Raw genomic sequence first — 288,358 nt, forward strand, 5'->3', positions numbered from 1 at the left:
TATTTACACCACACTGAAAAGAAAACATTACATAATTCAGCATTTTAATAATTTATGTCATGACTCATGTCCATTTTGAGCCCTTGTCCAGGTTGTGCCTGGGGTAGCACAGGAGCTGTACTACATACATCCCAGCAATGCTACTGTTCCAAAGAATGTGATAGGATGACATGCAAATGTGTGGGTGAATCTCTCTGTGATGATCTCCTTCCTTGCTTTGAAACTAGAAAACAGACAAAACTGCCTACAGAGGAATGTATTCTTTACACAGAGAGATTTGACAAAGAGCTTATGGCATGAAGGATACAATGTTTAAAATGGGATCTTTTTGTTCTCAGAGAAAATATAACAACATGCAGAACAAGAACATGAATCAGTTTGATTTTCATGCACTGTAGCAATGGCTCATTGACAGTTTGCCTTTCAAGAGTTTGTCTTATTTCAAATGCACAGATATATAAAATGTTCCTTTTCAGACTGAAGTCATTTCCCAAAAGCTTCTTTCAGATGTGATATCCCTTTATATGCTCGACTGTGCTCTTGATTGTACTCCCCAGGGAACTTCAGTGACCATAATTTCACTTCTGTTGTATCAGCAGCACGCCCTGCTCCTTCTTTGTCCTGGCTTACCCCAATGCAGTCAGGGCTTACTTTCAAAATCTGAGGCCTTCAGTCAGAACCTGTTTTCAATGTTAGGGCCATGTGAAAAAATAAAATCCATGCAGAGGGCACAGGCCTGACTTTGGCACCCAGCATGGTGAGGAAAATGCTGGGGCCCACTGGGACTGACAGCAGGAGTTTTGCATTTGTTAACTTTTTTTTATTAAGCTGGTGAACAATAAACAAACAAAAGAAATATGTATGTCAAGTTCAATACATTAGAAATAGAAGGTGAGAATATAATCTAAATTAACTAATAATACGGACCTAATATCTAATATATAGGCAGAATCATACAACATCAGACTGCTAATGCAATTTCCATTGCAAAAGCATAAGCGTAAGGGATATCTAGCATGCCAATTTCTTTAGCTGGCACAATGGGATTCTCAGGGAATCCTGTCACGACAGTTATTGCAGTTGGTGTTGCACTAGAGGTCTCGTATGCTAGTGCAACAGAAGTTGTTGTGTTAGCAGACTTAGCAGACTGACATCATAGAATACTGCCCATAGTAATATATTGTGTATCATATAATAAGAAAAAGAAAACAAAAATACAAACAGTGGGGGAAACGTCTGGAAATATATTCTCACATAGCAAACAGCTCAATGACACTAGACCAAAGTGCTGGAAAGTCCTCTCCTTTACCACTGTTGAAAAAGAACCAGTTCAAACGTCAACAGAGAACACGTATCAGCTAGCCAATTTGCAAGTCAACAGTGGATTTGTCCTTTCAGTGTTGTAGAATTATGCTCATGGATCTCATCCTCAAAGAATCCATAACTCTTGATATAAACATAAGTTCCACATGCTAGAGATTTGTTGTTGTTGTTCAGTCGTGTCCGACTCTTCGTGACCCCATGGACCATAGCATGCCGGGCCTTCCTGTCCTGCGGTCTTTCCCGGAGTGTGCTCAAGTCCATATTCATTGCATCCGTGATGCTATCTAGCCATCTCATCCTCTGCCATCCCCTTCTCCTTTTGCCTTCAATCTTTCCCAGCATCAGGGTCTTTTCCAGTGAGATGCTAGAGATACACTCCAATAAAGCATAGTCACCTTCAACAAACAGTTAAGTGGGTACAGGAGTTCAGCTTGAAAAGGATTTACATTGCAATCCTATACATATCTACTCATATCAAACAGTTAAGTGGGTATAGGAGTTCAGCTTGAAAAGGATTTACGTTGCAATCCAATACATATCTTGAACTCAGTGGGGCTTACTCCCAAGTAAGTGGGTGGCGGAGTGCAGCCTAAATGTACTTACCATGAGCTCCATTTAGTGCAATGAGGACACTGTATACTAGGGGTGGGGAACCATTTTGGGTCTGAATTCCTCACTATCCTGGGCCAGATGACCTAAATTCTTTCTGTGCGATAAACTCAAAAAGTTCTTAAAAGTCTCTCTCCCCTCCCCCTGCCTTTTCAGCAATTTTGCTCATTCTGTACTATGAGGAAATATTAACCTGATGCACGGGTTTTTTTGTTTTGAATTACAAAACTAACCGAAATCCTGTTTGGGAGATGGAAAGGAGGAGTAAGAAGGAATGCTTTACTTGTGGCTATCCTGTACTGAGCAGGGGAGTGGACTAGATGTCTTTCAAAGTCCCTTCCAACTCTATCATTCTGTGTGGATGGTATTGGTTGCCAGTTGTACTTTTTTAAATTAAATGTATTTATTTATTCATTCATTCATTCATTTCATTTCTATACCACCCAATAGCCAAAGCTCTCTGGGTGGTTCACAAAAATTAAAACCAAAGAGCACACAATAAAACAATATAAAATATATAAAACAATAAAACCACAGTATAAGAATGCAACCAGAATAAAATCAGAATAAAACAACCCAGGCCAAACTTGCCAAAGAGGTACTGGGCCGTGAACTTGTGCAGCAGTACCGGGTGCAGCTTCTCCCAGCCCCTCGACCCCCGGATGAAGTAGGGCTGGGTCAGACCCTTCAGCTGCCCCTCGGCAAGGTCGTAGATCCGCTGCGCCCACGCCCCGATGGCCTGCTGGATGAACTGCATGAAGTTGTAGTTGCTGACCACGGCTCCCTGGACGACCAGGTGGCAATGGTAAGCCCCCTGCTTCTTCTCAGTCTGAAGAACCACCTCAACACCTCCAGGAAAGCAATCGATCACAAGGCGCCACAGCTCAGCGGATACAGCCACTCCAAGGAAGTCACCTCGGGTGAAGTGGCTGGTTGGCCAGAGCTGGGAGTTGCAGCCCCAGCAGAGGTCCAGTTCGTTGTCATCATTGTTTTGGACAAATTCATCCTTCAGCAGGTTGAAGCTGGGCAGATGCACTGTGCAAGTGTAGCCTACTTGGCAGCTCATTGCTGAGTGACTTTCTCTGGCTCCAGCTTCTCCTTAAATATGTTCCACCTCTCATATTTTGATTAAGCCACACACAGTTACCACCCCTAATTATGCAAATTCTCTTTTGGTTAGCCAGCCTGGTTTTTCCCCTTTTCTTTTATTTTTAGTACTTGTAACATGGAATGACAGCTTCTGTCGCATAAACTCCATGTGCCTATTTCTGTAAACAAACAAATGTGGGTCTTAGGTTCACCACTCTGCCATTGACAGTCATCCAGCTCCAAGGTAGTGGTGAAGTTGAACCTAGCCACAGCGTAGGGTACCATAACATATCCATATCCCCTAAATAGCATATCTGTTCAGGTAGCTCTTAACAGCTGCAGTCTTCAAGCATTTTGGAGCTTGAGTAAACATGGAAATCCCTTAACACAACATGTTAAACTGAAAGAGTGGGGTTTTTTTTCTACTTAATTGAATATACAATATACTATGTGGTTATAAAATATATAAAATATAAATATAAAATATAATGAGTTAAGTAACTTCCAGTTATAGCAAACTTCCGGTTTGCTGGTGTTGTGAACTAGCCCAATGAACGGTAGAATTCACAGGTTTGTCCTACAGAAGACAGACAAATAGCTGCCAAGTAGGAATGTTGTTTGGCAGCTACTAGGCTTGGAATTATAGAAATTAAGTATTGAGTGCAAATTAAATCAAGCATTCATGGAACGGAGATTTTAAATATGAGGTCTGTTAGGGTAAAGCCAGCAATCAATTGACATAAAGATTCATTCATTCTATTTACTGCTACTCGCCCTTTATATCTTATTACATTAATCCTTTATGCATATTAATTGGTGTCTTGATACTGAGTTTGACTTATTGAAGGAAGCACAGAAGGGGAATAAATGGAAAAGGAGAACTGGCAGGGTTACATGGATTAATCTTTGCATGTATTTAATAGATGCACTAGCCCCAAAGCAGAGTTCTGTGAACACACTTACCATGTATAAATGGAGTTCTCTTGAAAGTGGAAGGAGGGCAATTAATACAGCTGAGTGAATGGAGTTGTTCATGCACATATTGGATTAATGGGGGAAGCCATTCAAATTGGGAGGGGTCTGTGTAAATATCAGAATTCTTGTGCCTGGAACAGATGCTAGATCAGGATTGTGGCCTGCTGGCACCAGCAAGTTCAGGCACCTGATCGATATCTGCATTAATGCCAAAATAGAGAGTGCACTAAGATCTGGAACAATTTTGTCAAACTTGGTTTAATACTTTTCTCTGGCAAGTTCATGTAGAACAAGATGTCTAATTTATGATGCAAAATCCTAGGCACACTTGGGAATAAGTTCCCCTCCCATCAGTGGGGCTTCCTTCTGAGTAAACATATTTTGATTACACTGTTAGTCAGTGTTGGCCCAAGACACTTTGCTGAAGCCTGAAGTCAAGCCCAAGTCCAGCCTCCCCCATGCTACAGACAACACTTGCTACACACTTCAGACATTAATCCTTGCCTTCATCTGTCCAAGTTCCATCATGGTGCCACCTGAAGTAGGTTGCTTCTCACTGCTGTATGACAGGGTGCCATACCCTACTGCCAATCGCAAATGGCTCACTAAGAAATGTCATCTATTGTCTCCTTGTCTGTTCTTTCTTCTGGGGAAGGAGGCACCTGGGAAGAACTGGAGACCGGTAGAGACATTTTCTCATATAGAAATTTATTGTATGATGGGTGGGCGGGGGGAGAAAATCCAACACAATATAGATTACACTATATAGATGATCAGTACAATGAACATGTATCACTTATAGCCATTGACCATTGCAAACAATAAAAACATAGTAGAAATGTCTGAAACAAAGATGTAAAGCATGAGTAACTGAGCTTCCCAATTCGAAGCATAGCTAAAATAAGTCCTAATTTTAAACACACACACACACACACACACACACACACCCCAAACCTTCCAGTAATTACTGTTGGCTTAGTATACTCAGATTAGTGAATTTCTTTTGCATATATTGACACTTCCTTCAAGATACTTGCTCAAATTTCCTTAGCTTCTTTTACAAATAATACAACTTCATAGAACACTCAAACTTATCTGAAAGTAACTATGCCACTTTATCACATGTTGACCACTCAGAACATTGAGACATAGTGGGATAAAATGTTTGATCTGGGGGAGTCACATAATGGACAAAACCATAAATAATGGGCTAATATTGCAATCCTATACAAGCTCAATGGGGCATACTCCCAAATCAGTCGGTATAGAATTGCAGCTTATATCCTCTATGTATACTGTGAGTCCTTTTTTTGGTTGAACCAGTGGCTTCAATTCAACAGTAGTTTCATGAAGAGTGTAAGGCTGAATTGTATTCATCTTACCTAATAATTTATTATAGTGAAGGATTTCCAAGTCAAAATCATGAATCATGTCCCCAGTTGTTACCACAGAGGACTCATTATTTACATTCTCCTTATACTCATCTATATTCCACATGAATTCTCCCAACAATTGGCTGGAGATGTAATAATCTAATCACCTATTCACACTGGAAATATGTCCCACAGGACCATAAATTACCTTATTTACTTTTAGGAGAATATGACCAAAGACACATAATAGCTTAAACAGAGAGCTTTGGCTATTGTGTGGTATAGAAAAGTAATAAATAAGCAAACAAACAAATAAAAAAATTTCCAATTGTTTTGCAAAGTGTTGATCAATTTCAGTTTGCAGTAAAAACAAACCAGAATCTTCAAAGCTGTCCTGAAAGCTCCTGAAATTGTCCCTCTTAACCAAGTTCTCTTCTGAATTTGAAAATTTCGGGTGGGGGAGGAGGCCACTAGTAATATGACATATCCTATCAAAGCACATATTACAGTGATAGTAGCTTGGAGTACAGAAACTGCTTGTTTTAGCTGAGCTATCTCATCAACGGTTTTCTGAGCAAATTTACAGCTCCAAAAAGACTTGTCCCCTAGAAGTGTCAGAATGTTGTTCTTAGATGAACCGTTTGATGCCTGGACAACTTTGGGATTGGAATATTGAAACTGACACCACTTTGGATATGTTATTCTTCAAATTCAAAAAAATCCCCTATTGCAATTTCCTCCAAGTCTCCCACCAATAACTTTTCCTTCTCACATGTATCCAGAGCAGGAATAATTCTCTTACTGATTTTTTACTGAGCTTAGGGAGTACACCTATCTTGTGGACAATCTTTATGGAGCAAATGTTGCTTTCTTAAAGCTGTTTTAAAACTGCTACCACTTTTATCTTTTAGGGCAGCAAATTAAACTATGCTGTTGATGACTTGTCAGTGTGCTCAATGTTCTTGTGTTCATGGCAGATGGCTGTTACTGTTCAGAAGCCACAGGCTTCAGCCACATGGCAAGAGCCCTTTGGCTCTTGCCCTTCAGCCGACACCAAAAGTTCACACCTTTGGCAAGGCACTTGCTACAGAGTAATTACCTGGAGGGGAAAGAAACAATTTCAGTGAAGAACCCAAGTGGAAACAGGAGCTCTTCCAACAGACACCTCCCCCAGAATAGATTTTTAGAAGAAGTTATTTTCAGGTTCTAAGCAAGTCAAATGGATGAAAATTGATGCCTTTATTTATTGCATTGAAAAGCACTACTATTATCAAAAGGGAAGCATAGCAGCCAAACTCCACCTTTCTCTCTGTACTACTATGGTTCCTTGAGCCTGTTATCTGCAGCTCTTGGCTGTTACTGATGCAGTCAAAGACAGTGGCAGCTTCAACATCAAGGGTGGAAACTAAGAGCAAAATTAAATCTGATAGGAATGCAATTAATGTGCATTTTTGCTTACGTAAACAGCAGCCAAAGGAAAGACAGAGCACCCTTTGGACCAGGAGGGGAAGTTTAACTGTCTCTCTACCTGCCACAAAGCCAGCAAAACATGTATTTGAAGCTCCTACTGCCCCAGTGCCCTATTTGCCACCAATGGAGGCTTCCCTTAAAATGCAAATAGCAGCCTTAGAAAAGGGTGTGTTTCTTTAGTTACACTCCTCCTCTTCCATGGCCCCAAGGCTGAACAGGCTTCCTCTCAGCTGGTATTGCCCTGCAAAAAAAGTGTGCAGTAACTGAATTCATACAATTAACGTCATGCCCAGTTTGGCCCTAGATTTACCTCTTTGGAGTTTTCAAATCTTAGCAGGTATGGACACAATATTCCATGTAGAGCCACAACTACTGATACAATAGACCAGCTCTCTTATTTTGAATTTCATATCTTGCAACTAACAGAATGACAAGGCTCCTAACAATAGGAACTACAGAATTGAAAATCATGATCAATCTTGGTTTCTGAGGTCTGAGTGAAAAGAATGGGACTAGCTCTCCTATTTCTTTCAGCTAGCATGAAATCAAAGAACTTCTTTCTAATTGTGTTAGGTACATGTAAGAGCCATTTAAATGGAAATGAGACTGGAGTTATTTGTCATCAGTGATGAATGGTCTTGCAGGCAACTACCTTGCTAGAGACCATCTGTTCCACAAGAGAACACTGCACTTCCAAGGTATCCACAGGCAAAGAGGATGTGCTTTATCTGTTAAGATAATACAAACACCTAGTACCATATGCTAGGGCTTAGGTAATTAATATGCTAAATTAGTTGGGTCTTGCCACATTTCTGCTAGGCCTTGCCAGGAAGAGGTTCCTGTGTAAATTATTGAAAACACAGTAATGCTATTCAAAGATACAGCTAATTGGTAAAAGCCTGGCAACATCAAGGTGCCATGAGACATTTTCAAGGGCCCTTCCTGTATCAGGGGTATCCCCCATTTGTGAAGCCATGCCAGCTTCCAAGTGGTGAGAGCCTGCAGAGAGGGCATTGGTGAGTGTGAAGAAACAGGACTTTGTCTAGTAATGATGGCAGAAACAGATTCTAATAATACAGATTTTGGTAGATATGATCTCAAAGGATAGATTGTAAGCAGTAGATTAAGGCTGCACTACTGTGCACACTTACCTGGAAGTAAGTCCCATTGAAGTCAGTGGAACTTACTTCTGGATGGACCCACATACAGTTGCACTGCATTCAATATATGTTATTGGACCAATGTAGTTATTGTAGGAATATGCAAGCTTTTGAGTTTCCTCATTCAGTAGAATGAAGGCTTCTGCCTTCTTGTTATTGGAGTGTGATGAACACTTATTTTTGATGCTGCTAAGCAGTGCAATATTGAGCAGCTGGAATTTTTAAAACCCCACTGTGAAATCTGAATAAGCACACTTCCTGATTTGTCCAGTTAATTTCTTTCTTACAGTGCTGTTGACCAGGAGGAGGCAATGTTTGTGGGCCCATGGGCCCATTTGGACATTTGAGAAACCACAAAATGACTGCCATGGGAAATGTGGCTAGTCACAAAGGCCCAGAGGCTTTGGCTTTCATAGGAAATGAAGCTGACAGCTGCTGGAGGCCCTCATGTACTTTGAAGTGAGAAAATTGTGTGTGTGTGTGTGTGTGTGTGTGTTTAAGTGAGAGGCAGAAGACCCCTTGGCAGACACCAAGAAAGGTGTCCAGGGGCACATCAGTGCCCAGGGATACCACGTTTCCTACCACAGCTGTAGCCAGTTGGAACCAGTCAGTTCTGTTGACATGTAATGTTCATTGTTGTTTATAGGGGGACCTAGCCTCTATGATTGGCTAGCTGGACCAATGACATCAGAAATGGAGCATATCAACCAGTCAGCAAAGGACCAGTCTATCTCCACTAAGGGGCTGGATGTTACTGATGTCAGATACCCATAAATATGTTAGACTTTGTTCATAGTCTATGTCTCCATGGGACATCTGTTCACGAGCTCAAAGATGCTCATTCTCAGACCATCTTTCTGTAAGGAACACTGCATATGCTCTGATATCCAAGATTCTACTCAAGTAGGTAATATATAAATAACTAAGTTAGAATCACTTTACTTATTTGTATTCAGAAATCTGTTTGCGTTATTGTTACCTTCTCTCTTTTCCCCCCTTTTCCCCCCAAATAAACTTTCTTTTATATATTTAGACATTTGGCTGTATTGTTTTAAAAGGGAATTTCACACTAAAACCTTCATGCAAGGCTGCACAGTTGCTAAGCTAACCCCTGTGTTCTTAGGATATTCACAAGGCTGTATTAACTTTAGTGCTTTGGGAAAGATAGTCCATACAATTCCCCGCCCCCCTGTATTTATGTATATATTCCAGAGCTAGGCTGAAGGGATGGGCCCTTGGAAATATAATCTCTTCATACAACTGGACAGGCCAAAGTGTTCGGGTGAGGATCAGCCTGTGGTGGTAGCCTATCGGTAATTCTTTTTGAGGGAACCCTTGTAAAAAAAAAAAAGCAGGGGGAGCACTAGTAGAGAAACTCATTTCCCTTCCCAGATATGTAACAAATAGTTCTGTGAAACCTGCAAGTTTACATACTCTTATACCAGCCTTCCCCAACTAGGTGCCCTCCAGATGTTTTAGACTTCAAATCCCAGAAGCCCCAGCTAGCATAACCAATGGCCAGGAATCCTGGGAGTTGTAGTCAAATGTGAGGGCATCCATCTGGAGGGCACCAGGTTGGAGAAGGCTGTCCTATGCCAGCCTATAACATTATCAGCCTGGATCTGAAGGACCACATGAGTAACTCCGCATCCCCCTAAAGCAGCTTTGGATTTGGACATCTCTCAGTGAGGAGCTCTCCATGCTACATAGCAAACAACTCTGGAACTGATTTGAAGGGAATTTCAAAAATAATTGCAATATAGAATAAAGGTTTGCCCTTCCAAAGAAGGAACAAACCAACAAATCCTACTGGGGTACATACAAGCCATTGGACACATCCAGCCATCATTTTAAATGCTTTATATGTCCTTAAAAATGACAGTTAATATAGGATTATTATTTACAAAGATTCTTAGAGGGTATGTTATTTTAAATCTTTTACACATTTCATTGTACAAGCCAGAGGCCATGACAAAAGGACTTTGTTGTTGTTTATTTGGTCAGTCGCTTCCGACTCTTCGTGAGTTCATGGACCAGTCCACGCCAGAGCTTCCTGTCGGCCATCGCCACCCCCAGCTCCCCCAAGGTCGAGTCCGTCACCTCCAGAATATCATCCATCCACCTTGCCCTTGGTAAGTCCCTCTTCCTTTTGCCTTCCACTTTCCCTAGCATCAGCATCTTCTCCAGGGTATCCTGTCTTCTCATTATGTGGCCAAAGTACTTCAGTTTTGCCTTTCATATCCTTCCCTCAAGTGAGCAGTCTAGCTTTATTTCCTGGAGTATGGACTGGTTTGATCTTCTTGCACTCCAAGGCACTCTCAGAATTGTCCTCCAGCACCAAAGTTCAAAAGCATCTATCTTCCTTCGCTCAGCCTTCCTTATGGTCCAGCTCTTGCAGCCATAGGTTACTACGGGGAATACCATTGCTTTAACTATGCGGACCTTTGTTGTCAGTGTGATGCCTCTGCTCTTAACTATTTTATCAAGATTTGTCATTGCTGTCCTCCCAAGAAGTAAACGTCTTCTGATTTCCTGGCTGCAGTCAGCATCTGCGGTAATCTTTGCACCTAGAAAGACAAAATCTGTCACTGCCTCCACATTTTCTCCCTCTGTTTGCCAGTTATCAATCAAGCTGGTTGCCATAATCTTGGTTTTTTTGAGGTTTAACTGCAACCCAGCTTTTGCACTTTCTTCTTTCACCTTCATTCATGAGGTTCCTCAGCTCCTCCTCACTTTCAGCCATCAAAGTGGTATCATCTGCATATCTGAGATTGTTAATGTTTCTTCCAGTGATTTTAACTCCAGCCTTGGCTTCATCAAGCCCAGCATGTTGCATGATGTGTTCTGTGTACAGGCTGAATAGGTAGGGTGAGAGTATACAACCCTGCCATACTCCTTTCCCAATCTTAAACCAGTCCATTGTTCCATGGTCTGTTCTTACCGTTGCTACTTGGTCGTTATACAGATTCTTCAGGAGGCAGACAAGATGACTTGGTATCCCCATCCCACCAAGAACTTGCCACAATTTGTTATGATCCACACAGTCAAAGGCTTTAGAATAGTCAATAAAACAGAAATAGATGTTTTTCAGAAACTCCCTGGCTTTCTCCATTATCCAGCGGATATTGGCAATTTGGTCTCTAGTTCCTCTGCCTTTTCGAAACCCAGCTTGTACATCTGGCAATTCTCATTCCATGAATTGCTGGAGTCTACCTTGCAAGATCTTGAGCATTACCTTACTGGCATGTGAAATAAGTGCCACTGTTTGATAGTTTGAACATTCTTTGGTGCTTCCCTTTTTTGGTATGGGGATATAAGTTGATTTTTTCCAATCTGTTGGCCATTCTTGTGTTTTCCAAATTTGCTGGCATATGGCATGCATCACCTTGACAGCATCATCTTGCAAGATTTTAAACAGTTCAGCTGGGATACCGTCATCTCCTGCTGCCTTGTTATTAGCAATGCTTCTTAAGGCCCATTCAACCTCACTCTTCAGGATGTCTGGCTCTAGTTCACTGACCACACCGTCAAATCTATCCCCGATATTATTATCCTTCCTAACAAAAGGAATATCCCATCAAAAATGCAAATAACTGGGAAATGAGAGAGGGAGAGAGAGAGAGAGAGAGAGAGAAACGTATATACAGCACAATGTGGACTTTAGGACCCTGGTACCTCCAACGTACCAACAAAGTTTGCTCTCATTTTCTTTGCTGATAGTCCAAACATCACTACACTATAGGTAGTTACTACATCCAGGTTTGATAGCAAATAACAGACTGTTTCTGTGTCAGAAACAAGCTCATGAGATCCCAGGATACCACCTATACATTTAACTCAAATGCCACTGAACAAGGGACATTTCAAAAGGTAATGTCAAAAGGCACCAAATCCACAGTATGATGTGGGCATAATATACCCTCTGCTCCCAGAGCAATTGCTATAATGTTCTTCCACACAGATGAAGGCATCACGATAGTTGGATACTTAAAAGGATATATTATTTAAAGTAGGGATGTCTGATAATTCCGTCACAGACTCCATTGAGGCCAGATTCTTTTGAATCCAGCCTCCAGAGTCTGTGGTGGAACGGGTCCACCTACCTCTGCCTCCTGCCGGACCCGCACAGAGCCGGATCATCCTCGCCGGCCAGCTCCGTACAGCAAGCGATACGGCCGCCATTGCTGTGCCATATTGCTGAGCACCCACTGCAGGAAGGGATCTGGACACAAATGGCATCTGCTACGCCATTTGCAGCCATAAAGGTCTTAGATTAAGCTAAAAGCCTGCATTTAGGTCAATCTAAGACCTTTACACCCACAAATGGCATCCACTACACCATTTGCGTCCCTGTTTTTTTCACGCGATAGGCTATGCATTTATATTTACGTAGATATTTGCATAGCCTACTGCATGAAAAAACGGGGAGGCAAATGGCGTAGCAGATGCTATTTGCATCTGGATCCCCTCCTGCAGTGAGTGCTCAGCAATACGGCATGGCAATGGCAGCCGTATCGCTTGCTGTACAGAGCTGGCCGGCAGCTCCGCAGAGTCGCCACGGAGCAGAGCCGGCCACTTGGCCAGCGAGGATTCCTGGGGAAGGAACACCCCCCCCCCAGACTGGCAGATAGGGGATTCGTACATCCCAAATTTAAAGTCTTTTTTCTTTTCAGCATAGAAGTCTGAAAAGAGTTTAATTCCACACTCACAGGTGGCAAAAGCCCAAACCCTTAAAATTGAAAGGGAAAATGAATGAAAAGTTAGTCTGTAGGAACAAAAAACAAGAAGACTCCTGTGGTGACTTAAAGACTAACACGTTTAGGGAACAATCCTATGCATGTTTAGACCGAAAAATGTCCTGCAACTCCCAGAATTCCCTAGACAGCACTGCTGGCTGTGGAATGCTGGGATGTGTAGGACTTTTTTCTGTCTAAACATGCATAGGATTGCACCCCCTCTCTGATCCTCATGGATTTCTTTGCCTTCTGTCTGTTAACTCTGAAGGCTCTACCCCGAGTGGCACTAACATCAAACCATTGTGAACCACACTCAGTGTCATTCGGGGTTGAAACTTACAGGAAAGGCGTATGCAAATATCGTGTAGTAATTAAGAAATCATAAAATGCACACAACAAACTTTCATTAAAATCTAACACCATAAGAGGGAAACCCCCCACATGGTGAGGCATGATGGAGCAAATCCAACAATCGTATTGCTCCTCTAGCTGGGCCAGATGATGGCTGAGTTTCACATAAGCGTTGTCCTCACCTGTGGTCCAGACTGGCAGCAGGCTCACCAATATCCACCAACTCATTTTGACACTAGAAAGCTTTGCCACGACTGCAAAGGAAAAGAAAAAGAATTAACATGGAAAACAGTCTGGACAAATCGCATGGGCTATGGCTCTATGCATAGCCTGTCCTCGCAGGGCTGGCCCACCTTTGAGGGGGGGTTAAATGTCCCCTGGGGGAAGAAGGCACCACCCACACCCCTGCTAGGGGGCTGGGTCTTTCAAATTGGATGTTAAGAATCACCTTAACTTCATTAAAGACAGTTGAGCAACGGAGCAGTTCAACTTGAGCTTCAGGGACCCAGTCAGCGTAGTAGTCCACACTCCAGTGAGGGCACCAGAGCCCTATTGGCACATGATAGCACAGGGGAACTTTGTGATTGAACAACTCTTGAGAAAGGAAAAAAATATCAAACAGCCTGGGGGGATATTCTTCAACTGACTTGTCGGCCTGGGAGGCCATTTACAGTTCTAGGTACCAAAAGATAAAAGATAGAAGGAACATCATCAGCATGCCTGTGATGGCTATTAAATCATCTCTACTCAGTTCAGCACTGGCCATTATCTGCAAAACAAAAAGTGTGCAGGGAGCATTCGGGGCTGGTCTTCCCCTCTCAGCAAGACTGTGTATGTATTCCCTGGGCCTTGAGACAGTACCTCTCCTTCGGTTGGGTCTGTACTCCCAGGCAATTGCACCACACTCGCCGACCAGTCGATCCAAAGTCGCCACTGCCTTGTGCAGTTGTGTCCGCAGGCAGCTCCCCCTCCATCACATGCTGGGTGAGAAGGGTCTTCTCCAATACCAGCTGCACTATGCGTTCTCCTTGCTCAAAAGAATAAGAATTTGGAGATAGGTTGTGCAAAACAATCTTCAATCCCCCCTGATAGTCTGGATCAATAACCCCTCCCAATAAGGCGATGCCGTTGGTGGCCAGGCTTGACCTGGCTGCTAGACGCCCATATGTGCCAGGAGGGGTCTGGATTCCAATCCCCACTGCCCTCATGGCAGTTTCCCCTGCATCCAGTTTGAATGCACACGGGAGTACATATGTCTAGGCCCACTGCCCCGGGAGTGCTTTGAACAGGAATGCAAGCTTCAGGCAGCAATTTCCAGACTTTCAATCCTCCACATTTTCAGGGAGGGGGAGGATTCACCAGCCTGTCCATGGGCGAGCTCCCCCCTGGGAGGCCCCTTTGACTGAGTAGGTGGACAGCTTCATCTAAATATCTGCACCATTGCTTTAAATCAAATGTCCCAGTTAACAATTTCATTTCCTCTTTCAACCCTTTCCAACAAACCTGCAGCTTGTGGGTGGTAGGGGATATGGTAAATCCAAGTCACTCCGTTATCCTCTGCCCATGTTAAGATGGCTTTTCCCTTGAAGTGGCTTCCATCGTAGCTCTGAATTTCTTGGGGCACGCCATACATCTTCTCCAAGGCCCCTATTCCTCTTAGGGTGTTCTGCTGCATTGCACGAACATATGGGAAAGCTTGGGTCACTCCACTGAAAGTGTCCGCACACACTAAGGCATAGTGGGCACCTTTAGGCATGGGGCCAATGTAGTCAATTTGCCAGATTTGCCTGGGCTTGGATCCCCGAGCTATGTGCCCCCAATTTTTCTGGCCAGCTATTTTATGGTGCTTGACTTTGCTACAGACAGGGCAGTTCTGAACAACTTCTTCAATATCTTTTTTGGTTAGGGGTAGGCCTCTTTGTTTGGCCCATTCCCAGGTAGAGTCGACCCTCCTCGCTGGTGCCCTCAGCATCTGTGAGCCCAGTCAGCAAGGGCTGCTTCTACTCCTCTAACTTTTACAAGATTGTCAACTTCTATGTTGCCCAGTGGGGATGTCACAGCATGGGAGTCCACGTGCCTCACATCCACCCTGGCGTGCTATTCTGTATACCTTCTGCTACATATCTGACCCCCAAACTAGTTGGCCATGGGGGGCCCAGTCTTTGGCTAACCAGTTGGTTATTCACCAGGTGGCTCCTTTGAACACAGCCCATGAGTCTGTGTATATGTACAGGGGCCTCCGTGCTTCCCCTATAATCACCATCTAGATGGCTCACAACTCAGCCCATTGACTGGCCTGTCCCAGTCCTTCATCCCAATACAGGGTTTGATCTTCTGGCTGGGCAACTGCTGCCCATCAGTGCACCTCACCCGAGCCGAACCATCAGACTCGCTGCTGCTCTTCAGGTGGAAGTTGGTCCGGGGGGGGGGGGGGGGCTGCTCTTTGATGGGTGAGCTGGGGACCAGTAAATCTTGGTCCACCGCCTCATTGTCTTCAGCCTCCCATGTGACAGCCCCAAGATATGTTGCCATCTGATCACTAATGTGGCTCTGCTGTTGCAAGTATATTCTCCACTTCTCCAAAGTAGGGTGCTGTGCTGTTCCTGTCCGCCCCAGCTGGGTATCTGCTACCCAATTGGCAATAGGGTACTGTGTCTTTACTTGGACCTACTGGGGTCCAGTGGTCTGCTCTGTGTCTAGCAGTGCCTGGTAGGTAGCACATATCTGCTTCTCCAGGGGGCTATAGTTTTCTTGGGCTCCCTTCCACCCAGCAGACCAAAATCCCACAGGCCTCCACTTGGCCTGTGTACTGTGCTGCCATAAGCCCCATGCCATCCTTTCCTCTGTGCCAATGACATCTAGTTCAAAAGGCTGGTTCAGATCTACTAGGTCCAGTCTGGCATGTTCACAAACTAGCTGCTTGGCTGCCTTGAAGACAGCGTCTTGCTTCTCCCCCCATTCCCACGCAGCTTTCTTTCTGCATAAGTTGTGAAGGGGCCGTATTATCTGTGCCAACATAGGCATGAAAGGCCGCCAGAATCCCAACAGACCTCAAAATGACTGTAGCTGCTTTTTGTCAGTAGGTGGTGCGGCTCCCTCAATTTTGTCTAGTGCCTTCTCTGGAATGATTCTTCGCTGCCAGTCCCAATAAATCCCCAGAAATTTTACACTTTCTGCTGGACCTTGGACTTTTTTTGGATTTGCTGCCCAGCCCCAGCTCTCAAGGTGTTGTGTTGCATGATGGCATCTAAGGCTACTTGGACAGCCCCACTGTCACTCCCCGTCACCATAACATCATCAATATAATGATACACACGTCCCGCCGGTGAGAGCTCACCCCTGCCAAGTCCCGTGCCACCATTCCGTGCCATATTGGTGCTGTGGACATACCCTTGGGGCAAGACGTAAAATATATATTGTCTCCCCCGCCATTCCCACGTGAACTGATCTTGACTCTCGGGTGCTATGGGTATGGAAAAGAAGGCATTGGCCAGGTCCAACACGGCATGCACAGTGCCAACGTTCTTTGCCAAATCTTCTACTAACGTCACTATATTGGGGATGGCGGCATGCAGAGGGGGGACACACTGATTTAGGAGCCTGAAATCCACAGTGAAGTGAATGTACCCATCAGGTATTACCAGAGGCCAAATTGGGCTGTTGAATGTGGAGGTGGCAGGGTGTATGACACCTGACTGCAACAATTCTTGCACCATCTCATCTATTTCTTGCAACCCTCCAGGGAGTCGATATTGCTTCACATGCACTGGCTCTGCTGGAGGTGGTATTATCACAGGCTGCCACTTGGCTGACCCACACAACACTGGCTTCACAATGCAGATGCAGGGAGCCCTCGCAAACTGGAAAGTGCCAAGGTCTGTATCCACAGTCCGTCCCTGCAGCAAGTCAATGCCTACAATGTATTCAGGCTCTGGAGTAATCACTACCCACACCTTGCAAGGTGGGCCACTTCCTATTCCTAGCTTGACGTGTGTCCAGACACCTTGCACAGTCTTGCCTCCATAGCCATCTATGAAAATGGTCTGGCCCCTATGTCGCCGCAGGTCTCCATGAATCAAAGTCACTTCTGCCCCTGCATCCATCAAAGCCATCACATGCTGTGTATTTCTCTCATTCCAGTAAATCCGTAAGGGCACATGAGGCCGTCGGTCCCCCACCCCTGCTACTTTTCTCACTGACACAATAGTAGAGAACCAGCCTTCCCATCACTGGGGGCTTGGGGGCGTCCACTTTGGCAACTCTGACAGGTCAGGATAGATGCCAGTTGAACGCTTCCCTTCTGACCTTGCTTGCCACCTGGGGTCTCTCCTGCTTCCTCGGGTGTGGCAGTAGGGGTCACGGGCTCATACTCGGGGGTGAACTGCTTGCTCTTGGGCAGCTGCATCCACCTTTCCATGAGAACAACATTAGACTGCTTGTCTATTTCACCTTTGGGCACCCCTGCCCTGATGAGATCTCTCCACATCTTCTTCTGGGAAACCTTCAGGGGCCCCAGGGTCTTACCTTCCTTCTTGCCCACTGCCTGGGCTTGCCTGCCATGGTCTTTCAGCTCCTTCAGCTCGATTTGGGTGTCCAGCTGGTCCAACTGGCTGAGCATAATGCCTACATCCCAGACTGACTGCCCAACGGCAGCTCCTAGCATTCCCAGGTGCACTCCCTTGTACAGGGGGGGGCGCATTTTGGAGCAATTTCATCCACATGCCAGCAGTGAAAAATTCCTGGTCTGGTCCAGTTAAAGCATTCACATAACAGTCAGCTAACATCCCCAGCTCCCGGAGCTGTGTTTGTGCTTCTCCCAAAGTTTGCCAGGGCAGTGTGGTGGCATCTGCTTTAGGAGAGTCCGGCCATCCCTGGTGCATAGCATTTATGACCCAGTCAATCAAACTGTGCACACCTTGCACTGTGGGAGCCATTCGAAGGATCTGGCATAAAGCTGGCTGGGTGGTGACCCCATTGAGCTTTACCATTTCCTCCCCTGAGCTGCATGGCATCTCCCTCTGTATCCCAGATGCAGACCAGCCAGCACAGGATAGATTCTCCTCTCTTCTGCTGATATTGTTGCTGCAGGGTGATTAACTTTTGGCTGGTGTAGTGCTTCATAGTTTGCAATGTATCCACCAGGGGAGCATTGTGCCCTGGGACTGTCCTCTGGCGTGCTTTACACAGATGGGTCTATCTTGTGCCCTGGGTTCTGGTACCTCGCTCTGTCCCAGCTCCTCTTTGTCAACCCCTGGGCCTTCCTCTTCAATGTCCACTTCCCAAGGGTCCCATCCCATCTCTCTGGATCCCAACCGGGCGAAGTGATGTTGCTGCGCACTATAGTCCGCTTGGGCACTTCTTCCGAGTGCGGAGTATCAGCCTAACTGCTAACTCTTTGGCTTTATGCTCCCACGCCTCATTAGAGGCCAGGCTGTATTGCAACGTTTCTCTAGTTAACAGCCTTAGATCTTGCTCCCTATCTAGCTCATTCTTGAGCTGTTCTTTCTTTTTCCACTCCAACTCCTTCTGCCCGACAGTTCTTAAAGCTGTCAGCATTAACCATGCTAGAAGTCCTGCACGCTGCTTCTCTTTAGCTGACCACTTTTCCAGCAGAGATTCCAACACAGTTTCCAGGCCCACTGGTGTGCAGTCCTCTTTGACCTCTGGCCCTGCAATCGGGCCACACAGGACCACCAATTGCTTTGCGGCTGAACCCCACAGCTCCAACTGTGGCTAGCCTGGGAGTCGGTTTAACACGCCAACCCCCTGATTCTCCTTCCCTTTGAATATGACCACAGCAGTATTCTTGGCACCCTGCTCGCTGTGCAGATATATTGGCCCTGCAGTAGGCTCTGAACTCTTAATTTAGAGGTGCCAAGATAGTGATAAACCAGATCCAGTTTCACTTACAAGGAGTAGTTTATTGAGTAACTTACAGCACACAGGTGTATCCAATGGTTGGATCAGACAGCTTCTCTGAACCCAGAGCCATGGGGTACAATAGGTTTTATAGCATGTATGTTAGCCATGAGGCAGCGTGACAGCAGCAAGTGCCCCCTAGTGTCCATTCCCAGCATAGACTAGCATTCCGTGGTTCCCAGCACAGCCACCTGTAGCTTTAAGGTAAACAACCTCTGATTCTCAGGCACAGCAATGATAAGACACTCTCCTCATTAGCAAGGAATGAATGTGCTTGGAGCTGCTTCTCACCCTTTTGACTCATCTGGCTACATCAAGAGGCCTGTTAAGGGAAACAGCAGCCCTCTGACCAAAGCCAGTGAGCATTATGGATCTAAGCCACTCTAAAACTACTAATAGCTTGGTTCAGGCCTGGGGCCTTACACTCCCCCACTTACACACCATCTGAGCAGCCACCCCCACTCTTCCCCTCCTTTCCCTCACCCTCCACCAGCCAGCTCTCCTTGCCACTACCAGCCAGCCAGCTCGCTCACCCTCCTGTCTGTCTGTCTGTCTGTCTTCCTTCCTTTTACCGGGCAGTGGTGGCTCCTCCTCCCCTTGCTGTCCTCCTCCTTCTAATATGGCTGACCCTGCTGGCAAAAGGAAGCACTGTGGCAGCCAGCAGGAGAAGCCTGCAGAGTCTGTGCCACTCCATTTGAAAACAAACCTTTGTTTTAACCATATGTTTTGAGTAGCGATGATCTGAACCAATCTTTTGTTATGCAGCCTTGCAGGTGGTGGGGGGGGGGGATGGCCAAAGAAGGAGCTGTGAAGGGGCAGTCTGTATTGGGTATTGGAACTCAACTTGTTCTGGAAGAGTTTGCACTACCCCTGAAAGACCAGATACTGTATATCTTGGGAGTGCTTCTTGACACTGTGCTGGATTCTGAGATGGAGGTGGTGACAAGGCAGGCAATTGTACCATTATGTTTAGTGTGTCAGTTTGTGACCTTTCCTGAGTCAGTCTGATCAGGAAGATCTGCACTGGTTGCCAATTATTTTCCAGTCTCAACTCAAGGTGTTGGATTTAACCTTTAAAGCCCAGAATAGTGTAGCACCTGGCTAGCTAAGAGAACATTTGTCTTGTTATAAACCTGTCCAGTTATTGAGTTACCAAGGAGGGGCCCTCAGAGGATGCCGTCACTTTCAGAAGACCACTTGATGGGCATACATGAGAGAGATTTCACCTGTGTCGCTCCCAAATTGTGAAATGCACTCCCCTCGGGGTTACAATTGGCCCCTCTCTCTCTGCTTTAGAAAAAGTGTCAAGATGTATCATCTTTACTTGGCCTTTTAAACTCTTGATGTAATGTTTTAATGATGGTTTATTGTTGGGTTTGTTTTACAACATTGTTGTTGCTCTTGTTCTGTTGTACACCACTTTGGTGGTTTTTACAGAAAGGTGATATAAAAGTGTTTAAAATTTGTTTAAAAAAATGGTCTTAGTCCAGTCTTGATTCAGTCTGTCATGAACTGTTTCAAAACCACAACTGCACTGTTTAGTGGTTATTATGTAGTTAACCTGATGGATTCAAAACCCTAACTTTGCCCATGGCAAAGTTGTTCCCCCAACCCAAACATCAACAATGATGAAGAAAAATTGGACTTGACATTGAAAGTGTCTGTGCTTTGGAATCTAGAAGAAGGCCAGGGGCCAGTACAGAGTTGCAGCTTTCCATGGCCTGCACTACTGGAAAGAAGTACTTTGGTTTTTTGTTTAAGATATTACATTTATAATTTACCTTTCAGACTACTAGGATCAGAAGAGCTCCTTTAAGCCTATAGTCTCTCACTCATTTGGGTCCTGAATTGTCTGCTCAAAGGAGAAAAAAATATTGTAGAGTGAACAGGGTACTGTTGTCTTAAAAAGGCCAGTGTTATTGCTGCTGGCTAAGGGTTGGCATGGGGCAGAGATCCCTGAATTATCTTCTCTTTTCAGTTGGTTAATTCTTATAGTTATATATCCCACCATTCTTCCATGAGTGCAGTGGAAATCTTACCCATTTTCTGAGCAGACCCACTGAGACCCCCTTAGCTGCAGAAAGGTTGCGGCATCTTGTCCCATGAGGCAAAGTGTTGCTTTAAAATCATGTAATAGGACCCCAAAGCTGTAGCATTTTAACAGAAACGTTTCTTCCAGGGGGCTTGATTGGAACAAAAAAGCAGTGGGAGAAAGGGGATGTTTAACCATTTCTTTGCTTGCCATGTGTGCCTCCAGCTGCTTTTTTACCCAGTCTGGGGGTAGAGAGGGCAGTTGCAAAGGGTTTTTTGGAACTTCACAGGGCAAAATGGTTTGGGGCAAGTTGGAATGGAGATGCTGCAGCCACAAAAAGGGCTAAGCATGATTCTCTGCCACTTCTCCTCTCAAAATTTACTCTCCTTAGGTGTTTTTTCTTCATTAAATTTATTTATTTATTTATTTATTACATTTTTATCCCACCCTATATCATTAAGAGCTCAGGGCGCCATACATATAAAATAAATTTAAACAGTATAAAACAATAAACAATTTAAATAGCTAAAAGCATATTAAACCATTAAACAAGCTAATATCAATTAAGAATCTTAAACAATAAAACAGTTAAAACAGTGTGCTACTTTAGGGAATGCATTTAGCCCTCAAAGGCTTTGGTAAAAAGCCATGTTTTAACTTGAAAGTTGGCACCAAAATTAAACCAACGTATGCACCAATCAGGCCTCCAAGCGGAGGGCATTCATTCCACAGCCAGGGTGCCACAGCAGAGAAGGCCCTCTCCCACGTCCCACCATAGTCTAGGGGCATCTCTACACCAGCCTAAAATCCTGCATTTAAAATGGGGCTTTCTGCTTCCGTTTTAAATACAGGATCACAACTGACTCCCTTTATACATGCTTCCTTTTTCCCTTCCCCTTCCCCCCTCCTCCCCCCACCCTTATCTGAGTCTTCCATTATCTGTCATTGATCTCGCGCCTCTTCTTGCCAGTTGAACTCTTTTGACAGAGGAAACTGAAGCGGAACACAATGGGGTAATTTGATTGCTCATTATTGGTGATCTATTTAAAAATGGAACAAAGGGCATTTAGTGCAGGAAGGTCATGGCAGGGTCACAGCATCATGTAAACAGCCCACAAACTTCCGTGAAGGAGCAATCTCAATCGCAGGATAAAAGCCTGGTGTGAAGGAGCCCTATGTCTCATACTGGTGGGATGCAGAGGAGGGCCCCTCCAACAGATCTCAGTCCTTGGACAGGCATATATAGGGGGAGGCGCTCCCTCAAGTACTGAGGTCCCAAGCCACTTAGGGTTTTAAATGTCATCACCAAAACCTTGAATTCCGACTGGAAGCATATTGGCAGCCAGTGCAATTCCTTTAAAACTGGTGTTATGGACTTCCGGTTAGAACCAATGTTGCTCTGGTAGCATCCCAGGGGCTCTCCACAGGAGCTTTCTCAAACAGCCTTTTAAAAGGTTGAAAAACCTTTTAATTCCCCCCTGGAATTAAAAGGGGGGTAAGGCAACATCTGGAAAACATCTTGGAGAAAAGTACCCCCCTCGAGATAGTGGGGGGGCTGGATTCCAGGATTATCCCTCCAGAGCTTAACCAATGCAAAAACCTGTTCTGAGACTCCTATTTCATAGGAGAAAACAGGGCTGACATGTTCCATAATAATATATGCTTTAAGAAATATCAACAACTCCTGAGGGATGATTTAAGAAATATTAACAATATTTGAGAATATCTAAGGACCTGCAAGATCTGTTTGAGAGAAACATGACTGCACCAAGGAGAAGAAAGGAGCTGGCATCAACTCCCCCCGCACCCCCCATGTCAAAAGTTTTGAAAACAGAAGATATAGGGGAATTAATTACTCCGATAAAGACTTTATCTTCGCAATTTACGGAGCAAGCCAAAAGGTTGGATTTAATCCAAAATTCCATCACTGCCTTGCAAGGAGCTGTGGATTTAATTAATGCATCATGGCAAAAAATTAAGACAAAAATTAACGAGCTAGAAGACAGAGAGGCAGGAAATAAAACTACGACACAAATTTGTTTTAAAAGTGCCTCTGATAGAATTTCTCAACTGGAGGCCTTCACGAGAAAATCCAATGTACATATTATTGGGATTAAAAATCTGTCTAATTATGTAAAATTGCCTATTTTTGTGGATAAACTTTTGCATGAGATAATCCCTATTCCATCTGATTATTTACTTGATATTGAGCAGGCATTTCATGTGCCAAATGCTAAAGGGACTGACTTGGATCATAGTCCAATTTGCAAAAGTCTCCACAAAGAATTATATCCTGCATTTGGCAAGAGTGGGTGGAAGCCTTTCCTGGAAACAAGATAAAGTTATGTTATTTCCAGATTACATCAAAGAGGTGGAGAATAAAAGAAGGCAATTTATCAATGCAAAGAATATGGCAAAACAAATGAACTTACAATATTACTTAAAATATCCTGCTACACTTTGTATTGTGTCTGAAGGTCAGATGAAGAAGTTTCTAAATCATGAAATGGCAGAGGCATGGCTGAATGTAAAAATGCATGAGATTTCTGTTACAACCCCATGAACTGTAATCTTTAAACAAGCTTTGCTAACTGTTTGTGTTTAGTATCCAGGCTAGGTCAGGAGATAAATGATTATACATATATTCATTTATTCTCTTTCATCTTTCATTTTTTCTTGCTTTTCTTTATATTTTTTATTTCAAAATAGATATGGTGGGCTGTATTTAAATTTATTGTTTGAGTGTATATTGTCTACTTATATATCTAGTGTAAAATATATTACTGACTGTTGAAGTTTTAAGTTTTATTATTATATAACACTATATATATTTATAATTATTATTATCCTTATTAATAATACAGGCTTCTGGGAATGAATTGTAGACCTGTTTCTTTGGTATAAGATTGATGATATGATATTGAAATGTAAGATTGTTTATTAAACTGTAAGATTGTTAAGGTTATAGATATAGTTTTAAAAATAGAATGTCATTGGAGGCCGGGGGGTGTTGGAGTTTAAACTTAATTCTTTAAAGGGGAGGGGGAGGGAAGGGGAAAAGATTTTTTTTCCCCCTTCACTTCCTTTTCTCCTCCCTTTTCCTTTTTTATTTTCTTTTTCCTTCTCTTTTTGTTACTGTGGTGTCCTCATCAGAATATTGAATTGTTGAGAAATTGTAGTATTGATCAGGTTGTTGGTATTTTTGGTATTGTTTATTTCATTTATAAAGATAAAATAAATTTAAAATATACTAAAACAAACAAACAAACTCGGTGTTATATGATCTTTACGAGATGTTCCGGTCAGCAGTCTAGCTGCTGCATTTTGCACTAGTTGCAACTTCTGAGTCATCTTCAAAGGCAGCTCCACATAAGGTGCATTGCAGTAGTCTAATCAGGAAGTTACTCGAGCATGTACTACTGTGGCTAGGTTAACCCTGTCCAGGAAAGGCTGCAGCTGGCGGATCAGCCGAAGCTGGCCCCAAGTATTCTGGCCTATGGAGTCCACCTGGGTCTCCAGTGACAGGGATGGATCTAGGAGTACTCCCAAGCTATGCACCTGCTCCTTTAGCAGAGTGCAACCCATTCAGGACAGGTCGCTTACTCCCAGACTCAGGAAAAACCAATCCACAGAGCTTCCATCTTGTCAGGATTTAGCTTCAGTTGATTGGCCCTCATCCAGCCCATTATAGCCTCCAGGCACTGGTCCAGCACCTTCACCACCTCAGCCTACTCCAATGACAAGGAGAAATAGAGCTCAATATCATCAGTGTACTGGTGACACCCCACCCCAAAACTTCTAATGACCTCACGTCCTCACCCAATGGCTTCATATAAATGTTAAACAGCATGGGGGATAGAATAGAACCCTGTGGCACCCCACAGCTTCATAGCCATGGGGTAGACAGGAATCCCCCAGTGCCACTCTCTGGAATTGGCCCTGTAGGTAGGAGCAGAACCACTGTTACACAACTCCCACCTTGCAGAGCTCATCCAGTAAGATACCATGATCAATGGTGTCAAAAGCCACCAAGAGATCCAGGAGGATCAACAGGGTAGCACTCCTAGGGATGTTAGAGAATTCTACCACAGATCCCAAGGAGGCCAAATTCCAGCGAATTCGGCCCCCCGGAATCCATGGCGGAACGGAGCAACCTGCGAAAGCCCCGCGAAACGGAGCCTACCTGGCTGCAGCTCCGGCAGCAGCTCCAGTTGCTCCAGCTGCTGCCGGGCTGCAGCTGCAAATGGCGGCCGCTATGCCGGCCGCCATTTGCATCCCTGGCAAGCCGTGATAGACTACGTAAGTATCTATGTAGCCTATCACGGCTCAGGGCAGGGACGCAAATGGCATAGTTGCCACCATTTGCATCCGTGTCTTTAGCCGTGATAGGCTACATATATATTTACGTAGCCTATCATGGCTAAAGACATGGACGCAAATGGCGGCGGCTGTGGCGGCCACCATTTGCGTCCCTGTCCAGCCCAGCAGCTGGATATCTGGCTGCGGGCAGCCCCGGCCAGCAGCTCTGCGGAATTGCCACAGAGCGGAGCCGGCCGGGGAGGATTCCAGGGGGAGGGACGGAGCGCCTCCCCCTCTCCAGAAGACTTCGCCACTGGAACAAGGTAAGGGATTCATACATCCCATCTTTCACCCAGAGTAGGTCATCAGTCAGAGCAACCAAGGCCGTTTCAGTGTCGTACCCTGGCCAGAAACCAGACTGAAATGCGTCCAGATAATCACTTTCCTCCAAGAATGTCTGAAGCTGCCCAGCCACCACACGCTCAAGCACCTTGCCCAAAAAGGGGATACTGGCAATGGGGAGATAGTTCTCACACACCTCTGGGTCCAGGGAGGGCCTCTTCAGGAGAGGGCGCACTTCAGCCTCTTTCAAGGTGGCAGGCACCACCCCCTGACAGAGTGAGGCATGGTGCTAGGGCTCTGCTAAACATGTTTGTATATTATTGATTTATTTCAGAGGATTTCCATACCACTCTTCTTTCTTTTATTCATACATATATACATATATATATATATATATATATCCCAAAGAGGTTTACAAGATAAAATCATAATAAAATACAATAAAACCAATCATTAAAACAATAAACAGTGGTAAAAACACCCTTATTAAAATAACCAGGGATAGTTGACCACACTAGCGGTTTGAAACCCTGGAGTAGCACAGCCAGTCAGTGCAGATAATAATCGGCTAGATGGACCAATGGTCTAACTTGGTGTAAGGCAGCTTCATATGTTCCTGTGAGTTCAGGATGCTGTGGATAGGGATGTCAGAGAATTCCGTGACGGATCTCGGTGAGGCCGAATGCCAGTGCATTCGGCCCCCCGAAATCCATCGCGGAACGAAGCCCCCGTCCCCCCCAACCCACGAAAGGCGCGCAGGACGAAGTCCCTGCCGCTCCCAACCCACAAAACGTGCGCAAAACAGAGCACTTACCTGCTCGCGTCCGCGCTGCTTTGCGAATGGCGGCCGTCCTGCGGCCGCCATTCGCTTCCTGTTCATAGCCGTGGTAGACTACGTAAATACTTACGTAGCCTATCACGGCTAACGCAGGGATGCCATTTGCATCCCTGCGGAGGCCGTGATAGGCTATGTAAGTATTTACGTAGCCTATCACGGCAGGGGGGAAAAAACCCAGCGTATGCAAATGGCGGCAGCTACCGCCATTTGCGTACACTGGGTTTTTTCCCCCTGCCGTGATAGGCTACGTAAATATTTACGTAGCCTATCATGGCTAAATACAGGGATGCAAATGGCGGCGGCTACGACAGCCACCATTTGCGTCCCTGCAGGGCTGCCCAGCGGCCGGATGTCTGGCTGCGGGCAGCTGGAGCTGGCCGGCAGCTCTGTGGCTTGGCCGCAGAGCGGAGTCGTCCGGGCAGGATTCCGGGCGGAGGACCGGATCGCCTTCCCCCCATTGAGGATTCCGGGGGGAGGGACGGAGCGCCTCCCCCCCAGCGGAAACAGAACATAACGGAAGGTAAGTGTTCCGTCCATCCCTAGCTGTGGAGTGTAGGGAAGGCTTGTCATGGTGAATGATGAGCACCTTACCTAGGGAGGTGGGGGGTTCTCCCATACTGGAGGCATTCAAGATGAGGCTGGACAGCCACCTGTCAGGGATACTCTGACTTGGATTCCTGCACTGAGCAGAAGGTTGGACTTGATGGCCTTGTAGGCCCCTTCCAACTCTACTATTCTGTGATTCTATGATTCAATCCCTGAGACAGGTTCTTAACATGACTCTTTCTCCTACCACTGATGCCTCCAGTTGGTCTCTTTCATGCTTCGCTTGGAGCTGTTGCAATACACAGGAACATCTGACATGTAGGAAAATTGCTGAGCAGTTTAGACCTGCATTAAAATATATACAAGCACTGCTGTTTTCATGGAGAATCATAAAGAAAAGTTTTTAAAAATGCTTAAATACCCAGTAGCTTCAAAGCCTTGGAAATGTCACTGCTTGAATGCTTGTTTTCAGCTGATATGATGCTGGAATTAGGATATGCTTGTCAACTATTCTATACTTTGCTGAGAATTGGATAAAAAGAAATTAAGAGCAAAGGAAAAATTAATGCAGATTTTTCCTTTTATCTTGAGTTTGTGCAACAGATGCTTTCTGAACGTTATGTCATGGTAACGGAATATATTTTTCTTTCTGAATAAAATAGGGCTGAATGCTTCAGCAAATGGACTGGCGAATCCTTTCAAGTCATTTTCCTTCATCATGGCAGATGAATTACCATTTGCTATGTGTAGCATGAATACCTGGAAATAGATGAAAGCTGCCTCTGTTCCAACCACACTGGTGAGTACAATCACATTTACCAGAAGCCATTGTGTGGAGATATAGAGATTTTTATTTTGGAGATCTGATGAGAGTTCATTGCACTCTGAAGGAATTAGGGGTGTGTAAAACACTTACCCCGTTCTGGCTAGCAGTCTGCAAAGGGGGGGAGGCGATCCATCCCTCCCCCCCGGAATCCTCCCCTGTCGCAGCTGGATTTCTGGCCGCCACCAGGCTGCAGCCACAAATGGCGGCTGCTACGCTGGCCGCCATTTGCATCCCTGCCAAGCCATGATAGGCTATGTAAGTATCTACGTAGCCTATCACGGCAAAAGACAGGGACGCAAATGGTGTAGCAGCCGCCATTTGCATCCCTGCCTTTTGCCGTGATAGGCTACGTACTTACATATCCTATCATGGTTTGGCAGCCACCAAACCACCACCATAGTTTGGCTACCATTTGCGGCCGCAGCCTGGCAGCTGCCGGAAGACGACCCGGAGCCGCCATCGGAGCTGCCACTGCCGCCGGAGCCACTGCCGCCACCAGGTAGGTCCGTTCTGGGGGGGATTTCAGGGGGGGGTAGTCCGTTCTGCCATGGTCTCTGGGGGTCTGTGGCGGAATTCTTCAACATCCCTAGAAGGAATGCAAATCCACCAGAAACCCAGGTATCCTGGGCCTCACAAACCTGAGTTGTCTTGCTTCAACAATTTGCAGTCTGTCAGATTATATTACTACATTTATGACTAGCATGACGTATACACAGGCGATAGATAGATAGATAGATAGATAGATAGATAGATAGATAGATGCACACACACTCATGTAACATAATTTGTTTTGTTATTTTGTATAAAATTTGTAACTAAAAAAACCCTCCTAAAACCTTCCTTCACACTACATGTCTGGCATGTAAATATGTGTTAGTCTGTTTATAGAGGACTGTAAAAGTAGTTCTGACAAATCACATTGCCACAACATTGACAAATCCCCTGGGAAATGGAGACAATAGAAAACACAGGGGGGGGGGGGTTAGTGGATTTTGACATTTGCCAATAATTCAGCAGCAAGGTTACACACAAATGTAACTTGTTTCAAAATGTCATCAAATGGTGAAATATAAAGCTGACAGAAACTTGCTATTTTAAACCACGGAACTTCAAAATATTTTAGACTAATAATCTGAACTAAACTATGCTTCAAACTTCAACATTTGAAATTCTGAAATATGTACTGGGAATGTTGAACTTTTCAAAACATACTTCTTGGACTTCCAAGTGCCCCCTGTTCATATGCCAGCACCTCTACTTGGCAATGCAAGCTTTGGATGTTGGATTGGGCTCTGTTCTAGACACACATATTTGGTTGGGAAGGGGTCATGTTTGGGGGCTGGAGGCACTGGGGGCGGGTGAGAAGTTATTCATCCATCTTTCAAAATTCTAACTGAAAATTAGGGTTGCCAATATTATTAAGCATCGCATGCTGACTTTCTGCATGTCAGACTTCTGTATAAAGCAGAAGCAAGGTCAGTAGAAGAAAAATTGGCAACCCTACTGATGACCTGCCTTTCAGAGTGAGTATTCAAGGAGCCTAACTGATGGACATCCTCACTGTGTGAGCTATTCTTCACTGCTCAATGGTGCAACAAGCACTGCCCATTATCTGGCAATCAAGGTACCTGCTAATCACCTTCCCACTAATGTCTGATGTGCAAAAATCAGCACTTCCAAAGCAATTCATGGCATGCCAGTGTTTTCTGGAACCATGATCTGGGTTCCTTAGGAGTTTCTCTAGGCTGATGAAGATGTTGAAGTAGGAAAACAGGGGGGGAGGGTGATTCTCTTGCAATCTGGAATGTAAGAATACCTGTCATTAAATAGGGGATATTCTTACTTCTAATTACAAGCATACAATCCCCCAACATATAACCAAGAGCTGTCCTGAGTTTTTTCCAGTGAAAAGTTTGGGAGCAACAAGGAGAGGTTTTGAAAATCTGCCAAATGTACCTTTTTCATGGCTGTCTGCAGCCGCTGTGTTCACATTCTCTCGTATTTCTCTGGCACTGGCATTGTTTTCTTCTGAGACAGTGCATGATCCCAGACAAAAGGGACCACATAATCAGTGAAAAGGCAACACAGTGATATGTAGCAGCAAGCAGGTTGGTGTATTATGCATCATTATCACTCAGTACAAGCAAAGTATTGTGTGTGTGTGGCTGGGGGGTGGCAGGGCGGAGGCATCCCTTCATTGCCAAGGCACCCAGGCAATGCTCTCTGTCTTCCTGTGCCACAATGCCAGATTTTTACTGCAGAGCTTCATAGCATAGCATGGCAACCTAGGGTGCATCACCTGTTTGTTTAGGAAATGTAGGAATATGTTTCTTTTGTCACAGCACTGTGCTGTGAGGAAATGAACCACCACAGAAACAGGGAGCATCATCCAAAAGCCTTTGCTGTAGGGTACATTTTGAGCTTTTTCATACTGCACTGCTGTGGGCAATGACACAATTGCAAGGCACAGCACAGGGAGAAAGGGATATTGTCTTCCACCTACAATATTGTGACACAATTCTTTCCTCCCCACCACCCCATGCATGGACACGTTCACTCATGAAAAATGTCATACCTTCTGAAAAATCCACAACAGGGTGGCACTATGTATTGGTAGCAAATGCTTTTGCAAAAGTACCCCCCATTTTGGATCAAGTCTAATATATATACCCATCACAATGGAGCAGAAATAAAAAAATGACTTTGAATTCTAAATTCACAATTGTTCACTATCATCATCAGAGCTGAACCATCAACTTTGGATTTTATAATCGCCAAGTCCAAAAGCACTACACACACACACACACACACACACTCAATTTGATCAGTATTTCTGCTTTCATCTTAGTGAAAGAGGAAAATAATGCTCACTATCATTCCCTCTAAGAGTGAACTCTGAGAAACAAGAGGGAGGTATCAGCAGCTCAAGTGAACTCCAAAGTATCCAGAAGTACAAAGCATTTAAACCATCCTCCTTTTAAAACAACCAAACGATACACACCACCCCAATGAGAACTGAACATGCTCAATGGCCTCCAGGAGCAACAGAATGTTGAGTGTAAATTAGAAAAGAAAAACAGGGGAAAAGGAGAGGTGGAGTGGGAATTGGCCTGCTTGAGCCTCTTACAGTTTATACTGTTCTGGAGAGGGGTATAGCTGGCTGGTTGTTTGGAATTCTTAACAGGAGCACTCCTCTTACAGAATACAAACACTGCAAAAATTTGTTGCAGTCCTAGTTGTTGTTGTATAAATACCTTAAACTATATTGTCTTCCCCATATGACATGTTTTATAGCATTGCCAGAGGCTAGTAATTCAAAACAAAGAAATCAGGGGAAGACTTGTTAAGATTTTTGTTTACACTTTATACTTTTGAATCGGTGATATTATTAGCAATCTAAGACAATGGAATGTTGAAATTAGTCCTTTTTTCAGAGATAATTTAAATGCGACATGATTACTTTATACGATTGAAGGATCTCCAACAAGGTTCAGCAGAAAATTTTATAAACTAATGAACAGGTGCTGTATATTTCAAATGTTAATTGTAAAATTCAGTAAAAATGTGCACAAATATGCATCAACATGAATGAAACTACTTACCACCATTTACCATCTTCTTTAGGAACAACATGTCTTCTTCATCCATGATCTTCATTAGAAGATGATGATGCCTTATCCTACAGTCCAGGAGAAGAGTGGAAATACTTCCTCCATCTTTAATTAACTAGAAGAGAATCCATGTTTGGATCTTTCTCACATTTTAAAAAAGAACAGATCTTACTATTGTGCCACTGCAGTGGCTTGAATGCTTGCAAAGTTTCTCTGGGCTGTTTGAGGGTCTAATATTTCTCTAGGGAGCTCTGACCAAATGGGTTATATATTTGCTATATGCCTTGTTGTGGCGAAGGGGCTTGCGTAACTCAGTGAAGCCATAAGCTATGCCGTGCAGGGCCACCCAAGACGGACAGGTCATGGCAGAGAGTTCTGACAAAATGTGGTCCACTGGAGAAGGAAATGGCAACCCACTCCAGTATTCTTGCCAAGAAAACCCCATGGAACGTATCACAAGGCTAAAAGATATGACGCCGGAAGATGAGCCCCTCAGGTCGGAAGGTGTCCAATATGCTACTGGGGAAGAGCAGAGGGTATTTCCAAGTAGTGCCAGAAAGAGTGAAGCGACTGGGCCAAACCCGAAAGGACACTCAGCTGTGGATGTGTCTGGTGGTGAAAAGAAAATCCGATGCTGTAAAGAACAATATTGTTTAGGAACCTGGAATGTCAGATCAATGAATCAAGGTAAGCTGGAGGTGGTCAAACATGAGATGGCAAGATTGAACATCGACATCTTGGGAATCAGCGAACTAAAATGGACAGGCATGGGCGAATTTAATTCAGGTGACCATCATATCTACTATTGTGGGCAAGAATCCCTTAGAAGAAATGGAGTAGCACTCATAGTCAACAAAAGGGTGGGAAAAGCAGTACAATCTGGGGTACAATCTTAAAAATGATAGAATGATCTCAGTATGAATCCAAGGCAAACCATTCAACATCACAGTAATTCAAGTCTATGCCCCAACCACTGAGGCCGAAGAAGCTGAGGTTGATCGGTTCTATGAAGACCTACAACACCTTCTAGAACTAACACCAAAAAAAGATGTCCTCTTCATCATAGGGGATTGGAATGCTAAAGTAGGAAGTCAAGAAATCACCGGGATAACAGGCAGGCATGGCCTTGGTGTACAAAATGAAGCAGGACAAAAGCTAATAGAGTTTTGCCAAGAGAACATGCTGATCATAGCAAACACTCTTTTCCAACAGCACAAGAGGCGACTCTACACATGGACGTCACCAGATGGTCAATATCGAAATCAGATTGATTATGTCCTTTGCAGCCAAAGATGGAGAAGCTCCATACAGTCAGTAAAAACAAGACCTGGAGCTGACTGTGGCTCAGATCATGAGCTGCTTCTTGCAAAATTTCGGCTTAAATTGAAGAACGTCGGGAAAACCACTAAACCGTTCAGGTATGACCTAAATCATATCCCTGATGAATATACAGTGGAGGTGAGGAATAGATTTCAGGGATTAGACCTGATAGACAGAGTGCCTGAGGAACTATGGACGGAGGTCCGTAACATTGTTCAGGAGGCAGCAACTCAATCCATCCCAAAGAAAAAGAAATGCAAGAAAGCCAAGTGGCTGTCTGATGAGGCTTTACAAGTAGCTGAGGAAAGAAGGGAAGCGAAAAGCAAGGGAGAAAGGGGAAGATATACCCAACTGAATGCAGAGTTCCAGAGAATAGCAAGGAGAGACAAGAAGGCCTTCTTAAATGAACAATGCAAAGAAATCGAGGAAAACAACAAAATGGGAAAGACTAGAGATCTCTTCAAGAAAATTGGAGATCTCAAGGGAACGTTTTGTGCAAAGACGGGCATGATAAAGGACAAAGAAGGCAGGGACCTAACAGAAGCAGATGAGATTAAGAAGAGGTGGCAAGAATACACAGAAGAACTATACAGGAAAGATCTGAATGTCCCTGGTAGCCATGATAGTGCGGTCACTGAACTTGAGCCGGACATCCTAGAGAGTGAAGTCAAGTGGGCCTTAGGAAGCATTAGTAACAACAAAGCTAGCGGAGATGACAGTATTCCAGCCGAGCTATTTAAAATCCTAAAAGATGATGCTGTTAAAGTGCTGCATTCAATATACCAACAAATCTGGAACACTCAACAGTGGCCGCAAGACTGGAAAAGGTCAGTTTACATTCCAATTCCAAAGAAGGGCAACGCCAAAGAGTGTTCAAACTACCGCATCATTGCGCTCATTTCACATGCCAGCAAGGTGATGCTCAAAATCCTACAAGCTAGGCTTCAGCAGTACGCAAACCGAGAACTACCAGAAGTACAAGCTGGGTTTCGAAGAGGCAGAGGAACTAGAGATCAAATCGCCAACATTCGCTGCATCATGGAGAAAGCAAGAGAATTCCAGAAAAACATCTATTTCTGCTTCATTGACTACACTAAAGCCTTTGATTGTGTGGATCACAACAAACTCTGGCAAATTCTTAAAGTGATGGGAGTACCAGACCACCTTACCTGTCTCCTGAGAAACCTGTACGAGGGTCAAGAAGCAACAGTAAGAACCAGACATGGAACAACCGAGTGGTTCAAAATTGGGAAAGGAGTACGACAAGGCTGCATATTGTCACCCTGCTTATTTAACTTATATGCAGAGTACATCATGAGAAATGCCGTGTTGGATGAATCAGAGGTCGGAATTAAGATTGCTGGGAGAATTATCAACAACCTCCGCTATGCAGACGATACCACCCTAATGGCAGAAAGCGAAGAGGATCTAAAGAGCATCTTGTTGAGGGTGAAAGAGGAGAGTGCAAAAGCTGGTTTGAAACTCAACATTAAAAAAACGAAGATCATGGCATCTGGCCCCATCACTTCCTGGCATATAGAAGGGGAAGAAATGGAAGCAGTGACAGATTTTACTTTCTTGGGCTCCAAGATCACCGCAGACGGTGACTGTAGCCATGAAATTAAAAGACGCTTGCTCCTTGGGAGGAAAGCTATGGCCAACCTAGACAGCATAGTAAGAAGCAGAGACATCACCTTGCCGACAAAGGTCCATCTAATCAAAGCTATGGTTTTCCCAGTAGTAATGTATGGCTGTGAGAGCTGGACTATAAGGAAGGCTGAGTGCCGAAGAATTGATGCTTTCGAACTGTGGTGCTGGAGAAGACTCTTACGAGTCCCCTGGACTGCAAGGTGGTCAAATCAGTCCATCCTAAAGGAAATCAACCCTGAGTGCTCATTGGAAGGACAGATAATGAAGCTGAAGCTCCAATATTTTGGCCACCTAATGCGAAGAGAAAACTCACTGGAAAAGACCCTGATGCTGGGAAAGACTGAAGGCAAAAGGAGAAGGGGACGGCAGAGGATGAGATGGCTAGATAGCATCACGGATGCAATGAATATGAAATTGAGCACGCTCCGGGAGAGAGCGCAGGACAGGAAGGCCTGGCGTGCTATGGTCCATGGGGTCACGAAGAGTCGGACACGACTGAATGACAACAACCTATGCTTTGTAGCAATCTCTCATTCACAGAATCACAAGAGTTGGAAACTGTAGCCAGTGAAGCTGTAGGTGTGCAGTGCTCATATTCTATGAGCATTTCTACACCAGCCTAAAATCCCACATTTAAAACGGGGCTTTCTGGTTCCATTTTAAACGCAAGGTCACGATGAACTCCCTTTACATGCACTTCTCCCCTCCTTTCCCCCTTTATCTGAGTCTACGATATGTTTCATTATATAGCCACTAGATGGCACTGTGGTCTAGCTCCTCTAATCACTGGTTTTCCTCTTTTCATGAGGGAACTCAAGCGGAACTTGATAGATTTATCTCCAATCTTTTTTAAAAAATGGAATAAAGGGCTTTTAGTGTGGGAGACGCCCGGGAGGTTGATGACATCATCTAAAGGACCCACAAACTTCCGTGAGTAACCAATCTCACTAGCAGGATAAAAGCTCTGTGTGAAGAAGCCCTATAAGAAGTAAAGTGTGAAGAGAACCTTAGTGTTGTTCTGTGACTGGTTGTGTCACACCTTTTCAAATATTTCCTAAATGAACACTCTAAAGTGTTTGTAATGATTATTTTTTAAAAAATAGGTGTCAAACCTTATTGTGATCAATATGTTAATGAAGTTTCAGAAAGGCAATACTACTGCAAATTAAATATAAACAGTCCATTCTATCAGCTTTGTCGAACACTTCCCTAATCCAGCCCAACTCCACCTCCACAGAACTTGTGCCGTGGAAAGAAAGGATAGACAAGAAAGAGAGGCATAGTCGCATCGAAGCCATATTGTGCCATACAGTGATGACAATTCAAGCAGCCACTTCTAAAGGTCCATTCAGGTCATATGTAAAACTTTCTTCTTGGAGTAGCCATGTTTCATCTGTTCTCAACATCGACAGAGAAAGGAAGGAAAAGATAAAAGGCTATGATCTTGTGCATCTTCCAACGGGTCTTGCAGCAGACTGTTTGGCTAGACTTTGTCCCCAAAAGGGAGTTGAAAAAAGGAAGGCTGAAGGCAGCATTGAGGAGGTGGGATTGTGTACCAGCTGCTAAGACCAACTCTGTACTTCAGAATGGAATTTACTCTCCAGAATTGAAGTACATAGCATTTTACTTTAAAGGAAGCCCAGTGCACTCAGGCCTGATATTAGGCTGGTAAAGTAAGTAACCCCTTTTAAACGGAAATGCCCTCACCCGGAGCCAGCTTGTCTGGCTAAAAGGGGGGGGCCATTGCGGGCGGGTGGGGTGACATGATGCAGGGGCCTTTGATTGGTGCACCCCAGTGGCACCACCATGCAAGGAGGGGCAGGCTGAGTTGCCTTAAACTCAGCCCCCTTCTCAAACTCAGCTCTCTGGCTCAACGCAGCTAGAGAGAACTACAGCTCCGCCAGAAATGATGAAGGACACCGGCCTGCTGGAGACCGGTGTCATCGCGCATGCTGAGGGCCCCGGCTCTTGAGGCTGCAGTGCGCCCGCCCCCTCCTTTCTCCTCGGTCACGACGAGGGACTTTGGCCCACTGGAGAACGGCTTCGTCCTTGTTCCAGCCGCCTGGACCCAGCGTGCTTCTGCGCGCCAAAATCTTCGCTTGGTGATATTGTTCACCTCCCTCCCTCCTTCGCCAGCTCCTTTCCTCTCGCCTGCCTGTCCGCTCAGTCTCCTCGTGTACTCGCTCTCCTGCCCGCCCGCCCGCGCGCTCGCTCAACCCGCCCGCCCGTCCACTCGGTCTCCTCGTGTACTAGCTCGCCCTGCCTGCACACCCGCACGCCCACTCGCTCGCTCACTCACTCACTCGCTCACCCTGCCCACACACCCGCCCGCTTGCCTGACGGGCCTGCTGGCCGCCGGGCCGGCTCACGGCCCGCCGGCCGGCCTGTCTACCCGGCCGCTGGCCTTGCCGGCCTCTTCCTCATCGCCTTGCCGGCCTCCCTGAGGTGTTGCTCCCGGCGGGAGGCGTCGGCGGGCGGGTGAGCGTGGCGCTGGTGTTTGCCGGCGGCAGCGCTCCAAGGGACGGTCTGACTGCCCCCCCACTGGTCAGCCGAGCCTGCCTGTTGGAGGGGCGCCTGGCTGCTGAGCCGAGTTGGGGCGTGTATATCACAGCCCGATTGGTCGCCTCCCATGGGCTTGGGACGTCTCCCCCTCCCACCCAAAAATAAATAAATAAATAAAATAATAATAATAATAATAATAATAATAATAATAATAAAAATAGGAAGAGCTGCGGCTCAGTGGTAGAGCACATGCTTGGCATGCGGAAGGCCCCAGGTTTAGTCCCCAGCGTCTCCAGGTAGGGCTACGAAAGAATCCTGCCTGAAACTTTGGAGATCTGCTGCTGCCAGTCAATGTCAACAATTCTGTGCTAGATGGACCCAGGGTCTGACTCAGTATAAGGCAGCTTCCTATGTCTGTATGAAAAGAAAGCTTTAATTAAATAAATAATAATATTAATAATAATAAAAATAAAAATTCATTAAATTACGATTATTAAATATTTAATTAATAAAATTGCCTAACAGCGGCGACTGCCTGTTTGGCGCCTCCCGTGACAGGGTGCCCTCGGCTGTGGGCGCCCATGCTCAAACGCAGCTCCATCACCTTTGGCCCCTGGCTGCGCCTCTTGAAAATCTGATTTTCTATCTAAACGGTAGTGCAGCGCTCCCATCTTCATCCCCAGGCCTCTCTGTCTCAGTCTGGAACTCACACCCACAGATCTTAAGACTGTGGGGTGGCTGCCTATTGTCTGGGGTGCCCAGCGGCTTTATTAACTCTTTGATGGTGTCAAGGGCTCCTTAGAGGGCTCTCTTAGTCTAATCCAGTAGCCAAGTCCAGACATAGACAAAGGGATTCTTTTCAAAGATTTATTCTTCCTTTGCAACTTAACAACTCTACAGGTATCAACTAGATCTGAGCAGCAGCATCCCTATGCCCTAAGTTGAACAGTTGGTCCCCGTTTGAAAAGCAATTACTGGCAGACCCCTGAATATAAGGACTAGGGAGAATCCCTCCCCTTTTCCCTTGGATCCTCGGGGCGCAGCCGTTGCGTGCACGCCTTCACTAAGTCTGCTATCTGTGCTCCGTCACTCCCTTGACTGCTAACTAAAACTAGGAATGTGGGGGGGAGGAAACTCGGTCAGCTGTTGGTCCTGGGAAAGAGGAGCGCGCTCCTCTCCCAGGAGCGACTGCTCTTCCTCAGCATTAGAACTACTCTGGGATTCTATGGGCTCAGTGTCCACCCTGACAGATAGCTTGCTTAATTCACCTCCTGCATCATGCCTCCTAAGAAGGGCCAGGGTGGTAAGAAAGGGAATGGGAGGGCCCCGCCCCCCCGCCCCAAAGTCCGCTGCCAAGGCCCGATTCTGACTCTGATGTGGACGCAGACCCTGTACTGGCATCAATTTTTTCTCGTTTGGAAGCTGCTGAGAGTTCCTCGGGGATCCCTCCTCCTCCCCTGGCCAGGCACAAAAATCCTCAGTGGTCCAGCACAAGCGAACATGACAGCAGACCCAACGCTCATTGCTCCTTTCTATTTCAGATCGCCTGGACACTATTGAGGCATCCACGTCCCCTTCATCGGCTCTTCCAGAAGGCTCACCGCCTTCAGCGGAGCTCCTCCCTTCTGCTGCCTCATCTTCCCTGGGCGCACAAGCAACAACCTCGGTTTTTTCCAGCTGGGGATCAGAGTGTGCCCACGATTGGTACAGCTCGTCTCTGGGTTCAGGGCACCCGGACGCCATTGAGGCCTCCATCTCGCCTTGGCAGGTTCACCATGGCAGCACCCCACCACTGTAGGCAGTCCACCTTCCTGCGGCATCTCCGTCAGCAGTGATCCAAGCAACATCCTCCTCCTTGGGGTTTCGCCCAGGCGACACAGCACACCTGAAGGCGGTCTGCCCTCATGGGGCATCTCCATCAGGAGCAATGCAAGTGGTATCACCTCCCTTGCTCCCGGGGACCCAGACACGGCTGCCCTGGATATGGGTGAGATGACTGCACCTCACCCCAGTTGTTCAGACGGGTGACCCTTAGGGCTGTGGGGTTGCTGCCTTAGCTTACCTACCTGGGGGCGGCTGTCCCTCCCAATGTCATCTCCCTATATGACGCTCGGGCCGCCTGCAGCTCCGTCAGTCACACCCCAGTAACCCTAGCCGCTTAATGCATCATCTTACAGGGTTTTTTCCTGGATTAAGTAGGATCCCTCGCCTGCCCCTGCCCGTTTTGGACATCCATGTAAGGGGCATATCAGATCCCTATGCTAATCTGGCGAGTTGTATTGTCACCAGGGCTACTCCTTCTCGTAATGTCTTTCGCCCGAGGAGGTGCGCGAATGGCTTGTTTAGGCCTCTCGCAGGAGGGCCGCCATTGCCCTTCTGTGCGTACGGACCTGTTTGACCAGGACCTTTCACTCCAATTTTGACTCCTTCCCAGCTGGGGTCGGCAACAGATCTGGCAGTGGCCACATTCACCAGGTGGCCTCCCGCACTGGCCCTCGGCCTCTGGCGGGTCCGCTGCTTCAGCACTGCTATCTGGGCCGGGAGTAAAGCCCCAGTGGGCACATGCTGCCAGGACACGTGCAGTGTTCATCCTGAATGCTCCCTTGTCGCAGTCAGCACTCTTGCACCTCTTGTCCAATGCTCGGGGAGGGGAGGGGAGGGCCCCTTGGAAAAGCCGAGGCAGTAGGAAGCTCTGGATGGCCAATGCTTAGGAAGGTTGGCGCTGATACTCCGGCTTTAAGACACTACCCAACTGGGGGAACGCGTCTTAACTTGGAACATGGTTTATGCTGGGTTCTAGGGCCTCCTAGCATTTTTTCTTTAGGTCAACATAGACCATCCCTACCTCGTAAGCAACATTTCTCCTTGCTAGGCTTCGACAGGTTCAGGAGAGGTTAACAATGCAGTACTGGAAGAAGGGTTTTAGCCCCCCCTCTTTTTTCCACACCCCATTAGCTATTCTAGGGATCTCCCTTCTCAAAATGGTGCCCAGGAAATCCTCTAGGGAGTTTATCCTGATTCGTAACCTCTCTTTTCTGAGGGCCCGTCAATTATCACGAGATCCCAGATCATCTCTGCTCAGTGTGTCACACCTCTTCGATAAGGCAGCTGTCTTTGTCTGGGATCCCGACCACGGGTCCCTGATGGGCATGTACTACATGGAGTCCAAAGATGGTGGTCATTGTTCTGACCTAATGCAAGTATTGCTTCCCCTTTTCTGTTACTTCGGTGCCCCTTAGCTCACAAAGGCTGAGGGCCTGTCTCCCACAGCAACATTCGGTGAAGCAAATCCGATACCCTTAGGTGTTATTCTCACCTCCCTCAGGACAATTTTCAGGTCCATTAGGCACAGCTCCAATTAGTTATACATCAGGCATGGCTTCAACTTAGTAGGGCATTAATGGCACCTCCTTTCAGAAGCATGAGCCTCTCCTCAAAGCCGGACTGCGGACTCACATGGTTCCGCCCCTACCCCAAGGGGTTTCAGATTCTTAGGGCAGGTCCAATCGTGCAGTGGGTAAAGGCCTGTAGAGTGGAGGCTGCCGCCCCCGCCAAGCACATTGAGGGATAACCTTATAGCCAAGTCAGTAACCCCCCCCCTTCGCTATGACAACATGACCACGTTATTCATTCTCCGTCCTCCCGAAATTGGAGGGTCATGTCATGTGTTAGTGTGTTCACGCTCCAGAGTCAGTATTACAACATCTGGTTCTGGGTCCACCATGTGCTGGGTTAGGCAAACCCAATTGTCGATGCCTTGTCATGAAATTAGGTCAACATCTTCCGGGCTTTAGCCCTGTGGGTGCTCCATTCCCAGATCCCATCCTTGCAGTACTATGGGAGATCGGGATACTGAAGCCAGGCATGCCAGCCTGCATTCCATGGCTCTCCGTACAGGAGCCGCCTGCGACAGAGCAGGGTGTGTCTGCCGCGCATTAGGCAAAACCTCAGCGATAGGATTCATGGCCCTTATCTATAGATCATTGGCCACAATTTCACGCCTCCATAAGGAACAACAGACTATTTGGGACCATAAGTCGCAAGCTGGCCATTTAGCCTTCCAGCCCACAAAGGTGGGTTTCACTGACTCCATGTCAGAATTTAGGTTTCGGCGTGCAAGATAGTGTTGGGCACAGATGTTTGCCTGCATTAGTAAATTAACCACCCTCTCTCTCCGGATACCCCTTTCGGGCTCCGGGGGCAATGGCCCTCCATTTGAGCTTTCCAATAAGACGTTTCCCTGTTCCAAGTAGCAGCCCTAACGGAATGCAGGGTTGGTCTGGGCTCACAAGGCCGACTTGTCCCGGAGGTCCTTGATTTGCTGCAAGGTACAGGTCTGGCCCAAAGTAATCCATTTACATATTTTGTGATCAAATTGATTGGCATGGCAAGGGCACAGCAGTGGCCCACAGCCAACCGCAAGTCAACGGATTATGCTCTGGCGGCACCTTATGGGTTTTATGGCATGCCATGGGTCTGAGGAGGGGCCTCCATTTTTATCACTTCAACGGTTTGCTGTTGACTTAAGGGCAATTGTGTAGTTTCCCTTAATGTGCTTCTTCCTTAGACCAGCAGACTCATTGTACGCCGGTACGGGTGCTCTTACATGGGCACGTTTCGATGTCTGGAGCTGCATGAAGAGCTTGTATGTCTTCTTCAGAATTCAGCTTCTGTCACCCTGTCACATTAAGATCCAGTGGCTCCATAGATGTGGCATACAGTGGGAGTCCCCTCCTCACTCTGTCCCACCAAGTTTGTCAGTCTTCCTCCGCAGGTCCAGGTGCTGCACATTGGAGGGAATGACTTCGGCAGTAAGCCAGGCGAGGACCTGATGGAACAGGCCTTGATTGAGATACAGGTGGTCCGGCATACCTGGCCGGAAGTAGCCTATTGCAGCCCTCACTGCTCCCATGGATCAATGGGAAGGAATGGAATGACGTTGCCAGTGGCAGAGCACGTTGGAAAGTGCACAGAGAACTGGCTTATTGCCATGTGAATGAGTCGATGGATGCACCAACCGCCAGGGAATTCTGTGGACATGGAGGGAGCGTTACAGGTAGGATGGTGTCCGCCTGTCTCATTTAGTGAATAACATATGTCTGTCTGATCTGCAAAGGGGCCTGCAGGAAGTTCTTCTGCACAGGTGGGGGGAGTTTCACAAGCTCTAGGCTTGTGACTCCTGTGGCGGCTAGGACGGGCAAAACAGGAAAGTAGGGATGGTGTGCATGCAGAGGCACCTTATGGTGACAGGTGACTCCTGAGGGCCCCCTGAACGGGTTGTGCGGCTCGGCGGGGGGATAAGGGTTGCCTGGGAGACCAACCCTACTCACTCACCCAGGTGTTTCGCGGCACCGGGTTGGGGATGACACCGGAAGGTCTACCTCCCCCAGAAGGGGCAGTCCGGAGGGATGGCGAGATCACCGCCACCCCTCAGGCTGGGTATGTTTTCGCCCAAGAAGTGCCAGCTAGCCGCTGACACAGTTAGATGCCCGTCCTAGTTACCCCTTTGCAGCTATTTCAATAAATGTGGCCCAATTTTCAACCCAAGCTTATTGTCTGCGTCTTCTTTAACCCATCTCTGCTCGCAAATGCCCTCACCCGGCGCCAGCTTGTCTGGCTAAAAGGGGGGGGGCATTGCGGGCAGGTGGGGTGACATGACGCAGGGGCCTTTGATTGGTGCACCCCAGTGGCACCACCATGCAAGGAGGGGCAGGCTGAGTTGCCTTAAACTCAGCCCCCTTCTCAAACTCAGCTCTCTGGCTCAACGCAGCTCCTTCCCACCCTCCCGTAAGCAGTGTGGGTTTATTACCGGTTGCCCTTTGGGAATCATGTAGGAATTTTTTGGCTCACAGTTCGATTGGCCTATTACTGTGCGTCTTTTTTGCCTACGTCACACTGTTTTGCGGGTCGAGTGTGTCCTGTAAGGGAATATGGTCTTTATCATCGGTCACATTCCAGTTGGCGGCTAGGACGGGCAAAACAGGAAAGTAGGGATGGTGTGCATGCAGAGGCACCTTACGGTGACAGGTGATGCCTGAGGGCCCCCCGAACGGGTTGTGCGGCTCGGCGGGGGGATAAGGGTTGCCTGGGAGACCAACCCTACTCACTCACCCAGGTGTTTCGCGGCACCGGGTTGGGGGTGACACCGGAAGGTCTACCTCCCCCAGAAGGGGCAGTCCGGAGGGATGGCGAGATCACCGCCACCCCTCAGGCTGGGTATGTTTTCGCCCAAGAAGTGCCAGCTAGCCGCTGACACAGTTAGATGCCCGTCCTAGTTACCCCTTTGCAGCTATTTCAATAAATGTGGCCCAATTTTCAACCCAAGCTTATTGTCTGCGTCTTCTTTAACCCATCTCCGCTCGCAAGTGTTCTTGGCATAGAAATAGATGATGAGAAAAGCTTAAGCTGCTTAATGTGTGTGCAAAGCTGCTGTTGGAAGGCACAGGATGAGGTGCTGTTATATTGTGGTTTTGGGCTTTCATATTTTATATTGTTACAATAGATTTAACAATATTTTATATTTTATGCTGCACTTTGTAGGGGTGGACGAAAGTCCCTTACCTGTTCTCGAAGGACGTTCGCGGTGGGGGGGAGGCGCTTCGCTGCTCCCCCCGCGAAGTTCTGGCCGGGGGGGAGGCTTCCCGCCTCACCCCGGCCGAAATTCAGGCCGGGGGGGAGGCTTCCCGCCTCGCCCCGGCTGAAATTCAGGCCGGGGAGGAGGCTTCCCGCCTCGCCAGGCCGCGAACGCGAAAGTTTTTTTTAAATAAAAAAACGCCCCCTGATGGGCTACGTGACGATTCACGTAGCCTATCACGGCTAGATCTGCAAAGTCAGCCGTGATAGGCTACGTCAATCGTCACGTAGCCTATCACGGGTGACTTAAAAAAAAAAAAAAAGCGCATACGCTAATGGCGACCCCCATAGGGAGCCGCCATTCGCGTTCCTTATTTAGTCGCTGTAGTCTACGTAAATGTTTACGTAGACTACGGCGAAAATAAGGCCAACACAAATAGCGTTGCCCTTATTTTCGCCATAGTCTACGTAAATCTTTACATAGACTACAGCGACCAAATAAGGAACGGGAATGGCGGCTCCCTATGGGGGCCGCCATTATCCGTACACACTTTTTTTTTTTTTTTTTTTTAAAGTCACCCGTGATAGGCTACGTGACGATTGACGTAGCCTATCATGGCTGACTTTGCAGATCTAGCCGTGATAGGCTACGTGAATCGTCACGTAGCCTATCAGGGGGCGTTTTTTTTTTCTTTTATTGCAATGGCGGCGGCGGCAGCCGGTCGAAAGACCGGCTGCCGCTCCCGCCCTGCTCGAACACCCGCCGAACCGCTGGCCGGACCCGCCGCCGGGAGGGACATTCGGCGAAGGTAAGTCCCGTCCCGGAGGGGGTGCGGGGTGTGGGGGGGGGGTTCGGAGGATTTCTCCCTGAAACTTGTTCGGGGGGCCGAACATGTTGGCGCTCGGCCCCCCGAAGTTTCGGGGAGAAATTCTCCACCAACCCTAGCACTTTGTGGTTTTAATTTTTGTGAACTGCCCAGAGACCTTTGGCTATTGGGTGGTATAGAAATGAAATAAATAAACAAACAGAGCATCCATTTCACATGTATACCCTGAATAATGCAAAAGAAGTTACCATTTTGGTTTAAGTACCAATAAGGGATAGAAATAGAGTTTGAAAGATTAATCTGGATTTTCTATATTAAACTGCCCTCACATGGGTCAGAGGCAGTAATTTTTCTAACTCAATAAATATTTGAGGGGGCGGGCGGCAGGGTTGCAGCCAAATTTGATTTCCCAGTCTGGTGTTGCAGATGCAGAAGTGTTTGGATTGCCAGTTGAAGGGCCATCAATGAAAAGAATTGTTTGACTTCTACAAGACATGTTTATTTATGAAAGAGCTGCAAACCTGGTGAAATGATGTCTTTTATTGAACCAACTTGGATTGAATATGGAAGCCTTCCAATTTTATAAAACTCTTAATAAGGCAGAATCATTTTTCTAATGAAGAATGCTGTGCAACGTACATGCTTCTCCAAGTTGTTCCAATAAATTCTACTATTCTTGCACACTATGGCCGCAATCATAGGGCATGGACCTGGTAGTACCAGACAGACAGTGAACACAGTGGGACTTGCTTCTGAGTAAACATGCTTAGAATTGTCTTGGTATATCCTATGCTTTGAGGTGAACATTGTAAACATCATTTAGTCAACTGCTTTATTTATAAAGGCAGATACTCATAAAAGATACTTTAAAAAGTATGCAGCTAGAGCTGAAACAAATTTACTTGACCCCCCCTCAAAAGTTTCCTCTCAAAGTTGGATGTCAAATATTCTGATATTATCTGAATACCACATATTTACAGAATATTCCACAAATATTTGATTCCAGCATATGACAATCAGTATTTTTTTTCAATATTTGGTAGCTGATATTTAACAACTAATGTATAATGATATTTAACACTGAACTATATTTGATCCATTATGAGTAAATTTATCTAGTACCTGGAAGCATATGATGCATGTAATAATATTTAAAATGTGACAGTTAACAGCTTATGAGTGTTCCTGTTTGAAGTGTGTCAAAATCAAAACCATCAGGATTTGCCATCAAGTCAAAATTCACTCAGATTTTCCATTGTGAGATAAAAGTTTGTGGCAGTATCCAGCAATGTCATTAAGCTAATGCAAATTACATTGGGCTAGTGTAAAAGACGTCTAGCGCAATGCCAATGGTGTTAGCTTGCACAATGGAATTCCTTGGAAAACCCATTGTGCAAACTAATGCTACTGATATTGTGCTAGAGGTCCCTATACTAGCACAATGACACTGCTGGATACTGTTCCATGTTCAAAAAGTGAATTTCAAATTTCTCATTCAACATTGGGATGGTGAAATGGAAATTTTCAGCAAATTTCATTTCAGCTCTACATGCCCCAGTGTGGGTAGGATTCTTATGCACAGAGAAGCAGCCTTGTTGGATGGGAACTCACACATAATTCCTAGTCTGATCCAACAGGCAGGGCTGTGTGCATATATGTCATATTACTTTTTTTAAAAGCTGAAATCACACCAACTGTTTGGGAGAAGCAGGAAGTAGATTGAGTGCCTTGTTCCTGCTCTTCCTTCTCATTGCAGAGAGTCAATCAGCAGGATTCCAACTTTCAAAAAGCATAGAACAGCATGTTCCATGCATGTACTCGTAGATGTGAGCCAATATATGTATTGTAAACTGATTTTGAATCCTTCAGTGAAGGATTATTTGCTGCAGTAAAATAAAAGAGTACTATAAAACTCAGTGTAAGAAATTATTATACATTGTTTTATGTCTCTTTATATAAAAAGTTACAATTAGCAAGCACATGACACAAAGAAATGGATAGGAACAGCAGTAATTATGAGTGCATGCTTTTTACAATGTATCTCATCAAAGGGATTTGTTGTTGTTTTGCCAACTCAGATATTCAGCATTGTACATGCAGATCAGTTTCTCAGTGTCAAAGTCAGACATACTGTTAGATTTATATCCAACAAATATTTCTACTGAAGTGATTATGAATGGATAAATACCTGATTTAATCATTTATTCCTGAAATTGGGTAATTTTTTTATAACAAAACAAAAATAATTAGAAAGAAAGAGATGATAGTGATAATAATAATAATAATAATAATAACGATAATAATTAATAATAATAAATGATAGTAATAAGAGTCTTATTGCCATCCATTAATTTTACTCATTACTGACTGACGATTTTTTTTTCATGAAATTGGAATAGCTGGTCAGAGTCCAGAACATCTCTAGCTTGAAGTTCCAGGGCCGACATTTTCACAATTCACTGTAGTATATTCAAAATCACCCAGGATCGCACTATTTTCAAGCAGTCTACATAATGAAAACAATGTACATATAACAAGTTCAATGTAAATAATATTTGACATAACAGATAATATACAAGTACGTAAGAAGGACATTCAGTGGATGCATTGAATTCAACATAAAAAGAAATGTAACCCCAAATCCACTTAGTTGGACGAATGTTCTATGGAAATCTTAAACTGGTTTACGCATGGCCCTGATTTCATACCTCAGGCTCAGACATTCCCTTATACTTTGCACAATGTTTTTACATGAAACAAAGCCCACATGTGTATATGTCACCCAAGTAATCCATCTATTGCAAGGAACAGGTGGATGGAATGTGTGGGAAGATGTACTTGCATATGAGTGTACTCATATAAGCCTTTTTTCATACAAAATGTTGTACATGCAGTGGTTAGGGTGGTAGGGAGCGCATGCAGACTTGAGGCTCACTGCACATGCAGAACATCCATACTTGGGTTGTCTGAAAAGTAGCTTATATTTCTAAATAAATGTACTTAGAATTAGGATGTAGGGCTAAAATCCTGAATGCAATTATGCACATGTATGCCCCAGTGATTTCAGAGGAAGCGATGAACAGCTAATTGTCCACCAGCCTGATCCTATGGACTGCTTGTGAAAAAAGGGCAATGTTGTGAGCTGTGGCACTGGTTCACAGTGACATCTAGGATGTTCTATTGAGGCACCTGTAGCCATAGACACTGCAACTGCAGTAGTGCAAATAATTCTTTGCCAGGCTTTTCATATATGAGCAGAGAGGAGTGGAATTAAGATGGGAATGGCAACACTAAGCACAGTCCTATCCATATCAATAAGACCAGATACAGTGCCATGTTGCAACCACTGAACATGAATACTCTCACATGAACATGCTTACACATTAAGATCTTCCTCTGAGGTTCTTAACTGGGTTCTACTGCCTTGTTAGGCAGATGGTGACAGAGTCTTTTAGGTTGTGGTGCCCCATGCAGAATACTATACCCAGGTAGGTTCATCTGACTCCCACTTTTATGTCTCTTTGGTACCAAGCTAAGACCTTCTAATTTGATTAGGGTTTTAATTCACTTTCATAATTCTACTGTGGTTTAAACCTCCATTAAAATGTGATTTGTCCCCCCCACCCACCCACCTGCCACTGTTTTATTGTTGCATTGTTTTTTAATTGTTTTAACTGGTCTTAAATTGTCATTAGTTATGCTGTTTTCTGTTTGCTGCCCTAGACATGCATACATTGAAGGGCAGGGTATGTATAAATCAGTAAGTAAGTAAGTATTAACTCAAAAACATGAATTCTGTAGTCCAAACAGACTATAAAGAGCAAACTAGCTTCATTAGGGTTAAGTGTTTGAATAGTGGCAGAACTTTGCAGAGACCCACAGATCCACTGCAAGACATTTTTTAAAACAAGTAAACTGAAGGTATCCTTAAGTGTTACTAATTATTCAGTTTCCAGCCAAAATAGATTTCCAGCTTAATTCTATCTGAGCCAAATTACAAAATAAACATTCAGCAGTTGAATGGAAATATCTTCCTGAGGAATGAAAAATGTTTTCAGTTCTTTGGTGTAAAAGAAAATAGTAGAATTAATAGAGGATTCGCTCTATGCCACCACACACCAAGCCTGAAAACATTTGTTAATAATTTTGTTTTCAAATTTTGCATATCGAAAACAATGAACACTTGAATGATTTCACCTCTATGCCCAAAAATCTAAATTAAAAGCTGGTATATCTTACTATCTAATAACAGTCGCAACATTTTAAAATTTCCTTCTTATACATTTCACTTTGTACACATATACATACATTTAAAAATACACACAAGCTCCAATCAGTGATGTGGGTGCTTACACAGGAGCCCTAGCGCATATGTGGGGCTCCAATATTTATGTTCAATATCGGGGAAAACTCAGTGTGCTCAATAGGATGGAACATGTGGAGTTTTCACTAACACTGAAAAGACTGGCCATTTTTGTGGATCTCCATATGCACAACAAAGTAATGTGGAACTAGGGGTATATAAGGAATCTACTCTGTCTTGGTTTTGTTTTTTGTTTTTTTTAAGATTTCCTGAATCTGGATCACCCAGATACAGATGGAGACCCAGACACACTTTGCATTCTGAAATTGTACATTTCAGGACTTGTGATGCATTCCGTGAGATAAGAAAAATGTGTCTGATTAAATGCACTCATTTGAAACATATTCAAACAAAAATGCATACACTGAAAAAATGCACACAAACACACTTTATTCATTTGGTGGATGTGTACAAAACTTTGTACATTTTAAAAATGCACACAAAATGCGCAAATTTTTAAAATATGTTTTAAAAAATCTGATAGATTTTTTCCTTTAAATATATATATATATATATATATATGTATGCATGGAACCAGCATGAAATGGACTTAGAGGTGAGCAAAAGAGGAAATTCATGGAATCACACCAGACAGATCTACTGATCCCTATGTGGAGCTTTGAACTGTGGAAGTTATAGTTTTGTATAGCAAAACCGTCAGTCTAGATGCCTACAGTACAGATATGAAGGGAAAAGAACATATCTGTTCAAACCCTTCAGAAAATAGTAATCAGTGCTAGCAAAATGAAAATCCAGTTACCTAAATGGAACAAGTAGATTAAATTCTTACAAGCGACCTGTTAGTCAAGCTTTTTCCCAATATCATAAATTCTAAATGACAGTACTTGAGAAAACAGATGTCTTCCTATCTTAATTTGACTACACATTTAAGTAGTATCAAACAAACAGCCTGAGTCTAGAGCTGTGCGCAAATGGCCTCTTAAAATTATCCACCTTACTTGTGGGCAGAGAAATTTGCGAGACAATTTCACTGAATTTCTACAGGGGGAGGAGGAATTCTCAGCAGTTTCTCCCAGCTGGGGCTCCCCATTGGCAGCAGTGGTAGCACAGGTTCTTTCTTTTTTGGTGAGGGTTTTGGGGTTTTCATGCTGCAACAGCATCAAATGTCTTGGCAGTCTGGCCCCAATTTGCATCCACTGCAATGCAGGTGGCGGCAGTGTTGTGTGTAGCTCCAGGGACGATGTGGAGGTAGTGCTCTGCCAAAATCTGTCCTCCAATTTCCTGAATGTTTTCTCCCACCCGAAAGAGGCTTCCATTGTTCTGCCTCATTCACGATGTTTAATCATTTATTTTCATGGTGTTTCTGAGCTTACCTAATCACAGCTAGCCTCCCAGGCTGCCTGCATGTCCTGATCTGAAAAAAGCCCTGTGGGTAGGGGTGCACGAAAGTCACTTACCTGGTCTCGCAGCTTGCTTCGCGGTGGGGGGGAGGCGCTTCGCTGCTCCCCCCGAAGTTCAGGCCGGGGGGGGAGGCTTCCCTCCTCGCCCGGCTGAAATTCAGGCCGGGGGGGAGGCACCTCGCCTTGCCCGGACACAAAATAAAAAGTTAAAAAAAATGCCCCCGTGATAACGTGACGATTTATAAGGGCAAATAGCGTTGCCCTTATTTTCGCCATAGTCTACGTAATCTTTACGTAGACTACAGCGACCAAATAAGGAACGCGAATGGCAGCTCCCTATGGGGGCCGCCATTTGCGTACGCGCTTTTTTTTTTTTTAAGTCACCTGTGATAGGCTACGTGATGATTTACGTAACCTATCACGGCTGACTTTGCAAATCTAGCCATGATAGGCTACGTTAATCGTCACGTAGCCTATCACGGGGGCGTTTTTTTTTTTTTACTTTTCTTGGAATGGCAGCGGCGGCAGCCGGTCGAAAGACTGGCTGCCGCCCCTGCCCCTGTCGAAGCCCTGCGGAACCACCGCTGCGACCCGCCACCGGGAGCGACATTCGGGAAAGGTAAGTCCCATCCCGGGGGGGGGGGGCGGGGGGGCAGAGAATTTCTCCCCGAAACTACTTTGGGGGGCCGAATATGTTGGCACTCGGCCCCCCGAAGTTTCGGGGAGAAATTCTCCCCCATCCCTACCTGTGGGAGGAATTACCTCATGTTGCCTTCCACTGGACTTTAATTGAAGTGTGGGAAGCTGAGGAGGCTACAGGTAGCAAGAGAGATGATAATACAATGAAAAGCAGGACGCTTGTGCTCACTCCTCGGCCACCTCCTGAGCAAGGTAAGCCCCCAAACACCAAGCGCAGCCCATGAGAATTTCTCTGAAATTTCTTCACCATTGAATTTCTTTTCAAAAGCAATCTCTCTTCTATCAAATTGAATGAGAATGGTTGGAAAAAATGTGGCGGAAATTTTCGGCACAGCGCTACCTGATTCACAGCTGTTGGCAGCAGAGTGAGACCTAGTACCAGGGCTGCTCTCACAGCAGGGACAAGGAAGGCTTTGTGTATGATCCCCAGCTGAGTTAACATTTTATCTCCCGGCACTTGCCTTGTAGTTGGTTATTCAAGGTAGGAGCCGATGTTTGGATGAGAGGGGATTGTGTACAATCTTTGCTGCTTCCTACATATTTCAAATATACGGGAGCTGTGCATTTCACACATCCCGGAACAGGGAAGTTACAATAGAGGACATTAGTTAGTGCTATCCATCATTCTCTCTGCAGCTTCATCACAAAGATATGCTCTGTCATGGTAAGACAGTCAGTGTGGTGGCATGCATAGAGCACTGGGCTTGAAATGGAATCTGGTTTAAATCTCCACTCATTTCACAAAAGTTTATAGTCAACTGTGAATAAGAGACTACCAGCCTCATCTAACTCACAGGGCTGTTGGGAAGATAAAACAGGATAATCCTTTGCACACCACCTTGGCTTTCCTAAAGGAAGTCTGGTGTACAAATGTGAAATATACAAAGACAGTTCTTACTTTCAGGCTCCTGTACTCCAAATGTGTGGATTGGGGTGGGTTTTATTATCTTTTGAAACACTTTTCATATCATTTTCTTAAATAAAAGTGAAAGGTCATGCCAAACTCTGTTCAAGATTCAAGCTTAAATGCAGATTATATTTAGCAAGATGTTACAATGCAACTGAGGATAGTAATTTAATAGGTTTTATGCATTGTTTGTTATAGCAGCCCCCTGCCTGCACTTTTTAAATTCTTTATATGCTCAAAACATAGCACCATTTTCAAACAAAGCAAAACACACACACACACACACACAGAGCAAATGATAAACAGCCATCAAACTTCTAAAAAGAAAACACATGGAAAGTAAGAGATGGTGAATTGGGAGCTATAGAGTTGTTCACTTACCTTCAGTTTGTCTTTTACACCCTAGTTGTGTTGTACTCAGATTCATGTTTGTTTAGAGACCCAATGAGGCAGAACCTGGAATGTTATGGCTATTTCATTCAACATAATAATGTTTGCATAGAAAAAAAGAAATATATGCATATACATTCTTAAATGAAGTATATCTTTAGAACCTGAACAAATTGATGCAAGACACTTAAAACTGGCATGCAAATATACAAAAGTAATATTCTTGTTACCATGATCAACCCTCAAAGTGCCCCACCAATATGTTCAATTCGAAGTTAGTGACCTGGTTTGCACGACATGCCGGGTCCATCAGGGGTTGTTTAACCCACAATGAGCTGTAGTATGTGCCGGGTACCATTTTGAATATGCAATCCCTGCTCAGGGGTTGCTGTGTTGTGCAAACCCAGCCACCAAGGATTATTTGAGGATTAAACAACCCTTGCATAACCCTTGGTTTGTTGTAGGGTTATAACCCTCAGTGGCTGGGTTCGCACAGTGCAACAACCCCCAAGCAAGAGTTGCATATTCAAAATGGCATCTGGCACATGCCACAGCTCACTGTGGGTTAAACAGCCCCTGAGAAGCCTGGCGTATTGTGCGTGAACTGGCCCAGTGAGGCTGTTGACAGAGTGCTTTGAAGGTTTGGGATAACTGGATGGCTTATATGTACAAAATGAAACATGTGTGGCACATGAAAAGAACATTAAAACATATGGAGAAGTAAAGCATGCATGTGAAACACAAATCTATCAAAAACATTCTGAATGTCTCTGAATAGGTAAGTATTTTTCTTTTTGTTTTTACTTGCAAACTTTTAATCATTCTTATTTATAAGCATTCAGGATGCAATACACAGCAAAAAAAAAAGTCTCCATGTTATTCTTTAAATCAAAAACATGCTAGACATGAATTAGAAATATTCTTCTTCACTAAAAATATATATAAGCAAAGCTAAAAGAATATCAAGCTAAAACAATAAAAAAAATGTCCTGTGATCTAAATGGCAAATAAATAAGACAAGCAGTGATACTATGATCAGCTACATAAATCGTATTGTAATACTTCAAAACATTGTAATTTGCTATATATAGAAAGCCACGTTTCATGGGAGAGGCTTTTCTCTCACTGACCTGCCTGCCCCTCACCAAACTGAGGTGTTCTGTGATTTGGGAGTACAGAGAATTACCTTTCAGCTATATTGAAGCCACATGCATACCGATTTTTCAAACAAAACTACACATCATTTCAGCAAAAATGTCTTTGGCATGGTAAAATGAACCTTTCCTTTCTTATATTTTTCTATTTTAATGAAATTAAAACAATAAGAAAAGTTGAAAACATAACAGAGAGTGCATTTTTTTATGAGGAACTGTATGGGAGGGACAGGAACAGAGAACCAAACTGGATAGGAAGCAAGAGATCCACAATTCGGATCTCACACTTAAAAAAAGAAGCACTCATTACATTAGTAGTCTCATGCAGCTGCTCTGAAAATCAGAGAAGCATTCTTAGGAAGGATGCACTTTCCTTCCTTGCCCTTATCTAAATCCCTCCCCTCAAAAGCAGCTGTTAGCACAGGGTGGGGAAAAGATTCCCACCTCTGCACTAAGATCTTCTTTAGAGTGGGAAGATCTAGATCATAGAAAGGTTAAAGGAGGAAAGGGTAAAACATCACAAATTCCCTCATTTTCAAAGCAGTGGAATAAGGCTGCTAATTCGTCAAACAAACAAAAACATCATCACTGCAGGAGAGCCTAGTCACATACGTGACATATCTAGCATCACATCTAGTTTGGCCCAGGAAGGAAGAGAAAATAAGTGTAGAGGCTGAAACCCTGTATTTTCATCTGGCATGGAAATGTTTGTGAAGGGATTGCCATGCAAAACTCTTGTGGATTGCAGTGACTACTGCTAGTCAATGATCGAGGAATAAAATGAAGTTTTCCAGAATAGCTTTGAATTCTTGGCAAACAGTGTCTTTGCCGGTGCTGTTTCCATGTGGTGTTTGCATGAGAATCCCCCTTAGCCTAACTGCTGTGCATAAGTTCACCACAAACTATGTGAATGGATCCTGGGAAGACAAAGAACTGATATATAAGTGTTCTGAATTCTAAATGGAAATATAGGTTAGAGAAAAATAAAGAGGGAATATTTTAGATTGAACCCAGTCCTCACACAATAGTCTTCATCAAAAATCTATTGATACTGACCGCTGGACAGCTTTATCATGCCTGGATAGCCTGTGACTCGTGGTTGGTACCTCTTCGATTTCATCTATGTCGCACGCATCTGCAGCCTCTTGTGAGTAGCTATGCTTCATGACAAGAATATTTCTTCTGTTCATGGGCTGGATAAGGGGCTTTACAGGCTGCGGTTGAATATCTGTCAAGATAGGTGTATCTCTTGTGCTGAGGTTACTACGGCTGCCCTTAGTGCTGGATAACTGCGATCCACAGTGGTGGTCATGAATGCATTTTGAAGATGATCTACGCAGTTTATGATAATTTTCAAAGTCATCTGCAACATCTGCAAGGTCTGCTGTAGCCCCCGCCCCCCTAAGAGTGCATAACTCATAGTGAGGAGGCTCAAACACCTCCTGAAATACTGTTTGATCAAAGTCTGCTTTCCTCTGGACAAATTTTTTACGAGGCTGTTTGATCTGTACTATAACAGAGATAATGATGAGGAGGATCACAATACAAGAGGCTACCCCAATTATTGTTCCACTGGTATTAGTAAGCTGGTCCAATAGGTTGGCTTTTCTCTTTTCTGTGTGATAGGGGAAAAATAAAAGAAAACAAAGAATTAATATATATTTTTTTTAAAGTAACCACGATACTGTTATTCTACATTGATATAAGAAAGGCTAACTCACACACAAAATTAAAATGGCAGAACAGACAATTTTCTTGCCAGTGATTATAAAGTGTGAAAGCTCACTCATGGTATCAAATTCTTTCCTATAGCTGGAAAAAGGAAAATTCTCCACCTCTATAGCCTGGTTTACACTAAACCATGTAGTGTTATATATGATTATAGGGAAGAAACTTTCTATCTATCCATCTCTGGCATTTCTAACTTGCTTTTCAATGTCAAAATACTCAACAGGGTTAGCAAAAAATAACTAAATTTTATGGTATAATCTGATTTTTAGCAACTTGGTCAGAGCTGTTGTTTTTACACTGTAGTAGCCTGTGGGATTCTATTTAGCCAAATACTTGGAAGCACATGACAGATTTCCCTAATCAGTGATGTTCCCCTTGCATTATGTGTTATACAATAACCTGGCTCTTCCAGTGAAAGGTTAATTTTTCATCTCTCTTACTCTCTGCAGGGGGCTATGCACCAGGATATTCTATGACTGTGAAAGGGGAGGCATGATGATAGATATCTACGGTAATCCAACATTGTTCTGGCCACTTGCAAGCCAGTCCAGCCCATATAGCTTAGATCAAAAACCACCCTTATCTTCAGTGAGATGGCTCTAGTTCAGCCTCCCCCAACACAGTGCCCTCCAGATGTGTTGGACAACAACTCCAACCATACCCAGCCAGCATGGGCAATGGCTGGCTTTGGATTATGGGAGTTGTAGTGCCAGGAGGGTGCCAGGTTGTGGGAGGCTACCCTAGTTACTTAAGTGTACTTTAATCTATCTGTTTGGTCACATTGAGCTCTGAACTGTATCAAATTTTATCCTGCCAAGACAAAGGAATCAACTTATGAGGGACAACAACATTTAGAACCTGGTCCCACCAATCTTATCTCACCCAATCTTGTCCTCAGTGTACTGAAGCTTAGGCTTCATAAGGAAATGCGATGGGAAATAACATAACATCCATAGTGTGGCATCTGAGGAAGACACTCCCAGACCCAGTTCACTGCATTCCCTGAAACACTATATTTAATGGGACAGTGACCTCCCAGGCTTCAGTGGTTATGACTGACAATCCAGTATGTGAACTAGCATCAGTTTATGGAGATTGAAATAGAAATGCTTCCTTATCCATGAAACTCCTAACATTCATGATTTATTTGGAATTTCTGGTGTTAGTTAACATTCAGCTGACACAGGAGGAAATACAAGAATTATTAAAAATGTGATTTCCAGGAAGGAGAAAAAAAACTCCCCTTCTTCTCTATGAGCCATCACATACCTTTTTGCTCTAAGATGCATTCCAAGGTTTCTGAACATAAATTATCAGAGCATCACTGCTCCAGACCCAAAGGATAATTTTCACAGGCTCCTTGTCACAGCCTGTTCATTCTGCTAGCATAAATTTCACTTGCTGTGCTTCGCTGGCCATGTGATTATCACTATATGCTGAAGGGACTTCTAGATACTGCCAAGCTTTATTTTAAAACAGAGACTTTGCCTACAAAACTAGACTGAATGGCTGTTTCACACATTTCTGTAGAGATTCTATAGCGGGGGTGGGCAACTTGGGGCCCTCCAGATATTTTGACTTACAACTCCCATCAGCCCTTGTCAATGGTGATGGAACATGGGAGTTGCAGGCTAAAACATCTGAAGGTCAAGTTTGCCTTCCCCTGTGCCTTAGAATCTTACTCTCAGACTGAGGAGAAACTGATCGTGTGGAGGACTCAGCAGCACTGAGAGAAAAGGAAAGTCCAAGACCAATGTTGCCCAGGAAATGGCAGTGAGATTTTAGGGTTCCCTTCAAGTACTAAACAAGAGTACCTAACTTTAGCTCTGATGTCTATAGAGATATAAAGATGTATTTACTGAGGATGTATTTCTGTTTTTAAAAATTTACATAAAATATGAGACTACATAAGTGGACATATTATGGATGGCTTAGCATGGATTTCTGTAAATATTTTAAAAATGAAAATAAATATATATTAATAAAAAATAAATGATCTTTGTCTACCCACCACATGAGAGAGTCTAAGCTATGGTCAAATGGTCAACTGATGGGTGCATTTATTGTATGAATAACACAATGAGTGAAAATACCTGAATTAAAGTTTGGATTTAGTCAAATGTGGATGAATGTAATGAGGCAAATGAAAAGTAACTTCCCATGAACAACTTATTCCTAGTTCTCTGTTTTCAAGACTTTCCTAACAAAGGAATATATTTTTCATCCTGAAAGTTGAAGGCTTTTTGCACTGCTTAAGATCAAGCCTTTGTACAGTAAATTGAAATGGTGAAGGCTTTCTATTCATGCAGGTGACTTTGTGATGTGGTATGATATACCATTAAAATGTTTTCAGTTTTAGAAAAGTTGTTGTTCAGTCGTTCAGTCGTGTCCGACTCTTCGTGACCCCATGGACCATAGCATGCCAGGTCTTCCTGTCCTGCGCTCTCTCCCGGAGCATGCTCAAGTTCATATTCATTGCATCGGTGATGCTATCTAGCCATCTCATCCTCTGCCGTCCCCTTCTCCTTTTGCCTTCAGTCTTTCCCAGCATCAGGGTCTTTTCCAGAGAGTTTTCTCTTCACATTAGGTGGCCAAAATATTTGAGCTTCAGCTTCACTATCTGTCCTTCCAATGAGTACTCAGGGTTGATTTCCTTTAGGATGGACTGATTTGACCTCTTTGCAGTCCAGGGGACTCGTAAAGGTCTTCTCCAGCACCACAGTTCGAAACCATCGATTCTTCGGCGCTCAGCCTTCCTTATAGTCCAGCTCTCACAGCCATACATTACTACTGGGAAAACCATAGCTTTGATTAGATGGACCTTTGTCGGCAAGGTGATGTCTCTGCTTCTTACTATGCTGTCTAGGTTTGCCATAGCTTTCCTCCCAAGGAGCAAGCGTCTTTTAATTTCATGGCTACAGTCACCGTCTGTGGTGATCTTGGAGACCAAGAAAGTAAAATCTGTCACTGCTTCCATTTCTTCCCCTTCCATATGCCAGGAAGTGATGGGGCCAGATGCCATGATCTTTGTTTTTTTAATGTTGAGTTTCAAACCAGCTTTTGCACTCTCCTCTTTCACCCTCAACAAGAGGCTCTTGAGATCCTCTTTGCTTTCTGCCATTAGGGTGGTATCGTCTGCATATCGGAGGTTGTTGATAATTCTCCCAGCAATCTTAATTCCGACCTTGATTCATTCAACCTGGCATTTCTCATGATGTACTCTGCATATAAGTTAAATAAGCAGGGTGACAATATGCAGCCTTGTCGTACTCCTTTCCCAATTTTGAACCACTCAGTTGTTCCATGTCTGGTTCTTACTGTTGCTTCTTGACCCTCGTACAGGTTTCTCAGGAGACAGGTAAGGTGGTCTGGTACTCCCATCACTTAAAGAATTTGCCACAGTTTGTTGTGATCCACACAATCAAAGGCTTTAGCATAGTCAATGAAGCAGAAATAGATGTTTTTCTGGAATTCTCTTGCTTTCTCCATGATGCAGCGAATGTTGGCGATTTGATCTCTAGTTCCTCTGCCTCTTCGAAACCCAGCTTGTACTTCCGGTAGTTCTCGGTTCACATACTGCTGAAGCCTAGCTTGTAGGATTTTGAGCATCTCCTTGCTGACATGTGAAATGAGCGCAATTGTGCGGTAGTTTGAACACTCTTTGGCGTTGCCCTTCTTTGGAATTGGAATGTAAACTGACTTTTTCCAGTCTTGCAGCCATTGTTGAGTGTTCCAAATTTGTTGGCATATTGAATGCAGCACTTTAACAGCATCATCTTTTAAATAGCTCAGCTGGAATACTGTCATCTCTGCTAGCTTTGTTATTAGTAATGCTTCCTAAGGCCCACTTGACTTCACTCTCTAGGATGTCCGGCTCAAGTTCAGTGACCGCACTATCATGGCTATCAGGGACATTAAGATCTTTCCTGTATAGTTCTTCTGTGTATTCTCTCCACCTCTTCTTAATCTCATCTGCGTCTGTTAGGTCCCTGCCTTCTTTGTCCTTTATCATGCCCGTCTTTGCACAAAACATTCCCTTGAGATCTCCGATTTTCTTGAAGAGATCTCTAGTCTTTCCCATTCTGTTGCTTTCCTCTATTTCTTTGCATTGTTCGTTTAAGAAGGCCTTCTTGTCTCTCCTTGCTATTCTCTGGAACTCTGCATTCAGTTGGATAGATCTTCCCCTTTCTCCCTTGCTTTTCGCTTCCCTTCTTTCCTCAGCTACTTGTAAAGCCTCATCAGACAGCCACTTGGCTTTCTTGCATTTCTTTTTCTTTGAGATGGATTGAGTTGCTGCCTCCTGAACAATGTTACGGACCTCCGCCCATAGTTCCTCAGGCACTCTGTCTATCAGGTCTAATCCCTGAAATCTATTCCTCACCTCCACTGTATATTCATAAGGGATATGCTTTAGGTCATACCTGAATGTTTTAGTGGTTTTCCCTACGTTCTTCAATTTAAGCTGAAATTTTGCAACAAGAAGCTCATGATCTGAGCCACAGTCAGCTCCAGGTTTTGTTTTTACTGGCTGTATAGAGCTTCTCCATCTTTGGCTGCAAAGGACATAATCAATCTGATTTCGATACTGACCATCTGGTGATGTCCATGTGTAGAGTAGGGATGGGGGAGAATTTCTCCCCGAAACTTCAGGGGGCCGAGTGCCAACGCATTCGGTCCTCCGAAGGTTGTTCAGGGAGAAATTCTTCGCCCCCCCCGCCCCCCCCTGGGATGGGACTTACCTTTCACGAATGTCCCTCCCAGCGGCGGGTCCCGGCGGCGGTTCAGCAGGTCTTTGTCAGGGGCGGGGGCGGCAGCCTGTCTTTTGACCGGCTGCCGCCGCCACCATTACAAGAAAAGTAAAAAAAAAAAACAAGGCCCCTGTGATAGGCTACGTAACGACTAACGTAGCCTATCATGGCTAGATTTGCAAAGTCAGCCATGATAGGCTACGTTAATCGTCACGTAGCCTATCACGGGTGACTTAAAAAAAAAAAGCGCGTACAGCTAATGGCGGCCCCCATAGGGAGCTGCCATTTGCGTTCCTTATTTAGTCCCTGTACTCTACGTAAAGATTTACGTAAACCACGGCGACAATAAGGACAACGCAAATAGCGTTGCCCTTATTTTCGCCGTAGTCTACGTAAATCTTTACGTAGACTACAGGGACCAAATAAGGAACGCGAATGGTGGCTCCCTATGGGGGCCACCATTTGTGTACGCGCTTTTTTTTTTTTCAAAGTCACCCGTGATAGGCTACGTGACGATTAACGTAGCCTATCACGGCTGACTTTGCAGATCTAGCCATGATAGGCTACGTTAATCGTTACGTAGCCTATCACAGGGGCATTTTTTTTTCTTTTCTTTTGAAGTTCGCGGCCGGGGAGATGGGGCACTTCTCCCCGGCCTGAATTTCGGCCGGGCGAGGCAGGAAGCCTCCCCCCCGGCCTGAATTTCAGCCGGGCGAGGAGGGAAGCCTCCCCCCCAGCCTGAACTTCGGGGGGAGCAGCGAAGCACCTCCCCCCCACCACGAAGCAAGCTGCGAGACCAGGTAAGTGACTTTCGTGCATCCCTAGTGTAGAGTCGCCTCTAGTGCTGTTGGAAAAGAGTGTTTGCTATGATCAGCGTGTTCTCTTGGCAAAACTCTATTAGCTTTTTTCCTGCTTCATTTTGTACACCAAGGCCATGCCTGCCTGTTATCCTGGTGATTTCTTGACTTCCTACTTTAGCATTCCAATCCTCTATGATGAAGAGGACATCTTTTTTTGGTGTTAGTTCTAGAAGGTGTTGTAGGTCTTCATAGAACCGATCAACCTCAGCTTCTTCGGCATCAGTGGTTGGGGCATAGACTTGAATTACTGTGATGTTAAATGGTTTGCCTTGGATTCGTACTGAGATCATTCTATTGTTTTTAAGATTGTACCCCAGTACTGCTTTTCCCACCCTTTTGTTGACTATGAGTGCTACTCCATTTCTTCTATGGGATTCTTGCCCACAATAGTAGATATGATGGTCACCTGAATTAAATTCGCCCATCCCTGTCCATTTTAGTTCACTGATTCCCAAGATGTCGATGTTCAATCTTGCCATCTCATGTTTGACCACCTCCAGCTTACCTTGATTCATTAATCTGACATTCCAGGTTCCTAAACAATATTGTTCTTTACAGCATTGGATTTTCTTTTCACCACCAGACACATCCACAGCTGAGTGTCCTTTCGGCTTTGGCCCAGCCACTTCACTCTTTCTGGCACTACTTGGAAATACCCTCTGCTCTTCCCCAGTAGTATATTGGACACCTTCCGACCTGAAGGGCTCATCTTCCAGCGTCATATCTTTTAGCCTTGTGATACGTTCCATGGGATTTTCTTGGCAAGAATACTGGAGTGGGTTGCCATTTCCTTCTCCAGTGGACCACATTTTGTCAGAACTCTCTGCCATGACCTGTCCGTATTGGGTGTCCCTGCACGGCATAGCTTATGGCTTCACTGAGTTACGCAAGCCCCTTCGCCACAACAAGGCAGTGAAAAGTAGCATGGCTTAAAATGACAGGATGTTTCTTTTCCCTGCAGGAGGGCTAAAAATCAATGTTTGGACCACACTGTAATTTATTATTAAAATGCCTCTGACAGGAGAGTCAACACAACCTTAAATAGTGAACAGAAATAAGCTATGCCTCTCAATTTGCTTAGCATATTGGAAAACAACCCAATATGTGGCAAATATGTGGGAGAGCCTTCTCAGTGGCCACTCCTAGTCTGTGGAATTCCCTGCTGAGGGCAGCTAGGATGGTCCCCCCTCTGCTGTCCTTCCACTGGGAGGCAAAGACCTGTTTATTTAAGCAGGTATTTGGCATGTAGGTGGGTCTGTTGGGTTGGGTGCTTTTTATTATTTTACTGTTGTATTTATTGTGTTTTAATGTTTTATCAGTGGAGGATAGTGGCTCCAATTTCAGTGAGGCTCTGAATCCATTCTGGGTTTCAGTCAGAACCAGCCAGAACTCTAAAGGAACTGAACCCTATCCCTAAAATAGGGTTAGCACCTTGGATAGCTCCTTTAGAGTTCTGGCTGGTTATGACTAAAAGCCACAATGGATTCATAGCTCCACCGAAATCAGAGCCACCAGCCTCCACCATGTTTTATTATTGTTTTAATCAAGTTTTGTTCCTCTATGTTTGTAAGCTGCCCTGAGTGCCATTTTCTTGGTAGAAAGGTGGGTACAAGCCAAATAAATAAATAAATGGAGAAATTGTGGAAATCAAATTATCCCCTTGGGAAATTTTAAGGGCTGTACAGATGTTTGTCTCCATGCATATACTAGACGTGTGGAAGGGAGAATGACACTGCACATGCCTGCTACACTCCTTACTCCTAGATGTCTAGTGGCTGTTGTGGCTAGAAGTAGCTTTGCCCAGCTTTGTCTGGTGTTGCCAGCTTCATTCCTTATTGGAGGACAGATCTGACTACACATTTATATACACCTCTCACTCTCCATTCAGATCACCGCAACATGATCTATGTGGGTTATCCTTGAACAGCATCTGGAAACTGCAGCACGTGCAAAAAGCTGCAGCCAGATTACGTTCTTTCTTTCATAGACTGCATTACTTCAGTGTCTTACAGCATCTGTGCTAGCTTCTGATTGGTTTCTGGGATGAATAGCTTGGGGCCTGGATATTTGAATGAATACCTCCCCCCTTACGACCTTGCCTGTAGGTTACAGTCTTCCACTGAGGCCTTGTTTATGTCCACCACCAATGGAAGGTAGACTGGTGGGAAGATGGGAAAGGGCCTTTTCTCCGGCAGCATCTTGACTATGGAACTCCTTTCCAAGGGATAATAGACAGGCTCTATTTATGCTCAGTTTCAGGTGGGCATTAAAATGTTTCTATTATTTGTGGCATGGAGGGATAAATCCTATGGCCACTAGTCAGTGGTTAGATGGCCACAGGATATCTTGTTTTCTGGGAACCGACCTCAGATCCTGTGCTCTGAGGTCGGTTCCTGGAGAACCAACCTCCCCACACCCTGTTCTGTGCTGCCTTGCAGGCAGCGCAGAGAAGCTGTGTGCTCCGCACTTGCAAGAGAAGTGTGTAGTGGCTGAAATGGGGCACTCCAGGAGGCTTTCCGGGGCATGGAGGGCAGAAATGCCTGTACGATACATCCTATGTGTCATACGGCAGCCTCCTCCCCCTCTTTGCCTTCCCGTGGCTAGACAGCCGAAAGCGGCTATCTAGCTGAAAATGCAGGGCAGGAGGAGTGCGGGGAGTGCTTCCCCTCTGTGCTTCTCCTGCCCTGCATTGGATAGGCGGTCACCTCTGAGTTCGGAGGAGGCCGCCTATCTGCATAGGACTGTGCCCTTAGTGTTTTTAATGTGTGACAGTATGATAGCAAAGGGGAGTCTCTACTGTCAGAGACAGTGAACCGCTGAATGCAGGAGGGTGGCTGCTTCAATGCCCTTTTTGTGAACTTCACAGAAGCATATGGCTGGCTACTGTTGGAAACTGGATGTGGACTAGGTGGACCCTTGTTCTGATCCAGCTGGGCTTTTCTTTTCTTCTTATGACTTATTCAGAACCTCAACTCCTGTCCCTAGATACGTTACAGAGGTTAATGGGGACAAATTTACTATAATAGAAGGATAAGCAAGCAATAACAGCTGGTAGGTTGCTTTATAGAACAACAGTGAAACACAGTATTACTATTTCTTGTATTTCCACACTCAACCCATACTCAATCACTGAGTGTGGGTTATCATGTTGTGTGAACCCAGTCATTGTTAACTGCTAGAAGCTAAAACAGCTCACCTCTATCAGAAGCAAGCAAACCTCATCCAGCAGCCATCATTATAGGATCCGTGTTTTGGATTTAGGCATTACTTCTTAAAGCATCACTGCCTACCTTCATCAGCACTGCATAGCCCTACCTAATCATCCTTCTCAGCCTTTCTCAATAAGAAAGCCCCAAAGAGCTTTAGCTATTGGGTGGTATAGAAATGTAATAAATAAATAATTCAGCCTTTACTGACATTGTATGTCAAATTTTTATTTTATTTCTAAAGGAATTCAGTTCCTCAAGCTCAGTGAAAGACAGTTCCCCCCAAACCTGTCCCTAAGTGTGACTGGGTGCATAGCCAATATTGCTGAAAAACAAATAAACCCTAGTATGTAAGTACCCCTCCCCCCACTTTATATTGTACTTCATAATTAGAAGGGGAAAAAGTAAGCTAGTGATGTTTGCCACTTCTCAAGAACAAGGCCTGCATTTACACAGCATTTCATGGCATGCTGTGAATATGTTACAACTTTTAATTCCATTTGATATCCCTGAGAGACGCTGCTTTGAAATGAAATGCATTTTCAGAACAAATATTGATAGCCACTGACTTGCTGGCAGGAGCCTTTACTAGTGATCAGCATGATATTTTGAAATGCCTCTCCATATCCCAGTAGGCTGCTGCTGTTGCTGCTGCAGATTCATTTCAGGGTCTTACAACATATTAACAATGACCTGAAAACATCATTAGCACCAGTTCCCAAAAGATGAAGCCAACAAATCAACTTGTACACACTACACATGTCTGTTTAAGCTCTCTTCCCACAATGATTGCCTGAAGGAGGTCCATGTGTTGAAAGGGGAAGTGTAGCTGCCAAGGTCATGTGACTCCCTGGCCCTTCTTCCTGACCCTGCTTCCATGGACTTCTCAGCTGGGGAAACCTACATGCTGAAAAGTCTGCACATGTAGGCTTCAGTGGGAGCTGGAACTTTGATCGTGACAGTTTTGAGGTCCCACGAAGCAGGCCTCCTCAGTTCAGAGTCCTTTAGACTCTGATAGCCTGCCATTTTGCAAGTAATGGAGTCATTTTGACTACTGATTATATATTCTTATGTATCTCTTATTTATTTACTTTTAGAAAAGTATGTAAAGTAGTCAGAGCTTTGAGAGTAGAGTGAGATACACACATGTCCTTAACATTCATTGGAAGTCATTGAAAACTACTTTCCAATGGGCTACAGATTTTTTAAAATGGAAATGCATTATTGAACTGAATGAACTATTGAACTTGATAGCGAAGATAATAGCGCATATTCTTATATAGTGATAGGAATACATTACGTATTGACAGGAATAAATTAGCATCTTTCCAATTCCATTTCATATATGGAATTGGAAAGCCAGTGTGGTGTAGTGGCGGCAAGAGTGTTGGACTGGGAGCCGAGAGATCCGGGTTCTAGTCCCCACTCGGCCATGGAAGCTCACCAGGTGACTTTGGGCTGGTCAGACTCTCAGCCCAACCTACCTCACAGCGTTGTCATTGTGAGGATAAAATGGAGAGGAGGAGGATAATGTAAGTTGCCTTGGGTTCCTTGCAAGGGGAAAATGGCGGGATACAAATGAGATACATAATGATGATGATAATAATAACAATAACAATAACAGCAACAATAATAAAACCTATGCATTACCTTTGCAGTGGTTTTCATCCCATGGATATACACAGTTCTGGAGTCCATTACAGACCAATGTATTATTAATACACATATTACTATGGCAAAAGAATGTGTTGGCTTCACAGGGGGCTAAAAAAAAGGGGGGGAAATGCATTAGCAGGACTCCACAGGGTATTTCTACTCTCTCATCCCACAGTAATAAAGCTATTAGACAATTCTAGTGAAATCTTAGAAGACAGGGTCTGAGTAGGATTCCAATATCAAGGCTTCACTGCCCTGTGTAACTCTTCCCTAGCAGAAAATAATATGCAAATTAAGTATGTATATGCAAATGTGCTTATTTTGTATAATTTGCAGAAATACTGGCTGTAATCATGCTCCATTAAAATGTCTCATACATTTTAAACATTTAGTGTTCTAGTAATCAGGGTGTAGTCTATTTGCTATCATTTGTATATTGTGAATTTAGTTCACAATCCTAAATGCGTGTTTAGACAGAAAACGCTCCTACAGCTCCCAGCATTCCCCAGCCAGCATGGCTAGCTGGGGGATGCTGGAAGTTGTAGGACTTTTTCCTGTCTAAACATGCATAGGATTGTGATCTAAGTTAATATAACACACATACACACAGAAACTTTCATAGCGCAATCGCTTTTACAATCCACTTATGAATTGAACCAAAGAGGCTATAATCAACAAAGGCTCATACAATAAGAAACCAATAAGGGCCAGTTCATACAAGGATCCACCTGAGTACATACTACAAAACAGGGAAAAAAACACTTCCAGGACTATCTGCTATCCACATTTTGGACACATTTATGGAAGAGGGCTTGCATGTGTAGAGTTCAACTGCCACTGGTCTAACTTACGCAATTTTTACCCTTCAAAATGGGAGTAATCCCATGCACAGGTAATTTGCACACTTGGAGCACTGTGTCAACAAACGTTTAGAATTTAAAGTGCTGTAAGTTTCTTCTATTGCCTTTTTGCTGCCACAGAACAAGGCTCCTTCACACACACAACAGGATATGTGCTGCTGTGGGACTGTGTCAAGAAGTTGTTCTACTGTGTGTGTTTGGGGGAGGGGAGACACCCCAATACAAATTCTGAAATTCAAAACGGTACATTTTGCTATTAACTTCAATGGGATATGATACTTGTGTAAATGAAAACTGAGGCCAATTAATGGAGATGAATATCCCTTCAATTCAGTGGTATGTTCAAGCACATATACTATTAAAAATAAGTAAATAAGGATCTACAGCTACAATAAATGTTTACTCTGCTGTTATTGCATGAACAATGACTTTCGCAGCCCCTGAGCCAAAGGCAAAGCATCATTGACTAAGGCTCACTAACTAGTAGAATCAAGTTGCTAATATTACTAAAGCCCCAGGATAAAAGTGTGACTGGAGACCATATACTCCATTTCAGTCTTCGCAGGAAAATCCAATGTCCTCTATGAGAAATTCACACCCCAGTGATGACTGTTCAGCTGTTGAAAATCCCCAGATCTTAAATTAATGTTATTCCATGAGAATTATACACACACACACGCACGCACACACACACAGAGATTGCCATTTGTATAAACATACTAGCTATCTTTTTATTATTTTTAAATGGAAACCATGGAAAAAAATAACTAGATTAGAGATAGAGATAGAGATAGAGATAGAGATAGAGATAGATATATAGATATATAGATATAATGTTGAATATACATATAGCCTTGCATTGAACTGTGGGCACACAGTAGAGAGAAGAAACACATGAACAGCTTTTACAGTTGACGGAAGTTTACAGTAAGATTCATCCAAGGATTTGTTTGAGATTAGCACTATATTACTTTATAATATGGAGACTGGGGTGAACACTGAGATAATATAACTGTCAAGGTTCACCTTATGACCTGGACCCCTGAGCAACTCCTTAAGGATCTCTTGCCTCCTTAAGAGTCCCACCTTCCTTATTTTAAACTCCCCGTTCCCAGTAATGTGGAGTTTAGTTTAGGCTGTAGACATGGGTTGACTAACACTCTAGACACAGGGTTTAACCACAACAGTTTAGTGGTAAATTTAAAGTGAGCAAATCACAACTAAAGGTATTTACACAATAGAGCTGAGTGATACTTTTATATATCCTGGGGGAGGGATGGTGATGCAGACAACAAAAGATGCCCTGAAGAGTATTTCAGGAGGAGACTGGCCAACTGGACCTGTGTCATACAAGGTCCAATGTGCAGATGGGTCAGTGTGGCATCGCCATGTTGACCAGCTGAGAAAGCATTCTGGCCAGAGTGGGTTGTCATCAGCAGAGGTAGGTGCTGAAGATCTATCTGGAACTGATGTGTTTCTCTCACCACCAGTTGAAGCGCCAGAACCACTAAGTGATGGGTGCAATACTCCTTCCTTACCTACAGTAGTTACTGAAAGAAAGTCATCTGAGCTAGGGATGTCAGAGAATTCCGCCACGGATTCCAGTGAGAATTCCATAGCAGAACGGCCTCCCACCACGCCGCAGAATCCCCCCAGGACGGAACTTACCTGGGGCAGATGCGGCTCTGGCAGTGGCTCCGGCGGCGGCTCAGGCTGGTCTCCCGGCTGGCCGCAGCCAGGCTGCTGTGGCCGCCATTTGTGTTCTTGCAGCCGTGATAGGCTACATAAGTATTTACGTAGCCTACCACAGTAAAGGCAGCCACGCAAATGGAGTAGCGGCCACCATTTGCATTGCTGCCTTTACTGTGATAGGCTACGTAAATACTTATGTAGCCTATCACGGCAAAGAGCAGGGGCGCAAATGGTGTAGCGGCCACCATTTGCATCCCTTCTCTTTGCCGTGATAGGCTACGTAAATACTTAAATATGTAAATAGCCTATCATGGCTGCTTGCAAGGACACAAATGGTGGCCACTATGATGGCCACCATTTGCGGTCACAGCAGCCTGGCCGCAGCCGACCCTGGCCAACGGCTCTGCGGAGCTGCTGCAGAGTGGAGCCAGCCAGGGAGGGTTCCGGGGGGAGGGCCGGAGCGCCTCCCCCCCACTGTGGATGCCCCAGCGTAGAGCCAGGTAAGGGATTCACACATCCCTAATCTGAGCAATCTACACCTACTAGTCGTGTGCAGAGCCCATACTGTGAAAGGGTACCTCTTCGTTGGTTGGAAGACCACGATAGCTTAAGGGGGTAGGCATGTTATGTAACCGGGGAGGGGGGTACTGTGGTTTAGTTATTGTTTTTGAACCTTGGCAGCTCCTGTAGCATTGGGAGTAGCAACAGTGGGTGGAGCTTCTGCTAAGTTCTTCTGTGTGTGCTGAATAAAGAACAGTTGTCTTTGAGGCCTGCTGTTTCTTGAAGATTCCTACTACCTGTACAACAGATTCAAAAGACATTAAAAGAAAATAAAAGTTGCAAAATGCAAGTTCCTTTATCCTAGCTCTCCTTAGACTTTTCTAGTCTGCTTCTTCCTGCTCACTCTTCAGAGCCTGCTCTCACTTTAGGCTCTGCCCTTACTGGCTCTCTCAGTCTCTTTCTATACCCTCCTCCCTCAAAACCAAAAGTACTGCTTCAAACCTGAAGAAATGAAAGTTAAGTGGAGAAATGAAACTGACACTTAACTGGAGAAATAGAAATACTCCTCTCAGGGTTACCCCCTCCCAACAGAAAACTTCTGTTTTCTTTGCCTCTGTAGGTCTCAACCTTCACATCAAGACACCATAAGATAGAGGAAAGCCAGTATCTCCAAAAAGACTGCTCCATACTAGGTGACAGGGCAAGTGAAGGGCAGATGAGATTTGGGATGTAATAAAGATACACATTGGGACAAAACTTTGAATCCACATATATGCTACTGCAAGTAAGTTGACTTGTGATGAGCTAAGGCACAGATTCTGGGATCATAACAGAAGGGACACTGAAAACACTGAATTAGAAAAGGTCATGGGTTCTAGGTGGTTTGTTAATCATCCCAACCAACAACCCTCACTGGGTTTGGATGTCACAACAATGAGGGGTAATTAAGTAAATCAAGCCAGCACAGGACCAGTATGCACAGTGTGCCTTATTAATGACCTTCATGTCATGCCAACTGGCTCATTGACTAAGTGACCGGGTTTGCACAACACGACAACCCCCAAGTGAGGGTTGCTTGTTCAAAATGGTAGCCGCGTGTGCCGCAGCCTAAATAACCCATGTTGGGCTGTTGTGTCATGGAAATACCCCCACAGTACTGCAACAGTAAAAAGGGCAAATTCAGCACTAGGAAATATTAGTTAGGAAATTGAAAATAGATAAGCAAGTATAATAATGTAATTATATATATTTAGTGCAGCCACATTCCAAATACAGTGTATAATTCAGATCATGTCAACTCCAAGGGAATAATAGAAAGCTGTACAGGAGAAACATCTGTCTGATTGGATGCAGCTCCACCACCACTTCATACTGGATGACCTTGGACCAGTCACTACCTCTCAGCCTAACTTACCTCATAGGGTTTTGTAAGTGTAAAAAGGGGGGAGATCATGAACACTGCCTTTAACTCCAGGAGGAGAAGCAGAATATAAATGCAATAAAATGAATTGTAAAATAGATATACATGCTGGTGTATTGCTGGTACATTCTGTTGCTGCAGTGGTTGAGTGAGCATCATAGGTGGCTGATGGGCTGTCACACTGGGTGGGCAACCAGGCTAACACCTCTGCTACTTCCAATAGTTTAGCCAGGAGAGAGCCTTGCTGAAGAGGGCGAGCAAGTGAACAACTGAACACGTGGACAGGTGAGTGAGTGTGGGTGAACAGGAAGGCGGGGAAGGAGTCATGGACACCTATTGGCTACATGACAGAGGCACTTTCTCTTCAGTAACTCATCAAGGATGGAAAAGGAAGTACTTTTTTTGCTTTCCTTCCCTCCTGGCCCCGAGCTAGCTATCCACACCAACAGTTATGGAAACAGCACAATCCGGCCCAGAGCAACAGCAACCAAAAATGTAAACAATACAGGAAGGATAGAGGAGATTCGGGTTGAAAACATGATTTTTGGTTGCCTAGGTTTTCCCCAAACTGCACACTGAAAAACACACATATGCCTCACATGCAAAATCCACCAACACCAAAACCCTCAAAAACTAGCAAATGGAATTTAAGCCTGCAATCCCATCTACACTTACCTGGGACTAAGTCCCACTGAATCCCATGAGACTTTCCTCTGAGCAGACAGGTATAGAATTGCAATATAAAGCCTTTTTTTTTTTTAACTGCATTTGGCATTTGCTGTGTCCATTCCTACACAAAGAGAATGCAGCATCAGCGCTGTGCACAGTACTTCTGCAGCACAGCTCGCCTCTGATCGACGGAGGCTTTGTACAAACCACAGGGGATGCCATGCCACGTTCATAAATTACTTAGGGACATCTTGCCTGACTGCTGGAGAAATGGTCCTGTGGTATAATCCACTGAAGTGATTTGTGTGATCTTATTATGTTCTGTTGCAAACACTGGACACAAGGTGGCAAACTACTCTAGAGGATCCAAAAATGTAATTTAACCCTTACGATATGAATTAATCTGATCACCCTCCTGAAAGAAAAAACAGCAGCCTTTCCTCACAGCTGGTTCTTTTCAAATCTTTCCCTATGGACAATTATTAAAGATAAGAATACAGCATAACCTCTCCCATGGAGAGGTATGTATAAAAGGAGTGGGAAAGAGGAAGATATTTCAGGCTTGAAGGCTGCTGTATTTTTAGTATGTCTAGAATGTCAGAATATTGGATCGCATTTCAGTTCCCCCACTGTAGGCATTCAGAACAGCAGGCATTAAAGTTAATGCTTTCTCATTAACAACAAGTTTCAAAGCAGTTTTGACTGCTTTCAGAATGTCTCAAAATGCTGCAAAAGTAGCCTATAGGCTCACATTTGTTTGGGTGTTTTTTTAATTAGTCACAACGATGTTGAGATTGTGTCCTGTAACTAATGATTATGCAGATATTAATGCATGATCATTAATACATAAAAGAGTACAGCATAATGCCATCATTGGATCAGATCGTATGATAAGTTAACTTAAAGTAAGTTAATGGAAGGAATTTTCCAGTTCCCTGTGCCCCCTAGAAAGCCTCTCTGGAGAGTCAGGGATCCCTCCTAAACTATGTGGGATGGGGCTTGGAGGAGCACTGGGTGAGGAGCAAGCAATGCAAAATGTTCCTTCCATAGCTTGGATGCTATGATGGATTTACTTACGTTACCATCATAGCATCCAAGCAAAATTTTAGGTGATACCTCCCTCTGTCAGTATCCCCCTGTGCCACATCCCATGTTGTTTGGGAGAGCCCCCCAACTGTACAGAAAATCTTCTGGGGGCCTAGATGTCAGCAGAGAGTGGGAGGGTGGGAAATGACCCTTTTATAAACTTTCTTAACTTTTTTTTTAGGATTGAAGCCATAGAGTTCAAATGTTATTTCATTATCTCAGGGCTAGGGCTAGGCAAGCTTTTAGTCTCATGGGCACAACTCTAAAAATGGCTGTAATGGGTGGACAGCAAGTCACAAAGGACAAATAACCTGTCCAGAGGCATTCATGAGAAATTAAGATGGCAGCATCTAGAGGCTCCCACTTCACTTTTGAACAATCCAAGCTGCCGGTAAGAAAATATAAAAAATATTTTAAAATAAAATTTGGGAGGAATAGGGTGTCTTGGAGATGTGAAGACCTGGAAAAAAAATTGGAAAAATTCAGAAAAAAAGTCCCTCCCCCCAGGACCACTTTTGTTTTCTTCTGAAAATTTTAAAAATTGACAGCTTTGGATTATGAAATATTTTCTTTTAAAATTTAAGACAAGGTGTTTACATATTGTTACCAAATATTTACTCCCCCCCCAAAAAAAAATGATTTCTAAAAACTGTGTAAGCTTCTCAGCATAGTTATTTCTTTCATTTTTTAATACAATTATTGATCCAATGTATCTTTTACTGATATGCATTTTGGGATATTCCAAGTTATGTTCAGTTTCTCAACATGTGAACATAGTCACCATATCATAATATGGAAGAAAATGTACATTCTTGGCAGTTTGGGTTTTGTTCTACAGTGTCCTGTGCTTCTGGACTTGTCTTCCTCTCTCTCCAGTGCTTCCTGCTTCTTCTGGCTTCTAGAATGATTCATATACTTCAGGGACTACTTGCTGAAATTTCCTCTTGCCAGACATAAACTAGGAATTTAAAAGTTGTTATGTATAACTTGGTTTTCTCATAAAATTATGTTTGGTATATTAAACTTTAACATTATAGTTTATTCGGACAATAATTACAAATTTACTGAGTTCACGTTTTAAAGTTTTCAAATATAATGATAATTTTATGAGCAAACCATGTTATACATAACTATAGGAACTTAAAGGCTGCTTTAGGAATGTTCCTCAACCTGGTGCCCAACAGATGTTTTGGACTACAATGGCCAACATTCCTGACCATTGGGTATCCTGCCTGAGGCTGATAGGAGCTCAGGTCCAAAATATCTGGATGGCCTCAGGTTAGGGAAGGCTGTCCTTAAGCAACAAAGTGACTTTAGATCTGTAAAGAGTGCTTTAAAAAGTAGGTATTGCTTATTTGTCAATTTTCCCCAAAACTTCAATCCCCCCCCCCAAAAAAAAAACCACCAGGGAAAAAAACAGTTTTTTTCCCCATGGCTTCAAAATTTTTGGAAATTTTACATCTATAGTTGGGCATCAAGAACTTGTCTGGGGGCAGGCACCATGTTGCCTACCCCTGCATGATCTAGTCCAACTAATTGCAGTGGCAGGATTTCTACACTTCCTATCCTTCACAGGCATTTCATTGGTATTCCAGTCCTAAATAGGTCACATAGGGGTAAATTCCAATGAGTTCAATAGGACATATTTCCAAGTAACCTGTTCAGAATGCGAGTGTGAATCCATAAAACCTGATGGTCAGATTTGCTACCGCGGCCCACAATGCTTAAGGGAACCGAAAGTGGAACAAATATTTGTACCCAGCACAGTGTAACAAAAAATGCTATTAGGCCAACAGTGGAAGTATTACACTAAATCTAAATATTCAGGGATTCCCCCAGATGAAGCTTTTATGGCACCATTGCCCTGTCTCACTCACAGATTTTTATGGGGGTTCCAGGTGATGGGCATTATCCAATGGAACTCCTATACAGAGGAGACCCACTGAAGTGAACGGGCCTAGTCTGGGTAGGACTACCATTGGCAGCCCGACGTCTTTCTCTTGTAACCCTCCCATGTTTTCCCACCACTTCTTCCATCTTCTTACCACAGAAAATCCATTAATGAAAACAATTAGCAACAGCTCCACAATGCTTTCTGGCTGTTATCGCTGGGACCCCTCAGCCTGGAAGCACCCAAGGACTGTGATGATAGAACAAGCATCTCCCAAGGAAGAAGACTTGGACTTCCCTAGCTATAACCCTTCTTACATTTATATATTTAAAAGGGCCGCGGTGGCTTAATGGTTAAGACTCTGAACTGCAGACTGGAAGGTCGACAGGTCAGCAGTTCGAGACCCAAGTGCTGCGTGACGGAGTGAGCTCCCGTCTTCAGTCCCAGCTCCTGCCAACCTAGCAGTTCGAAAGCAAGAAATTGCAAGTAGATAAATAGGTACCGCTTCGGCGGGAAAGGTAACAGCGTTCCGTGCACCTCGGTGTTCAGTCATGCAGGCCACATGACCACGGAAGCATCTTCGGACAGCGCTGGCTCTTCGGCTTAGAAACGGGGATGAGCACCGCACCCTAGAGTCGGACACGGCTGGTTGGGGACACCTTTACCTTTATCACCTTTTTACACACATCTTTTCTACTCTAACTTAAACAGTCTGCCCATTGTCTCCTTTGGCAGAAAACAGGTTATGTTTTAATTCATCTTTATATATCAAATTTAGTGGAGTGGGCAAATAACATTCTTAAGCCCCCTCCCCACTAGTAGGCCAATCTATATTCTATCTCTTATTAAGGAGCTCAGTGATAGACTGGATTAAGAAAGGAGCTGTTTTGTGCCTGCTATGTTATATCCCAGAGAACTATCATCCAGTATGTTTCCTGGATTCTTCTCCTTACTGCAGATACAGAATAAGCTGGTGTTGGGAAGGTTGTTGGCTGTTGGCTGGCTGCTTACAGGCTGCTATGGGGTCAAAGGCAGAGTTATCTCACTTCTCTAGAATTTGTGTGTGTATGTGTGCAGATTCAGCTTTAAGCTTCTTTCCTGCAAAGTGAATACCTGGAACCTTTATCCTTTCCTTGCTATCTATGTCACATCTTTAATAATTATATAGTTTTCCTTTCCAATATGCTCTTGTAATTTAAGTGATCTAGAGTGCTTCCTCACTTGGGTTTTTTGTGTGCTTCATTCATTCACTTTTTATAGGACATCCACATGATGCCATCATCCAGTCCTACATTTTCCCTGTGGTTCTTCCATCTTTTCTCAGACCACAGAAAGTCAAATTTTCTCCATTAAAATGGAAGAGGAGCACACTCCCCACAGCAGAACATGCCTTTAGCACTCTTCTGTTTTTTTTAAAGAGCTTTTGACCTGGCTGGTGATGCACTGGAACCTGTCACAACTCAGCTCACATTCAATATCATCTTTGCGATCTGGGCCATTTTATGCCCCATTTATGTTTTTTAAATCTATTCTTTAATTATCATTAAAATATTTTCTGACTAGAATTTGTTTAAAAAATAAAGAAGAGATATGCCACTATAACATGATAATGTTACAGTATTCAAATTTTCAAACAATAAAATGGCACTGATCAGAAAGTTTTTTAAAAGTCTTTTAAAAAATAGCATTATTATATTATCATATTATAGCATTATAAAACCATAATTAAAAACTAATATTGTAACATTTTGGTGTGATAATGCTATTCTTCCCTTTCATGGGAAAACAGGAGGTATGGTGCTGTAGTAACATAATGCTACAATTTTTTTGTATTGTAGTGTTAAAATGCTACAACATGATTATACAATAATTATACTTTTTAAAAAGATGATTTAAAAAAAAACCCTTTCCATTCACCACTATTTCAGCAGTGACTAGAAGGGGTTTCTTGACTGATTGATAGATAGATAGATAGATAGATAGATAGATAGATGATAGATTTTAAAAATTAACATTATAGCATTATGGTGATGTAGCACTGTGTCTCTTTCAATTAAAAAAAAATCTGGCCATGAAAGCATTTTACCAATAATTAGAAGTTTGATTGGTGAAACAAATACAGAGTCATACAGTGGAGCCCACCACGAAGATCGTAATAGATATGTGCTAAGCTTTCAGTGGCCCCACCCACGATAGCAATGATATGCCCACTGTATGGACAGACCACAGCAGGATGTGCACATAGATAATAGTTCATAACCACTTGTAGTTTACAATGGAACAGCAATGATTTGGTAGCACTAGCCCCCTATCTGGAAACAGCCCTGAACACAATAGAGTTGTCCTAAATAGTGCCAAGGACAGTAAGGGAAGATTCTTATTTAAGTCATCTTTACAGTGATGGTAGAGGTTATACATTTTCTTCCTAGTGTGTAGCCATTTATACTTGTCTTCCTTGAATTATTTTTTCCATTTTCTGCCTGGCACCTAACTTATCTAGGTTCTTTTGAATTTTAATCTTGTTCTTATGCAGCAGAAGTCTTTTCTCAGATGTGAGTTATATTATAAACTGTAAGTTAATGCAGTGAAATTCCAGTTTAATAAAAGTATGTTTTCTACTTATGCTAGACTCTGTTTCATTGTAGAGTACAATGCAGCAAACAAAGAACTCAAAAAGAACACAAATTTCTATTTTCAGAAGATATATTAAAGCCTAATCTGAATTAATTTTATATTAATTTTATACCTAGACAAAGTCATTCTTAGAATATATCCTCTGGCATAGCTCGGTATTGATTGCCTGGTTTCTAATATAACAGTTATTTTGCCAATGCATCTTTCAAATAAATAACACAATAATTTACTAACTCAGACATTTTTCTATTAGTCTCCATATATTATTATATATGACTATAAAATATTATTAAAATAACTGTGCAGGTTAATTTCTAATCTGAACAGATGAGCAAACATGGAACTCCCTCTAAAACAAATTGACCAATAAGGAAGAATAATTCATCCCTCCGCTGGAATTTCATTGGTATTTTGCCACAAGCCCTTTCAAAAAGTGTTAGTAATTCTTCATATAGTAAATATATTGAGCCATGACTTTATTTTCTATGCAGTTGTCCAAGGCAGCACCAACCTCAGCATATCTTTGATAGGTAAGAATGTGTTTGGAATCTGCCTTAGATTAGCTGACTGGAATCTCAATAAAAGAAGAAGCTCTTTTGGAAGGACAGACATGTATAAACAAGCTGCTTCCAATTGTGCTTTCTAAATTTTTGGATTTCAAACTTCCTTGTTTTAATCTTCCTGTCTCCAGATGATCCATAACCTGGAGCAGCCAGACTCCAGTACACAGCAGGAAAAACTGCTGTGTTGGTGTTTGAAGAGGAAAGGACAATGTTCAGGTTTTCTCAGCTTGGGCCATGCATGTATTTGGATGCAACACAAATGACAGAACAACAGTGACAACACGATCTACTCTCACAATTTTGTTTTTGCCAACATTTTAATGTCCTGAAAATGGCATTCCCATTTTTTACTGACATAAGAAGAAATTGTTGTTAATTACACTCCTGGACTGATCTTAAGACTTGCTGCTCTAGCATGAACGCTCAAGATTATCTTTTTCAAAATAATGTCACCATCTATGAAGTTACATTGTTGGTGTCTAAAAAAGAAGTATAAAAGATTTATAGCTCAGTGTAAAATTAGGATCCTCTTTACTTCAAAATATTCTTCCTGTTAGGAACATGATTGCTATTAAAAATATAGTTCTTGGGTTTACATCTTACGCTGATGATATATATGTGAATTCTGCTACATGTTTTCCTTTCACACTTTTGTAGTCCTTGTGTGAAGGGAGAGCTCATGCATCTTCTTCCATGCAGGAGATTAACAGTCCCCCCTTCATACGAGATTCCAAGATGGATGGAAAGAAGTTACGTCTCCTCTCCTCCCATTTGCAACTCCTGGCATCCTCCTAAAATCTTCTGCAGAGGGTCCCCCAACCCTCTGGAGCAGATTGTGAGGATGTGCAGTATGTGTGTGTGTGTTGGAAGGGATAATCCCCTACCTGTGCTGTATTGCAATAGGAGTATTGGATTCCATTCTGAAACACTGTTTCTTATGCTTCTAAATAAATTTTCATGTGCTCAGCTTAAATGTCATGATTATTTTATTTTTGGTCTTTTAAAAAATAACATTATAGTTGTTGGCACACTCTGCCACTCTTCTATATAAAGTTGCATCTCCCAAAATGAATAGTATGATGGAAACTAAGGATATAGAAACTGCCCATGTTCCTATTTCAGCACTGCATTTGAGCTAAATCTTCCTGAGTGATAGCAAAACTATGAGAACTAAGGAAGTTCCACCAAACTTCCAAGAAATTAGTTAGCAGAAGATATTATGCTTCCAGATAAGAGTATGCTTAAGGTAATTCTCTTAAGTGGCAAGAAGGTCAAAGACTGTTAGAATGATAGGTATCAAGAGACACACAGTACTGTTAACCAGCTGTCAAAGGTGATAAAATGGGAATCTGTTCTGCTGTGCTAATAAAGGGCTTTTCTCTGATCCGCATGCTCTGAATGGAAGAATTTTCTTTTCGGTTAAAGTGTAGGTCTTCCTGCTCAGAAGTTAAACTCTTAGGAGGAGCTGTGGGCGTAGTATGTCTGTCACTAATCAAGTTAGAGATCACTGCTGTAACAGAGAAAGGGAAGGAGAAAGTGGGGGTGGCAACGTCTTTAATATTTATAGGAACAATGCAGGAGACAGCATTTTACATGTATCATTTAAAAGATGCAAGCCTCCTCTTTTTTTTGTTCTTTTTAATATCTTTTACTTGTCATTGGTTTTTATTTGGAATGGTGACAACAAGAGCATCACAGACCACGTGAAAGTTCTTCACATGCAGAACGTTCTAAGTTTAAGGTAAAAAGATGAAACTTTGTCCTAAAACTGATCAGGATGGAAATGACTATTTTAAGTACATGCATTAGACACATGAAAACTGGGGACAGGAACTGGTATTAGACAGAAACTTAGCGAGCAAATGGTGCATCTTCTGTTCATGTTTTCTGTGTAAAGTGCGAAGGGGGAATTCACAAGGCTCTCTTGAGTTGTGCAGTGCACCTCCCAAACACATATGGAGCACATACATTTCACCACAAGATGAATAATTTTGCACATACTCATGCTTCCTTTGTTGGCATTTATGTGTTATGTTTGAAGGTACTGTTGGCTTGGGTGGTATTTGATGTAGCTGATTATACTTGTTAAGACCTAGGCCAGATCTACATGACAACGGAGTGAGAAGTGCGTCGGGGTAATATCTGGATTTTCATGAAATCGTCTTTGGTCTGACCGGGATGCATGAAGCAGAGTATAGAAAACTGTGGAATATCCACCACCAAAAAACTGCTTTTCCAATCACATGGGCCTTGAAATTTCGGGGTCTAGGAGGAGAATTGAACATCATCAACCCGGGAAGTGCCACTCAGCGAATGAGAGAGGCTTGTTTCCTGCCCCTGGATCCCCTGGCTCTTATGAATCAGAGAGCATGTAATACCAATTATGTAACTAGTCTGCCTTGCCCATTCATCAAGCTACTATACCTCCCCATCACAATGGTGATTTACCTCAATGGGACTAAGTAGCTTGCCTTTCTCATGCATAAAAGTGCCACAGTGCTATTCCTCCTGGTCAGAATAGCGATTTACTTCAGAGGGACTTGTCGCCCTCCTGTAGGAGGAGCAGGGATGGTGGTTTCCCCCTCCTGCGCCCGATTTATGAATGAGAAACAGCAGAGACTGGAGCAGCGAGTGGAGCTGCTACTTCACTCCCCGACCCCACCATCCCCACTGCCTTTCCCAGGCTTGCTCCCTCAAAGGCTTGCACATTACTCCATAAAGGCAGGCTGCTTGTTGTGAATGAGCGATGAGGCTACAGCATGAAGTGGGAAAGGAAGCCTCCAAAAACTCCTCCTGTGAATGGGGGAAAACAAGTGAATGGGGAGGGGGAAATGGGTGGTCCCACTCCTTGACCATGTCACTGCCAGGTCATGACCACATCAAAGAGGCATGCCCAGGACTTAATGAGAGGGAGTGCACACAGTAGTGGGACTGCTTGGGAGCCACTTTAACTTTAAAAAATGGAGTAAAAGGAGTTTCCAAAAATGCGGCTTTTCAGGACAAACTGCTGGATGGCTGCAGATTTGAGATGATGTCATGTTACATGAACAACCTCAAAGTGTTCCCACTCCATACTAAACTGACCATGAAGTCCCCTGGATCAGCTTTCTCCAACCTAGTATCCTCCAGATGTTTTGGACTACAACTCCCAGAATTCCCAACCATTAGCCATGCTGAAGTCCAAAACAATTGGAGAACACCAGGTTGGGGAAGGCTGACCTAGATGATATGATGTGGAAGCCCTGTCCTATGCCACAGCTCCTCGCCGATTTATAAACCCATGTAGCCATTCAACACTTATTTGTAGACACATATCAAAGCAACCATTCCTTACTATAGAGATCATTCACAAATGTCAACAACAGTGCAAAAATACAGATATGCATCCATACCCACAAAGAATAACACTTCAGTGCCCTTTCAGTCAGGCAAAGGAACTTGTGAGCAACCACATCAATATGGATGGTCATAGGCAAAAACATCCCTAGCCACAATGCCTATGTTCTATACCCTGCATTCCTCTCTGCTGGCACCGTTCACACTGCCTCAGTGTCACTTCTGTGTCCATGAAAGGTGAAGGAGGCCCATATAGCCTTCTGTGGGTCCAAGGAAAAGTGCTAAAGTCCTCCACTATGCACTGAAGAATTCTTAGTCCATTTGGTTCTCAGCAGAGGGAAGGGGTTATGGGGTCAAAAAAGCATGGGCTGAGACCTATCACCTAGCTTTTAAACCCCTGTTACTGGCCTTTCCTCTCCAGCCTCCCTGCATGGACATTCCCTAATGCTTTAGTGACCCATTTTTTTTAGTCCAAATCCAACTTTCAGTAATCAGCAACAACAACAACAGCAGCAGCCTTGCCCGCCATCCTGTTCCTATATTCTGTCACAACACACTTCCCTCGTCATCTAACTATACGAGCTCTTCGAAATGGCAACAATTAATGAAGATGATTTATAGCACAACGAAATGCCATCTGTCGTTGCTGTTGAATTTCCATATTCTTTTTCTTTGCTCTGAATAGACTGAACATCTCTCTCTCTGTCTCTCTCTCTCTCATATATGCCTCAGAGTACTGACACAGGTCTCATGTCTGTTCTCTGCAGAATATGTGCCTTGGGAAACAGAAAATCCCACACTATCTGTGTAGCTGCTCTCATTATTGCAACGTCTTACAAGTGGTGCGTCAGTCATTTGCTTTATTTGCCTTTGTGCAATGTACATCATTAATATTCATTCCACAGTGTCATGGCCAACTGACATTGTACAGAAAAAAACAACTGATGACATCATAAATCTTCAGTCCAAACCATACATACAGATTCCGCTGCAGTCCAAGGAAGTTCAGTGCAACTAGTTTACCATAAGACACAGTCAAGCAGTTAACAACACGGTTCCAAAATGTTGTTGACTTGTAACAGGTGCCCTTGAAAGACCTGTAGCCTCCCTGATCAATGACCATCAAAATAATACTTAACACCTGATCACAAGAATTTATGTAAACAAAAAGCAACTTGCATTAGATGTTACATAACATACAGCTGAAAAAAGATAATTTCTTATCCAATTATTGATTTCTTATAAAGCAATAATTGGAAAAGAGCTATGGTCAAAAAAGAAGAGAAAATGATTTCCATGCTTTTATTTGAATTTGAAAACCCTGCAAATATATCCTCACTCACATTCCAAGCACAAGTCGGTGACCGTATGCCTACCCTTCAGTTCTTTATAAGCAGTGAATCCCCAGTGCCTGCATGGTTGTTTCTAAGGTAACAGAATACGATGCCGTCGATTTAAATGAATCAAACTCTGAATATTCAAGATTGCTTCAACTGCAGAAACAAACAAGTAGTAACAGCATCAGAGTAATACCAGGTATTATCTCTGAGGCCAGCTTGATTTATGAACAAGAGAAGCATAAATTACCTTTGAAGCTGTATCATTTAAGAACAGGAACACAGTTTTCGTCCAGTAGGATGAGTCAGAATTTTGTTTAATCCAGCCCAAATTAAGCAAAGGAGATGCTTTAAACAGATGTCCTCAGTGACTTGCTCTGAGTCACACCCAGACTACCAGAGAAAATTGCATGTCAAATAATAACAATATATTTATTTCGACATAGACGGCCTTGAGGCCAGTCAGATTCCTGGTAGATCCGGCTGCTGATATTATCACCTTGTTCCTACCACTCTCGCCCAGAGTAGTTTTTACTTGCGTCAATAAGCTGTAATTGAATATGCTTAGTCTAAAAGATACTGCTTCAAAAATGTTAATATAGATTTGTATTCAGGGGGGAAAAGATAGACTTTCCCACCTGCAAGTAGAAAACCAAAAATATATGCTTTGCACAAATGGTTTCAATTCAGCAATATTTCTGTTAAACAATTGCTCCCTTTCAATCTGATCAACAGTAATGGTCTAAAATTGAATTGCTTCCTTCCAGATAAGGTAATTCTTTCTATTTGGTTATTTGACTTTCAAGCATTAAGTTTGTTTGTTTTTATTGTATCTACGTAGAAATTACCAAACCCTATCATTTGAACCTTGGTTATCCAGAACCATTTCTCACTTAGTTATGTGCGCTTGACTTGATAGGTTTAGGGTGGAATCCTATGCATGTTTAGACAGCAAAAAGTCCTGCAACTCCCAACATTCCCCATTTTGATATTGTCCGGCTGACCTGATTTTGATATGGTCTGGTTGACCTGACTGATTTCAAACCAAATGAAATGTAAGTGTTCTGAATTAACAGAGCTGTAGATTGAATGCTATGGTTGCAATCCTATACACATTTATCTGGAAGAAATACCCATTGAACTCAATGTGGCTTACATCTGAATAGACATGTGTAGGATTGCACTGTATGGCTATAAACTACAGAACATGCATTACTAATTACAGCCACTTCTAAAACTGCCTTCAAAGTTTTCATTTCTGGTATTAGACAATGGCCACAATCTAACACAGTGTTAAATGCATTTAATGCTGCACTGAATATTAACCCATGGTTTATTTTTATGTTAACTTAAGGTGGCTTAACCCATGAATAACCGAAGGTGTCTGGGTTTGTACATCATGCTAAAAACCTACGAATGGGCCATTTGTAAGTAATTGCTGCAAAATGGAAGTGGCTTGTGTGTGGCATGCATCTATGCAAATTGTGGGCTGATTAACTCATGATTTGCCACCGAATGCTGCTGTTACATACAAACTAAGACATTGACTTAAGACTATTGATTTCAATGGCTTAAGTCAGTGTTAGGCTGTGACCAAAATCTGTTAGTTTCAAATAATGAAAACAAAATGTTAATTTCAAGCCTTTTACATGAGGCCATTAACTGGCTGTTAATCCGTTGTATATACTTTTGGTTTTGTCACAGAATTGAGATCTGAGCATTATGCAAGGAGCATTTCCTCTCCTGCTTTTCCACTATATAACCTCTAGGTGGCAGTGTGTTATAGCAGAATATCACAAATAAACAAGACAAAAATTGTGCTTCTTTCACTTTCACAATTAAATGCCACATTATCCCTGCACTAAAAAAAACTTGCAGAATGTGCTGGTTAGACACAGAAGTGAAACTGGAGCATCACAACATTGCCTAAAGAACCCATAAAGAACCATGAGTAGGGAATGATGATCACAGGTTAAATGCCTCATGTAGAAAAGCCCTTCATCATCTCCAGCTTAACCAGCATTAACATTTATACTAAAAATATCAGCATTGATATTTAAAGGAAGAGCATCATGTTTGTTCTACAGTATTTGCAAATTCTATCTGTTGTAGATAACCAAGAAGAAAGTTTTGCACAAGCTGTATATACTACCCTCATTTTAAAACATGGGTGGGCAATTTGTGGCCCTCCAGATATTTTGGCCTAGAAGTCCCATCAGCCTTAGTCAGGATAGCCAATGGGCAGGGATGATGGGAGTTCTATGTCAAAACATCTGGAGGGCCACAAGTTGCCCAGCCATGTTTTAAAATCTTGTTCAACATTGCACAGAACACCATAAGCAGAATGCTGCTAATGCACATTCAGAATTACAACCTAATAATGATGTTCTCCCATCCTTCAGTTTAGCATATATTATTACAACATGGGCTCAATCTAGTCCCCTGTGTGTACCTAGGCTTCATGCAGAGGAACTCCACAGGGCATAAGAGAACTCTGTTCCTCCTTCCCCTATAGCTCATGCACATGGACACTGCATCAAGTTGTTATGGAGAAACAGCCAGAAGAAACATCTCCCAGAAGAGCTGATGCACTAATTGCCATGTCTGTGCATGATGAAGGGGTGACTCTAGGCACCTTGATGCCATACAGGGATCCCTTTATATGGAGATACTGCACCTGTGGAGAACTGAATTGAACCCTATCTAAGCATTTTTCAAACAATAAAATAACCACTTGGTTATTTCATATACTGTATTGGTGCTTACTCTGTACAAAGGAAATATTATAAATGTTTTATGACACTTGAATCATTTGACATCCTGACAAAGCCTTACGTTCTTGAAAAGATGTGAAGAGCATCTGGAATCGGCTGCTTCGACTGCCTTCATCTGCCCACATGCGGATTACTCCAAGACCTGTGCGCAGCATCACATCATTAGCAACAGTGCTGCAAAACTTAGCTTTTAAATCCTCCACTGAGCTACTTCCATCATAGACAGCCACAAAATTCCTTTTGCATTCATTAGAATTCTGCATTTCATAGTCCAAGAACCGTAAATATATCTACAAAACAAAAAACAGTGAATATAACAGTATAAATCAACACTAGAACAAGAGGCATCTCAGCCACATTCGTTCCTTTTAGAAAATCCACCAAGCCACTGCTGAGGAATAGAACACTGGTCATGGTTATGCTCTTGTACAGTAGCAAACAGTAATAGTACCAAACAATGTTTTTAGTCATTACATCTGGATGACAATTTCCCAAGTGTTTTTTTCTAACTATTCTTCCCCTGAAGATGCATGCATTTGTGAATCAGTCATAACAGAAAACTGTGGAAGGTGTTCTACACCACTGAGACTGGGGAGGAAACTGAAAACACTTTAATTGTACTTTCAGAAACTATTGTGTTACTTGCACCCAAAGAAGAATAAATAATATAACTGTACTTCCTTCCTTTTTGTCAGCACGTGTCATCCTCAGTAGCACTCCTTGAGAATCTAGGAATCATTTGGAAATTAGGCATTGCTTTTCTTTTCATTTCCTCGAGCAGTGTGGATGTCATATGATTTTTTAAGTCAATTTTTTATAACATTTATGTGATTCAATAGTGAAATATCAAAGCGATTTTATAGACATTATTTATTTTTTCATGCACTCACATACTTGAACAGTTTCCAGGCCAGTTCACAGCAGAACCAAATCAAAACAGAATCAATATAAAAGCAAACATGAGCCAACAGGAAAGGGCTGGTAGTTGAAAGCAGTGTTAAAACAATTAAAACTCAGATCTTTAAAAGATGATTTTTTTTTTGCCAGGAGGTTTTTGCCTGTCATCAAAAAGATAGCAAAGTAGACACCAGGTCCTTGGGAATAAATCCTAGAAATAGAGCACTTATTTATTTTTATTTATTATTAAATTTATTAATCGCCCATCTGGCTGGTCACCCAGCCACTCTGGGTGATGTACAACATACAATAAAAACAGTTTAAAACAATAAAATTCTACAATAAAAACATTTTCTAAAATACCCTAACCCACCCCAAATGCCTGCCTGAACAACCACGTTTTTAATGCACGACGGAAGCTCATTAAAGAGGGGGCATGACGGAGTTCCCTAGGGAGGGAGTTCCACAGAGTGGGGGCCACCACAGAGAAGGCCCTCTCCCTCGTCCCCACCAGTCTAGCTGTCCTGGCTGATAGGACAGAGAGAAGGCTATCCGAGGCTGATCTTGTTAAGCGGCCTGTCTGGTGTTGCTGGAGGCGCTCCTTAAGATAGGCTGGGCCGGAACCATATAGGGTTTTAAAGGTCAAAACCAACACCTTGAATTTGGCCCGGAAAACAACTGGTAACCAGTGCAACTCCTTCAGCACTGGAGTGATGTGATCTCGCCGGCGGCTGCCTTTAATCAGGCGAGCCGCCGCGTTCTGTACCAGCTGCAGTTTCCGAACCGTCTTCAAGGGTAACCCCACGTAGAGCGCATTACAGTAGTCTAAACGAGAGGAGACCAGGGCATGTACTACCGATGGGAGCAGATGGTCGGGAAGGAAGGGGGGTAGCTGCCGTATCAGATGGAGTTGATACAGCGCTGTCCGGCTCACAGCTGACACCTGAGCCTCCATGGATAGCTGGGAGTCCAAAATGACCCCCAGGCTGCAGACCTGGTCTTTCAAGGGTAGCCGTACCCCATTCAACACCAGGTCAACATCCCCCAGCCTCCTCTTGTCTCCTACCAAAAGTACCTCGGTCTTGTCAGGGTTCAGCTTCAGTCTATTCTTACCTTTCGTGGATTATGTTGATGGTGGGGGGGAGGCGCTCCGTCCCTCCCCCCAGAAACCTGGATGGGGGGGAGGCACTCCGTGCCTCCCCCCCCCCGAATCCTGGCCGGCCGGCTGTGCTCCGCAGGGATTCTGCGGAGCCGCCGGCTGGCTCCGCCAGCAGCCGGACATCTGACCACTGGCTAGCAGGGACGCAAATGGTGTTGGCCATAGCCGCCGCCGTTTGCATCCCTGCAGTCAGCCATAATAGGCTACGTAAATGTTTACGTAGCCTATCACAGCTGACTTAAAAAAACAACAACGTGCGTACGCAAATGGCGGCGGCCACAGCCGCCGCCATTTGCGTTCCTTATTTTGGCACGTCTTAGTCTACGTCAAGATTTACGTAGATTAAGACGGTGAAAATAAGGGGAATGCAAATAGTGTAGCGGACGCTATGCTATATGTGTTCCCCTTATTTTCTCCGTCTTAGTCTACGTAAATCTTGACGTAGACTAAGACATGCCAAAATAAAGAACGCAAATGGCGGTGGCCATGGCCGCCGCCATTTGCGTATGCGCATTGTTTTTTTTAAGTCAGCCATGATAGGCTACGTAAACATTTACATAGCCTATCACGGTTTTTTTTTTAAACCTAGCCATGATAGGCTATGTAAATCTTTACGTAGCCTATCATGGGGTTTTTTTTAAACCTAGACGTGATAGTCTACGTAAATCTTTATGTAGCCTATCACGTCTTTTTTTAAAAAAAAAAAACTGGAAATGGCGGCAGCGGCAGCCGGTCGGAAGACCGGCCGCCGCTGCCGAACCGCTGCTGGAGCCGCCGCTGGAGCCGCCGTCGGAGCCACCGTCGGAGCCGCCGCCACCAGGAAGATCCGCCCCAAGTAAGTCTCGTCCCAGGGTTGGGGGTCGGCAGACCGTTCCGCCACCCATTTCGGGGGGGCGAATGCACTGTCATTCGGCCTCCCTGAGATCCGTGGCGGAATTCTCTGACATCCCTACTGAAAAGTCCTTTTCTTCAGTTGCTACTCACCTCAGATGCATTCTCAAACCAATAATTTTTGAAGAGCGTCATTTATATAATCCGGCATAACATGTACTTGGTTTTAGAACAGTGGCCTGTGTCCCTTCTGGTTTTTATTTTTAAATCTATAGTATGTACAAAATAGTAAGTTCCAAACATTTTGGACCAACTGTAAATCTTTTTACAGGGGACAGACAGCTACACTATTACAGGCTGCCTAAAGGTTTGGTGACTCCAGCAAAGGAGATCGTTACCTTGTCATGGTGCTGGAGCTTGAGCACCTCAATGACTCCATGAGCTAAACCATGAAGGGACACCCAAGATGGGAAGGTCATGGCAGAGAGGTCAGACTAAATACGATCCCTGGGGAAGGTAACGGCAACCCACCCCAGTATTCTTGACATAAAAACTAAATGGATCAGTACAACCAGAGATATGTCGGTATACCATCGGAGGACGGGACTCCCAGGTCGGAAGATGGTCAAAATGCTACTGGGGAGGAACTTACAGAGGATAAGTTCAACTAGCCCCAGATGTGATGACACAGCTAGCTCAAAGCCGCAAGGACGGCTAGCAGCCGACGGTGCTGGTGGTGAATGACGAATCTGATGTTCCAAAGATCAACACACCATAGGAACCTGGAATGTAAGATCTATGAGCCAAGGCAAATTGGATGTGCTTATTGGGGAGATGTCAAGATTAAATATAGACATTTTGGGTGTCAGTGAACTGGAATGGATTGGAATGGGCCACTTCACATCAAATGCCCACCAGATCTACTACTGTGGAAAAGAGGTCCACAGAAGAAATGGAGTAGCCTTCATAATTAATAATAAAGTGGCTAAAGCAGTGCTTGGATACAGTCCAAAAAAGGATAGAATGATCTCAATTTGAATTCAGGGTAAGCCATTTAACACCACAGTGATCCAAATATACGCCCCAACCACAGATGCTGAAGAAGCAGAAGTAGATCAGTTCCATGAGGATTTGCAGCACCTACTGGTAATACACCAAAAAGAGAAGTCATTTTCATTACAGGAGACTGGAATGCTAAGGTGGGCAGTCAAACGACACCTGGAATTACAGGCAAGCATGGTCTGGGAGAACAAAATGAAGCAGGACATAGAATTTTGCCAAGACAACTCACTGTGCATAACAAATACTCTCTTCCAACAACCTAAGAGACGACTTTATACATGGACTTCACCAGATGGTCAACACCGAAATCAGATTGACTACATCCTTTGTAGCCAAAGGTGGCGGTCATCTATACAGTCGGTAAAAACAAGACCTGGAGCTGTCTGTAGGGATGGACGAAAGTCTCTTATCTGGTCCCTCAGCTTGCTTCGCGGTGGGGGGGAGGCACTTCGGTTCTCCCCCCGAAGTTCTTGGTGGGGGGGGAGGCGCCCTGCCCCTCCTGGCTGAAATTCAGGCTGGGGGGGGAGCGCCCCATCTCCCCAGCCGCGAAATAAAAAAAGTAAATTGGAAAAAAAAAAAGTGATAGGCTACGTAAAGATTTACGTAGCGGCTGACTTTGAAAATCTAGCCGTGATAGGCTACGTAAATCGTTACATAGCCTATCACGTGTTGTTGTGTGTTTTTTTTTACTTTACTTGTAATGGCGGCGGTGGCAGCCGGTCGGAAGACCGGCCGCCGCCCCGCCCCTGCCGAAATGCCACCGAAACGCCGCCGGGACACGCCGCCGAGAGGGACATTCGAAGGAGGTAAGTCCCATCCTGGGGGGGCGGGGGGGCGGAGAATTTCACCACCAATTTCGGGGGGCCGAATGCGTTGGCATTCGGCCTCCCAGAGATTCATGGAGAAATTCTCCACCATCCCTAGCTGACTGGAGTTCAGATCACAAACTTCTTATTGCATAATCAGACTAAAGAGAATAGGGAAGACCCACAGAGCAATTAGATATGAGCTCGCTAATATTCCTAATGAATATGCAGTGGAGGTAAAGAATAGATTTAAGGGACTAGATTTAGTAGATAGGGTCCCGGAAGAACTATGGACAGAAGTTCGCAACATTGTTCAGGAGGCAGCAACAAAAAACATCCCAAAGAAAAAGAAAACCAAGAAGGCAAGATGGCTGTCTGCTGAGACACCAGAAGTAGCCCAAGAAAGAAGGAAAGCAAAAGGCAACAATGATAGGGGGAGATATGCCCAATTAAATGCAAAATTCCAGTGGTTAGCCAGAAGAGATAAGGAATTATTTTTAAACAAGCAATGAACAGAAGTGGAAGACGATAATAGAATAGGAAGGACAAGAGACCTCTTCCAGAAAATTAGAAACATCGGAGGTAAATTCCAGGCAAAAATGGGTATGATCAAAAACAAAGATGGCAACGACCTAACAGAAGCAGAAGAGAGCAAGAAAAGGTGACAAGAATATACGGAAGATCTGTATAGGAAGGATAATAATACCGGGGATAATTTTGATGGTGTGGTCAGTGAGTTAGAGCGAGACATCCTGAAGAGTGAGGTTGAATGGGCCTTAAGAAACATTGCTAATAACAAGGCAGCAGGAGATGATGGTATCCCAGCTGAACTGTTTAAAATCTTGCAAGATGATGCTGTCACGGTGATGCATGCCATATGCCAGCAAATTTGGGAAACACAAGAATGGCCAACAGATTGGAAAAAATCAACTTATATCCCCATAGCAAAAAAGGGAAACACTAAAGAATGTTCAAACTATCAAACAATGGCACTTATTTCACATGCCAGTAAGGTAATGCTCAAGATCTTGCAAGGTAGACTCCAGCAATTTATGGAACGAGAATTGCCAGATGTACAAGCTGGGTTTAGAAAAGGCAGAGGAATTAGAGACCAAATTGCCAATATCCACTGGATAATGGAGAAAGCCAGGGAATTTCAGAAAAACATCTATTTCTGTTTTATTGACTATTCTAAAGCCTTTGACTGTGTGGATCATAACAATTTGTGGCAAGTTCTTGGTGGTATGGGGATACCAAGTCATCTTGTCTGCCTCCCGAGGAATCTGGATAACGACCAAGTAGCAACGGTAAGAACAGACCACGGAACAACAGACTGGTTTAAGATTGGGAAAGGAGTATGGCAGGGTTGTATACTCTCACCCTACCTATTCAGCCTGTACGCAGAACACGTCATGGGACGTGCTGGGCTTGATGAAGCCAAGGCTGGAGTTAAAATTGCTGGAAGAAACATTAACAATCTCAGATATGCAGATGATACCACTTTGATGGCTGAAAGAGAGGAGGAGTTGAGGAACCTTATGATGAAGGTGAAAGAAGAAAATGCAAAAGCTGGGTTGCAGTTAAACTTAAAAAAAACAAAACCAAGATTATGGCAACCAGCTTGATTGATAACTGGCAAATAGAGGGAGAAAACGTGGAGGCAGTGACAGACTTTGTCTTTCTAGGTGCAAAGATTACTGCAGACGCTGACTGCAGCCAGGAAATCAGAAGACATTTACTTCTTGGGAGGAGAGCAATGACAAATCTTGATAAAATATTTAAGAGCAGAGACATCACACTGACAACAAAGGTCCACACAGTTAAAGCAATTGTATTCCCCGTAGTAACTATGGCTGCGAGAGTTGGACCATAAGGAAGGCTGAGCGAAGGAAGATAGATGCTTTTGAACTGTGGTGTTGGAGGACAGTTCTGAGAGTGCCTTGGACTGCAAGAAGATCAAACCAGTCCATACTCCAGGAAATAAAGCCAGACTGCTCACTTGAGGGAATGATATTAAAGGCAAAACTGAAGTACTTCGGCCACATAATGAGAAGACAGGATACCCTGGAGAAGATGCTGATGCTAGGGAAAGTGGAAGGCAAAAGGAAGAGGGTCCAACCAAGGGCAAGGTGGATGGATGATATTCTGGAGGTGACAGACTCGACCTTGGGGGACCTTGGGCTGACAGGAAGCTCTGGCGTGGGCTGGTCCATGAAGTCACGAAGAGCCGGAAGCAACTGAACGAATAAACAACAACAACAAAGGTTTGGTGAAGAGCAAAAAGTTGGTGAAGGGCATCTCTCCTCCATTTTTGACTGGAGTCGGGAACATCTGGGGAAATAGGAAGGCAAGAAAATATAGCATATATGACGGGGCAGAGATCCAAACAGCTATGGGGTTGGGCCAAAAGAAAGAAGGGGCAGATGAGAGGGAATGACCTTTTTCACAAGGTCATTTGTGAAAACAAAGCTATTCAGATTTCCAATTTGTCTTTCATTTATGAGAATTACATTCAAAATTTACGACGACTCTATCCTTCAGCATATTAGCAGCTGATTTGCAATAATATTTCACAAAAGCAATCTATTGTGCAATAGCTGCAATTAAATAAACACAATGGGGCTGTGTGATTGTCATGTATAAGGAGGAAAATAGAAAGGCATGTGAATAGGATGTAGGAATCTAGGAAGCTTGGAAGAGGGATAGGGTACCTCTAAGCATACGTTCAGTCTAAGAATTTGTTTCCAGTACATGAACTCACCTCACAGTTCTTTCACTCATAATAAAGACAGCCAGTGTGGTGTAGTGGTTAAAGTGTTGGACTGGGACTCTGGAGATCCAGGTTCTAGTACCTAGTTGGCCATGAAGCTCACTAGGTGACTTTGGGTCAGTCACTGACTCTCAGCCCAACCTACCTCATAGGGTTGTTGTGAAGATAAAATGGAGAGGAGGAGGATCATGTAAGCCACCTTGGTTCCTTGCAAGAGGAAAAATGGTGGGATATAAATGTAATAATAATAAAAAATAAACCAACTCCTGGTTACTCTCCAAGCATTCTTTGGGGTAGAGAAGCTTTTGTTATTGTTAAACAATTCAGACTCAGAAATCCTTGCTGATCTACTGCAGTTCACTCAGAGCTCTACCAATAGATTGCAGACCTACCTTCTGCCCATCACAGTCTACAATGACTGGCAGGAGCTCTCCGGGGTTTCAGATATCCTTCCAATATCTATCTGGAGATGTCAGAGACTGAACCTGGAAGCTTCTGCATGCAAAAGAATTTGACCTAACACTACCTTTCACAAAAGGAAAGCTCACCCCACATGGGCCTTGAGCCTGTGGCCTAGAGTTTAATAAGGTGTTCCTATCCACGGAACCACCAGGTCCACCAAAAAAAAAATGAGGTATCTTGATAAAATCTGTTATTGTTTTCAAATTTAAACTCTCCGTTTTCTTTTATTTAGTTTGTTTGATTGCTAGATTAGGATTTGAGGATATTTCGCTCATAAGGTTTCTATGCTTATTATTAAAATAAAATACTACTATGTTTATTCATCTTTCACTATAACAGATATACACGTTGTTTTCCCTTATACATTTATCTAAAAGCCTCACTTGTGGTTGTCCAATCTCAGCTCGTAATGACAATTCACAAAGAATATTTCAGCTCAGCCTGGGGTGGGGAAATTAAGTTACCGATAAAAAGATAGCGGGTGTAGCAAGGCTAAATAGATGAAGCATGTTTTATTACCCCGAGCTCCTTGCAACCTTAGTCTCAAGTCACTAGACTAAGCTTTTACCCCATGGCTGCTGGAGATACACTAGTAAGCATGACAGAGAGGATTATGTTGCAAACAAGCTGGTGGGTTAAGGGAATCTACTCCTGAAGAATTTAGCTAGCTTTGGAAAAGCAACATAAGCTGATCAAACTCTTACTTGTGTTGTTCTGTAAAAATGGAACACTTCAGCAGTATTTATTCTGCATTTCACACAATACTAATCAAATGCAATTGACACAAGAATTCCAAGCTCTATTATTTCTAAATTTGTTACTTTTTTTTCATTATTCTGGATCACTTTCTAATAAAGGTTTTGCTTTGGAGAAGAATCCTAACCACTTTTGTCATCTGTCCTTTTCATACATCTGCAATACACTCATGATACCAGCAACTGCTTACCTTCCACTGGAAACCCTACTCCACCCTGCCCCCCCCATCCCCAACAATCTTAGTAATGATGTGAAAAAATTGTAGATCTAGAAAGGAAAAGAGGTATTATCTAGTCCAATGTCCATTATCAAGGCACTAATGTTGTGCATTACTTTCTATTCTTGTATTGTATTTAGAAGAAGGTAATTTTCGTAACATATGCCCTGCCTTATACCTAGAGCAGTAACAGAAGATCTCATAACAATAAACCCTCTGATCTTGGAAGCTAGGGTTGAGGAGTGCTGGATAGTTTTCAATGATGCAGCAGAACAGAAAATGTAAAGGCTTCTAGGAAAGAGAGTCCCCTGTCCAAAATCTCCACCCTGGTTCATGATCTAGCATATCTTTGCCATACTCTGGATGCCACTATGTGATTTAGTACACAACATCAATAGTGCATGGAATTTTGAACCACGAGGTGTCACGATAACCATCACTTAGGATGAAACGACATGTTATCTTAACTTCGTAGCATACCGTTTCTATTCTGTTTTTTGTTAACTTTAAAGTAAGCATAGGGACTAGGGATGGGCATCAGATTCAACTAATGCTCAAAGCCTAAAGCTAAATCAGCCCCCTTTGGACTATTTTTGGTGCTTTCAAGGCAAAGCGGCTTCCCTCCAAATTGACTAGAACTGAACCTGGACCATGCATGAGGCTTCCTTCATGATTCAGCTTCAGAAAGGCAGACAGTATATCTCTAAAAATAGCTTTCTTTCTTTTTTGCTTTCTTTCTCCAAATGCTGATGAGAGGGGAAGGGAAAGGGATAGAGTGGGGTTGAGTGACTGACAAATCCATCTTCTAATCATACAATACCTTTTAGCAGGGGCTCTGCAATCGCTGTGCTTTCAGGAGGACAAGCATGGGATGATGACATGGCCATTTTTCCAAAGGCATCAGGTTTCACTATGAAAGAAGCCTTAAACTGGTTTTCAATAATCATAAGTCCTTAGCCCCTGCACCTATCTTTCTGAAGGTTTCTTGTCTGGAGACACTTCTATAATATGTGTCATTTTTATTCAATGTGCCCAGAAAAACTATGGGCAGGGTGGGGTGGGGGAAATCAAATAATTTCTTTCCCCCACTTTTGAGGACTTCCACATAAACCACTGCATCTATCTTTCTGAAACTCCAGTTTTCTATCTTAGTCCCACTTCCTGTCTGTCATTTTCAGAAGAATGGTCCACAAGGAACATAAGCATGTCCTTTTTTGGATACCATCAAAATGTAAGGGCTGTACTTGCACAAAAATGTCTGCACCTATTCATTTGAAACATGGCGGTCTTGATCCCCTCAGGAGGGGCAACTATCCCTCAACTTGCATCCAATTCTGCCAATAAAGAAAACAAAATGTAAAGCTGTGTATCATAAAAGCCACTGTACCGATTTTTTCTGAAATTTGGCAGTCCTAATCCCTTCCTAAGGGCCTACTATACTTGCAGATTTCATCCACTTCTGGCAAAGAGAAAAAAGATATAGTCATTTTTTAATTTCCCATGATAGTCAGTGGGAGGTACAAACCTTGGGTGTCCATATCCTGACTCGGGTTTGGTACCTGAGTCAAAGAGGACAGCCTCTGGTCTGGGCAGAATCAGGCCATTTTCCAGAGCACCAATGTGGGATCCGAGTCAATTCTTGTGGTCAGTGTACATCTCTAGTAGGGACCCGTGGGGAGGGGAGGTTTAATGTTCTCCCACAGCCCACCTACACAACAGTTACCAATAGTAAAAAAGGCCCTACTGGTGCCAGTGGGGGCTTCTCCTCCTCCTCCTCCTCCTCCTACTACTACTACTACCCGTAACTGCCATGTTGGTTGGAGGGAGACAATTTGACTGGGGTTTCAGCTGGGGAGGGAAATGTTAAACTGATTTTGAACTGGGCTCACCATGCTTACTTTAGAGTAAACAAAAGCCAGAAAGGAAGCAGCTTGCTATGTTGAGCCAGTGTGGTGAAGTAGTGAGAGTGTTGGACTGGGAGCCGGGAGATCCGGGTTCTAGTCTCCACTCAGCCATGGAAGCTCACTGGGTAACTTTGGGCCAGTCACAGACTCTCACCCCAACCTACCTCACAGGGTTGCTGTTGTGAGGATGAAATGGAAAGGAAGAGGATAATGTAAATTGCCTTGGGTTCCTTGCAAGAGGAAAAAAAGGTGGGATATAAATGCAATAAATAAATAGTTAAGATAACATGTAGTTTCACTCTTAGATGGCTTTAAAAAGATAATAGATGAAGTCATAGGATAAGGTTGACAATGGCTGTTACTCGTGATGACTATATCAGACGTAGTATGCCTCTGAATACTAGTTGTGGGGGAACAACCTCTGGAGAGAGCTTTGCCCTCATGTCCTGCTTGTGGGCTTCCTATAGGATGTCTACTGTAACAGGATGCTGGATTAGATAGGCCTTTTGGTCCAATCCAGCAGGACTCTTCTTATGTTCTTATCACAATGAGGGCTTATTTCTAGGAGTCCTGCCAGAGTACAGTCCTAGAACTGGATTCAGTGTTAGGGCTTGGCCCTGAAATATGTGAAATATGATCCACTACTCCATTTGAATGAATATAGCTTGCTCAAATATTAAAATATCCCAGGCTGCCTTTGAAGACACCAGTCCTCCTATTTTGCTGAGATATACAGAACAAAATCCACTAATCTTATGTGCCCCGGTTCCAAGGAGCTGGAATGGGGTAATGTTAAGGCTAATGTGAGTACTTTATGGGCTTTCTTGAATTTTGAATTTGCTTACCTAAGTCCTTGAGAGAGAAGTGACTCCTATAGGGTAGAAATAGAAAGGAGGGCTTGTGTTTATACCTGGCTTTACCACAGCTACATAGCAGGGCTGCTACATGGCAGGGTAGTGATCGAGCGTACCGGGCCACTGTGTGTGTGTGCGGGAGGGGGAGTGTGTGAAAGTTGCATTTGAAAAGCTACTAAGTTTAATATAAACAATGGAAATACACTAAAAAAAAAACCAAAAACCAAACAAATAGATTTAAGTGGCAATCTTTGCACATTTACATTGGGAGGAAGCCCCACTGATTCCACAGGACTTACTTCGATGCACATTACTTCCATGTACATATCCATAGGATAGGGCTGGTAGATGCATCAGTATATTTATGTGGATTTATTACAAGAGATGGTACTTTTTACTGCCTTAGCACAAAATTTTTTTTTGCCCTCATGAACAGGGATGCACTGAACCACACAGTTCAGTTATAGAGCCTACTTTCAATATCATGGCTCAGTCCTGAAGACGATTGAGTGATGAACGGAGCATCTGAACTAGAGATGGGGGAGTGATTGGTTCTGCTTGCATATGAATGCAAACCTACCTAATTCACAGTTCCCAAACCAAGACATGAACTGCAATGTATACTTTTGTATTCATACTTTTCAAAATTTTGCAGTGCAGCTAAAGAAGTGCATAGAAAAAAGCGTATGATAGGGGAAATGCACATTAAAATTTCCACAAATTTTCATGCAGACTTTCAAGAAACAATTTGCAAACTGATGCAGAAACAAAAGAGAAGGAACTTAAGATTGGAAAAGGAGAAACTGAGAGAAACCAAAATGGGCAGTTTTGTACTTCCCACTTCTGAACAGAAGCAGAAGTGCCCTTCCATGACAACTGAGTCATCGCAGACCACCACCACAACTCTGATTATGGAAACAACATCCACATCTAGGCAATGTTTCCAGGATGGCACTCTTTCTAGCAATTTAATATGCTTTATACAACCTTTATAACTTCCCTTTATCTTGATTATCCCCAAGTAGTGACTTTTTACAGAGGGCCTATAAATTGATGCATTATGTAGGATGTTCTTTATATGTTACTAAATATGTTATTTCCAGATTGATAAAGGAAACATACCCAGGAATCTATTCCTTCTCTTTAAAAGATATTCTCAGTTGCACACAAGATTCCTGAGTGCTACCCCATCACTATTAGTACTAGGGTTTTGGAAGGCTTTTGGACTGCTAGAAGAGCTTCAACATAGCAAATGAAAGCATTCTCATACAGAGCTGTAATAATCTGTCCTCATAAAGTCTACTATACTTGTAGGAAGTCTCCAGAAGCTTAAGTGTAGATGTACACCCTCTCCATATAGAGCCACTGTCTGAATCCGCCCGCCCAGTGCCTACAATTTTTCTTTTACTAGAAGGAGCCTTAATTCAAAATTGTGTAATTCATGGCAGGATTCAGTTGCTTAACACCATGAAATGTAAAGTAAAGTGAAACAGGTTTGGCTTTTGTAGATGTTTTATTTCAACTATCAGAGGAGTAGCTGTGTTAGTCTGTTGCAGCAAAAATTACAGAGAGTTTTGTGGAATCTTAAAGAATACTGTGGCTTATGCCACAATAAATCAGTTAATATTTAAGGTACAACAATATTCTCTGATTTGTTTTGTTTTCAGCTAAGTCCATTGACATAACTTTTTCTCAGCCTGATATCATATCCATAATATGATCCCATTTTTTAAACATGCCCCCATTAAAAACAAATGTGCAATTCTGAGTGCTACAGCTGACCTATGTCTCTCTAGTGATTGCTGCAGGTTCATAAAGATGGTTTTCCTATTTAGCTCTCTATCATAGTGCTAGATGCATATAGTGATAGACGCATATGCCCAGAAGAAATAGCTAAATGGCTATTCCAGGGGAAAAGTTGAAAGAGACCTTGCTTGACATATTGGCTAAAATGCAAAGAATGCATGTATAAAACATTTATTCTACTTTTCTAGCAGTATTTCCAGCGGACATTTTTTTTTATGCCATGCAATAGGCATGCAATTGAACTATCACCTCTCCCATATAAAAATGAAACTTCTTCACTTATTCCCATGAAGTCTTTGGATTATCCTGCTCTTGGTTAAAGGGAGGAAGATGACACCCTACTATTTTGTAAACCCACATTTGTATATTATGTATTTCAAGTGCTATCGTACCAAACATGCTAGCTTAACAGAGAGTAGAGAAACAACCGTTGCGGATTATGTTTTTATACTGCTTGAAAACGTCATTGAAAACCTCTCTTTCAAAACATCAATTCCATGTTATTTTGACTAAAATAAATGACATCCTAGTAGTGCTTGAGCTTTGGTAAGTCACTGCAAAATGCCAGTGCCATTAGCAACAAAAGTGATAAAACTTCACTGCAGATGTGGCATATATAATTTATAGCCCCTGATCACATTATGGTTTAAATGATTGTCTTGTCACCTTTAAGGCTTGTACTCTCATCATAATAATGAAAAAAGCAATACAGGGTGAAATGGACTATTTTTTTTCCTTTTTAATTTGAACACAAAAGAAAGGCCTGACTGCATACATTAAGAGAAAAGAATTACTGCAACTGTGAATAACATGTAACTTCAGTAAAAATTAGATCATAATCTCTCTACAGTGAATCAGTTTTGATGAATTCTCTTTCATCAGTCATTGAAGATTTGCTCTGACAATGAGATTGATCGGGTAGGTCAGGAAACCATCACAAGACTCAGCCTATATTCTAGCAAACCTCATTTCATTCTTGCGCAATTTCATCCACAGCAGACAAGGACATTCAGACTGGCAAAAATGTATCCACTGGAATGGACATAAATCTCCCCACAAAGATCTGAGTTGTATCCTAGAAACATACAGCCCCACATCTAATAGGGATAATCAGTGTTTAATTTCTAAGAGAGGGGTGGTGAGGTTCACACGTGCCAGATAGACACTTTCCTTCTGCCCTTAGTGGTTTGCCCACTATTCCTTTACACTTTGAAGCTAGAGAGAAAATAGCACTTTGCACATTTTCAGATGCACTCTTACCATGGCTTACATGTTTGAGAGCTACTGAAAACTGTAGCTCTGTAAAGCAACTTTCTGCTCTTCTAGTATTACTTGCAGAGACGCAAATCAATACTAACATTTAGTCTGAGCAAATCTAGACTATATTTTAGCAGATAGCAAACCATCTTCCCTTATATGCACCAAATCGACCTCTGAGATTTTCCAAGGAGGCTTTCATCCTACAATCAATAGTATGTTGCCAGGCAATGGCACGTAAGGAGGCCTTCTCTGTAGTGGGACCTACCCTCTGCAGTGGTCTCCAACATATGGCCTGAGAGGCAGAAGCTGTGGCAAACTTTAGACTCCTCTTGAAGATACACCTGTTCTCTTTATTGTTTCTGTAATGTTTTTAATGTATTTATTATTTTATATTGTTTTTGTATTGTATTTCATGTATTTCTTATGTAAACAACTTAGAGATCTTACGATACCAAGTGGTATAGAAGTCATTTAAAGAAATAAATTAAATAATAAATATCTGGACTAAATAAATAAATATCTATATTTATTTTTATTTTGGTTTTATTCTGGTTGTATTGTTTACTGTGGTTTTAATGTTTTATATATTTTGTATTATTTTATTGTGTGCTCTTTGGTTTTAATTTTTGTGAACTACCCAGAGAGCTTCGGCTACTATTGGGCGGTATAGAAATAAATAAATAAATAAATAAATAAATAAATTTAACTAGCTGGAGGCAGAACCTATAGTTTTGCCCTAAGATATCTCCATAGGATTGTGAAGTAGTTGGGACCGGACAAGGTTAGAAAAAACCCTCCTCCTTTGCATCCTCAAAAGGAATTAGACAAAGAAATTACTTTTAGCAAGAGTTTATGGTAAGTGGCTAGACAGATATGTAGAAAACCAGCTGATGGATATTTTTAAAGAAAGAAAAAAATATGATAAAAAAGAAGCAAAACAGAGTTAACAAGCCTGGACTAGGGACACTAAAATGGGGAGTCACAGGAAAGGTAGTGCCTATTTAATAAGGTACAAACTTCCAAGCAGAGAAATGAAGTGTTACTGTGTGAGCTATCTGCAATATTTCCAGGTACAGAACACTTGAAAATAAGCAGAACAATATCTATGCACATGGATAGACAGGAGGACAGTGATTACTATGCAGGCAACGTTTAGAGCTCTCTTCACCATGGTGCTATGACAAGGCTCTGTTGTGAACTCTGGCTGTGTTGTCACCATTTCCAGATGGACAAACAGAAGATGAGGCCCAAAGTCATACTTCCTTTGCCTGCTTCCTAGTCCCTCAGTTTAATTATGTTTATTTAATGTATCCAGCAAAATTAACGCAATTTACATTACAATCTACAGTTGACACAGTTCAATCAAATTATATACGATCAAACAGATCAAGAATTCAAAAATTATATTAATACCAACCTATCATATAGTATAATCATAAAAGGGTAATTATATCTCATCTTCTATAGTACACCACCACAACACTACACAGAAAATATAACTACCACAAAAATACTCGGATGCCAGGATATTAAAAATAACGTTATGAACCTGAGCTTTCACATTATCAGATTTTAAAAACATATTTTAAATATATTTGCAGTGTTATTGCTGCTGTTGCTGCAAAAGTGCTCCCCCATATCTGGATCTGATGCTCCATTGGTAACATACAGATGTTTCACATCATCTGGATATATAGGATCACCTAGCTATGAAGTTATCAGGTGAAAAAGAAGACATGGCTCCTGCACCCTTAATAATTGTGTAGAAGAGGGAATTTCAGCTGGTGACAAGCCATCTCTGCTGAAATTCCCTCTTCTACAGAAGTATGAAAGCTGCAGGAGCCCTGTCCTCTTTTTCACCTGGCTACCCTACTTGTAGTATCCTCCAGCACCAATGGCAGTGACCGATACAAGGAGTAGACACGAATGGGTAGTATCCATGTGATCTCATCTATTTGCATAATCTAAAATAATAAAAGAGAATGCATGTCTGTCCATCTGTCTGTCCATCTATCACCGCCATAGCTCCAAGGACATGAAACCTAGAAATTTGAAACTTGGCAGGCATTCTAAGGTGACCCTGTTTTATTTTTAAAATGCATTAATTAATTTTAAATAATTTTAATGTGTCCAGTGCAGTACATCTTCAGCCTAGGGGAGGATTTGCCTAACTACTGGATAGATTTGCAGTCCAGTACATAAAGAGATGTACAAGAATTTCATTTCAGTTTGCAAATCACTTGCAACCCGAAACACGAATGGGAACACACGTTCTCCAAAAATGTTCGTAAATTCCAGAACTTGCATTCCCACTTGAAAATGCACAGATTAAGAAATCCACACATCTAAAACTGGACAATTAAAAACTGGACAATTTAAAATGTGCACATTTTAAAGTGTGCATTTTTAAAAATGCACTTTTAAAAATTTCCATTTTTACATTTTAGTCAATGGGGGGGAGTGCACACTTCAGAAAAATGAGCACTTTTCCTGTTTAAAATGCTCAGTTTTCCCATTCGAACAACAAACAACAACAAAAAAGCAGGTTGCAAACAAGAATGGGAGCGGTGAAATGACATTCAGAGAATTTTGGTGAGCTCAAATCTCACAGTTTCTCGCATACCCAAGTCCATACAGTTTGAAGCCAGGAGAGATTAGTAGGCCAAGGGACAGCATTATAGGCCTGCCATCTCCTCCTTGCTGTGGAGCAGCCTCTGCTCAGGGAAATGGAGTGGACAGACCCCTCTTTCGGGCAGGCAGGGGGGCACGGGGTGCACCTGGCAGGGACAGTGCCTAGGCTGCCAGTGGGCATGGCGTTGCTTAGATGGGAAGGGGGAGGGGACAATGTGTCCAGCCTTCTGACAGCTGCATAGATCTGCTTGAAGGGTTTTCTATATCATCATAAGGGCTATTCTCACAGGTGCAAATCCAGGTCCATGGAATATGCTTACAGTAACCTATTCAGTGCCCCTTCATGGATCACTGCCTTGCTGTGGTGAAGGGGCTTGCGTAACTCAGTGAAGCCATAAGCTATGCCATGCAGGGCCACCCAAGACGGACAGGTCATGGCAGAGAGTTCTGACAAAATGTGGTCCACTGGAGAAGGAAATGGCAACCCACTCCAGTATTCTTGCCAAGAAAACCCCATGGAACATATCACAAGGCTAAAAGATATGACGCCGGAAGATGAGTCCCTCAGGTCGGAAGGTGTCCAATATACTACTGGGGAAGAGCAGAGGGAATTTCCAAGTAGCGCCAGAAAGAGTGAAGTGGCTGGGCCAAAGCCGAAAGGACACTCAGCTGTGGATGTGTCAGGTGGTGAAAAGAAAGTCCGATGCTGTAAAGAACAATATTGTTCAGGAACCTGGAATGTCAGATCAATGAATCAAGGTAAGCTGGAGGTGGTCAAACATGAGATGGCAAGATTGAACATCGACATCTTGGGAATCAGCGAACTAACATGGACAAGCATGGGCGAATTTAATTCAGGTGACCATCATATCTACTACTGTGGGCAAGAATCCCTTAGAAGAAATGGAGTAGCACTCATAGTCAACAAAAGGGTGGGAAAAGCAGTACTGGGGTACAATCTCAAAAACGACAGAATGATCTCAGAACGAATCCAAGGCAAACCATTCAACATCACAGTAATTCAAGTCTATGCCCCAACCACTGAGGCCGAAGAAGCTGAGGTTGATCGGTTCTATGAAGACCTACAACACCTTCTAGAACTAACACCAAAAACAGATGTCCTCTTCATCATAGGGGATTGGAATGCTAAAGTAGGAAGTCAAGAAATCACCAGGATAACAGGCAAGCATGGCCTTGGTGTACAAAATGAAGCAGGACACAGGCTAATAGAGTTTTGCCAAGAGAACACGCTGATCATAGCGAACACTCTTTTCAACAGCACAAGAGGCGACTCTACACGTCATGGACATCACCAGATGGTCAATATCAAATCTAATTGAAATCAGATTGATTATGTCCTTTGCAGCCAAAGATGGAGAAGCTCTATACAGTCAGTAAAAACAAGACCTGGAGCTGACTATGGCTCAGATCATGAGCTGCTTCTTGCAAATTTCCGCTTAAATTGAAGAACATAGGGAAAACCACTAAACCATTCAGGTATGACCTAAATCATATCACTTATGAATATACAGTGGAGGTGATGAAGAGATTTAAGGGATTAGACCTGATAGACAGAGTGCCTGAGGAACTATGGATGGAGGTCCGTAACATTGTTCAGGAGGCAGCAATTAAATCCCTCCCAAAGAAAAAGAAATGCAAGAAAGCAAAGTGGCTGTCTGATGAGGCTTTACAAGTAGCTGAGGAAAGAAGGGAAGCAAAAAGCAAGGGAGAAAGGGCAAGATATATCCAACTGAATGCAGAGTTCCAGAGAATAGCAAGGAGAGACAAGAAGGCCTTCTTAAATGAACAATGCAAAGAAATCGAAGAAAACAACAGAATGGGAAAGACTAGAGAAGTCTTCAAGAAAATCTGAGATCTCAAGGGAATGTTTTGTGCAAAGACGGGCATGATAAAGGATAAAGGAGGCAGGGACCTAACAGAAGCAGATGAGATTAAGAAGAGGTGGAGAGAATACACAGAAGAACTACACAGGAAAGATCTTAATGTCCCTGATAGCCATGATAGTGTGGTCACTGAACTTGAGCCGGACAACCTCGAGAGTGAAGTCAAGTGGGCCTTAGGAAGCATTACTAACAACAAAGCTAGCGGAGATGACAGTATTCCAGCTGAGCTATTTAAAATCCCAAAAGATGATGCTGTTAAAGTGCTGCACTCAATATGTCAACAAATTTGGAACACTCAACAGTGGCCACAAGACTGGAAAAGGTCAGTTTACATTCCAATTCCAAAGAAGGGCAACGCCAAAGAGTGTTCAAACTACTGCACAATTGCGCTCATTTCACATGCCAGCAAGGTGATGCTCAAAATCCTACAAGCTAGGCTTCAGCAGTATGCGAACCGAGAACTACCGGAAGTACAAGCGGGGTTTCGAAGAGGCAGAGGAACTAGAGATCAAATTGCCAACTTTTGCTGGATCATGGAGAAAGCAAGAGAATTCCAGAAAAAACGTCTATTTCTGCTTCATTGACTACGCTAAAGCCTTTGATTGTGTGGATCACAACAAACTGTGGCAAATTCTTAAAGAGATGATGGTACCAGACCACCTTACCTGTCTCCTGAGAAACCTGTACGAGGGTCAAGAAGCAACAGTAAGAACCAGACATGGAACAACCGAGTGGTTCCAAATTGGGAGAGGAGCACGACAAGGCTGCATATTGTCACCCTGCTTATTTAACTTACATGCAGAGTACAGCATCAGAAACGCCGGGTTGGATGAATCACAGGTCGGAATTAAGATTGCCGGGAGAATTATCAACAACCTCAGATACACAGATGATACCACCCTAATGACAGAAAGCGAAGAGGATCTAAAGAGCCTCTTGTGGAGGGTGAAAGAGGAGAGTACAAAAGCTGGTTTGAACCTCAACATTAAAAAAACTAAGATCATGGCATCTGGCCCCATCACTTCCTGGCATATGGAAGGGGAAGAAATGGAAGCAGTGACAGATTTTTTTTTCTTGAGCTCCAAGATCACCACAGACCATGAAATTAAAAGACGCTTGCTCCTTGGGAGGAAAGCTATGGCAAACATAGACAGCATAGTAAGAAGCAGAGACATCACCTTCCCGACAAAGGTCTGTCTAGTCAAAGCTATGGTTTTCCCAGTAGTAACGTATGGGTGTGAGAGCTGGACTATATGGAAGGCTGAGCGCCGAAGAATTGATGCTTTCAAACTGCGGTGCTGGAGAAGACGCTTACGAGTCCCCTGGACTGCAAGGAGGTCAGATCAGTCCATCCTAAAGGAAATCAACCATGAGTGCTCATTGGAAGGACAGATACTGAAGCTACTGAATACTGAAGGCCACCTAATGCACAGAGAAAACTCTCTGGAAAAGACCCTGATGCTAGGAAAGACTGAAGGCAAAAGGAGAAGGGGACGGCAGAGGATGAGATGGTTAGATAGCATCACTGATGCAATGAATATGGACTTGAGCACACTCCGGGAGAGAGCAGAGGACAGGAAGGCCTGGCGTGCTATGGTCCATGGGGTCACGAAGAATCGGACACGACTGAATGACTGAACAACAACAACAACAACCTATTCAGTGTGGGAGCCCACCTCAAAAATCACACCATAAGGTCAGATATGAATCGAACCTGAATATATTCCAAATGTTATTGGTCATTCTGTGGCCAATAAAATGTCACCAGGTACCTGCATGTAAGCGGGTCTTCTCAGTGCTGGCACCCACACTTTGGAATACTCTCCGATGTGAAGTTTGAGAGACAGAAGTAGTGGCTAGTTTTAAACGCCTCTTGAAAACATGTTTGTTCACATAGGCTTTCCCTGACCTGTGAGGAACTTTGCTACTACCCTGTTTTATTGGTTATGGTGCTGTAATGTTTTCAATGTTTTAATATTTTCAATTATGTATTTTTATCTCATTTTACCTTATATCGTATTTTATTGTGAACTGCTCAGGGATTTTAATATATTACACAGTATAAATGTATAATAAAATACTAAAATAAAATAGAATTTACCTCCCTCTGGGATGCAAATGCATTATTGTTTCACTTCCATGAGAAATAATTTAAATAAATTAAATAGAAGACCCCACTAATAACTAATTTTAGTGTGGAGTAGAACTGTAAGCCCAATCCTTCTAATGAACGCAATAAGGTGGTGGGACATTTAGTAGTACAGCAAGTGGTACAATTTGTCTTTAAAATAATTAAAGATTTTTTAAAAAATATCAAAGTTCAGAAAAAGGAACTTTTGGTATGGGGCACTCTATCAAAAATGTTGTACAATTCCCAGCATTCTCCAGCCAGCATTGTAGGACATTTTTCTGTCTAAACATGCATAGGACTGCACCCTTAGTCACTCTCTAATATGTACCTACCATTGTAACTATATTCCACACAGCACTAACAATTGCAATGAATTTAGCTATAAATCAGGTAATCTTCCAAGCGCGGAGCACAGGGCCGTTCCGCACTGCCTATGAGGCAGCACGGGAGGGCAAGAAGGTCAGTTCTCAGGGAACCGACCTCAGGGTGCAGGCTCTGAGGTCGGATCCCGGAAACCGACATATCCTATCGCCGTCTAGCTGCTGACTAGCAGCCATAGGCTTGCACCCTAAACCTATATAATTGCTAATGCTAATAACAATAATAATACTCAACCATTGTCCCAGTGAAAAAATATTGTTCTTTGCATGCTGGCAAAATGTGGCATTCCTATGCCAGAAGTGCTACCTGAAAGAATTATATCTAATTTCCTTGCAATAGATATACGTCCGTTCTGCATGTATTGTGCAAATAAACTGATACACTGGAAAAGCCCCAAGTCTAAAAATTTCCTATAGCTCAAAATGATTTACCTATTATGTGGCCCAAAACATTTATAGCAAGTGAAGGTTACTCTGTGTAGTGACAAATTGCTTCCCCCTCATAGAAAGGAAAATAATAGTTTAGAGGTTCAAGACTGCAAACCATATTAAGCAAAGCGGCAAAGCCTGTCTGTACAAAGTAATGAATGCTGTATTAGTAACGTCACTTTCTTAAATCAAGTCCCCAAATCAGAGAATGGAACAGGACTGACCTTGGATCGTGGTGGCGCTCGGATGTACCATTTGCAATCAACTGCCTCAGTGTCAGAAGCTTTCCCTTCTTTCCCAATTTGCAGAGATTCCACAATTCCTTCAGATCCACCCATCTCAAACTCACAAACTGAGTAACAACAACAGCAAAACAAAAAGATCAAACCCAGGCAAGAAAACAAAATCAATTAAAATATGAAGACTTTCAAGTGTTATGGAACATTGAACATACCAACCTGGCAATGGTTTCAAAACACCAAGGTCCTTGAAGTCTGGATCTTAAAATGAAATTGATGAAGAGAAGGATTAGACTTTTTTTTCCTCCAGAAAAAAATAGTTAGAAAACAACATTAGTCTTTATTTGGGGACTAAAGATTTATTTATTTATTTAAATTATTTATAGGCCGCAGTTCAGGGCAGGAGCCCTCCCAAGGCGGCATACACAATAAAATGCATATAATTAAATTCATAATTAAAAAACCAATGCAGTAATAAAAGCTGAAAAAGTTCCACAAAACAACATACATCAGCAAAAGACAGAGCTTACAACACAGTTGCAGCTGTAACCCAGTCTGATAAAACAGAATCAGGGGAAGGACAGAGTAAATAAGTAAGTCTTCAGGGCCTTCTGAAAAGCCTGAAAGTTTTAAAGTACATTCAAGAAACAAGATTCACTTTTAAAGATCACTGAAGGGTAATGTAACGTGGAGGTGTTTTCTATATGAGAAAGCTGCTTTGATCATAATTCCACCCGCCTTCACCAAAATAATACCACAAGATTTAGTAATAAAGGCTGATTTCAACATAAACAGATTTAAAAAATAAATCTCTGTTAATAACAATCTAAATATGCCACAGAAACAACTACAAATATGTTTGGAGATCCACCCAGTTTGCATGCTGTACTTTTATGAATATAACGTTATTTGCAAGAGTTGCGTGAACACAATTTCAACTTTCTGTTACAGGAGAAGAAGTCACAGAATCGAAATGTTAGACCTCAGTATGGCATGAAGACACTTAGCAAAACAGGCACAAGACTGTAATGTACAAAAGATGGGATCCCTGATCCTGCAGCATCACAAATATGTGAATCCTTGGAACTAGTACTTCCTGGTGAAAAAGGAGAAAGTGACCGTGGACCATCCTTTGGAACACAGGGGACTCAGTAACTTTGTTTAAAATAACATGGACAGCATAGATCTGTAAATATCTTTTGAGGCCAGAAAGTCACTAACCCAGCTATTCAATCCCCTTTCTTAAATGGATCAAATTGAAAGGGTGTCCTCTCTGAGTATCCAATTGCCACACACCTTCCTGTCCTCAAGAAGAGCTTCTGGCAGGAATGGGTCTTCCTAGAGTTTATGTAATACTGCTGGTGATAGATGGGATAGTATGATCCTGGTTCAGAGATCTGCTGGCAGGAAAGCTTGAGTTAAGAGCATTGTGTGCCAAGGGAAGAATCCTGTGATACTTTGCTTCAAGAAAGTTTATGAGCTGATGTTATGTAGGAAGGCATTATCATCAGTGACTGACTACCCTGGTGATACAGACTACCCCATCTCCATTTGGAAATTTGCAAAAGCCCTGAGTATCCTCCAAAAGTGCTATACTATTTCCCAGTTTCAGGTATCTTTTGGTGTCCAGGATTAAGGTAATTGGTACAGAATGGGGAAGAAGTTAGCTAAGATTTTGAGCTTGTATTAGGTTGTGGATATTAGCAGAGATGTTAATCACTCCAAGTTGATGTTAAACTTGTCCCTTTTAAATTGTTATAAGCTATACTCTAAGCAGCTCCCAGCAGCTATACAGCATGATAAAAAGAAGAAAGAGAGAAGGGGGAAACCTGAAACATTATAAATAACTATAACTTGCATTATTATTCTACTTTGCAGGCTTTTTTATATTTCACCTTCATAAACAGCCATCCTGCTTCCCATTCACACACACACAAAATTGCTGACCTAGAAAACATGACAGAAATCTGTTGGGACTCAGCCTACTAAAATGGATGATTAATACTTGTTAACTGGTTCAATGAGTTCATTAATTTTAAATTGTCTTGCACCCATCTGAATTAGACTGCAATATCACAGCCTTGGAAAGAAAGTTTCAAAATATGCAGATAAAAGTTACAGAAAACATACAAACACACACTATAATAGAAAATAAATACTAGAATCTGTTTAAAAATATATATATGTTCTACTAACTGCATTTGTATCTTCCTCCAAACAGCTCAGTATAACATACATAGAGTCATGCCACTTTTATCCTCACAACAATCTTGTGATCCTGGTTGGGTTGAAAGACATTGGCTTACTCAAGACTACCCAGACTGATAGCTGAGAATGCAGGGAATTGAATTCAGGTCTCCCCATCTGAGACCAATATACCATCCAATTGACTAGCTTTCAGTATTAGTAATTGTTGTTGTTGTTCAGTCGTTAAGTCGTGTCCGACTCTTCGTGACCCCATGGACCATAGCATGCCAGGCCTTCCTGTCCTCCGCTCTCTCCTGGAGTGTGCTCAAGTCCATATTCATTGCATCGGTGATGCTATCTAGCCATCTCATCCTCTGCCGTCCCCTTCTCCTTCTGCCTTCAATCTTTCCCAGCATCAGGGCCTTTTCCAGTGACTTTTCTCTTTGTCCTTTATCATGCCCGTCTTTGAACAAAACGTTCCCTTGAGATCTCCGATTTTCTTGAAGAGATCTCTAGTCTTTCCCATTCTATTGTTTTCCTCGATTTCTTTACATTAAGAAGGCCTTCTTGTCTCTCCTTGCTATTCTCTGGAACTCTGCATGCAGTTGGATAGATCTTCCCCTTTCTCCCTTGCTTTTCGCTTCCCTTCTTTCCTCAGCTACTTGTAAAGCCTCATCAGACAGCCACTTGGCTTTCTTGCATTTCTTTTTCTTTCGGATGGATTGAGTTGCTGCCTCCTGAACAATGTTACGGACCTCCGTCCATAGTTCCTCAGGCACTCTGTCTATCAGGTCTAATCCCTTAAATCTATTCCTCACCTCCACTGTGTATTCATAAGGGATATGAGTGAGGTCATACCTGAATGGTTTAGTGGTTTTCCCTACATTCTTCAATTTAAGCCGAAATTTTGCAATAAGAAGCTCATGATCTGAGCCACAGTCAGCTCCAGGTCTTGTTTTTACTGACTGTATAGAGCTTCTCCATCTTTGGCTGCAAAGGACATAATCAATCTGGTTTTGATATTGACCATCTGGTGATGTCCATGTGTAGAGTCACCTCTTGTGCTGTTGAAAAGAGTGTTCGCTATGATCAGCGTGTTCTCTTGGCAAAACTCTATTAGCCTTTGTCCTGCCTCATTTTGTACACCAAGACCATGCTTGCCTGTTATCCTGGTGATTTCTCAGCTTCTTCGGCCTCAGTGGTTGGGGCACAGACTTGAATTACTGTGATGTTGAATGGTTTGCCTTGGATTCGTACTGAGATCATTCTGTCGTTTTTGAGATTGTACCCCAGTACTGCTTTTCCCACCCTTTTGTTGACTATGAGTGCTACTCCATTTCTTCTAAGGGATTCTTGCCCACTGTAGTAGATATGATGGTCACCTGAATTAAATTCGCCCATCCCTGTCCATTTTAGTTTGCTGATTCCCAAGATGTCGATGTTCAATCTTGCCATCTCATGTTTGAGCACCTCCAGCTTACCTTGATTCATTGATCTTACATTCCAGGTTCCTAAACAATATTGTTCTTTACAGCATTGGATTTTCTTTTCACCACCAGACACATCCACAGCTGAGTGTCCTTTCGGCTTTGGCCCAGCCGCTTCACTCTTTCTGGCGCTACTTGGAAATTCCCTCTGCTCTTCCCCAGTAGCATATTGGACACCTTCCAACCTGTGGGGCTCATCTTCCGGTGTCATATCTTTTAGCCTTGTGATGTGTTCCATGGGGTTTTCTTGGCAGGAATACTGGAGTGGGTTGCCATTTCCTTCTCCGGTGGACCACATTTTGTCAGAACTCTCTGCCATGACCTGTCCGTCTTGGGTGGCCCTGCACGGCATAGCTTATGGCTTCACTGAGTTATGCAAGCCCCTTCGCCACAGCAAGGCAGTCATCCATGAAGGGGAGTGTTAGTAATAGTGGACTGCTAATCAATTAATTCCTGGAGAATATTTTCCACAAGCAGTGAACAGGATTGTGAACAATGTGTTTGGCACTTGTGTAACCCATGTTGTTGTCAGAGTCTGTATTAGCAGCAGTACTGAAATGAAATACTCGCCCTCTTCTCTTCCTTGAGCTAGCTGTTAGAGCATGCTCAGTATGCAGCATTCCAGGGTAGGCTGACTGCTTTCAGAAAGTTCCAGCAGTTCAGCCTGGCTCAGGAAGAGAAAGGTTGTTCTAGAGTGGTTGGAAGGCTTGCAGAGTTTGCTGAGGTAAAGCCCTGCTTTTAGCCATTTGCAGGTATTTGCTGGGATCAAAGTGTAAATTAGGGAGCCTTTTTAAGAAATATAAGAATGGCTAGATGTTGTGTTGATTAGAATTATTATGGGCCTTAATAGTGAAGCCATATTGCTCTCTCTCTCTCCACATATATAGTTATTGACAACTATTATAATATATAACACATGTAATAATATACAATAAAATATATAACACATATATTTGAATTGTATGTATTATTAATAAGCAGTTCAGTCAATACCTGGCAGTAGTGTTTTGTGCTAACTAAAATTTCTGAACACTTTAAAAGTCCCGTGTAGAATGTGTTACAGTAGCTTAGCCTGGGCATGAATGGCTGTAGGGATGCCCTCTGTCATCATCTAAGACTACAGCTTTCTAGCTGAAGCTAGAAAAAGACACTGCTCACCACTGATGCCATCACTGCTACAGAATAGGGATGAAAATGGGCCCTAGGGTTGCTTTGGCCCAATCTACACGGGTGATTTAGTGCAGAGCAAGAGCACTTCAGGACTGTTTGTGACACATGGTGTTGTCACCACCCTGCAGCAACCGTGCGGCTCCCCTCTCAAAAAGGTGCATTTTCAGAGAGTCGTTTTAGTGCATCGTTTCCCCTTAAATGCGGCTCCTGTGTGGTTCAGCTCCAGTGTACCCCATTCCTCTGAATTAAATCCAGCATGCTGGGTGTGCCTAGGGGTGTGATTGTGACCTGGCTGTGACTGGGTCAAGGGGTGGGGCCATCCTTCCCCCCCCCCATTCCTTTTCCACCATTGGCAGTAGCACGGCACAGGTTAGGCTTCTCTTAGCACTATTTATCAACAGTCTCTCACTACTGGCCCTTCCTTTTCACTTCTTCTCTGTGTATTTTCCATTTAGGGCTGAATCTCAATAGCACTACTGCGAAATCACAGTACTGCAGGCTCCCACTACTGGCCCCCTTACTTCTTGTGTGTATTTTCCATTTAGTGCAGGTGCAATTGACATTTTCAACAAAGGGTGCAGAAAAACAACCCAAAATATTTAAACAAAAGCATATGAAACATTAAAACAAAACATCAGAACAGTAAAACCAACTCTAAATTTGTGATCAGCCATACTGCGATTTTGTATAATGCGATATACAGCTACCAAGAAGAGGTGTTGTTACACACTTATACTAGGTGGGATGACTCATTCACTACTATAGGAAAATTTCTGCAGAAAAGGGCTTCTTGGGGGGGGGATGTGTGATTTCTCAGTGTTGTTGATTTTGCAGTCCTGTAATTGCACAATTGCGAAATAATGCATTAGTATGATACTCATAGTAACTCATGTGGCGCATCTCTGGTGCTATGCTATGGCGGCTCGTGGCTTCCTATAGACCTATTCTCCACTGTTTATTTGCAGCAAACAAAACAGTCAATGAAATCGCTGGGAAAGAAACTGATGTAGTGTAACCATTCTAGAAGTGGAGTGCATTTCTGAAGACAAGTGGTTTACTGAAGGGGAGACATGTGGGGGTTACACTACAAGGACCTAATTCATCTATTCCAGTAAACTTCCTGAGCAAGGGAATAGGGGGTGGGGGGTGGGGAACAAGCCTCTCATTCGCTCAGCAACATCTCCGTGGTTGATGACATTCAGTTCAACTGGTGGGACTCCATCCACCCGACCCCAAAATAAGGCAGATTAAAGTGCAGTTTGACCTGTGAAAGTGGAGTTTTAGGTAATGTATACCCTGCTTTTCTTGCTTTGTGTGCCATGAAATTGGACCAAAGCCAATTTCATGAAAATCTGGATAAAACCAGAAAACACTCCTGAAATCGTTTCCATGTAGATTGAATTAGGGATGTACGAAAGGGACTTACCTTGTCCCGCAGCTTTTTTCGCAGGTGCGGGGAGGCGCTTCGCTTCTTCCCCCAAAGTTCATGCGAGGGGGGGGAGGCTTCCTGCCTTGCCCGGCCAAAATTCAGGCCGGGCGGGAGGCGCCCCATCCCTCGCCGGTGAAAGTCAGGCCGGGTAGAAGCGCCCCGTCTACCCGGCCGCGAAAAAAACAAAACAAAAAAAACCACCCCCGTGATAGGCTACGTAACGATTAACGTAGCCTATCATGGCTAGATTTGCAAAGTCAGCCGTGATAGGCTACATAAATCATCACGTAGCCTATCACGGGTGACTTTAAAAAAAAAAAGCGCGTATGCAAATGGCGGCCCCCATAGGAAGCCGCCATTTGCGTTCCTTATTTGGTCCCTGTAGTCTACGTAAAGATTTACGTAGACTACGGCGAAAATAAGGGCAACGCAAAAAAGCACTGCAGTGGTTTTGCTCCTACTTGGAGGGTCAGCTCCAGAAGGTGGTGTTTGGGGGATATTGCTTGGCCCCATGGAGTCTCCAGTATGGGGTTCTGCAGGGGACGGTTTTGTCCCTCATGTTATTCAACTTCTACATGAAAGCATTGAGCGTGGTTATCCAGAGTTTTGGAGTACATTGTCATCAGTATGCTGATGACACACAGCTCTATTTTCATCTTCTTTAGGTGAGGCTGTGGATGTGCTAAATCAGCGTCTGGGTGCAACAATGGACTGGATGATGGCTAATAAACTGAAACTCAATTCAGACAAGACTGAGATGCTGTTAGTGGGTGGTTCTCCTGATCGGATGGGAGGGTGCGCAACTTGTTCTGGATGGGGTTACACTTTCCCTGAAGGAGCAGGTTCATAGCTTCTGGCGCCATCTTTATCACTTGAGGCTCCATGGCATGGAGTGCCTTCTACCAACTTCAGTTGGTGGCCCAGCTATGCCCCTATATGGACCTGGCTTCAGTTGTCTATGCTCTGGTAACCTCCAAGTTAGATTACTGTAATGCACTCTATGTGGGGCTGCCTTTGAAGATGATTTGGAAGCTGAAGCTCATGCAAAATGTGGCAGCCAGACTGATAATAGTGACCAGAAGGTCTGCACATATAAGGCTGATTCTGGGCTGCTTGCACTGGCTGCCTATATGCTTCCGAGCCCAATTCAAAGTGCTGGTTTTGACCTATAAAGCTGTACATGGCTTGGGACCACAGCATCTGACAGAATGCCTCTCCCGGCATGAACCAATCCACACACTAAGCCCTGCATCAAAGGTGCTCCTCCAGGAGCCTCCTCCAAGGGAGGCTCGGAGGGCGGCAACAACAAGGGAGAGGGCCTTCTTGGTTGCAGTTCCCCATTTATGGAATAATCTCCCTGACCAGGCCCACCTGGCATGGCCCGTCTAGTACCAACATTGTCATCTTTTTGGCGCCAGGTTAAAATTGCCCTCTTCTCTCAGGCATTTGGAAGCATATAATGAGTCTCTTGACGATCTCTGGCTTTTTGCGTTAGTTTTAGATATACGTTGTTGTTGTTGTTGTTGTTGTGTGTTATTTGTTCTATGTTGTTATGTGAATGGTTTTATATTTTATATAATGTATTTTAATGGTTTTTAATTTTTGTGAACCACCCAGAGAGCTTCGGCTATGGAGCGGTATAGAAATGAAATAAATGAAATTAAATGAAACTTCATGCGGACACAACTGGGAAATGCGGACATAGCTGGGAAAGATTCCACCTCCACTCCTTATTTGCCCAGGTCTCTGTGATGCAAGCCAGGTTACATGTTGGTTCAGGATCAAGTTCTAGATCAGGAGTGTTTTCCCTTTCAGTGACCTGGCATTAAAAAAAAAGAGATATCTTAAGACCTAATGGAAGACTGGTATGGCAAACCTGGGATTCAAGGCTGGGCAGAAAACTAGATGGAGGAATAGCCCTTAGTTGTCTGAACCTTCATTCTGTCATCTGGCACATCAAATGGCTACTGCCATGTCTTTCTGTCTCCAAATGCTCCAAATGATGACCTCTACCCCTCCCATCCAAGCCCCAACACATATCTATTCTCCTAGACATCAACTTACCTATACTGTACCACCCAAACACTCACAATGCTACTGTGAGTTTCTGGTGGTTCTTAATATACCCCCTAGCATAGGTGGGAAATCCACTCCATGGATTCCCCTCCCTTCCTCATTGTAAGTTTTCATCCCTAGGAGGGGAGGTCTGACAAAGTGAAAAGACTCGCTACAGCCTCCTAAACTATAACCACATTCTGAAAATATCAGTATATCTGCCAGAACAAACCTAGGAAGCATACATCTTTTACCTGCAAGGTTCAACTTCAAAATATAAAACTCTGGATGCATGAAAAAGGAAGCGGGTGAACCAGTGAGTGGTTTAGGAACCCTATGTGAAACGGAATATGAGATCTGAAGGGGCTGCATATTTTTTAATAAAAGCCCTGGAAAGATTTAATAAAGGAAAACATTGATTAAGCCAAGAAGGGTGGGAGAGGAGAAATTTTAAAAAGAATGCATAAGCTGCCGATGAGGTATATAGCTCAAGGTGAGATTCCACCTACACATATGGGAAGAGGCTTAATTAATTTATGGCATTCCTACAAACAAAAGAAGGCTGGTTCCCAACGCTGGGGATCGAGGGAAAAGTGTGCACCTTCAATCGCAAAGTATTTTTCTGCATCCCTTCTCCCACAATTCAAGAGAAAAGTATGGGACAAATACTTCTGCCCAGCACTAATATTAAAATGTTTTTACAAAGGAACTCTTCTAGTTCTGTCATTAAGCATTTTTGACTTATGCTATTTGGATCCTTTATAGAAGCCAGAATCAATTTGTACAAGAAGATACCAACATGAACTAGAGATGCCTATGGAATTCTGGGTAACACAAGTGCTAACATAGTGCTGCAGTTTCTGATAGGGCAGTTATAACTACACCTCTAAGCAGTGGCAGCTGGTGACTCCAGTTCTGTAGGGGTAGTGATGCTCCCTCTCAAATAATGAAAGCATCCCCAACAGGAGGAAGGCAAGCCCCTACTCAAGCTGGGTCTCTTAACACCTCCACCACTTGCAGCTGGAGATCATGAGCCCTGTAAGTAGCAACAGCCACTGGCTGCAAAAGGCAGCGCATAACTGATGGCGGTCAGCTGAAACTTTCCTGACTGTGCCTGCCTTTTTGCAGCCTGTTATCATTTTGCACAGGCTGACATTGCTATGATCTCAGCCTGCAAAGCAGCCCTAGAGATTCTTCACAGGGCATTCTAAGAGAGGAATCTGTGTGAGCTTTAAGTTGCCACAGTCAAACGGCCTATTTCTCTGCCACATGACCCACACGTGCTCTCCACACATCCTCGTGTGCAGCCATCGCCACTGAGCTGCCGAATGTGGCGGCGGCAAGAAATCTTCATTTGAAACTTGTAACTGTGCATAGGATTGGCCTAAAGCACTCTGCAATGTGTGACTTGTCTTCTCACATACTCCAGCTGCCAGGTATGAATTGAATTGTCAATCAGTTATTTATATTTTATATTTATCTAAAATTCTATACTGCCTTTCAATAGAAATCCCTAGGGATATTATAGAATAAAAATCTCAAAACGATTATAACCTATTTTAGGACCAGTATGTTGTTCTGATTTATCATTATCCGAAAGGAACAAAACTCTCTTGGCTTATAGAAGTGCAGGAGAGGCTGTTGCAAAATAGATGAATGCAGCAGACAGAGAATACAGTCTTTAGCAAGGTGGGGAGGGTGGGGGATCAAGTTTCACAGTAGCAGCAGCATGGTTTTTTTTGTCTCAACCCTAGTCCCACAAGATGCCTCTTCATTTGAAATGGAGTGGCAAAATCAGCAAACATTTTGGCTCAGCCCTAGTGTCTCCTGAAAGAAGACCAGCCACAACATCCATGCTCAATCAGTGGCCAAAAAACAGGCATCACCTAATGAAGTAGTAGCCAGCTTTTTTTGTTTGTGGTAGGGATGGCGGAGAATTCTACCATGGATTTCAGTGAGACCAAATGCCAGTGCATTCGGCCCCCTGAAATCTGTGACGGAAGCCCCCCCTGCCCCACCACCCCACGAAAGTCGTGCAAAACAGAGCACCTACCTGGTGCTGTTTGTGCTGCTTTGCGAATGGCGGCCACATCTGAGGCCGAGGAAACCACCCCCCATTGTAACCTGCAGGATAGCTATAATGAAGCTGCGAAGTACTTTCTTCCTAAGGCAGTTCATCGGAGCCTTGCTTGGTCCCTTAAATGCATTTAAGGAATTGGGATTTAATGTGTGCCATTTCAAAAGATAGAATCTCAGCCTTGTCCACCACAATGGGAGTTACTTCTGAGGAGACACTAATGGGTTTGTTGTGGGAAAGAGACCGAAACCAGCCCCTATTTTAATGCACAGGATCTCTATATGGAAGCTGTGAATGAGTTACATCCTAAGGTAATGGACCGAAGCCTCGAGATTCTTCTTCGTCAGAAGAAGCAGTTTTTCAGTGATAAAATGTGGGGCTGGTGCTGAATGGCCACAATGTCATGGAAACACAGAGACTTCATTGCACAGCCAAGTTGGAGTAAATTGCTGGTGGAAACACAGCCAATGGACAAAATGGTGGAAACATCAGGGAAACACAGACAGGGAAAGCATTGGGGAAACACCCCTTGCCTGGGGTTGGTGAGGTCACAACCAAGTGAAAGACAACACCCCTGGGCAGGGCTATCATGCTGGAGTAAATGTGAAGGGTTGGTGCACACTGCAACAGAATTGCAGACAAGCCAAATTAAGGAAAACAACTGGAGTAAAAGTAGTCTTAGAGAAAGCTTTTTTTGGTGCAAAACTCTGGGATGGCTGTGGGATGGCTACAACATCATGTGCCCTGAATGATCTCCAAACACAGCAAACTCACAGTAAATCACTCATGGAGACACCCCCCTGGAGAAATTTGCACAAAGCTTAGTAACTTAATAAATTTTAAAGCAATATCAGAGTTAGAGATAATAATGCTACCTAAAAGTGTTAAGACTGACCAGAAAAGAAAGCAAGCACCAAATACATACAGAGGAATATAATAGGGAATTTTCATTCATTAAAAAAATAAGGGAGAGATTATGAAGGACACTGCAGCCAATGCCAATGAGTTGAAGGCTCATTTTATTCTCAGTTATTATTCATAACTCAGAAGTCCTATAGAGTTCAATGGGGTTTTTTCCAAGGCAAGTGTATATAGTATTGCAGCCTAATTCCACAATCAAATGCATGTTTATTCAGAAGTAAGGCCCCATGTGTTCAGTGGGGCAAACTCCCATAGTGCATAGGATTACAGCCTAGACTTCTTACAAATATATAATTGTCTCAATTTTTATTTAGCCTTTGGGGGTTTCAATACATGTTACATGGAAAGGTGTGTAAAACAAGCCCAACCTCCTGTTTCCTAAAGCAGCTTTGAAATGGGTGATTTGGAATGGGAAAGAAGCGGGGGTAGGTAGGAATTTAGATATCTACCATATGATGTGCATAATTAGCAAACAATTTCCATATTACGCAAATTATGCTGCCCAGATTCAGGAAACTGGAATATGGCAACCCTGACACAGGTACACACTAAGTGCAACTGGCAAGGATGCACCCACTGGCTCTGGACAAAGGAGTGCAGTTCTGTATCACTCCACATTACTAGTAATGGCTGGACTTGTGTTGCACACAGGTACTGTTCCCATGATTGCCTTGGTGTATAGGCTTATTTGGTATTTGAATCTAGGCTTTCCTAGCCATGCACTTTCTCCTCCCAGCTATCAGAAAGGAAGAGCTGACCTTGATGAAAGATTCATATCACCATCTACATCAACTAAGGCTGTCACATGATCCCTAGTTGTCTTCTTTTTTTAAGTCCCCTTTTCTGGAACATTAGAGCCACAATGAATATAATGTGTGTCCTTTTCACAGGACGCTGCTTATACCATTGGTCCATCCAGCTCAATATTTTGTACAGAACACTGACTCTCCAGGGTTTCAGGCAGGGTTCTTTCCTATCACTACCGGGAGATGCCTTGGTTTGAACCTGCGACTTTTTGCATGCAATGCTTGTGCTCTACAACTGAGCTATGACACTTCCCCAAAGGGGGGAAATAAGACAGCTAGACTGTATAATACACCACATAGAACAGATAACTGGAAGTGCATATGGGTCACTCAACCGTTTACCCCTGCAGCCCACTCATTCTAGCTACTTTTCTCCAGAAGTGTGTGTTTGCCACATCACAGGGAAAAACAACGGGAGGCAGATTAAAGGAGTAACATAGCAGGTGAAGAAATGGTTAAGGAGTCCTATCCACATGTCACTTCTCTGCTGCAAACAGTATCATCTCCCTGCCATTTTGTAGCGTTTTGGCATTTCTGGGGTTACCACAAGGTATCTAGGTCAGCCCTTGGAGCATTTTCACATAGGAGTTTTAAAGTGCTTCCAGAATCTGGTTGTCCCTCACACAGGGCTGCGAAACATGAAATAATAGTCTCCTTCCCCAGTAATATAGATAATATACAATAGGACAACTGGTTGGAATTTTACAGAGTAGGATCACAGTGCAGATAAACCTGGAGGAAAGAAGTAGCTTTGACCCTGTTGGGCTATTATACAAGAGTCACATCTTCTGTCAAAGGTATAGGATGAAGATGGAAAGAAGAGAAACTTCTTGATTTAATTCACCTTGAAAACATCTTAACTCATGGCAGGTTACTGATGGGTTTGATCAAGCCCAAAAGATGTTCATGGAGAATTCTCTCTCCTCCATTCAGACACAAGACACAAGTTGTGGTGAGTTACTTTAAAAATGCTATACTTGCTAACCACAGCTTATCTGTATGCGTCAGATAACCAGCTTCCTATGCAGAGCAATGACTGTGGACTGAAGTTCAGATCTTGATATTTAATGCTAGAAAACAGGAGGGAAAAGGTACCAGAATAAAGCTGTAAGAAGATTAAGAAAACATTTGCAAACTGACCAGTATTTTTGGCACACAATGAAACACATATCAAGGCCTAGAATGTATGATTCAATGCAAGAGGTGACATGTGTCAAGGACAGAAGCAACTACTTCTGACCTATAGTTTCAAGCCATGGCACAGATGCCGATTGACTTGTTTCTCAGCACAGATGGAAGCAAGTAATGTATTTACCACAGATAATGACACAGAGAGAAGAACAGAAGCCTTAAGGACCTATAAAGGACTAGATGTATAGGACTGGACATATTCAGGACTGGACACAGAACTGGATTTGGATGTCACCATTTTCACTTCTTCTCCAACCTGTGTTGGAGGTTTAGGGTGCAACTATACATGCTGAAGGGACATCTGTGCTTGTTCCCCCACAGATTTTTTTTTTTTTTTTTAATGGCAGCCATAGGGGCAAAATTTGGATCAGGGCTACAGAATTGGGGGAGGGGAGTTTTAACTTTTTTCCCCAGTGCCATTGTTCCAGTTGAGACCCATATGGTATGTTTATGTTGTCCAGAAGGAAAACAGCAGCATTGAGAGGTGGGCAGGGGAAAGATTTAAACTGGGAAAACAGTGCTGAGGAAACTCATCCCACTTCCCCAGCGTACTTCTGCTATTTACTATAGTGCCAAAGTGGACAGAGTTCACACTTGATTAAGTGGTGAATCGATGAAGTCCACAAAAGCTTATACAATCATAAATTTGATAGTCTTAAGGGTTCCACAAGACAGCTGTTTTTGCAAGCACAGAGTGATCTAAAGCAGTAAGATTTGTTGTTCATTCCTAAGGATTGTTGCTTCAGAATCATAAAATGGAATCCTAGCCATACTTAGAATAGACCCATTGAAATCAATGGTCTAAAGCTAGTCATGACTAACTAAAGTCCCACTGATTTCAGTGGGTCTACTTGTACATATAACTAAGGACATCTCCACACGGGCTTTTCCAGTCCTTTTATCCTGCAATCGAGACTGATTACTCACGGATGTTTGTGGATCCTTTACATGATGCTGTCAAGCTTCAGGGCCCCTCCCGTGCTTTCTGACCTTTATCCCATTTTTTTAAAGATCACAGATAATACACTATTTAAATAACCTGAGCTGAATTTCTCCATGAAAAGAGGAAGTGGCACTATAACAGAGCACGATCTAGTGGCTATAAACATATAGAGCTTGCAGATAAAGGAACTCCCCAGGGAAAAAGTGGAAGTGCATGCAAGGGGGCAATCTTAATCTCGCAAAGAATATGGAAGCAGAAGCCCAGGTAAAGTTGTGGGATTAAAAGCGTCTGTGTAGAGAAACTCCAAGTCTCGCTCCAACCTCATGTAAACAAACCGTAAGTGGGAATAAAAGTCTTGGATAAGATATCAAGTTTTTGCATGGATTGCCCCTCACTACACACAAGATTCCTGTAAGAGAAAAGCCCGGTAGCCTGGTAGCTGGTCTGGCCGGCGGTTCGGCAGATGTTCGAGCGAGGCGGGAGCGGCAGCTGCCGCCGCCGCTATTGCAATGAAAGAAAGAAAAAAACGCCCCCTGATAGGCTACGTGAATCGTCACGTAGCCTATCACGGGTAACTTAAAAAAAAAAAAAGAGTGTACGGATTATGGCGGCCCCCATAGGGAGCCGCCATTCCCGTTCCTTATTTGGTCGCTGTAGTCTACGTAAATGTTTACGTAGACTACGGCGAAAATAAGGGCAACACTATTTGCGTTGCCCTTATTTTCGCCATAGTCTACGTAAACATTTACGTAGACTACAGCGACTAAATAAGGAACGCGAATGGCGGCTCCCTATGGGGGCCGCCATTCGCGTACGCGCTTTTTTTTTTTTTTTAAAGTCACCCGTGATAGGCTACGTGACGATTGATGTAGCCTATCACGGCTGACTTTGCAGATCTAGCCGTGATAGGCTACGTGAATCGTCACGTAGCCTATCAGGGGGCGTGTTGTTGTTGTTTTACTTTCGCGTTCGCGGCCGGGCGAGGCGAGGCGCCTCCTCCCCGGCCTGAATTTCGGCCGGGCGAGGCGGGAAGCCTCCCCCCTGGCCTGAATTTCGGCCGGACGAGGCGGGAAGCCTCCCCCCCCGGCCTGAACTTCGCGGGGGGAGCAGCGAAGCGCCTCCCCCCCACCGCGAACGGCCTTTGACGACAGGTAAGTGACTTTCGTCCACCCCTACATAGCCTATCACGGGTGACTTAAAAAAAAAAAAAAAGCACGTACGCTAATGGCGGCCCGCATAGGGAGCCGCCATTCGCATTCCTTATTTGTAAAGATTACGTAGACTACGGCGACCAAATAAGGAACGCGAATGGTGGCTCCCTATGGGGGCCACCATTTGCGTACACGCTTTTTTTTTTTAAAAGTCACCCGTGATAGGCTATGTGACGATTAACGTAGCCTATCATGGCTGACTTTGCAGATCTAGCCGTGATAGGCTACTTAAATCATCACGTAGCCTATAACGGGGGCGTTTTTTTTTTAACTTTTTATTTCATGGCCGGGTGAGGCGAGGCACCTCCTCCCCGGCCTGAATTTCGGCTGGGAGAGGCGGGAAGCCTCCCCCCCAGCCTGAATTTCGGCTGGGCGAGGAGGGAAGCTTCCCCCGCCGGCCTGAACTTCGGGGGGAGCAGCGAAGCGCCTCCCCCCCACCGCGAAGCAAGCTGCGAGACCAGGTAAGTGACTTTTGTGCACCCCTAATTGGAAATGGAAGAACACGAATGGCATTACCCTATTTATGATAATAAATAGGCATTTTCCCTGTGACCCGAGGCTTTCTTTCGCTGGGGCTGAGTCGCGAAGTCCACAGAAATCCTCCATCTTTTCTGTTTATTGTCTGTGGAGGTGAAGTCAGGTCAGGTCAGGTCCAGTCAGGTCAGGTCAGGTCTGGTGCTGTCCGGTGAGGTCAGGTGACAGGAAGGTATGTGAGGAATCCCCACGAAGAGCTTTACCCTTACGGAGACCAACACCGGGTGCGCAAAAAGGATTTTTCGGTGGTACTTACAGAATTATTTTTGTAAGTTCAGGGAGCCTAAATAATGGGGGAATCTGAGGCATGCGGATGGCGGAACGGGGTGGCCCTCAGCTCTGCGGAATCCTCGCAGAGTGGAGCCACTCCACAAAGATTCTGGGGGGGAGGAACGGATCGCCTCCCGTCTGTGGATTCCCCACCGGAATGGATGGTGGGAAATCCGTACATCCTTACTTTTTGGAAGGCAGCATTTCCAAAGCTTGGACTGGGACAACTGTGTTCATAAGATTCTCTAAGAAAAAAAAGTACACCTAGTACATATCTGAAGTACACTGTTTATCCCCCTACCCCCGAAACCAGACATAATGAAGATAAAAGACATGACACTTCCTTTAAAAAAGAACCACCACAACAAAGCAATACAGTCCTAATCCTATGGGGGTGGGGTTGTTGTAGTACCGACATATTGAAGTTTTAAGTCCCTAATGATTTCAGTACAAATACTCTCCCCATCCACTAATTACACTATTAGCTCCATCCATAAATCAATTAAACTGCAGTATTTGGATTTAAGCTGATTCTACAGACCACAGTGGAACTAATTCAACTTAAATCCAAGTATTCAGTTTAATTGGTTTGTGGTTCAAGCTGTATATCTATAAACCCCATCGAGGAAGTTACTGGAGAATCAATTATAATAATTATTTTCCCGCAAGTAGTTAAATTCCTTTAAATTGAATGGATGGAGTATTTATGTTCTTTCCCCCTTTATTTCTAAATTTGGAAAATATACAATCAACATTAAACTGAGAGGAGAAGGGGGAGAGAGTGATGAACAGCAAATCATATCTATACCAAAGTATAACGTATAAATTAGGATGTGAATGGATATGGATAAGGGATAAACCATGCATTTAATCCTCCAGAAACAAAATGTAAAAGTTTTCACATTAAAGAGTCAGAAAGAGAGTAGGTCAAACCACATTACTAACTGATGTGGTTCTCCTTTCCCATTTGCTTTCTATACATGATTAGAGGTTCTGACATAGGAAATTATCTTCAACTATAGGAACCTACCTATCTTATTGCGCAGTCTGTGATACAGTCTTTCTTCCGACCAGTTGGTGGACATAGTGTTGACTTTATTTATTTAAAATATTTGCATCCACTGTCATAATGTACTCGAGGCAGCTTGCAACAAAGTAAAAATAAAAACATCTTACAGTTTTAGGATTTGGTTTCTCTAGGGCACATATGCAACAACTGACAATTACAACACGAACAGTACTGAGTATCACTAGTTGTTTATGGAACTCTGGGTCAATTTGAGCATTGCCACCTGTTAGTAAATCAGATATCAACGTCACTAACTCACACATAACTTTCATAACTGCGAAACATATGAGCTGGTTGGCAGTTCATTCTTCTTTAACTTTTATACCCATCAACTCTCCCACTGCCTGTATGATCTCCTTGGCCTAAAGTGTCACCTGATCCAGAGAACTCTGTGTGCTCAGATTTGCACAAATATTTTTTTGTGCCCGTAGGAGTCTCCATTCATTTCAATGAAGGAAGCTAATCCACATGGACAGTCCTTTGCAACAGCTGATTGGCTCCTTTCATTTAAATGAATGGAAAGGACATGGCAAACAAAGGAGCTCCATCTATACATATGAGTTTACACCTCTGGAAGAGACTGCTGAATTGTGGTGCTTTTCTGTACCTTAATTCAACCTCATTCTTTACCAGTTCACTGTAATAATATCAAATCATAACAACAACTTCTGTTTAAATATATTGTAAGTATTATGAACTTCAAAATACTGACATTGTGGTGAGACAAACTGTAGAAAATTGGACAGCAACTCAAAGTTTGGATTCTCTCGATGGAGACAAAACACAGGAGAAACCAATGGACTGATGAACAGACATGGAAAAAAGGGCGGGGGGAAGTGGTGATAGTAGAGGATGCTTAAACATCCCCTAACAATTTCCCCTATATTGTGCTCATAGCCAAGACCAGAAATGAACCTGAACAGGAAAAGCAGACTGGCAGAGGGATTTCCAGTAAGGTGATGGGTAGGAGAAGGGTTAAATAACCTTTCTCACCCACCACTTCTCCCCTGCAAATCTCTCCTCCCCTAGACATGCCCTAGCACATAATGGGCCTGGGAACATGATAAAGCCCTCTTCAAGCATTCCATATTTGTAAGTGCAGAGGGTGCCAGGGATGTACATTCTGGCCCCTCCCCCTCCCCCCATGACCTCCCCATGGTGACTTCTTATTTTATGGTCTCAGCCAATTACTCTTGCTATGCTACCCTGATGTAAGGTACTAGAGAAGTTACAAGTCAAAGCACTCTCATTTTCCCTTCCCTAGGGCTAGCCCTCCCAAGAGGTAGGGTGAACCCCCCACCTCAGGTGGCAGATAGGGAAGGGCACTGGATCCCGCATGCTCACTACTGGGGGTCCCAATGCCGCCGCCGCCACTGCCCAATGCCTCTCAAAGCGAGGCATAAGCCGGCCACTCTCCTGCCACGGCAAATGCTCCAGGAGGAAAGCAGCCATCACAGCTCTTTGGAGGAGCTGCTGCTGCACACCCTATGCCTCACTCTGAGGAAGGCACGGGTGGCCAGCCACTCTGCAGAGCTGCTCTAGCTGCAGCAAGAGAGTGCCCAGGCCAGCTCCCTGGAGGGCTACCCACCATCAGAGCCTTGCTCTGAGGACCTCTTAGAGTGAGGCATCAGGCAGACAACATAGCTCTCCACAAAACCTACCAAGCCCATCTGCCTCACTCTGAGAAGTCCTTCCTGAGAGTGAGACATTAGTGGGGAGGTGACTCCAGATATGGCCTGAGCTGGGTGGCAGTGGCGACTGACTCAGTGGCTTGCACTCCCCGCTAGTTGTGGCTCACGGTGGCCCACCCCAGCAGTGGCACAGGGCTGCAGCTCATGCTCCCCCCACACCCAGCAGCGACGTGCAGGGTAGCTTGTGCTCTCCCCATCCCTGGTAGCGGCTCGTGCTCCCTCTCCCTCCACAGCAGCAGCTCAAACTCCCCCCCCACACTGCAGCATGACCTGTCACCTAAGGCAGGTGAAGGTCTCATGCCAGCCCTGCTGCCCTTCCCGCTTCTTTACTGTCCATCACACTAGCTAACCTTAAGGGAGCTCACATAAAAACCATCTCCTTCTTATCTCTCCTTGGCTCCTCCGATCATTGCCTGGAGCTGTGTGAAAGCAGAAAAATCGACTGGAGCAAGGGGCAGGCTTGCCAGGATCAGTGCCAATATATCTCTATTTCAGATTATTTTCAACCAAGTACACGACTCAAAAATAAAGAATTATAGTAATAAATGCACAATACGCATTTGTCTAGGAATGACAAAAGCATACATTTTCCATCATTGCACAACATACTTCCTTAGAAATTCTCCTTTGGTTCTCAAGGGATGGAAACGTTTCAGCAATGATGAAATGTGAAATGCCAAACAACAGGACAGAAGGAAGATGCTTGGTCAGTTTTGTTGTAGGACTTAAAATGATAAATCATCATCACATGAACTGTCAGAACAGTCTAGCCTAGTATCAGAAGTCTTACTTGAACAAGGAATACACTGTTTTCTTGAAGCAGGAGAAAATCAGGAGACAGCCAGTTATCTAAGCAACAGCCTGCATGCTTGTCATAGATAACACTGAGAAGAAGTTGCAGCAAACGAAGACGTGACAAGATCCACCTGGAAGAATTTTCCATATATTTGAAAGTAGCAACTCATACACATACACACATGCACGTACACACAAAACACTCTCTCTCTCTCTCTCTCTCTCTCTCTCTCTCTCAAAATACTTTGCAACCATATCAAACACTAACATAGGCAAAGACTCAAAAGGAAACCTAAAATGCCCCATATACTGGTGATTTTTCAAACAACTATACATCATTTTTTTTTCCTTCAGGCTTTACTCTTGTGACTGAATGAAAAAGTCTTCCAGCCTTAGGAATTGAATACTGTTGTATTGATTCCTTAAATTCTTTGGTGATTTTGTTAAGTTTTGTAATAAACTTGATTGATTGTTCTGGAATATTGTTGTATTTGGGCATTCGTACACCAGCCTAAAATCCTGCATTTAAAACGGGGCTTTCTGCTTCCGTCTTAAATGCAGGATCACCACTGACTCCCTTTTTCACGTGCTTCCTTTCCCCCCTCCCCTTCACCCTCCTTCTCCCCGTATCTGAGTCTTCCATTATCTTTCATTGATCTCGCTCCTCTTCTTGCCGCTTTAAGTCTTTTCACAGAGTAAACTGAAGCAGAACACAACGGGGTAATTTGATAGCTCATTATCTGCGATCTATTTAAAAATGGAACAAAGGGCTTTTAGTGCAGGAGATGCCTTGAATGATCATGGCATCATGTAAAGAGCCCGCAAACTTCCATGAAGGAGCAATCTCAATCACAGGACAAAAGCTCAATGTGAAGGAGCCCTTTATATCTAGTGTGAACCCACTTTGACTGCCGTTAATTGCAGACAAGGGGCATATGAATAAACCTCTCTCAACTTGATTTATGGTATTTTACCAGATGTGATAAGACAACTGAGATACTTCCAAGAATAACATGACTGTCAAACTGATTTTCCAAGAGAAGAAATTGGATGTTATGACCTGTTGACTGTAACAAAAACAGAAATCTTTCCAAGGTGGTTTATATACTGATTATTCTGTATGTGCAGAGCACCAAAACCACATGAGGTACAATCCTGTGTACGTGAAACAGTATGCAGAGCTCCCCCAAAAGAGTATGTGGACCCCTTCCAGCCAGACTGCCTTTGTTCTGGGCCACTGCCAGAATATCATCGCAGCTACGCCATTCACTCCAAGGCAAATCTTTCTGTGCCTCCTTTACAATATCCACAACCTAGTTCTCCCATAGGTCACTGGCTGGCAGTGTACTCCTAAGAAACATTTGACAACTGGGTGAGGACAAGCTTGTGGGTGCTTGTGAACCATCCATGAAGCTGCGTACTGGTTAGTGTGATGGCAACATAGTGTGGGGGCTGTTGTGCAGTGAAGGGTCCCTGCAAAACAGCCTCCACTGACTCCTATGCTACACTGTATGTGCAAGTTGTGCAGAATTGTACCCCAGAATTGTACTGTCAGGGGAACAAAAGACAGAGAGACCGCCATTTAAGCTTTAGACAAAGAACAGCATGTGACACATTAGACTTTCTTCTCACAAAATGATTTTCAACAGAAGTTGATAATAAGACTGTAAATGTCCATAAAATTATGTCATCTAACACAATCTAGCCTTAGTAGGTAACAAAGCTTTATTCAATGTATAGCTTGCCTTTCTATTAAAATAGCTCTCAAGTCAGCTAACAATAAAATACTGAAAAAAATGACAAAGTGTTAATTAAATAATTAAAACCCATCAATTAAAAATACATCCAATAAAACACAAATAAAAATAAAGATAAACAAAAGCACATCAATAAGAAAGGAACAGAAGCACCCACCAGATTAAAAACCTGATTGGGGAGCAAATCAGCTTAGAGGCCAAAGGTCTGCCTGAATAAAAATGTCTTTGCCTGCTGGCAGAAGGATAACAGTGGTGCAGCAGTCCAAAGTTTAGAAGTTAAAAAAAAAAACTATGTTCCTGCAACTATTTCCAAGTATTACCAAGTCAAAGGCTTTGCAAACAGAGAAACACATAAAAATATCACAGGTAACGACGTTTTTAGGGCTCAATCCTATCTAGATAGGTGGCCGTGTCTGAACTTGGAGGCGACCACCCATCCAAAGCAGGGCAGGAGAAGCACAGAGGAGATCGGTTCCTCCACACATCTCCTGCCCTGCTTTTTCTGCTAGACAACCGATAGCGGCTGTGTAACCGCAGGAGCACGGAGCGGGGAAGGCGGTTGCTGTACGACATATTGAATGTGTCGTACAGGCAGCTACGATCTTCCCAGCCCAGAATGCCCCCAGCCACACCCCTTTCCAGCCCCTTTACACTCCTCTTGCGAGCGCAGAGGCAGAGCGGAAGTGGGGGGAGGTCAGTTCCCAGAAAACAGCATATCCTATGGCTGTCTAGCCACTTTTTAGCAGCCATAGGATTGCTCCCTTAATGGTTGTACCAGAATGCTTGAAATAAGAATCACAAGTGTCATCCACACAATGCAATTGAACTAAATGTATATGTATGGGTTCTGGAAGTAGATTTTATGAAGCAGTAACATATAGGTGAGGCTTACCAAGCCAAACACAAGTATTTGTGATGTATGCAGCCCACTAGGGCTTCATAAATATCTTCTGATATTTTGGCATTAATCCTGTGGTCAGGGCAATGCATATTGTAATCAATGACAAATTCATATGAGCTTCCATGCAGTAAGAATGTAACTCAGTGTACTGATGTACCAAAAAGCTTTGAAAGTGTGGGTGCATGGAGGTTAAGCTATAAGGGAGCACACTATGTGAGACTATAAAATGTGTTTACTGCTTGCATGGCATTGACGACGCTAAGGCAGGCAACTTAATTTACAATCCCTATGCTTTGTAGTGCATGAGTGAATTTATAAGCACTTTAACACTGCTCTTAAATTGAAGTTATTTATTTTAGAATGCAATTGTTTTTTTTATAAGGAAATCCACTACTTTCATGCATTTACACCCATTGGGGTGGAAGGTAGCAAAATTTAATTTCACTGTGGTGCAGTAATATTTATTCATACAGCATGTTAAGGTATTGAAAGCACTTCGCACATATAATCTCAGTAATCTTTACACAAATCCTATAAGGCCATTTTTATTATCCCCATATTATTCTAGTTTTTTTATTATTATCTTCATAGTTTGTCCAACAGCTCAGAAATGTGTACTAGGCATACAATCTAGTCCATTGTCGTTCTGCTTCAGGGAGCAAGTGGGCTATAGCTGACACAGAGTGGCTTACAACAGCCCTAGAATACAGTCCACTGTTAACGCAGACAGCAAATCAAATGAACATAACAGAGATCTCAAAACAGATGTTGCACAGTTTACTACAGGAAATGGGCCAAGTTAGGATTGCAAATCAAGTAAAATTATGCCAATTCCTCTTCCTCAATCTCTGTTTCTCTCTCTCTCTCTCTCTCTCTCACACACACACACACACACCAGCAGCACATCACACACAAAAACAAACAACAGCACCGTACATGCCAACATATGCAAATCTTCACAGGACCATGCCACATACAAACAGGCCAAGCAACATGTGACATATAAACATATCCAGGAACATACCACAAGGAAACACATGCAGGAGGATGCAAAATCCTATTACATAAAAACATGTGTAGCTACAAGCTAAGCTCAAATATGTGCAGCAACACATAGGAGCATGCCACATGCAAACAAACATAGCAGTTCTCATGTATAAACACATGTAGCAACAAATCACATGCAAACACACACAGGAGCTGCACATTCTAATGATGGCCATTTTTCTTTTAGGTTTTATCAGCGAAGGTTCATTTTTCCAAACAAACATGAACTGATCGTCCTTATTAAATGGCTAATTTAAAATGGGAAATTTGACGATTCATAACTTGAGGAATATCTAACGATTTTGCACAAAACACCTCAAGTCACACCCTTACAATTTCCTTGATGTTTTTTGTTGACATAAGCTATCTTTCAAATCTAAATCGGAGAAATTTAAAACATGTTTTGGGTGGGCACAAAAATGTCTGTAAACGTGGAACGCCTGACATTCATTGCAAAAAAAATTAAATGTCTATAACTCGGGCATTCTTCATGAGAAGTTTCTTAAATTCATTGTAGTTATACCCTTCGTAAGGTAGATTCTCTATGCCAAAATTTCTGCTGATAGGAGAACTTGTTTTTATTTTATAATAAACAGAAACGTCAAGCCTTATAACGACAGAATGGGAAAGAAACTCACAGTAACTATACAGCCAGTTTCAAGGGTCACAACTAGGCATTCTCTAGAGCAAGAGTGGACCACATGTGGCCCTGACATCCCTGAACTGCCCCCACACACACCCTGCAGCCCAAATTAACTTGCTTTAAGAAACAAAATGGCTAAATTTAATTTTAGCACTACTGAGTGCTATGGAGTAACATTTTGTTACTTTATTTTTATTTTTTTTAATGGTTATTTATTTTTTCCCTCCCAGTACAGCCTGTGGCAGGGGAGGGGGGGGTCCAGAAAATGGCCCTGGACATCCCGTAGTTGTCCACCCCTTCTTTAGACCAACCATAAAGGACTCCAAATGAGTTATATTCTACTTCCTTACTACTGTAAGAAAATATTAAGGCAATAATGTTTTATGTCCAGAAAACACTGATCCAGTGTGAATGCGGAATACCATGTAATCAGGGGATTCCTTTCTTCAAAGGAAGGGAAATCCCTGTGCTTGCATTTCCACTGAATGCACACAACTGCTGCCAACACTGACGAGAATAGGGCCATCCATACAGAGCTCATCTGTCCATACATATAGTGTTCATTTGTTCTAATAGTAATAATAATTTGATCTGATTTATATCCTGCCTTTCCTCACACGAAGCCCGGGCCAGCCCTATGACCTGATGTAGGATCTTTCTAATATCATAGAAATATGTGATTTATAGTGCATATCGCAACATACAGAATGGTTTATCACTGTAATGTCTTTTTTTCCAGATGAGGCAACTAATTGTGTTATTGGTAGAAACAAGATGTGATAAGAAGCTGGGTAATTTGTACATTTTCGTAAGAGCCCTGCTTAATTAGACCAAAGGTTCATCTAATCCAGTATCCTGTTTCCGCACTGGCCAACTAGATGCCTATGGGAAGTCCACAAGCAGGACATTAAGGCAATAGCCCTCTCCGTAGTGGTTCTCCAGGCATTCAGAATTTGGAGCTTCCATATAGCCATCAATCCCACTAATAGAAAACTCAGGTAGTGAGTGCCAAGAGGATTGGAACCAAAACAGAGTATCCTGGAGAAGTGCATGACTGGCTGGCTGGAACCCTGAGAAGGAGTGCTCTTGTTAGGAGGTGAGGATACACTGCAACATTTTGTTGTAGATTTCATTTCCTCACCCTATACGCCACATCAAACAGACTTCTAAAATTAAAAACATTTTACTATCACTAAGTAAACTGTGTTTCTAAGTAAATATGTTCCTCAGTGAGGTCAACACATCATCACAATAAAAGAACAGTTGCTCCAGGAAAATAAAAAAAGAAGTGGGTTAGATCAGTTCTAATTCAAAAATTATAAGGAATTTAATGGAGGCAAATTTTTCATTTTCAGCATCAGGTCAAGCACACTAGTCAGTCCATGCATCCAGGATTTTGAAGTGTAGGTCAGCAGCTTATCCAGTAGGCAGGCAATAATTAAATTTCAATCGACCGAATAAAAGTTTTGGCTGCCAAATGAGAAGATTTCTTCTAGCATAATCAAAAGGACTTGTTTAAAGCTGCAGTAATAATGGCTCCCGTTAAACAGAATATTTCATTCTCAAGCATGTCAGTAACTGACACAGTGTCATACCTGTGCCAGCATCTGAACAGGTAGTAAATTCATTCTTAGGCTGCAATCCTATGCACGTTGAGCTGCACTAAACTCATTTGAGTATACAGACATAGGATCCACTGTGAACTATTCCTGCATAAGCCTTATTTAAAAGAATAAGAGTTAGCAAAAGTTTTACAGTGAATTTTTGTTCATTTAAATGAGACAAGTGTAGGAACAGTTGCTGTTGCATTGTGACCTTTTATCCACAACATAAGCTATAATTATCATATATTATTTAAATCAGTGCTAGCAGGAAATGTTGATAGTCTTTAACAGTAATAATAACAGTAATAATACCTTACACAAGATATTTAAAGAATAAAAACTTTTCCAAGCATCCATTCAATGCCATACATCCAAAATTTCTACTGTTAAAAAAGAGAAGAATACAGGATGGGAATAGTATGATACCTTTTAAACTCACATTCTGGAACAAACATATTTGGTAATTTCATCTCTTGAGCTTCAGTTACCAGATACCATCTGGCAAACGCTATCTATAAGTCACGTTACACAGCAACTCTGGGCTTCCTTGGATGGATGTGTGAGAAGAATAAGATACTTTATACTGCCTGCTTCAATTTCCTCCCTAGTATTTTATAAATAGTGAATGTGACAGTGTGTGATCAATGTCTCAGACTCTTGTTCGTCTCCAAATTACTTAGCATTACTATCATTATCATTATCATCACTGAGTACTACAATCCAATTAGGTGCTGAAATCAGTGAGACTTGGATTGCAATCTTATGCACACTTACTTGGGAATAAGTCCCAGTAAATGTAATAGTGCTTATTTCCAAAATGACCAAGGATCAGGCTGTTAACCATAAAGCATTTGTGATGATCAATGGTTGTAAGCAACTAAGCTCAGCCCGTGATCCTATACACACTTATCTGGGAGTAAATCTTGTTGAGCTCAACTGAGTAGACATGCATAGGTTTACACTGAATACAGCATTTATATACTATTGATTTCCTTTGGACTTAAATGTGCGTGTGTTCCTCTAAACCCAGTCATTTTTAATCTATCCTCAGTTTGAGTAAGGGTGACTCCCAATTTAAAATGTGAACGTAAAACACCAAAGCACACGTACACATGGACGCCCATACAAATAAATTATCCCCTATACCTAGGCTGCCCTCATGAATACCAGGGCAGGATACATTAGGTATGAATAAAACTAAATACACCAAATTGAAATACAATAAAACAGGAAATTTCATAACAAATAAACAGTTAAGAGGCAGCTAAAACAATAAAGCAGACTAAACAACAAAACCAGTTTGAAATTCCTGGACAAATAAAATTGTTTTTACCACTAAAAGATTGTAATGCTGGCACCTTTCATACTTCCCTGAGTAGCACATTCACAGTTGGGGTGTAACCACAAGTATCGCATTCCTATATATTTTATACGTTTATATTTTATATTTTTAAAATAATTTCTAATTATTATACATGATCTCTTAATAACAATACAGAACCCTATATCTGGTCCTTTTGGTGATTCTCTGCAAATTCATGACTAAGAGAGGGCAAGAATGGTTCAACTACTTGCTAATGTATTATGCCATCACCTCAAATCTTCAGAGTTCCAGTGTTCACATAAAGCTGTGCCGAGCAATACCTGTTTTTATCCCATGCAATTTAAGGGACTGACACAACTCTGTGTGCCCAATAGGAATGTATATACTGATGGGATTATTTGGTATTGCTGCCTCCTGTTAGGAAGGCAGTTAGCAGAGAAAAACAAAAGGCAGGACAGAATGAGCGTTTACCAGTCCCACATGCACAAAAGGCTAAATTTAAAAAAGAGAAATACTTTTTTTTGTCTTTTTTAACTCTTCTTTAGTGAAGAAAGAAAACAGCTTTACTCACAAGTATTCTTGCACATAGAAATGCAGGCACAGCATAGGGTTTCAAAAGTGTTTGTTCAGTCAATTTATTTGTGTTCTACAACACCAGGAGATGGAGAGAGCAAGCCATGTGCTCCCAGCAATGGAGGAAGGCAGAGAGAGAGAGGAAGGGGAGGAACAGGAAGGAGGAACCACACCGTAGACTATAGAGATCCTAAGGCTAGCTATGCCCATGTAGGGATGTACGAATCCCTTACCTTGTTCCGGTGGCGGCATCCGCTGGAGGGGGGGAGGCGCTCTGTCCCTCCCCTAAGAATTCTCCCCAGCTGGCTCCGCTCCACAGCAACTCGGACATCCGGCTGCTGGGCTGCACAGGGATGCAAATGGCGGCCGCCATTTGCGTCCATGTCTTTAGCTGTGATAGGCTACGTAAATATATATGTAGCCTATCATGGCAATAGGAAGGTATGCAAATGGCGGTGGCTACACCATTTGTGTCCCTGCCCTGAGCCGTGATAGGCTACATAGATACTTATGTAGCCTATCATGGCTTGCCAGGGACGCAAATGGCAGCCAGCATAGCGGCCGGCTGTCATTTGCAGCCGCAGCTTGGCAGCAGCTGGAGCCGCCGGAGCTGCCTCTGCTGCTGGAGCCACCGCCGCCACCAGGTAGGCTCCGTTTCGTGGGGCTTTCATGGGGTGGTGGGGTGGGTTGCTCCATTCCACCACGGATTGCGGAAAACCTCTCTCTCCCCTACTTTTCGTTTCTGCTCTTAAATGCCCACTGTTGGAAACTTTCCTGCAATGAAATTTTGAAGAGGGAGAAGAAAAGGAAGAAAGAGCTCCATGTGAAATACTGGTATTTCACATGGCATCTGATTAGTGATGTATGAAAGGGACTTACCTGGTCCTGCAGCTTGCTTCCCGGTGGGGGGGAGGCGCTTCGGTTCTCCCCCCGAAGTTCAGCCCAGGGGGGGAGGCGCCCTGCCTCTCCCGGCCAAAATTCAGGCCAGGGAGAAGCGCCCCGTCTCCCCGGTCGCGAAAGAAAAAGTGAAAAAAACAAAACAAACCTGTGATAGGCTATGTAACGATTAACGTAGCCTATCATGGCTAGATTTCCAAAGTCAGCCGTGATAGGCTACGTTAATCGTTACGTAGCCTATCACGGGTGACTTTGGGGAAAAAAAAAAGCACGTACGCAAATGGCGGCGCCCATGGGCGCCGCCATTTGTGTTCCTTATTTGGTCCCGGTAGTTTACATAAAGATTTACGTAGACTACGGCGAAAATAAGAGCAACGCTATTTGCATTGCCCTTATTTTCGCTGTAGTCTACATAAATCTTTATGTAAACTACCGGGACCAAATAAGGAATGCAAATGGCGGCGCCCATGGGCGCCGCCATTTGCGTATGCGCTTTTTTTTTTTTCAAAGTCACCTGTGATAGGCTACGTAATGATTAACATAGCCTCTCACGGCTGATTTTGGAAATCTAGCCATGATAGGCTACATTAATCGTTACGTAGCCTATCACGGGTTTGTTTGTTTGTTTACTTTATTTTGTAATGGCTGCAGCGGCAGCCGGTCAGAAGACCAGCCGCCGCCCCCACCCCTGACGAAACGCCGCCAAAACGCCACCAGGACCCGCCGCCGGGAGGGACATTTGCAGGAGGTAAGTCCCATCCCGGGGGGGGGGGTGGCGGGGGGGCAGAGAATTTCACCGCCAATTTCAGGGGGCCAAATGCATTGGCATTTGGCCTCCCCGAGATTCGGGGAGAAATTCACAGCCATCCCTACATCTGATTTTACTGCCCCAGACTGGAAACTTTGGCTTCTGCAGAAGTTTAGTAGCTTCAGTACAGCAAAGGATCCAATCAGCCTCTACAAACTTCTTTCTCCTCTTCCACTTTAATTTCTCCTAAATAGCTGTAGGACTCAAATAATCCCAAAGGGAGGGTTAGGATTATGTGGCATCATGATTGAGAAACTGCTGGGGCTTTTAAATACATTCTACAGTTTTAAAAAAGCCCTCAGCCACCTCACCTCATAAAGTTCATTTAAGTATGTGCAATCCTTGTGAACCCTGCACAGCCTCCTAAATTCCTCTGAAGTACTACTTCTCTGAAAGGAGCCACTTGGCTTAGGGAAGTCTCTCTACCCACCCCACCCCTGTGCACAATTTCCAATCACCATTCTTCTTTTCTTGTTCCTTCCCCTATCCTGTTCATTCATTCATTCATTCATTCTTTCTTTCTCTTCTTTATTCCACCCAGAGCATATCTTGGGGAATTCTTAAAGAGAATTCTCTTCATCGGGCAAGAGACGTTCTGAACTGTATTTGACTTTATACAAAGAGACAAGATGGTTGGTTTTTCTCCTTCTCCTCACTCAAGCCTTTGAGAAAAGTGGGTTCACGTGGTGCAGAGAAACAAATCTGGGGCTGTTTTGTTTGTCAGTTGCTGTTATCCAGCAACAGGAAGGGCTGTAGCTCAGCGGCAGAGCACATGCTTGGCATGCAGAAGGTCCCAGGTTCAATCCCCATCATCTCCAGGTAGGGCTAGGAAAGAATCCTGCCTGAAATCCTGGAGAGCCGCTGCTGCCAGTCAGTGTCAACAATACTGGCCTAGATGAACCCAGGGTCTGTCTCAGTATAAGGCAGCTTCCCATGTTCCTATAAACAGAAATCTTTAATAAAAAATAAATAGGAGTTTTTGGTTTGTTTTTTAAGTGAAGGGGAGATAAATCTTGCTAATTTATGCAATCCTATGTATGCCTACTCAGAAGCCCCATTATGTTTAATGAGGCTTACCCTCAGGAAAATGTACATAGGATTCCAGCACAGCTCCCTCCTTTTGCAGGAAGGTTTGCACCTTGATGTTCTGCATGTTTACTCAGAAATAAGTCCTGAGTTGTGAGCATGGTACTGCAGGCTTAATACAGTGCCTACCCAATTCCGTCTAATGAATTGACTACCCTTTCAGCTCAGTCCTATGCATGTTTTGACATTTGTGGGTTTGGGGGGGGGGGTTGCATGAACTCTAGCTTCAGTGGTGAGGAAAAGGCACTAGCACATGCTCAGAGTTTCTCCATAACTTAGCCCTAGTTTTGAAAACAGACTCATTGGCTGAATCCTGGTGAAGTCTTGGCACATATGAAGTTATGGGGAGGAAGATACAATGAGAGCTTGTGCATAACAAGGAGGAGGTAGAGGAGAGTTGCACAAGACAAGGCTTCTGTTTTTATGAAGAGTTGTTGGAGGATGGTAGGATGAGGAGGGATGGTTGCATGGAGGGGAACAGAATTGGTAGGGGGAGAATGTAAGTGCTCAGTGGTGAAAGAAAAACATTCTGCACATGCTCAGAGGCACTCTATATTTAAGAACATAAGAACAGTCATACTGCATCAGACCAAGGTCCATCTAGTCCAGCATTCTGTTCACACAGTGGCCAACCAGATGCCCACGGGAAACCCACAAGCAGGACATGAGTGCAATAGCACCTTCCCACCCATGCTGCTAACATTGGTGAAATGTAAATAAATTCTAGTAATTCTAAATTTGCATGCATGTACGTATATCCTTCAGAAACTTTGCAGGTTTCTTGCCTGGGGGACACCACTAATGACCTGTGCATTTTCATACAAATTTACCCAAAAACTATTGGGGAAGGGGTGAATGGAAGGGAAAGCAAATCACTCCCTCCCCCAAACTGGAGAACTCCCCTTCCACATGAACTGCTGCACCTATCCTTCTGAAAATTTGCTGATTTCTTACTTAGGGACAACTGTAGGCTATCTGTAATTTTCAGAACAATGGCCCACAAGGAACAGAGAGAGATAAGTATGTCCTCTTTTGGAGACCTCAAAATGTCAAGGCCACCCTTGCACAAAAACCCTTGTGGCTAGCATTCTGAAATTTGGCAGACAGGATCTCCTCTGATGGGGCAATGAATCCTGAAATTTTTACCCAATTCTTCCAAGGAATTAAAATGTTATTTGCAGTTCCCTTGAAAAGAAAATCAAAATATAAACCCTGCACCTATTTTTTTGACATTGGTCAGGTGTAATCTCCTTCTAGGGAGCTACTATGCCTGAAATTAACATCCAGTTCTGACCAAGATAAAAAAGTTACAGGGTTTTTTTTTCTAATTTCCCATGGTAGTCAACAGGAAGCATAAAGACTCATTTTTCCAAACCTTGACTCAGGTTTGGTGCTGAGCTGAAGTGGTCCGACTACAAATTGGCTTGAGGCAGAAGCGGGATGTTTTCCAAAACGCTGAATCAGGGTCTGAGTTGAAGTGGGGTGGGGTGGGGGGGTCAGTGCACACTTCGTATGTATGTATGTATGTATGTATGTAATCTATACACACACGCAAGCACACTGCATACACACACACCACACACACACACACATTACATGTGCGCTTAGACTCGTATGTATATGTATATGTATATGTATGCATGCAAATTTGTGTTATGGGCCTGTGCCCCACATCTTTTAAGAAGCTAGCAATGCCCCTGCTGTGGAGCCATGCAAATGCCATGGCAGTGCCATCAAACTGAAAGTGTGTGCTCTATCCGAAGCTGAAGTAATCGTGTGGGTAAGTACAAAGTAGTAGAGTGGTGGTTAGATGTTCTGTAGCTGGCAATAGGTGAGAATTTCGTTGGGTTCACTTATCGATGAGAACTTACTCAAATTTGCAAATTTCTTCATAAGCAGGACAGAAGAACCCTGAGATTTAAAATGTTCAGATATGGGAGAAAGCGAAACTGAAGGTTCCTCCATCCCTAGCTATAGCACCATCTTGGATGATATTCCTGATAGCTTGTAGTCCACCTTTGTGTGGGATGTGGTATAAAAGACCTCAACATCCTTGGTACCTATTATAGCTAAGGATGGTGTTGCCTGGGAGGTTGTCAATACATTGTCGCTTCCTCAGGAAGTCAGTGGTGGATTCCTGTATGTAGCTTGGAGTATTGGTGGTATGGTGTGAGAATGTAGTCCATCAAACTAGACACCACAACTGTGGTGGTACCGATGCCTGAAACGATGATGCACCCAATTACCTGGGACCCAAACATATGTCTTTAATATTACCTGTAATTCATATACCACTTCATGTATCTAATGAAGTGGACTATAGTCAATGACAGTTTATGCCGTAATAAGGTGCCACCACACTCTTTGCTGTTTTTCTGTGACAGAGTAATGTAGCTCCCCTTCTGGAATTAAATAAATAAACTAGTGAATTAATTGGTGAGGCACCAAATCTGTATATATAGAAACAGTGAATGGCATACAATGCTGAATGCTGTTTTCATCTTGTTGAGTTTATCCCTCCACAGAAAATGGATGCAAGAACTAATGAGCTACATAACCATTTTCATGTAGTGACATCATGAATGCAATTTAAATTTGAATGTAAGTAAGCTGAGCCATCAGACAGAGCCTGAATAATTTTGAAGAACCCAGGATTATAAGAAAGAGCAAATATTTGTTGGACTGAGATTGGTAGGCATTTTAATAGCACAGCAAAAATCTGCTGCCTCTGCTTTCCAAGAGCAAGAATAGTTCTGCTGACAGTAATATTACAGGGTTTGTTTGTATGTGCCTGTAATATTTTGAATGAAGCAATATGGATTGCATTGTGCTGTACAGATTGGCAACCACACAGAAGTATCTCTGACAGGCAGGAATAGATGAGCATTTAACACATGAATGGGCTTGCAGATAAAGTAAAATACACACACCATTGTAGGGTCTTTTTCATTCATCCTTCATTCATCCTTCTCTTCTTTGTATGCTTCTCTGTGTGTGTGTGCGTGTGTGTGTGTGTGTGTGTATACACACACACACACAGTATAAATATATATGAGAGCCAAATTCATTACTGGAAAGCACTACTGCAATGATACATTTCCTAGGGGAATTTAACCCACTGATGCTAGCAGAGGATTTGCCCATGTTTGCCTCATGTTTGGTGTCATCATGATTCATGAAACAGTTATAAAATTAAGGGTTTAATTTATTACAGTACACCCCTACAGAAAGCTAGGAAACTGAATATACTTGTGCTCACAATAACCCAAGGAGTCAGAGTAATGGTAAGCAATGAATGTACTTTTTAATATACATTAGTTTTTGGATACACACTGGACAGTCTGTCTGTATTATTCCAGAGTGACTGGCCATAGGTATTTGGTTGCTGCTTATTTTTTTAAAAAGTGTCTTTATGAAGAAGAAGGAATCCAGCAGAGTGTAAAACTTAAATGAGCCAGTGCAATTCTTTAAAATATGACTACAGGTCATTATATTCAAGTAGCGACCCATAAAGTATCACACAAAAAATCATCCAAGATTTTACCTGTGTATCCAAATCAGCTCCCCAAACAGTGGAGGCTGGTGGCTCCGATGTCAGGGAGGCTGTGAATCCGCTCTGGATTTCAGTCAGAACTCTAAAGGAGCTATCCAAAGTGGTGAACCCAATCTCCCAAATAGGTTCAGCACCTTGGATAGCTCCTTTAGAGTTCTGACTGGTTCTGACTGAAACCCAGAGCAGAATCACACCCTACTGACATCAGAGTCACCAGTCTCCGGTGTCACCAAGGAATCAGCCCCTAGTGTAGAAATGCATTTAGCGCCCTGCCTCTGGACATATATCTGTGTTACTCATTGTAGCTCATTTGTAATCTGGAAAATTCTCTTCCAATTTATAAAAGTTTTCCAGATCAGTGATCATTCTGGAGGTGATTTGTCCTTGCCATAGGTGACTAACAGAGTGGTCCTAAGTGGAGTTGGGAAGGACTGAATTGGCAGCTCCTCCAGCACTTCCAAAGCCCTGCCAGCTTGCACTGGCAGGGCAAGAGGTATGTGTGTGTGTGGGGGGGGGGACATTTCATTCCACGTGTGGTTTCTTCACACACACACACACACACACACACTTGATTTTAATGGAGGGGGAAATTAAATGCATCAGACCTAGGCTGGCATGGAGAGGGGACACTGGTTCCTCCCTGGCAAACAAAGGGGCTTTGGATCTGGTGGATCTGAGGCCATCCCAGTCTTCTGCCCCACCCCTGGAAGGCCCCATTTCAGGACCTAACACCTGCTACCACTGGTGGGACACAACTGGAGGTAGACCTCCATGGTACAACAACACCGCTCCCTTGCTGGAACAGTTCCTCTCTGCAGGTAGAGGGGTGCTTCCGCACCATCCTAACCCCATTTGGATGGCTTTCTGAGAGGATTAGGATTACTCTGCTGAGTATTTACAAGCGTCTTTTAATTTATATTAAGCAAAATTGCTGCAGCAGCATCTCCACTCTTAAAACTTGTCCATAAATAAATATCCCAAAGCACAGTGAGCCTGACCGGAAGACAGAAACTAAACGGAACTTCTGTCCTATTCTCACCACACTTACTAGCCAAGAGAATACAGGAAGCTGAAGCCATTATTTCCTGCATTCAGGCTGTGTTGCCACTACTTGAGTGCTAAACAGATATGATCAGGAATCACTAATAGCTCAAACCCAAATAATCTTTCAAGATCTATAAAGAAGATTATGGTATAAAAAAGACATGTGCAGCCTAAATTGGGCTTAGACCACAGTCACATAATTCCTTGGGTTTTATACTAGATGTTCTGGAACAAAATGCAACACTGTATCTCTCTAGTGCTTCTACCTTTACATCTCCTAAAATCAGCATATTCCATATTTCTAAAAATACCTATCCTCAGAAAATATGGGGCACATTCTAACCAAAGTTCAGCACTTTTAAAGCCTATTGATCCCCCACCCCCCACAGGGAAAATTAAGTATGCTCTTAAATCTCTCCCGCTGATCAATGGTACTTAAAAATGCTTGGCTTTGGCTATGTCATGCCCACATGCCCCAAAATAATCAAAGAATTGTTCTACACAATTGTCAACTTTAATAATTCTTAGCTTTTATACAAAGGATATAACAATCTGTTCATTTAAAAAACTGTCAAAACATGTAATTTCTACCATATGGCAGCCAAATGGTGCACATTAAAACAAAAGAAAATCTTCTTGTTTGCTGGTGGTAAAATCATTATCAGCTTAGACATGCATGTGCTTGAAACCTCTAATTTCTTTCCCCAGCAGATCTACAACATACTTGTCGGTGTCACCCATACTTGCAGTTGACCCACACCACTAGTCAAGGAAGCAGAACAGTAATTCCTGAAAGTCAACAAATTCCTCTCCCACAGCCCAGCTCAGCCCACCCCGCCTCCTCTGCTGGCCACATCCAGCATGATGCAGTCAAAGATTTTGCCTGTATTCATTGGAAGAACAGCTTACAGGAAGGACCATCTGAGTCTCAACACACTCTGGGATATGTGACAGGTCCTGTGTGGACATGACTTACCAATTGTAAGTGCTATCTTCCTGTCATATTCACACCAAGTATAGGGAGGGACTAATTGTTTACTATTCAGGAGTGAGTAGGACATGTTTACAACCTAAACTAAAATTGATATGAGAAGTGAATTTTAAATTGACAGGTGTTGCAACTGGAAGATACCAATGCATTTGAGGGGATATTTTAGAAAAGGGTTATAAGGGTGAGCAAAAAGATTCATTAGCTATCAGGGTTCATTTGCTTTGGGGATGGTACAACCATCCCCACCCCACCAGTCTAGGGAAGCTGCCTAATCAATACACTTCTTTTATGCAATGGACTCAGGGGAACAAAAACTAGTACTTCTAATTGCTCCAAGCTTGAAACCAAGAATAGAGGTTGCTGGGGTATCTGTGATGTCCTTGTACTTTTCCACAAGAGGAATTGATGTTGTCCTGGGGCAGAAATATATAAATAACTATGGACTGTGTGGATCTGTACTATAATGGATAAAATAATGACCTTAATTCAGTCCAGTTATGGTTATCATATTTTCTTCTAGGACACATGAGAAACTACATATACAATGTTACCAAAGTAAGGAAGAAGTATAAAAGGTTTCAACGATGTTGCTTTCATGCTGGGGGCATAATATTCTACTAGGAAGGTTAAATAATGGCTAAAAGCCTTTACAATAAGCCAACAAATAAGATAAGAAATACTGCCTGTTTGTATGGCAAATGGAGAGAGACGAAGATGTCTTTAGATGTCAAGGCCTAAAGTATCCTGATGAAGAATAGCACATGGACAGATATACAGATCAAGAATTCTGGTCTGAAACTGGATAATCTGAACTTCATGTTGAAGAATATCCTTTAAACTCTATTATTTCTTTATTAGTAACTCCGAAACTCTAGAGATACATATTAATCAAAGCAATTCCAATAAAGCCATAGTGCAAACTAACAGATGAACATTTATGAAGATGTAAACATTTACCCTTTCTCTAATTCCAGTCACATTTCTTGCAACCAACTTGATCCTACTCAATAGTGGCTTTCATTAAATTCAATGGGGCTTAATCCCCAATAATTATACTTAGGATGACAGCTTTAGCCTCAGTGATTTAAAATAGATTTATCCATATAAAGTTAAGCACATACTTAACTGCTATCTGGAGCCAAATTCTATCTGCATTACTGTAGCAGCTGTTATATCCCAATCCTAAACAAAGCTATCATCAAAGGCTTAACAGTGGATGATGGAGTGTGTAACACATAAAGGAAATTTCAGATATTTTTGAATCATCAGATTATGTCATACCTAGAAATCTAAGGCTGTGTCTGCATCACTCTTTCCAAAGTGGTTTCTGAGACAATGGCAAGCAAACCTCTTCCCCTTAACTTCTTTTTGTCCTTGTGGTTTTCTGTGGTGGTCTTTGCTTGTAGAAGCAGCAGCAAAAGAATTGCTAAGAATCCCAAACCCCTTTAGTGGAGTTCTAAGCATGTAGAATAAATGGACAAGGGACTCACTTCAGAAACTCATTTCAGACATTGAAATGAGCGTACATAAGTTAGGCTGGTGACTACCACTTGATGGCAACATCAGGTGGGAGTCATCTCTCCCTCCCATATGTTCGTTCTACACACTTACATCTCTAAAGTGAAGCTCAGAACAGTCTGTTGTCAAAAGTAGATTCACACCTGGAATACCACAACTTACTTTGGCACAATGTTCCTTTTGCAATGTCTGTCCAGAGACATCACCAGAAACACTGTGTTCAGAGCGGACAAGTACTGCTTCATTAAGCTCCCACTTAGGGACTGAAACATCTGTTAATAGGACATATACCAGGAATGATGTCTAGTGTTGGCCAACCCTTAAAGACATCAGAAGATTTCAGACAACTTTGAAAATTATCTGGGGATTTCCAAAATTTGTCCATTTATTTCTGCAGAGGTTTTTGGTTTCTTCACAAAACTTACAGGCAGGGAAGCCCACCTGTTCAGCTCCACTCAGATGATACTGCTGAGATTCTGTAACTTCAAGAATTGGTACCTGAATTTGTTTTCCTCTTCCTTCCTCATTCCTTTGAACTTTTACATCATGTCTATATTGTAGATTGTAAAGCCGGGATTTAAGGGATTCTCTTGTTCTTAATCTTTATTAAGGGATTCTCTTGTTCTTAATCTTTATTCAGTGGTTGGTGGGGGAGGCAGTATTTGGTGAGAAACAACAATAGTTATTTATTATTACTTTTTATTCTGACTTCCTGTAGTGGTAATTGATGTCTCAATTGCACGTCTTTCTTACTTGGTCAATAAGAGTTGCTAAGTTTACTTGTTATTTTTCTTTTTCCTTTCCTGCATTTATTGTATTACTTTTATGTACATTTTAAAAAGAGCAGGAAATAAGGAAGATACAGAATAATTATGTCAGAACAATATCCACATTGTAAAGTGAATCTGTTGGATTACCCATCTTTCTCTGTAACACTAAATATCCACCCGTAAGCTCCAAATATCACATTATCTACATTTCTGAAAAATACTCTGCAACTTGTTTAATTTTCATGGGATTGAAAACTTGTAAATCAGTTAGTGCTGGGTCTGTACTACCAATTTCATTTCTGATTTAACATACTAGGTTCTATGATGAAAGCTCACAGTTCTCCGTATGGGAATTTCGGTAAGTTTCTTTCTATGTTTAGACAATAAAGAAACATGTAGGGCAGGGAGGGGGAATATCCAATCTGGGAGGTTCCCCATCCAAACTTTGGCTCCCTTGAAGCTCCCAACCCCTCTCCTCTCTAAGCCCCACTCCCTGGTATCTCTGATGATTGGTTAGAGATAACAGGGAGATTCCCCTTACTTAGCATGCCACTCCCAACTGGGAGGGAGACTGTCCCATATTTTCCCCAATAAGGAAAGGTATGGGGCAGACAAAGCCACCCTTATTAAAGCATTGGATGGAGAATCAGTTCTTCACCCCACACCTTGGTCATAGCAGCCTCAGAGTGCATATGCTTTCCCCAGCCAGTGAAAGCACTGTACACACTGAAATGAGGCTGAGGTGCAAGGTGGAGAAGTGATCCTCCACCTCACACCTCAGTTGGGGTGGTTTTGCCCACACCATGCCTTCCCCCATTGGGGATGACATGGAGCAAATAAAGCAGCCCCAGTGGCCACAGGAGTACTTCTCCCACGGCCACCTTGGTCAGGTCCCCTTCGACCACTGGGAAAGATGTGGCTCCAGCCAAAGTGCTAGCTAGAGTTCCAGCTGGTGCTTCAGCCATGACCAGATTATATCAGGGGCATGCTCAGACCCCCTGACACCATCCAGCCTGTGGTGGTCCAGGATAGGGGGGGTCATTGCCCCATGCCAGAAGTACTTCCCCACCCTGATCTAGGACAAAGATGACTAACTGGTGACCCATGGAGTCAGTCCTTGCTATGAATCTCTCCATTCTGCCTCACCTTGGACAAGTATGAATGGCTTGGGGCCAGGTTATCTGAAAGATCGCCTCTTCTCATATGTACCTGCTCGGACCCTAAGATCATCTTCAGGGGGTTCTTCTCTGGGGGCCCTGCCAAAGGAAGTGAGGTGGGTGGCTACCAGGAAGAGGGCCTCTTTTGCTGTGGCACCCCGGCTATGGGATGAGCTCCCTAGAAAGGTTTGAAGAACTTTTTATTTTGTCAGCATTTTAGCACTCTAGTCTTTTAGTTCTGCTGTTTTAAATCTGTTTTTTAAATCTCTGTATTGCTGCTAGGTTTTATTCTGGTTGTACTTTCATATTGCAGTTTTAAGCTTTCATATTTTATATTGTTTTATGTTGTATTTTGTGGTTTTAATTTTTCTAAACTGCTCAGACAGCTTCGGCTATTCAGTGGCATAGAAATGAAATGAAATGAAATGAAATGAATAAAGTATGGAAATGTGCATTGCTCCAACATGGTAGATGCCTCTTCCAGCATGAAAGAGGAAAATGTCCTCAAAGTCCCTAATGTGTATTTTCATTTAATGGCAAATAGGGTGCTACTGGTTTTCTCTCATGTGGTAGTATTGGCATAAACAACAATGCTTTTCTGCAGGAGTTGCTTAGAAAACAGCCTACACTAAACAAACAAAAAACAAAAAAAACACCACTATCCAAGGTACTCACATGTCATTTCAGAGTCATTTGCACCTCTCCACATACGAAACAAAAAGTTACCCCAGAGATATCGACAATGATGCAAAAGGCATATTGCCCAAGCTATCACAGATCAGGGAAAACATTCACTTCTGGAAGACACAGTTTTGATTGATTGCTATTACAGAGTTATTGAGATGTACCTTAAATACTCAAGTAGCATAACAAATCTGTATTTTTCTCAAGGGAAATCATGGAGCAAGGGAACTACATATTTTTTGAAAGACCTCTGTTCTCATGTGTGACATTTGAAATCTTCTAAGTCCTACAAAAGCAAAAACACATCCTCTTCCCTATCAAAATGTCTACAGTATAATAGCTAAGACAGAAGACAGAGCAAAAACATTTTATCAAAGAAAGATGCATCAATTAGAATGACAGAACTACATCAGTACAAGAAACAGGTTCCACAGAACAGATGTGGATGCAAATATGAATGAGTTTATATCCCACAAGTGTTTGATCCCACAGTCATAAAGAAATATCAGATTTAAAAATATAAATGGAAGTCAAAAAGATGTAAGTATTTTAATTATGCCCCTTCATGGATCACTGCCTTGTTGTGGCGAAGGGGCTTGTGTAACTCAGTGAAGCCATAAACTATGCCGTGCAGTGCCACCCAAGACGGACAGGTCATGGCGGAGAGTTCTGACAAAATGTGATCCACTGGAGAAGGAAATGGCAACCCAGTCCAGTATTCTTGCCAAGAAAACCCCATGGAACATATCACAAGGCTAAAAGATATGACTCCAGAAGATGAGCCCCTCAGGTCGGAAGGTGTCCAATATGCTACTGGGGAAGAGCAGAGGGAATTTCCAAGTAGTGTCAGAAAGAGTGAAGCGGCTTGGCCAAAGCCAAAAGGACACTCAGCTGTGGATGTGTCTGGTGGTGAAAAGAAAGTCCGATGCTGTAAAGAACAATATTGTTTAGGAACCTGGAATGTCAGATCAATGAATCCAGGTAAGCTGGAGGTGCTCAAACATGAGATGGCAAGACTGCACATTGAAATCTTGGGAATCAGCGAACTAACATGGACAAGCATGGGCGAATTTAATTCAGGTGACCATCATATCTACTACTGTGGGCAAAATCCCTTAGAAGAAATGGAGTAGCACTCATAGTCAACAAAAGGGTGGGAAAAGCAGTACTGGGGTAAAATCTCAAAAACGACAGAATGATCTCAGTACGAATCCAAGGCAAACCATTCAACATCACAGTAATTCAAGTCTATGCCCCAACTACTGAGGCCAAAGAAGCTGATGTTAAGGATGGACGAAAGTCCCTTACCTGGTCCCAAAGCTGTTTTCGGTGGTGGGGGGAGGCACTCCATTTCTCCCCCCAAAATTCTTGGCGGGGGGGAGGCACCCCACCCCTCCCAGCCGAAATTCTGGCCAGGGGGGAGCGCCCCGTCCCCCCAGCTACGAAATAAAAAAGTAAATTGTAAAAAAAAAAAAAGTGATAGGCTACGTAACGATTTACGTAGCCTATCACGGCTAGATTTTCAAAGTCAGCCATGATAGGCTACGTAAATCTTTATGTAGCCTATCACGGCTGACTTTGAAAAAAAAAAAAGCACGTACGCAAATGGCGGCGACCATGGGCACCACCATTTGCATTCCTTTTTTGGGCACGGGTAGTTTACGTAAAGATTTACATAGACTATGGCGAAAATAAGGGCAACGCAAATAGCGTTGCCCTTATTTTCGCCGTAGTCTAAATAAAACTTTATGTAGACTACCCGTACCCAAATAAGGAACGCAAATGGCAGCGCCCATGGGCACTGCCATTTGCGTACGACCTTTTTTTTTTTTTTCAAAGTCAGCCGTGATAGGCTACATACATCTTTACGTAGCCTATCACGGCTGACTTGGAAAATCTAGCCGTGATAGGCTATGTAAATCATTACGTAGCCTATCACGTTTTTGTTTTGTTTTTTTACTTTACTGGGAAATGGCGGCAGCGGTGGCAGCCGGTTAGAAGACCGGCCGCCGCCCCCACCACTGCCGAAATGCCGCCGGGACCCGCCGCCAAGAGGGACATTTGCACGAGGTAAGTCCCATCCTGGGGGGGCAGGGGGGTGTCGGAGAATTTCCCCACCAATTTTGGGGGGCCAAATGCATTGGCATTCGGCCACCCGGAGATTCGTGGAGAAATTCTCTGACATCCCTAGCTGAGGGTGATCAGTTCTATGAAGACCTACAACACCTTCTAGAACTATCACCAAAAGAAGATGTTCTCTTCATCATAGGGGATTGGAATGCTAAAGTAGGAAGTCAAGAAATCACCGGGATAACGGGCAAGCATGGCCTTGGTGTACAAAATGAAGCAGGACAAAGGCTAATAGAGTTTTGCCAAGAGAACATGCTGATCATAGCAAACACTCTTTTCCAACAGCACAAGAGGCGACTCTACACATGGACATCACCAGATGGTCAATATCAAAATCAGATTGATTATGTCCTTTGCAGCCAAAGATGGAGAAGCTCCATACAGTCAGTAAAAACAAGACCTGGAGCTGACTGTGGCTCAGATCATGAGCTGCTTCTTGCAAAATTTCGGCTTAAATTGAAGAACGTAGGGAAAACCACTAAACCATTCAGGTATGACCTCAATCATATCCCTTATGAATATACAGTGGAGATGAAGAATAGATTTAAGGGATTAGACCTGATAGACAGAGTGCCTGAGGAACTATGAACGGAGGTCCATAACATTGTTCAGGACGCAGCAACGAAATCCATCCGAAAGAAAAAGAAATGCAAGAAAGCCAAGTGGCTGTCTGATGAGGCTTTACAAGTAGCTGAGGAAAGAAGGGAAGCGAAAAACAAGGGAGAAAGGGGAAGATATATCCAACTGAATGCAGAGTTCCAGAGAATAGCAAGGAGAGACAAGAAGGCCTTCTTAAATGAACAATGCAAAGAAATAGAGGAGAACAATAGAATGGGAAAGACTAGAGATCTCTTCAAGAAAATTGGAGATATCAAGGGAACGTTTTGTGCAAAGACGGGCATGATAAAGGACAAAGCAGGCAGGGACCTAACAGAAGCAGATGAGATTAAGAAGAGGTGGAAAGAATACACAGAAGAACTATACAGGAAAGATCTTAATGTCCCCGATAGCCATGATAGTGCGGTCACTGAACTTGAGCCGGACATCCTCGAGAGTGAAATCAAGTGGGCCTTAGGAAGCATTACTAATAACAAAGCTAGTGGAGATGACAGTATTCCAGCTGAGCTATTTAAAATCCTAAAAGATGATGCTGTTAAAGTGCTGCATTCAATATGCCAACACATTTGGAACAGTCAACAGTGGCTACAAGACTGGAAAAGGTCAGTTTACATTCCAATTCCAAAGAAGGGCAATGCCAAAGAGTGTTTAAACTACTGTACAATTTGTGCTCATTTCACATGCCAGCAAGGTTATGCTCAAAATCCTACAAGCTAGGCTTCAGCAGCATGTGAACCGAGGACTACCGGAAGTACAAGCTGGGTTTTGAAGAGGCAGAGGAACTAGAGATCAAATTGTCAATATTCGCTGCATCATGGAGAAAGCAAGAGAATTCCAGAAAAACGTCTATTTCTGCTTCATTGACTACGCTAAAGCCTTTGATTGTGTGGATCACAACAAACTGTGGCAAATTCTTAAAGTGATGGGAGTACCAGACCACCTTACCTGTCTCCTGAGAAACCTGTACAAGAGTCAAGAAGCAACAGTAAGAACCGGACATGGAACAACCAATTGGTTCAAAATTGGGAAAGGTGTACAACAAGGCTGCATATTGTCGCCCTGCTTATTTAATTTATATGCAGAGTACATCATGAGAAACGCCGGGTTGGATGAATCACAGGTCGGAATTAAGATTGCCGGGAGAATTATCAACAACCTCAGATACACAGACGATACCACCCTAATGTCAGAAAGTGAAGAAGATCTAAAGAGCCTCTTGTTGAGGGTGAAAGAGGAGAGTGCAAAAGCTGATTTGAAACTCAACATTAAAAAAACTAAGATCATGGCTTCTGGCCCCATCACTTCCTGGCATATAGAAGGGGAAGAAATGGAAGCAGTGACAGATTTTACTTTCTTGGGCTCCAAGATCACCGCAGATGGTGACTGTAGCCATGAAATTAAAAGACGCTTGCTCCTTGGGAGGAATGCTATGGCAAACCTAGACAGCATAGTAAGAAGCAGAGACATCACCTTGCTGAGAAAGAATTGTATAATCAAAGCTATGGTTTTCCCAGTAGCAACATAGAGAGCTGGATTATAAGGAAGGCTGAGCACCGAAGAATTGATGCCTTTGAACTGTGGTGCTGGAGAAGACTCTTATGCGTCCCCTGGACTGCAAGGAGTTCAAATCAGTCAATCCTAAAGGAAATCAACCCTGACTGCTCATTGGAAGGACAGATACTGAAGCTGAAGCTCCAATATTTTGGCCACCTAATGCGAAGAGAAAACTCCCTGGAAAAGACCCTGATGCTGGGAAAGACTGAAGGCAAAAGGAGAAGGGGACAGCAGAGGATGAGATGGCTAGATAGCATCACCGATGCAATGAATATGAACTTGAGCACGCTCCGGGAGAGAGCGCAGGACAGGAAGGCCTGGCATGCTATGGTCCATGGGGTCACGAAGAGTCAGACACGACTGAATGACTGAACAACAACAAACCATTGTGACTACCACAACTACAACTTTTCCTTTGCCTCCTGCTTCTTTGAAGTCCTTGCTAAATTTCAGTTTGAAAAATTGGGATTCGCGTTTCACAGGGAGGAAGGGGAAATGGCTTTAGTTGGTCCAAAATAAATTAATTCCAAGTCCTTTGACTGTACTGAGTTGTGTTTTGGGCAACCAGACCCCCCCCCCCCGAAACAAAAAAACAAATGGCCTTGCCATGGTTTTAATGCCTCCCCCACCTCTAGGCCAGCTCTCTTTTTTTCGCTGTGAGGAATAGGATTAGGTGAACAGATAGCTTTTGCACCAGGCTTTATCCTTCAGACTTGCCAAAAGGCGCCACACTCTACCACTGGAACTGTACCTGGGCTCCACTCAGATACCAGAAAGCTCATAAGGATAAGCGAAGTTATTCTTTCCTTTTCTCACATAATTCTGTTGCATGCAGTTCTGTAGCCCTCTTCATGCATCATTGTTTGGATGTTAAAAGAATGTGTGAGGAGAGGCGCACTCCAGCTTTGCTCCTTGCTATTCTTGCATCCATCGCCCTGTACACATGGAGGGCAACAATCTGAAATGGAACACCTCCTGTATCCTTGGAGGCACTCCACACGATTAAGAACCCTGATTTTCCAGGGCTCTTAATTGTGTGGAGTGCTTCCACGGATACAGGAGGTGCTGCTTTTCAGCCTGTCCATGTGTATAGGTTGATGGATGCAACAGTGGAGAGGAGCGGGGCTGGAGTGTTCCTCTCCTCACACGTTCATTCAACATGTGAAGAACACATGAAGAGGGCTTAGATCTTTCAGGTTTTCTAAGACAAGGGAACATTTACATTAACTTCTTTCAATCTGATTCCCAGCAATGCTGCAATCTATATTTTGACAATGTTACATTTCAGTTTGAAAAAAGCTATGCACAGTTAACTGGTTGTAACTTCCACAGAAATAACAAGACCATTTCAAGAAAAACACGTTAAGGGTGTAGCATTAGTTTCCATATCTGGATGTTTGTGATGTTTTTTGTCTTATGGAGACAGTTCTTCTCCTTCATTTTTGGCAGCGTATTTCATCTTATATTTCCAATCAGAAGTAATACATGAGAGATACTGCATAGGGTTTATTCAAAATTCGCTTGAAAAATTCCTAGTCATTATCTAAACGTCATGTCATATAGAAACGATCCCATCATGGTGACGCTATATCCTTGTGCGTTTATAGCACACACAATGACATCTGTTGCAGTATTTTGGATATTATGGAATAAAAAGTGGGAAATAATTCTAGAAAAGTGGTTTACAGAATGCACAATATGCCCCAACAGTTATTAGTGCATTTCAATACTGATAAAAAGCACTAGTGTAAATCTAGCCCAGGTCCCATTTGTGCATGTGAATTACTGTCGAAATAGTGGCCTGTGCAAAAGTAGTCCTATATCTTTATGCCAGTGTAATCTTATGCAGTGTAGGCCCAGTGGGAATGCCTGGAACACAGCCCTGTTTGGCCCTTAGCAACTCCTTTAGGGACTGGAGTGTGATAGTTCTGAGAACACGAAGACTGAGAGCAAGACAGGAAGAGATTCTGAGAGGAAAAAGTGACTGAGGAGTTCCCAGAGAGAGAGAGAGAGAGAGAGAGAAAGAGAGAGAGAGAGGAGCCATAAAAGACAGTGGACAAAAGACAGCCACAGCAACAGCAGCCTTCTATCCTCCCATAGCAACCATTTTGCATCTGCTTCACAACCAACCAAGTGACAGAGACTGAGGCCTACAGTTATATGGTCAAGTAGATATAGAAATCGACCATGAATTAATTTATTTTGGACCAACTAAAGCCATTTCCGCTTCCTCCCTGTGAAACCCGAATCCCAATTTTTCAAACTGAAATTTAGCAAGGACTTCAAAGAAGCAGGAGGCAAAGGAAAGGTTGTAGTTGTGGTAGTCACAATGGTTTGTTGTTGTTCAGTCATTCAGTTGTGTCCAACTCTTCGTGACCCCATGGACCATAGCACGCCAGGCCTTCCTGTCCTCCGCTCTTTCCCGGAGTGTGCTCAAATTCATATTCATTGCATCGGTGATGCTATCTAGCCATCTCATCCTCTGCCGTCCCCTTCTCCTTTTGCCTTCAGTCTTTCCCAGCATCAGGGTCTTTTCCAGTGACTTTTCTCTTCGCATTAGGTGGCCAAAATATTTGAGCTTCAGCTTCAGTATCTGTCCTTCCAATGAGCACTCAGGGTTGATTTCCTTTAGTATGGACTGATTTGACCTCCTTGCAGTCCAGGGGACTCGTAAGAGTCTTCTTCAGCACCACAGTTCGAAGGCATCGATTCTTCGGCGCTCAACCTTCCTTATAGTCCAGCTCTCACAGCCATACATTACTACTGGGAAAACCATAGCTTTAATTAGACGGACCTTTGTCAGCAAGGTGATGTCTCTGCTTCTTACTATGCTGTCTAGGTTTGCCATAGATTTCCTCCCAAGGAGCAAGCGTCTTTTAATTTCATGGCTACAGTCACCATCTGCGGTGATCTTGGAGCCCAAGAAAGTAAAATCTGTCACTGCTGCCATTTCTTCCCCTTCTATATGCCAGGAAGTGATGGGGCCAGATGCCATGATCTTCGTTTTTTTAATGTTGAGTTTCAAACCAGCTTTTGCACTCTCCTCTTTCACCCTCAACAAGAGGCTCTTGAGATCCTCTTCGCTTTCTGCCATTAGGGTGGTATCGTCTGCATAGCGGAGGTTGTTGATAATTCTCCCAGCAATCTTAATTCCGACCTGTAATTCATCCACCCGGCGTTTCTCATGATGTACTCTGCATATAAGTTAAATAAGCAGGGCGACAATATGCAGCCTTGTCGTACTCCTTTCCCAATTTTGAACCACTCGGTTGTTCCATGTCTGGTTCTTACTGTTGCTTCTTGACCCTCGTACAGGTTTCTCAGGAGACAGGTAAGGTGGTCTGGTACTCCCATCACTTTAAGAATTTGCCACAGTTTGTTGTGATCCACACAATCAAAGGCTTTAGCGTAGTCAATGAAGCAGAAATATACATTTTTCTGGAATTCTCTTGCTTTCTCCATGATGCAGCGAATGTTGGCGATTTGATCTCTAGTTCCTCTGCCTCTTCGAAACCCAGCTTGTACTTCCGGTAGTTCTCGGTTCGCATACTGCTGAAGCCTAGCTTGTAGGATTTTGAGCATCACCTTGCTGGCATGTGAAATGAGCGCAATTGTGCAGTAGTTTGAACACTCTTTGGCGTTGCCCTTCTTTGGAATTGGAATGTAAACTGACCTTTTCCAGTCTTGTGGCCATTGTTGAGTGTTCCAAATTTGTTGGCATATTGAATGCAGCACTTTAACAGCATCATCTTTTAGGATTTTAAATAGCTCAGCTGGAATACTGTCATCTCCGCTAGCTTTGTTGTTACTAATGCTTCCTAAGGCCCACTTGACTTCACCCTCTAGGATGTCCAGCTCAAGTTCAGTGACCGCACTATCATGGCTATCAGGGACATTCAGATCTTTCCTGTATAGTTCTTCTGTGTGTTCTTTCCACCTCTTCTTAATCTCATCTGCTTCTGTTAGGTCCCTGCCTTCTTTGTCCTTTATCATGCCTGTCTTTGCACAAAACGTTCCCTTGAGATCTCCAATTTTCTTGAAGAGATCTCTAGTCTTTCCCATTCTGTTGTTTTCCTCGATTTCTTTGCATTGTTCATTTAAGAAGGCCTTCTTGTCTCTCCTTGCTATTCTCTGGAACTCTGCATTCAGTTGGATATATCTTCCCCTTTCTCCCTTGCTTTTCGCTTCCTTTCTTTCCTCAGCTACTTGTAAAGCCTCATCAGACAGCCACTTGGCTTTCTTGCATTTCTTTTTCTTTGGGATGGATTTCGTTGCTGCCCCCTGAACAATGTTACGGACCTCCGCCCATAGTTCCTCAGGCACTCTGTCCATCAGGTCTAATCCCTGAAATCTATTCCTCACCTCCACTCTATATTCATAAGGGATATGATTGAGGTCATACCTGAATGGTTTAGTGGTTTTCCCTACGTTCTTCAATTTCAGCCGAAATTTTGCAAGAAGCAGCTCATGATCTGAGCCACAGTCAGCTCCAGGTCTTGTTTTTACTGACTGTATAGAGCTTCTCCATCTTTGGCTGCAAAGGACATAATCAATCTGATTTTGATATTGACCATCTGGTGATGTCCATGTGTAGAGTCATCTCTTGTGCTGTTGAAAAAGAGTGTTTGCTATGATCAGCGTGTTCTCTTGGCAAAACCCCACCCGTTTGTTGCCTATGAGTGCTACTCCATTTCTTCTAAGGGATTCTTGCCCACAATAGTAGATATGATGGTCACCTGAATTAAATTCGCCTATCCCTGTCCATTTTAGTTCACTGATTCCCACGATGTCGATGTTCAGTCTTGCCATCTCATGTTTGACCACCTCCAGCTTACCTTGATTCATTGATCTGACATTCCAGGTTCCTAAACAGTATTGTTCTTTACAGCATCGGATTTTCTTTTCACCACCAGACACATCCACAGCTGAGTGTCCTTTCGGCTTTGGCCCAGCCACTTCACTCTTTCTGGCGCTACTTGGAAATACCCTCTGCTCTTCCCCAGTAGTATATTGGACACCTTCCGACCTGAGGGGCTCATCTTCCAGCGTCATATCTTTTAGCCTTGTGATACGTTCCATGAGGTTTTCTTGGCAGGAATACTGGAGTGGGTTGCCATTTCCTTCTCCAGTGGACCACATTTTGTCAGAACTCTCTGCCATGACCTGTCCATCTTGGGTGGCCCTGCACGGCATAGGTTATGGCTTCACTGAGTTATGCAAGCCCCTTTGCCACAACAAGGCAGTGATCCATGAAGGGGTTACAATGGTAGTCATTAATTAATTAATTGCTTGAGCAACAGAACAGAACAATATTTCAAATGCAAATAGAAAATTATAGAAAATCTGACTAAATTAATTAAGATTAGCACATAAATAACCTACAAATCATGTAGGGAAAATGCAGTAAGAGAAGCCAGAGTCTTCCAAAGGTAGAGATAACGGTATACGTATGTGCAGATAAATTAAAGGGCCCAAATCCAGTTCCTAGAGACTGTGGTCCAGGGCCACCCAGGGATGAGCACAAGGATTCCAGCACAGCTTTACAATTTGTGGCATTTTGTAAGTTTTAGGAGTCAATCACAGATTCAGCACCTGAATATTTGATGTCAGGTGTTCTTCAGTATGAATAGTTCCCAGTTGCCCTTGATACACTATAGTGATGCCCCATCATGCAGCACCCTGTGGCTTTTTGACCTTAAGCCAGAATAATGCTATGACCACTTTTCTGCAGCAAATTCAGGGAGCGGGGGTGGGGGCGGCGGCAGTGAAGATGACCTGAGAGAAAGAAAGACTGCTGCACTTGTCAGGCTGACACTGGATGCTGTGACAGCTGCACAAACTTCTCCCTACAGCTACATGAACAAATACAAGCTAAATTTGTGCAAGGCTCACCTTCAGAATATCATAGTTCATACCCAAAGAGACACAACACAAATTAGTTGAGGTAATAAACATCTCAGATATACGATTAAGACTAGCAAACATTTGATTTTAAATGCCCTGTAAGAGTATTACTTTCATTACTTAGAGGACCATTACCATGAACATGAATTAAAAGGTTCAGCTACAAAAAGTGTTGGAAAGTGCTAAATGAATGTATTTTGCTCTCCCAAAGCACTACAGTGGATTGCAGGATCCAGAATGTATTCCACAGTGCATGCACAAACAGGTGCACAACATCACTGCTCTGCTTATTCATTAGAGGCTATGAAATAAGGACTTTAGCATAGCATTGGAGCAGTGACAACATGGCTTTCCTGTGATAGAGGCCTTAGCATGAGGCCTCATGCTTCCTAGGCACTCTGCCTTCCCACTTGAAAGTAGAGTAAAAGTGGGGCTAATTCATAGAATACCATTTTTAAAAAATGCTGTCCACCCACTCTTGTCTTCCTGGTGAAGCTTATTTGTTCACATTATCACAAAATTACAAAATCTTTATTTAATGTACAAACATTACAAAATTAAGTTTTGGGTTTGGAGCCAAATAAAAACACTGACATATTTTCAGAGGCATATTTTAGGACTCTCAAAATCACTGAATTTCCTAATTTCTCAGCAAAGATCTTGGCACAATTTCTATTTGCTTATATTCATATGACTTGCTAGCAATTATGCCTCCTATGCTTCTGCTGTTCATGTGCTACACACATCTTTTTGTTTGCAAAGATAGATAGCATACAGCATTTCTGACAATCACATCAGTGAATCCAAATACAAACACAGATGGTTTCCACCAACTGATGGAATTGAGAATAATAATGTGCCATCTGAGGCCACAGACTTGCAGTTTCCAAGAGGGAGAAACTAAGATCAAAAGAAATCTGATTATTCCAGATGAATAAGAGTGATCAGTTTAGAGCCTAGCTTCACTCTGTCTGGATCTCTGTCTGCTGCACTACAAAATTGACTCACTGCAGAAAATGGCTCTGAGCAACAGATGCCCTCAAACCATCTGTTTGTGTAGACGGGAGATTCCACACCATTAAGGAGAAACTTGTTGAAACAAGACTTTTCTAAAAGCCCTCACCAGTGGGCCACTTTCCCAGTGTAGAGGTGGCTTTAAGAAATAATCCAGCAACATCATTTCATATAATACTTCAAGTGAACTACAGAGAGCAAATACCACTAGAAAAATGAAAGAAACTCAATTTGATGTCTAATGTCAAGCTAACTTCACTTCAAAACCAGTCCAAAATATCTATCACTGGTCATACTGGTCTAGCTGACATCAGTAGAATGCAAAATCCATTTCTATGAGATATTTACACAAGATCATGGGCCAGTTCACAAACTCATTGGGCCAGCACTCCCAATGCAAGTGTAAAGTGATGAATGCTGGGGCAAAAAATCCCAGCTTCAAGTATAACCTGATGGGGGTCTGAGCTAGCAGTGACCAACCAAGAAAGGGGTTGTGGTGGACAGCTCAATGAAAATACATCCCAGTGTGCAGCTGATATAAAAAAAAAAAAAGGCAAACTCCATGTTAGGCATAAGTAGAAAAGGAATTGAGAATATAACTGCCAATATCATACTGCCCTTATACAAATCTATGGTGTGATCACACCTGGAATACTGTGTACGGTTCTGGTCATGACATCTAAAAAAGATACATAGAGCTGGAAAAAGTGCAGAAAAGGGAAACTGAAATGATCAAGGGGCTGGAGCATCTCTTCTATGAGAGAAGGTTACAAGTACAACAGCTGGGATAGGTTGGAAAAAAGGAGGGTAAGGGGAGACATGATACAGGTGTACAAAATTATGTATGGTGTAGAGAATGTGGATAGGGAGACTTTTTTTTCTCCCTCTCACATAATACTAGAACCTGAGGAAGCTGATTGGTGAGAGATTCAGGACAGCTAAAAGGAAGTACATCTTCACACCGCATAGTTAAACTATGGAATTTACTACCACAAGATGTAGTGATGGCCACCAACTTGGATGGCCTTAAAAGGGGGTTGGACAAATACATGGAGGAGAAGTCTATCAATGGCTACAAGGCTTGAGGGCTATGTGCTACCTTCAGGACCTGAGATGGTATGCCTATTTACACCAGTTGCTGGGGAACCTGGGCGGAAGGGTGCTGTTGCACTCATGCCCTGCTTGTGGGTTCCTGGTCGACAGCTGGTTGGCCACTGTGTGAACAGAATACTGGACTAGATGGATCCTTGGTCTGATCCAGATGGCTCCTCTTATGTTCTTATGTTCCTGTCTCCATAGTGGAGTGGCATAACCCCTCCTTCCCTCCAGTCCATCACACATGTAACATCACATGCAAGAAGTGAACTCCATATCTGGATGGTATAATTTTTCTCACACAAGTAGGAAAAAAAATGCACATGTCAGGCCATTATGTATACAAACCTCTGGGTGGAGCATCCCATTCATGTGTAGCATTTGGGGCATGGTGGTAATGCCACACACAAATTGGAGCACCAGCCCAGTGTGAACCAATGTATAAATCAGGTCAAAGTCAAGTGACTCATTCTGATTTGTAGTTCAAGCAAATAATCACGTGAACTATGGAATATCACTCCTTATAATAGTGAAATCAGGTGGTATGTGCTGACAGAAGCCCCTGAGAAACAAGAGGGAAGTAACAGCATGCTCATAGAAACTCCAAAGTTTGCAGATATACAAAAAGTTTTAAAGAAGTAATCTATGACCATGAATAATATGCAGCCAATTCATCAAATCAGTACTACCGCATCCTTATGCCACTTACAGTGTGGAGTAGACAAAAAAGTGGTTCCTATGGCCAATTGTGAGATACATCCCCCCCACAAATCCTACTCAGCTCCCTCACCAGTGACTAGCTATTCCCACACTGTTATATGGGAATGGGGGAGGGGTCATGCTGCTGCATACAAGCACACACATTGCCTCCCCACCCACCGCCCCCATTGGCCTGCTGACACTCTTGCATGCGTTTTCCTTGCGCAAGCCTTGGCCATGCAGTGCTTCACTGTGGGAGGGGGGGGGAACAAAATCACCCCTACCGAAAGCTGGAGGAGTGTCACTGGGAGAGCCAAGGACTGGAAAGAGGCCAAAAGACAGACAACATGAGTGTAGATGTTTGAGTTATAGGCTGACTTTGGGGTATTACAATAGGTGAGCCTGTTCTTTCTGCTCTATTCCATGCTGGGTTGAATTACTACTGCTTGGATTTGGGCCACTAGAATCACAAAATCGCCATGTATATTTTGACAACCTTAATAAATATGGCTGCATCTCAGAAAATAATATTATTTCCATGGTGCTGCTGCTTGTAAGCTTACATTTTGTTTATTAACATCCTTACTCACTTGGATACAAAGCCAAAGTAACAAGTTGACCAATGTAGTTTAGTACTGTTGGCTGCTGCTGGCTCCACACTCTCCACCCATAGACTTGGTGCCCATGGAGCCCTAGCCTTTGTTCCCACACTGTGTATAAAGTCTAATTCACTACAACTGTTACTCCATCCTCTGGCCTTCATCTGCTGCTGTGTAATGCCAGGTCCATTGCCCATACAACATCTCTCATCTATGACATGATCCTCGATGCGGGGGGAGGCGATCAGGTCCTCCACCCCAGAATCCTGCCCGGCTGGCTCCACTCCGCGGCAGCTCCACGGAGCAGCCGGCTAGGGCCGTCCACAGCTGGAGTTCCGGCCACGGACTGGCTGCTGCGGATGCAAATGGCGGCTGCTGTAGCGGCCGCCATTTCCATCCAACCACGCTGCCATGATAGGCTACGTAAGTATTTACGTAGCCTATCACGGCAGGCAAAAAACAACAACAGCATACGCAAATGGTGGCGGCTATGGCAGCCGCCATTTGCGTTCCCTATTTTTCGCCATTTTAGCCTACGTAAATATTTACGTACACTATTACGGCGAAAAAAAAGGGAAACACAAATAGCATAGTGGGTGCTATTTGAATTCCTTTTTTTCCGCCGTTTTAGCCTACGTAAATATTTACGTAAGCTATTACGGCGAAAAAAAAGGAATGCAAATAGCGTCCACTATGCTATTTGCATTCCCCTTTTTTTTCACTGTAATAGCGTACGTAAATATTTACATAGGCTAAAACAGCGAAAAATAGGGAGCGCAAATGGCAGCCGCCATAGCTGCCACCATTTGTGTACGCTGTTTTTTGTTGTTTTTTGCTTGCCATGATAGGCTACGTAAATACTTACGTAGCCTGTCATGGCAAACAGCAGATGCAAATGGCGGCCACGGCAGCCGGTTGAAAGACCAGCTGCTGCCACTGCCGCCGGAGCCCCGCCAGAGCCGCCACCGCCAGAACATCCGCCCCAGGTAAGCTTCGTCCCGGGGGGAATCCGCAGGGGGGCGGGGGAGTGGGAGGCCATTCCTCCATGGATTTCGGGGGACCGAATGCCAGTGCATTTGGCCTCACTGAAATCCGTGGTGGAATTCTCCGCCATCCCTACATGTATTACAGAGACCTGACCAGATGAGGCCGCTGCTCCCACTCTTGCTGCCATTTGCCCAGCTGGATTTTCATATGCGCAGCAAGCCGAGGGCTGGGGGTCAGGGAGGGGTTGTGGCTGTTATCTACCGGGAGTCCTTGGTCTTCACCAGACTCCCTCTCTGGGAGACCAGGGTTGCTGACTGTATGTACTGGAGGTTGGGCCTGAAGGATAGTCTGGGGATTCTGCTCATGTACCATCCACCCCGCTGCATGACAGACTCCCTGGCTGAGGTGCTTGAGGTGGTCTCTGATGTGCGTGTGCAGACCCCTAACTTGTTGGTGTTGGGGGACATCAATGTACGTTTGGAGGCCATCCTCGTGGGGGCACCTTGGGACTTCATGGAAACCATGACTTCCTGGAAGCTGTACCCTATTCCAACTGGGCCCACCCATGTAGCCGGTCATGTATTAGACCTTGTGTTTGTTTCCGGATTGGTGGGGAGTGATCTGGAAATCGAGGATATATCCACCACCCCGTTGTCATGGTCAGATCACTACCTGGTGGGGTTGGACTTCTTGGTACCAGTTCCACAACTCCTCTGCAGGAGTGGAGAACCCATTAATATGGTCCACCCCAGGTGTCTTATGGATCCAAATGGATTCCTAACTGCACTTGGGGATTCTTTGGAGCACAAAAATGGCTGCTTGGTAGCTCTGGGGGAGGAGACTTCAGACCCTTGGCTGCTCACTTGCGGGGTGCCACAGGGTTCTATTCTCTCCCCAATGTTATTTAACATCTACTTGAAGCCACTGGGAGCTATCATCAGGAGGTTTGGGGTGCAGGGTCACCAATATGCGGATGACATGCAACTCTACCTCTCATTTAAATCCTCACCAGGGTTGGCTGTAGAAACTCTGTCCTAGGGATGGCGGAGAATTTCTCCCCGAAACTTCGGGGGGCCGAGCGCCAACATGTTAGGCCCCCTGAAGAAGTTTCGGGGAGAAATTCTCCGCCCCCCCGCCCCCCGCACACCCCCCCGGGACGGGACTTACCTTTGCCGAATGTCCCTCCCGGCGGCGGGTCCGGCCAGCGGTTCAGCGGGTGTTCGTCCGGGGCGGGAGCGGCAGCCGGTCTTTCGACCAGCTGCCGCCCCCGCCATTCCAATAAAAGAAAAAAACAAACGCCCCCGTGATAGGCTATGTGACGATTTACGTAGCCTATGACGGCTAGATCTGCAAAGTCAGCCGTGATAGGCTACGTAAATCGTCACGCAGCCTATCACGGGTGACTTTAAAAAAAAAAAAAACACGTACGGATAATGGCGGCCCCCATAGGGAGCCGCCATTTGCGTTCCTTATTTGGTTGCTGCAGTCTACGTAAATCTTTACGTAGACTACAGCAACCAAATAAGGAACGTGAATGGCGGCTCCCTATGGGGGCCGCCATTTGCGTACGCGTTTTTGTTTTGTTTTTTAAAGTCACCCGTGATAGGCTACGTGACGATTAACGTAGCCTATCATGGCTGACTTTGCAGATCTAGCCGTGATAGGCTACGTTAATCTTCACGTAGCCTATCACGGGGGCGTTTTTTTTAAAAAAAAAAAAAGTTTGGAGTTCGCGGCCGGGCAAGGCGAGGCGCCTCCTCCCCGGCCTGAATTTCGGCCGGGCGAGGCAGGAAGCCTCCCCCCCGGCCTGAATTTCGTCCGGGCGAAGCGGGAAGCCTCCCCCCCCGGCCTGAACTTCGCGGGGGGAGCAGCGAAGCGCCTCCCCCCCACCGCGAACAAGCTTCGAGGAAAGGTAAGTGACTTTCGTCCACCCCTACAGTCTGTCCAAGTGTCTGCAGTCGATGAGTGGATGGACGGAAAGGACTAAGCTGAAACTGAACCCTGACAAAACCAAAGTGCTTTTTGTGAGAAACAAGGGGAGGTTGGGGGAGGTTGACCTGAAGGATCAGGTCCGCAGTCTGAGGGTCATTTTAGACTCCCAGCTGTCCATGGAGGTTCAGATGTTGGCTGTGAGCCAGGCAGCACTGTACCAACTCCATCTGATATAGCAGCTGTGCCCCTACCTCCCTAACCATCTGCTCCCATCAGTAGTTCATGCTCTGGTCTCCTCTCACTTAGACTAGTGTAATGTGCTCTATGTGGGATTGCCCTTGAAGATGGTTCAGAAGTTGCAGCTGGTGCAGAATGCGGCAGCCTGCCTGATTAAAGGCAGCCATCGGCAAGAAAACTGAAGGAGTCGCACTGGTTACCAGTTGTTTTCTGGGCCCAATTCAAGGTGTTGGCATTGACATATAAAATTTTATAAATCATATAAAAGCCTATATGATTCTGGTCCAGTCTACCTTAAGGAGCACATCCAACAACACCAGAGATGCCACTCAACAAGATGGGCCTCGGAAGGCCAGAACAGTTAAGCTGGTGAGGACTAGGGAGAGGGCCTTTTCTGTGGTGGCCCCCACTTTGTGGAATTCCCTCCCTATTTATTTATTACTTTATTTATTTTTATTTATTTCATTTCTATACTGCCCAATAGCTGACGCTCTCTGGGCGGTTCACAAAAATTAAAACCAAAAAGCATACAGTAAAACAATATAAAATATAAAAGCATTAAAACCAATATAACAATACAACCAGAATAAGACCTAGCAGCATTGCAGAGATTTAAAATATAGATTTAAAACAGCAAAGCTAAAAGACTAGAAAGCTAAAATGCCTGTGAAAATAAAAAGGTCTTCACCTGGTGCTGGAAGGAATACAATGTAGGTGCCAGGTGAACCTCACTAAGGAGCTCATACCACAGCCGTGGTGCCACAGCAGAAAAGGCCCTCTTTCTTTGGCAGGGGCTCACAGAGAAGGACCGCTGAGGATGATCTTAAGGACCAGGCAGGCACATATGGGAGGAGGCGATCCTTCAGATAACCTGGCCCCAAGCCATTAAGGGCTTTGAATGTTAATACCAGCACTTTGAATTGGGCCCGGAAATGGACTGGCAGCCAGTGCGGCTGGAAAAGTATCGGCATAATATGAGCTCATTGGCCAGTTCCTGTTAACAGTCTTGCTGCTCTGTTTTGGACTAGCTGAAGTTTCCAAACCATTTTCAAAGGCAGCCCCACGTATAACGCATTGCAGTAATCCAGACGAGAAGTTATCAGAGCATGGATAACTGTAGCTAGGCTATCTCTGTCCAGATAAGGGCATAATTGGTATACCAGCCTAAGGTGATAAAAAGTGCTCCATACCACTGAGTTCACCTGTGCCTCAAGTGACAGTTCTGAGTCCAACAGCACCCCCAAACTATTAACCTGATCCTTTAGGGGGAGTGCAACCCCCTCCAGAACAGGTTGAATATCACCTAGCTGGGCAGATGGACCACCCACTAACAGTACTTCCATCTTGTCTGGAGTGAGTTTCAGTTTATTGGCCCTCATCCAGTCCATTACTGTGCCCAGGCCCTGATTCAGAACAGCCACTGCCTTACCTGGGTTTGATGAGAAAGAGAGGTAGAGCTGGGTGTCATCCGCATATTGATGGCACCTCAGCCCACACCTCCAGGTAACCTCCCCCAGCAGTTTCATGTTGATGTTAAACAGCATGGGGGATAAAACAGAGCCCTGTGGAACCCCATGGCACAATTGCCATGGCACAGAGCAATAATCCCCCAGCACCACCTTCTGGAATCGGCCATCCTAGTAGGAGCGGAACCACAGTAGTACAGTGCCTCCAACTCCCAACCCAGACAACCCATCCAGAAGTATACCATGGTCAATGGTATCGAAACCCGCTGAGAGGTCCAGGAGAATCACCAGGGTCGCACTCCCCCTGTCTCTCTCCTGGCATCCTGCAGGGTGACCAAGGCAGCTTCCATTCCAAAACCAGCCCCAGCGGTGTAGTGGTGGCAGGTCGCGCCGGGTGTCACACCGGCACTTTTTTTGAAGTCATCCCCCAGCTGGGTCGCAGTCTGCTAGGGAAGGAGAAGGGAGCAGAGAGCGTGCGAGTGCGAGTGGCTGCCTTTTGGCTGCTGGCCAGACAAAGGGAGTGAGCGAGAGAGGGAGCCTAAGGGAGCTCTGCAGCCTCCTCTCACCCCCCACTTCTCTTCCTCAGCTCTTGGCTTCTCTGCCCACCCCTGCACCTGTGCCCCCAGAGCTGCCCTCTTCTCCTGCAACACCAGCCACCTGTTCAGGGCTGCTGCTGCTGGCCGCGGCAGCAGCAGGAGAGGGCAAGGGGGGGGGGGCGCTGCCACCATTATTTACATATGGGGCAGGGTAGGTGGGTGGTTTGTGCCAGTTTTTAGGATTTATCACACAATCCTATGCATGTTTAGTTTACTCAGAAGTCAGTCCCACTATGTTCAATTGCCAATTGGGCTTTCTCCCAGATAAGTGTGCGTAGGACTGCAGCCTTAGCTGCCTTCTCAAGATCTCTGTAAATTTAATTTGAAATAAAGACCCATTGGATTGCATTGTTGATTCTTGAACATTAATTTCTACTGTAAGTAGAACAGCCAAGTGCAACCTGCTCTGTCAGCTACACTTTTTGGTACATAGGTTGGCATGTATCTGGGCAAACAAACCTTGGTGGAGGGAAGGGAAACAGAAAAAAATCAGTTGGAGGGAGAGGAGAAAGAAGGGAAGTGTGTGTGTGTGTTTCAATCCAGCTGGGTGTGTAGATGTTTCTGTTGCAGGATGGGAGAGATATAATGAAGGACCTTAGGAAAGGCTAATGGGTAATGTTGGGGCACAAAGGGAGTGTGCAAGGGGGCTGTTTAAATGAGAAGGTATCTGTCCATGAGGGCTGAGTTGAGAAGGTGAAACTTCCAGAGAGTATCATAGTTTGAAAACCTAAAATGTTTGTGAGTGAGTGAGTAAGTGAGTGAGTGAGCGAGCAGGTGGGTGAAAAAGATTTTAACACCCCTGCATTTTTTTCTCAGACATCCAATTGAAATACCACTAGCTTACTCTCAGCTGCACTGTTTTTGGATCCCAGTTGAAAGCTGTATATCTTACAAGGTTGTACAATCTTAGAAGGGGTGTGGCTGTGAGGGGACCCCAAACTTCTGAATTCACCACCACACTACTGACCAGGCATGAAGCCTGATTGAAATGGATCTAGATAATCCGTTTCATTCAACAGTGCCTGGAGCTGTCTTGCAACCACCTGCTCAAGCACCTTGCCCAGGAAGGGGATGTTGGCCACTGGCCTATAATTGTTAACATCCTCAGGGTCCAGGTTAGGCTTTTTCAGGAGTGGTCTGATTACTGCCTCTTTTAAAGAGGTCAGCACCACTCCCTCTCTCAAGGAGGAATTTACAACCTCCTGGACCCAGCCAGACATCCCCACCTTTTTTGATGAAATAAGCCATGAAGGGCAAGGGTCAAGCACACAGGTCGTCGACCAGACTTGGCCAAGCACCTTGTCTGCATCCTCAGGCGTCAATAACTGAAATTCATCCAATAAAACTGGACCAGATGGTGCTCTGGACGCCTCTACCAATGGAACTGCTTTAATCATGGTGTCCAATTCATGACGAATCTGAGCGACTTTACTTTCAAAGTGCCGGCAAACTCACAGGGTTCCAAAGTCTCTCTCGCTGGCCCAGAATGTAGGGATGGCGGAGAATTTCTCCACGAAACTTCTGGGGGCCGAGCGCCAATGTGTTCGGCCCCCCGAACAAGTTTCGGGGAGAAATCCTCCGAACCCCCCAGCCCCCCGCACCCCCCCCCGGGACGGGACTTACTTTCGCCGAATGTCCCTCCCGGCGGCGGGTCCAGCCAGCGGTTCGGCAGCTGTTCGTGCAGGGCAGGAGCGGCAGCCAGTCTTTCGAGCGGCTGCCGCCGCCGCCATTCCAACAAAAAAAAAAACAAACACCCTCGTAATAGGCTACGTGACGATTAACGTAGCCTATCATGGCTAGATCTGCAAAGTCAGCCGTGATAGGCTACGTAAATCGTCATGTAGCCTATCACGGTTGACTTTAAAAAAAAAAAAAAGCACGTACAGATAATGGCGGCCCCCATAGGGAGCTGCCATTCGCGTTCCTTATTTGGTCGCTGTAGTCTACGTAAAGATTTACATAGACTACAGCGACCAAATAAGGAACGCGAATGGCGGCTCCCTATGGGGGCCACCATTAGCGTACGCGCTTTTTTTTTTTTTAAGTCACCCGTGATAGGCTACGTGACGATTAACATAGCCTATCACAGCTGACTTTGCAGATCTAGCCATGATAGGCTACGTTAATCGTCACGTAGCCTATCACGGGGGCGTTTTTTGTTTTTGTTTTAATCTTTCGAATTCGCGGCCGGGCGAGGCGGGAAGCCTCCTCCCCGGCCTGAATTTCGGCCGGGGCGAGGCGGGAAGCCTCCCCCCCCGGCCTGAATTTCGGCCAGGGCGAGGCGGGAAGCCTCCCCCCCCGGCCTGAACTTCGCTGGGGGAGCAGCGAAGCGCCTCCCCCCCACCGCGAACAAGCTTCGGCGAAAGGTAAGGGACTTTCGTCCACCCCTACCAGAATGTAACAGGTTGTGAACCACTCAGTGTCTGCTGGAGGACATTGAGAAGAGGCAATGCTGGTGGGAAAGAACTGTCTCTTTGCCACCCTCACCGCCACTGAGTAGGCTTGATAGTGGGCTCTTACCTGTGTTCGGTCAGATTCAGCAAGAGTTTTCCTCCACCTGCGTTCTAGCCATCTCCCCTGTTGCTTCATTGCCCTCAGCTCAGGTGTATACCAAGGAGCTGGCTGGGCTCTGCTCAGAGGGAGAGGGCGCTTGGGCACAATTGTGTCAACCGCCCGAGTCATCTCTGCATTCCACAGAGCAACCTGGCCTTCGACAGGAACACCAGCCATACCAGCTGGAAAATCCCCCAGAGCCCTCTGGAATCCATCGGAATCCATTAATCTCCAGGGGTGGACCATTTTAATAGGTCCCCCACCCTTGTAGGGGGGGAAGGCTGCCAGGAGTCTAAACCTCAGCAGGAAGTGATCTGACCATGACAAAGGGACAGACGTTAATTCCTCCACTTTCAGATCACCATCCCCCTGCCCAGTCGAGAAAACCAGACCAAGCGTGTGTCCTCTTACATGTGTTGGGCCAATGACATTTTGGGGGCAGCCCCATGGTTGGCTTCCCTTGGCTTCCCTTTTCATTTACTTATTGTTCCAAGTTTACCTGTATAATGTTAAAAACAAAACACCTGCCACAAAAATACAAACCTCAATTCTTTTTTGTTGTTGTTGTTGTTGTTCAGTCGTTCAGTCGTGTCCGACTCTTCGTGACCCCATGGACCATAGCACGCCAGGCCTTCCTGTCCTGCGCTCTCTCCCGGAGCGTGCTCAAGTTCATATTCATTGCATCCGTGATGCTATCTAGCCATCTCATCCTCTGCCGTCCCCTTCTCCTTTTGCCTTCAGTCTTTCCCAGCATCAGGGTCTTTTCCAGAGAGTTTTCTCTTCGCATTAGGTGGCCAAAATATTGGAGCTTCAGCTTCATTATCTGTCCTTCCAATGAGCACTCAGGGTTGATTTCCTTTAGGATTGACTGATTTGACCTCCTTGCAGTCCAGGGGACTCGTAAGAGTCTTCTCCAGCACCACAGTTCGAAAGCATCAATTCTTCGGCGCTCAGCCTTCCTTATAGTCCAGCTCTCACAGCCATACATTACTACTGGGAAAACCATAGCTTTGATTAGACGGACCTTTGTCGGCAAGGTGATGTCTCTGCTTCTTACTATGCTGTCTAGGTTGGCCATAGCTTTCCTCCCAAGGAGCAAGCGTCTTTTAATTTCATGGCTACAGTCACCGTCTGCGGTGATCTTGGAGCCCAAGAAAGTAAAATCTGTCACTGCTGCCATTTCTTCCCCTTCTATATGCCAGGAAGTGATGGGGCCAGATGCCATGATCTTCGTTTTTTTAATGTTGAGTTTCAAACCAGCTTTTGCACTCTCCTCTTTCACCCTCAACAAGAGGCTCTTGAGATCCTCTTCGCTTTCTGCCATTAGGGTGGTATCGTCTGCATATCGGAGGTTGTTGATAATTCTCCCAGCAATCTTAATTCCGACCTCTGATTCATCCAACCCGGCATTTCTCATGATGTACTCTGCATATAAGTTAAATAAGCAGGGTGACAATATGCAGCCTTGTCGTACTCCTTTCCCAATTTTGAACCAATTGGTTGTTCCATGTCTGGTTCTTACTGTTGCTTCTTGACCCTCGTACAGGTTTCTCAGGAGACAGGTAAGGTGGTCTGGTACTCCCATCACTTTCAGAATTTGCCACAGTTTGTTGTGATCCACACAATCAAAGGCTTTAGCATAGTCAATGAAGCAGAAATAGACGTTTTTCTGGAATTCTCTTGCTTTCTCCATGATGCAGCGAATGTTGGCGATTTGATCTCTAGTTCCTCTGCCTCTTCTAAACCCAGCTTGTACTTCCGGTAGTTCTCGGTTCGCATACTGCTGAAGCCTAGCTTGTAGGATTTTGAGCATCACCTTGCTGGCATGTGAAATGAGCGCAATTGTGCGGTAGTTTGAACACTCTTTGGCGTTGCCCTTCTTTGGAATTGGAATGTAAACTGACCTTTTCCAGTCTTGTGGCCACTGTTGAGTGTTCCAGATTTGTTGGCATATTGAATGCAGCACTTTAACAGCATCATCTTTTAGGATTTTAAATAGCTCGGCTGGAATACTGTCATCTCCGCTAGCTTTGTTGTTACTAATGCTTCCTAAGGCCCACTTGACTTCACTCTCGAGGATGTCCGGCTCAAGTTCAGTGACCGCACTATCATGGCTATCAGGGACATTCAGATCTTTCCTGTATAGTTCTTCTGTGTATTCTTGCCACCTCTTCTTAATCTCATCTGCTTCTGTTAGGTCCCTGCCTTCTTTGTCCTTTATCATGCCCGTCTTTGCACAAAACGTTCCCTTGAGATCTCCAATTTTCTTGAAGAGATCTCTAGTCTTTCCCATTTTGTTGTTTTCCTCGATTTCTTTGCATTGTTCATTTAAGAAGGCCTTCTTGTCTCTCCTTGCTATTCTCTGGAACTCTGCATTCAGTTGGGTATGTCTTCCCTTTTCTCCCTTGCTTTTCGCTTCCCTTCTTTCCTCAGCTACTTGTAAAGCCTCATCAGACAGCCACTTGGCTTTCTTGCATTTCTTTTTCTTTGGGATGGATTGAGTTGCTGCCTCCTGAACAATGTTACGGACCTCCGTCCATAGTTCCTCAGGCACTCTGTCTATCAGGTCTAATCCCTGAAATCTATTCCTCACCTCCACTGTATATTCATCAGGGATATGATTGAGGTCATACCTGAACGGTTTAGTGGTTTTCCCGACGTTCTTCAATTTAAGCCGAAATTTTGCAAGAAGCAGCTCATGATCTGAGCCACAGTCAGCTCCAGGTCTTGTTTTGACTGACTGTATGGAGCTTCTCCATCTTTGGCTGCAAAGGACATAATCAATCTGATTTCGATATTGACCATCTGGTGATGTCCATGTGTAGAGTCGCCTCTTGTGCTGTTGGAAAAGAGTGTTTGCTATGATCAGCATGTTCTCTTGGCAAAACTCTATTAGCTTTTGTCCTGCTTCATTTTGTACACCAAGGCCATGCCTGCCTGTTATCCCGGCGATTTCTTGACTTCCTACTTTAGCATTCCAATCCCCTATGATGAAGAGGACATCTTTTTTTGGTGTTATTTCTAGAAGGTGTTGTAGGTCTTCATAGAACCGATCAACCTCAGCTTCTTCGGCCTCCGTGGTTTGGGCATAGACTTGAATTACTGTGATGTTGAATGGTTTGCCTTGGATTCGTACTGAGATCATTCTATCATTTTTAAGATTGTACCCCAGTACTGCTTTTCCCACCCTTTTGTTGACTATGAGTGCTACTCCATTTCTTCTAAGGGATTCTTGCCCACAATAGTAGATATGATAGTCACCTGAATTAAATTCGCCCATGCCTGTCCATTTTAGTTCGCTGATTCCCAAGATGTCGATGTTCAATCTTGCCATCTCATGTTTGACCACCTCCAGCTTACCTTGATTCATTGATCTGACATTCCAGGTTCCTAAACAATATTGTTCTTTACAGCATCGGATTTTCTTTTCACCACCAGACACATCCACAGCTGAGTGTCCTTTCGGGTTTGGCCCAGCCGCTTCACTCTTTCTGGCGCTACTTGGAAATACCCTCTGCTCTTCCCCAGTAGCATATTGGACACCTTCCGACCTGAGGGGCTCATCTTCCGGCGTCATATCTTTTAGCCTTGTGATACGTTCCATGGGGTTTTCTTGGCAAGAATACTGGAGTGGGTTGCCATTTCCTTCTCCAGTGGACCACATTTTGTCAGAACTCTCTGCCATGACCTGTCCGTCTTGGGTGGCCCTGCACGGCATAGCTTATGACTTCACTGAGTTACGCAAGCCCCTTCGCCACAACAAGGCAGTGATCCATGAATTCTTTTTACTGACTGTTAAAGAAAGCTTATTTTTTTTAAAAAAAGACAACCAGCTGTGTGCAGCACCAACCTGTCTCTTCTAGTCTCGTCCCACCTACTCCCTTCTAAGAAAAAAAAATCTTACCTTGATGGCAGTATGGAATTTGGAAAGGGAAATGGCAGTATGGAGTGTTTGCTAGAAACAGCAGAGTCCTTGCTAGTTGGAAGTAACAGCCAAAGGAATGGGATTTCTACTACAGTTCCCATGATCCTTGAGAGGAAATGATGTTCCTGAGCATGGCTACTAGCATCATTTCCAGTTATGGATTAGGCCTGCTTCTATCCTGTTTCTAGCAACTCCTCCTTGTCACCAGTTACCGCTCTCCCTTCATGGGTAATATCTTTGTTTGATTGATTTTTGATTGGAGATGGCTGGCTAGCAGCAGAGGCAAACCCTATTACAAAGTGTACTCAATTTCAAAGGGGACTGGGTCCAACTTATGATGTGCAGAAGCTTTCTAAACTTGCATAGTTCATATTCTGCATCTCCTCATCCTGAATTCACTTGAAAGTACACACAAAGATGGAACTACCTCATTGTTTGATGGATGTTGCCAGACTGTGGGGGTGCTACAGAGTTGTCTTAGATTAATCTGATTTTGATAATTCTCCCAGCAATCTTAATTCCGACCTCTGATTCATCCAACCCGGCATTTCTCATGATGTACTCTGCATATAAGTTAAATAAGCAGGGTGACAATATGCAGCCTTGTCGTACTCCTTTCCCAATTTTGAACCAATCGGTTGTTCCATGTCTGGTTCTTACTGTTGCTTCTTGACCCTCGTACAGGTTTCTCAGGAGACAGGTAAGGTGGTCTGGTACTCCCATCACTTTAAGAATTTGCCAGAGTTTGTTGTGATCCACACAATCAAAGGCTTTAGCGTAGTCAATGAAGCAGAAATAGACGTTTTTCTGGAATTCTCTTGCTTTCTCCATGATGCAGCGAATGTTGGCGATTTGATCTCTAGTTCCTCTGCCTCTTCGAAACCCAGCTTGTACTTCCGGTAGTTCTCGGTTCGCATACTGCTGAAGCCTAGCTTGTAGGATTTTGAGCATCACCTTGCTGGCATGTAAAATGAGAGCAATTGTGCGGTAGTTTGAACACTCTTTGGCATTGCCCTTCTTTGGAATGGGAATGTAAACTGAGGATCTCAAGAGCCTCTTGTTGAGGGTGAAAGAGGAGAGTGCAAAAGCGGGTTTGAAACTCAACATTAAAAAAACTAAGATCATGGCATCTGGCCCCATCACTTCCTGGCATATAGAAGGGGAAGAAATGGAAGCAGTGACAGATTTTACTTCCTTGGGCTCCAAGATCACCGCAGATGGTGACTGTAGCCATGAAATTAAAAGACGCTTGCTCCTGGGGAGGAAAGCTATGGCCAACCTAGACAGCATAGTAAGAAGCAGAGACATCACCTTGCCGACAAAGGTCCGTCTAATCAAAGCTATGGTTTTCCCAGTAGTAATGTATGGCTGTGAGAGCTGGACTATAAGTAACTGTGGTGCTGGAGAAGGCTCTTACGAGTCCCCTGGACTGCAAGGAGGTCAAATCAGTCAATCCTAAAGGAAATCAACCCTGAGTGCTCATTGGAAGGACAGATACTGAAGCTGAAGCTCAAATATTTTGGCCACCTAATGCGAAGAGAAAACTCTCTGGAAAAGACGCTGATGCTGGGAAAGACTGAAGGCAAAAGGAGAAGGGGACGGCAGAGGATGAGATGGCTAGATAGCATCACCGATGCAATGAATATGAACTTGAGCACGCTCCGGGAGAGAGCGCAGGACAGGAAGGCCTGGCATGCTATGGTCCATGGGGTCACGAAGAGTCGGACACGACTGAACGACTGAACAACAATCTGATTTTGGCACCCGGTAGTGCCAGTGCACAGGGAAATCTGACATTCTGGCACTTCAGCTGCCAATAACAACTGTTGCTATGAGCTCCCAATATATGCCGCAATGCTTCTTTGCAGTCCCTCCTTAAATACATGAAGGCTGGATGGGTTCATAAAAATGGGAATTGGAAGTTCCTAATCTCTTGTGCTCAGAGTCACGAAATAATGGTACATAGGATTGTATCCAATGTTGGTCCTACTTAAAGTAGACCCATTGAAATTAATGAGACCTAAGTTAGTCATGATTAACAAGCCCCATTCATTTCAATGGGTCGACTTAAAATAAGACTAACATGAGATACAATCCAATATTGGTATCATGGATTAGGTATGTTTTAACACCCTGGTCATAAAAACAGCAGGATAGTTAGTGTTGACTTAATACTGGTAGGTGAAGAAATGGCAAGTAGAGCATAAATTATCAAAAGCATCTCCCCTCAGAACAAAGAAAAAAGGTACCACTCATTCATCCATAAATGCAAAAAGCCTACTGAAATATGTGAAATCCTTTGGAAGTTGCTGCACTGCAGTCTGATTGCAGCCACAAATTAAAAGTTTAAAATATTATAATGAGATGAGGAGATATTTCCTTGGAAACATGACGGCCGATCTCCATTTTACCCTCATAAATTAAACCAGACAATTTGACAAAAGGCATAATTGGACCACAGCAATTAAGATTAGGAAAATCTTTCACAGAAATGCTTAACTGAATACATGACATTCTTTGGATATCAGAATCCTTTGGCAAAACAGATAGCAGTTTGTTTTAATAGACTGGCGGAGATTCACCCAGTGACTTCTGCCTCTACAAAAGTCAGTGTTCAAAATAAAGAGGAACAGTGCAGTCAGAATTTTAGTGGTAATATATAAGACTTGTTCTGCTGAAATCATTTTAGAACAAACAAATGACATGTTTCCACTTTTCTTGTATGGGATGCATCAGTGCACTTGCTTCACATCAATGGCATGAAGGCATTAGGTAAATTCTAATGGACTTCTGATAACCCATTCACATAGTTGACTAAGCTTTTTGTGTGCAGCTTTTGTGTGCACTGACAAGTATTAGTTGCTCACAATGAATATGCTATTATAGAGAGAGCCAACATGGTGAAAGCTTCAAACTGCTTGGCTATTGTATGATAATAATGCTCCCTGCATGAAAAATATGGTTACATTCTCCAACTTATTCATCACTATTCAAGGAATATGATTACAGTTTCTTTAACCACTATAAACCATTCTATAGCAGTAAACACAGATGGTGTATGTAGAAGTATACTGTAGAAAGCACAGCTAAATTCTGAGAAAAGAGCTGGCATTTCTGGGAGAAAGGGAACACAAAACAGGCTATCTCATTAAGTTATGCCCCATTAATATAAAAATATGCTGTGTCATTATATCACTAGATTTAACTCAGTATAAATAACAGAACACTTTCTTCCAAAAATTAATAGAGTTTGTACTCACCAGGTGTGAAATTGTATTGTGCAGAAAATCCCAAAGATTCAAGTTCACCATCAGCAAAAAATTTAATCCACAGAAATCTGCCACTGGATTTTATTTTAGGTGGGTTTTGTTGTCCACAGAAACGTCCAATTATTGGGGAGAAGCCAAATGGTCCATCCCGCACTTCAATATGATCAAATTTACACTCCCAAGAAGGCTCTATGGAATATTTTTCATCAAAGTGTAACTCAATACATTGTCTTGGGGCAGCTGAAGATTAAAACAAAACCATTAGATAGTTGTACAGTCTGAAATATATTTGCTTTCAAATATTGTCCGTTTTCCAGACAACATTTTGTTGCATTTTTTTTTTTTTAGGCAAAGCTTCTTAGTCCCTGTTCAGAATCTACTGTGATTGGAGTAAGCAAAACACATTTCACATTATTAATTCGCAGTTGTGTTAGTTTTCCTATGATACAGTATTTCTTTTTTAACTATTAGATTCTCTGTTTAAGGGCAAGTTATTGAACTTGATAACACACAGAGTCTCTTCTAACACTATGACCAGGATGTGAAGAACCTTACTTTTTGCACCAAAAATTTCTACCCATGTGTCTGTCCTTGCTTGATTTCTTCTTCTAACTGCAGTGCCTCAGGCCACCTCCACAGGCTTCCCTGCACACACCCTCCTAAATAATATAAGAACTAGAATTTCACTCCATACGGGTAAAGACATATCTAATAGAGAAAGAAAGTTCAGTCATAGGGGGACCCCAACTTTTTTCCAGCTTTGGAACTCAAATTACAGGAGGTGCATAGACTAATAAACTGAATGGTGGCTCAGCTATCAAGTCTTGCTCCTACCCAGGTGCTGCAGGCCTTTAAAAAATAAGTATAAGTAGCAGCATAAGGCCATGTGTATGTTTGATTTGTTATCTGATTAAACAAAAGGGGGGAGGATTAGGAAGACAGTTTCTTGGTGTATAGGTTGTACATCATAGGTTGTATAGCCCATCAGCATCATACATGTCTGCTGCAAACTTGCAGAACTAATCCCCCACCCCACCATTTCCAAGTTTGACCATGGAAAGCAAAAGGTACATTTGAACTGACTCCAACGTTAGTTTAAAGTAAACTATGGATATATCTGTCATATATCTCATTCTTCCCTCAAGCATAGAGCCCACAGGTGGACGACATTCTGTATCACTTCAAAACTCAGAAAATGAAGAATGCAGCAAATTAAGAAACTGATGCAATAATGAATTAGACACATTGCCTGGGATCAAACCTTGCCTTCCACAGATGGAAGGGTTCTTCAGTCCACAGAAGGTTTTTGATCCAGTGGAACATTCCACTAGTGGAACAGTGGAGGAGGCAATTTTTGCTGCTGTTTTGCCCTTCCCGTTATGTCTCCCCCAAAATCTGTTCTGGAGGATTGGGAGATCCTTTGGAAAAGTGTGGAGGCTGTGCTGGGGACTGCAGGGAGAGGGGTGAATCAGTGAATATCACATCCTCCTGCCAGCTGGAGCATCCTAAGTAGAATTCCTGTCCAGAAGTGTTCCTGTCAGATACAGCCCATAAAGTAAAAATTGCACTTTAATTCCTCAGGTTGTTCAGACCTCAGCTTTTTCTAACTTTGACTGCTACATTAACAGATTTTTGAAAAAGAAAATAAATATGAATGAATTACATATTTTAACTAATCATGTTCTACTCATGTAGTCCTCATGTTCTACTGTTCACCCTATGAGCATGTTTAAGCTATGAATCCATTCACCTCATAGCCCATCTTTTGGATTAACAAAACAGACTGAGCTATAGCAAAGCACTGTGTGATGGCTCAAAGGATTATTTAAGAGCTTTCTATGTCCTTTGCCAGGGAATGGGGTCACATGACAAATTAAATGCAAGCAACAGAATTAAATTCCCAGTTTTAGAAAATTTTATTTCATCACCCAGATCTATAATAAAAGGTCTCTTGCCAAAAGGATGTCTAGTCTAACAAAAGTGATGAGAGCTAAATATTATTCTTTTTTTCAAAAGGGTTTTGGAAACAAAATATGTGGCTCAAATATGTGTGAAGTGCAAAAATCAGCAGCTTTGATTATATGAGAATTATTTGAAATCTATTGGGTAACGTGGCTGAAATTAGAACAGAAAATTTAGGCAGCACTCCAATACCTACTTACCTGGGAGAAAGCTCTATTGAACTCAGTGGAACTTACTCCTGAGTAAATATGTACAGGATTGCACTGCTAGATTTTTCTTCTTCCACAGTTTGATATAAATCACTCTTTCTTTCTAGCACTACTGTTTGCTGTATACATCTTGGAACCTCATTTGAAGCTTGGATTCAATTTCAAACTTCTGATATGCATGTAGCCTGATCCACAACACACAATTTCTTTCTGCTTTGTGTGTTTGTTTTACCTCAGGGTCAGAAGTATGTTGATTTGAGGTCATGGAGGAAAAATTGTAATATAGCATGGATCTTACACAAAAATTATGTGAGTTTGCATATGCCAAACTGTGGTCCCTTGTTTTAAGATACAAAATCCATGTGTGGTATTCTACTCCAGAGGCAAAACAACAGAATTAGCTCCTGTTGCAGTCAATGAGGCTAATTCATCTTAAATTCTAGTATTTCAGCCTCACTGAGTTGCAGAACAGGTGAAAAAAAGTCAACTAAAAATGAACATGCATTACATACAAAATCCCAGTCCTTCGTAATGTGGTTAAATACTGTCCATAAATTATAGAATCATAGAATAGTAAGGTTGGAAGGGGCCTACAAGACCATCGAGTCCAACCCCCTGCTCAATGCAGGAATCCAAGTCAGAGCATCCCTGACAGATGGCTGTCCAGCCTCGTCTGGAATGCCTCCAGTGTGGGAGAACCCACCACCTCCCTAGGGAATTGGTTCCATTGTCGCATTGCTCTAACAATCAGGAAGTTATTCCTGATCTTCAGCCAGGATCTGGCTTCCTGTAACTTGATACAAAGCATTTCATTTTCAGTTTAAAGCAAGCATGAAGGAGTATATGACACCATGCTAATGGAAGTGCACAGTAAATGGCAACTTGTTGAAAAGAGGCCCAAAACATTAGTTTAAAGTTTAGCTTATTTAATAAAATAAGTATCACAAAAAGTATTACTGTGTATACCCTTTAACTGTGAAGGCTATGGGATGTATCCAGTGTTAAGTCCTATTTAGAGTAGACCCATTGAAATGAATTGGATTTTAGTTATTCATGACTAACTTAAGTCCCATTCATTTCAATGGATCTACTCTAAGTAGGACTAAAACTTTTTAAAAGAAATGACAACAAATGAAATGTGTCTCCATTATGGTTACTTTTGTAGTGGCCTAAACACATTCCTAGTGGTCTTAACATGTACTGTATCTGCCTACTTCTACTCTGGCATTGGGAGCTGGTCCCAATCCCTGTGCTGAAGAAGTCTTCACCACCACTATCAGACATCTCAGTGGCTTTTGCAAGCCAGAGGAGACATAGAAGACAGGCCAACTGCTGACTTCTTGTGGACCATCCAAAGGCCTTTCACTGGGCTTTTACAGGACCTCCCACAAGCTGTGTACCCTTGATGTGAAAATAGTTGCCAGTGGTTAGTTATTTAACTATCCAGTTTAATATTTCGGTATTGATTTCAGTGCTGGGTATTTTGTTGAATAAAACAGGTATTTTGAGCTGGTGGGCTTTGGGTATACTTTTTTCTGTGATCCCACAGCCTGACCTACTGGGCTTCTCCTGGCCCACCAAACCTTGTCATGCTTTGTCACCTGACCCTCCACATCCCACCAAATTTCACCCCCTGACCCATCAAAACCCAGGCTTCACTCCCTAGTCTAGTTGAGACATGTCTGCACCCAGAGACCAGGTATTTTAAAGATCGCCAGTTGGGCTGGCAACTGTTTACATTCCCTGTACAGTTGGGCAGTAACTGAAAGCTAGACCAAGCACTTTTCTCTTTTTCTTTTAGCAGCAACTGAAGGTCCAGCTTTTACTGGCTTGTATCTTATAGGATACTGCAATTCTGCAAGTGAAGTCTCTGCTTGTAATGCTACTCCTATAGTCCAGGCTAGTATCAAATTGCACATGTACTAATTACTGCAGACGTTCCATAATTATGAATGGTGACTGTAGCCTATTTATATATGTCATATTTGATTGTGCCACACTGTGATTTCCATCATACTTTTGGGGGAAGTAAAGGCAGAAGTTAAGATCTGCAGATTGTGTGGCCCCAGAATAGTCGTATTATTGACAGTCTATGCACACATGTAATTGTTTGATGGGGCCTAGGAAGACTTATTATGTTCTATGGAGGGTGTGTGTGTATGTGTGAGACAAAAGGAAATGCCAAGGATGCATGAAAATGTTGCTACAAAATTCAGAGGCAGTAGAGTGCAGCTGCCCTGTGATGAGCTTTTACTACTTGAACTCCTAGCAATCTTTTTAATTTAGGTTCTAATTACCTTTCTTCAAAGACTCCTAATAACATGGAAAAGACTGCTTAATGCTTGCATGTCTTGTCATCTTTTTCATCTAATTATCTTATACAAGTGCTGTCTTGAGGTTTTACATCTGCTTAAAAAGGCTCTGGGTTCTAAGAAGTAGCAGGAGGAACAGTTGCAGTGAAATAGCCCCATACAATTAAGGCTTTAATTCTTATCAGCCTGTAATTTCATGTAGCTGACAGCTGAAGCTAAGCAAAAAATCTGTTTCAGTTTAACAGAATGTCTGGAAATAAGAGATTAATCTAAACATCTTTCCTTCATAAGTGTGAGCTAGTACCATACTAATGGACTGGAATAATCCTTGATATCTCCAGTTGCCTCAGGAATTGAATAGGGAAAGCGAGGGTCATCTTTCTTTCAAAAGGAGATTCTGTGCTGGCTTTGAAGAATACATTATGAATACAAGGAATATGAATGGAATTCATGGGTATTACTACTCAAGCAGATAATTATACAGATGTGCTTTGGAACAGCAAAATACCATTGTACTTCAACACAGATATTGTTGCAAATGAAGAAGAAAAATGTCACTAGCTTTACAAAAATGAAGATGGTTTTCAAGAGAACTGCTGGTGCTAATTTTTCCAGAGTTTACAATACATCAAGCCCATATATATTATAGGAAAGTGCAGAATTTATGTACAGGGAATGTAAAGCATTTACTGTTTATGTTAACAAATAGGGATTTCACTAGGAAAAAATTACCAAGCATACACATAATATATTGAATGGTATGACCTCATATTTCTGGCACATCTTTACATTTTTAAAATATAACTATTTGTCATATGACTGGAAGCAGATTATACAGGCACACTTGTCACAAAGGCCCAAATTGGTTACTGCTCCCTGTTGGTGCATTTGGTGGCAAATCTGTGTTTGCTGCCAAGTATTGTATGAAATTACCCCAAGCCTAACCATATTCTGAACCATTTGTTCATTTAGGGCTGGTTCACATGACACAACAGCCTATCATGTTATTGAACCCCCAATGAGCAACAGAGTTTTCCAGCCATGATTTTGAATATACAACTCCTAATCGGGGGCTGCTGTGATGTCCAAACCTGGCCATTGGGGGTTATGCAAGGGTTAAACAACCCTCGTTTAGTCCTTGCATAAACCCCTATGTGGTTCACATGACACAACAACCCCAATCAGGTGTTGCATTTTCAAATTGCATCCAGCACATGCCACAGCTCACCATGGCATCTCCAAGCACAACAACAAAATGGTTTTTGATTTTTCTCAACTGCCCAGAGAGCTTCAGCTATGGGGCAGTATAGAATATAATAAATGAAATGAAACAACAAAACCCAGTCCCTTGTCTAATAATGGCAGAGCTCAAGGCACTGCTTCTGATATGACTTTTCCAAAATAGATTGGAAATTCTAAATTCCAATTTATCCTGATCACCTGATATAAGTTCAGAGGTTGATATTAAAAGAGTGCGATTCCACAGACTCTATAGATACATAGTGTTTCCTCTTCACTTTCTTCCCACTTCAAGTCCTGACAAATAAGCCTAGGAACTTCTTGGACCAGTAAGGAAGATAAGGAGAGAATGCCAGTGATGGTAGCACCATCCTCCCCGAATGTAACTTAGAAATGAAACATCTGCCTAGTAACAACACAGTGCAACCCAATCTAAAAGTAATTGCTGGTAACATTGTTCCATGGTCATGGAATACTACAGAAAACAGATGTAGAAAACAGTCCTTCCAAACCAGCATCTTGGCTCCAAGAAGAGCTATCCAATTGTTTAAGGTGAGTTATAACAATTCAGGAAATGATATTGCTAGCTGTTCATTCAGTCTACAGAATGTTAAGTTTTATGGAGACCCAAGACCATGGGCATCAGGAATGCTTTATGTTCTCAGGCTTCAGTCTGGTAGTGGTTCACATTTCTATCTTCCAAGACTTTTCTTAGCACCATTAGTCATAATGTGTATAATAGGTGTAACCAGTCATTTCCATATTGATCCCAGAGGATAAGAGATTTTTTAAGAAGATACTTCGGGCTGTGCGGGGGACACTTCAATTGGCAAAACAAGCATTTAGATTCAAGTTCTAAAAGTTCTTTCTCTGCCATCATTGAGAAGTTGGTCCAATGAAAGATTAAGGCAATAAACGAGAAAGGAGAGATTACTAAGCGCAGTAGTATTGTGCCATGTTTCCCTGAATGGCAGTGAAGCTATGACAACAGCTACTCTCAGTTTGCAATCTCTCTATTCTGGCCTTACTTTTTCTTAGCCAATAGAGCAGGGGTTGAGGACGGGCAAATCGAAAGTTGGCTTACCCATAGCATTGCATATCTCTGTGTAAATGAAGTGTTCTGAAGTGGCAGCTTCCTGTGCTCTCTTTTTCTCTACCTTAAGGCAGAGAAAGAGAGCTGCACTGAGACAAGGCCTGCAGCTGCTGCAATGTTCTTACTTGGCTCTTGAAATGCAGCACTGTGCTATGGCAGTGCTGAGAGGTGAAGGAGAGAGAAAAGGTCCAGGAAGATGACAACTGCCCCCCTCATCTTTGTAACTCTTTACTAGTCATTTTTTAATTATTATTTCAGAGCAAGAATGTTTCATTATGACATGACATTTTACCAAATTATCAAAAGACTTTGAAATTAATAAATGTCAGAATCATTGCCAACGGTAGATGTTATACACTGACAATGAAGAGAAGGGCTAATTTAAAAACAGAGGATGTATTTGGTAATCACCTTCTATAATGTAGACACACTCTCTGTCAGGAGGATATTTGTTGGGATAATTGGGAGAAGTGAAGATCCCTCCTTCTGGGTATTTTGTCCACGTTCCACACTGCACTGTCTTTTGTCCTTCTGAAGTGGTTTGCTTTTCTGAAATAAGGATGACATAAGGGATGACACAGATGGGGCACACACATTAGTGCTTCAGTTTATTTACTTGGGGTCATATGATCACCTGCTTCTTCAGCAGGTGGCAGTTAAGAACATAAGAAGAGCCCTGCTGGATCAGACCAAAGGTCCATCTAGTCCAGAATTCTGTTCACACAGTGGCCAACCAGCTGCCCACAGGAAACCCACAAACAGGACATGAGTGCAACAGCACCCTCCCACCCATATTCCCCAGCAACTGGTGTACATTGGCATTCTGCCTCTGGTATTGCAGATAACATATAGCCATTAGGACCAGTAGCCATTGGTAGCCTTCTCCTCCAGGAAGCTACCTTTCGAAGCCATCCAAATTGGTGGCCATCACTATATCTTGTGGCAGCAAATTCCATAGTTTAACTATGTACTGTGTGAAGAAGTACTTCATTTTATCTGTCCTGAATCTCCCACCAATCAGCTTCATGAGATAACCCAGGTTCTAGTGTTATGAGAATGTTCTCTCTTCATGGCAGATAGACCAGGTGATTGTGGTTTGAAATCCAGACCACACATATATGGGGTGTCCCTTCACCAGTGTTACACAGCTTGTGTGGGAGAGGGACTACTACAGAACCAAAGCCTGTGAGACTTACTGACTTCCAAGCTTTATATCTATTTATTAGGGATATCTTATTTCTCCCTCACTTTTTTCCTCCAGGGCAGGGGTAGGGAACATGTGCCCCTCCAGATGTTGTTGGACTCCCATCAGCTCCAGCCAGCATGGCCAATAATCATGGATGATAGGAGTTGTTGTCCAAAAACATCTGGACTGCAACGGGGTCTCCATCCCTGCTCTAGGGCCACAGGGACTCCCACATCTACAAATATATATAAAAAATACCCCACAGCATATTGGTGTGTGTGTGTGCGTGTGCGTGTGCGCACACATGTGTGCGTGCACAGTTGTAGTGATGCAGGAATTCACCTCAGTTTATTTTAGAAAGGGATCACCAGTTGCAAGTATTTTTAGAGAACTCAGAAAAATGTAAGATCTCGTGTTATGTCCATCTCCCCCCCCCCCCCGAGGAGAATTATAAATCAGGGGTGGATGGAAGCTCAATTAGAATCTAGTGGTGGATAGATCTCAGGGTGATCTGCAGTGGAGCAGCAAAGGTTTGCAACTCCTGGAGGTTTAACAATAATGACAACACAAAGCTTTTTTATCCTCCTAAATTAGGCAAGAAAACTGGATGGGGAACAGGAGTAGATCTGTGTATGAAAGGATTGTGTGTGCACTCTAGTTCTGGTCCTGAAAACCAGTTTGGGGGAAAATCTATGACCACCTTCTTGAGCCACTATTTTTCTCTTTGCTCTGGTTGGTGGACTTCAGGGAGCTAGAGAAAACCAAATTGGATCCTGCGAGCTTAAAGCCTGCCCAGCTCTGTTCTAAATTGCCATGACAATGTTGGTTGCACTATATTACACTGGTTAAGATTGGACTAGAAAAGATTGTTATTATTTATTATATTGGACACAAATAGGTGGGGTGTTGTTGTTTTAAACACTCTTTGTGCATGTGGAGAAATTCAGTTTGTATTCTGAGCTGGAGAAGAACTCTTAGGGACATAATGTTCACCTCGTATATGAGGTGAGCATCATGAGCTGCATGGATTATATTTTCGAGCTAGGAAAGATGAATTCCAAAAACATCGCTTGTTCCACCTTGTAGCTGGGGATTGGACTAGATTACCTTCTGTCTCTTCTAGCTCTTTGATTCACTGATTCTGTAAACGTAATCACCAGAGGCTGACTTTGCTGAAGTGTTATATGGCTATTGGCCAGCGTTCTGCTGAAATGGTGTTCTTATTTCTTCCGTGTGTCTTTACCTCTCCTGACTTCCTGATCAACATGCATTCAGGGATCTCATTAACTAATTTTTGGTGTATGCACTTAAGTTGTTTGTTTGTTTTAAATGCCATATTTTATAGCCTGATATGAATTCTTAAATATGTTTAGCTCCCAAGAATGCACTACATAGTTTAATTAAGAAATATAAACCCATTTTAATCCTTAAATACTTTTAAAATAATCCAGATAATGGGAATATTCTCCATAAAAAGACATACCTGCTCCTTTTTTTGTTGCCCCAGCCCAATGTAGGATGATAAAACTTGCTACAACTGAAAAAAAAGTATATTAGTTGCAATAATGGGTTAATAACAACAATCAAAACAGCTGTAGCATTCGACCACCAAAGGAGGAAAATACTAAACAAAGAAGGAACAACATGCATGTTTTGTGGTTGCACTTGACTATATGATCTCCTAGTGAAGGTGATTTTCTTGCTATGTATAGATTTCAGATAAAAGTGTTGTAGACCTGAACCAAATGGCTACATGTTCATAGTGAAAGTCATGTGCTGACAAGGACACATGTAGGCTGCAATACTATATCAACTTACCTTGGAGTAGGCCCCATTGAACTCAATAGAGTTATTTCTGAGTAGACATGCATAAGATTGAACTGGGTGCTGCTTTATATAGACTTCTTGGCTATGAACTGCTTAACACAGTAGTGTGCATGCCAATGTGCATGCTAATCAGCACTATTGCTATTATTTAGAGCTGACATTCAGTTTGACAGAAGGACATTATTATTATGTCTGTTGACTGATTTATCAGTTTGATCCAGTTAAGCCAAACCCAGTTGTTACCACCTTCATGGTTCAAAACCTTTAGGCCCCTGCAGACTCCAGTATATTCTCTGATGGCATCTGTCTTTCAGTATGGCTTTAACACTACTATTCTGTCAGTGTGATCTATCTTCATCTGTGTGTGTAACACAGGGTGATCTTCAAGAAGTATGTTGTGTTGCCATGTGGTTCTTCATAAGTGCTGTTGGGACAATCCTGCTAACTTAACTTGTACATGAACTACCAAGTCAGAGATTATTTGCAGAGAGTGCTAATACGATAACTGAACAGTGCCAGTAATATTTATTCCTACAATTGAAACATCAGTGATGACGTTGTTTCATATCAACTGAATACCACTAAATGTTTCTTCAATTTAACTTTGTTTACTTGTTTAATATGAGGCTAGATGCATGAGTAAGACCAAGCTGTTTTGCAGCCTAGTCCTCTAAGCACTCTTCCAGCAGAAACTCAATTTAGCAAGGTTTGAGCTGGCAGAGCACTTTGAGGCTGGAAGCTGACTCAGCAAAGAAAATACTTTGAGATAATGAGGAACTAATAAGAAGTGAGAGTGTAACCACCGTTTCTGCAAACTGCAGTGTCTGTTGGTCTTACATCCATATTGTCATTGGTACTTAAGAATACATTTACTGCATATCATTTACACGAGAACTTTGCAAATGATAACTTGCCATTTTGTTTCCTATATAAATCTTGTCTCACTCTTTTTGTTCTCAAAGATGGATTGATGCAATAGCTGGGATTTGGTAAGGCTTTAGTGATTTTACAGCTTGAAACATGTGCAAGATGAAGTTACCTATTTACTAATGTGTTTTTATATGGAAAGAAATACAAGAATAAATTCTGAGCTTACTGAAGGCATGCATTACGGCATGCATTTTGATCATATGAAGCACAATAATATAAAGGTGCAGTCTTTGTGAATCAGTGGCAGCTGCAATGTGAGAGCTTTAAAATTAGTCATTCATATGGTGCATTTAGCACATACAGTTTCCTGCAAACCTTATCACAATCAAGAGTGGTAATAACCCTGTGAAGCAGTTAATTATTTTTCTTGTTTACATTTGGGGAACAGAGGCTGACAGATGATGATTTCTTCAAGGTTATCCAATGAGTGAATTTAACAAACCCCCTATCTACCAGGCCACATTGATTCTACTACATCCAAATCTAGTAGACTTTGGGGTAAAATGAGAATAAAACAACTGACGGGTAATACACTCAGGCCACTTTAGCCTGATAATTCATTCCTCCTTTGTTGGTAACCAGGAATCATTCCTAGATATGCTTCAGGTAGAATCAAGATTGTACCTTTAGACAACCTAAGTGAAACATAATAATATGTCTAACACACACACGGATTTCTAGAGTTTCTTGACCCTGAGGTGTGTTGAGCCCTCAAGGGGGATATTTCACTCCTTTTCTTCCACTTCTACAGCTATGCCAGTCAACTCATAAGTGTGGGCATACACACACACATACAAACAATGCTACTAGAGCCCCAAACCTATCCCTTATGCACCACATATCTTGGGGTCAGAGCACACTTTACATGTATCATATGGTTGCTGCTACAAAACATGGCTTGGATCTGAAGATAGTTTAAAGAAGTGAAGGAAATGTTCCCATCTCCCCCCCCCCTGCCACCATCTGAGACCTCCATGGAAGGAAATGTTCCCATCTCCCCCTTGCCACCATCTGAGACCTCCAAAAAGCCTCTCTGGAGCTTCAGGAGGGCCTCTGAATAAGAGGGAGGAGGATGGGATGGGAAACTTTCTTTTTCTGAGCTTCCTTGGGTTAACTTTTTTTAGGATCCAAGCCTAGTTTGGGGAGATTTCACCTTCCCCAGGAACACCCTGGAATTCATCCCACATTGTTCAGGAGGGATTTTCAGTGGTCCCAGTGGGCTGCTGGGGAGAGGGAGAGAATAGAATAGGAAACTTCTCTTCCATGAAATTCCTTAAGTTAGCTAATCTTAGGATCCAAGCTATATTCCCATGGCAAGTTCTCCACTCATTTCCCTAATATTTACAAATACCTATCACAGGGAGCAGTGCTATCACCGTGAGCGTGCCTGCCTCCACTAGCAGCTATCAGGAATGTGGAGAGCTGTTACATGATGGCACCATATCATATAATAAGTATTTCTTAATGGTACGGCTTGTCACTGAGATGCCATTTTGAAGTCACCCAGTGGCAAATGTCATGTGTGCTTTGGACCTTAGTGGACCTGGAATCCAAGTCCTGCTCAAGCACCTGCACCTCACATCTATCCCACATCCACTGAACCACTTGCGCAAGGCCTCACAGTGCCACTAAAACGTACCATAGGAATTCCTAACCTTCCTTCATTTCCAGGTCTTGCAAAGCAGTTCTGCTATCAGTTCAATATGTAGCCTTACCGCATTTTACTTCAGGGATGGACAGCATGTGGCCTGCAAGCCACATGCACTCCCAGTTGTTTCTGTGGGCCCCACTGTGTTCGCTACCAGTGAACTTGCTAAAATTGCATAGGCAAACCACTGTGCGAAGAAAAAATGGGGGGCAGCAGTGGCAGCAAAAATTGCTGCAATTTTGCAGAGAAACACATGGAATGTGTGCCTTGGAATGTGTGCACATGGAATGTGTGCCTTGTTTCCAAGCAGAATTGCACTACCAGAAGCCTCCTGGAGGTACATTTCTGGGGCAAATTTGGTGGGGTGAGGTGTGGCCTCCACTAGTGGGTTTGGGGTGGCAATGTGGCCCCACGATCCCAGGAAGTTGCCCAACCCTGTTTCACACCATAAAGTCCCTATTTATAAGTAGTAATGTGTATAATGAATCAGTATATCGCCTTGCTACAGGGAGTGGTATAGCTGAGATCCTTCCCCACCCACCTATACACACACAAATGCACAGTGTTTGGATGAATTGGGAGCGCTCAGTCTACAGAAAGAAACCTCACACAGGAGCTGAAATGGTCTAGTCTCAAGACAACATATGGAGAAGCCACACTGGGGAACCAGTTAGTGTACTACTGGCTAAGGTGTTGGATTACAACAGGGAGACCTGAGTTCAAAGCCCTCTCACTCATAAAGCTCACTTGGTGACCTTAGCCCTGAGTTCTTTGGAGGAAGGGGCAGAATAACAGTAATATAATAAATAATATGAACAACTTGTCAATCACATACCTCAAGCCCAACCAACCTCAGACTATCCCTTGAGACTTCAGCCTGAATGGCTATGGAGCTGAAAAGGATGTCACGGACACTATCTAATAAGTGCCCATGACATGATTCCAAATTGAAGTGGCCTTGCTTGCTGGGGGAAAAGACTGCATTTTTCCTCAGACGCATTATTTTAAAGTTTATTTTATATTTTAGTGTTTTGAAAAGCAGAATATGAATAAAAGTGTTGTATTATAAACTATTTAACTGGAAAAGCCATCGGTCAGCATTCCAGGGCTGCCAGTCTTATCCGGGACTCTGTATGTATCAAGAAATCAAGAAAATCTTGCTTTTGGCAGGATTTTCGAACACCCATCTTTTCATCTTGGATTCTCAAAAACACTTTTTAGAAATCCCATATTAATTGATTCATTACATTTTGAAACAGAGGGACCAGGATTTATAAAATGCATGTGACCTGCTGGAGGCCATGGGCGGTGGGGGGTGGAAGATGAGGAACATAATCCTGAAGCATTTTTGTTGTCTTGCTTTCTTGTTCTTGTTCCAATAGTTACAAATATTTATTTCAGTAACCCTGACACATAACTCCAAAGTGGCAAGTGGTGCTCAGCATGGGTTGTTTATGCTAAAGTTACTGAATACATTTTACAATTACACACACACACACACACACACACACACACACAATACAAATGAAGGAAGCTACAGATATTAATCTCTGTGTCCAAAATATTTCGATTACCCTAAAGCAGTCTTCCCCAACCTGGTGCCCTCCATGTGAAAGTTACACAAGGAATCCAGGCCTAATGGCAGGTAGACAGAAGCAAGTCCCATGTTAATTTGAATGGAACTTGCTTCCACAAAAGAGACCGATAATTCGGTTTAACTATATGACATGCACTTGGTAGTAAAAACTGGTTAGTAGAATTTGCTTCCAGGTCAACAGTGCATACAGTCACAACCACACAGTGCTATCCTAAACAGGTTTACTCAGAAGTAAGCAAGCCCCAGTGAGTTAAATAGCATTTAATTCCAAGTAAATGTTCATAGAATTGCAGCCTCAGTAAATTATGGAAGTCAGCTTCTGAAAACTATAGAGCTGAAGTGGTATCACTCAGTTATTTCAATCTACATCTGAAAAATGGGCATAAAAGTGATAGCTACTGTGATTACATGCAAGATAAAGGGTACAGCCACATCCGGTTAAATCTAATGGTAGAAGTTTCTCTGATTCTAATCAATGGAGCTGGATATTTTAAATCCATCTGCACATTAAAAAGCTCTGTAGAAATTATGCATCCCTATTACCTACTAGCACTGGGATGCTGACTATTTGATTCAGGTTATACTTAACCTTTTAGATGAATTCTGTTCATGTGATTAGAAAATACTAATGCAAAATCTGTCTTCCTTTCATCTGATTACTTTCTATAGCCTCCATCAAAGAAAGTTGTAGAGAAAAGGGGGAAAGGGACAGCCTGCTGCTATCCTGACACAAGAGTCCCATTCACTGAGTGTTAAATGAGGTAAACCAACAAGAGTAGTACTATGGAATCATCTTTTTCTCCATTTTTCCTTCCTGTCCCCAGTATACAGGAAACTTATGTTATTGCTATTGTTTTACAGTCTTCAGTTCAAATGCCTCCCTGTTCAATATATTGATTCAACTAGTCAATGTAAGACAAGAATAAGGCAAATAGAAGACAAATTAAAGCTGCTAGGCCATCACTGAAGCTCCAGAATATTTGGTATGATCAGGAAAGGAAACAGATATCAGCAATTTTGCACAGTTTTTGAGGTCATGCTCACACGGGCTTAAATTCACTTACATCCAAGTACTTGGTCTCAATTGTGTGTCCTCTCTGATTGCACATTATTTCTCTTGTAACTATTATGAACTTGGACATACATGTGCAGTTAACTGAAACACTCCTCTTCCTTCCATTACTTGGTTTGAAACAGACAGCTGGCTTGTAACTTTTGCTTAACACAAAGCATACAGAGTAATAAAGGATTATCTTCAAGAACTTTGTTTTAAAAATCCAAATATTGAAAAAATGCCTGAGGAAGGCCATTCTGCCGAAGTTGGGAATACCAACCACCAACAACTTAAATCCAAATCACTGGGTTGCATTTCATGATGATAATGATAACAATGACTGTAGAAATTCAGCCGCACTGGCACTAATCCTGAGTAATAACAGCAATCAATGAGTTTAAACTCTGGATTAATGCAGATGTCATAGAAAGCACCAAGGTTGGATGTGTGTCATTTGGTTGGGTTAAAATCCCACTGTCAAACCTAACTCTGGAGGATAGATTTATTCTGTGCAAAGAAATGGAACTAAAAAGTTCTGAAGTACAGAGTATAGAGGCAAAGTTACAGTGATATATTTACACAGAACTAAGTTCCCCTGATTTCAACGACACATATTTCCATTGAGGACTACAACCAGAATGGTAGGCTCTAATCTCTGCTCCTACACAAGTACGTGGTTCCGTCCAATTGATTCTAATGCTGCTGACCGTGACCTAAAACCTCTATAGCTCAACTACAGGGTTTTAAAAAAGAAAAAAGTAAAGAGAGTGTTGCAGGTCACTCCTCCCCGCCGCCCCCGCTTTCTTTTACGCATGACTTTGAAAGCTACTCGCTCTAGAATTGGAACTTCCCGAATTCCACCCTAGTCAAAACAAAGCCCAGAGTTCAATCCACTCTTGAAGGCTAAAATGTCCACAGCAGTTAGGCTCCTGACTCCTTGGCAATGGAGGAGAGAGGGGTGGGGGGAGATTTACACCTACGCCATTGAGCTTTCCGCATCTGATTCCTCTACTAGTCTGTAACAATCCTCTGCCAAAGGAGAAGAGGAGGTGGTGGCGAAGGAAAAGTGGCGGCACGGGGCATGGTTCGAGCCGAGAGCAGGCGAGATATACTCACTGTGAAACAAGCTGCGCCCATGGATCATGTCTGTTCCTTACACAAGGGGCTTCGATCTCCACTAATTCCATTTAGAGACGGGAGGGCTTCCAGCGGTGGGAAGAGGATGGAGAGCAGGGCAGCCTAGAGCCCACGCGTGCTGCACACTGGACCCGGGTGGATCAGCGCCCCCCTCCACTCCCTTTCTTCTCCCCTCTCACCGTCGTCTGGCGATTATCAGCCCCCCATCTCCATCGCCCGGCTCCTGAGTGACCAGCATCGGATCCTAGCAGCAGCAGCAGCAGCCACAGGGACTCTGCATAACCGGCAGAAAAGGGCAAGGGGGGGAAGAAAAGAGCGAGAGCCCTCGACGCACTAGCTCCACTCCAAGAGATCGCAGTCCGCCGCCGCCGCCGCCAACAGCAACTCCTCACCAGGCTCCAGAGAGAGGGGAGGAGGGCTTGTCTCCTCCTCGCCAGTCTCCCCTCTAATCGCCAGTTTCGTACAACACCAACAGCAGACCCAAGTATTTCCTGGAGATCGTCGCGGGCAACCTTTCCCGGCCCCTGGGGCTCTTTTGAGGCATCGAAGGGAGGATTAGCGGGCCCCTCATCAGTTCCCTGGGCTGGCTTCTCGGACGGGGGAGGCGGGGTGGGACGGGGGACACCCAGAAAAGGGAAGAGGGAGTTGCGGAGTTGGGAAGGGGCTCGGAGGGGGGGGGGGACGGACGAGGCGAGGTCTGCGAGGAGGAAAGATTCACCCGGTAGGGGATTTAGTCATCTTCGGGTGCCGGGCGATCCTTATTCGAGGCGAACTCCTTGAAAGGCGGCCAGGTCCATGTTGCTCTCCGTAAGGCAGCGCATCAAGCCGGGGCAGAGGACTGGAAGCGCATCGCCGCCACAGGCTCAGATCTTCGGGGGGCGGGCAGGCGGGAGAGAAAACAAGGAGGGAGAAAAAAATATCTTCAGCAGCCCGGAATAAGCAGCAGCGTTTAGCCTGCAAATTTCTTGCTCGGCTAAAAAAAAGGGGAGGCTGGAGGGTCGTGGATTATTATTTTTTTAAATAGAAGGGGGGATGTCCTTCCTTGTCGCCCTTCAACGTGTGCCTCAAAGAAATAGGGGGGGTTCTTCAGCACTCTGCCCCCCAACACTCACACCTTCTTCTCCTTTGCCAAATTGTTCCTTTTAGGCGAGCAATCTTCGCTCTGCGAGCTGCAGTCCCTCCATTTCCAAGAGCCTAGGAAGCGGATAGGGGGCGTGTGTGGGTCGGGGGTGGTGTGTGTGTGTGTGTGTGTGTGTGTGGTGGTGGGGAGAGTGGAAGCTGCAATAAAAGTTTAGCTGTTAATCCTGGGGCCGCCGAGAGAAGCCCTGCCTCTCCCCATCCATCCAGAGACAGGCGGGGAATGGTCTCTCGCCCTCCCACCTCTCTTCCTGCCCCTCAGGAGGACCCTATCCCAAAGACAGAGCTCTGGAGAAAGGAAAAGATCGATGGTGAGAGAGAGGAGACCGGGGGGGGGGGGCGTATATCTAGATCAAATGTGTGGCGGGGGAGTGGAAAGAGGCAGATGGATTCCCCCAGCCGGTCCCCACTCTGCTCCTGGCTCCGCAAGCAGCTCCCCCCGCAGCTGCCAAGGGCAAAGTCCGCAGTAGCAGCTTCTTTCACGCGCAGGGATTTCCCAGCCTGCAGCCTCCGCAGCGTCCTCTCTCCGGCTCTCTCTCCCGCTGGAAAAGGCATCCACGCAGGAAGAAGAGGAGCCGGGGGGGGGGGGCAGAGAAGGAGGGGAAAGTGCGTGGGGAGGGGGAGGAGAAAGATGCGCTCGGAAAGACTCGTTTGATAGAGAAGAGACAGAATGGGGGGATCGGAGCACCCTCCCCGGCTGCTCCTGCTTCTCCTTCTCCTCCCAGCACCTGCTGCTTCCAGAGCTGATGCAGAGAGGGAAAGAGTGATCGACGGGTGCCCAAAAGAGGGTCCTGACTGAGCACCAGATCCAGTAGCAAGCGCAGCGGAGGCTGGCGGCTCCGATTTCGGTGGAGCTGTAAACTCAGGACTCCAAAGGAGCTATCCATGGTGCTGAATCCACAGAGTTCGGCACTTTGGATCGCTCCTTAGGGTTCTGGCTGAAACCCAGCATGGATTATAGCCCCAGCGAAATCGGAGCCGCCAGCCTCCGCTGAGCAAACCCGATCTTTTTTCCAGACTGCAAAATGAAATCGGGGGGGGGGGGCGCGTTGGACCAAATCAGCAACACAGAACCAATTAGCCTTTTCAAACCCCCCCCCCCCCGCCGCTTCTCCTGCAAAGAAGTAAACAGGGCTTTCTGTCTTGCAACCCTAAGCTATTTATATTCGGAAGTAGTACCCCTCACGCATTTCAGTGGTTTGCTTACTCCCGAGTAAGCGCGCATGGGGTTACAGCCCAAATCGGGCTGCTTCGGAAGCGGACTTGGGATGCAGGGCTCCCAAGGCCAGATGATTGCTTTTGTTTTCAAAGGCGCAAAGAGGACTACATCTTATGTCTGGTCCCAAACGGGGGCTCCGAATTGTCCTGATGCTTCCTAAATCGTGGGTTTCTTACAAGCGACTTTTCCAAAGAAAGGAGTTAGGTGTCTGTGCGGAACAGGAAGACACTTAGGCAGAATACTACGAAAGCTACTTCCACAAGCCAATGGACCCAGATGTGCGTAGTGTCCCCAGAGAGCAGAAAGAGCGGGCGTTGCACTGAGTACAATTAATAGATGATCGGCTGCATGCCTGCATCATAGAGCGACCTCACCTTTGGTCCAGGTTTCTTGCTCCATTGATAAATGTCGGCATGACACATCTCAGGCATTGTGCGCGTGTGTGTTTTAGTCAGGCATAGCCCGATCCACAACCCAGTTAACAATCCTTGGATTTAAGCCGATGTAGTCCCATTCGCTTTAATACCCCGATCCTAAACACGTTTCTTTGGAAGTTTCTACTATGCATGTTAGGATTGCAGCCGTGTGCAGACCAAATCCTATGCATGTTTACTCGGGAATGCGTCCCACTGGGCTCAATGGGGCTTACTTCCAAGTGACATTAACAGCCTACATCGGATTTCACTTCAGCTGGGTCGTGGACAGCTGTATACACAGCGGACAGCTGAAAATTGGCCAGAAGTGCTCACGCCAGACTAGATTTTAAGAAATGTCCTTTTTTCCATCCACGGTTCCAAGTGCCAGGGAGAATCACCCAATGACAGGGCGCCACACGTTCACCAGCCATAGATATTTATCCGCGCTGTCAGCAGTAAAGTTCCAGGTAAGACTGTGAAGTCATCTTGGCAGATGGGATCCTTTTTCCTTCCATTTTGCCGGAGTTAAGGTCTCAAGGCTCTGACTGCAGCAAAACTCTCCTTTCGCAAGACATCCCCCCTCCCCCACCTTTTTGGAGCGTCTTCACTTTGCCATCTGTGGCTTGCTTTATTAACCTTGATGCTATCAATTAAATTAAGTCAGCAGTTTTCTTCCTAATTTTTCCCCACCCCCTGTCCCTACTCAACTAGGGTACATGTGAGTGACAGCTGCCTCACCCCCATAAAGATGGACTTTCTTCATACAGTTGTGCAGCTTCCAGCTTCTCTCTGCTCCCCCTCCCTGCATACACAAGCAACAGGGATAAAGCGAATGAGCCAAAAGGCCCAACTTAGAGCAGATGATGTGGAGATCAGGGAGGAAAAGGGAGAGACCGACTGAAAACATCTCCTGGAGGGCAATGCAGGCAACTGTATGGCCAAGTTTCAAGTTATGGTTTGCTTACAAAAGATTACAGTTGGGGAAAAAAAAGTAGAAGGAAAACAGCTGAATAGGCTGTTCTAAGAGGAAATGTGCTGTGTCGCCTTTTCTAACAGCAAGAATATAGTCTCGTCTTTTTGCCAGATGGATGCTATATGTTAAAGAAGGGAGGAATGTATGGAGTAGATATGCACTGTAGCAGAATTCAGAATGCCGAGTTTGTCTGGGTAGCCTGGCTGGGCTGGGCATGGTGTGCCATCTGGTGAGGCAAAATAGTAAAAGAAGGCTGGAGTGTGGTCTTGCTTTTATAGTGTTGGGCTTGGAAGGCATCCTTGTTCAGCTGCTTGATGGCCTAGGGCGAGTCACCCTTCCTCAGTTTCCCAACTGTAAAATGGCCATGATGAAGGTGGGTTCACCTACATAATTCCACACATTACGACAATCGGTCCTTACTTATTCAGTGAGAAATACATCCAACTTGCTGAAAGACCTGCCAACATTTAAAACCACACACACACTGGGCACAACCCAATCAAATTTAAAAACACGTTACTTCCCTGTTCCCTCCCATGAATTTTGATGGGATTTTAAAAGTACTTAACTATGGCTGGATTATGCCCATTATGTTTACCTTCATATGCAGGTGCCAGTATGCCATAAACTGGTTGACTCATCCCATGAAGCCAAGAAGCTCTCTCACACATTTAGTTAGAGGATGACTTTAATATACAAGAATGGGAGTAGGATAATCAACTTTCACATTGGCATTTCAGTCAGGATGACCTGTAATGGCATCTTTCTATCAGTAAATAAAGGTTTTGGTTAATTCAAGGAAGAGCCATATGAATGCTCTGCATCCTGTTCTTATTATTTATATTATAAGTAATATAAAGCAAGTGGTGGTGGGGGACACATGACAACTGTGATATTAGTCACTGTAAGAAAGAAAGAAGGAAAGAAAGAAAGAAAGAAAGAAAGAAAGCAGTTTTCTGAGGGAGAATTTTTTATGTGCTTAGAGGAAGTCTGCCTAATTGCAGAGATGAATAGACATGGAATCTATATAAGACACATGGAATCTACGCATTAAATAACCTTATCCAGCAAGCAAAAAAAGCTAAATGTTGGATCTCGCTGGATTAAAGAAGAAAACCCCCGTAACTTGGTCAAAAGGAATGTCAGATTTAATATACAAAGTAGTATATATCACCCTTCACTAGCAAATTACCACATTGGCAGAAACATAATATGTGAACCTGCTTATGATAATTCATCTTCCTTAGAGACTATGATGGCAAACACAATAAAGACTGTAAAATGCTTAGCAACTTACAAGGGCTTTAAAAATGATAGGAAGCAACAGGTCTACACTCCCATGATGGAAGCCTTTGTGGAGAGAGAGAGAGAGGGAGGGAGGGAGGGAGGGAGGGATGTGCATGTGCCAGGAAGATGGTAGAAATGGACAAGGGGAAGAGAGTAGTGTGAGTGTAGAACGTGTAGTTTAACAATGACATTTTCTCACAGAAATTAAACAGCAATGATTCACAACAAAACAACATAGTTACATTATCTTCTTATGAAATGTCTAGGGCAGGGAAAAAAACCCACTTAATAAAATTATCGAATACAAAAATAAACAATTCAATGATGAATTCAGTTTTGCTCATGCTCAGAGAGAGAGAGAGAGAGAGAGAGAGAATGCTGTCTACCAAGTATATCTGTATGTGATTTCTAGCCCTTTAGCTAAAATGTCCTTAACAAAGTCACTGTCATTGAATTTTACTGAGGTGCCAAAGAAAAAGAGTGAAAAGTCACTGTACAGCATATGCTACTGTCAGGGTGGAAACTGAGCCCATAGAGCCCCAGAGCAGTTCTGATTCTGAGGAAGAACAGCAATCCATGGGAGAGGAGCTTGCTCATCTCTCACAAGCACAGCAGCTGGCAGAGATTCCTCCTGCCAGCATTCCTGGGATAGATAGTGACCCTGGCAGTGAGAGAGCGCTGGAGAGGGGCTTGCTGGATGCTCAGTGCAGGCACAGGGAGCGGTGCCAGATGGAGGGTGTGGAAAGGAGGCGCTCTGCTCATTTGGTGCGCAAACAACGGTCGCATCCCGAGGACCCAAGGGAAAGAGGGGGGATCTCTCCATAGCCCATAAGTTCAGAGTCTTCCCACAGTTCTCCTTCAAACAGGGACCAACTGCCTTACCTAGAGCTTAGGCTACTCCTCTATCTCCCCAGAGCAGTTCCTTACTTAGTCGTGAGTGATTAGTATCTGTAAGAGTCATAAAGGAATAAAGCCTTGGAAAGAATCCTCGTCGTCTGTGTCGTGAGTTGGCTATTGGAGGGGACTACAAGAGGCAGCTAGGGCGCTCCTGACAGCTACCATGCCAACATGCTCCTTTTCAAGAGCCAATGTAATTTTCTTAGGGGTGTATGAAACTCCGCTTACCTGGTTCCACCGGGTTGTGCAGGTGGGGGGAGGCGCTCCGTCCCTTCCCCCAGAATCCTCGCCGGGGGGGAGGTGCTCCGTGCTTCCCCCCAGAATCCTGGCTGGCTGGCTCCGCTCAGTGGCCAAGCTGCAGAGCCGCCGGCCAGCTCCAGCCACCCACAGCCGGACATCCGGCTGCTGGGCAGCCCTGCAGGGATGCAAATGGCAGCTGTCGTAGCCACCATCATTTGCATCCCTGTAGTGAGCCGTGATAGGCTATGTAAATATTTACATAGCCTATCACAGCAGGGGGAAAACCCCAGATTGGGTTTTTTTTTCCCCTTGCCGTGATAGGCTACGTAAATATTTACGTAGCCTATCATGGCAGGGGGGGGGGAAAACCCAGCGTACGCAAATGGCGGCGGCTACCGCCATTTGCGTACGCTGGGGTTCCCCCCCCCCGCCGTGATAGGCTATGTAAATACTTACATAGCCTATCACGGCCTCCGCAGGGATGCAAATGGCATCCCTGCATTAGCCATGATAGGCTATGTAAGTATTTATGTAGCCTATCACGGCTGAAGAAGGAGGAAGTGAATGGCGGCAGCAGGACGGCCGCCATTCGCATAGTAGCGCGGATGGGAGTAGGTAAGTTTCACGTGCCTTTTTTGGGGTGGGGACAGCGGGCACTTCATCCCGCACACCTTTCGTGGGTTGGGGGGGCAGGGGCTTCATTCCGCAACAGTTTTCGGGGGGCCGAATGCACTGGCATTCGGCCTCACCAAGATCTGTCACGGAATTCTCTGACATCCCTAAATTTTCTTCACATAGGAAATGGTTTGACCTTCTGTGATTAAATGATAAAATTATGTTGGAACAATTATGAACATGAGCCAGGGCAACCATCTCTCAAAAGGAACAGGCCTCTGTCCCTTTAAATATCTCTGAGGGAGCTAAAAGTGTGACAGCTGCCGCATCTCCCGTCACCATGTGGCACTGATGGGAAAAACTGCATCTGGCAATGTTTAGTGGATGTAATTCCCCCCCCCCCGCCCCATCACTGCAATGCCACGAGGGCCAAAGCAGCATGTGTAGGTCTCTCTTCCTCAACTCTGGCAGGTTATAGTGGTTAATAAAATAGTTACACAGACATCGTGCCTCTGGGGAATAAAAAGCCAAACCTTCATGAGGCAGGTTTACACCTCTGTTATGATGGCTTTACGTTGTGTTCTGGGCTTATAGTGCAAAGAGAAAAATAATAGTCTTATGTTGTAGAAATGCACAAGGGTGGAGTGATCCAACTTTTGTAAAAGAGCTGCATTTACAGCTAAAAGCAGCCAGAGAAGATGTGTAGGGCTGTCATAATTTTTAAGTGACCTTTCTCCTAAGCATTTAACAGTACACCCAGCATGTAAACAGCTGACACTTTTTCAGACATGAAAGTAAGTGGTGAGATTGAGAATAGCTTCACCTGCTAATGTTTGTATCAGGTTGCTGTTAAAGGCACAGGAGTAGAGGCATTAAAATTGGTGCCCAACCTAGAATTGTGAAGGCATGTTGTTCAAAACAGATGTAGCCCCTGGGTTGAATCCATTGGTGTCATTCTGCTAGTGCACAGCTTCTACTGCTTGCGGAAACTGCATTTTTACCCTTGCACAAGCGTGTCAGATCCAATACGTCAATTCTGTTTGCACAAGCTGTTGTTTAAGCTGTTGCACAAGCAAGTTCCACAAATTGTTACACAAGGCATTGCATAAGGTGTTACACAACTCATTATCAGGGAAGCCTGGTGGCTCCCATTTCGGTGGGATGGAAAATCCATTCTAGGTTTTAGTTACAACCAGCCAGAAGTCTAAAGGAACTATCCAAGGTTCTGGACCCATTTTGGGGATAGAGTTCAGCACCTCGGATAGCTCCTTTAGACTTCTGGCTGACAGTGACTAAAACCCAGAATAGAATCTCTGCCTCACTGAAATTGGAGTCACCAGCCTCCCCTGCTCATTATGCCTTCAGTAGACTAGGATAGGGGTCCCCAACCTCTTTTGCTTGGTGGAGATAGTTGGAATTTTGAGAGTGTGCCATGGGCCTCTCACAAAATGGCTGCTGGGGGCTTGCCCTTTCATAAAAAGGCTACCACTAGGGATGTACGAATCCCTTACCTTGAGTCCGCGGGGGGGTCTGCTGGGTGGGGAGGCGATCCGTTCCTCCCCCCCGAAATCCTCACCTGCCAGCTCCGTTCCACCTGCAATATGGCCGCCATTGCTGTCCGCACCGCTGCTGTGATCTGGACCCAAATGGCGTCCGTGACGCCATTTGTGTCCCTGTATTTTCAGGCGATAGGCCATGCAACTCTCTATGCAAATTCAAACACGTAGCCAATCACAAGAAAATACAGAGACACAAACGGCGTCGTGGACACCATTTGCATCCAGATCACTTCCCGAACAGAGATATTGGGATGGAAGATTCAGTCCGCGTGGGTCCAGGAAGCAGAGGTGAGTACATCCGTTCTGCCACGGACTCTGGGGGGGGGGGCAATTCAATGGAACTCAGCCTCATTTGATTCTATGGCAGATTCCGCAGACATCCCTAGCTACCACTATGGCCATGGCCAATCACAAAACACTCATTTCTCAGAAAGCAAACTGGTGAGACTAAAAGAAAAGTAACCTGCCCAAGAACATAAGTACAAGGCAGAGATGGTAGTCTGAGCTCCAAACCCCAAACCCAATCTTTTGAACACAAAAAAAGATGGTGCTGGAGGAGGGTAGCCCTTTGTTTTGCAGCACACCAGCTTCCCAGTTAATTTTTAATTTAAAAAATAAACATCAGGAGGGCCAGGGAGCCTGGTGGGCACCAAGAGACCATGGAGACCCCAGGACTAGGTGTTGCTTACACTAGCTGTGCTATTTCTGATAGAAGCTGTACAAGCACTAGCAGAACAATACCAATTCTTGTAATTTTTCTTCTACCATGACATTGGATATAATCCAGTGAGGACTAGTTTGTAGTTCATCATGGCCATAGCGGAAAGTCTCCCAGCTGCTCTCTCATGTTCCTGTTTTTCCTGCAAATCAGTTACCAAACTGACATACTTTACATGACAAAGGACAAAGCCCTCTAGGTAGTGCTTTTCCCCCTATACAAAATCCTTTTGCTCAAGCGTGACTCCCTCCAAAAGATGGCCCATACCCAGCCAGAAGCCTATTTCTGCACACAGTTGAGCACAGCAGATTGCAATATGCAGTGCAATATGTTCACAAGGTTATAAAATGTGACCAATGAGTAGCGTTTATAAACAAATTAGGGATGTCACGAATGTTCGTTTCCAGCTTTGTGTTCGACGATCGTCTTGCAGTTTGGTCTCCCAAACTGGAGTTTGAGAACCCTCCCTCTCACCTGGCACTGCTCAGCTGCAGATGAGCAATCCCCGGAAGTCTCAGGTGCTATGGCTATCCTGTTTGCAAGCTTTCCCCGAGCAGCTGCTTGCTCTGTGAACGGCTCCAGTGGCTATTCCTTCTTTTTTTTGCACATTTTCCCCCCAAAAGTGCGTATCTGGGTATATGCACATTTTCAGTGCCCTGCGCAGTTGCCAGGGTCCTTCTGATTTTGCACATTTACTTGATTCCATATATGTGCATTTTCTGGGCGAAAAAAATTAATAGCGCAGCTGACAGGTCCCTTCTGTTTTTGCTAGGGATGTACGAATCCCTTACCTGGCTCCGCGCAGGGGCATCCGCGGTGGAGGGGAGGCACTCTGTCCCTCCTCCTGGAATCCTGCCCAGCCAGCTCCACTCCGCGGCCAAGCTGCGGAGCTGCCGGCCAGCTCCAGCCGCCCACAGCCGGACATCCGGCTGCTGCTCAGACCTGCAGGGACGCAAATGGCGGCTGTCGTAGCCGCCATTTGCGTCACTGTAGCAAGCTGTGATAGGCTACGTAAATATTTACATAGCCTATCATGGCAGGGGGAAAAACCCCAGTGTAGGCAAATGGCGGTAGCCGTTGCCATTTGCGTACGCTGGGTTTTTTTCCCCCCTGCCATGATAGGCTATGTAAATATTTACGTAACCTATCACGGCCTCCGCAGGGATGCAAATGGCATCCCGGCATTAGCCGTGATAGGCTACATAAGTATTTACGTAGCCTATCATGGCTAGGAAGAGGAGGAAGTGAATGGCTGCCAGGACGGACACCATTCTCAAAGCAGCGTGGACGGGAGAAGGTAAGTGCTCCGTTTTGCATGTCTTTCGTGGGGTGGGGGTGGCGGGGACTTCGTCCCACGCGCTTTTCGTGGGTTAGGGGTGGGGGCTTCGTTCCACAACAGATTTCGGGGGGCCGAATGCACTGGCATTCAGCCTCACCAAGATCCATCGTGGAATTCTCTGACATCCCTAGTTTTTGCGCATTCAATGAATTGAGAAATGCCACAGCCACAGAGATATCCAGCATCCCGGTGTTGTGGGGGTGGGGAGATGTTGAGGACGGGAATAGAAAAAGAGGAGAGCAAGCAAGCCTCTTCCTACCTGAATGACGGCCTTTTCATTCAGATTGAAATGGGCCATTGTCCTCAATTTCTACATAACAATTACAAAGTACTGTTCCTTAACACTTGCAAGTTGATAGCCACCGAGCAAGAAGATGTGTGCTATTATGGGGCAAATCTAGGAATGTCAGAGAATTCTACCACGGATCTCGGTGAGGCCGAATGCCAGTGCATTCGGCCCCCTGAACTAGGGATGTACGAAAGTCACTTACCTTTCGCGGATTATGTTGATGGTGGGGGGGGGAGGCGTTCCGTCCCTCCTCCAGAAATCCTCATCTACGGTATTTGTGTTCCCCTTATTTTCGCCGTCTTAGTCTACGTAAATGTTTACGTAGACTAAGACATGCCAAAATAAGGAACGCAAATGGCAGCGCCCATGGGCGCCGCCATTTGCATACGAGCGGGGTTTTTTTGTTTTTTTTAATCAGCCGTGATAGGCTACGTAAAGATTTACGTAGCCTATCACAGTGTTTTTTTTAAATCTAGCCATGATAGGCTACGTAAATCTTCATGTAGCCTATCACTTTTTTTATTTTTTGTTTTTTTTTAACCTGGAAATGGCAGTGGCGGCAGCCGGTCAGAAGACCGGCCGCCGCCGCTGCACCGCCGCTGTAGCCGCCACCACCAGGAAGATCCGCCCCAGGTAAGTCCCATCCCGGGGGGGTGGTGGGGGGTTGGGCCATTCCGCCACCGATTTCAGGGGGCCGAATGCGCTGGCATTCGGCCTTCCCAAGATCCGTGGCGGAACTTTCGTACATCCCTAAATTTCTTGCTTTCGAACTGCTAGGGTGGCAGAAGCTGGGACTGAAGACAGGAGCTCGCTCCATCATGCAGCACTCAGGTCTCGAACGGCTGTCCTGCTGACCTGCTGGTCTGCAAACAAATGTCGTACAGATGTAGCTGAAAGTGTGCATTTCAGAGATTTAAAAGTGTGCAAATTCGAGGCTTTGTGACCGAACATCCCCTTTTTTGCGTATATTAATCAAAAATGCCCCCATGATAGGCTACGTGACGATTAATGTAGCCTATCACAGCTAGATCTGCAAAGTCAGCCATGATAGGCTACGTAAATCGTCATGTAGCCTATCACGGATGACTTTAAAAAAAAAAAAAGCGCGTACGCAAATGGCGGCCCCCATAGGGAGCCGCCATTCGTGTTCCTTATTTGGTCGCTGTAGTCTACGTAAAGATTACGTAGACTACGGCGAAAATAAGGGCAACGCAAATAGTGTTGCCCTTATTTTCGCCCTAGTCTACGTAATCTGATCAAATTTGTGGGATCGGGATAGGTATGTCAGAGACTTTCTCCACGAATCTCGCTGGCATTCGGCCCCCCAAAAATGGTGGAGAAATGGTCTTTCCCCCCTGCCCCCCCCGGGATGGGACTTACCTTGCTCGAATGTCCCTGGCGGCAGCGGCGGCTCCGGCGGCGGTTCGGCGATGGTTTGTTTGCAGTGGCGGCGGCGGCCGGTCTTCCGACCGGCTGCCACCGCCAACATTTCCAAGTAAAACAAAAACAAACAAACGTGATAGGATACGTAAAGATTTACGTAGCCTATCATGGCTAGATTTTTAAAAACACCGTGATAGGCTACGTAAATGCTGACTTTGTGGGGGGGAAAAGCACATATGTAAATGGCGGCGCCCATAGGCGCCACCATTTGCGTTCCTTATTTTGGCACGGGTAGTCTACGTAAACATTTACGTAGACTACAGCGAAAATAAGGGCAACACAAATAGCGTTGCCCTTATTTTCACCGTAGTCTACGGAAATGTTTACGTAGACTACACGTGCCAAAATAAGGAACGCAAATGGCAGCGCCCATGGGCGCTGCCATTTGCGTACGCACATTTTTTTTTATAGTCAGCCGTGATAGGCTACGTAAACATTTATGTAGCCTATCACGGCTGACTGCAGGGACGCAAACAGCGGCGGCTATGGCCGCCGCCATTTGCATCCCGGCAGGAGATGAGGTTTCGCGGCTGGAGGGATGGGGCGCCTCCCCCCTGGGCAGAATTTCAGCGGGGAGGGACGGGGTGCCTCCCCCCAGCCAGAATTTCGGCGGGGAGGGATGGGGCACCTCCCCCCCGGCCAGAATTTCAGGGGGAGTGATGGAGCACCTCCCCCCCACCGCGAAGCAAGCGTCGGGATCAGGTAAGGGACATTCGTTGATCCCTAGATTGGGACGGGGTGGAGTAGCTGGCAACAAAGTGGCAATGCATTTTTGTCAATGTTGATCATTAGTGTTGATGTATGTAGCCTATCACGGCAAAAGGCAGCCACGCAAATGGCAGCCGCTACTCCATTTGCGTGGCTGCCTTTTGCCGTAATGGGCTATGTAAGTATTTATCACGGCAAAGAGCAGCCACTCAAATGGCGTGGCGGCTGCCATTTGTGCCCCTGCTCTTTGCAACTGGCAGTCGCAATGACGGCCGCCATTTGCAGCCGCAGCAGCCCGGCAGCAGCCGGAAGACAAGCCGGAGCTGCCGCCACCGCTGCATTCACTGCCACATCCACTGCTGCCACATTCGCCGCCGCTGCCGCATCCACCACCAGGTAGGTCTGTCCCAGGGGAGGATTTCAGGGGGTGGCGGGGGGGAGGCCATTCTGCCACAGACTCCAAGGGGCTGGATTCCAAAGAATCCAGCCTCACTGGAGTCCATGGCGGATTTCTCCAACATCCCTAACCACAACTGTGGTGGCTATAATAAAGTTGTCATATCAAGTAAATGCATATTGATTGCAGCAGTAACTACTACTGCACTGCATTGAAGTGTACCGTAAAATCCGCTCTTTGCAATACATGCATTCAAAGCAGATTGCTTGGCTCCGCAATCTGGCCCTTGGAGGAATAATTCAATTATTGTATTACCAACATTTAATAATTATCTTAGAAATGTTAAACCTGGATTCCATTTCTCTCTTTTGTTCAGTACTCACATATGCACATTTCCACAGAGGCCTCCTTTTTTAAGTGAACAGCGAGACAGAAAGAGAGGTCACCCCAGTCAACGCATTCTGTATCAGCTTTCTAAAAATGAGCACCCACCAGTTGAGCTGTTTGGCAGTTTAAAAAGCACCAACCAAGGTGTTAGTAGAGCACCACAAACTGTTCAAGGAATGTTTAAATGTGTGACTCAGAGAAAACTGCAATTTTAATTCACAGAACTGTAAAACTGAAAAGTCCTGCTGCGACTCTGATATAAAGCTAAGGTGAAATAATCAAGCATTTTGTACAGTAACTTCAAGATTTGTACTCGGAAAACAATCCCAAAGGTAATACACACATGTTCCTATAAAGATTATGTAGATACCCCAAAGTACCCTAATTATACATATTTTATTGAATAAATTAATGATGTACAATTTCCTTGAAGATAGTGCCATTCATTCAAAGGAGATGTCTATGGGAGAGGTATCAACTTCCTCAGCTTCCCCATTTGCCTTTAAGAGGACACTGCTGCCTCCTTTCCCCTCCCTGTTGGGTTTTATTTTACTACTGAGACTGAGCAGGACCTGCTCTGCTTCCCCTGTCATTTCTGGTTTTATTCTTGTTGTATTGTGGTTTTAATGTTTTTATATTTTATATTGTTTTACTGTGTGTGTTTTTTTGGTTGTAATTTTTGTGAACCGCCCAGAGAGCAGTTCACAATATACCACTATTGGGCAGTATAGAAATGAAATGAAATGAAATGAAAGAATGAATGAATGAATGAATGAATAAATAAATAAATAAATAAATGGCAGTGGCATCTTCTGCTGCTGCTGCAGGGTGGAAAAGGGCAGAGGAGGGAGGGGTTGTCCTCTTCCCCATGCTGCCACTCCCCCAATAGCCAGGAATTTGATGTTATTTAGACAGAGTGACAAGACAAGAACTTTGCACATGCACTTTCTTTAAAGTTTGTGGGCCTGTGCTGCAGTTTGTATCACAAAGAATTTATGAGGCAGGTCCTTTTTAGGGACGAATTTGGGGTGACTGCCTGGGCCTCACACATCAACACTGATGATCAACACTGACAAAAATGCATTGCCACTTTGTTGCCAGCTACTCCACCCTCGTCCCAGTCCCACAAATTTGATCTCCATAAACCTAATGGGAAAAATCACAAAACTAACGCCCCTATCGGGTGATAATAACCTTTTGTCATGAATTAACTAAACATACCCTAGAACAAAAATTGTAGCTATTGGTTAGTCCATCACCAGTTAGACATAAGATAATCTAATGTGATAGAACCTCAGTTACTCTCGTTGGGATGGTTCAGATGTAATATTAAGCCACAGGTTAGTGTTATGAGACCAAGCCTAGCCTTCTCCTGAGCTTGGGTCCTTTCCCTTTCTCCTCTCCTCCTTGCTTCTGATTTTGATTAAACTGCAGCTTGCCATCGCATCGGAACCCAGGCAAACTGTGATTAATATTAACTATGGTTAAGCAAATCAAGCTGACTTCACACTATGAAGATGGCGCTTCCCCCCCTTTTTTTTTTACTCACCATAGTTTAGTGTTACATCTGAACACAGTCAATAGCTTTCTGAAGATACAGATTTTCTGCAGGTTGTTTTGCAGGTATGATGAATCCATAAACATAAATAAGTAGTAGAAACATATCTTTCTGAGAATATTTTAATGTTGCCCTATAAAATAAACCACCATATTTGTGTTCACATTGTTCTCATGGGAGTTGCCATTTGTCTCAATCCTTTGATTGTGATGGTCCAATATTTAGATACAGTACATTCAAAAATACTCTGATTTATCAGGGCAGACAAACATAGGTAACTATTATACCTATTCAAGAAGTGGGAAGTGCAGGCAGCTTTTGCAGCATCAGGAGTCAGCATGACTAGACACTTGAGCAATATGACAATGGAACCAATCACCTCGGGAGGTGGTGGGCTCTCCCATACTGGAGGCATTCAAGACAAGGCTGGACAGCCATCTGTCGGGGATGCTCTGACTTGGATTCCTGCACTGAGCAGGCAGTTGGACTTGATGGTCTTGTAGGCCCCTTCCAACCCTACTGTTCTATGATTCTTGCCAAGTCTCATCCCCAAGCAAGGGGGTGACTACTGATCTCAACCTCCTCACCCTACTCCTCCTCTTCTTTGTTCTTGCTGCCTGTTTCTCTACCCTCTCAGAGCATGCTACCAGTGAGGAGATAGAACAACATCCTCCACTCACCTTGCTCCCACTGGACAATTGATTAGATTGGGCAGTGGTGACAGTGGCAAGAAGGAGTTGGACTCACCATGGGAGGGAGGCCCAAATGGAAGGACATGAGAATATTATTTTGTTCTATTCTTGCACTTTGATGGATGCTTTCAGGGTCTTACATCTGAACATCAGGAATTGTAATTAGATTAACTTTTTCTCCAGATTTAAACAATCTGGGGAATGGAGGATTTTCGTTTAAAGAAATATATGAACGTGACTCCTGCTTTATGCAAGCTTGAATCTGATCCTGCTCTGGAGCAGCTAATAGTCATTTATGTGGCACTGAAGAAAACCACAAAGTTGAAACTCGTCTGGCAGTTGTAATCACTACTCACCATGTATTCTGATAATTAGATTTATTATTCTATGTTTTTTCTAAATAATGTGTTAACCATTTATTTGAAACATCTTGGTTGGATCCAGATTTACACTGGATTGACTGCACTGCCAGTAGTGGACTTCCCCACCCCATCCTTCCCATGGCAGCCCCTCCAGTCCTATGAAAATGCTAGACAGAGAGTCAGGAGACCCTGCTGAATAAGCTGAGTTGTGATGTGGGGAATTCCCAAAATTGGGCCGAGAGACCTTCCGCAAGCAGAGCCCTTCCTCTCACGGAATGCCCCTGCCTCTTGCAGAAGGCAGGTCCTGGCTGTCCTAGCATGGATCTTAATCCTTCACCACACATATAGACAGAATGTCTGCTCAGGGCGACTGTATGAAATAGATACCAATTCTAACTAATTCCCATACTTTTTTGGAGGCTAGTGTAACAGGAATCAGTAATCACTGAGTCAAAGTATATCCAATGAACTCAAGGAAAAGGGGTAACAATACATAGATAAATGTGGATAATATGGTTGATCTGTTTGGGATATTGGAATACAAAATTGACAGAGGACTAGTTTCAACCATGTGTGTGTGGGGGGGTAGTACGTTGCTGTGGAAATCTTTTATTATTATTTTTAGATAGATAGTTTATTTAAAATTAGTTCCCAGGGCATTTATAAACAAAAAGAAATGCACACACAGAGAGAGAGACAAATGTATGCTTGTAATTGCAATTGCATGCACTTAACATTACATGAGGCAGTGACAGACTTTGTCTTTCTAGGCGCAAAGATTACTGCAGATGCTGACTGCAGCCAGGAAATCAGAAGACGTTTACTTCTTGGGAGCAGAGCAATGACAAATCTTGATAAAATAGTTAAGAGCAGAGACATCACACTGACAACAAAGGTCCGCATAGTTAATGGTATTCCCCGTAGTAACCTATGGCTGCGAGAGCTGGACCATAAGGAAGGCTGAGCGAAGGAAGATAGATGCTTTTGAACTTGCAGGACAAGATGGATGGATGATATTCTGGAGGTGACAGACTTGACCTTGGGGGAGCTGGGGGTGGCGACAGCCGACAGGAAGGTCTGGCGTGGGCCGCTCCATGAAGTCACGAAGAGTCGGAAGCGACTGGACGAATAAACAACAACAAACATTACATGAGCAAAATTAAAGATCCTCATTTCAAGCATCTATGGTCTGAGTTTTAAGAGTGTATTTAAAAAAATTGCAACCTACTGACATATTAAAAGTAACACCACACCTGAATGACCACACCAGGATAGAGTGCCAAAATCAGCTGAATAAATTTTGCACTAGGCCCCTGAAATCTGCCACATAAGATTGAGAAATAATCATAAGAAAAACAGAAGTTTGCATATGTCTCATTAAAAGTTCTGAAACAGATAATTTCAGTATATTCTCATTGGATACTGAACTTGAAAGCCAATGAAGTGAGAAGAAGTAAAGTGAGTGTCATACTGAAATAAAAAAATTATTCAAGAGAAGGTGGTTTGCAAAACTAGGAAAACATGAATAAATAATGACATTAATCAAGGTTTTATTACATTATATGCATTTGTCTTTCCAAGGGACATTAGGCAACGACTGTACTTTAAGATGCTATGAAAAACCAGCAAGAGGAAAGTCAAGACTAAATTGATAATTTATGATTAATTCAATGTAAGTATTATATATAGCATCTTTTGGTACCTGATAAACACTAGGGTCTGTCTTGGCTTTATTCTATGACTCATGGATTGCTACAAATATTCATTGGAGGTCTGATCAGGATTCACATGGTGGTTTAATATCTCCTTACAAGCCTACAGTATACTGTATTTTCTTAAAAGATCTCCTCTCCAGTTAGCTCTCATTCTTTGACACATACATGGAAGAATGCATTAGCAGCATAGTTAAACACCCTATTCTTGCAGCCACAGGTGCAGTGAAGCCCCCAGGTCACAAACTCAACTCTGTGTTTTATAAAGGAACTCATTAAAATAAGATGCATAATTGAAAAGAAATGTAAAGAAGCCTAATATTGTCTGACATTAGATAGTCTCTGAGCTTTAAATAAATGTAATAGCTAATAGAAGCTGAAAGGATTTGAATGAAATCATGACTTTTGTTCTGTCTAGCATGGGAGCCTGGACACCAACATGGATCTCATTACATGGAGTGCAATCCTTATCCTCTCAAACAGGGGCTAGGATGGGGAGGAAAAGCTTCACTGGCAAAAAGTCCCCTCCACCTCAAGGGTCTTAATCACACGAGATCCATAGATGTAGATCTACCACCAGTGGTGTTTCCACCAGTGGTAGATCCCGAAAGTGGCATTCCAGAGGATAGGGTGGAGGCAGCCTTGGATTCCCCAGTGAGGCACCAGGATCAGGCTAGAATAGGTATTTTCCATCATGTTGGAAGGAACAGGATGGAGGAAAAATGTGACACAGAGAAAATAAGAAAGTAAGTCCACCCCCCACCCCCAACCCCTGCTTGCCCTGGCTGGCATAAGTCAGCAGGGCTTTGGAAGTAGACAATCTGTCATTGCCCTCCAGGTTAGGGTTGGTCTGTCAGTCACTCTAATTTATGTTATTCATTAGCTTTGTTGCTGTTTGCTTTAAATAAGCAATCAATTTAGCATATACTAATAGCCCTGTCTCTTTTCGTATGGAAATCTGTAGCCTACAGCTGTTAAACTCTCTATCTGTCACTTCCTCTATCTTTCTTATTAGACACAAGTCTAGAACATTTATGTCTTAGTAGTCATGAGGTTTTGCAATACAACACAGACAAGGTGTGAGTCAGAAAGGAGTAAACTAAAATAAAATTCAAGACAGATTTGGGCTTATACAGACCATCATAATAGATCCCACTCTGCACAGGTCAGGGGAATTAAATGAAAGCCCTATCCTGTTTCATATCTCCACTTACAACAAAAAGTAAAACATTTATTTGTCAAGAGTTTCTATGTATGCACCTCTGTAAAGTCCTTCATAAATTCTACTCACAGTTACTAAAAACTTGTTTTCTCTCCCTTCTGCAGAGTTCTGTCTTTCTGCTGAAGCAAAGGTGTAATAATTAACAATGTGTATGGAATATCTCACTGATGCAATGAATATGACCTTGAGCACACTCCGGGAGACAGCACAGGAAAGGAAGGCCTGGCGTGCTATGGTCCATGGGGTCACGAAGAGTCGGACACGACTTAACGACTGAACAACAAATGGAACAACTATCTACACAATAAGAGTCCTGCTGGATCATACCAAAGGCCTATCTAGTCCAGCATTCTTTTCCAACCAAATGCCTGTGGAAAGCCCACAAGCAGGACAGAAATGTAACAGCATCCTCCCACTTATGTCCCCAGCAGCTGGTATTGAGATGCATAATGCTTCTGATACTGGAGATAATATATAGCCATCATGAGTGGCAGCCCTTGGTAGTCTTATCCTCTATGAATATGTCTCATTTGATTCTTTCCCTTTCAACTTCCTTTTTATCAATCCCCTCATTTTTTGAGAAGTTTCTTCTTTTGAAGTCAAATTTGACTGCATTGTAGTTCCTTGACAATTCTCCACTTGTTTATAAAGTGTGTTTGATAGCACTGTGGTGACCTGACATTGCGCTTAGGCTTCCCACATCACCATTTTCATTACACCCTCCTGAATTTGGTGAACCATAACTCCCTGACTTCATCTCTCCTTACTCGGTCACTGTTACTAGGAACAGTCTGCTGGGTCACTGCTAGGGAGGGGGTGGTGTACTAATCAATCTTTTCCTTTACCGTATTGATAGTAAAATCAAAGTTCTAGACTTCAATTGCTAGTGTGCTTGAGTTGATTTCTCCAATTTTGCCAAAAAGAGTGTGCACTGCACCTTGTGTGCACCACACCACTGCAAAAGATCCCAACATTTCCAGGTTTGTCAGGTACACATATATACATGCAAGTTGAAGTACACGTGTGAACAAGGACATTTGGTTAGAGCACATCTGAGGCAAACAGCAGCAGGAGGGGGACTGATTTCCAATGGGAAAATATTGCAGGGACAAAAAGGTTCACTCCCTCCTGCTTGAGTGCCATGGTCCCAATTCACACTGGAACCCACATTGCTACTTTTTGTGAAATAACAATGTGATCTGGTGTTCAGTCCATTTTTTTAAACATGCCTTCACACACACACACACACACACACACATACTCCTTACGGTATCAGGTAAATACCTTTTTTATTTTCCCAGCATTTTATCATTATAGTCTTTTAATGTTGCTGGTTTCTCTTAGGGCACAATCCTATGGGGATAGGTGGCCACCTCTGAACTCAAAGGTGACCACCTATCCAATGCAGGGCAGGAGAAGCACAGAGGGGATCATTCCCTCCGCGCTTCTCCTGCCCTGCATTTGTGGCTAGACAGCAGAGCAGAGGACGAAGCTGCCAGACAACACATAGTATGTGTTGTACTGACATTTCCAACTTCCTCACCCTGGAATGCCCCCCAGAATGCCCCGTTTCGACTGCTCTGCACTCCTTTTCCAAGCGGGGAACATGGGGCCATTCTGAGCTGCCTGCAAGGTAGCATGGAAGGGGGAGAAGGTCAGTTCTCTGGGAACCAACTTTGGAGCGCAGGTCCAAGGTCGGTACCTGGAAAACCACATATCCTATGGCTGTCTAGCCTCTGACTAGCAGCCATAGGATTGCTTCCTTACTGTATTTTAAATCTCTGCATTGCTGCTAGGTTTTATTCTGGCTGTATTTTTATACTGTAGTTTTAAGCTTTTATATTTTATACTGTTTTTATTCTGTACTTTGTGGCTTTAATTTTTGGGAACCGCCCAGAGAACTTTGGCTTTGGGGCAATATAGAAAAGTAAAACACATACAGTACATACAATTGACCAGATCACCTGGTTTATGTGTCATGTTCTACTACAGAAGTGTGTGCTTGTGGGTAGTTATGACTGCTTGGTATAACAGAATACATATTGTGTGATCCTGTCATGTCACTTGTATTATCCAAAATATATGCCCCCACCCCCTTCTACATGACAGAAATTGAATGTACATTTTAGTCAATGTAGATCTTTGCACTCAAATTTCAGGCACTGGCAATGCAGAATTTAATTTACGTCAACTTGTGAAAATGTTTTTTGAAATATTTAAACATTTCAGTAGGAAATTTGAAAAGGTAAGTACCTCAAATATAAGAACATTTTCCCTTTGTTTTAAGCAATCACGCTTATTCTTTACATTCACTAAAATTTCAGAAGTTGGATATTTATTTATTTATTTATTTACAGTATTTTTATACTGCTCCATATCTAGAATAGATTTCATAGCAGTGAACACAAAAGGTAAAACAGTAAAAGGATAAAAAGATTAAAACACCAGATTAAAATTATGCTATTTTAAAAAATAGAATACAAATAAAAACCATGAATGGTCAATTAAGAGATGCCTCCTGGAACAGTGCTGTTTTCAAGAGGCTCCAGAAACAGCACACTGTTGGTGCCTGCCTGTCCTCCAGGGGCAGGGAGTTCCAAAGAAATGGGGCTGCTACACTGAAGGCTCTTCTCCTGGTGGACTCCATTCGGGCCATAGGTTCACGTGGAACCACCAGAAGCATGCCCTCCAATGACCTCAGTGACTGGGCAAGTTGGTAAGGCGAAGGCGAGGCGCTCTCTCAGGTCTCCTGGTCCCAAGTTGTTTAGGGCTTTGCACACTAGTACTAATACCTATACCTTAAACCTGGCCCGGTAGTGAATAGGCAGCCAGTGCCTATTCCCTCTGCAAAGGAGTTGCATGCTGAAAAGGGGCAGTTCCTGACAATAGCTTAGATAGCTGGATATAGCTTAGAAAAGAAACAGAAAGAGCAAACTGTGAATATGTTCACGCATTACTATGACTGATTCCATTTATTCACAGTGTAAGCAGGCAGTTTTAGAGTTGACCTGCCAATGAATATAACTCTAGCCCAGAGGGTAATTACCTCACCGAATTTAATTCTTGCTCTTCCTGCTAGATTAATTCTGGTTTTGGCTGGAAGGCAAGTTCCAATTGGTGGCAAATCTTGGGCATTTCTCAATGGAGATTACTAAATATATGTGAAAGTTTTAAGGTGCTAGACCAACTTGTTAAGTAAAGGAGATTAGTTTTAATACATTGGGGAGCATTTCCTGTTCTTGTCCTGTCACCTTCCCTCTTTCTCCCACAAATTTACATGTTCAAGATTCTAAGCTGTGGGTTAATGATGGATAAAAAGGTACCCAGCAGTGGGGAAGAAGTGACAGAGAAGGAAGGCTTTATGGAATGTATTTCTTTCCCTGATAAATGCCACTAAGATGGTGTCAATGGCTCAGAGTACAGGTAATGATTTACCTCTTCTTCTAGGAAAATCCATTAGCCATTTTATCAGAACATGAGGTCCAAATCTGCAGCCAGATAGCGGTGATAAACTTATCACCAAAATAGAATAGAAAATAAAGAAATTTCCATGTCTGTATGAAAGACTGGCAGAGGGTCCCTAAATCTAAACTGGACAGCCTGTTAACTTGAGCAGCTGTGGATACCATAATAACATTGTCAAGGTTGCTTACAGATTATGCCATGGTGATAGCATCTGCCATCACCACCACCACCACACCAGACTACCCTGTTTCCTTTGGGCTTCACTGCAATCTTCACAATAGCTGGCAGGAAATGAATTTTTCCAGCAACAATAATGCAAGATATTTTGGAGTGGCTTGGTCTTGACAGGGCAATTAAGACCCATTTGCTTTGCAAAGGCCTGCTCCTGGTGGAGATTAAAGCTGGTTTGTTGATATGGATGAACGCAGCAGCTGCCTGAATTGTTGGACTCCCCTTGGCGATGTGGCTATGGGGACTGTCATGATGAGTGCCTGCACTGCAAACTTTACACTACACCACTGACTGTGATAGCTTTTGCTGAACCATCTCTTGGTAAAGAGAAGTCAAGTGCATTTTGCACAGACATGAAGCACAGCATGCTTATTTTCTGTTCATGTCACTGCAATTTACACAGGACTAAATCATGCACGTAACCAGTGCTCTGTAGACTGTAACCATTATGAAATGGACTCGTTTCTACCCACAGAAGGGTATCCCATCAAAGCCCATCACTTTATCTGTGTTGTGTCTGTCAAAGTAAATCCTAAGCAGCCAAATATTCAGGGCCAGGCAATATACTTCATCGACTACCATTTTCTGGAGCGTTTCTCCTAATTTGTCAAGCCAAGACAGACAGCGTGAGCTGGACAGAGCTGTACCAACTATATGTGATACGGCGGCTGTGCCCCTACCTTCCCGACCATCTGCTCCCATCTGTAGTACATGCCCTGGTCTCCTTTCATTTAGACTACTGTAATGCGCTCTACATGGGGTTACCCGGTTCGGAAGCTGCAGCTGGTACAGAGCGCGGCGGCTCGCCTGATTAAAGGCAGCCGCCGGCGAGATCACATCACTCCAGCGCTAAAGGAGTTGCACTGGCTACCAGTTGTTTTCTGGGCCAAATTCAAGGTGTTGGTTTTGACCTTTAAAACCCTAAATGGTTCCAGCCCAGCCTATCTCAAGGAGCGCCTCCAGCAACACCAGAGAGGCCGCTCAACAAGATCAGCCTCGGATGGCCTTCTCTCTGTCCCATCAGCCAGGACAGCTAGGCTGGTGAGGATGAGGGAGAGGGCCTTTTCTGTGCTGGCCCCCACTCTGTGGAACTCCCTCCCTAGGGAACTCCGCCATGCCCCCTCTTTAATGAGCTTCCGCCATGCATTAAAAACGTGGTTCTTCAGGCAGGCATTTGGGGTAGGCTAGTGTAATTTTAGAAATGTGATGTTTTTATTGTAGAATTTTATTGTATGAACTGTTTTTATGGTTGTACATCGCCCAGAGTGGCTGGGTGACCAGCCAGATGGGCGATTAATAATTTTAATAATTTTAATAAATAAATAAATATTCTACCAGTCATCAAAAGCTTACCAGCACTTACTTCAAATTCTTTATTATTATAGGCCTGATGGCATGGTGAATGGCACCTAAATATCAGCGGTGATTTGTACAGTAGAGCTAGCTGCTTCAGGACAAAACTGTGTCAAATGGCTGGAATTATCTAGTTGGTCTATAGCTCATCTTATGTAACCTGCATTAGACTTGTGAGTTTGGAAAGCTTCACCAGAAGATTTCCAAGCTTTAAGAATGCAGAGGGATTTTAAAACCCATAATGATCTGAGCTAATAACTTCGAGGATTTTTTTAAAAACAAAACAAAAAATGAAAACCTGTTCTGTTGGTTTTTCAAATCAGAAGAAAAGCAAGAGAAGCTATTTTAGAGATTTCTCCAGAATCCACAGAAAAACATACATTTTGAGACATTTCTCTGCTAAATTACTATGTTGCGTAGATAGGCAACATAAGGCCCCTGGACCCAATAACCTTTTCCCATACGGCCCAGAGGCAACTCACCTGTGGGCCTGATAAATGCCTTAGCAGACTGGCTATAGCCTGATAGCTTGATGATGCTATTCCCAGTATATTGATGAATATGTTGGTCTTACACATAACACAAGAGCCCTGCTGGATCAGACCAAAGGTCTATAAAGAACTTCATCTCTTGTCATTATTTGCCTCAGTTCTTCAGATTCCCTTCCTGAAAGGGTCAGGAAGACACTTGCTTCACTCTAATCATGGGGAAGGATTGGGGAATTCCCAGCCCATGGGACAGATGAAGTCAACCCCCGACCCCCATGCAGCAATTAGACATTTGCAAAATAGTTTTCATTGGTACATTGGTACTGAAATAAAACAGAAGCTTTATTTCAAAGCCAAATAGACACATGTGTGGTGTGTGTGTGTGTGTGTGCGTGATTTTCAGGGGACAGAAGGGTTAACTCTCCACACTCAGTGTAACCCTCCCTGAAAATACCCCCCCCACACACACACACACCAGTTAGGAGTATATCCTGTATGAGATGTCATTTGAAATGTGTCCAACCTACAGCTTTGTTTGGGTGCCCACATCCAGTGCCCACACCAATTATATACGTATATAGAAAAGAAAAGACTGAGGTACTGGGTCTGTGCACCCCACAACAAGCTTTGGGTGTCCCCCTCAACAAAAATCATACATGCATACTTCCAGACGAGTGTGCTCTGTGAGGTGGCATTGAATTGCATCTGTCTCAAGGCTTTATTTGGGCACATGGGTGTGTACACATGCCACTATTAGCCAAAATACGTAGAAAAGAACAGCTGGGGGTATTCACTCCCACAATAAGCTTTAGGCCACTCAGATCATACACCCACATATCCATGAGTGTCCTGTAAGAAAAGGCACTGCATTGCAAATAGTCAAAATATGTAGAAAAACATAAGGAACCAGATGTGTGCAATCAACCACAATAAGCTTTGGATCACCACAAATAATTTACCCACAGGTCCAAGAGAGTGTCCTTTATGAGATGCCATTGAATTATCTGTGGGCCAAGTGTGGCCCAACACTTGGGGAAAGGACACTGTCAAGCAAGACACCCCTTACCAATAATCACCCATTCCATTCCTATTTTGGAGCAACATCTTTCAATAATAATAACAACAACAACAACATCTTGCCCCTCCTTCAAGGACCACATAGCATCAAACATGCCCCTCCATTTAGTCCTCCTATCAGTCCTGTGAATAAGCTGAGAGATATTGGCTCAGTTTGGTGGTCCTGGGTCTCCATGGCCTGTCCAACGCTAGCCATTACATTACACTGAGTCTACAATGCCATCTTAACTGATATTATCTAGTGACCTGAATTAGTGTTTTCCTTCATCATTCAGCTTAGTATACTTTATATTTTAATTCAGTTCAATCATTGTTGTCCATCTAGAGCCTCATGGATAGTGCTGGCATGTATTTGAATTAATACATACTTTTAATTCTACTAAAACTTGGTTTCAGACTTCTTCCGAAAAAATACTGTACCTTTACAAGGTTAAAAAGGGGAGGAAAAGATAAGACTGGAGTTTAAATGTAAAGGTAGCTTTAAAAAGTTCATACATAACCATTCATTCATTATATTTAACTATAGCACCCCATCGCCGAAGCTCTCTGAGTTGCTTTACAAAGACTAAAACACATTAAAATACATGTGCAAAAAAAAGTGCAAAACCATTTATAATAAATGGCATGTGTTGTTGTTTTTTTCTCGTAGAACCTTCTGGCCTGGCATGTGTCATTCTCAGGCAGCTGTTTGGGTCCCAGTATCCTGATAGGGCCCACTGCTAATTCGTACCCTGGCCTTCCTTTATTTTTATATTTCCAATGGCTAATATTCTGAGTCAGCATCATGTGCCACCATCTTAATTTTCCACAATGCTTCTGACATAGTCACCCTCTGAGGTACTTATTCAGAAAGATGCTGCTACCACCCATCACTGCTGCCAGATAAGAGGGATTTTGCTAAGGGCTTCCTCATACCTGGATCCAGCCCTGACTATAGCCCTTTTCAGGAATTCACTTGAATTCATGAGTGCTTAAAGTGAGTAGAGCAAGAGGATCATGTACACTGGCCCTACCCTTATCTTTCCTGGTGCATGGGTCCTGCCCCCTCAGTTCAGACCATTTGGCAAGATCTGAAAGGGAGCTCTACTTATGTTTGCTTGAACAAGATTGTGGAACCTGATAAGGCAGGGAGTGGGGCCCGCACGCATGGCCCCACTGCTCTAACCACTTTAAGCTCTCACACATTCAGGCAAACACCTGAACGGAGCTTATCTTAGGTCAATATCAATACCAAGGTCAAGGGCCCTCTTTGCCACACGATTAACAGTCATCCACCAGTTTCAGCTTAAGGAGGAACTAGTACTTTTGGGAATCATTTGTGATTGTTGTTGTGAAGTCGTTCAGTCGTGTCCGACTCTTTGTGACCCCATGGACCATAGCACGCCAGGCCTTCCTGTCCTGCGCTCTCTCCCGGAGCGTGCTCAAGTTCATATTCATTGCATCCGTGATGCTATCTAGCCATCTCATCCTCTGCCGTCCCCTTCTCCTTTTGCCTTCAGTCTTTCCCAGCATCAGGGTCTTTTCCAGAGAGTTTTCTCTTCGCATTAGGTGGCCAAAATATTGGAGCTTCAGCTTCATTATCTGTCCTTCCAATGAGCACTCAGGGTTGATTTCCTTTAGGATGGACTGATTTGACCTCCTTGCAGTCCAGGGCACTCGTAAGAGTCTTCTCCAGCACCACAGTTCGAAAGCATCAATTCTTCGGCGCTCAGCCTTCCTTATAGTCCAGCTCTCACAGCCATACATTACTACTGGGAAAACCATAGCTTTGATTAGACGGACCTTTGTCGGCAAGGTGATGTCTCTGCTTCTTACTATGCTGTCTAGGTTGGCCATAGCTTTCCTCCCAAGGAGCAAGCGTCTTTTAATTTCATGGCTACAGTCACCGTCTGCGGTGATCTTGGAGCCCAAGAAAGTAAAATCTGTCACTGCTTCCATTTCTTCCCCTTCTATATGCCAGAAAGTGATGGGGCCAGATGCCATGATCTTAGTTTTTTTAGTGTTGAGTTTCAAACCAGCTTTTGCACTCTCCTCTTTCACCCTCAACAAGAGGCTCTTTAGATCCTCTTCGCTTTCTGCCATTAGGGTGGTATTGTCTGCATATCGGAGGTTATTGATAATTCTCCCAGCAATCTTAATTCCGACCTCTGATTCATCCAACCCCGCATTTCTCATGATGTACTCTGCATATAAGTTAAATAAGCAGGGTGATGCCCAAATCCATTCTGGCCAGAGAAACCACTCCTCCTCTGCAGAAATACTGTGAAAGGGGTGTGGTCTAGAAAGGAAATATTTATTACATTTCTATAATGCCTGATAGCCAAAGCTCTATGTTCACAACAATACGTTCACAACATATATGTTGTTGTTCACAACAATAAAACCATAAAATACTAAACTGCCCTGCATCCTAAACTGCTCAGTGTATTTACGGGCCAACACTTCCTGTTTTCTGTTTTGCTTTTTTATTCTCAACTGAACAGCAACTGGTCTGGAAACAGGATGTTGTTTGGGGGTTATACAAAGGAAGTTTACTCTTGTGTTTCTGTCCCAACTCTCTATTCACATGTCTTAATTAAGTCTATTGCTGTTTTAAAAAGGCGAGTTTCAAAGAATTATTTCATCAGGTAGTTTGTTGATTCTATCACAGATCTTTTTGAGGTGCAGCTGGCATTCTCCATCAGTGCTACAGAGGGCAGTGAGGAACTCCACATCTGCAAAATGGTTGAAGACATGACTGATTCATGCATGTGACCTGGCTGTCCAGTGCTGTTCTACTAGTTTGTGCACAAGGCCTTAGCACTAGGGATTGATGGACTCACCCAAGTCCAACTTGCATGTCACCTGCGGACCCCTGCTTGCCACACACAGCAAGCCACTGGGCGGTCTGCAGGGGCATGATGTGCGGCTGCCGAATCCCTCACCAAGCCACCATTTTGCATAAAAACGGTTGCTCATTTCTTATGCAAATGGCAGCTGTAAAATGCCCATTTGTTCAAGATTACAGGCATAAATTGCCCATTTACACCTGCAATCTTGTGTAAATGGCTGCTTTACAGCCACCATTCGCAAAAAAAGGCCCTTTTCATAATAGAACACACCACCATTTTTATGCATAATGGTGGCTCAGCAGACCAGTGTGCCGAATCAGGCAAGTATGGTGATCCACGGACTAGACCACCCTCTCTGGGAGGCCAAGCAGGGGCAGGGGGGTCCAGCAGACTAGACCACCCTCTCGGACTCCAGCAACATCCCTACTTGGCATTGGCACTCATTCAGGAGTCCAGAAGGAACATTTGTTATTGAGCATGTACTCCAAGTCTTAAAAACTAATGATAGTCATGGCCATCTGGTGGTCTGACTTCTGTCACGGATGCTCTGACTTGGATTCCTGCATTGAGCAGGGGGGAGGACTCGATGGCCTTGTAGGCCCCTTCCAACCCTACTATTCTATGATTCAGCTTCTTATGGAACTTTTCGACAATCTCCAGCTCTTCCAAATTGAATTGATTGTTCTGGTAAATGATCACAATCCTGATGGCTTCTTTGATCAAATCCTTCCTAATTTTGTACACTTCTTTCTTCTTTTTCATGTGTTCTGTCATCACTCTGTATAACCCATCAAAGATTTCACTACTGGTGTTATCAATTAGCGTATTATACACTGCCTTAGTGGCCACTTTTCTCAAGATCTTGTTCTGGACATTTATTAGTACTATGAATTACATTTCTATACTGCTCCATAGCTGAAGCTCTCTGGGCGGTTTACAAAAGATAAAACAATACCATATACAAAATTTAAAAGCCATTTACATAAAATCATATGGACAATATATACAAACAACATATAACTAAAAAGAACTTTGAACTCAAACAATTTAACAAAAAAATCCAACAATAAAACAACACAGCTTAAAAGCTGTATACAAGAGTCAGCAAGGAACAAGAGTTCTAAAAAGGGAAGGCCTGCTGGAATAACAGAGTCTTTCATTCCTGTTTGAAAACCTTCAACAAGGTCAGCAGGCGCATTCCAACCAGCAGGTCATTCCACAACTGAGAGGCAGCAAAGGAAAAGGTCCTCTTGCACGTGGCTGACAATCTCACATTAGGCAGTCACAGCAGAGAGCCCTCAGAGAACCTTAGGTGCTGAACTGGAACGTAGGGCAAAAGGTGCTCCTTGAGGTACCTTGGACCTAGACAATGTGAGGCATTTAGCGCAAGACTCTCCGAACTGAAATTATCAGGACCTGACAAGGAGACAAGCTCCCCTTCACTCAGTTCCCCAGAATCCAAATTGGTGGTGGTAGTAGAGGAGGAGGAGGAGGAGACACAGCCACTTTTCACGGCACTAATTCGGATTCTGCAAAAGTGCTAGTGCCTTGCCTCCAGTGCTTGCAGAAGTATGATGCCCAGATGACTTGGAGGGAGGGAGAGAATGGCTGTCCTCTCTTCTCGCAGCCCAGTGATGGGTAGGCTCCACAAGCAGCAGCGGCAGAAGCAACCATCTCCTCTTAGCAAAAAACCCCCATGAATCTTCCCTATCTCCCCTGATTTGCTCCAGTGACTTAAGAAGAAGATGATGTTCAACAGATGATCAATTAAAATTTATGCTCATCTTGACTCTTCACTTGTTCTCTTGGTTCAAAGAGAAAAGTTCTCCAGATCAGAAAAGAGAACAAAATCTTGGAAAGAAGCACCTTGCCTTAAGACTTTTTGACAGTTTGATTTACCTACTTCATTGGCTGTTACTTGGCATATCAGCAGGTATTGTTCCTTCTGTTTTTACCCGCTGAGCAATAATGCCAGTTTGGGGAGGAAAAAGCTTGGATCATACTTCCAATCTCCAAGTGTCCTTGAAAGTATTGGCTTAATTACAAAATTATTCTATGAATATTTCCAATCTGTCGCTTTGGTTTTCATGGTCTTTCATGCATCTCTGAGGAGAAGCTGCAGACCAAAAAAATAAAAAATAAATGTCAGTCTTTAGAGTGGGGTTCTTGGATATTTTCTAAGTTTATATAGCTAATTACAATGTATTATAACACTGTATTAATAATAATAAAATAATACTGTATTAACAACTTATTGCCTGTTCAAATTACACAAAGTATGCAAGTAGCCAGATTCTGTAGGGCTCCTGTGGTGTCTCAAAAAGCCGAAGATCTAGTAAGACAAGTTCCCACAGAGAGCAAGGTAGCTAGGGAATGCAAGACTCCAGTCTGGAGCTGGAGTATAGATGTTGTTCCAGCATCTCTCTGCCTGGAACCAAAGGTTTTTAAGCCTGAGCATCCAGAGCCCCACACAGGCATAGCTGTAAGCCATCAAAGTCATCTGGGGAGTAATCTCATGAGTAATCTTATTCCTGAGGCCAACACTTCTTTGCCTCGTGGCCAACCTAGCCTCCACCTTTAGGTGTTTGCTCTCCCTCAGACTATGCAGTAACTTGGCTTCTGCCTCCAAATCGGAAAGGGGGCTCCCTATGTCTCAAGGGGGAGTTGGATACTGTCTATCCTGATTCCTGAAGGCTTAGAATCCCCTTGATCTGCCTCATGCACATAGAAGCAGGCTGCTCCTCTGAGGTGTTTAGATCAGGCAGCTCTAGGTCATCCTCTGAAGAAGACTCCCCCAGAAGGGGCATGCGATTTTGTAAAAACATACATTGTTTTACTTGCACTTAGCTAGTGACTTATGTTTAAGTCATAGTGGTCCACATGACGTTGTCACATCGTACGCTCTCTTCACACCTGGCATTTTATCCCACTACAAACCAGTACTTTTGATTCCTGATCCTTTCTGGGATTTAGACTGGCCCTTTATACAGGCATCTTGCATAGTGCTCCCTCCTCTGTATTCCTTTTCATGGCTGGGTGGAGCTGCATGGAAAAATCAGGATAGAAGGTGGCTGCTGGCCCCTTGCCCCCCCCCCCCACTGATCACTGGCTCCTGTAATGTGATTGGCGGCTCCGCCCCATCCCTCCGCTCCTTCATCCTTCCCTCCAGGGGGACACACAGACTCGACTGGGACAGACCTGCAGCCATCTTCCCCAAGGGCCCAGGCTCCTCCTGGTCTGGTGACAGTGAGTGCTTTTGGGTGCCCTCAGTTTCTGGGAGCTCCAGCTCTTCCTCTGAGGAGGATTCCCCCAGTGTGGGCATGACAAAACAAAAGCACATGGCTAACTCCATGTTGAATTATGTCTCCAGTGTAAAATAAGATAAAAAGTCTTGGAATACAGCCAAAATCAGTGAGTTGAGAGGAAATTATTACTCAAACGTATCTATGAAACCTTGTGATCAGAGTCCAGATATGTAATGGTGATTTAAGGCAAACACTTTTCAGCAGATGGTGTCATTTAATGAATAAGTAAACTGTCATAAAGCCACTAATGAAGCTTGACATTCTCCTACAAGGTTAAACAATGTTACATTGCTGATTAGCCACTTCCATGCAGGTAAATCTGTGATTATTAAGGTTTTGCTTAAGCCAGTTTATAGTTCAGAAATTGACCTGTGTTCTTGATAGCCCATTCAGACCTCCTAAATAATTAAAAGATGATTCACATAAGACTGAGAAAGATACCATTGTTCAAAGCTGTATGCTTGCCCTTGTGGATCAGACCAGGCCAGTGTTCGCTTCTGCACTGGGTCCTTCTAACCTTACACACTACAGTGAAGCTACTTGTTATGAATTTGCCCTATAAAACCCTAAATGATTTCATTCCTGAAAAAAATGGGGGAACATGTATTCTATTACGTCCCATAGTGATCTCTAAGATCGATAGAGAGCACTTGGTTAATCTGTTAGAGGAATCACATGCAATGAAATGTGACATGTGATAATCACACATGGCGATCTATATGCAGTTTTCACACTTTTCTGAACATGCAAGTGTTTTGTGTATATAAAATACATGGTACCTTAAGTTGCCCCAAATGGGTTTACATACTGACATTTTAGAGCAGAATCCTATACATGGGCAGTATCATATTCAGCATTAGCACTAATGTAAATTCCTTTGCACTAAGGGGCCTGTAGTGCAACACCATTGTATTTATTGGCACCACGGGTTTCCCCAGAAAACCTGTTGTGCCAGCAAACACTATTGGCACTGCACTGGAGGTCGCTTACGCTAATGCAACATAATTTACGTTTATGCTAGTGCCAAATAGGACACTACCCATGTCTCCTGAGAAGTGAGTCCCATTGAGTAAGTGGGTACAGGATTGCAGCCTTATTCTTAGGTTGCTTATTTAGCCTAAGAATGGTCACAGCATTCTTTTTCATCTTCAGGACAGGCAGATTCTTCTATCTATAGACTATAACTTTTAAAGGTATCTCTAGATGCAAATGTCCATTAATTGGACATGCAAATAATTTCATTAAATATGGCTTATACATTCCTTTTTTATATTAATAAGCCAAGCCATTTTTCTTCACATTTTAAGGTAATTAAAGTCTGGATTGAAAAAGTTTAAAAATCCTATTACTAGAGAACAAAAGTAACATCACAAAGAAGAATCTCTCTGAAATCTTAATTACTTCTGAATTTATTGTTTCAAGAACAAAGAGGTCCATATTTCATGACAAAGAAGCTTTTGGCTTTAACTCAGAGGACTTCTTTGTTTCATCACTGCACAATATACTATATACTACAGTAGAAAGCAGGGTAAGAATACTGAATAACACAAAAAGATGCAAAGAAGTGTGCCTGTGTGCAACAAACAGAAACGAAAGCAGCTTGAAAATCCAAGATGCACAGTGTACAGTGATGAGGCCCTGCTGATTTCTCCTGCATTTCACCTTTGGATGCTTGATATCAGCAGTACTGGGTATGGTGGCAACACTGGCAACACTGGAAACATACAGCAACAATTGTTCCCCTGATATATTATCATCTATCACTAGGGATGTACTGATTGTGTAAAATCCATTCTGTCTATGTTTCGCAGGTTGTCAGGCACTTTTCGTTCTATCATTCACCCATCAATGGATTTGGATTTGTTCTAGTTTCCAAATTTGCACAAATTTGCAAATGCAAAATGCGCAAATTCCCACAAAATGCACAAATATCCCAAAATGCACATTTACACTCTTTGGCCTATGAGGGAAGTGTGCATATTTGGCCAGTTTTTTTAGTTTTTTTAAATGGTGTATTTTTCTATGACGGTATTTGCGCAAAATCCCCAAAGATTAGAAAAACGATCCAAAAGTCTGCAGAATCAGCCTGACAGGGGGAAAGCCAGTCCACTGCAAAATTTTTCATGAAAATCCAAACTCATTCAGTTCTGTTGCAGATTCTCCAACATCCCTATGTAGCCCCATCAGTGCCATCACAATTGCCTTTGTAGATCCAGATGCTGACATGGTTGCTTCTAGGGTTGGACAAATCCCCTACCTTCTGTTCTGGGGTGGGTTCTGCAGAGGGGCCAGCTGCTCCACACCTGGCCCCTCGAAATCCTCCAGAGCGGCTCCGTGTCCAGAGGATTCTGCGGAGCTGCACTCTGGCTCCCTAGCACAGGTGATACAGTAATGGTGGTTGCCATTACCGTATTACTACGCCATTTGCGGCTGTATTTCTCCCAGCAATACGGTAATGGAAACCACCATTACCGTATCGCCTGCGCTAGGGAGCTGGAGAGCTGTGCTGCATGAAATCCTCCAGAGCTGGAGGTCAGTGGTGCCATTCCGCTGCAGAATCTGGAGGTCGGATTCTTTGGAATCCAGCCTCATTTGAGTCCGTGGCAGAATCTTCCGACATCCCCAGTTGCTTCTACTAGCTCCACTGCCTCCATCTTTTCTTGTTCTTCTGTAATGTTTCCATATAGGCATAATAGTGCCATGTACCAGAAAAGCTGCTGTCATTATGCAATGAGATCAAGCAGTGGGCAGTACATAATAATCTGTTAACAGCTTCTTAGAAATACTGAAAATCTACCAAAAAGGTTGACACTCTTTTAAACAAACGAAATGAAATACCATGAACTGTCTTGATACAACCTTACCATTTACATCAGCAGCATGGAATATTGCACCTGCTATCATCCATTCTACACACCATATTTTATAACTTGGAAACACTGTATTTACTTATATATTTTTTTAAACAATTCTTTTTCTTGTAACATGCACTTCTATACCAGTGGGACTTCGTTGTTAACCTCCAGTGAATAGAGGAGAAAGCACAGGCTATTCCAGTAAAATCAGAAAGCTAGAAAGAAAAAGGGAAGAGAGATTATGGAAGGAAAAGACTCCCCAGTGGTGGTGACCTGCAAGTAGGGATGTTAGAGAACACTGCCGTTCCAGTGAATTCGGCCCCCTGGAATCCGTGGTGGAACGGAGCACCACCACCCTGCGAAAGCCCCACGAAATGGAGCCTACCTGGCTGTAGCTCTGGCGGCAGCGGCAGCTTCAGCGGCGGCTCCAGCGGTGGCTCAAGTGGCTCCGGTGGCTCTGGCAGCTGCCGGGCTGTGGCCGCAAATGGCGGCCGCTATGCCGGCTGCCATTTGCATCCCTGGCAAGCCATGATAGGCTACGTAAGTATCTATGTAGCCTACCATGGCTCAGGGCAGGGACGCAAATGGCGTAGCCGCCACCATTTGCATCCATGTCTTTAGCTGTGATAGGCTACATATATATTTACGTAGCCTATCACGGCAAAAGACAGGGGCGCAAATGGCGTAGTGGCCACCATTTGCGTCCCTGTCTTTTGTCATGATAGGCTACGTAAATATATACATAGCCTATCACGGCAATAGGAAGGAACGCAAATTGCGGCCGCCGTAGCTGCTGCCATTTGCATCCATGTGTTTAGCCATGATTTGCTATGTATATATTTACATATCCTATCATGGCTAAAGACATGAACGCAAATGGCGGCAGCTATGGCAGCCACCACTTGTGTCCCTGTGCAGCCCAGCGGGCGGATGACTGGCTGCAGGCAGCCCTGGCCAGCAGCTCTGCAGAGCCGCCGCAGAGGGAGCTGGCCGGGGAGGATTCCGGGAGGAGGGACAGAGCACCTCCCCCCCCCCACGGATTGCCTGGCATGGAGCCAGGTAAGAGTTTCGTACATCCCTACCTGCAAGGTCTCTGCAATGTTTGTTTCTTGCCTGAGATCAACATAGCCTACACATGCAAAAAGTGGAAGTTGATTACACTGTTGGAAGAAAAAGTAAGAGGACTGGAGCAGCGAGTGTCGACTCTCCAGGAAATAAGAGAACACGAAGAGTTCTTGGACAGAACGGTGGAACTACAGCAGCAAAGTGAAGTACAGGAGCTAGAAGTACAACAGCAAGCTGAGGCAGAAGAAGAAAATGCTGAAGTAGAAGATACTTCTTGGAAAACGGTGACAGTTAGGAGCAGGAGGACTAGAAGGCTGTCTGCACCAGTGGAAGCAATAGAACTATGCAACTGTTTTCAGGTACTAGAGGATGAAACTGGAGGACAGCCTGCAGAGGAAGAATTACGGGGGACCCCGCATGAGAGCGAGCAAGAGGCTGAAGGTCAGTCAAGCAGAGACGATGAAACCCAGGCCTACAACAACAAGAAGAGAAGAGTAGTAGTAGTGGGAGAATCCTTGCTGTGTGGGATTGAAACCCAAGTATGTCACAAAGACCCATGGACTCGCCAGGTATGCTGTCTCCCAGGAGGATGGATTAGAGATGTGACTGGAGGGTTGCCTACACTCATAAAGCCCACTGGCATGTATGCCTTTCTTCTCATCCTTTCTTCTTCATGTGGGAACAAATAATACTGCCAAGCGGAGCTACAAAGAAATCACATCAGGCTTTGAAACTGTGGGAAGGAAACTCAAGAACTTTGGGGCCCAGATAATTTTCTCATCCATCCTTCCAGTAGTCAGAAGAGGGATAGAAAGGGAAAGAAAAATACTCTGGGTGAATGACTGGCTACGAAGGTGGTGCCAACGGGAGAGATTTGGATTCTGGGACCATGGGCTATACTTCCTGGAAGATGGACTATTGGCAAGGGAAGGGTTGCACCTCACAAAGCCTGGGAAGAATGTGTTTGGCCACAGCATGAAGAACTTTATCAGGAGGGCTTTAAACTGAATGCTATGGGGAAGGGAGATGTAAAGTTGGGGATAACAATGGATGAAGGCTCATGCACTGCAACGGAGAGAACAGCTCTAATAGTGCACAATAATAATCTTCACAAACATGTAGGAAGAAACCCAGACCATGAAGCACATGGTCTTTGATTTCTATATACTAATGCCCATAGTATGGGAAACAAACAGAACGACCTTGAACTCTTAATACAGGAGGGAAATTACAACTTGATAGGTGGAACTGAGACTTGGTGGGATGATTCTCATGAGTGGAATACAGCAATTGAAGGATATAACTTGTTCAAAGAGAACAGAAGGAACAGAAAGGGAGGTAGAGTGCCACTGTATATTAAAAATATATATCTCTGCACAGAAATACAGGAGGATGAGCTTGGTAGCCCCACCAAGAGCATTTGGGTTAAAATAAATGGAGTAAAGAATAAAAGGAACATGGTGGTTGGAGTCTACTACCGACCACCCAATCCAGGAGAAGATGAGGATGACACTTTTGAAAAGCAAATTGCCAATGTTTCAAGGAAGCATGATGTAGTAGTAATGGGGAACTTCAATTTCCCCGATATCTGCTGGGAGACAAATTCTGCAAAACATGGCCCCTCCAGGAAATTCCTGACTTCTGCTACTGATAGGCTTGTCCTACAGAAAGTGGAAGAAGGAACTAGATGATTGGCTATCCTTGACTTGATCCTAACCAACAGAGATGACTTAGTGGATAAAGTAGCAGTTAGAGGAACTCTGGGGGAAAGTGACCATGGTATACTTGAGGTCTTGGTTCTAAAGAAAGCAAAAGCTGAGTGTAGCCAAAAGCATACCCTGGATATTAGGAAAGCCAATTTTAATAAACTCAGAACAATGATAAGTAAGGTCCCATGGCAAGTGACTCTAATGAGAAAAGGAGTCCAAGATAGGGATGGCGGAGAAATCCACCACGGACTCCAATGAGGCTGGATTCTTTGGAATCCGGCCCCCTGGAGTCTGTGGCAGAACGGACTAACCCCCTCTGCCACCCCCCAAAATCCCCCCCCCAGGACAGAACCTACCTGGTGGCGGCTGGTCCGGGTCGCCGTCTTCATCCGCTGCCAGGCTGTGGAACAAAATGGCATCCGGCATAGCGGATGTCATTTGTGTCCCTGCCGTTGGCCGTGATAGGCTACATGAATATTTACATAGCCAATCACAGCCAAGGGCAGGGATGCAAATGGCGTAGTGGATGCCATTTGCGTCCCTGCCATTGGCCATGATAGGCTACATAAATATTTACATAGCTAATCACGGCCAACGGCAGGGACGCAAATGGCGTCCCCTACACCGGATGCCAGTTGCATCCGCAGACCAACCGTGGCTGGAAGTCTGGAAGCAGGCGGTGCTGGCTGGGGAGGATACCGGGGGGAGGACTAGATCACCTCCTCCCGCCTGCAGACCCCCCCATGGACCCCAGGTAAGGGGATCCGTACATCCCTAGTGCAAGATGGGTGGGAGTTTTTAAAAAAGGAAATTCTCAAGGCACAATTACAAACAATTCCAACAAGAAAAAAAGGTGGAAGACAACAGAAGAAGCCAATGTGGCTTCACAAAAAGCTTAGAGATGACATGAAAACAAAAAAGCACACACATAGGAAGTGGAAGGAAGGCCAAGCTACAAAGGAAGAGTAAAGGCAGCTAGCACAGAATTGCAGGGATGGTTTCAGGAAGGCTAAAGCTGAGAATGAGCTGAGGTTAGCAAGGGATGCTAAAAGCAACAGAAAGGCTTTATTCAGATATGTGCATAGTAAAAGGCAGAGGAAAGAAATGGTGGTTCAACTATTAAATAAGGATGGCAAAATGATAACAATGACAAAGATAACAAAGAAAAGGCAGAAGTGCTCAATTCCTACTTCAGCCCAGTCTTCTCCCGAAAGAAAGCCTATGACCCCCCTGGCAAATGTGAAGTATAGGCCAACTGGGCAGGATTGCAGCTTGAGATTGATAGGCACATGGTCAAGGAACACCTAATTACTTTGAATGAGTTCAAATCTCCGGGGCCAGATGAACTTCATCCTAGAGTAATAAAGGAACTGGCAGAAGAACTCTCTGAACCACTGTCTATTATCTTTCAGAAATCATGGAGGACTTGTGAAGTGCCAGATGACTGGAGGAGGGCCAATGTTGTCCCTATTCTTCAAAAAGGGCAAAAAGGAGGAATCTGGGAACTACAGACCAGTCAGTCTGACATCAATCCCTGGGAGAATTCTGGAGCAGATTATAAAACAATCCATCTGTAAGCACCTTGACAACAATGCCGTGATTACTTGAAGCCAACATGGATTTTTCAAGAACAAACCCTGCCAGACTAATCTGATCTCACTTTTTGATCAGGTAACCTCCCTTGTGGACTGTGGGAATGCTGTGGCCATAATATAACTTGACTTCAGCAAACCTTTCGACAAAGTGCCCCATGACCTCCTGATAGGGGTGTACGAAACCCCCTTACCTGGCATCTGCAGGGCTCCGCAGGGGTGGAGGTGATCCATCCCTCCCCCCCAGAATCCTCTCCAGCTGGCTCCACTCTGCGGCGAGTCCGCAGAGCCGCCAGAGGGCTCCAAAGTGCCAGCGATACGGCCGCCATTGCCATATTGTTGGTGGGCCAGAGTAACTGTGGCCGCAAATGGCATCGGGGATGCCATTTGCAGCTGTAAAGGCCTTAGTTTAAGGTAAATGGGTGCATTTACCTTAAACTAAGGCCTTTACAGCTGGAAATGGTGTTTGAGACGTCCTCATTTGCGTCCTCAGTCAATCCATTCCAGAGCCGACCAGTGGGGAGGATCCAGCCAGCAAGGATTCCTCTTGGAGGTGCAGGTAAGAGATCCAACCCTCCGTGGACTTTGGGGGGCCAGATTCTATTGAATCTGGCCTCATTGGGGTCTGTGTAGGATTTATCCAACATCCCTACATCTTAGCAAACTAGCTAAAAGTGGGCTAGATCAAACAACTATCAGGTGGCTCGACAATACTACAAGTGAGAAGGACCTTGGAATAGGGATGTCAGAAAATTCTGCCACGGGCTCCAGTGAGGCTGGATTCTTTAGAACGCCGCCGCCATTCCAAGAAAAGTTAAAAAAAAAAATGCCCCCGTGATAGGCTACGTGACGATTAACGTAGCCTATCACGGCTAGATTTGCAAAGTCAGCCATGATAGGCTACGTAAATCGTCACGTAGCCTATCACGGGTGACTTAAAAAAAAAAAAAAAAAGCGAGTACGGCTAATAAGGGTGAACGAAAGTCACTTACCTTTTCTCGCAGCTTTTTCGCGGTGGGGGGGAGCACTTCGCTGCTCCCCCCGCGAAGTTCAGGCCGGGGGGGGAGGCTTCCCGCCTCGCCCGGCCGAAATTCAGGCCGGGGGGGGAGGCTTCCCGCCTCGCCCGGCCGAAATTCAGGCCGGGGAGGAGGCTTCCCGCCTCGCCCAGCCGTGAACACGAAAGTAAAAAAAAACAAAAAAAAAAGTCCCCTGATAGGCTACGTGACGATTCACATAGCCTATCACGGCTAGATCTGCAAAGTCAGCCGTGATAGGCTACGTGAATCGTCACGTAGCCTATCACGGGTGACTTAAAAAAAAAAAAAAAAAGCGAGTACGGCTAATAAGGGTGAACGAAAGTCACTTACCTTTTCTCGCAGCTTTTTCGCGGTGGGGGGGAGCACTTCGCTGCTCCCCCCGCGAAGTTCAGGCCGGGGGGGGAGGCTTCCCGCCTCGCCCGGCCGAAATTCAGGCCGGGGGGGGAGGCTTCCCGCCTCGCCCGGCCGAAATTCAGGCCGGGGAGGAGGCTTCCCGCCTCGCCCAGCCATGAACACGAAAGTAAAAAAAAACAAAAAAAAAAGTCCCCTGATAGGCTACGTGACGATTCACATAGCCTATCACGGCTAGATCTGCAAAGTCAGCCGTGATAGGCTACGTGAATCGTCACGTAGCCTATCACGGGTGACTTTAAAAAAAAAAAGCGCGTACGCGAATGGCGGCCCCCATAGGGAGCCGCCATTCGCGTTCCTTATTTAGTTGCTGTAGTCTACGTCAATGTTTACGTAGACTACGGCGAAAATAAGGGCAACGCAAATAGCGTTGCCCTTATTTTCGCCGTAGTCTATGTAAACATTGACGTAGACTACAGCGACCAAATAAGGAACGGGAATGGCGGCTCCCTATGGGGGCCGCCATCATCCGTACACACTTTTTTTTTTTTTTTTAAAGTCACCCGTGATAGGCTACGTGACGATTGACATAGCCTATCACGGCTGACTTTGCAGATCTAGCCGTGATAGGCTACGTGAATCGTCACGTAGCCTATCAGGGGACGTTTGTTTTTTTTTTTCTTTGATTGCAATGGCGGGGGCGGCAGCCGGTCGAAAGACCGGCTGCCGCTCCCGCCCCGCTCGAACACCGGACGAACCGCCAGCCGGACCCGCCACCAGGAGGGACATTCAGGGAAGGTAAGTCCCGTCCCGGGGGGGCGGGGGGGCGGAGGATTTCTCCCTGAAACTTGTTCGGGGGGCCGAACACGTTGGCGCTCGGCCCCCCGAAGTTTCGGGGAGAAATTCTCCGCCATCCCTAACGGCTAATGGCGGCCCCCATAGGGAGCCGCCATTCGCGTTCCTTATTTGGTCGCTGTAGTCTACGTAAAGATTATGTAGACTATGGCGAAAATAAGGGCAACGCTATTTGCGTTGCCCTTATTTTAGCCGTAGTCTTACGTAGACTACAGTTACCAAATAAGGAACGCGAATGGCGGCTCCCTATGGGGGCCGCCATTTGCGTACGTGCTTTTTTTTTTTTTTTTAAGTCACCCGTGATAGGCTACATGACGATTAATGTAGCCTATCATGGCTGACTTTGCAGATCTAGCCATGATAGGCTACGTAAATTGTCACGTAGCCTATCACGGGGGCATTTTTTTTTTTACTTTTTATTTCGCGGCCGGGTGAGGCGAGGCGCCTCCCCCCCGGCCTGAATTTCGGCCGGGCGAGGCGGGAAGCCTCCCCCCCCTGGCCTGAACTTCAGGGGGAGCAGCAAAGTGCCTCCCCCCCACCGCGAAGCAAGCTGCGAGACCAGGTAAGTGACTTTTGTACACTCCTACATTTGCATGCTTGCAGTCAGCCGTGATAGGCTACGTAAGTAATTATGTAGCCTATCACGGCAAAGAGCAGGAATGCAAATGGCGGCTGCTACGCCATTTGCGCCCCTGATCTTTGCCATGATAGGCTACGTAAGTATTCTCCGCCATCCCAAATGAGGAGAGACTGAAAGAACTGGGCATGTTTAGCCTTGAGAAGAGAAGACTCGGGGGAGATATGATAGCGCTGTTGAAGTACTTGAAAGGCTGTCACAGAGTGGAAGGCCAGGATCTCTTCTTGATCATCCCAGAGTACAGGACACGGAATAATGGACTCAAGTTACAGTAAGCCAGATTCCAGCTGAACATCAGGAAAAACTTCCTGACTGTTAGAGCAATACAACAATGGAACCAATTACCTAGGGAGGTGGTGGGCTCTCCCACACTGGAGGCATTCAAGATGAAATTGGACAGCCATCTGGCAGGGAAGCTTTGACTTGGATTCCTGCATTGAGCAGGGGGTGACCTCAGTGGGGAGAGCCTTCCATAATCAGGGAGGTCACCACTGAGAAGGCCCTCTTCCTTGTTGCCACCCTCTGAGTCTCCCTTAGAGGAGGTATTCAGAGGAGGACCTCCTTATGTTAGCTTATCTAAGTGTCCTAGCCATTGGGGCAATTCCCTCCACCCCCAACAGTCCTTCCATACAATCTGACATTGCACACCACCCTTCCCCTGTTCCTCCAAAGAGGCTTTTCAGGGTTACCAGGTCACTACAGAGGGAAGCAGGGGTGGAAAAACTTTCTTTCCATAACTTCCTTGAGATTGATTTATCTTAATTTATCCAAACGAATATCTACTGGTGGGATGAGAGATCACCGGTCCTCAAGCAGCAAATGTCTTTGAGGTATTTTCACTTCACAAAGGAAAACACATAGGGAAATGCACCAATACCAATGTCAATGTCAGAATTCACCTACATATTTCATATTGGCCATATTTCTGTGGTGTTTGTGAAGAAGTGATCAGTCCTGAATTTGCACTCGAAATGTCCCCAAATGTTGTACTCCATTTTATGTTGTACCAGTAAAATGTTTGCAATATTTGCACTTTCCAAATATGTGCATATCACAAACCAGGTATCGCCCTCTCAAAATATATTTAATGAAGCTTCATCGAAGGGTAAGCTAGTAATTGTTCAGGAGGCAACAATCATCAATATGCACTTGATGGTTTCCCTCTATTTACTCCTTTTACTAAATACTACTACAAAATATTCATTTCTAAGACCACTTGTGAATAAGTGCTTCCTTCTAGTAGTAAGTGAGGTGTTTTGTTGATGTTGCTGCTGCTGTTATTATTGTTTAACTCCATCATAGAATCATAGTATATCTTTACTAATGTGATTACTTCAAGCTATTTCATTTGGCATAAGGATACTCCATAGTCTCATGTTCCCAATGATAAAGAATGAATAATTACCTTTTAATCACATTTTTACAGTTACATTAAACAAAGGCCTTTGGGGAAAAAAACCCTCCAGTGAAATGCCTGAGTAGGAATAATAGTAAGATCTTGTACACTCAGCATTTCCGAGCCATAAATTGTATCACACAAACACATTCTCTCATTTATAGTATAGTATTGTATTTTCAATTCTAAAATACAATACTATTTTAGTCTCCGTAGGATTGAATTTTTCCTAAAATTGAGTAAGGACTCAAGAATTTGATGAAACTATGAACTAGGAAGCATAAATACAGATGTACTGAGAATATGTTGAAATGGTTCTGTAATGAATAGTCACCACAGAATAGAGTGGAATATCCAACACATTCTATTTTGCTAAAAACTAAGCACTCAAGAAATAATAGGGATTCTGTTGGCTGCCCAACAGTTTCTCTTCCTGAGCTAGCTGGGGTGGTTTCGAAGTGGTGTTGGAGCACCCCTGGCTTGTTGTGCTGAGAGACTTGAACATACATGCTGAGACCACCCTATCGGGACTCGGAGTGGCTCAGGACTTCATGGCCTCCATGGCAGCCATGGGTCTGTCCCAATTAGTATCTGGCCCCATTCATTTAGCAGCCACACTTTGGATCTGGTTTTCTGTATTGGGTGGAATGATGATTGGGGAGTGGGTGGAAGGAACTCTCTATAGTTCCATTGTCATGGACAGGTCACTATCTGGTGGGGTTTAGACTTATTGGTACTTGGAGCCTCTGCAGGGATGGTGGACCAATTAAGATGGTCTGCTCCATCCATTTAGATGGATCTGAATGGTTTTCTGACAGTTCTTCAGGATTTTCCTGTCACCTTGGCAGGCAATTCTGTTGAATCCCTGGTTGACTTCTGGAATGGAGGAAAGTCCCAGGCAGCTGACAAGATAATTTTTAGTGTACTTTTCTACTGAGTGGAGCCAAGGAGCTCCCCGGGCTTCTAGGGAGCTGGTGGCAATGAAATGAGTGGGATGGCAACTAGAGTGACATTGGTGTAATAACTGGAGCTAGTCCAACTGAACATGAGCTTGGGCCCATCTGAAGTCCTACTCTATTGTGGTGATAGCAGCAAAGGTAGTGTTCTTCTCTACCACCATTGTGTCTGCAGAGAGTTGTTCAACCAAGCTCTCTTGGGTGGTCAAAGGCCTATTACGTTCTAGCCCATGAGAAGGAAATGTAGACACTCAATAGCTCATTGTGACCAACTTGTGTGACACTGTGCAGATAAAATTGCTTGTATCCATGCTAATTTGGATGCCATAGTTCATACAATTCTGATGGATGCAACTTTGGCCTCTTCTTGTCCAGTTATAATGAATACTTTTCAATTTTGTACAGCCCAAGGATGTGGACAGGATCCTTGGAAAATTGAGACCTATCATGTGTGTGCTGAATCCTTGTCATTACATGTTTATAAGATCAGCCAGTGGGAGGGGAAATGCCACTTGAATCCATAAGGGTAGTGGTGAATGCCTCTTTATAATAAGCTGTGTTTCCATCTTGTCTATAAGAGGCAGTGGTGAGACCTTTGTTAAAAGAAACACCCCTTCCAGAAGCCCACCAAACTGGATAATTTCCAGCCAGTCTCCAATATTCCATTTTTGGGCAAGGTGTTGGAGCAGATGGTGGTGTCTCAGCTCCTGGGGGTTCTGAGTGAGGAGCAATATCTAGATACATTTCAATCTGGCTTCAGACGTCCTTATGGAACAGATACTGTTTTGGTTTCCTTGGGGGACCATCTATGCCAGGAACAGGACAGGGTATGTCCCTATTGGTTCTGCTGGAACTCTTGGTGGCTTTCAGTACCATCAACCATAGTAACCTTATGAGATGTCTCTCTGGATGGGACTTGGAAGTTATATGGTCCTTCTCAGAGAGGCTCCAAGTCCTTCTCAGAGAGGCAATTTCAGAAGTGGTGGGACCAGAGAACTCACATCCAATCCCCCTTGGCCTGTGGTGTCCCACAGGGTTCCATCTTGCCCCCATACTCTTTAACATATACATGAACCTGCTGGACAAGGTTGTCCAGAGTTTTAGGTTCAGTGCCACCAGTATGCTGATGCCACCCAACTCTAGGGGCCGTGGTGGCTTAGTGGTTAAGACGCTGAACTGCAGACCAGAAGGTTGGCAGGACAGCAGTTCGAGACCCAAGTGCCGCATGACGGAGTGACCTCCCATCTTCAGTCCCAGCTCCTGCCAACCTAGCAGTTTGAAAGCAAGAAATTGCAAGTAGATAAATAGGTACCACTTTGGCGGGAAAGGTAACAGTGTTCCGTGCACCTTGGTGTTCAGTCATGCCAGCCACATGACCATGGAAGCGTCTTCAGACAGCGCTGGCTCTTCGGCTTAGAAATGGAGATGAGCACCACACCCTAGAGTCGGACACGACTGGTTGGGGACACCTTTACCTTTGCCACCAGTATGCTGATGCCACCCAACTCTATTTCTCCATCTAAATCTAGGAAGCTGTTCAATTAGCATCTGATAATGGACTGAATGAAGAAGGCAAACAAATTGAAGCTTAGCCCAGAGAAGATGGAGGTAACCTGCAGAGTGGAAAGGTCATTTGCCATAATGAAAAGGGTGAAAACATGGTTAAGAGCAACAAAGGCATGTGACTGTTTATCTGGACTTTGCATGATGGGAGTTCAGCATGCAAAGATAAATGAGAACAAGTACAAAGTAACTCAAAAAGTGTTGGTTAAATTCAGACAAGACTACAGGTATTACAGTTTCTATTTCATAATAGCTAATCAACTACTTTTCTCAGCTACAGCTCACAGATGCTATGTTTCTACTATTGATTCTAAAATACAGTTCTTTACAGTTTTTCCCCCATCCCATATTGTGATGCACCTGATGAAGAATGTTAAATTTGTCTCATTGTTTGGACTTACACTATATGGCTACATTCAGCTGTTGTACAAGTTTATACCTTTTTGTTTATTGGCATGATTGAAGTAATACTGGATGACATAAAAGTGGTTGTTTTTGTTTTTAGAACTGTTTCAACATTTTGAAGATAGAATAGCAAAGCAAGGGAATAAGGTAATAAAATGTGTGTTTTTCCAAAATGAAATGCTAGGGTTTTTTTAATCATGAAATTTTATTTTATTTCAAAATAAGGTTAACAAAATAAAGGCAACAGAATGAAGAACATACATAATAATAAATCAAAATTACTAAAGAAACAAATGAATTCACTAATTATAAATCTTAGTCTTTAACTGATATGCATATGGAACATCTACAATAAAACAGCCTAAGTAGGAGCTCAATACTTAATGAAAGTAAAAATACATCTTACACAACATATAAAAGGAGCATGTGCAAGTGTATGCCGTTTTGTGTGTATGTATGTATTCATCAGAAAACATATAGGCAACTGTACTTGGTTGGAACTTTATCAAAAGTTTGAAGTGCTTCAGCATATGAAATGAATGGAAATCATGGTGCCATGATATCCATGGTGCTGGTTTTTTGCATTTATATTTCATTTCTTTTATTATATTTATATACCGCCCCATAGCCGAAGCTCTCTGGGTAGTTCACAAAAATTAAAAAAACATTAAAATACATTATATAAAATATAAAAACCATTCACATAATGACATAAAACCAATAACACACACAACAACTACATATATCTAAAACAATTTAAAACAATCAGCCAGAGACGATCAAGAGACTCATTATATGCTGCCAAATGCCAGAGAGAAGAGGGCAGTTTTAACCTGGCACTGAAAAGATGACAATGTTGGCTCCAGGTGGGCCTCATCAGAGAGATTGTTCCATAAATGGGGAGCTACCACCAAGAAGACCCTCTCCCTTGTTGCCACCCTCTGTCTGAGCCTCCTGCAGAGGAGGCTCCTGGAGGAAGGCCTTAGATGCAGAGTGTAGTGTGCAGGTTGGTTCATGCCAGGAGAGCTCTTCTGTCAGGTACTGTGGTCCTGAGCCATATAGGGCTTTATAGGTCAAAACCAGCACTTTGAATTGGGCTTGGAAGCATATAGGCAGCCAGTGCAAGTGGGCCAGAATTGGTCTTATATGTGCAGACCTTCTGGTCCCCATTATCAGTTTGGCTGCCACATTTTACACAAGCTGCAGGCTGCAGCTTCCAAACCATCTTCAATGGCAGCCCCACGTAGAGTGCATTGCAAGGTTACCAGAGCATAGCTTGGAGGTTACCAGAGCATAGACAACTGAAGGCAAGTTATCCCTGTCCAGATAGGGGCATAGCTGGACCACTAACCAAAGTAGCTCTTTTGTACATGCAGAATTCCATGATATTGAAGAGAACATACAGAGCTTTACATGTTCATCCCAACTTTGAACTGTAGTCATAGGATACTAGAGGTCCTAGGCATCTGCAGGAATTTTCTGTGTGTGTGTGTGCAAAGTATATACATATCCAATATAATATATACATAGAGAATATGTAAATAAAAATCTGGTTAGAGCTGGTTGCCAGGTGGTTGCCAACCAGTTCCAAACACTCTTGGATGGGACTGATTATCTAGATCCATTTCAGTCAGGATTCAGGCCACGTTTTGGCTAGGGATGGGCGAAAGTCCCTTACCTGTTCTCGAAGCTTGCTTTGCGGTGGGGGGGAGGCACTTCGGTTCTCCCCTGGAAGTTCAGGCAAGGGGGGGGAGGCGCCCTGCCTCACCCAGCCGAAATTCAGGCCGGGGGGGAGGTGCCCCATCCCTTGCCGGCGAAATTGAGGCCAGATAGAAGCGCCCCGTCTACCCGGCCGTGAAAAAAAAAGTAAAAAAAAACGACACACACACACACACACACCCGTGATAGGCTACGTAACGATTTACATAGCCTATCACGGCAAGATTTCCAAAGTCAGCCATGATGGGCTATGTAAATCGTCACGTAGCCTATCACGGGTGACTTTGGAAAAAAAAAAAAAGCACGTACGCAAATGGCAGCTCCCACGGGGACCGCCATTTGCGTTCCTTATTTTGGCACGTCTTGTCTACGTAAAAATTTACGTAGACTACGGCGAAAATAAGGGCAACGCAAATAGCGTTCCCTTATTTTTGCCGTAGTCTACGTAAATCTTTACGTAGACTAGATGTGCCAAAATTAGGGTTGGCGGAGAATTTCTCCCCGAAACTTCGGGGGGCCGAGTGCCAATGTGTTCGGCCCCCTGAACAAGTTTAGGGGAGAAATTCTCCGCACCCCCCTCACCCCCCGCACCCCTCCCCGGGACGGGACTTACCTTTCCCGAATGTCCCTCCCAGCGGCGCTTCGTCGGGTCTTCGTCAGGGGCGGGGGCGGCAGCCGATCTTTCGACCGGCTGCCGCCACCGCCACTCCAATAAAACTAAAAAAAAACCCGCCCCCGTGATAGGCTACGTGATGATTAACGTAGCCTATCACGGCTAGATTTGCAAAGTCAGCTGTGATAGGCTACGTAAATCGTCACGTAGCCTATCACGGGGGCGTTTTTTTTTTTAACTTTTTATTTCGCGGCCGGGCGAGGCGAGGCGCCTCCTCCCCGGCCTGAATTTCGGCCGGACGAGGTGGGAAGCCTCCCCCCCAGCCTGAATTTCGGCCGGGCGAGGCGGGAAGCCTCCCCCCCCGGCCTGAACTTCGGGGGGAGAGCCACGAAGTGCCTCCCCCCCACCGCAAAAAGCTGCGAGACCAGGTAAGTGACTTTCGTGCACCCCTAGCCAAAATAAGGAACGAACGCGTTTTTGTTTTTTTTTCCAAAGTCAGCCATGATAGGCTATGTGACGATTTACAGACTTTGGAAATCTAGCCGTGATAGGCTATGTAAATCGTTAAGTAGCCTATCACGGGTGGTTTTTTTTTTTCCTTTCCTTTTTTACTTTGCAATGGCGACGGCAGCGGCCGGTCAGGAGACCGGCCGCCGCCCCCGCCAAACCACCAGCAAACCACCCCCGCTGAACCGCCACCGAACCGCCGCCGGGACCCGCCGCCGAGAGGGACATTCAGCCACGGTAAGTCCCATCCTGCGGGGGGGGGCGGGGGGCCGGCGGAGAATTTCCCCACCAATTTCGGGGGGCCGAATGCGTTGGCATTCGGCCTCCTGAAGATTCGGGGAGAAATTCTCCGCCATCCCTAGTTTTGGCATGGAAACAGCCTTGGTCTTCCTGTATGATGACCTACATTGGGACAGAGACAGGGGGAGTGTGACCTTGTTGATCCTCCTTGATCTGTCGGTGGCTTTCGATACCATCGACCATGGTATTCTTCTTGGGCAATTGTCTGAGTTGCATTGCAGTGGTTTCACTCCTACTTGGGTGGTCGGCTCCAGAAGGTGGTACTTAGGGGATATTCTTCGGCCCTATGGATTCACCAGTATAGGGTTCCATAGGGATCAATTTTGTCCCCCATATTATTTAACATCTACATGAAACCGTTGAGTGCAGTCATCCGCAGTTTTGGAGTGCACTGTCATCAGTATGCTGATGACGACATGACATGCAGCTCTATTTCTCCTTTTTATCTTCTTCAGGTGGATGTGCCAGATCGGTGCCTGGGTGCAACAATGGACTAGATGAGGGCTAATAAACTGAAACTTAATTCAGCAAGACTGAGATGCTGTTATTGGGTGGTTCTTCTGACCAGATGGAGGGTACTCAGCCTGTTCTGAATGGGGCAAGTCCGTAGGGGACGCCATTTGCGTCCCCGCTTTAGCCGTGATAGGCTACGTAAATATTTACATAGCCTATCACGGGCTACTATAGGGACGCAAATGGTGTCCCCTATTCAGAACGCCATTTGCATCCGCAGCAGCCTGGCAGCAGCTGGAGCTGCCAGAGCCGCCGCCACTGCTGCCGCCAGAGCCACCGCCGGAGCCGAAGCCGAAGCCGCCGCCAGGTAGGCTCCATTCCGAGGGGCTTTCGCAGGGTGGTGGGGCGGCTTGCTCCTTTCCACCACAGATTCTGGGAGCCGAATTCACTGGAATTCAGCCCCCCTGGGATCTGTGCCGGAATTCTCTAACATCCCTAATTGAAACAGGAAATGGACAACAACATGATTATTGCAGACTAAATGTCATTCTGCTTATTTACTTATTTATTTATGTATTAGATTTATGTCCCACCTTTCCAAACAAAAATGACAATCAAGGCAGATTAAAACAAAGACTTAATTAAAATATAAAATAAAAACAAATAAACTAAAAGTACAGTTAAAAACTTACCAATAAAAGAAATACACAGGATCCAACCTAAGAAAAACCCCATTAGCAGATGACTAGCTTACATGTCAAAGGCCTGCCTGAATAAAAATGTATTTGCCTGCCAGCAGATAGACAACAGAGAGGGAGTCAACCTAGCATCCCTTGGCAGGGAGTTCCAGAGCTTGGGAGCAACCACTATGAAGCCCCTCCCTCGGGTCCCCACCGAACTCTCCCACACTGGAGGCATTCCAGACGAGGCTGGACAGCCATCTGTCGTGGTTAGTGTGACTTGGATTCCTGCATTGAGCAGGGGGTTGGACTCGATGGTCTTGTAGGCCCCTTCCAACCCTACTATTCTATGATGGTGGTGGAACAAAGAGAAGGGTCTCCCTAGAAGATCTCAAAACCTGGGCAAGCCCATATGGGAGAATGCAGTCTTTCAGATAGTGTGGTCACAAGTCATATAGGGCTTTTTCAGTCATAACTAGAACTTTGAATTGCGCTTGGAAGCAGACCAGTAACCAGTGAAGCTGTTGTACGTACCAAGAGAGTCATGTTCCCTGTAGCCAGCCCCAGTGAAAAATACGGCCACAGCATTCTGGGCCAGCTGAAGTTTCTAAATACTTTCAAAAGGCAGCCCTATAAAGAGTGCATTACAGTAGTCCTAACAAGATGTAACTAAAGCATGCATCACTGTGGCCAGATCAGACATCTCTAGGACGCACTCCTGGCCAGCACCAAAACTAGGCATCCAGGTTCAGGGCTGAATCCAGTAGTTTGGCGTACTGAATCCAGTACACCAAACTACAAACCTGATTCTTCAAGGGGAGTGTAATCCCATCCAGTACAGGTTGAATCCCTATTCCCTGAACTGGCTTTTTTACCAACCAGGAATGGTAATGTTAGAACAATAAGAATTGCTTGCTGAATGGAAGGAAATAGATCAGGGTACTTTAGCAAATCCAGAACTCCATTTCCAGATCTATTCTTCTTTTTTGACCACATTTCAAACCAGGCAAACACTCAGCTTCCATGTTTTGAATTTCATACACTTCACTGATCATTGCAATCTGGGCTTTGAATTCTTCATGTCTAATTTGTACTGGGTGAAGTGAGAAGAGACTAAAACTGTCCTTGTTTTCTGCAGCAAACAGGATTTTCAGTGATGACATAACTGAGTCCAAGTATGGCACATAGATCATTTAGTGAAAACATTCCACCACAGTTGTCGAGCCACCAATAACTGAGTGAAATTTCTGCTGCCATGCTAGGAATGGAAAGTCAATATCAAACTGTTCTACTGATTATTGAACCCTGTGTGGGGGGGCTTGAAGTGCTCTTCTGCCTTTTCTCTGTGGCCATGAAACACACTTGAAAGCTCCTGTACATGATGGACATTTCAATAATATTGAGCTGAATAGCTTGGAGGACTTGTGACACAGATTCCAACCTCATTGAATAGGTTAAAATTATAATAACACAGACAAGGAAACTTCCTGTCCTTGAAGCAGATGGCAACTGAGGTGCATCCTGGCTGCATGTTTTACCTGAAGCCGTAGTGACCAGATTGCTTAACTGATAGAAAAAACCTTTTCAGTTAGTGGAAAGAATCCCGACACTTTTGTATTTTGCAATCCAACATGTTTTGAAATAAAACATCTTTTCTTTGTTTGTACTCTCACAAAAAATGATGAGAACTTTGTACCTACTCAATTCTGTACCTCAGGTACAGCATTCCAGTCATTCACAACCAGACTGATTTTATGTGCAGCACAAAAGCAGCTCTGGGAATTCTACTCTGTATTTTAGCTTGCACACCACCTTCCTTTCCTGCCACTGTAAGGCAGCCATCATATCCTTGGCCATGCAGTCTTTCTAGATTTAAGCCAAATTTTGTACACTCACCAATAATTGTATTGGCAATGGAGGTAGCATCTAATTCATTTAACGTTACACAACCAAGGAATTCCTCTCAGATAATGTTTTAAGTACCTGTTGTGTCAACAAAACATACACCTAGTGACAATTGCTTCTTTCTGGATATGTCAGCACATTCATCATCAATTACTGAAAATCCAGGTGAAATGTTGGTCAGAGAAATGGTGCCTTCACACAGCTTAATCAGATTATTTCCCACACAGACAGAAGTATAGTTGAGCGTATTAACTGGAGAATTTTCCAAATGTTTCTGTAGTGTCTCATCTTTTGCTTTAATGAAGAACTCAAAGAGGCTTAGTACATTTCCAGTAGTGCTTCTTTTCAACTTAAAGCAACATCATGTGTGCCACAGAATACAACAGCTGACAATATTTGATATAATTTCTTCCAACTGACTTCTTCTAGATGCTTCAGTGCTATCAACTTGACACACAATGTTCATTTCAGGTTTGTTTCTCAGGGTGAAAATGTTAGAGGCATGCATTTGCACATTTCTGTGCCAAGTAATTGAAATAGGATTTCTTGCACTTTCATGAAAGACTTTGTACCTTGAAAAAGGCACAGTGCGCACAGTTCCTTGGGAGTAAGCTCTAGCGAATGGAAATTACTTTGAGCAAACAGATTCATAGGATTATACTACAAGATTGCAATCCTTGTTACAGTTTACTTAGGAGTAAGCTCCATTGAACTCAATAGGATTTACTTCTAAGGACACACGGTTTGGGTCATATTGAGCAAGCCTTTCACCACCACCACCCCCCACATACACACACAGAGCCAGGCAACCCACACACAACTGTCCTTTACAGATAGAAAACCAGATTATTGCTATTCAACACTGGAACACCACAGAAGCCATCCCTTATATACAATTGGGCAGGGGGGCAGATACAAAGAACCAAGCTGGGGCTGTAGAGGAGAAATGTGAGACTTCTTCTGCTTCACTAGCTTCACTTCCCAACCAGCTCCAACAGACACAATAATGGACAGGCAGAGCTTAAGGTGAGGAAAGTAAAAGGAGCTGGGCATCCTTTCCCTTGATCTCTTTTCCTCCCTCCCCTGCTCCTCAAAACTGTCTGGTTCTGAAAAGCAAGGCATAAGAGCAAAATCAACCAGGGGACCCAGGCCAGAGAGAATTCAGGAGTGCATCAGTCATCAATCACAGTATTGATGAGAAATGGAGGGGTCATGGGGCCTAAGTTTCATAGGCTGGCCCACAGTGGAGCAGAATCCAGATGGGCAGTTGCCCTCTTGCCCCCTGCAGACACTCATAGAGGCTTTGCCATGAAACAGTAGTAAGCAACTACCTGGGAGCAGCTGATGGGAAAATGTGTCAATCAGTCATATAACAGTGCTGGTGCTTAATGTTAAAGCCTTACTTGGCTTTGGAGTCAGGTCCTTGAAGGGTTGCCTTCTCCCATCTGCCCAGTTTTTAAGGTCATGTTTATAGGAACTCTTCAAGGTGCCCCCATCTCCAGGAGTCAAGTGGTTGGGTATCAGTAAAAGAGTGTCCTAAATTGTGGTAGGGTGCCTTTGGAAGGACCTTCCAGACCTTCTCTCATGTTTCCAGGCAATAGGCCTTTTAAAACCTTGGTCGAACTTCTCCTGGTGCAATCTTATATTTTTACTGTTTCTGCTGTTTTATTGTTAGTTATTTGACATTACTAATTTTAATTATTTCTTTTATATTTTGTTAGCCCCATGGAAGCAACAAATTTTCCAAATAAACAACAGTCTAAATTTATATGAAGCATTCATAATTTCCAAAAGTGTGAAAATGAAAATTCTCAAATGTAGAAAATGATTTGTTTTCAGGATTGATTTCTAGCATTTAAGTTAATGAAAGCTGCATCCACATTCAAACTTGCAAGACATGAGAATGACAGAATTCAAAAAGATAAAATAGACATTCTAAAAACAACATGTTACCAAGATGCATATCCTTCTGAATTTTCCACTTCCCAGTGCCATTAATTTCTTGGCCTAGCTCTGTAAGCATGCCATTATGAAAACAACCTGACCAGCTTGCTGTGAAATCATATTTATCTGCCAAGAAGAGATTTTCTTTCGGAACTGTCAGCGCTATTTGTTGTATAAATGCTGAACTGAAGCCGAGGATAAAAGAGTAAACAAACTCAACAATTGATTTTTTAAATAATATGAACGAATACTGGAACATGAGTTACACAAATACTACACTTATGCCCAAAGCAGAAATTAACTGAATTACATAGGGACTTCTCATGACTTGCAAAGCATTCATACAGTCTAAAACAATACTACTCCAGCTACCTATAAAACAGAGTTAATATATTACTAATTCTTAATGGTCTGGAATAGTGCAGCTAAGCCAAAGTCTAGGGCTCCATACCCCACCCCACCCCCCACCCCACCCTACCCTGACCCCTTTCAGCACCTGGACTTCCATGGACATGTCAGGGCCCACCAGGGCTGATGCTGATCACTGCAGAATCACTTTGACTTTTTTCTTTTTTAACCTTTTATTGAGAGGGGGCCACCAATCAGGCATGGACATGGTTACAGATGCTCATTTTATTCTTTTTATTTTTTAAATAGATTATCCCTTCCTACAACAAAACAGTGCTTATTCCCGAGTCAATGCATTTAGCATCAGGGCAGCAGAAGCAAACTCTGTTTTATTCCTGTGATGATGATACTATGATTGAAGTGAGTTTAAAATGCGAACTGCACACACTCAGAGCACCCGTTCTTTGTTCTAGCATAGCAGGAATGTAGAAGCACTTGTAAAGTATGGAATGGTGGTGAGGTGTGTGAAGGGTTGCAAAAGAGAAATGTTAGTTGTGTGCTTCACAACTGAAGTTTTACCTAGCTGCACAAAATTACCTAGCTGCACCAATGGTCTGATTCTGTAAACCTCTGCACTGGAGTAGTACAAAGATCGAGCACAAATATTGCACCAGCATGACCAAGATACTAGTCCTCTTCATGTGTTACTCCCATGGAAGACACTCCATGTTCATGTGGCATGTACAACTGCAAGGCGAGTTCTACGTGCCATAGAATTGCGCTGAGCCAAAAAAGAACCAAATTTCCCAGTGACGCACATCCCTAATCTACCCCTCCCCCACACACATATGCACACATCATCTGCTTCTTGAATTCAGATGTCTGAAGTAAAAAGCAAATAGCGTTGCCCTTATTTTCGCCGCAGTCTACGTAAATCTTTACGTAGACTACCCGTGCCAAAATAAGGAATGCAAATGGTGGCGCCCATGGGTGCTGCCATTTGCGTACGTGCTTTTTTTTTCCCCCCCAAAGTCAGCCATGATAGGCTATGTAAATCTTTACGTAGCCTATCAGGTGTTGTTTTTTTTTTACTTGGAAATGGCAGCAGCGGCGGCCGGTCAGAAGACCGGCTGCCGCCGCTGCTGCCGCCAAACCGCCGCCGGGACCCACCGCCGCGAGGGACATTAGCACGAGGTAAGTCCCATCCTGGGGGGTGGGGGGTGTTGGAGAATTTCTCCACCAATTTTGGGGGCCTGAATGCATTCAGCCTCCCGGAGATTCGTGGAGAAATTCTCCGACATCCCTACTTCAGATGTCTGTGCTCAATGCATGGACATCAGGGGTAGGCTGGGCATATGACAACTGTGGCAGGGCAAGCAGCACAATCTCATTCCTTCTTCCACACATGACTCACTTCCATGTGAGAAATGTGTGAAGAGAACTATGGTGTTGCCCTAATGAAATAGTCCACGGCCAGCAGCAATACTTGCCAAGGCTGAGCTGTTGCTCAAGGGCTATGGATGGTTGAAGTGCATGCCAAAGTCCACACTTAGCAATTTCTCAAATCCACAGTGCTATGGACAGCAGTGCACAAATGCCTACTTGCTAAATGCTGAGTTATCCTATCACAGGCTATTGATGTCAGTAGGGGCAACTATCCATTCAACATCCAAGCACTTGCATGGTGCTGGCTGCAGTGACCTACTACCTCAGTCACTGACTCGCAGTGCTTAGGTAGGAATTCTCCTTTCCCTCTGTCAGATCACAGTGGTTTCTAACACAGCCTAACCAATTGCCGTGGTCCCAAATCCTTCTGCTCTCTCAGTTTTCAGGAGAACAGGAAACATTCTGGAGTAACATGCTCTTGATGAGACAAGAGTCCATTGCCTGAACTTGATGGTCCATTGTGTTAGGAAATAGATCCTTTGCACTGGGAGAATGTGTTGGTCATATCACTCATTGCCCAGCACAATATGCCCCAATCTAGAACGGGAAAGAGAAGGGGATGTCAGAAAGAGGGCATAAGAGAAACAAAACGTGTTGTCAGAAAGAAAGAAAGAGAGAGAGAGAGAGAGACAGACAGACAGAAGGTGGCCCCACGCGCTTTTGGCTCTGATCCTGTCCACCGCCAGCATGCAACCCCTGACAGATTACCTCAGTGGAAAGTGGCCCTTAACAGAAAAATCAAAGGAACCCTCACACACACTGGTCTACTCCAACTGACAATAGTTTTCCAAGTTTCAGGCAAGGGTGTATCCTAGACATGCTACTTGAGATCTGTTTAACTGAAGATGCCAGAGACTGAACCAAGGACATTCCAGACATCTACAGTATGAGATCCACCACTGAACTATGGGCTTCAGAGGACCTTGTCCCCAGCAGAAATGGCAATAATAATGTAATTTTCCTGGCAGGGATTCTGAGAATACTTCACTTTTTTTACTCCAGAGGTAAACTCTTCGCATTTGGAGCCAGAAAAATGGGGGGCGGGAGGGCTGGAAGCAGGTGCCCAATGTAAGCATTCCTGAGCCTTTTACAAGCATTTGCATTGAGTGCTCATAAAAGATGCAAACCTTTTCGGGCCAAAGTACAAGATGATGGTGCATCTTTACAAAATGTGACTACTAGAACCAAAAAGCCAGCAGTAGTATAACAAATACTATGAGTAAAAATATCCCATGCAATAAAGACACAAATGTTTATTGTTTAAAACATTTTTGCTAAATTTTTTCAATATATAATTCTCAAGTTGATTTACAACACATTTTTTTAAAAAACTATATATATATAATCACATATCTCAATGCCACAACAACACATAAAACAATTCAGCAGCAGCAATGTCCTCAAAAGCCATTGAAAACTTTCTAAAAGCCACTAAAAAACAGAATCTTCATACTTCTGGATCACTAAAAAGGGTTTTACCTAGCACCTGAAAACCAACAGATTAGGTATATCAGGCAAAAAGATAAGGGAGTTCCTTAATGAAGACCAATCCTCTGCTAGTCATTCACCTCACCTCAGATATATTATGCACAAGGTCATTATATAGAAATCTATCTGAAATCAGTATTTCATAGCAAAATACTTCAAAGTTACGTTCTATTCCTTGTAAAAGGAACATCCATTTCAACAGAACATTTCAATGTATTATTACCCTTACATATAAAAAGGGCAACGTTACTTATCAGTAGAGGTAGATGTAGTAGACGCTAATTATACAGTAGAAACAAATATTGTTGAAATTAACTTGATTAAACGGAATAAATCCAGTCATAACATGGAAACAAATATCATCTAGATTAGCTTGATTAAACAGAATTAAGCCCATTCACAATATGGACACAAAAATCATCTTGGATTCCTGCAATGAGCAGGGGGTTGGACTCGATGGCCTTGTAGGCCCCTTCCAACCCTACTGTTCTATGATTCTGTGATCTAGATTAGCTTATCTGCAATAAACCCAATCTCAATGTGGTGGTATGGGCTCTTTACAATTACTTTCACTGGCACACACAGCTGATGATGGGTCAGAAATGTATAAAATAAACCTCAGGATAGATTTACTGTCGGTCTTATGCAGATGATCAAAATAGATCCCACCTTTCACAGGTCAGAGGATTTAAATGAAAGCCTTGTCCTGTTTCATGTCTCCAGTTACAATGAAAAGTAAAACATACATTTGTCAAGGGCTCCTATACACCTCTGCAGAGACCTAAACAAATTTCACTTCCAGTCATCAAAATGAGCTAACTAAACATAAACCTGCTTGACTTTCCCTTTCCCAGACTCCTGTCTTTCATCTGAGGCATATTGCTTAGAAGTGTAGTAACAAATGAATACTGTGGGGCCAGGCCCTGGATCTATTTCTCAGAGTCTATTGGTGCGAATGGAAGTTTTTCTTCTAAGCTTAATTGTCATGTGGGCAGTAAATTTCAGGGGACATCACAGCTTGGGAGGGAAGGGTTAACCCTACCCACCTTCCTTTCTTCAACTTCAACCCCCACCCCCTGCCCAGCACAGCCAAATTGCCTCCCTACCACATGGCAATTAAGCTGGGGGGACGATGACAACAACATGAATTGGTGCCAATGGAAAGTCCCCGCTCCCCCGCCCCTAAGCTCAATTATCACAGAGGAGGGATTTTAGGGGGAACACTGCTGGGGAGGAAGGGTTAACTCTCCCATCCTTGTGAGCTCAGAGCTGTGATCCTGCCCCCCCCCCATTGCCCTCCTGCATGGTAATCCAATGATCCAACTGCATCTATAGCCAGTTCCCTGCTTCTGGTGTATTTGACATTTTTTTCATTGTTGGTCTTAACGTTATTAGTAATCTGCTCCTCAAAATCCTTTTTTGAGGGGGCATTCCTTATTTGCATGTATCCTAAACATGAAGACAGAACTTTAAACAGGTGCCATATTTTCATCAGGGTCCTGCAATTCCAAGCCATGGCAGGTAGTGAAAACAATATTTTTAAAAGAATCATATTTTTAAATAAATTGGTTTTATTTTATTTTATTTTATTAATTTTAAGTACCAAGTTTCTCTTAAAGAATAATTAAGCAAAAGATTAAATAAAACGAATAACAGCATGTTTGCCATCTCCTGCAGTTAATCTCTAAAACAAATCAATGCCTTTACCATTACCATATACATTGAGTTTATGGGGGCTTTTCTGTGTAAATGAAGAACCGAGTTGACGATGTCTCAAATACAATTATTCACATTCTGCATTCCAAAATTAAGCATTTTGTTTTTACCTGATAAAGATAAACTGCTCTGGTCTGCCCAATAAGTATCAGACCTTACTTCCACTTACCAGCCATGGGAATGTCATTGTTGTTAGCTACATAGCTTTTATGAAGGCAGGGTTGGGTCAAGGTACAGTTAAGCAGAAAGCAGCAACAGTGGAAAGAGGACAAAATTATTCCCTTTCCTATATTCCCATACTTAACCTCACAAACTGGCATGGCTACTGGTCATAAGAATGACCCCATATGGGAATATTTTAAATACCCTTGCTCTGTAGGTACAAAAAAGGAAAGAAAAAAGGAAAGCCTGAAAAATGTATACAGTCAGTGTGACAAAGATGCAAGAATGAAAGAAATGTATACAGTGTGACAAAGATGAAAGAATGTAAATAATACTTTATTTCTGGGGTCCCCAACACTGTCCCCACAGAAACTTCCCTTGGTGCCTGCCATGTTCCCTGTTCCTCCTAATTTTTAGTTTATTTCTCCAAATTACACTTTTTTATTACACTTTTTTTGACTGGGCGGGGCTGGTATGATGCAAAGCAAAGTTCTGCTCTCTGGCACAATCTTTATTTGGGTTCAAAAAGTGGTTTTGTCTTTTGGAGCTCAGAGCACACCTCAGCCATTTACTAGGTTCTTGAGCATGTTACTTTTCTTTTGTTTAATAAACAGTGGTTTAACCACTACAGAGTTTACCGAAGAGAAATGTAGCCTGTTTTCAAGATACATATGAGCTATGTACTGTTGCTGAGGACCAATTTAGCTTTTGGCAGCAAACCACTGATTAAAAACAAAAATCAGCAAAAGGGCAGCAGGGGCCACAACAGGGCGCAGCGGAGGCCTGTGTTGTCAACCCCTAGTTAGCAGAAGTCTATAGGAACTTCACAGATGACCTCAACTTTTCCCCCAAACCCTGCATCTCTGGATTGCCCTGATATTTGACTGAGACTAATTCTCTGGGGCTTGGCCAGCCCTGGACCCTGTGTCCAGCTTCCTCCTTCTGCTCAAGGATCAAGCCAGGACCAGATCAAGGCAGGAGAACACCACTACGATGCACAACACTTTATGTAAGGCTTCAAACCAAATTGTTATATTGGCAAATGGGAGCAAGACAGGGATGATAGGACTAAAATGATCCTTCATGTTGCAGAAAGGGTTCTCTTCTTAAGTTCCTATTTCACTTTATGATCTTCAGCTCTTCTGTTGGAATCCGTAACATTATGTTACTGAAACTGGGGTTATTCTTTCTTAAATGTCTTTTCTGCATTGGCTTGCAATACTGTCTTCTGTTTGCTTCTCTAATAATACCTGACAGATTTCTGGAAACGTCTACATTGTAGATATTGTGTAAATGTAAAGTGACAATACTGACATTTTTATATTTCTCCAGTTGGCAACAAATGATGCTGAGAAATGGCTAAAAGGAAATTGCTCTTGCCAGACTTCTGCATTTGAAGAGTGGCTGCAATATTTTTAAATGTGTCCATTGTTCACTTTCTAAATTACTAATCCCATTTGATTTGGGATACCTTAGATATTTTAGAATCTCCTTCACGTACTTTCGTTCTCAGCCAGGGCTTAAGGTATTCTATTCTTTGCAATGCAACAAGAAATTTTATATGGGGCATTTGGTCAGTAAGGGACACAATTTTTCCTGCACCATTTCAAGCTTCTATTTTGCTAGAGGAGTGATTTAGGTTGCACGTTTCAGTACATTTACTAGAGAGTAGACCAAATTGAACTCAATGGGATATTCTTCTGAATAAGCATACTTAGGATTGCCCTGCACACCACTGATGGTAGCAAGCTGTTCTAAGTGGCCTGTTCTCAAAATTACTTGCACAACTGCCAAAAAAGATCAGCCATTTAAAGCTTAACATTTTGATACCTCAAATTAACTGCTACTTTTTCAAAAACAGTGGCATCATTCTTTTGTGCAAATGTTTTCACCATCCTGGACCAAGGGGCAAGCATATAAAAGATTTTAGTGGCACAATTTACAATAGTATGTCCATAATAAAAATACAACATTGTACTTATGCTATTCTCACAAACCTTGTACTCTCATCTGCAGCTCCCCTGTGTATCTGACACTGGTCAAGGATTTAGCATGAAGATCAGCAAACGAGAAGAGAAGAGAAGAGAAGAGAAGAGAAGAGAAGAGAAGAGAAGAGAAGAGAAGAGAAGAGAAGAGAGAAACAAGGAATGTTTATGGAATGCCATGTTGACATCTACAATATGCATTTGTAGTATTTTTATTTTCAAAATGGTCTGCTGACTAGATCTATTTGTGATTCATTCACACCCCTTTGCTTACTTGGAATGAATCCTGCAGTCATCCAGTTTAAAATCAAACAAACAAACAAAACAAAAGACATGGACTGTTTTATGAATGTACCAGAGTGAAAGTAGAAGTTATGCATCTGAAAGTATTTTTTATCACTTTCTCCCTAGATTTTGGAATTCAGAATTACTTGTTCCTTTTTCTAGGTATAGACAAATCAGTCTACTTCTAGTCGGTGTCCATTTCGCTGTGTTTGCCCATGGTGTGATTCCATCCCATTTCTTCATTAATCTCATGTTTTAAAAAAATCTGCCAAAATTGCATTTTGATATGTATTTAAATATGCACTTCTAAACCTATTGTTTCACAAAATATCAGTTACTAAGGGTGTAATATTATTCATGTTTAGACAGAAAATAGTCCTACAACTCCCAGCATTCCCAAGCCAGCCATGCTAAATGAGGAATGCTGGGAGTTGTAGGACTTTTTTCTGTCTAAACTTGCATAGGATTGCACCCTAAATGTATTTTGATACATTTTTTTAACCAAGAACTGCATCAGAACATTTGGAAAGTGCCAATCAGCTCATTACTCCAGGAGGTCCAGATGAAGGCAGTTCGTATTGAAATTTGCAAAGATCAAATTCTTCAACCATCCCTACGTGTTTCTGAAATGGAACCAATACATTAGGAATTTGTCGTTATTATGTTGTTGGTTTTTAATTTCCATTATCTAGAAGTGTGCATTACTACTTTGCAGTACTTTGTTAATGTACACATGTGTGTTGGTAATGTCAAATGGGGAAAGATACAAGTGAGATGAAGAAATTGAAATCTGTAGAAAACTATACAAGCTCCATGTCCAGAATTAATTTTAGATGTCATAGTTAAAGCAGAATTCAAAAGGAGTGGAACAAAAGGCAGAGTAAACACACAGAACAATAAAGGAACAGAACAAAATAATTAAGTTATTCCTAATTATGATTGCAATGGTGATATTTTTTTCCACAGCTTTTGGTTCCTTCAGTTCATTTGCATCTTTTACCCCATCTACATTCTTTGCATGTATATGTATGTGCATGCATGTGCACGCACACACACACTGTAATGTTTAGCAGTTCTTCGGTTGTGGATGAATCTGTCAATTTCTCATATTTCCAATCTTAACTTTGGTTCATCCTGAACTCTGACAATTTGTTTTTAAAATTCACATGAAAATTTGTAAGCATTTTTGTGCACATTTTCCCTAATACATGCATTTTTGCATACAGTTTTGCCTAATATACACATTTTTGCAAACAATGTTCCTAAGACAATGCATTTCTAATGTTATCTTCACTAATATGCACATTTGTTTGCACTTTTCACTACTACACATTTTTGTATCCATTTTTTGATTCGAAAACTTCATGAGAAAATGTATAGACATGCAAATTTCAAATAATAACTGAGTTTCGGTTCACATACAGGTTCAAAGGTGTGGCATTAGGTGCACACTGAAATGTGAACTGAACGAAATTCTCCCACATGCCTAGTTGTGGAGACCAGCGACCAGGTTCTGAACATCCCCAACCCTACATTCCACTAGCCACCAGTGACACGGTACAATTTGATGTCTATCTTAAACAAGATGAATATTCATCTGTGCATATGAGCAAATATGTTAAGGAGATGCAACTTTTGATTGCTTCCTTGTGGCACTTTCATATATATTCTATTTTCCAGAGATTTAACATTCATAAGAATGTTGGGGATGAGACCATTCATCTGAAGAATTCACACCATGCATGGGCATCTGGTCTTGGGATGTTGAAGATGAGTGGTGTGCGAATAACATAGGAAAGGAACTTTAGCATGTTTCCTGTCAAGTATAAGCTTGACCTTAGCTTTCCAAAGACAGAAGACATCGCTCATGCTGTGTCAAATGACAATAATCAAGTTACTTATTAGCATAAAATTTCAACTACTCCTTAGAACAATTCCATTTAATAGGCAATTAATTCTCAAGTAATGCTATGCCTATTAATAGCAATTGAAATAACGGTAACAACAATGTAGCTAGAGCCATTCAGCTGATTGTGTAAACATCTCTAAGTAGTGTACATATAGTGACTGGATTTATGATTAACCCTGTAGGTTAACCCTGTAGCATTAAATTTGTATGAGTCAGGTTTTGCACACACACAAAAGAGAAACTTGTGGGGAAAATATTGCCACTGAGACAGGAAGGCTGACATAAAATGCCTATGTAATAGAGACCCCATTTCTGCATGGGAGCACTACATTAAACCTCTATTAAAGAGCCATATTTTCAACCAATATCCTTATCTCAAGTCACATCAGTACTCAATCTCCTCCCGTCTATCAGGACTTAAAGACAAGGCTATCTATCTTTGTCTACCTTTCCACTGATAGGGTCTGTGTTTTCTGTCATACTGTTCTTTATGCATAGAACCACTCAAAAAAGCCATTTCCAATCAGGGTTTTTTTCTTCTCTCATTTTGTCTGAGATATTCAAAGAAATCTGAAGATGTTCAGCATCGCCTTTTCCTGAAAGACCAGGCTGGTTTACACACAGTCCTTCCATGTTGGTTGTAAATTACAGCAGGGTTAAGAGTAAGACTTGGGAGGTGTTTCCACGATTTACTCTGAGCCAGCTGCACATTGAGGTCGTTAGGGATACATGATGTCGTGGACATCCAGAAGCCACCACGGAGCTTATCAGGAAAAAAACAGATTTCCTGAGACTGCTTAAAGTCTGATTCTTTTCCTTAAGTCAGGTTCTCTCTGGTATAGTTGTTCATAGAATCATAGAATAGTAGGGTTGGAAGGGGCCTACAAGACTATGGAGTACAACCCCCTGCTCAATGCGGGAATCCAAGTCAGAGCATCCCTGACAGATGGCTGTCCAGCCTCATCTTGAATGCCTCCAGTGTGGGAGAACCCACTACTTCCCTAGGTAATTGGTTCCATTGTCATATTGCTGTAACAGTCAGGAAGTTTCTACTGATGTTCAGCCGGAATCTGTCTTCCTGTAACTTGAGCCCATTATTCCATGTTCTGCATTCTGGGATAATCGAGAAGAGATCCTGGGCTTCCTCTCTGTGACAACCTTTCAAGTACTTGAACAGCGCTATCATATCTCCCCTCAGTCTTCTCTTCTCAAGGCTAAACATGCCCAGTTCTTTCAGTCTCTCTTCATAGGGCTTTGTTTCCAGTCCCCTGATCATCTTCGTTGCCCTCCTCTGAATCCTCTCCAGCTTGTCTGCATGCTTCTTAAAGTGTGGTGCCCAGAACTGGACACAGTACTCCAGATGAGGCCGCCTAACCAGTGCTGAGTAGAGGGGAACTAGTACTTCCCAGGATTTGGAAGCTATGCTTCTATTAATGCAGCTCAAAAGAGCATTTGCCTTTTTTGCAGACATATCACATTGTTGGCTCATATTCAGCTTGTGATCGACAACAATTCCAAGATCCTTCTCGCTTGTAGTGTTGTTGAGCCACGTATCCCCCATCTTGTAACTGTGCATTTGGTTTCTTTTTCCTAGGTGCAGAACTTGGCATTTATTTCTATTAAATGTCATTCTGTTGTTTTCTGCCCAGCGCTCCAGTCTATCCAGATCACTTTGAATGTTGTTTCTGTCTTCCAAAGTATGAGGTATCCCGCCCAATTTTGTGTCATCTGCAAATTTGATCAGCATTTCCTGCACCTCCTCCTCCAAGTCATTAATAAAAATGTTGAAGAGCTATCAGGACTGAGCCCTGCAGTACCCCACTCGTTACCTCTCCCCAGTTTGAGAAGGTCCCATTGATAAGCACTCTTTGAGTCCGATTCTGTAGCCAACTGCAGATCCACCTGATCGTTGTTTCATGCCACCTGATCGTTGTTTCATGTTGTATACCCCAAACCCCGCATTTAGCTCAGGTATGCTAGTCCTGCCCAGGAGTGTGCCTTTCACCATGACCCCAGTCAAGGGGTGTTTCCTCTCATTGAGCTGAATGAGGCTTGCCCTCTCAATGCCCTCAGAAATAACAGGGAAGCCCCTCAATTGAAATAGCACATTTTAAAGCCCAATTCCTTAAGTGTGATTAAGCGCAATCTCAAGGCTCTGATTCATTGCCTTAGGAAGTAACTACTGCACGGCTTCCTTATCGATGGCCTTGTAGGCCCCTTCCAACCCTACTATTCTATGATTATAGAGATCCTGTGCGTTAAAATGGGGGCTGGTTTTTGTCTTTTTCCCCACAACAAACCCATTAGTGTCACCTCAGAAGACACTCCCATTGTACTGAATGAGGCTTGCCTTTGAATGCCCGCATCAGAACTTACAGAGATTCCCCATCAATTGAAATGGCACATTTTAAAGCCCAATTCCTTAAGTGCAATTAAGTGTGATCTCGGGGTCTGATTCATTGCCTTAGGAAGTAAGTACCTCACAGCTTCATTATAGATAACCTGCGGGTTACAATGGGGGCTGGTTTCTGTCTTTGTGTTTACTGGTCTCTTTCCCACAACAAACCCAGTATTGTCTCGTCAGAAGTAACTCCTATTGTGGTCAGCGTGGGTTAAAATAGGGGCTGGTTTCTGACTTTCTGTTCTCCCTCCAACGTTCCCCGCACAAGCATATGTGTGTCTACTCGGAAGTAACTCCCACTGTGCTCAATGAGGCTTGCAGGGGACTTTCAGGGGAAAGGAGAAAGGGGAAAAGAGGGGGGAAGCCTCACTTACTGGGTGAGTAGCCCCTGCTAGTCAGATGACGTTCACTCCAACCCCCACCCCCACCAGGAAGTATGTTCTTTGAAGTGATTTTTACTGGTCCGGAGAATCTGCTCATGGAGCCCTGCTCACAGCAAAGCTGATTCCTTTAAAAAAATCTGGTACTCCCCCATTCACTTCTTCCTCCATCATCGTGGAAATATGGCCTTGGACTGTGACATCCATACTGAGTCTTTTAATTTTAACAGAGACCTACACACAAATGTCTTATGCAATCCACCCACCTACTGTGAAAAAGGATTGGATAGATCCCAAAAGTAGGGTCACATAGGCATATACTTATGTAAACCCCTGTCATTCTACATCAAAGGGGGACATATATGAGCCAGTCCCCTTTTCTAGCAGGAAAAGGCCAACTGTGTTCTTCCAGAGCCAATGGGAATAAATACATTGGCACCCATGCTAGAATGTTTGAACTGTGCCCCTAGACCAGATGTGGGGAACCTGTGGCCTCCAGATGATGCTGGACTTCGATTCCCATCACCCCGAAGCACTGTTCATGCTAGCTGGAGCTGATGGGAGTTGGAGTCCAGCAACATCTGGAGGACCACAGTTTCCTCATTCGACAATACTGGATGTAAATTTCTCACTCCGATGTAACCATTTGAAAAGAAGACATTTTACAGGTATTTACCATACCACACACATTTATTTATTAAATTCCTTTAACCTTTCTTCCACTCTCTTCTCAATATCTCTTCCCCTTTCTATCCTTCTCCGATTCCCAATCAAGAATGATGTATTTCTCCTGTTTCAACTATTTCACATCCCACCCTCTGACTTCCTTCTGGTACTCCTTTCACAAGCGTTTACAGTCAGGGCCAGAAATATTGGAACCAGGATAACTGTTTGGGCAGTTGGCCTCTGTACACCACCACATTGAAGTTGAAAAGAAACACCCAGATGGAAGCAAAGTCAAGACTTTCAGCTGTAATTCAAGGGATTTGACAAAAATGGGGCACTAACCATTCAGGAAGGACAGCCAGTGGCATACACACACACCCATTGTTGGTGGCTCATAAGTAATGGAATGAATGGCTGACAAGCAGCTGCATGGCCAGGTGTGGCTGTTTCCTGGGTACCCCATGACCAATCAAGCAGATAAAAGGCCTGGAGGTGGTTCTGAGTGTTACATTTGCATTTGAAGCTGTTCACTGGAACTCCCAACATGAGGTCCAAACAGGTGTCCATGTGAGTGAAGGAGGCCATCATTAGGCTGAGGACACAACATAAACACATCAGAGAGATAGCAAAAACATTGGGAGTGGCCAACACAACAGTTTGGAACATCCTGAAAAAGAAGGAATTAACTGGCAAGCTCAGCAACAGCAAAAGGCATGGAAGACAACGGAAGACAACTAAAGTGGAATGATCGCAGAATTCTGCTCATGGTGAAGAAGAACCCTTTCACAACATCTAGCCAGGTCGAGAATGCTCTTGCAGAGGGAGGCATGTCACTGTCAACATCTACAGTCAAGAGACAGCTTTTATTAGGGATATATGAAACTCTTACCTGGCTCCGCACTGGGCAATCCGCAGTGGGGGGCGGAGGCACTCCATCCCTCCCCCTGGAATCCTTCCCGGCTGGCTCCGCTCCATGACGACTCCGCAGAGCCACTGGTCGGGGCCGCCTGCAGCCAGACTTCCAGCCGCTGGGCTGCACAGGGACACAAATGGCAGCTGCCATAGCCGACGCCATTTGCGTCCGTGTCTTTAGCCGTGATCAGCTACGTATATATTTACGTAGCTTATCACGGCAAAAGACACAGATGCAAATGGCGGCGGCCACGGCAGCTGCCATTTGCGTTCCTTCCTATTGCTGTGATAGGCTACGTATATATTTACACCACCAGATCGGCCAACAAAGGAGCACCAGATCGGCCAACAAAGGTAGGCTCCGTTCCGGGCCCATTTCACATGGTGGGGGGGGTGGCTTCGTTCAGCCATGGATTCCAGGGGGCCGAATGCGCTGCCATTCGGCCTCCCTGGAATCTGTGGCAGAATTCTCCAACTTCCCTAGGCTTTATGAATGTAAATACAGAGGCTTCACAACAAGGTGCAAACCACTGGTAACGCTCAAGAACCAAAAGGCCAGATTAGCCTTTGCCAGCAAACACCTAAAAAATGGTTAGTGCCCCACTTTTGTCAAACCCCTTGAATTACAGCTGGAAGTCCTGCCTTCGCTCCCATCTGGGTGTGTTTCCTTTCAACTTCAATGTGGTGGTGTATACAGAGGTCAACTACCAAAACAGTTATCCTTGTTCCAATATTTCTGTCCCTGACTGTATCTGCAAGTTTGACAGAAAAAGACCAAAACCCACAATATAACAAGAAAAGGCATTCTAAGGCTACTTCAGGTTCTATTATTTTATCATGTACTTGTCATAGATCTGCTCTGTTCACATTTGCTAAATCTTCAGTATTTGAAAAGCACTGTGTACAGCAGGGCCAATGACTGGCATTCCCTCCCCACTGTACACTTCCATGGAGTACATACGTTAAAATAAGAATATAGGCAAACTTCAAAATGCCAATTTTAGTTGGCACAAGTCAGCACATTTGCACGGAAGAGCGAACAAGGTGCAGGCTCATACATGCAGCCTCTTTTGCTCCCACTTGGATCTTCCTGCTAGTGATCAAACAAACCAGAAATGGCTTGCTTAGCATGTCATCTAAACCTGGGATCTCGGCTTGTTGCTCCCTTTACAAGCCAGAATCATAAAGCAAGGTTTGTTCTTGGCTTACAAATCCAGGCTTGTAAAGGGAGCTTGGAGCCAGACTCCCAGATTCAGATGACACGCTAAGCAAATAATTTCTGGCATGGACTTCCTCACTCTGAGCCAGAGTCAGATGGGGACAACCACAAATAACATCTCAGGATCACCGCATTTTCAATAAATGTTTAACATTCTGATCCTTCATATTACAAGCAACTCTCACTATGAAGTGTGGTGCTGGAGGAAAATTCTAAAAGTGCCCTGGACTGCAAGAAGATCAAACCAGTCCATACTCCAGGAAATAAAGCCAGACTGCTCACTTGAGGGAATGATATTAAAGGCAAAACTGAAGTACTTTGGCCACATAATGAGAAGACAGAATACCCTGGAGAAGATGCTGATGCTAGGGAAAGTGGAAGGCAAAAGGAAGAGGGGCCGACCAAGGGCAAGATGGATGGATGATATTCTGGAGGTGACGGACTCGAGCTTGGGGGAGCTGGGGGTGGCAACGGCTGACAGGAAGCTCTGGTGTGGGCTGGTCCATGAAGTCACGAAGAGTCGGAAGCGACTGACCGAATAAACAACAACAAAGTCTCACTATATATTCTATGGAGCTTACTCCCAAGTAAGCATTTGCAATCTAAAAGCAACAAGCAAGCAGGACTGTCTGATCTCATTAGGGAAAGCATTCAAAATACTGGCACCAGCACTCGAAAATCTTTGTGTCTAGTAGAAGATAATCTACTAGGGATGTGCGAATCAGCAAAACTCGAGTTCTCTGAAGTTCTCCAAATTCCTTCTCGAAGCTCGTTCCAACTTGAGTCCATATCAGATCATGAGCTCCATTTTTTTTTCTTTTCACATGAAAATCCATGCATATATTTCCAAATGTACACATAAATTGTGCATGTCTTTGAAATGTATGCATAGGATTAAAGCATATTTGTGCACACTTTTCAAAAGCATAATTTTTTCATGCACATTGTTCAAATGTAAGCATGCTGTCAAATAGCATGTTTTTTGGTCTGTGAATCACCTTGAAAGCTCAGAAATATATGGACTTCGGCCATAGATTCCGTCTGAGTCTGTGTTCGGTCTGGAAGGTACAAACTGGGTAAATCCTGGTCAAAAATTAACTGAAAAGAATTTCTCATAAATCCCTGCATATAATCCAGGGTTGGGCAACTTGTGGCCCTCCAGATATTTTGGCCTACAACTCCTCTAATCCTGCATCATTGGTTGTGCTGGCTAGGGCTGTTGGGAGTTGTAGGCCAAAAAATCTGGAGGACCACAAGGTGCCTACTCTGGGCCATAATAAAAAACACTGATAGTGGCGATTACCCTAATAATTAACTGCAACATTGGTACATAGACAACCAATATAAAGAACTGAACTGTCATTTCGTCAGCTGTTTCAGGACTGGTTCAAAAGGACTTGATTTACTCCTGCCACTGGAGTTGAACTGGCCTAAGAGCTATGTGCACATTATTTTATTAAATCACAGATATGCTCTCCTACAAGTCATTCCAATTACTAAAATCATAATCTAGGGAAGGTCTCTACACATGACAGCTCCACGAGACTGCATACCGAACAGAAATAGGTCTACTAAGGAATGATCTGGCATATCTTCATGCAGGAAGCTCAGGGCAATGTACATGGTTCTCTCTCCCTCACCACATCAACCCTGTAAGATAGGTTAGTGAGAGGTCGTGACTGGCTCAAACTCACCCAGTAAGCTTCATGACTGAGTATGAACTAGAACCTGGATCTCCACATTTCTAGTCCTGTCCTGATGCTCTGGTCACTATGAGTTAAGTATCTTACCAGCGTATAAATGTAAGAGCCCCTGCTGTATCAATATATGAAAATATTAAACATAGCCATAATCTCTTAATAGCTTGCCTGTTACTTAAAACTGTCCAAGGATCTTTGGCAGGAATCATCAACAGGGGAAAAGATGGGACTTGTTTGTTAATGGGGAGGCTGAACAATGGGATCAGACTTTTAGAGTGAGTTGCATCACATTGCATAGGTAGGTATATATCAGTATAGGTATGTGTTTGTTTAATGTCTTTGTAATTTCCCAAACTGAATAAACGGAATGTTTGAAAAAAGAGTTGTAACAGATCAACAGACCCCACTTCCTTCCATGATGAAGATATCTGTCTACCAAGTTGCCTCTCTACCCCTACCACCCACAGAAATCAACCAACACAATCCAGACTGTACAGCATCAGATGCAGAGAGCAGGTGCATTACAAAAAAGATGCCTACAGAAGGAAGTACCTACATGTGACCCACCAGACAAGACAGGTCACACATAACTCTTCTATCCTTCTTCTGCCAAAGTCCCTAGGTATTCTGACTTGCAGGTAAAAAAAAATAAATAAATCCCAGGCTCAAATATGTAACGCCAAGTTTTCTCAAAGGAATTATATTGGAGCAAAAGTGCACAACACCCAACTTCCTGATGTCCCAGAGAAAAGGGATCTAACAATCTTTGGAGGAAAAACAACCGTGCTAATTCCAATGAGCCACAAATGATATACCAGGATAGAAACCAAGCTATTGTCTTCCATAAAAACAAACAAGACAGCAAACATCCAATTCTCTCCCAGTAGTATTCTAGTTCCAGAAGTTAATTATCTTTTATTTTATTTTGGTATCATCTAAGTATTCATACCCCTTCATGGATCACTGCCTTGTTGTGGCGAAGGGGCTTGCGTAACTCAGTGAAGCCATAAGCTATGCCGTGCAGGGCCACCCAAGACGGACAGGTCATGGCATAGAGTTCTGACAAAATGTGGTCCACTGGAGAAGGAAATGGCAACCCACTCCAGTATTCTTGCCAAGAAAACCCCATGGAACGTATCACAAGGCTAAAAGATATGACACCGGAAGATAAGCCCCTCAGGTCAGAAGGTGTCCAATATGCTACTGGGGAAGAGCAGAGGGTATTTCCAAGTAGCGCCAGAAAGAGTGAAGCGGCTGGGCCAAACCCGAAAGGACACTCAGCTGTGGATGTGTCTGGTGGTGAAAAGAAAATCCGATGCTGTAAAGAACAATATTGTTTAGGAACCTGGAATGTCAGATCAATGAATCAAGGTAAGCTGGAGGTGGTCAAACATGAGATGGCAAGATTGAACATCGACATCTTGGGAATCAGCGAACTCAAATGGACAGGCATGGGCGAATTTAATTCAGGTGACCATCGTATCTACTATTGTGGGCAAGAATCCCTTAGAAGAAATGGAGTAGCACTCATAGTCAACAAAAGGGTGGGAAAAGCAGTACTGGGGTACAATCTTAAAAATGATAGAATGATCTCAGTACGAATCCAAGGCAAACCATTCAACATCACAGTAATTCAAGTCTATGCCCCAACCACTGAGGCCGAAGAAGCTGAGGTTGATCGGTTCTATGAAGACCTACAACACCTTCTAGAACTAACACCAAAAAAAGAGGTCCTCTTCATCATAGGGGATTGGAATGCTAAAGTAGGAAGTCAAGAAATCACCAGGATAACAGGCAGGCATGGCCTTGGTGTACAAAATGAAGCAGGACAAAAGCTAATAGAGTTTTGCCAAGAGAACACACTGATCATAGCAAACACGCTTTTCCAACAGCACAAGAGGCGACTCTACACATGGACGTCACCAGATGGTCAATATCGAAATCAGATTGATTATGTCCTTTGCAGCCAAAGATGGAGAAGCTCCATACAGTCAGTAAAAACAAGACCTGGAGCTGACTGTGGCTCAGATCATGAGCTGCTTCTTGCAAAATTTCGGCTTAAATTGAAGAACGTAGGGAAAACCACTAAACCGTTCAAGTATGACCTAAATCATATCCCTGATGAATATACAGTGGAGGTGAGGAATAGATTTCAGGGATTAGACCTCATAGACAGAGTGCCTGAGGAACTATGGACGGAGGTCCGTAACATTGTTCAGGAGGCAGAAACGAAATCCATCCCAAAGAAAAAGAAATGCAAGAAAGCAAAGTGGCTGTCTGATGAGGCTTTACAAGTAGCTCACGAAAGAAGGGAAGCGAAAAGCAAGGGAGAAAGGGGAAGATATAGCCAACTGAATGCAGAGTTCCAGAGAATAGCAAGGAGAGACAAGAAGGCCTTCTTAAATGAACAATGCAAAGAAATCAAGGAAAACAACAGAATGGGAAAGACTAGAGATCTCTTCAAGAAAATTGGAGATCTCAAGGGAACGTTTTGTGCAAAGACGGGCATGATAAAGGACAAAGAAGGCAGGGACCTAACAGAAGCAGATGAGATTAAGAAGAGGTGGCAAGAATACACAGAAGAACTATACAGGAAAGATCTGAATGTCCCTGATAGCCATGAGAGTGTGGTCATTGAACTTGAGCCGGACATCCTAGAGAGTGAAGTCAAGTGGGCCTTAGGAAGCATTAGTAACAACAAAGCTAGCGGAGATGACAGTATTCCAGCCGAGCTATTTAAAATCCTAAAAGATGATGCTGTTAAAGTGCTGCATTCAATATGCCAACAAATCTGGAACACTCAACAGTGGCCACAAGACTGGAAAAGGTCAGTTTACATTCCAATTCCAAAGAAGGGCAACGCCAAAGAGTGTTCAAACTACCGCACCATTGCGCTCATTTCACATGCCAGCAAGGTGATGCTCAAAATCCTACAAGCTAGGCTTCAGCAGTATGCGAACCGAGAACTACCGGAAGTACAAGCTGGGTTTAGAAGAGGCAGTGGAACTAGAGATCAAATCGCCAACATTCGCTGCATCATGGAGAAAGCAAGAGAATTCCAGAAAAACGTCTATTTCTGCTTCATTGACTACGCTAAAGCCTTTGATTGTGTGGATCACAACAAACTGTGGCAAATTCTTAAAGTGATGGGAGTACCAGACCACCTTACCTGTCTCCTGAGAAACCTGTACGAGGGTCAAGAAGCAACAGTAAGAACCAGACATGGAACAACCGATTGGTTCAAAATTGGGAAAGGAGTACGACAAGGCTGCATATTGTCACCCTGCTTATTTAACTTATATGCAGAGTACATCATGAGAAATGCCGGGTTGGATGAATCACAGGTCGGAATTAAGATTGCTGGGAGAATTATCAACAACCTCTGATATGCAGACAATACCACCCTAATGGCAGAAAGCGAAGAGGATCTCAAGAGCCTCTTGTTGAGGGTGAAAGAGGAGAGTGCAAAAGCTGGTTTGAAACTCAACATTAAAAAAACTAAGATCATGGCATCTGGCCCCATCACTTCCTGGCATATAGAAGGGGAAGAAATGGAAGCAGTGACAGATTTTACTTTCTTGGGCTCCAAGATCACCGCAGACGGTGACTGTAGCCATGAAATTAAAAGACGCTTGCTCCTGGGGAGGAAAGCTATGGCAAACCTAGACAGCATAGTAAGAAGCAGAGACATCACCTTGCCAACCAAGGTCCGTCTAATCAAAGCTATGGTTTTCCCAGTAGTAATGTATGGCTGTGAGAGCTGGACTATAAGGAAGGCTGAGCGCCGAAGAATTGATGCTTTCGAACTGTGGTGCTGGAGAAGACTCTTACGAGTCCCCTGGACTGCAAGGAGGTCAAATCAGTCCATCCTAAAGGAAATCAACCCTGAGTGCTCATTGGAAGGACAGATACTGAAGCTGAAGCTGAAATATTTTGGCCACCTAATGCGAAGAGAAAACTCTCTGGAAAAGACCCTGATGCTGGGAAAGACTGAAGGCAAAAGGAGAAGGGGACGGCAGAGGATGAGATGGCTAGATAGCATCACGGATTCAATGAATATGAACTTGAGCACGCTCCGGGAGAGAGCGCAGGAAAGGAAGGCCTGGCGTGCTATGGTCCATGGGGTCACGAAGAGTCGGACACGACTGAATGACTGAACAACAACAACAACAACAAAGTATTCATAAACAACGCATCTGTGACTAGGGATGTCAGAGAATTCTGCCACGGATCTCGGTGAGGCCGAATGCCAGTGCATTCGGCCCCCCGAACTCTGTGGCGGAACAGCCTGCCACCCCCCCACGGATCCCCCCCGGGACGAGACTTACCTCGGGCAGATGTCCCAGGCGGTGGCGGCTCCAGCGGCAGCTCCAGTGGCAGCTTCGGTGGCGGCGGCCCCTGGTCTTCCAACCAGCCGCCGCCACCGCCATTTGCAGTCTTGTTGTTTTGGGGTTTTTTTTACAAGATGTGATAGGCTACATAAAGATTTCCATAGCCTATCCTGGCTGGGTAAAAAAAAAAAAAAGACACGTACGCAAATTAGGGATGGACGAAAGTCCCTTACCTGGTCCCGCAGCTTTTTTCGGGGGGGGAGGCACTCCGGTTCTCCCCCCGAAATTCTTGGCGGGTGGGGAGGCGCCCTGCCCCTCCCGGCTGAAATTCTGGCCAGGGGGGAGGCGCCCCATCCCTCCCCGCCGAAATTCTGGCCGGGGGGGAGCACCCTGTCTCCCCGGCCGCAAAAGAAAAAAGTAAAGTGTAAAAAAAAAAAAAGTGATAGGCTACATAAAGATTTACGTAGCCTATCACGGCTGACTGGAAAAAAAACGCACGTACGCAAATGGTGGCGCCCATGGGCATCGCCATTTGCGTTCCTTATTTGGGCACGGGTAGTCTACGTAAAGATTTACGTAGACTATGGCGAAAATAAGGGCAACGCTATTTGCGTTGCCCTTATTTTCGCCGTAGTCTACGTAAATCTTTACGTAGACTACCCGTGCCCAAATAAGGAACGCAAATGGCGACGCCCATGGGCGCCACCATTTGCGTACGCGCTTTTTTTTTTTTCAAAGTCAGCCGTGATAGGCTACGTACAGATTTACGTAGCCTATCACGGCTGACTTTGAAAATCTAGCCGTGATAGGCCATGTAAATCTTTACGTAGCCTATCACGTGTTTTTTTTTACTTTACTTGGAAATGGCGGCGGCGGAGGCAGCTGGTCAGAAGACCGGCCGCCGCCGAACCGCCGCCGAACCGCCGCCAGGACTCACCGCCGCGAGGGACATTCGCACGAGGTAAGTTCCATCCCGGGGGGGGGGTGTCGGAGAATTTCCCCACCAATTTTGGGGGACCGAATGCGTTGGCATTTGGCCTCCCAGAGATTCATGGAGAAATTCTCCGACATCCCTAATGCAAATGGCGGCTACGGCTGCCACCATTTGCGTTCCTTATTTTTGGCTGTCTTAGTCTACGTAAATATTTATGTAGACTATGACAGCGAAAATAAAGGGGAATGCAAATAGCGTAGTGGGCGTTATTTGCGTTCCCCTTTATTTTCGCCATAACAGTCTACGTAAATATTTACGTAGACTAAGACGGCCAAAAATAAGGAACGCAAATGGTGGCGGCCGTAGCTGCCGCCATTTGTGTACGCGGGGGATTTTTTGTTTGTTTTTTTACCCAGAGCCCTCTGCGGCCGGAAATCCGGCTGTGGACAGCTCTGGCCTGGGCCTGGCCGGCTGCTCCACAGAGCTGCCGCAGAGCACAGCCGGCCATGGAGGATTCCAGGGGGGAGGAACAGAATGCCTTCCCCCGTCGAGGATTCCGGGGGGAGGGACGGAATGCCTCCCCCCCACCTTAACATAATGCGCGGTAAGGTAAGTGACTTTCGTACATCCCTATCTGTGACCTTGTAAAATAAGCTAGAGGCTTGATTTTTCAGAAGGGCTGAAATGCAGCTGATCTAAGTCCATGTTAATTGCAAGTGGTTCATTGTGCTGCTTTGAGAGCTAAGCCCCATGTTTAAGTTGTTTTCCTTCCTTCCTGTCTATATGGAGTTGCTTTCAAAAAACACACAAAGCTTTCCCCTTCTCTTTGGGGAATTGAACAGAAAGATCAAAATATTTCAGAATGGATTGTGGCAAATTATGCAACACTTCTGTGGGAGCTTTAGGCAGTAAAGTAAAAACAAAAATCTCTTCATCTCTTTTTTGTTAAAGGCAACTGTTAAAAGACAGCAAACACTTTCTGCTTCTTCCTTGACTCCATTATCCATGGTGTATGGGATGCTCGTGATTACACACACAGGGATTCCTTAGAGACCAATGGCTGATGAGGGCTAACTAGATGAGATTATGGAGATTCACGATAGGTTCTTCCATCTTGTTAAACTTTACCAAACAGCAGCTATGGTAAGAGGGGGTATTCAGTTCAGAACTATTGCACTGGGGAGCAGTCAGCTCTTCCCCTGCAGTATCACTTTCCAAATTAAAGTCACCTACTGCCCAGCTGCTATTTGTCCCATTACAGGCAATTTTTAACAGCCCTTGCATACATACCACTGGCATATCACGGAGGCCACTAGGCTTGATCCTGTCTGGCTGATATGCTAGGTTTCTATGTGCAGGATGTTTTTAATACAAGAGAACATGAGCTTTCCTACTCCCTTTAAGCTGAAGTGGTACATCATCTAGCAAGAGCAACACTGCATAGTTCTGCTGATCATATGGCCCAGCTCTACAGGGAAGCTTCTTCTCCACAGGCTGGCCTTATCTCCCTGGTAACCACAGGGAGAAGGCCTATTTTTCAAATTGCATTAGAAGTACTGTGACCCATCTGGGACAAGGGTTACAGGCTGGTTAGTTTTCTTCCAGACAGGCTTTCATACCTGTCACTAAATTAAGGGAGGAGAAAACCAGTCCTTTTCCACACTGCACTTTTGGGAGGTGGAAAGACCTATCGACAATATGGATATTGCTTCAGTTGGGACAGTGTTTTTAACACAGTGAACAGAGAAAGAAAACTTTTAAGGTTCTGTTGAAGGCTTCCTGACGCAGGTATGTGTTCACATTTTTACACACACAGGGCAATAGTTCAAGCTGCTTGGTTGTATAGTTTTTCTCCTATTCTTTCCTTGGGTCCCAGGACTATAGCAGACCTTTCTTTTATGGGGTAGGGGGAGGTGGTGTTTCTAGGGCTGTGGGTTAAGCAAATGAAACGTTACTAATGGTTGCACACATAATCCAAGCTCTGTTCTACTAGAGTTTTACCTACAGATTTTTGTTCACTAAAATGTGAAAATTCATCAACACAATTCAGTTGTTTAATATGTGGAATCTGTACTGTGCTTCCATTAGTCAATGGAGAAACAATGCAAGCAGAAGGAATTCATACTGCCAACCAAGGCACCCTGGTTCCCCCCCCCCATACAATGACGGATTCCCTATACTTCCATGCCTTATAATATGTATTGTACATCAGAAAGACGAGACTCCATCAGACAGTTTATGACTTTGTAGTAACAGGCGTCTTTTTAAATAAGAGGGTATTGTTTGAGGGTTTTCATTCACAAATAATATCTTCCCCTGCACTGCCAATAGAGATTACATGGCAATTTAAAAAAAAAAAGCAACTGGAGGTGGTGTAACATTATGTGAATTTGCATTCAAGGATTTAAAGGATGTGTTCTTTGACTTCCATTTCAGGAGGTGAAGCAACAGTGGAGTTCTCATCACTCACAGAATTGGGATGTGAGCAGGGGTGTAATATGTATTGTATATAAGACACAAAGGAATTCCATTGGACAGTTTATGACTTAGCACAGGGATGAGCACAAGGTAGATCACAAGAAGTTTGGGACTTCAACTCCCAGAAGCTTCTGCCAGCATGGCCAATGGTCAGGAATGCCGGGAGCTGAAGTCAAAAATATCTAGAGATTTACTTTCTGCTGACCCCTAACTTAGCAGACATCTTTTCTCAATAAGAGGGCAATAATTGTTTGAGGGTTTTCATTCACAAATGACTTCAAGGATCGTTTGACCCTTTGTACCCCTACCTGGTCACTGTAGTCATCAGGGAAGGCACTCTTGGTGACGCTCCATGTTCTGAAGGCCTGCCTGATGGCCAAGAACAGAGATTTTAGCGTTGCAGCTCCTGCCCTATGGAACTCCCTCCCCATTAATATTAGGCAGGTGTCAGCCATTTTGCATTTTAGACACCTGCTTAAGATGTCTCTTCACTCAGGGTTTCCCTGCAGTGTGACCTAGCTAGGTATATTGGTTTTATTGATTATGTAAATGTCTTATCTTTATCCTGTATGTTTTATTGTTGTGGTTATTACATTGTACACCACTGTGGTATGTTTATGTTTTAGCAGTATATAAATTTGTACAAATAAATAAATAATATCCTAGCCACCCCCACCCTGAGAGGGGAGGGGGGAAAGGGAGAAAGAGAGAGATTACATGGCCATTTTGAAAAACAATGGCATGTGGGCAAGGATTATGTAACTTTGCATTAAGGGGTTTTATGGAGTTACTGGATTTTCTTTTATTTAAACACTACATCTATCTAGGAATGTGAAGCAACAGTAGGTTGAGCCTAGATACTAAACTGAAAAAATCTTAAATGCTCCAACATCAAAGGCATTACCTCACCACCAGGTACTTAAATGAAAGCTGCTTAAAAGCCTAAGGATACACTCCGGAGATTATATAGTCTGGAATAATAATAAAACGTACATATGTGTATGTCTTGGCATGCATTTATCTTCATTTTCTGCTATATTGGCATTTTCTTGTGAGCAGATATAAAAACGAATAGCTAGCCAAGGTCAAATGTTGCAAATGAGATAATAGGAAGACAATAAATTGAAGACAGGGTGACCTTTTACAAGATTCATCAATGATTTACATTCAGTAATTTGAACTTTTTTCAGCCTCAGTCTTTATCAGGAATTGCTCACAATGTCGTCACCAATACACTTAAGCAAGAATGGCATGGGATCCAAAATATTCCTTTCCTGCCAGGTAAGCAACAACCCAGTAGGTGTTTCTGAGCCAGCTGCATTTAGCAATAGATAACGTTGCCAAGAACAAAAAAAGTGACATGAACTGCTTATGCCTGTAGGGCTTAGCTGGAAAGCTGGCAAAACCATGGCCAGATTACAAGGCTCTGTTCAGGACCATGTTCTGGAGGCAAATATATTATTACTATTTTTAACGTTTATCGAGCGTAAACAGTCTGCCAAGGGCTTTAAGGTGACACAGCTCCTAGCCTAAGAGCTTCCTAGATTTACAGCAGACCAGGGCAAAAGGTTGGACATAAGTAGACAAGGAGTACAGAAAGGACTGGGGGCAGGTGAAATCAGAGTGCAGCAAAGGAGCAGATGAGGCAAAGATAGCATGGATCACAAGAGTGCTCCCTGCTCATGTTTTCCCTGCCAGCATGCACCCTATGAGGGAATGTGAATCTGAGATGGCACACGGCCACAGAATTCTCCAATGGTCAGAAAGATCTGTATTATTATACAGATCTGGTTATGCCCCTATTAAAGGGGTCTGCTCTTGGTTGTTGGACGCAGCCTGCAGGCATCGGCTTAAATCAAACATTTGATTTCATAATTTAAAAAATTTACAATATTTATATACAGCTCCACACATCAGAAGATTTCGGAGCAGTGAACAACATGGTAAAAGAATAAAACAACAGGTTAAAAGAGTTAAAATGTTTTTTAAAAAGACAAACCCCGACAAAGTGGAATTTAACAAACCACAGGTGTTTTGTTGCCTTCATGCAAGGAAGGCCTCTTGAAATAACAATGTCTTCAGGAGGCACCGGAAGGAACACTATGTTGGCACCTGCCTGACTTCTAAAGGCAGGGAATTCCACAGGAAGGGGGCCACCACACTGAAGGCTCTTTTCCTGGTGGACTCCAACCAGGCCATGGGTCCATGTGGAACCACCAGGAACATGCCCTCTGATGACCTCAGTGACCAGGCAGGTTGGTAAGGAAGGAGGCACACTCTCAGGTATCCTGGTCCCAAGTTGTTTAGGGCTTTGTACTAATGTACTAGTACTAGTACTAATAGTTTGTACTAGTACTAATACCTTAAACCTGGTAGCAAATATAGGCAGCCAGTGCAGTTCCCTCAGCAGAGGAGTTACATGCTGGAAAGAGCAGCTCCCGACAACAGCCGAGCTGCTGCATTCTGCACTAGCTCCAGCTTCTAGACCAGCCTCAAGGGCAGCCCCACATAGAGCACATTGCAGTAATACAGTCTTGAGGTTACTAATGCCTGTACCACCATGGTCAAGCTATCCCTGTCCAGGAGGGACATCACGCTAGCAGGCAACTGCTAGCAAGACAGGACTTTCTTCCATTCCCCTCTGTCAGGTTTCCCAATTACCCCAGCACACATGCTCAGGCAATTAGACACCAGACACCCAAATCAGTGAGACTTCTTTATTGCAGGAAATTCCACAGCAAGAGCTTAATGGTTACACTCTTCAGAAATATAGCGAATGATCACTGGCAATAGAACAGTCCAAACAAAAGAACAATTCTAGAACAGTCCAAAGGTAAACACTACCGCTATGACTGAGATCCTCATCAACGTGACTTTCCTGTTGCCATCTCCACAGCTCTGAACACAAAGGAGGGCTCAGGATTCCTTGTGTATCTAACCCAGGCAATCTATACATGGGGTTCCAAACCCCAGACAAGGAATGGGAATGATTCCTGGAATGATCCCTTATGCAATCAAAGGGGTAAATTCTTGAAAGGCTTAAATAAAACCACACCCACAGAGAGGTAGTCCAACTTTGATTCTTTTGTTGATAACTCCAGGCTATATGGTGAAGGCCTATCAAGACCAAGGAAGGGTAAACCCGCCCACACAAGGAGTTCTGTGCCACTGCTTTCACACTGGTAACTCCACACTGCATGAGTCCAGGCAGAAAAAAGTCCAAAAGTTGTAGGTCAAACCCAGCCTTCTGGTATACTGAGCTGACAACAAACAAAGACACACATTTCACAGCAAATGAGAGTTCAAGTCTATGAAAAGCCTAACAGTACTTTTCATAGCAAGTCTTTAGCAATTCAAAGTTCCAATTTGCAGAGTGTCCATGTGCAGAGTGCCTCCAGAAGCCTAGACAATGATGGATCCAAACAGAGAAGGCTTCAGGCAAGGAAGACGAGATGTTCCTGACAAAGGCTCTTCGCCTTTGCATCAGCTTAAAAGGGGAAGGCATGACTGTAAAACACCTCCTTTCAGCAAGGTCCCTGTCTAAACAGGGCGTCACTGCTCAGCCCTCCAGCCCTTCAACCTGGGCGATGCTTCTGCAAACCCCACCCCACCTCCGTCAGGTTCTCACAGACAGCTTCCAGCCTCCCTCCCTGCCAAGGCCAGACCAGCAGGTGGATAGGGAGTTGGGTGACTCTCCTTGGCTCTGCTCTGAGAACATTGACAGAGATAAGCTCACACAGTTTCTGACATTGCAGAGGCTGAATAGGCCCAAGCCCTTCCAGGCTACTTGCAATCAAATCTTAGCTATAAACTACAAGGCCTGCTGCAGTGCTAACACTGACACCCTCCCTCCTGCAGCCCCGCCTGCTACCCAAACATTTGCTTAAGAGGATACCCAGCCTGATGCAGAAGGTTTTCAGGGTGTGCAGGGTGCTACAGGGCGGAGGGGGAATTGTGCCCTCCCAGTTTTGCTGATGGAGGAGTTCTGTCAACAAAATGACAGCACTGGATCCCGCCCATAGCCCTTGGGAGAGGTCTTTCTTTCAGCACCGCAAAGATCTGAAGCCCATTCAGTGGGAATGTGAGAGAAGGACTTCTTTATGGCTGCTCCCAGGCTCTTAAACTGATTTTAACTGGTTGCTTGATTAATTTGATTGATGTTTTATCTGCTTTGTTTTTATGTGTGTTTTTTAACTTAGTATTTTATTTCTGTTTTAATGTACAGTTATTATTGCTGTTATCTACCTTGAGCACCATTGTGTAGAAAGGCAGGATACAGATTTAAGCAAGCAAATTACGAATATAATCAAAACAGGCAAGGTTGCAGCGAAGGCAAGCAGATCAGAGTTCAAGGCGCTAGAGCAGGGAGCTAATCTAAAGACTCACAGTTGAGTTCCAGGCAAGAAGACACAAGAAATCAAAGATGTTGCTCAGGAAAACAAGTTGCTTGGACTGATGGGTTAGCTCTTCATAGGTACAGGTGAGCTGGACTGACCTGCAGCTCCAGTTGATGATTGCTGCAGACTAGGTAGTGCCCTTGCACTACAGAACTTATTCAGGTTTGCAGGAAAGGCAGAGTGCTGGCGGCACAAGAGGCAAGATGCCAGGTCATAACTTATAAATGCCCTGGTCTGGGGAAACACCCACCCAGCACCCTACAGTTACTTACCTGGAAACAATGTGCATCAGTTTGAATGTCATAAAGTTATGCTTTCTCCATAACAGCTGTGCTTCCATGAAGATATTTGGATTCCCCACAACAGGTGCCCATTATCTATCTATAAATATAGTACTTTTCTTGTTTTTGGTTCCCCTCCACCTCCCCGTCTCAATTCCTGTATTCCTTCCCTTCCCATTTTTGATCGCTTTTTCCTAAAAAAATAAAAATAAAACCCCCTTTTTCTTCTGTTAGGGTTATAGTTAGTTCCCCCACCCCAACCCTTTGCTTGTAGTTTAGTGTTTCCTTTTCTTTTGCTCGTGTGTGTGTGTGTGTGTGTGCTTGTGCTGTGTGGAGAAACAAACAGTGTGTGTCAAAGGACAGACAGTCCACATTTCCAGAAACAGTGGGCAAAACACTACACAGATTAACAGCTATTATTTAAATGATACAAGACACTGTGTGTTGCAAATCAAGCAAGCCCAATATGAGGCATCTTCGGGGTCTTGGCAAGGGCAGATGTGGGCGAGGTGCTGCTGTGGCCTCCTGGCAGGGTTGCTGTGTTGCTTCCGGCCTCTGTCAGTCCAGCAGACAACTGTCATGGCTCTTTGTTCAAGTCAATGTGCCCACCTGGCAGGGTTGCTATCTTCGTTTGCTTCCTGCCTACCAGCCAGTGTTTTCCCAGGGAATTCAGCCAAAGAGACCCTGAGGTTATTGACTATGAATAGGAAAGTAGTACTATTGGCACTTCAAAAAAACCTACAGCAGAATTTAGGGATCGTGACCTCCTCACTGCTTCAACACCTAACTTGATTATCTCTTTATGAACTTTGGTCTGAGTTTCTGAGAACAGCACATTTTACCTGTGCCTGCCACAAAAACTAGCAGGCCAGACTGTCTGAGATTTGGCAGCTGGGATGCCCTCCAGGGATTCAGGGCGGGGCGGGGGAGGTTTCAAGCACTTCTGTGGAAGCAGTGAAAAGTTATAGCTTTTTGCTTGGAGAGTTTTTGTGGAAAAAAAATCAAATTTCACCTGCATCTAGCACAAAAAACACTGGGCCAAATTGTCTGAAATTTGTCAGGTGGATTCCTTCCAGGGGGACTGAGAGTTTCCCAAATTTTATGTATGTATCATAAAAACTGAAAAAAGTTACGTTTGTTTGTGTTTTCCCATGCAAGTCAATGGGGAAATGTCCCAAACGAGTGATCCGGACATCCAAATCTCACTTCGGATCCAGATCAGAGTCGAAGCAGAGGGGGTCCGAATCAGTACGAAGCGGAGCCGGGCCACTTTGGAAGATCTGAAGTGGAGCACGGGGTCCATGCACAGCCCTAGAAATTATATATGTTTGGAGGAGCATGCTGGAGACTTGAGAGCAGCAAACCACATCCCGCTGAAATCAAAAGCAAATTTACATTTATTTTTGTGCTTGTGGTTTGTACCCAAAGTTGGCACCATCCTTTGAGAAGAGTATGGACTGAATACTGCTAAAACAAACAGAGCTTTGGGGAGCTGTCATGCATTTTATGCTCCTTCAAAATAATGCATGCCAGGATGGTAGGTTTCCTTCGGATTGTAAAGAATGAAGATGCAGCATATCTTTTATATCTCAAGGGTGCACATTTTAAGACAGACAGTATAAGAATTAATGAATCGCATAAACCACTGCATCAAAAAGGCTTACTTAGGATTAATGTGGTGTACCATTAGAGAATACTGCCATTGGGGTTGACTTACTGTATTTGGTGGTGGTTTTTGGTTTTTGTCTTTTTAAGTGTGCTCTCTTTTTCTATAGGAAGAAATGAAATGTTGAAGAAAGTTGGTATATCGGCATGGTGAAAAGTAGTAGTAAAGTTGTGTCACCAAAGGAAGAAGTGGAGAAATTCGGGGCCAAATTACATGTGACATTAATTACATGGTTTGCCCTTGAGTGCAGGATTTTGTTTCCACAAATTACCAGTGTCAGCCATGCTAGCTTCATACAGATTGGAAACATGGCATGGGGGAGGGGGATATATAAAGTGCAGCTCTAATCCAGATTGCGTCCTGTGCACCTGCTATCTACATGATGGGGGGAAGCTCCCATTGAAGATAATATGAGTCTCCCACCCTCATGCAAATAGTAGGCACAGGAAAGTCAATTCAAATCAGAAGCAAAATGGGGGAGCAAGGGTTAAAGTGCCCCTACCCCCCCCCATGCCAGGGTCCCAATCCAGATCAGGGCCCCTGCACTGGCTATTTGTTGGTGGGGAGAGAATCCTGAACTTAGGGGTACAGCTGGTGTCAAGGGCAGGCATGATTGGACACTTACAGAGGGCCCACACCCCAGTAGGGCCCACCGAAAAGAGACCCTTGGAGTTGCTCCTCCTCTGCACCAACCTGCTTGTTCACCTAACTCTGACTCTGGCCTAGACAATGGTGGTGGTGGGAAGGAGGAGCAGTAGATGCCACTGCCTACTTGCTCACTTGACAGGGTCTCTGCCTGTCAAGCAAGCAAGTGGTAGCAACAACGAGAAAGAGGATGAGGAGCAATAGCAACTGGTAACAAGAAGTGAGAAGGCAGACTCACTGAGACTCACCCATTGAGAGTGCCTTGCCCAAGGACCCTCCAAAACCTGGAGCCAGCAGGGCAAAACTTGTACTTCCTGTATACTCTAATTTTCAGAGATTTATGATATCAGTTTAATCTCTATTTTGAGATACCTTCAATTGCTAATGCTAAAAGTAATGTGAAATTTTGCCATACGTCAAAAATATCCAATTAAACGAAACAGCCAACAGCAACTATTCCTGTTTGCAGTTTGCTACAGGTACTAAAATGAAAGTATTTAGCTAGAGGGAAATTTCCTCCCTCCTAATATAGATCTAGCTAAACCCTTGCTGCAAATCTTTGCCTAAGCAGTATTGTTGGAAGACAGCTAGGTAATTAAAAGAAGTAATTCAACCCCCCCAAAGATATTAATAGGATAAAACAGTCCCAGTGATAATGCACTTACGTTTTATCAAAACCTCTGAACATAACCTAAAACCAAAAGGTCCTTTTCATATAAAAAGTAATTAGAACTGAAATTAGTGTTTGAGACTATTCCAAAGTAAATGTTTCTATCAGGCTGTTTGCAGCAACGTTGGTCCTAAAGAATGTGGAAATTAGATACAGTAGAGTTTGAACCTTATGGTAGTTCCTTAATAGTCAAATGCTATAGTGCAGGGACCCCTTTGAGACAAGTTCTGTCTTGCATAGCTGTGGAGGGTTTGGCAGGTATGGGGAACCTATGGTACTCCAGACATTGTTGGACTCCATCAGCTCCAGCCAGCATGGCCAATGGTCAGGGATGATAGGAGCTGTAGTCCAACATTATCTGTAGGGCCACAGGTTCCCCTGATTTAGGTCCCCTACTGTATTCCCACCACATAATTACTCCGGCTTGGATCCAGAAGACCACACAAATCGTTTTGTGTGCCCAAAGGAGTTTGGATGTCTGTTTCTCCAACAGCAACTCCCCACCTATGCCACATAGCAAATCTCTTTTGAAAATGAGGGGAGACTCAAAAGAAGACATGGCAAGGACAACTGTCATTCAAAGAAAAAAGGTTAAGCCAGTGTTGGCTCCAGGATTGAGAGCTAAGTGTCTTCTGATGGGCCTCCTTCCAACATTGGTGAGTCCTCCCTGAGTAGTGATTTCCCATAATGCTTGGAATGATGCTATGTGGAGATACTGTGGAAATTAAAATGGCAGCTTTTCCACATTGGAGCACTGGGGGAGGGGAATTAAATAGCAGCCTAGGAGGAAAAAAACATTAGAGAGGGCCCAGGACAGGTAGGCAGGTGTCTATGGTGGGTCCTGCTGAGGTGCTGGGATCCCAGCAGCTGCCTAAGGATGCCAAGGCTGAGTTAAATACTCCACTGGGCAAATCTATAGTCCTTGGGTATACCTAAAGTAGCTCTTGGCATCCTATGCCATGTGCATCAGCTGAAAGTAGAATAACTGTCTGTAAGGCACTCTTTTCACCTCATGGTGGCCCTTACCTTTGTTTACCTGTGAGAGTGCAAGAGACAACATGGTACAGTGGACATGTATTAATCTGGAGGCATGACTTTTATTCAGGACCCAGTAAAAACAGATTCTTTGAATTACTAAGATGAAACTAGACCACTTGTGAAAGGAATGACAGTTTATTGATAGAAAATGGATGCACCTTCATCACAGCTGAATGTACTCAGGGTCTTTATCAGCAACGTATGAGACGTTCGTAGGACCAAAGTTCTCCAGGCGGGTTGTGTACATTTTCCTCCATGGAGTGAGATCAAAAAGCAAAGCCAGTGGCCTGGACTTTTAAGTGTGTTTCTCTCTACATCAGGAGCTGACAGGCTACCTTGCCCATTCAGGAGCAGGGGGACTTTCCTTCCCATGGGAAGCGAGAGTTATTTCAACTCACAGGATGAAATCATCCAGCTGGCCAAAACAGCTTCAAGGTGAAGCAGTAAATTACTGGCCTGTGTGAGAAGCCTTCCTGTTTGACTCTAAAGTTCCTGGTCAGGCCAAACAGGTCTCTGTGCATTCAAACAGCATCTAGGACACCATGTCAGTTTACATCGGACTCTTCGCCAATTCTTCCTGTGTCAACCTCCTACAGGACACAGTGCTGAATTAGGACTGGAGAGGCCCCAGTTCAAAACCACACTGACTCATGGGTTCGCTGGGTGATGTTTTCCCAATCAGTATTTCTCCACCTACGCATCAAGTGTGCTGTGTTAGGAAACTATATCTACAGGTGCTGACCAGAGACAAAGAAGACAGAATTCTTGTTCCTTTAAATGAGGCAAGTGCAGCTTCTCTTGTTGTTGTTTCGTGGTCAGCTGACTCCCTGGAATACACATGTGTGGGCACCTTGTGTTTTTCTGAAAATTGTGCTACACAATAATAAGGCAGTCTTTCCTAAATGCCCAGAGCAGTGTGAACATGCCAGAAACCAAGGAAGCGGTATGGAGCCGATTTCAGTGGGAATAAAGAAGATGTCCTACGATGCTTTATTTTACCCGCGTTACCACTTAAGTTGCATATTGCTATTTTAAGGCCCTGGGAGCTATGCTGGAGCCAATTCCAAAGGGGCCATTATCTACCACAGCTATTAAGGCTAGAATGTTTGCAGAATCTTAGCAGCATCCCTGACAGAAAGACAGAAGAGAAGACAGTGAATATTCAACAGGAGGATTAAAAATGCAGGCTCCATTGCCTGGACAGCATCTTAAATTGAAAGTGTTCCCAGGGTGGCAAGGTTAACGAGTGTTATTTACAGAAAGCAATTTGAGAACCTATTTAACTTCAACATCATGCGGAGATGAGCCCTGACCTAGTAAGTTAATAAATAGGGGTTTCCACATACACAAGACAGAAGCCAAGCACATAATTAGCAGCCCTTTACATTTGAATGAGCTGGTACATTTCGCAACCATTTTATTCCATAAAAATGAACTTTAAAAAACAAGAACACACAGCCTATTGACTTGCACAGAGAATTTAAGAGAGTTTTAATGTCTTCTTTCTGGGTTTTGGGAGTGGCTGGCTAGTGGCTACATAGTCAAAATATAGGGGCTTTCTTTTCAGTATAATTATCCTGAGATAATTCGTGTCTGTACCTAAACAAAGAATTCTAGCCCCAGACCAAGATTATTATTTTTGTCAATCATAGGCCATGGTAGGACTATACAGGTACCCCCTGTGTGTGTAGCTGGGGGAGGCTGGGGAGAGAGAGAACAGGATTGCAGATGTATGTCTGAAGCTCCTCTGCATCAGTGCTGGAAGGGATGTAGCTGGTGGATGGAAAAGCTTCATCTCTGTTAGAATGATATAAAATGATGTGGATGAGCACATTACTTATCACAACAGCATTACAAAAGATATAAACAGAGCAGCTTGTGAAACAGGTTTATAGAACATGGGGTTTTATTTGTGAACCACTAAAATATAAACTTCAAGAACAACATGCAACAATGTGTATTGCTTTCTCTATTATAGAAGGAAGTTTTTATACATTACGTATTTTATAGAAATATTTTTAAAAAAACCAAAACCATAAACAACTCACCTCTGCCATGATTCCACTAGATGGCCTTAGTCAAGGCCACCACATCTCAGCACATGAGGATGATCCTGGCCCGCCTTACAGAAGGAATGTTGTGAGGAATGCTGAAACCATGTATATGAAGCACTTTGGATACTTGAAAGCTCTATATGAGTTCCAAATTTTATTATTATTCATACCACAGCCATTGCCAAACAGATTCTGAGAATTTATATTTCTTCTACGCTTTAGGGTGCAATCCTATGCATTTTTAGATGGAAAAAAGTCCTAAAGACAAAAAAGGCCTACCATTCCCATGGCTGGCTGGGGAATGCTGGGAGTTGTAGGCCTTTTTTCTGTCTGAACATGCATAGGATTGCACCCTTAATTCTATAAAAAATGAGAGTCAGGCTGCATACATCTGGTTTACCTTAGAGCATATTTTTTATTTCTTCCTTATTCCAACTGTCACTGTAGGAAACATCAGAGTTAATGCTGGAGTGTCCCTCATTTTTTACTCCTTTCTACTATACAATGCCCCTTCACGGATCACTGCCTTGTTGTGGCAAAGCGGCTTGCATAACTCAGTGAAGCCATAAGTTATGCCATGTAGGGCCACCCAAGACGGACAGGTCATGGCAGAGAGTTCTGACAAAATGTGGTCCACTGGAGAAGGAAATGGCAACCCACTCCAGTATTCTTGCCAAGAAAACTCCATGGAACATATCACAAGGCTAAAAGATATGACGCTGGAAGATGAGCCCCTCAGGTTGGAAGGTGTCCAATATACTACTGGGGAAGAGCAGAGGGAATTTCCAAGTAGCACCAGAAAGAGTGAAGCGGCTGGGCCAAAGCCAAAAGAACACTCAGCTGTGGATGTGTCTGGTGGTGAAAAGAAAATCCGATGCTGTAAAGAACAATATTGTTTAGGAACTGGGAATGAATCAAGGTAAGCTGGAGGTGGTCAAACATGAGATGGCAAGATTGAACATTGACATCTTGGGAATCAGTGAACTAAAATGGACAGGCATGGGCGAATTTAATTCAAGTGACCGTTATATCTACTACTGTGGGCAAGAATCCCTTAGAAGAAATGGAGTAGCACTCATAGCCAATAAAAGGGTGGGAAAAGTAGTACTGGGGTACAATCTCAAAAATGATAGAATGATCTCAGTATGAATCCAAGGCAAACTATTCAACATCACAGTAATTCAAGTCTATGCCCCAACCACTGAGGCCGAAGAAGCTGAGGGTGATTGGTTCTATGAAGACCTACAACACCTTCTAGAACTAACACCAAAAAAGGTGTCCATTTCATCATAGGGGATTGGAATGCTAAAGTAGGAAGTCAAGAAATAACTGGGATAACAGGCAAGCATGGTCTTGGTGTACAAAATGAAGCAGGACAAAGGCTAATAGAGTTTTGCCAAGAGAACACACTGATCATAGCAAACACGCTTTTCCAACAGCACAAGAGGCGACTCTACACATGGACATCACCAGATGGTCAATATCGAAATCAGATTGATTATGGACTCTGCAGCCAAAGATGGAGAACTCTATACAGTCAGGAAAAACAAGACCTGGAGCTGACTGTGGCTCAGATCATGAGCTTCATATTGCAAAATTTCGGCTTAAATTGAAGAACGTCGGGAAAACCACTAAACCATTCAGGTATGACCTAAATCATATCCCTTATGAATATACAGTGAAGGCGATGAATAGATTTCAGGGATTAGACCTGATAGACAGAGTGCCTGAGGAACTATGGATGGAGGTCTGTAACATTGTTCAGGAGGCAGCAACTCAATCCATCCCAAAGAAAAAGAAATGCAAAAAAGCAAAGTGGCTGCCTGATGAGGCTTTACAAGTAGCTGAGGAGAGAAGGGAAGCGAAAAGCAAGGGAGAAAGGGGAAGATATATCCAACTGAATGCAGAGTTCCAGAGAATAGCAAGGAGAGACAAGAAGGCCTTCTTAAATGAACAATGCAAAGAAATCGAGGAAAACAACAGAATGGGAAAGACTAGAGATCACTTCAAGAAAACCGGAGATCTCAAGGGAACATTTGGTGCAAAGACGGGCATGATAAAGGACAAAGAAGAGACCTAACCAAAGCAGATGAGATTAAGAAGAGGTGGAAAGAATACACAGAAGAACTATACAGGAAAGATCTTAATGTCCCCGATAGCCATGATAGTGCGGTCACTGAACTTGAGCCAGACATCCTAGAGAGTGAAGTCAAGTGGGCCTTAGGAAGCATTACCAACAACAAAGCTAGTGGATATGACAGTATTCCAGCTGAGCTATTTAAAATCCTAAAAGATGATGCTGTTAAAGTGCTGCACTCAATATGCCAACAAATTTGGAACACTCAACAGTGGCCACAAGACTGGAAAAGGTCAGTTTACATTCCAATTCCAAAGAAGGGCAACGCCAAAGAGTGTTCAAACTACCGTACAATTTGTGCTCATTTCACATGCCAGCAAGGTTATGCTCAAAATCCTACAAGCTAGGCTTCAGCAGTATGCGAACCGAGAAGTACCGGAAGTACAAGCTGGGTTTCGAAGAGGCAGAGGAACTAGAGATCAAATCGCCAACATTCGCTGCATCATGGAGAAAGCAAGAGAATTCCAGAAAAAACATCTATTTCTGCTTCATTGACTACGCTAAAGCCTTTGATTGTGTGGATCACAACAAACTGTGGCAAATTCTGAAAGAGATGGGAGTACCAGACCACCTTACCTGTCTCCTGAGAAACCTGTATGAGGGCCAAGAAGCAACAGTAAGAATCAGACATGGAACAACTGATTGGTTCCAAATTGGGAAAGGATTACGACAAGGCTGCATATTGTCGCCCTGCTTATTTAACTTATATGCAGAGTACATCATGAGAAATGCTGGGTTGGATGAATCACAGGTCGGAATTAAGATTGCCGGGAGAATTATCAACAACCTCAGATACTCAGACGATACCACCCTAATGGCAGAAAGCGGAGAAGATCTAAAGAGCCTCTTGTTGAGGGTGAAAGTGGAGAGTGCAAAAGCTGGTTTGAAACTCAACATTGAAAAAACGAAGATCATGGCATCTGGCCCCATCACCCTGGCATATAAAAGGGGAAGAAATGGAAGCAGTGACAGATTGTATTTTCTTGGGCTCCAAGATCACCGCAGACAGTGACTGTAGCCATGAAATTAAATGACACTTGCTCCTTGGGAGGAAAGCTATGGCAAACCTAGACAGCATTATAAGAAGCAGAGACATCACCTTGCCGACAAAGGTCCGTATAAATCAAAGCTATGGTTTTCCCAGTAGTAATGTATGGCTGTGAGAGCTGGACTATAAGGAAGGCTGAGCGCTGAAGAATTGATGCTTTTGAACTGTGGTGCTGGAGAAGACTCTTACGAATCCCCTGGACTGCAAGGAGGTCAAATTAGTCAATCCTAAAGGAAATCAACCCTGATTGCTCATTGGAAGGACAGATACTGAAACTGAAGCTCAAATATTTTGGCCACCTAATGCAAAGAGAAAACTCACTGGGAAAGGCCCTGATGCTGGGAAAGATTGATGGCAAAAGGAGAAGGGGACGGCAGAGGATGAGATGGCTAGATAGCATCACCGATGCAATGAATATGAACTTGAGCACAGTCCGGGAGAGAGCAGAGGACAGGAGGGCCTGGCGTGCTGTGGTCCATGGGGTCACGAAGAATCGGACACGACTTAACGACTGAACAACAACAACAGCAACAACAACTATACAATGAGTTCCCCCCAAAGCTCACAAGCTGGCCCCTCACCCTTCTCTTGCCATATCCTGCAGCTGACTTCCCAGACAAGATTCACCAAGCTGTAATGCTGACCTTCAGTGGTGGTATTACAAAGCACTAGTGTTCTGTCTACCAGGAAGGAATAGAGCAGTACAGCTTGCAGCTGCTTTCATCTTGAGAGAACAGAAATACTACTAAAAGAGAGGTCTTGCATCTCATTACTGAACATCCTACTAAATTTCTGTATAGTGAAGAAAAAGGAGAACCTTCTCTTAGAGGGGGGCAGAGGCCTGTGCTATGATGAACACAGCAGGTTCCTGTCTTTTCAAGAAAATATTATTATTATAATACCACCCTAAAGAAACTATTAGAGCTCCCTTTATCACCAGAAGAAACCAAATTATTTTATCTAGGCCTTTGCTTGTCCACAACCTCTCATTAGAGGATTCTTTACTCGTATTATTCTAAATGAAGATGGACTTTATGCTGCACCACATGAACATCAACTACCCCCCAAAAGCTGCTCTTAAACTGGAGTTAGACACTGATTAGATTGCATGCAAAATGAGGTTCACACATCAGAAAGAAACATAATTAACTGGGGCAGCAGGTCAGGGAGACAAGCAGGAAAGAAGCAGAGAAGCAGAAAAAAAGCAGAGCACACGTACTTTGGAAATCAAGCCATTCAAATCTTGTTAGCTGTAATGGAAACAAAATGTCAGGTTATCATCAGACTGTCAGGCCAGCCGTAACGCTAATAAAAGAAGATATGGGTTACTTTTTCTTCAGTGGCAAAATACACTGTTTTTTATGAAACTCATGGCAGTCTGAAAGATTTCAGTGACCAATTTAAAGATTATATATTCTAAAGAAATCCCATTAGCCACAAATGTCTGTCAAGTTCTTCCTCTCACTGCTAAGACCAGAGCCTGTTCTAAAATAATAAATACAACAAAAGGCAACATCTATACAAAAACACCATTGAAACAGTGAATCATAGATAATTCATTATCTTGCATTTGGATACTAAACATATTTCAAGAGAAGCAATTTCAAGTAATCAGTAGGCAGTTAAGGTCACACAAGATGTCCCTAATCACAGCATATAGTATTTGTTGCAAAACATTGTTTCAAGTCATTTCTGCTGCCAAGATCACAGATCCTCAATTCTTCAGATCAACAAGCCTAAACTATTCAAATCCTTGAGCATCTCCAAGTCAATCTTCAAAAACTAGAACATAGATCTAGATTGTTCTTGAACACAACCATCTCATTTATATGAATGCCATTGAACAGAGGTGGGCAGAAGGTAGATCAGGATCTACGGGTAGATTTCAGAGTAATCTGATCTGCAAGCATTTCCCAATAGTTATATGATGAGAATAACAAAAAGACTCCAAAATGGCTCCACAAGAAGATGTGTAGAAGGACTGTGAACTCCCTTTAGTTCCGGTATCCAAAACCAGTGGTGTAGTGGAAAATTCTGAAGTGCAGGCACTCATCATGACAGTCCCCATCGGCACACCTTCTGAATCCAAAATTGCAGGCAGGTGTGTTTATCCATATGAACAAACCAGTTTTCATCTCCACCAGGAAAAAAAAGCTTTTGTAAAGCTAATGGGTGTTAAGTGCCCATTCAAGATCAAGCCACCCCAAAATATCTTGCATTACAAAGGGAACAATACATTATTGCTTGAAAAATTCATTTCCTCCCAGCAACTGTGAAGATTGCAGCCAAGACCATAAGGAGCAGGGAAGTCTGGGCAGCGGGGGGCAGATAATGTCAGTGTCCCTGCTGGAGCTGTGCCCCTGTGGTCCCTGGCTCCACTACACCACTGCTCAAAAGAAATTCCTGGGCTCAGAATTCTTTATTTCTGAGCATATATCCTTTGCACCAGGCTTCAGTTGGTGGAGCTCGGTGTTCTAGTGAAAAACAAAGTCTGCACAGCCGTGCCTAGAAGTCTGCCAAAGCACTGAATACCATAGATACTATGGGTAGACTAGCCACTACCCCAACTGTGAAATGCCCTAATCAACTGTGCCTATTAGCACTGTTGCTAATTTCCAACAACGGCAGGTGATTCCGTGTTTTCCCAGGAACCCAATAATGAACAGATTAATATTGACCAGGATGGTTAAAATTTGGTCAGATCGACATGCTTAGTCTCCATTTTAACATCCATTATAGAACTAAACACATACAGAAAATTAAATGGCACATAAGTAAAGCTAGCTTTATTGGTACGTGAAAAAAGACTCCGAAGTCCACAATTAGGCAATAGCTTTATTAGTACCTATCAAAATGTCACAAAATAGTGAGCAAGCATTCAAGTTCTTCAGAACTCTTCTTCTGATTGGGTGATACAAAAAGCAGGGGTGGGGTGGGGATAATGTACAAAAATTAGACCAGATATTGTGTTCATGGAGTCTGCATTTCAGACCCACTCTCAAGATGGAGACTGCAGACTGAATGAATTAGTCACTGCTAGGTGCTGCAGGTACTAACTTTTACCTAGGAATCACCTAGCACAAAAAAAAAAAAAAAATGGCTGAGACCCATTTTTGAAAACATAAAGGGGCAGCTGTTATCTCAGTCTGGTTCTTGCCCCCGGACCAAACACACTGGCTCCTGGATAGGCAGACAACATTCTCTCCACTTACCTAGTACTTAGTACTAGGTAAGTAATACCACACAATTTGGTCTGAATTGATCTTTTTTGCCTAGTATATCATCCAGAATTAATAACTGGCTTTGTTAATATAAACACTGTCATGGTTTTCTGCTCTTTGTCTATGCAGTATTATTATCGTCGTCGTCGTCGTCGTCATCATCATCTTTAGGTTTGTTTGCTTGCTTGCTGGTTGGATAGTTTCTATGCCTGTTACCTTGTAATTTTGTTATTGTTATTATAGTGTCTTTGCCTTTTTAAATGTTATTTACACTGCCCTGGGATTCTTGGTGGATGACGAGCAGTTCATAAATATATACATGTAAACATTTTATAATTTATTTATGTATTGTTATTACTTTTAAAAGTTTATAGATTATAAAATAAATAAATCAGCTACCCAACAACACGGCTAGAAGAATCCCTGGACTGTAAGTGTTAAGTGGCCTCCATGTGGTAGATAGTTGCCTGAACACATTTTGCTCAGGAACTTGGTGTGATATAGACCTATAGCTGTTGCTGCTCTCAGCAATTTGGCCAACAACCCATAAGCTTCACAGATTTGCCATTCATGGTGGCAAGGATTTGCACCACACAAAAGGGAAAGATGAACATTCAACACATTCACCTGATGCCTAAAACATTTCCCCTCCTCTTCCTACTTGTATACATCACTGCTTTATTTTCAGAACTGTTCCTAATGTCTTA

General features: G+C 43.7%; 1 protein-coding gene and 2 pseudogenes across 1 annotated transcript; all 3 read right to left on the bottom strand.

Annotated features, from left to right (window-relative positions):
• Nucleotides 1-46,296: 46,296 nt before the first annotated feature.
• Nucleotides 46,297-191,679, bottom strand: NETO1 (neuropilin and tolloid like 1). The gene is given in 11 exon segments (XM_084848111.1): nt 46,297-46,822; nt 46,825-46,877; nt 54,302-54,860; nt 65,441-65,554; nt 84,271-84,499; nt 106,693-106,820; nt 106,927-106,968; nt 175,470-175,718; nt 182,705-182,842; nt 184,963-185,016; nt 191,652-191,679. Coding segments are annotated over 11 exon segments (1,692 nt in total). The 3' UTR covers nt 46,297-46,724.
• Nucleotides 191,680-220,063: 28,384 nt separating this feature from the next.
• LOC146347161 (tumor necrosis factor alpha-induced protein 8-like protein 3) lies at nt 220,064-241,335 on the bottom strand (annotated as a pseudogene).
• Nucleotides 241,336-241,581: 246 nt separating this feature from the next.
• On the bottom strand, nt 241,582-246,213 carry LOC146347162 (uncharacterized; annotated as a pseudogene).
• Nucleotides 246,214-288,358: the final 42,145 nt, after the last annotated feature.

The sequence above is a fragment of the Heloderma suspectum genome, chromosome 4 (assembly GCF_057233095.1).
Source record: "Heloderma suspectum isolate Gila_16-S chromosome 4, 16-S_ref, whole genome shotgun sequence".
Taxonomy (NCBI): domain Eukaryota; kingdom Metazoa; phylum Chordata; class Lepidosauria; order Squamata; family Helodermatidae; genus Heloderma; species Heloderma suspectum.